Here is a 275,465-nt window from a genome sequence, read left to right on the forward strand (position 1 = left end):
GCCTGCTGTGGAGAGCCGTCCACGCTGGGTGGGCTGCAGGAGCCTTTGGACACGGCTGGGTGTATGTCCACCCTGAGCCTCAACGTCCCTGCCCCACCCCCGTGCCCTGCTCTCCAGCCTGACACCCCCGTTCCATCACCCTCCCTTCCTTAACAGACACTGGGGGTCCCACTGCCCCTCCCACCTGGGTCCCACACCTCATGCCATCCTTCAGAGTCGACCTGCTCCAAGGAGGCGTCAAACAGAAGGGCAGACCCCCAGGCCCGCAGGAGAGCCCGGCCGGGGCTGCTGACACAGAAACGGGGGCCTCTCAGCCCACAGGTCACCCAGGCACCTGCTCCGGCCTCCGGGAGGAGGGGCCCAGCATCTCCAGGAAAGCAGCCCTTCCTGGCCCAGCGTCGCACAGACGACACCTCAAGAAAGCATGGAGCCCGGTTCCATCAACTCTGGTTTTATTGAAAAACAGCAGCATTGGGGGCTGGGCAGGCGGAGGGACACTGCTCCCGGCCCCTCCCGTCGCTCACACACGCACAGGAAGCCTGGGACCCTCTCCCCAGCCCTGCAGCCTGTCTCCTCTGGACGCAGTGCACGGCCGCTCCGGGCCCTCTCGGGGGCTGTTTGGTACATCCTGGGGTGTCAGGACAGACGCCACAGTCCTGGGCTCACAAACGGTAAACACAGTAAGTGAAACCAGCCACCATGACACGTTCTGGGCTCTGCCTGCCCAAGGACACCGCGTCCATGGCAGCTGGGGTCAAACAAATCTGATCTCGGCCAGTCTGGCTGAGTGTCACTGCCCTTGCCACCCTCCCCACATGGCCAGAGAGCTGGGCAAAAGCCCATCCTGATCACCCCCCTTCACACAGGCCGTCCAGCACCCTTGGCCAGGGAGGAAGGAGCGCTAGATTCAAGGTCCGCTGGGTCCGGAGAAGGAGCGTGAACGAGGCCTCAGGCCAGCCGCACCGCCGAGCACCTCCCGGCCTCCCCTTCCCAGCCAGAGCGGGCCCTTGGCCATCAGGCTCCCTCCCTGCACACACACACGCACACACGCAGAGGCACACACGTGTGCACGTACCCACAGGCACACATGCACACACACAGGCACACCTCTTCTCCAAAGCGGCTAATTATTGCTGTTAAAAAACCACATCCAACAACAGTAGCTTGGGGCTCCCCCTCCCTGACCCCGGGCAGCCCACTTGTCAGTGGACCTCACGCCATCACTGAAAGCCTGTCCTCGGCACCATGGAGCAAACACAGTCCAGGATCTGCCCCACACCCAGCCCAGAACTCGAACCCAAAAGCCTCGGCCAGAGGGCCACCAGCACAGGTACACAGCCTGTGGCCAAAAGGATTCACAGAAGCGGCTTCAAACAGACACAGGAGCAGCAGGAACAGGGAGGACACGGCCAGGGAGAGGCAGCAGGCTCCCAAGGCCTGGGGGCCACCGTCCAGCCGTCCCCCAGACACTGACAGGAAGGCGGCCCCAGGGGTGCGCCCAGCGCCCGAGGACGAGGACGGGCAGAGAGCCGCACCCACAGTGTCAACATGCCTCCCAGAGGCCACAGCCAGGCCCTGTGGCCCAGAGAGCCTCCCAAGCACTTGCCCGACGCCAGAGGGGCCACCTGAGAAAGGACACCCAGAGCAGGGTGGGGGCCGCCCCAGGACCATGGGGCCTCCCAGCCCAAGCCTTCTGCCCCCAGGCCCTCCCCCACTCCACCCAAGGGCAGCAGGGGGAGGCCAGGCCGGACACGATGGAGGTACCAGGTGGGAGACGCTGCCACGGCCCTTCCTGGGGCCGGGCCACCTGGCTGGCCCCAACACACGCACACCACCCACCCTGGCTGCCCACCCTCGGGGGCCAGCTGTCTGAAGAGCCCATACCTGCGCAGGGGGCACTACCCCTGGGACGGCCCGCCAGCCACATGCCAGGACCCTGGTGGCACTGGGCCATCCAGAGGTGCTGGAGCCTTCAGCTGCCCTGGATCCCACTGCCTGGACGTGCCCATCGGGCCTGTGTTCCAGGCTCACCTAACGAAGACATCCTGAGCGCTCTGCCTTCCACTTTCCGCTCCAGAAACAGACAACAGAAGCCCTGGAAGCCCGACCCCTGAGCACGGGTGCCGGGCCCAGGGCTGGCTTTCCAGTCGGGGGAGGCCCAGGGGCCAGCAGGGAGGGGAGGGGGCCCAGGGCCACCCAGTGCAGAGAAGCTGCCCAGACACATCACTGGGCAGGACCCCAGGAGAACGCTTCACAGAGGTAGAAGAAGTAACATCAGAATTTCTACAAAGGTATAAAATTCACATCTCAGTGCATGTTTGTGGAGCAGTTAGCTCCCAGGCTGGGGGAAGGACGGGAGACCTGCCCCCCGTGGTCCTCAGGAGCCCAGGAGCCGCACGCTGGCCGGGCAAGGGTCCTGACCTGGGCTCAGCATGCACCCAGCCTGGGGCACACAGGTGCCTCTGCCCACCTCAGGGGCCAGGCAGCAGCTGGACAGCAGAGTTCCAGACACATGGCCACCCTGCCACACCCCTCCTGGCATCTCTCCTGGCAGCAACAAGAGGGCATAAGGAAAGGTCAAGGGCCCAGCCAGCACCCACCACCCTCTGGGCCACCGACTGGGGCGTGGGGAGGACGCAGCGTCGACAGACACCAGCAGGACGGGAGGGGCCACACCACTGCCAGAAGCAACACCAGCGAGGCACTTTGGTCAATGCCAACAGACATGGGCAGCCCCGGGGGGCTCCCACGGCCCCACCCACGTGCCCCACACCAGGGACGGGAGGTCCAAAGGCACAGGATCAGAGGAAGCTGGCAGCGTCCCACTGCCACCACCTGACACCTGACAAGACACGACCCACCACGCGGACTTCACGGGCCCCCACCTGCCCTTCCCACCCGGCCAGGCCTCAGGCCAGCTGCAGCCCCAACTCGCCCCATGCCAACTAAGGCCACCCCAAGCCGACACCGAACCAAACAGAAAGAGGAAAAAGGCACAACTGTTTGTTTTCCATTTTGCTAAAACACTTTACGTCTGTCTGTATAATCCAGATTAACAAAATCTGAGAGCTGCAAGAAAATAGGGTGCCGATTTCTGTACAGTCTACAAAATTCCCATCCCCAAGTAGGGACCGGGCGCCACCAGGGAGAAATGTACAGGGGAGCACGGGGTCTGTACAATGTTCTGCAAATATCTCGGTTGCTGACAGCACAAAAGGCCCCTCAGGAAACTAGGCTTGTTCCGTCCGTCTGCTTATTTCCAAAGCGCCTCTTTAAGAATGCTCCCTCCACGGTCCCGCACGTGGGACCCAGCTCAGTGGCCCGCGACGCCTGCCACTTTCCCCTCCCCCAAATCCCCAAATTAGGGGGTCTTGGCGGGCATCTCTGCCCTCCTGCCACCAGGCGAGGTCCGGGCTTACAGCTGGACATGCGGGCACTGCCAACCACCACCTTCCTCTCCCCCTCTGGGCCACGCCCCCACCCAAAGGCCGCTGCCTGAGACCTCAAGAAGGAGAGGGTGGAGGCACAGGTCCCCCCGAGCCCACGGTGAACTCCTGCATGGGAGGCTGCCAGGAACTTGCTCCCATCCTGCCCTCCGTCCTGCAGCACGAGAGCCCGACAGGGGTGGCCCGGAGCCTCCTCACAAAGCGGGAATGCTCTTTGGGGGGAAATTATGTTAAGTCAGGGTCTCCCTCCAGATTCCAAACTGAAACCCTCCACCCACCCGGCCACCCACCCCCACCAAACTGGGCCAGAAATAGTGCATTCTAGACCACACAGGTGTGTGTGTGTGTGTGTGTGTGTGTGTGTGTGTGTGTGTGTGTGTGTGTGTGTTAAGGTATAAACTACCGTTTTGTCCCAAGAATTAAAGTCATGCAGAGTGCTATTCTGTCTAAATAACTTATTAAAAAATAGGTCGGCTTCAGGCTGGGAGAAGCTGCGGGCTCGGTGGTGCAGGCAGCAGCCTGGGTTGGTAAGATTCACAGGACAGAGCCCGTCAGCCGCAAGGCAGGAGGTCCTCAGGGAGGTCTGGGGGAGGCCACCAGGATCAAGCTGGCACCGGGGGAGAGATGACCCCATGACTGCCTCCTACCCTGCTCTCCTGAAGGGCCCTGACCACGGCTGTACAACATGTTGCCATGGGAACCACACCTGGACGATGCCACCCATCAGCAAAGCCCGGGCAGAGGAGGGGCAGGTACCGAAAGGAAAGACAGGTGATCCGACGTCAAAGCAAAGCTGAACTGGGTGAAGCAAGGAGCAAGGTGGACAGTCAGGCCTCCCAAGAGGCTGGGCTGGGGCTGGGGGCGCTCACCAGTCTGGGTCCAGTCCAGGCAGGGCAGGGGGCGGGAGGCTGTGGGCATGCGGCATGCTGCAGCCAGGCCACATCCTCAGCATGCACAGAGCAAAGCGGGCCCGCAGCCAGCTCGGCGCCCCGTGGGGCAGTGGCCGACCGGTGCAGCAGGCCACGCCTGCTGGGGACTGATGGCTGAGCCTCCGCCTGGCTGGTGGCCAGGGGTCTGCTGGGCGGGGGCCTCACTGCAGAGGCTCTGTGCTTGGTGGGCAAGGCTGGGCCCGCCCCCACCCCGGGGGTGGGCTGGAAGGGGCCCCTCGCGCCAGGGCCGGGCAGCTGCGTGGGCTCGCAGTGGTCCACGCTGTCACTCTTCAGGATGCAGCCCCAGCAGACTGGGGAGGGCAAGGGGCGTGGCTGGGAACAACCCACCTCCCCAAGTGTCACGGATGAGCAACGGCCCCGCAACCCCCCCAAGAACCAGCCAAAGAACCGTGTGGCGCCGAAAAAGGAAAAACCCAACACAAACGCCAAGGTGAGCGTCTGAAAGCGGCCCGGGCGGCGGGCAGGAGGGCACAGGCGGACGGGGCGGTGGGCGGGGCAGCGGGCAGGTGGGTGGCGGTCACTCCTCGCGCAGCTGCAGGCGGTAGCGGTGGTAGCGGACCTGGAAGAAGAGGCGCTCGGCCAGCGAGAGGGTCATGCCAGGCATCACGTAGCGGTCACTTGAGCCCATGTGCCTGAAGCCCAGCGACTCGTAGAGCTTGTGGGCGGCCACCTTGACGGCTGTCGTGCCCAACACTACCGCAGAGTAGTTGTGCACCAGGGCGAACTCCAGCACCTTACGGCCCAGCGCCTTGGCGATGCCCTTGCCACGGAAGCGTGAGTCCACCGACATGCGCAGCAGCTCCACCGTGTTGTCCGCCGCGTGGGCCCGCGCTGCCACGATGCCCACCACGTTGCCATCCAACACGGCCACCCAGAAGCAGGAGCCTGCGGGGAACGGGGCGGTCAGGGCCACTGGCGCTACTGCATGACACAGCCGCCCCGGCAGAGTCCTCTGGGCGGAGGGAGCCAGGCCCAATTTGCCTGCTGCCCACAGCAGCCCTGGAGCCACCCTGACCCTGGGCCTGAGGCTGGGCAGCCAGCCCTGTGGTCAGGCCAGACATCCCCACCCCCGGCCCAGACCAATCGCAGCCCCACGCAGGGCAGGAGGAGGAGGGGGAAGACCTCAGGGAGATGAGGGAGCAAGAGAGACAGAGAGATGAAGACCAGAGGAGAGAGGCCTGCAGGGCACAGGCCACGGGGAGAGCCACCTCCTCTGGGGACCCAAGGCCCAGGGGCTACAGGAGGCAAGGCCAGGGGGCAGTGCCTGCTCCGAGGAGCCCGGCCTGCACACGCCCTACCCACGGCCACGCCAGCCTCCACTGCCATGTCCTCCCACCAGCCACCCCCCAGGCCCCGGCCCCAGCCTCCCTCCTGCAGCGGCCAAACCCTCCCCCGCTAACACTCCTTCCCCCGACCCCCACCCAGAAGAACTCTTCACTCTACCGCCCTACGCCTGGGGGTCCCCCACTACCTCACCTGCCAACGCGGCCCCCATCAGCCCGTCAGCTCTGCCGAGCAGTCTCCTGTCTCCTTCACTGTCAGACCCCGAGACTGAGACCGGGCACGTGGCCCGAGCTCGGGAAGGAGCTGACCGCCCCCTCCACCAGCTGACCTGCCCACTGTCCGGGAGTTCGGGCTCTCCCCACCTGCCCGGGCCCAGGTCAGAGGTCAGCACAGTCCTGGGAGCCTCGTGCCTCCCCAGGCCTCGGTTCCCCCGTTGTGGGAGCAGCTCCCACGAGTCCAGCACGGCCCCACCAGCCGCTGCCCAGCCTCTCTGCCCCTGCGGGATCTTCCTGCACACCCACCAGACATCTCAGGAGGGGCGAGCAGGACCCAGGCCCCCATCTGACACCCAAGGACACTGCACTCCAAAGAGAGCAGGGCCATGCCGGGCCCCAACCCCTCTTCTGCTCCTGCGGCCTGGGCTTTGGTGCCAGGTGGGTCTCACTCTTCTGTCCCCTCCCATCCTGGGGGGAGCCAGGCTGAAGCCAGAGCTCCATGGAGGCTGATAAGATGCTTTGTTTGGGATTGCGAAAGGGTCAAGGAGAACCAAAGGTGCCCAAGGCCAGCCAGGCAGCCTCGGGGCGGGGAAAGGACCAGCCACCAGCGCGCAGGAGCTGGCCAGGCCAGAGCGCGTCACCCCTGCTCCGGGACGCCTTGCCTCTCTTCTCCCCACTGCCTTCCCTGGCACTCACCAGGATGCTGCTAGACCCTAACCAACCAGGCGCACTCTGTCCCTCTCCTCAGGGACCTTCCTGCACTGGAAGACCCTCACGCCCCAGCTCCAGGCATGCAGAAAATCATGACCCTGCCTCCCAGGACCCACCCTGCCTCAAGGCAGGCCTGGAGAGTAAAGAATGGCTCCAGACCAGGTCCCAGCCCCTCCCTCTACAGAAGGCCAGGGCCGGGGCGAGACCCTGGGCTTGCTAAGTGCCCCAGACACCAGAAGTGGGACCCCTGGTCTCCTAGGGTCCTCATTCCCCCAGAGTGACCTCTGCCCTCTCCCCACCATGTGGTCCTCTGCCACACAGGGCCCTAGCATTCCAGGCCAGCCCAGGATCCAACAAGGCACGCTCAACAGGACCGGAGAGAGGTGAGAAAGACCCCCTTCCCCCCATGAACCACTAGGGCAGCACAAACAGCAGGGCCGGGACACCATGGCCCAGGGCCAGCTCAGGCCACTCAGAGCCCTGCCCTCAGAAGACACAGGACAGAGGCCTGGCCATACTCAGGGGAGAGGACATAGTCCTGCCAACCCCAGCGCCTGCCAGCCTGCGGCCAGAGCCCTTGGGCACCCAGAAGGCTCGGGTCACGGGGGCGCCCCAGCCCAGGCTGACCTGTGCCCAGCCCGTGCCCCAGGCCCGCCCCGAGGTTGCTGCGCTGGGGGCAGCTCTGCCAGAAGGAAGGGCTGGGGAGGAGGGCAGGAGGGGGCAGGGGGGAGGAGGAGTCCAGAGACCCCCGGGGACTCACCAGGGGGCTTCATGTAGTACTGCTCAATGTCGGCCATGTCCGTGTGTAGCGCACTGTCCAGGTAGGCGAGGACCACCTTCCGGCTGTAGTAATAGCGCAGGCCCAGCAGCCCTGCTGGCACCAGGCACGTCAGCAGCAGCGAGCGGGTCAGGGCAAAACAGAGCGCTGCGGGGAGAGGTGGCGCCCGGTGAGTGGTCGGTGGGGCAGAGCCTGTGGGGACAGCCCCGCAGACCAGCGCGGGGAAGACGGACCCAGGCCCACCAGCCCCCTGGTAAATAAGCCGGTTAGGGACATGCGCAGAGGAGAGACCATGCCAAATAGGCCAGGCCCGTTTTCTCCGGAAAAGCAAAGAACATTACAGCTGCCCCTTCTACTTTTCCCTATTATCAAACTTCTCACCGTAGGACGCGTTACCTTTATAACCTGACATCATAGGATTTCTTAATATGCTGAGCACCGCAGCGGCCTCTGGGCAGGCTGCCCTCAATAGCTGGCGGGCACAGCCCAGGACAGGGCTACTGAGGGGTGGCCCCTGCCCATCGCCCCGGCCCCCTAGCTGGGGAAGGGGCTTTGTCCACAGCCTGGCCCACACGGGGCGGGGCGGGGGAGGGTGCCAAAGAGCTGCCTGGCCATTCACCTGCAGGCCGTCCCACCCTTGGGAAGTGGGGGCCCCGCCTTCCAACAGGAGGGCCCCAGCCAAGAGCCCTCCCTGGGCCAGCCTCTGGGTGCTGCGAGGACAGGGACCAGGGAGAAGCTGCTTCCAGCCTAGGCTACCGGGATGCAGACGTGCCTGCAGGGAAAGTGCCTCTGCTGCGTGACCTTGGGAAAGTCCCACCCCCCAGCCTCAAGCTCCTCACCTCTGAAATGGGGAGAACCACCCTCCCGCGGCAGAGCCTCAAGGGGCAAAGCCCCAAGGCCCCTGTGGGGGCCGCCCACCGTGAGGGCCCACTGCCCCCTCGTTCTGCTTCCTCGGCGCTCACCCTCCCCCGGAGGCCCAGGGAGCCGGCTGTCTTTCCCTCATAAATTAGCGCTCGGAGCCGCCGAGGCAGCCGCCCCCGCCCCGCGGATTATATATAGTTCCACGCGCCAGGCGCGGGGCCTCGGCAGCGGTCGCTACCTGCCGTCACCCCGCCCCCACCCGGGATGACCAGGAAGGGGACGCAGGTGGAGACCCCAGTTCCCCGCCCGCAGCCCCTGCACCCGGCCCGCACTGGTTCCCACGCCCCCGCCCGGCGCGCCTTGGCCGGGAGCCCGGGCCGGCCCCAGCGCTGGGGGCCACCTCGCCCCGGGCCTCCGCAGAACGCGCGGGTGCGTGTCCGCGCGCGTACGAGGGGGGTCGGGGGTCCGCTTCCGTCCCAGGACGAGGCCCGGGCCCGAGGCGGGGCCGAACGGGCCGGAGGGAGTCCCGCGCGCGTCCCCAGAGGGCCGGGCGGGCGCAGACTGCGGCAGGCGGGGGTGCGCCCGGCCGGCCGCGGCCCCGACCCCGCCGTCCCCGCGGGGTCCCCGCGCACTGACCGGCCAGCAGGGCGTAGAGCAGCTGCGTGCGCGGGTGGTGCCGCAGGCCGCGGAAGGCCGTGTTGGGGATGCGCTCCATGATGCCGTCGTAGAAGATGCGGCGCGCCGCCTCCTGCTCCGCCGCGCGGATCTCGCGGATGTACACGCCGCGCCCCTCCGGCGGCTCCGCGCCCCCCGCGCCGCCGAGGGGCTGGGGGCCCGGCGCGGGCGGGGGCGCGGCGGGGGCGGCGGCCGGCCCAGGAGCGGCGGGCAGCGGGGGCCACATGGCGCCGGCGGCGGCGAGCAGCGCGTCCTTCTTGGCCCCCGGCAGCGCCTCATGGTCCTCGGCGGCCACGATCTTCGTCTCGCAGACCATGTCGGGAGGCCCACAATGCATGCACCCGGCCGGGCAGCGCAGCGCAGGGACGCGGGCCGGGCTGCGGGCGGGCTCAGCCCGGGCCCAGGGCAAGGGCGCGGCGCCCTCGGACCCGCGGCGGCGGCGGCAGCGGCGGCGGCAGCGGCGGCGGCTGTTCAGGAGCGCGGGGCGGAGGCGGCGGGCGGCCGGGGCGCGCGCAGGGAGCTACGCCGCATTTTGGAGAAGTATTTATAATGCAGCGGCGCCGGTGCAGTCGCGGCGCCCGGGGTCCCGCAGGGTCCTAGCGTCCACTGCATTGGCTGCCGAGGGTCACCATGTGATCTCGAGGGTGGGAGCAGACACCGCCTCCGCGCCCGCCCGATGGCACACTTGGGTGCTTCGCGGCGGCCGGGCGGGGGAGGCGCGGGCGGCCCGGGGCGCGACGGAGCGGCCGAGCCCCGCGAGGTGTCCGGGGAAGAGCGAGCGAGTGTGCGGCCGGGGTCCTGGCCCGGAACGGGCGCTCCGCGGGGCTCCGGGTTGGGCGCCTCCCGCCCGGCCCCTGCGTCCCTGCGCCGCCGCCGCTCAGCGCGGGCCTGTGAGCGCCCGGACCTGGGGCCGCGCCACCGGAGCCCGCAGCCCTCGTCCTCCTCCTCCTCCTCCTCGGCCGCCGGGCGCTGTCACGGAAGCATCTCCATCTCCATCTCCCGCCCCTTTGTCTGAACGCGGCGCCTGGCCGGGGTCCTGGGGAGGGGGCGCCCCGGCTTTCCCCGGCCGGCGCCCCTGGGAACCTGCGCCCGGGGCCGCACGGGCTGCAGGCGCGGGGACGCGGTCAGAGAGGGGTCTGATGTCCACGTCGGCCGCAGCCCAGCGCGTCCCCGCGCAGCGCAGCACGCCCCACTCGGATACCAGTTCCCCACCGCCGGCGCGGGGATGCGGGACCCACGGGACCCATCCCGGCTCGGCCCCCGCCCTCCTCGGTCCGCGCATGCGCCCCACGATCTCGGTGCAGGTGCAGGGGGGGCTCTCGGCGCGTGCTCCGGGTCCCTGCGAGCCCTACCCGCTGAAGCTGCGGGCCGGGGGCGAGGGGGAAGGTGCAAGCGGGAGGACAGGTAGTCCCAGGCCCGCTCCCAGCACTTTACGAACCCAGCCCCCTGCATCTCAGAATCCCCTTCCCCGCGTCGACCCAGTTCTCCGCAGGTGACCCCACACGGCAGCCTGGAGCTGAGTTCACACCCGCGCAGGTGGAGATGAGGCTTAGGGGTCCAGGCCTGAGGACCCTCAGCCCCCTTTGGGGCCCAGCGAGGCAGCTGTGGTCACCTAGAGGACAGGAAAGGGACTACCTCTCGCGGCGTCGCGCTGAGGGACCCAGGCGGAGTGAGAAGAGAGAGGACCCCGGACCCAGGAGCTGATCTGGGCCACAGGCCGGACCCGAGCGCTAAGTCGTAGGGGGAGGGCCAGCCAAGCTGGGAAGTCACCCCCACGCTGTGCTTCGGAGATGCCAGGATTTGTCTGGGCCCGGATTGTGACCTTCCAGGAGAGCCAAGGGGGATCACGGAAAATCTCAAAGGCACTCATCCATCCATTCAGAAACCCCTCCACGTGCTGCCTGGGGGCCGAGTGACACTGACCAGGCACAGCGGGACCAGGCTCTGAGGCGTCCTGAGGATGGCCAGCTGGATGGCAGGAAGCATGTCCGAGCAGAGAGGACAGCATGCAAGGGGTCCAAGAAGGAAACACCCAGAAGGGGGGTGGGGGAGGGGCGGTGATGGCAGCTGGTGGCCTGGAGGGGTCAAGGGGCTTCCAAGAAGGCGAGGCTGGGCTCGAGTGCCAGACCAGGGATCAGGAGGGCACTCTTATCATGCTCCCTGATGCGGGCCAGGAGGGAAGAGAACCAGGCCCACGGTCCAGGAGCTCTTGGGCAGCATCCTGACCCCAGATCCAGGTGTGAAGGGGTCCCTCAGAGCAGAGTGGCCCAGTCCCTACAGGGCCACAGCCTCTGCCGGCTATTACCCGCCCCACCTAATCCCCAGCTCTGAGCGGGAGGCTGCCCCTCTTCTACCCCCAGCAGCCAGGCCCAAAGACGGAGGGAGGGGCCTGGGGTCCCACTCAGCCTGACCTTGTGGGGCCCCCTCCCGTCCAGGTGGCCTGACCTCACCCTTCAGCCCCCAGAAGTCCCTGAGAGCTCCCGAGGCCCTGAGGCAGTGGTCCAGCCCCTGGTCCAGAGGGTCCTGGAGAGTGCCAGGACCAGGCGGGGAGGAGGAGCCAGACTCGGCTTGGAAGGGCCACGGCTGGGCCCCAGGGATGGCCCCCTGGGAGCTCTTGGAGGTCTTGGTCCTGGACTTTAAGGGGCTGCGAGTTGGGGGCGGCCTGAGTGGGAAGAGGTGCAGGCAACAGGGTGGCCCCAAGCCCCGCCGATGAGCCTCAGTTTGGGGCCCAGGGAGGTGGCTGCGGTCACCTAGAGGCCAGGAAGGGGACTGCCCCTCGCGGCGTCACGTGCTCAGGGACCCAGGCAGAGTGGGAGCGCCGGGAAGCACGCCCTGTGCTGCAGTCAGGAGCCCATTTTACAGAAAACCGTGGGGGGGTGAAGTCAGGGGTCTGGTCTGTCCTTCCAGTGCTGGGATGCCCACCCCGCCCTGCCCCGCCGAATTCCGCCCACTCCTCTCGCTTTGGCTGCCCCGACCACCCTGAGATTCCCTGGCCTGATACCACCGCCAGAGCCCCGCAGGTCCCCGACAGGGGTGGCTGGGGTCCTTCACGCAGCAGCGAGACCACCGTCCCCAGATCCCAGAGGCCGGAGTGGAGAGGGCGCCCTGGGCCTCCACTGCTCCTGCGGGGAGGAGGCGCCCAACACAGGCCGGTTCATTTAGCAAAACAGCCCTCCACCCCAGGTGAAGAAAGGGACCTGGGGCAGAAAGGGCCTCTGGGGTCACAGGTCGAGGGGGGCTGGGAAGAGGGACTGGGAAGGACGACAGAGGCGGTGGGAGTGCAGGAGGGAGTGGACCAGGGGATGGGAAGGAAAAAGAACCAGGGCCAGATCAGAGGCAGCTAACAGGAGCTCCTCCAAGAGAACATGAAGGGGAGGAAACAAGAAAATAAAGGTTATTATCATTACTATTTCCCCAACCGAAGGACAAAAACTCCTGATTAGAACCTGTGCAGCACCTTGAGTGGACCTGCAGTTCTGAGAGCCTCCTGAGGGCAGGAAGGGAGCGAGGCTCCTGAGACCCACCTGCTGCGGGCAGCTGCCGGCCGCTGGACCCAAGCTGCTCACCTCCTCACCAGGAGTCTATGACCCACCCCCCATCCTTCCCTTCAACACAGGTTGGGTGAGTACCTACCCTCTACTGGGCCCTGAAAAGAACAAAGCTCTGTTCTCCTGGCACTTTACAAGCCAGGGGGTGGGGTGGGGCAGGAAATAAACCAATAACAGAGATCAACACTCCAGTATCCCTTTGGGACAAAGAAAAATAAGTTGGGATAAGGGGCTAAAGAGTGAGGTGGGTGGTGGAGGCCAAGGGGGAACCCCATGGAGAGGGGACAGCATGTACAAAGGCCCTGGGGTGGCAGGGGCTATGAGTTGAATGTGCCAGCAGAAGATAACGTATTTTCAGACAGGCCAGCTCAGAAAGTTTACTTTCCACACTGTTTTCTAGGAAGCTACCTGAAGGGATGCCACAGGGAGAAGATGGCATGGAATCTAGGAGACAGTGGCTCCAAACTAGAAGAGTGCAAGGTGGGCAGTGGGAATGCCCAGCTGGCTGGGAGCAGGAGGGCACGGGCCAGGGAGGGGACGTAACGGGAATGACTTGACTGCCAGAGAATGTCAGAATGTGATCAAAGCAGACGAGGGGAACAATAAGGCAAACACAATCTCTAGGGAAAACAAACGCTGTCCCAAGGACAATGCATCCCCAGCATGAAATATGCTCTTGACCCAATCGGCCAGAAAGCAGTATGACAGCTCCAGGCAGAACCTGAACGCCATGGGCCTCGACCACACGCAAGGCTAAACTCTTTGCCAGAGTCACCTGTGCTGACTCTCCTATCTACTTCTCTAGTTGACAACCCCCTTCAGGCCTTCCCCGCCCCCAACCGACCCTGTTCTTGTCAAGGTTGACGATGACCAGGGCTGCCCAATCCAGGGGTCCAGCCTTGGGCCTTGCTTGACCTCAGGAGCATGAGACACGCTGACTTCTTTCCTAAGCCCTGGCCAGTCTCAGTTCTCTTCCTGTCTCATGAGAGCCCATCTCCTCGGGGGTCTCTCATCCCCCTGCCCCCTCAGCACATCGCTCCTCTGTCCACACTCACCGCGGGGCTCTCAGCCGGCACTTGTGTCCCAGCCTTCTCTCTCCAGCCCCTTCCCCAGGTGTGTCTGTCCGGTAGCCTCCTGGACCTCTCTGCTAACTCCATCCCTCTTCCCCTCACCCCCTCATCCCTTTCTCTCAAAACACACCCGCAATTCCCACTGGCTCTACTTTCAAATACAACTGGAATCCAGCTCCTCCTCACAATGCAGCTCCTGCTGCCACCACCCAGCCCCGGGCCCTCTTCAGCTCTGATGGCTGCGTCACATCCCCACGGGCCCTGACTCTGCCCCTGACCCTGAGCCCATCCTCAACCAGCAGCCAGAAACGTCCCGTTCAAACAGACGTGGACTTGCCCAGACCCCCCAGGGCTCCGGGGAGGCTCCGTCCCTCACGCTGCCCCCTGCCCTCCTGCTGCCCCCTGCCCCTCCTGCCTGACTCTGCTGGGTAGACCCTACACAGCAGCGTCCCCAGCCCTTCTGCCTGTGGTTCCACACCCGTCCACCTGGGCTGTGCCCCTACTCCCTCCCAGAGGGCAGCTCCCCTAAGAGGCTTTCTACGGCCACCCTTGGCTGCCCCCATCATTTATGGTAACAGGAACCCCAGTCCGAGCAAGGGTTCATGGCTGCCCACAAAATACAGGATGCCCAGTTAAACTTCAATTTTAGATAAACCCATAATTTTTAACTTAAGTACGTCCCACATATTGCATGGGACATGCGTACACTAAAAAGTACTTATACTAGAAGTATTTGTACTTTTCATACTGAGAAGTGCTCACTGGTCCTCTGTGTTTGTGAATCTGGCCGCAGGCCAGCAACACAGGCTGCATCCCGCCTGCCTGGCAGCCAGGAGTGGCCACATGACAGAGGCCAACCAATGAGACGTGAGCACCGTCTGGCAGTGCCCTAATGGGAAGGCACCTGCCTCTGCTACCCTCCGCTCCTTTCTGGGGCCCCAGGACAGGTGGATCCTGAGCCCTGCCACTGCACCCCACTCACAGCCAGGCCCGAGGGCCGGCCTAGGCCTGCCGTGGCTTCAGCAGCCCCCACCACGGGCTTTCTCTGGCCAGATGTAAAGCTCACAGGCTTCCTCGCCACCAGACACCTAGAGCTCGGCCTCCCACCATGGCCAAGGTAGGAATCTGGTTTGTTCACTGTGATCCTGACACCTGGATCGGCACCTGCACGCCAGGCGGTTCCAGCATCAGAGAACCGAGGACAGAAGAGGTCAAGGTCAAGGGTTGGGAAGCCCGTTGGGGCAGGGAAGGGCCTGGAGCAGAGGGTGTGAATAGATACGTGCATTCAGATCACAAAGACAGGCCAGGCCAGGCTGGGCTGGGAACTGGTGCCGTCCTCCAGGCAGTGGACCAGGAGTGTCCAGCTCCGCCCACCTGAGACAGCAGAAGTGGGGCAGGGGGGGCACGTTGCACTGAGGCGGCCACAACCAGGGAACTAAAGCCCTTGAGAGGCCAAGTGTCCCATAGTGGTCATTTCCAATGGCAGCCCTGCCGCGTTCCTGGATGTTTTTTACAGTGTGCATGTGTTACTTTGAAAAAAAGGTATTAATTTTTACTTTAAAAAACATTCCCAGAATGAACGGAGGGAGGGAGGGAGGGAGAGAGGCCTCCCACCCGGTGCTGTGCGCACACGTGTGTGGATGCGTGTCTGAGCCAGGAGCTCCTGGTGCCCAGGGGCCGGGCAGGGGTGCGCAGGAGGGACCCAGCAGGCAGGGTGGAAGCTGGGGGGAGGGCCCAGCCCTCTCTTCCCAGAGGAGCTCTCCCCCGCCGCCCAATCACCCCTCTCCCGACACCCTCAGGCTCCTTGGTCACAGTGGCCTTGCCGTGTGGGGTCCACCAGCTGGACCGCCAGGGAGACCCTGACCACAGGCATCCTCACTGCGGTGCAGAAGAGCCTGGGGAGGGTTGGCGCCGGGGCAGCTGCTCCAGGGACCAGGCCGCCTCTACACCGCCCCCCTCCCCCCGCCTCAAAATCAGTGCAGGCAGGCAAGGAAAGAGGTCCTTGGAAGGCGGACTCTCCGTGGCCACCGTGCCTGTGGGTACAGGTCCACAAGGGTGGCCAGACATGCATACCCTCAACTCTGGCACTGGTGTGGGACAGGTGTCCCGAGGGCCTCAGCCCTCACGGAACAGCTGCAGAAACCTAGGCCCAGAGAGAGTCCCAACTGGGGACTCCAGGGGGCGGCGATGGTGGGCTCTGGTGGCCAGAGCAGGGAGACAGGACACAGGCATGCTGGGCCAGGTGTTTATTGGTGAGGGAGCAGTCTGGCTGAGGGTCCTCAGCGGCCGGCCGGCCAGCAGGCACACAGGGCCCGGCGCTCGGCCTGCAGCAGGAGGGTCTCCGTCTGAAGAGCAACAAGGGGCCGTCAGGGCGCCGCCCGCTGCCCCCCGCCCCCCAGCTCCCGAGGGCCCTCCAGCTCCTGGCTTCCCCCCAAAACCCACTGGCAGTCCTGCCTCCACCCGTTCCCAAGACTCTCAGAGCCTGAACTGGACTATGTGAGGACACCCCCAGCCCCAGCTCTGCAGACTTTGACGGCAGGGGACCCTCTACTGCCCTCCAGACGCCCCCCTCCCGGCCCAGAGCCTCTGCGATCCTGGGCGCGTCCTGCCCTCCTCAGCCCCACACCGGGACGACTTTTCCCAGCTTCCGCTCAGCACACACACCGGCTCTCAGGGGCCCCTCTCACACCTCCCCCGACCCCCAGGGTGGGCTGGGGCTGCTCCTCTCAGGAACCCAGCTCCAGACTCAATGAAACTCAGGCCCCTTGGCCCCCAGGGGGCGCCACAGGGCTCAGGCCGGGCCCTTGGGAATTGGCCAGAAAAGGGGAGCAGGGTGGGGTCTCCCCTTCTTTCTACTTCTAGGAATGCGCTCCCTTTCTCAGAAGGAGTACATATATCTGTCACAAATGGAAACTCCGTCGGCTGACGGGGCTGACCCCTGGCACCTGTGCACGCACCCGCCCCTCCCCAGGTGAGGCCGGGGGCAGGGAACCCCCCAGACAGCTGCGCCCAAGCTAACGTTCCGTGCCCAGCAAGCCCTACGCACCCGCTTCCGACCGCCTCTTCCCCCGCCTCAGTTTCTCCCCTCCCACTGGGCCTCAGCACTCCCCCCGGAACAGGCTGCACTGGGACTGGCTGTCCTTCTCGGTGACCCCCGGGAAAAGTGCCGGCGAGGCCCTGGGGAGGAGGGGAACTGGACTGCCCCCGCCCTCCCACACTGCGGCCGGAAACAGTGTGGCGATTATGTGAGAGGGGCGTCCCTCCTCCCCACCCGCCTCTCCTCGGGAGGCTCACCCGCGCGTCCAGGCTGCAGGCCGTCTTCCGCAGGTCCTGCAGGGCGCGCTGCATGAACTCGAAAGCGTGGCAGTCCACGCACGGGCGGCCTGCGGGGGGTGCGGGTCAGGACGCGGGGCGCGCTCCCAGCCCGCACCCACCGGAGCAGCGGCCTCCGTGCGTCCCCCACCTCCCACCCGAGGGGGCGCGGGGCCCACCCTAGGAACAAAGGCGAGCCACGCCCCTCCCGCACGCCCGGGTGCGGTCAGGGCCAGGGGGAGCCCTCGACAGACGCGCGCGGCACCTACTCTGCGCGGGGACGGCGCTCCCGGCGGCGGGTTCCGCGCGGGCCTGGGCGCCCAGCAGCGCGACGCTCAGCAGCAGCAGCAGCAGCAGCGGCGGCGGCGGCGACCTCGGGGGCCTGCACGGCGGCGAGGGGGCCATGGCCGAGCGGAGGGAGCCCGGGCGCCCTGCAGCAGCCGAGGGTCAGCAGCGCCCGCACCTCCGGCCAGCGAACACCCACCCTGGAACCCGGCCTCGCGAGCCCCTACCCCACCCCGACCTCCGCGGACCAGCGAACCCACCTCCAGGGCCCGCCCCCCGGGACGAGCGAACCCCCCAACGCGGCCCACCGGGTCTCGCGGCTCCCCACCCCGGCCCCTCCACCCCCGCCACGCCCCCCCGGGCCCAGCGACCCCTTCCCTCTCCCTCCCCCCCACCCCGGCCCAGCGAACCCCCACCCCGCCTTTACCGCGATTGGGGACGTCGCGACAGCAGCGCCGGCGACTCGGGAAGACTTGCGGCGTCCGGCGCGCACCGCGCATGCGCCCCGACCCCGCCCGGGTCCCCATCAGACGTCGTCGTCATGGAAACCCCGGGACTGCGCGCACAGCTAGCTTAAAGGGACCGAGATGGCTCCTGGGCTCCGTGTGCCCAGCCCCGGGCGGGATCTGCGCCTAGAGCACCGTCAGGCCCACAGGCCACGGAGTGGGGAGGGCTTCTTGGAAGAGGCGGCTCCCGGATAACACCTCCAGAGCCACTGCCGGCCGGAATTAAGCCAAGGAAGCGCGAAATCTGCCGCGGGAGCTCGGCGGTCCCGGGGCTTGGGGTGTCCCTGGGCCGATCCTGAGGGAGGGGCTCGAGGCACGCCAGGGACTGGGGGCCAGTGAATGCAAAGGCGCGGCCTCTGCTCCCGGGCCAGTGGGGTCCAGTCGGGTCGGATTGCTCCGGGGAGATCGGGGCCAGGAGCGACCCAGGCCCGTGGGCCGGTGGGGGATCCGCTCTCTCCGCTCCTTACTCGGGCCCAGCCTTGCCCCTGCGCCTCAGGGGAGAGGGACAGGTGAGAAGCCCATCGGCCTGCCGGGTCCCCCCTCCGCCACTCCGCTCCCTGACACCTATTTGCCACACACCCCCACCCCCGCTGCATGGCCTCGGAGGGGTCACTTGGCCTCTCTATGCCCTTTGCTCCCTCGTGACCACACAAGGTTGTTGGAAGTAAAGAGCCGAGTGTGGCCCCCGCGGGCGCCCCGATGCGCGCGGGTGTCAGGTCCCCGCCAGGCCCACGCGTGCGGGGGAGACCCGGTCCCTCTGCGAGGGGTGGTGTCCACTTGGCGTCTACTTGGTCGCTACGAGGCGCAGCACTGATGCAGAGGCCGCGACCTCCGGAGAGTGCGCCCAGGCCCGCGTCCCCGCCTGAGTGCCGGAGCCCGCGCTGTGCGGGGCAGCGCCCGGCCCCCTTCCTGGTGGGCAGCGCCGGGCCAGATGCCCTCTGCCCCACCCCCGGGCCTTGGGTCAGCTGTCGCCCCGGCACGGGATGGGACGTCCGCGGCCCCGACCGGACGAGGGTTTGCTGACCTAGGGGAGGGGGCAGTGCTCGTGAGCGCCACTCTCTCCTCCCCGTCGGGATCCGGGTCAGGCTCGCGCTTCAGCCCGGGCCTGGGCGGGGGGCTTCCGGAAACGCGGGCCGGCCCGGCGCAGCGGCTGGGGGGCCAGCGGGCGGCATTCCCGGACGTGCGCATTTCCGCGCCCTTTATCCGGAGCCCCGTGCCCGGGTCGCAAGGTCACAGCCACCAAGTGGGGCGGGGCGAGGCGGCCGGCCCTGAGCAGCAGCCCCGCGGGGCCACTGGGTTGGGACTTGTGGCCGGAGGGCTCCACACGGCACGGGCTTTTTCTACCTGTCGTCCCGTCCCGCTGCCTCCGGATCGCGGCCCGCTCCTGCCCCGCTGTCCCCGCGCGCGCACGGGCAAGGCTCGGGGAGACCTCGGCGGCGGTGCGGTGGAAGGCACAGCTGCGGACTCGTGGATCCATCAAAGTGTCCCTTCTCCCGCTTCCCCGGCACGGCCCAGCCTGACCATCCCTGCCCCGCACACCCTCGAGCCCCTGGCCGCATCCTCCCCGCAACTGTGACTCTCTAACGAGGGGACCGCGCCACCGGTCCGCCGGGCGGAACCTCAGGGCCGCCCGGGTCCTGAGTGCCCGGCCACACACTTCTTCTCCGCCCCCCGCACCCCGCCCCCCCTGCCAGCGCCGTTGTTCCCTCACCCTAGCCTACTTCCTCCTCCCTCTCCCCTCCCCAGGGGTACGGATTTTCCTTCCCCACTGGTTCTTCTCTTCAGCGAGCAGGCTGTGATTTCTTTCATATCCAAATAAGACAAACTTCGTGAGCCCCTCGCCCCCCCCATCACCTCTCCTCGCTGTCCAATTTCTCCCCTTCTCTCTTGAGCCTACACCCGTCCAGCCAGCGTCCCGGCACTGCCCTGACCCACCTAAAGCATCCAAGGACCAGTCCTCAGGCCTCCCCACTGGCCATCAGTGGCCCCGTGGCCCCTCCCCTCCTCGCTCCATCTTCGCCCCCCACCTCTTCATGTCCCGTCCTCAGGGCCATGTCCTTTGCGACCTTGTCCAATCGCAGCTGTAAAAACCAGCCATGCAGTTCCAGGTGCCCCATCCAGCTGCCCTGGACACCTCCACTTGGAGAATAGACTTCTCAAGGTCAGCATGTCCAAATCTCATGTCCTGACTTCACCCTCCATCTGCTGTCCCTCTTCCCCCCAGAATAAAACCCAACAGCTGCCCACAGCCTTCCCCATCTCTGGCGAGGGCAGTCCATCCTGGCAGATGCGCAGACCAAACCCACAGCAGTCCTTCTAGAAATCCTGTGCACTCCACCCTCAGAGCCACCAGAATCATTCTCCGAGCCAGGCTCCAGGCCCCTGGTCCACACTGCTCCTCACCTGCACGCTTATTTTTTTTTAATATTTTATTTATTTAATTATTTATTTATTTTTGGCTGCATCGGGTCTTAGCTGCAGCAAGCGGGGTCTTCGTGGCGGCATGCAGGCTTCTCTAGTTGCCGGGCACAGCCTCTCCAGTTGTGGCATGCAGGCTCTTTAGTTGTGGCACACGGGCTCTTCAGTTGACCCACGGGCTTAGTTGCCCTGCGGCATGTGGGATCTTAGTTCCCCGACCAGGGCTCGAACCCGCGTCCCCTGCATTGGCAGGCAGATGCTTAACCACTGCGCTACCAGGGAAGTCCTTCACCTGGACTCTTGAGCCCTCTCACCATCTCTGTGTAGCTCACCTCCTTGTGGTCCAGTTGCCCTAAGACAGCCAGAGGGACCTTTCTTATTTTCTTTTTAAAATTGTGGTAAAATAAATATAACATAAAATTTACCATCTTAACTATTTTTAGGTGTGTACAGTTCAGTGGCATTAAGTGTGGTTCACAGTATTCACCGTGTTGTACAGCCATCACCACCACCCATGAGTAGAATTTTTTCATCTTCCCAAACTGAAACTCTGTCCTCATTAAACACTAATTCCTCTCTCCCCCAGCGCCTAGCACCCACCATCTACTTTCTGTCTCTGTGTATTTGACTCCTCCAGGGACCTCATATAAGTGGAAATGCACAGTATTTTGTCCTTTTGTGACTGGCTTGTTTCACTGAGCAGAATGTCCTCAAGGTTCACCCACATTTTAGCAGGTGTCGAGATTCCCTTCCTTTTTTTTTTAAAGTATTTGTTATTTATTTATTTATGACTGTGTTGGGTCTTCGTTTCTGTGTGAGGGCTTTCGCTAGTTGTGGCAAGCGGGGGCCACTCTTCATCGCGGTGCGCGGGCCTCTCACTATCGTGGCCTCTCTTGTTGCGGAGCACAGGCTCCAGACGTACAGGCTCAGTAATTGTGGCTCACGGGCCCAGCTGCTCCGCGGCATGTGGGATCTTCCCAGACTAGGGCTTGAACCCGTGTTCCCTGCGTTGGCAGGCAGATTCTCAACCACTGCGCCACCAGGGAAGCCCTCCCTTCCTTTTTAAGGCTGAATAATATTCCACTGTGTGTATGGACCACGTTTTGCTTCCATTCACATGCGGGTGCTTCCATGCTTTCGCTGTTGTGAATAGTGCTGCTATGACAGAGGGACCTTTTAAATCATCATCAGACGCTGCACCCTCTCTGCTCACAGCCCTCCACGGATCCCGTCTCACCCCAGTGACAGTCCAAGCCCTGATGTGGCTGGGAGGCTGTCTGCCTGCCAACCTTCCCTCCCACCCCTTACCTGCCCACGCCATGCCAGCCACAAAACCTCCTTGCCAGGCCGCAGGGGACACTCTGCTGCTCCTGCCCCAGGGCCTTCTCTCGAGCTGGGCCCACCTGTTTCCAAGGATGCCACAGCCTTCTTCCTCTCTCCCTTGAGGCTCTGCTCAAGTATTTCCTTCTCAGTGAGAGCCAGCTCACCCATCCTGTGTACTATAGCTGCCAACCTACCCCACATGGCTTAATGGGCTCAGGCTGCCGTAACAAAAACAAACTGGGTGGCTTAAACGTCCTCAGAGTCCTGGAGGCTGGACGTCCAAGATCAAGGTTCTCACCAGTTTGGTTTCTGACTCTCTTCCTGGCCTTCTCCCTGTGTGCACGCAGAGGGAGAGAAAACAGAGAAGAGACATCCAGGGAGCAAGGCTCTGGTGTCTCTTCCTAAAAGGACACTAACCCTATCAGATCAGGGCCCCACCCCTCTGACCTCATTTAGCCTGTTTTCTTCCTTAGGGGCCACATCTCCAAATACAGCCACCCTGGGGATTAAGGCTTTGATACATTAATTGGGGGGGGGGGTGGGCACAGTCCATAACACCATCCCATCCTCTCCAGTCCCTCTTACCCCATCCTGCATTTTTCCTTTTCCTTACACTCTCACCTGACTCACTAGGTACTTTATTAAATACGTTGATCGTTCCTTGTATCCAGAGCTCTCGGGTGTGGGGGGCAGTTTTGCCCTCAGGGATACTTGGCAATATCTGGAGGCATTTTGGACGGTCGCAGCTGGGAGGAGAGGTGCTACTGAACCCACTGGGTAGACGTCAAGGGTGCGGCTAAGCATCCTGCAAAGCAGGACGACCCCACAAAGGATGATCCGGCCCAAACTGTGGACAGAGCAGCAGTTGAGGAGCCCCGGTCTGTATCTTCTCGCCAGAAGGCCAGGCCCTCCCTACCGGGTGCTCAGAAGATGCGCAGGAAGCGTGACTGCGTGAGCGCGGGCCCAGGTGAGCAGGAGACGGGCCTACGCAGGCAGAGAGGCGCTGGCTGTGCAGCCCAGGCCTGGGAGGAGATGCTTGGCCAGGGCTTGGACCAGACGGGACGAAGGGGGCAGGGAGTGGGAGGAGCCGCGTGCTGGTGGGGCCGTGTGGGCAGCTGGGGAAAGGAGCAGCCCTCGGGGTGGGGAAGTGAAAGGGTGCAGGGTGGACGCCTTGTGGGGCCTGGGTTCCGAGCCGCTGTCCAGCTGGAGATTGAAGCACAGAAGTCAGCATGAACGTGGCCTGCACAATGACGCCAGGACGCTCTGGGGATGAATCCCTTTGACGCCCCAGAGCCCTCATCCCCTCCAGACTCTCCCCAGCCGCCACCACTGTGGGGCTGAGGTGCGGGTCCAGGGGCGTCTCATCAGGCACTGGGGAGAGGCTGCTCATGCCCAGGACAGCCTCTCGGGGACCTTCTCCCCTGTGCAGGGCAGATCTGCCCACTGCCCCCAGCTCTCAGCAGTCAGGCTGCCCTCACCTCTTCCCCCGCAACCCTCACCTCCCCCCTCCACTTACCTCCCCCGCCAAGGGAAAACCCAGATGGGGAGGTGGAGCCCAGGGGAGTTGCCAATGACCCCGGAGGAGGTGGGGAGGGACTGGCAGGGGTGGGTTCAAGGGGCAGAGGTCATCAGGTTAACTCTGCCCAGGCCCTGCCAGCAAACAGAGCTGGGCGAAGAGGCATGAGAGTCTGGGCTTCGTGGCTCCGGGGTTAGCGGTTTGGTCCAGAGTGAGTCTGATGCACACGCACCACTCGTTCGGCAGGGAAGGGACCCCAGGAGTGAGCCCTGGCCTCCTCTCCTGGCCTGCAGGCCTGGCAGTCCGCTGTCTTGATATCGAGGGTGAAGGGAAGAAGGGTTGTAACACAAGAGCTGGCTCCGGCATGAAGCTGCAAAGTCCATGCCCCGGGATACGCCAGGAAAGTGTAGACAAGGGAATTATTTGGAAATGGTTCTGGACTCATGGTGATTCTCGTGGCAAATGGCAGAAGGAAATTCAGATAATCCCTAGCCGGAAGCATCCTCATCTTAAGCCTTGGAAAACCCGAGCAGAGTGGATAAAAAACACATGATCTACCTCTATGCTGTCTGCAAGAGGCTTGCTTTAAATCCAAAGACACAAATAGATTGAAGGTGAAAGGATGAAAAAGGGTATTCCATGTAAATAACAACCAAAAGAGAGCAGGGGTGGCTAAACTAATATCAGACAAAATAGACTTTAAATCGAAAAAGTTTACAAGAGACAAAGAAGGACATTACATGTTAATAAAAGGTCTGATACGGCCAAAAGATATGACAGATATAAATGTTTACACACCTAATGACAGCCCATGAAAATATATGAAGCAAAAACTAATGGAATTACAGAGAGAAACAGACAGTTCTACAATAACAATTGGAGACTTCAATACCCCACTCATAATATTGGATAGAACAACCAGACGGAAGATAAGTAAGGAAACAGAGGACCTAAGCAACACAGTGAACCAACCAGATCTAACAGTCATGCCCAGGACACTCCACCCAGTGACAAAAGTACACACATCCTTCTCAGGTGCCCATGGGGCGCTTTCCAGGAGAGACCGTATATTAAGTCACTAATTAAATCTCAATCGTTTTTTTTCTTTTGGCCGCGCTGTGTGGCCTGCGGGATTTTAGTTCCCTGACCAGGTATTGAACCCGAGCCCTCGGCAGCGAGAGCACAGAATCCCAACCGCTGGACCACCAGGGAATTCCCGTCAATAGATTTTAAAAGCTAGATACCATAAAAAGTACATTCTCTGACCACCACAGGATGATGCTGGAAATCAATAACAGAAGGAAAAGTGGAACATTACAGAACCAAAGGATCAAAGAAGAAATCAAAAGGGAACTTGGAAATTACTTGGAGAGGAAGGAAAACAAAAACAAAACACACCAAAACTTATGGGACACCACGAAAGCAGTGATAAGGGGGAAATCAGAGCTATAAATATATTTTTTAAAAAGATCTCAAATCAACAACCTAATTTTACAACTTAAGGAGCTAGAAAAAGAAGAACAAACTAAACCTAAAACTAGCAGAAGGAGGGAATTCCCTGGTGGTCCAGTGATTAGGACTTGGCAATTTCTCTGCCGAGGGCACGGGTTCAATCCCTAGTTGGGGAACTAAGATCCCAAAAGCTGCGAGGCACAGCCAAACAAAACAAAACAAAACAAAACAATACAAAAAACTAGCAGAAGTAAAGAAATAAAGCTTAGATTAGGGTGGAGATAAATGAAATAGAGAATAGAAAAACAACAGAGAAAAATCAATGAAACAAAAAGTTGGTTCTTTGAAAATACCAACAAAATTGACAAACCGTTAGCTAGATGGATTAAGAACAAGAGAGAAGACTCAATTTACTAAAACCAGACATGAAAGTGGAGGCATCACTACCAATTCAACAGAAATAAAAAGGAAATAAAAAGGATTACAAGAGAGTGAACAACTGTACACCAACAAATTGGATAACCTAGATGAAATGGACAAGTTCCTAGAAGCACAAAACCTACTAAGACGAAATCATGAGGAAACAGGAATTCCGAATAGACCCATAACTAGTGAGGAGATTGAATCAATAATCAAAAATCTCCTAACAAAGAAAAGCCCTGGATCTGATGGCTTCACTGGTAAATTCTAGCAAACATTTAAAGAAGTATTAACACCAATCCTTCTCAAACTTTTCCAAAAAATTGAAGAGCATGAAATATTTCCTAACTCATTCCATAAAGTCAGCATTACCTGATACCAAGGCCGGAGAGGCACTAGAAGAAAACTGCAGACCAACAGTCCTTATGAACATCAATGCAAAAATCCTCAACAAAATACAAGCAAACTGATCAGGAGCATATTAAAAGGATTATATTGGGAGGGGTGAAGGGGTGATTCCAAGGCGTGAGTAATACTCTGCTTCTCGATTCAGATGTTGGAGACACAGTGTGTTTACTTTGTGGAAGTTCAACTGTGTATTTATGATTTCTGCACATTTCTGTATGTATTTACTAAAAAAAAAAGATTACTTATATTTTTAAACAAAGAATGAGAAAATAAACACATGTTTACTCAGAGACAGAATGTCCTTAGGAAGGAAGTTCTAAAGGATGTAGTTGAGGCTGAGATAAAGAGCTACTAGATAGAAGATCTGGAACTAACTGGGGGACAAAGTAAGAGGAAAATCTGGGGGTAAATACAGTATAAAGAAGCCATGACTCCACTAAACAACAATAAAAAGATAAAATTAAAATATGTGGCAACATATAAGTCAGGAAGGGGTTAATAGAGTTAAAGTGCTCTGGATAAAATACCCAAAGGATCTGTATTTCTGGTAAGAGGGTGAAAGTATTATTAAGTTTATTTTGTCACTCTTTTACAGGTTCATTCAGGTGTGATTGACATGCAATACACAATTTGATTGATTTTGATGTATACATGTGAAAATTAATAAAGGGAAACCTCACTGAAATGGAGTCAGGAGGCCAGAAGGGGGAGCTCTCATGCAGTACCACTCAAAGTTGGTCGCAGGAAGAATCATCAATTACAGGTCCCCACAGGAAAAGATGTACAGGGCATCTCCTACAAGAAATCCACTTCCCCAGCAACTCAGCCAGAAACCATCAGCACTCTGAACTCTCACTTTTCTCCAATGGACTTTGGTTCAAAACAACTCCTGCCAACTTCCTCCTTTTTCTCTATAAAATAACGTTCCTCTCCTTTGTTAGACTTGCCTTTGGCCTTTGTATAGCATGCTTGTCCCAAGTCGCAATTCTCTGCTGTTCCCAAGTAAACCCATTTTTGCTGGTAGAACAACTGTTTCATTTTGAAGGTCAGCATGCACCTGTGATGCTGTTACCACCATGAAGATAAGGAACATACCCACCACCACCCAAAGACCCTAGTCTCTCTTTGCAATCTCCCCTCCTGCCTCTCACTGGCACCTCCCCCCAAGATAACCACCAATCCGCTTTCTGTTGCTAGTTTGCATTTTCTACAATTTTATGTAAGTGGAATCATACAATATATTCTATTTTTTGTCTGTCTTCCTTAAATTAGTAAAATTATTTTGAGATTTGTCTATGTCATTGGGTGCATCAATAGTGCGTTCTTTTTATTGGTGAGTAGTATTCCATTGTGTGGAAAAACCACAATTTGTTTGTGCATTCACTTGTTGATAGACATTTGGATAATTTCCAGTATTTGGCTATTACAAATAAAGCTGCTCTGAATGTTCACATACAAGTCTTTGTATGGACATGGATTTTCTATTTCATTATTTATTTATTTATTTTTGGCTGCGTTGGGTCTTCGTTGCTGCGTGTGGGCTTTCTCTAGTTGTGGTGAGCGGGGGCTACTCTTCATTGTGGTGCTTGGGTTTCTCATTGCATTGGCTTCTCTTGTTGTGGAGCACGGTTTCTATGCATGCGGGCTTCAGCAGTTATGGCGCTCGGGCTTAGTAGTTGTAGCTCGCGGGCCCTACAGCGCAGGCTCAGTAGTTGTGGCACACAGGCTTAGTTGCTGCGTGGCATGTGGGATATTCCCGGACCAGGGCTCAAACCCGTGTCCCCTGCATTGGCAGGCGGATTCTTAACCACTGAGCCACCAGGGAAGTCCCTGGACATGTATTTTCATTTGAGGGCTTTTATAGCCCTACTTAACATCTTTTAATCTTTCTCCTACCTTCCTGGATATTTCAGATAGTTATAATAAACTTTAATGCCCTTGTCTACTGATTCTATTATCTGTCTCATTTCTGGTTCTGTTCCGATTGATTGATTTTTTTTTCCCCTTTATTATGAGTTGTATTTTCCTGCTCCTTTATGTTTATGGTAATTTTTATCAGATGCCAGATATTGTAATTTTTACAGTGTTGGGTCATTGGGATTTTTTTTCTTTTTTATATGTTTTTGGGCTTTGTTCTGGAATGCAGTTAGTTACTTGGAAATAATTTGATCCTTTTGGGTCTTCCTTTTAGGTTTCGTTAGGTGGGCTCAGAAAACTCCTTAGTCTGAGCCAGTTGGACCTTAATACTAAGCAACAGCTTTCTAAGCGCTCTACTCAATGCCCCGTGGCCATTGCGAACCTCTTTCTGGCCCGTGTGAACTCTGAGGAATGTTCCACTTTCCCTGTTCCAGGGTCTTTCCCAGCCTCGGGGCACTTCTGTACATGCTGAGAACTGGAGGGGACACACAGCAGAGCCCCAGAGCTGAGCCCCAGAGCTTTGCCTTTTCCCTCTGCAACTCTGCACGAAAAGTTCTAGTCACCTTGGGCTCCCCAGATGCTGAACTCTGTCTCTTCAAGCCACGGCATACCCAGCTTTATTTGGGTTCCGCCTCCCTGTCCTGCAGCCTGGGAAGTTCCTCCAGGGGCAGGCTGGCCAACCATGGAACTCACCTTGCTGGTTCCCTTCTCCCAAGGATCACTGTTCTGCAGTGCCTGTCGTCTACTGCCTGAAAACCTTTGTTTCATATTTTGTCCAGTATTTTTTAGATATGTAAAGTGTTAGGCTGCCATGTGGGAGCCCTCCGGGTGACCAAAGCCACATAATGTCAATAGCTCGTTCACCTGTCCGTGCCAAAGGCTGTCATGGGACAGCAATGCAAAAAACTGCTGAAGTGAGAGTGACCAGACTTGTTCTGGATCCCTGTTTATTAAAGGTTGCTGAAGGAGAGCATTCTTGATTATATAAGACATTTGAGCTGAATCTCCAAAAGGATTTTATCCAGAGGACCAGTATCTTAATAAGCGAAAAACCTACTTTGCCCAGCATGCTCTCCAGCAGGGCACCGTGGGGGTATTGTGCTTCTCAGAGCTCTGCCCCGCAAACAAAACATGTGAAGCGTGAACTGGCTGAGACCATTTTCAAGGTTGGACAAGTCATAGAGCCAGTGACCAGAAAGTGCTGTGCAGGAACCACCTACCTGGAGAGTCCGGTCAGTCTGGAAACCGCCCACCTAACCAAAAACCTGGAAGAACTCGATCTCTCTTCAACACAGTGAAGGGGGGATCAGAAAACAGAGCCGAAAGGGAAGGAGTTCTAAATTTGCTTTAGGGAAAACTTCTTCTCTTTCCTCACAAACCATCCAGTTTCTCTTCTGGTATTTATGACATAGCTAAAAGTAAATGAAATAAAGACCTTGTTATAATTTTTCATAAAGGTTTATGGTCATGTTTCAGAAATAAAAAATAAAGCGGTAGGCCATATGACCATACATGGAAATTGGTATTATTCATTTCATTTTATTTATTTCTTTAAGATTTATTTATTTATTATTTTTAAAAATATATTTATTTATTTATCATTTATTTATTTATTTTGGCTGTGCCCGGTCTTAGTTGCGGCACGTGGGATCTTCAGCTGTGGCATGCGGACTATTTAGCTGCAGCACGCAAACTCTTAGTTGCGGCATGCATGCAGGATCGAGTTCCCTGATCAGGGATTGAACCCGGGCCCCCTGCACTGGGAGCGTGGAGTCCCACCCGCTGGACAGCAGGGAAGTCCCTTATTTATTTATTTTTATTTTATTATTTTTCGCTGCATTGGGTCTTAGTTGCGGCACACAGGATCTTCGTTGAGGCACACAAGATCTTTCGTTGTGGTGGGTGGGCTTCTCTCTAGTTGTGGCACACAGGCTCCAGAGCACGTGGGCTCTGTACTTTGCAGCACGCAGGCTCTTTAGTTGAGGCACACGAGCTCAGTAGTTGTGGTGCATGGGCTTAGTTGCCCTAAGGCATGTGGGATCTTAGTTCCCTGACCAGGGATCCAACCCATGTCCCCTGCATTGTAAGGAGGATTCTTTACCCGTGGACCACCAGGGAAGACCCAGTGTTATTCATTTTAGACTGTAATAAGTGAAACAGACCCATTGTAACTGCTGGTGAAACTACTCAAAAAAAAATATATATATATATAAACAGAATGAATAACTTTTAAACTAATGTGTGTGATGAAATGAATGGTAAAGAATAATCAATCCAGGGGCTTCCCTGGTGGTCCAGTGGTTAAGATGCCACGCTTCCAATGCATGGGGCACGGGTTCGATCCCTGGTTTGGGAAGATCCCACATGCCACGTGGCGCAGCCAAAATAAATAAATAAGTAAAAATTAAAATTAAAAAAAAAAGAATAATCAGGGACTTCCCTGGTGGCACAGTGGTTAAGAATCGACCTGCCAATGCAGGGGACACGGGTTCGAGATCTGGTCTGGGAAGATCCCACATGCCGTGGAGCAGCTAAGCCCGTGTGCCACAACTACTAAGCCTGTGCTCTAGAGTCGAGACACAACTACTGAGCTCATGAGACACAACTACTGAGCCAGCGCACGTAGAGCCCATGCTCCGCAACAAAGAGTAGCCCCCACTCTCCGCAACTAGAGAAAGCCCACGCGCAGCAATGAAGACCCAATGCAGACAAAAATAAATTAAAAAAGAAGAAGAAGAATCAATCCAAAAGAAGACACAAAGAGAGAGAACCAACATATCAATGATTTTTATTCAACGATAATGGACAAAATGTTCCACTTAACAGACAAATATTGTCACTCTAAAAAACAACAACAACAAAACCAACACAACTATATGCTGTTTATATGGGACACAACTACATCATAAGGATACAGAAAGGTTGAAAGTAAAAGGATGGATAAAAGGTATATTATGTAAATACTCATTAAAAACAAGCCCAGTATCACTATGTTAATATCAGATAAAATAGATTTTAAGGCACGAACAAAAGAAACATAGATGAATCCACTATAATGGTTGGAGACTTCGATACCCCTCTATCAGAAACGGGTAGATCCAGCAGGCAGAGATCAGTAAGGACGTGGTAAAGTCAGCAGCACTATCAATGAACTGCGTAAAAGGGACATCTATAGACTGCGTCATCCAACAACAGCAGGATACACATTCTTCTCAAAGTCACTGGAAACAATCATCAAGACAGACCACATTCAGGGCCATAACACACTCCTTGACAAATGTAAAAGTATAGAAATCATACAGTGTCTGCTCTCAGACCACAATGGAATTAAACTGGAAATCAGTAAGAGAAAGATAGCTGGAAAATCTCCAAATACTTGGCGATTTAAAAACACACTTCTATGGATGCAACTAGAGATGATCATACTGAGTGAAGTAAGTCAGAAGGAGAGAGACAAGTACCATATGATATCACTTATATGCAGAAGCTAAAATATGGCACAAATGAACCTATCTACGAAACAGAAACAGACTCATAGACGTAGAGAACAGACTTGTGGTTGCCGAGGGGGAGGGGGGAAGGAGAGGGATGAACTGGGCGTTTGGGGTTGGTAGATGCAAACTATTATATAGAGAACAGATAAACAACAAGGTCTTACTGTATAGCACTGGGAAATATATTCAATATCCTGTAATAAACCATAATGCAAAAGAATATAAAAAAAGAATGTCTATATGTGTATATCTGAGTCACTTTGCTGTACAGCAGAAATTAACACAGCATTGTAAATCAACTATACTTAAATAAAAAATAAATGAAAAAAAACCCCACACACTTCTAAATAACACATGAATCAAAGAAGAAATCTCAAGAGAAATTAAAAATAATTTGAACTAAATGAAAATAAAACAACTTATCAAAATTTGTGAGATTCAGCAAAAGCAGTGCTTAGAGGGAAATGTATAGCATTGACTGCATATATTGGAAAAGAAGAAAGCTCTATAATCAACAATCTAACCTTCTACCTTGGGAAACTAGAAAATGAAGAGCAAATTAAATCCAAAGTAAGCAAAAGAGGGGCTTCCCTGGTGGTGCAGTGGTTAAGAATCTGCCTGCCAATGCAGGGGAAACAGGTTCGAGCCCTGGTCCGGGCGATCCCACATGCCACAGAGCAACTAAGCCCGTGCGCCACAACTACTGAGCCTGCGCTCTAGAGCCGACGAACCACAACTACTGAGCCCACGAGCCACAACTACTGAGCCCGTGTGCCACAACTACTGAAGCCCACGCACCTAGAGCCCGTGCTCTGCAACAAGAAAAGCCACCACAGTGAGAAGGCCGCACACCGCAATGAAGAGTAGCCCCTGCTCGCTGCAACTAGAGAAAGCCCGCGCAGCAACGAAGACCCAATGCAGCCATTAATAAATAAATAAATAAATAAATAAATAAATAACTTTAAAAATCAAAAGAAAACAAATAATAAAACTTAGAGCAGAAATTAATGAAATTGAAAAGAGAAAATAATAGAGAAAATCAATATGACAAAATAAAATTTGTATTTTATGACAAAACAAGAAATATTTATTTTTAGCTTTTTTTTGTTGTTGAAGTATAGTTGATTTACAATGTTGTGTTAATTACTGCTGTACAGCAAAGTGATTCCGTTTTACATATACACACATTCTTTTTTTAATATTCTTTTCCATTATGGCTTATCATAGGATATTTTTTTTAATCATAGGATATTGATATGTGCTATACAGTAGGACCTTATTGTTTATTCATTCTACATACATATATATAAAAGTTTACATCTGCTAACCCCGACCTCCCACTCCATTCCCCCTTGGCAACCACCAGTCTGTTCTCTCTGTCTGTGATCCTGGATGAAACAAGAAGATGTTAGCATTCTTCATTCCAGAGAAGCTCATCAAGAGACCACCTGAGGCCACTTTAAAGGAACCAGAGAAAGTCATCAGGAGACCACCTGAGGCCAGATTAAAGGAGCGCAGGCCCTGCACACACCCTGATCCTTAGCAGCAACCTGACTTTGAACCACTGCTATAAAACTCACCAAATCCTCCCGGGTTGGGACAGTTTTGAGGGGCACGAGCCCCTGTGTCCCCCTTTGCCTGGCAAAGCAATAAAGCCATTCTTTTCTACTTCACCCAAAACTCTGTCTCCAAGATTTGATTTGGCACTGGTGCACAGAGGCCAAGTCAAAACTTTTAAGTAAATTAAATATACATGGGGTAAGAGTTTTTAGATGAACTCTTTAGGAATAATTATGTTCTAGGGCTGTCTACTTAAAATGGTTCCTCCAGATTTTTAGTAACTTGGAACTGCTAAATTTAGTTAGATGGTGTAGACTGAAAAAAAAAAAAAAAAAAAAGCACAACCTAAAAGTTGAGTTGTTTTATTTGGTGGACAAAACTGAGGACTTAAGTCCAGGACACACCATCTCAGATAAGGCGGAGAGACTGCTCTGGAGAGGTGAGGGAGGGGCCAGGACGCAGAGGGGTTTTTGCAACAAAGACCAGGTAGTCGGAGCTTCAGAGGATCACTGTTAACGAAATCATTCCTTTGCTCCGCATCGTAGCCATCTGGGGCATCCCATGCTTCGGCAGCCTGAGTTTCCTCGGGGTGTGCTGCACGGGGCGGGGCAGATGCAGCGGCTGACGGTTTGATGGTGGCATCCTGTCTCCATCCTGGGCTCCCTCGTGGCTGACCATCTGGGATGCGGCTGTAGTGACTGATGGCTACAACCTCCTTTGTTTACTGACATGAAATGACAGGCAATATCTTCCATTCACAGCAGGAATTCCTCGAGTACCCAGGTCCTTCCCAAATAAGACACTGGAACACTAACTGCTAAACAAGCCTAAGTTTTGCTACTTTTGCTTTTCATCAGAGAAAAACTAAAGATGTTTGGGTTCACTGGACATGTACTCCACTGAGGAAAGAAATTAGGTTACAGAATATGTTTACACATCCCGTGTGTGCTGTTTACGATGTAATGACTACGGACACAACGTACTTTTAAGCTTAATCTTCATTGTTGGCGTTTTCTCTATCACTTTAAGTCTAGCATAAGTAGTGGTGTAAGTGCTCCCACCTTTGCTGCGTTCGAGCTGCCAGTGTGTTATCTGTGAAAGTGGGGTTGGATGAGAAGTGTGGTGTACAACGTTATACAGACCTCCACCATCCCAGTCAGTTACAACAGACAGACAAAAATGGGTAATAGTGAATGAATACAATAAAATGAAGTTACATTTTTAAAAAAATTTATTTTATTTATTTATTTTTGGCTGCATTGGGTCTTTGTTGCTGCACGCAGGCTTTCTGTAGTTGTGGTGAGCGGGGGCTACTCTTCATTGCAGTGCGCGGGCTTCTCATTGCGGTGGCTTCTCTTGTTGTGGAGCACGGGCTCTAGGCACGCGGGCTTCGGTAGTTGTGGCGCACGGTCCCAGCAGTTGTGGCTCACGGGCTCTAGAGCACAGGCTCAGTAGTTGCAGCGCACGGGCTTAGTTTCTCTGCGGCATGTGGGATCTTCCCGGACCAGGGCTTGAACCCGTGTCCCCTGCACTGGCAGGCGGATTCTCAACCACTGCGCCACCAGGGAAGCCCTGAAGTTACATTTTTAACAATGGCAGTGTTTAATGACAAGCTTATAAAATTCCTGAAAATTTAGCAATTGACACTCGCAAGCCTGTGTCAACTGTGGGAGGTGAACCAGCACAGTCCGCCTAGAGAACTTTTAGCAGCCCTCTTTAACACCGCCTGGTGTCCTTTAGCAGAGGGGGATCTGAAGGGGGGTTCATGCACAGGCACTCTTTCCGGAGATGATGAGGTCCAGGACCGAGCTGTGAGCGGGAGAGGGGCAGAGGAAGAGACATACTGGCTGGGAGGTGTGGAGGCAGGAGGCGGGGGCTGGGTGACCCCTCCTGCACCACTGCACTGCTCCCTGTCTGGGACACCCTTCCTCCTGTTCACTGCATGGACTTCTTTTAACTTGAGGGGCAGCGTGCCCTCCTCGGAAAAGGGCCCTGGCCACGTCTGGTACACCAGTCCCCACCCCTCTCGGTCTGCCACCAAGCTTGGGAGCACCTCCAAGTGTGCTGTCCTCATCCACGAGAGGTACTAGCCTGACTCTAGGCGCTGGCCCGATTCTGGGCCTATGACACAGATCACTGGGCGCAGGCAAGGAAGCCGGCCTGGGGGGAACAAAGGGGTCGGCCAGGCAGGAGCTCCCTCCCTCCAGGGAGAGGGCACCCGCTGTGGGCTGAAGCCCCAGTTCCGTGCTGTCCTTGATTATGCTCAAGCCTGGCTGGGGTCTGTGGCTGGTAAGAACCGCCCCCCAAGGCAGGGCTGACTCCCTGGGGGCCGGACCGCTGGTCTCCCCCTTTCTGGCATCTGGAAAGGGCAGGCCCAGACCCGGTAGGTGCGGGGCCACGATACCTGGAGAAGGCCGCCTGCAGCTGAGCCCGAGGACGTGGAGCAGCCGCGGGCATCATCACTCAGTCCTTTCTTGGGATAAAGCACTGGGGACCAGAGAGGTTGCCGGGCTTGAGAAAGCTCGCCCAAGAGCCTGCAGGCCTGATGTGCAGCGTACGCGGCACTCCCGTCACTCGGTCCCCCCGCCCGCCTCCTCTGGATCGCCGACCCCGCAAGGGCGAAGGTTTGGGCCCGACTCGCTCACCACTGTGTCCCCAGCCACTGGAACAGTGCCAGGCACGTGGCAGGTGGTCAGCGCACGCGGGCTGTCTAGGGAACGGACGAGAGCTGGACCCCACCCGACTCTATTTGGCAAATATTTCCCTAAATGTCTTTCTGACCTCGACAACCTCGCTCCCAGCGGCGCGGGACCCCGACGTCCTGGCCGCCCCGCGGCGCCCGTCCGTTAAGGGGTGGCCCTAGCCAGCCGGCGCGTCGGGGTTCTGTCCGCTTCAGGGCCGAAGGGGGCGTAGGTCGGCCGAGCCAGCCCACTCCTCTGCTGACGTCATCTTCCGCGGCCCTCGAGAGCCGGCCACGGGCGCCGCCATGTTACGTTACGGCGGCCGGCGGCCGGTCCTCGCGCCGTCGCGAAGCGTCTCTCCGAGGCCGCGCCCCTATGGTGACGTCACCGCCGCTCGCCCACCGGGCGCCGCCATGTTGAGGGTCCTCGCCGCGGGCGCGTAGGTGTCCTCATAAGATGCCGGCTCGGCGGCGCCCGGCTTTTTCCCCCTCAAGATGGCGTCCATGCGGGAGAGCGACACGGGCCTGTGGCTGCACAACAAGCTGGGGGCCACGGACGAGCTGTGGGCGCCGCCCAGCATCGCGTCCCTGCTCACGCCCGCGGTTATCGACAACATCCGCCTCTGTTTCCACGGCCTCTCGTCGGCCGTGAAGCTCAAGCTGCTGCTCGGGACGCTGCACCTCCCGCGCCGCACGGTGGACGAGGTGAGGCGGGCGGCGGTGCGGACGCGGGGCCGGCCTCCCCCCTCGGGGCCGCGCCTCCCCGGGACCCGAGACCCCGGCCCTCGCGGACCACCCCCCCGCTCCCCTCCCCTCCCCCCTCTCGGACCCTCGCAGTTCGCGGACCCGTTTCCCCTCCTCACCGCCCCCCCGCGGTGGACGCGAGCCCGAGCTGCCCGCCTGCACCTGTCAGAGCCGCGGGCGAGGTGCCCGGACGGGGGGAGGGGGGTCGGGATGTCGGGGGCCCGCCTCGGGCTCAGCGCCCACCTCGGTTTTGTTGCTTTCACCTGTCGGGGTACCCACCCGGTCCGGTCATCCTGCGCTCTGGGTTCTTGCCACACGCTCGTGTTCTTGCATCGTTCTCATCAGTGGGTCTGTCCGACTTGTTCCCTGCTTGTTTTCCTTAACGGTAAATTGTGTCGCTTTTTGCGCAAAATAAGTAGTTTTTCAAAATGTTGAAGCGCCATAGTTGCTTAAACGTTCCCCAACTACTGTCGCGGTGACTGCCCCGTTATTATAGTTGATAGTTGTTTTTTATATATAACGTGTACAAAAGAAACAGAATAAAGCTGTGTCCAGAGGCCTCCCCCACCTGTTCCGGATCACAACCCTTGCCCTCTCCCCTCGCTCACTTTGGGAGGTGATCATTTCTCTGCCATTCCTTGTGATTTATCAGTTGTATAGGCATTTTTCAGCAGTACAGTTTGGTTTTGCCTGGCTTGAACTTAATGTTACGGTATCATATCGTGTGTTTCGCGTGAGCGATGTGGGTGTGTCTGTCTTCTTCGGGTTGACACCTTGACACATTCATCCAACCTGCGGCCCCGCTGTGGTTTAATTTTCACTGCTGAATAGTGTTCCATTCTCTGAGTATGCGTATGCTTGGGCATCTTTTCATGTGCTTATTCATTATTTGATGTTCTTTTTTGTTAATTGTTCAAGAAAAAATTTTCCCCCATGTAGTTTTTTCATTGCTTTGTAGGAGTTTTATTTATTATTATTTTTTAAATATTTATTTATTTATTTATTGCTGCACTGCGCGGCTTGCAGGATCTTAGTTCCCCGACCAGGGATTGAACCCTAGCAGTGGACGCGTGGAGTCCTAACCACTAGACCGCCAGGGAATTCCCGCTTTGTAGGAGTTTTTTTAAAAATAAAATTTGAATAACAGTCTTTTTTCAGTTGTGTATGTTGCAGATTTCTTCCAGTTGTGTCTTGCTTTAGCTTTCTCCGTGGAGTCTTCAGAGTCACAGAAGCTCTTAGCTGCATCTAAGCAGGTGTACTCCTCTTAGGATATGCTTCCCTGCTAGGGGGCCAGGGGAGGGAACTCCCTGTTGTCTTGTCAGAGATGTCCAGTTCTGCCTTTCGCCTGTACAGCGTCTTTCTCCTGTGCAGAGCCCTCCAAGAACCTGGCCTGGGGTGGGTGGAAGTGTGTCTCCCCCATAACCTGTTTATTAACCATACTTGTACCGAGTTCATGGCCAAAACTTTAAATAAGAAAAAGCCATTTTTGGCCGAAGCCATGTTGGGATCGAAGCCTGGCCACGATGCTTGCCCTTGAACAGGTCTCAGTAATTAAGGATCTTAAGGGAAGTGAGAGAATGCAGGAACGAAGGAAAAGCAGTCAAGAAATGGTAGTTCGGTGCTCGCTTCGGCAGCACATATACTAAAATTGGAACGATACAGAGATTAGCATGGCCCCTGCGCAAGGATGACACGCAAATTCGTGAAGTGTTCCATATAAAAAAAAAAAAAAAAGAAATGGTAGTTCGGCGATAAAGCAGAGTCCTAGTTCTTCTTCCAGGGATGTACGTAACAATCTGATACACATCTTGAGTTCCGCAAGAACTAAGACCCCCACCCAGGCGGAGGATGGAATGATGATATTGACCCATGTGACTTCAGTCGACTAAAGCTTGGACTCTGTCAACCCCCAGAGCCCCCTCATGAATATGCATGTACCCTGAGCTTAAAACTTCCCCACTTTTGGCGTTGGGGAGACACAGCTTTGGGAAAGATCCTGCTGTTCCCCTTCCTGTCTGCAAGGAATACATCCTTCCTTCTTTTTGGCTTGGTTGTGTCTTTTGGCTCAACACTCATCAAGAGGTGAACCCAGTTTTTGGGTAACATTGTAGTAGATGTGAACATGAATGAATATTTTGAATTTTATCAAATGTTTATAATGTCTATTGACATATAGATTGCCACATTTACAGAATAGCATTGTGTTTTTCGTTTTTGGTTTTTTTTTTTTTTGGCTGCCTTGGGTCTTCATTGATGGGCAGGCTCTCTCTAGTTGCGGCGAGCAGGGGCTACTCTTTGTTGCGGTGCATGGGCTTCTCATTGCAGTGGCTTCTCTTGTTACAGAGCACGGGCTCTAGGCACGCGGCTTCAGTAGTTGTGGCTCGCAGGCTCTAGAGCACAGGCACAGTAGTTGTGGCGCACGGGCTTAGTTGCTCCATGGCACATGGGATCTTCCCGGACCAGGGATGGAGCCCGTGTCCCCTGCATTGGCAGGCAGATTCTTAACCACTGCGCCACCAGGGAGGTCCCAGAATAGCATTAGCTGCTGTTAACCAACCTGGCATTCCTAACTTGGTCATTTTATATGGAGGATTATGTTGTCCTGATATTTTGTGTAGGAATTTTGTATCTGTGTTCATGGGTGAGATTAACCTCTAATTTTACTTTCCCAGACTGTCTTTGTCAGATATTGGTGTTGAAGTTATGCTACCCTTATAAAAGGAGTGGTAATGTATCTTCTATTTTCCTCTTCTTTGGAAAGTTTGTTTAACAATGGAATTATTCCTTTCTAAATGTTTGGTAGAACTTAGTAATAAAGCCATCTAGGGGACCTGGATTTTCTTTGTGGGAAGATATTTGATTTGGTTTTATGATTTGGTTTTATTTTATGATTTATTATTTGGATTTATTTTATTTATTTTATTTATTTATTTTATTTATTTATTTTATTTATTATTTGGATTTATTTTATGTTTTGGTTTTATGCTTGGTTTATGATTTTATTTTATTATTTGGTTTTATGTTCTTCATAAGTAAAATTTTCTGGATATTATATATTTTCTAGTGATTTGGCAGTTTCTATTAAAACTTCAAATGTATTAGCATAAAGTAGATAATAACATTCTCTTATCTTTTTTTTAATGTTTATTTATTTATTTATTTTGGCTGTGCTGGGTCTTAGTTGCGGCATGTGGACTCTTAGTTGCGGCATGCATGTGGGATCTAGTTCCCTGACCAGGGATTGAACCCAGGCCCCCTGCATTGGGAGTGCAGAGTCTTACCCACTGGACCACCAGGGAGGTCCCACAGGTTATTTTATTTATTTATTTGGTTGCACTGGGAGTTAAGTTGCAGCATTCGGGCTCCTTAGTTGTGGCATGCGAACTCTTAGTTACGGCATGCATGTGGGATCTAGTTCCCTGACCAGGGATCGAACCCAGGGTTCAAACCCTGACCAGGGATCGAAACCAGGCCCCCTGCATTGGGAGCTCAGAGTCTCATCCACTGCGCCACTGGTGAAGTCCTGGTTATTTTCTAATCACTGCGTCCTACGAGTTTTGATAGTGTTTTCATTACCAAGTCACAATATTTTGTAATTTCTGTGATGATTTCCTATCTGACCCCTTTGTAATTTAGAAATGTTTCTTAATTTCCATACATTGGAGGGAGGGAGGTTTTAGTTATGTTTTTACTAGTGATTTCTAGCTGGATTGAGTGCTTGTCAGCGAATATAGTCTATATTATTTCAGTCATTTGAAATTTAAGATTTGCTTAATGGCGAAATATATGGTCAGTTTTTGTAAACATTGCAAGTGAGTTTCAGAAGCATTTTATGATCTAGTTTTGTGATCCATTGCCCAGTATATGTTCATTCGGTCAAATTTGTTTAATCGTGTTGTACAGGTCTACTGTATTCTTACTGATTTTAAAAAATGTATCAGTTAATGAGAGGGGTATGTTTATCTCTGTTATGATTATGGATTTGTCTAGTTCTTATAGTTTTATCAACTTTTGCTTTCTACATTTTGAGGTTATGTTATTAGGTGCGTACAAGTTTAGAATTGTTATTGTTGCCTTGTGAACTGAACCATGGATCTTTATATAGTGGTCTCTATAGGTGGTAATGTTTTGTCTATTTTTGTCCAGCATTGATATAGGTGTACCAGCTTTCTTTCATTGATTTTTTTAAATATATAGTTTGTTCTTGGATTTTGTCTGTATTACAAGAAATTATAATGAAGAACTTGCTTAGCTAGGTTGAAAATGAACTAGGCCATTCTGGATAATTTAGTTTTCTGAAAGACATTTTTATTTATATATTCGGTGTTAAAAAACAAAACAAAACAAGAAAACTTTCCAAAACATCCCAATTCACTTAGCTATTTTAATTATCTTTCTTTAGTTATTTAAGGATCTGATACCTTAGAGGATAACATTCTGAAGATTAAGCTTTTTTACATAGGACCATAGATACCGGGGGACTAGATGGCCGGGCTGTGTGTGTTCTGCACTGTATTAGCCAGGGTTCTCCAGAGAAACAGAACAAATAGGATGCGTGTGCACCTTATGTATACCTGTATATAACATATGGGGGGGGGGGGCGGGGAGAGATACTGTTTTTTATTGAAAGGAATTGGCTCACAGAAGCCTCCTGAAAAGTCCCAGGAGCTGCAGCCAGAAAGTTTGAGACCCAAGAGAGCTAAAGTGTAGTTCCAGTCTAAAAAGCCAGCAGGTCGGAGACCCAAGAAGAGCCAGTATTTCATCCAAGTCCCAAGATTGGAAAAGACCAAAGTCTCAGCTCAACAGTCAGGCAGAAGGAGTTCCATCTTACTCAGCCTTTTTGTTCTGTTCAGGTCTTCAGTTGATTTAATGAGGGACATCCACATTAGGGAGGGCAGTCTGTGCAATTCAGATGTTAATCTCATCTGGAAACATCCTCACAGACACACCGAGAATAACTTTTGACCCCTTGGCCGGGACATGTAAAAGTAAACATTGTATGCAGCGTTTGCTACAACTTGTGTTTCTTAATGAAATCTGGAAACTAGTTCACTTGTTTTGTGATGTATCTATTTCTCTTAAAAGCTAAGTCAGCAACAGTTCTTAACTAATAGGAGGGAAGAGGAAAAGAGATTTTAATGGTCCAGTATTTTAGTTTATTCAGTGAGGGGTACAGAAGTGATTTAGGGCCCCTGCTCTCAAAGAATTTAGAATTTGGTCCAGGAAGTAAGAATGATGTCAGGAGGCAATGTACGTGAGGTGTTTTGCTAACTACAGAGTGTCGTAAAATGTAAATACTGACTTCATAATGTTTTAGCTATATTTGAAAGGGCTTTGAGGAAACTAAATGCTGCTACTGATAAAACCAGTGACCCCTCTTGTCCAAGTCCTTAACATTGCCACCAAAGGAAGTTTTAGGGAGAGTTTTAGGGCTGCCTGAGATAACTCTTTAATATGTAAAATTATCCAACTCATGAGCCTGCTGTGGGAAGCCTAGGGATTCCAGTGATCAGTGACTGCGATAGCTACGTATTTATCACCCCGGGGGAACAGATCAGGCTGGCTGCCAAGTGAATAAGAAACAGTGTTTCGGGCTTCCCTGGTGGCGCAGTGGTTGAGAATCTGCCTGCCAATGCAAGGGACACGGGTTCGAGCCCTGGTCTGGGAAGATCCCACATGCCACGGAGCAACTAGGTTCGTGAGCCACAATTGCTGAGCCTGCGCGTCTGGAGGCTGTGCTCCGCAACAAGAGAGGCCGCGATAATGAGAGGCCCGCGCACCACGATGAAGAGCGGCCCCCGCTTGCCGCAACTAGAGAAAGCCCTTGGACAGAAACGAAGACCCAACACAGCCACAAATAAATAATAAATAAATAAATACTTAAAAAAAAAAAAAAAAAAGAAACAGTGTTTCCCCAAGGACACGTCACAGTTGTGAGTTGTCACAGCATGCCCTTTAATCACTATGGCTGCCTTATTCACTGAGAAACTCTGTTGTCTAAAAGTCACAGACTTGGACTTACCTGGTGGCGCAATGGTTAAGAATCCGCCTGCCAATGCAGGGGACACGGGTTCGAGCCCTGGTCGGGGAAGGTCCCACGTGCCGCGAAGCAATTGGGCCCGTGTGCCACAACTGCTGAGCCTGCGCTCTAGAGCCCGTGAGCCACAACTACTGAGCCCACGTGCCACAACTACTGAAGTCCATGCGCCTAGAGCCTGTGCTCCGCAACAAGAGAAGCCACCCCTCACCACAACTAGAGAAAGCCCGCGCACAGCAACAAAGACCCAACGCAGCCAAAAATAAATAAATAAAATAGATAAATTTTTTAAAAAATGAAAATCACAGACTCTCGGAAACTGCTGTTTAAAGTCATATCAGTAAGAATGAAACATCCCACTTTTGCTTGGAGGATCTAAGACACTTTGACACAAAGAAGCAGCCTCAGTTTCCAGCCCAGGTGCAGAGGCTCGGATAAGGGGTGTGTGAGCACGACACCCACGTCTCTCGCTATTGTTGTTTCTAAGGAAACTGGACCCAGGTCCACCTGACAGTTCTGACACTGACCTTTTACTCACAGACTCACCACTTCATTGGAATTTTACCTAAACTCCACCGTCCCCCAGAGTCAAGTACCTCAGTCATTTCCTTTCTGTGGTCAGGTGCCCATAGTGCCTCTGGCGTGGGACTGCGTGGTCCCAGCGAGTCAGTAACTTGACGGCAGGCCATAGGATTGCCCCTGAGGGCCTTGGGCCCATTGGCCCAGGACAGTGGCTTCACTCTGTAGTTCTGCAGTTTCCTCGGATGTGTTTTGGTGAAGAAATTTTAAAAAATTCATCCTACAAAGCTTGTTGGGCTTCTTGAAATTGTGATTATCTTTCATCTGTTAATTCTTAACAATTTCCTCTATAGACCTTGCGTTGGTCCCAGTTTCTGTTCCCTTTCTCTCTGAATCTCCGGTCAGGCGTGTGGGAGACTTTCTTCTGTTTTCTGTGCAGCCTCTTTGGTATTTTCAAACCATTTTTTTTTCTGCCTGTTATGATCTGGGTAGCATCGGACTTATTCTGTCTCTTTCTTATTCTGTTGTTAAACTTACTTACTGATTTCCCTTCAGAGTCTCTTCTGTTTAACTTCTCTGTTTTATTCCCACGTCCTACTCCACTTTCCCCATAGGTAGCAACATTCCCTGTTCTGTTCTATTATGTGTTTTTTTGTGAGTGTTCTTTAAAAATGTGTATTGTTTTTAGGGACTTTTTTTCATTGGAAGTGTCATTGACATAAGCATATTGAAAGTGTACAGTGTGACATGTGCACACCTGTAAAACCATTGCAATGAAGGTATCATTCTCCTGCCCCTCTCACTCTGCTAAGTAATCACTGATCTACTTTCTGTCTCCATAGCTCAGTTGGCATTTCCTGGAATGTTATATTAATAGTGCTTTTTTTGTCTGGCTTTCACTCAGCATCCTTATCTTGAAGTTCACGCTTGTGTTATGTATATTAGTAGCTCGTAACTTTTCCTGCTGAGTTGTGGCCCTCTGAATGGACATGTTTACATGTATGGACAGGTTCTTGTGTGGCCTGTCGCCATTTCTCTAGAGGAAACACCTGGAAGAGGATGGCCAGGTCCCGTGATAGGAAACTGCCAAACTGCTTTCCAGGGTGCTTGTATCATTTCAGTATCCCGAGAGGAGTGTGAAGGTCTTGGTGGGGTTTTTTTAATGCAAACATTCTAGTAGGTTTCAGTTTACGTTTCCATGGTGACTAACGGTGTTGAGCCTCTCTGGTAAAGTGTTCGTTCAAATTGGGGTGGGGGGTCTTCCCTGGTGGTGCAGTGGTTGAGAATCTGCCTGCTAATGCAGGGGACACGGGTTCGAGCCCTGGTCTGGGAAGATCCCACATGCTGCGGAGCAACTGGGCCCGTGAGCCACAGCTGCTGAGCCTGCGCGTCTGGAGCCTGTGCTCCGCAACAAGAGAGGCCGCAACAGTGAGAGGCCTGCGCACCGCGATGAAGAGTGGCCCCCACTTGCCGCAACTAGAGAAAGCCCTCGCACAGAAACGAAGACCCAACACAGCCAAAAATAAAAAATAAATTAATTAAAATAAAATTTTAAAATTGCAAATAAATTGGGGTGGGGGGTGCATGTATTTTTAATTGATATAAATTCTATTGTCTTACATATCTCAGTTTTTGTAAACAAAATGTGTTTTTAATATTCACTTGTGTTGCTGTTCGTCTAACCCTAGGGCTGACACACTGAGGCCTGTGACTTGTTTTCTGTACAGTCTGTAAACTAAGAATGTTCTGAGCATTATTAAAGGGTTAGTGAAAAAAGATGAGACAGAGCTGCGTAGCCCCCAGGGCCTGAAATAGTCAGTCTCTGGCCCTTTACAGAAAAGTGTGCCAGCTCCTGACCTGCACAGCTGCACCCCGACTGTCGCCCCCCCAATGCACGCCACCCTCCAGCACTGATAGCAGGCTGCCCCCAGCTCAGCCACAGCAGTCATGCTGTGACGCGAAGCTCCTTACCCGTGGATTGCGGTGAACATATACTTGGAATCTATGCCCCGGGGTGGGATTGTTGGGTCATAGAATGTATTTGTGTAAGTGGTGGCATTGAGGTGCCCACACTCCCACGTGCAGTGCCTCTGGGCACCTGTACCATCTCCCCCACCCCCCAGCACTTGGCCTTGTCCACTTTTCTGCTTTTGCAAATCAGGTGGTTGGAAAGTGCTGCCGTGTGTTCATTTGGGTTTTTTTCCAGTTCATTTGGGGTATCTGTGGCTGGGTTTGTTGCCGTCTCAGATTTCCTCTTTGTACGTGGCCCATTAATAACACCTGCCTGTGTTTTATTGGGGTTGCTGTCCTCTTGTTGATTTGCGGGGGCTCTTTGTATATTTTAACGTTAAACGCTGCTGGTTTTGAACGTTACAGATTGCATCTGCCTGCTAAATTTTCCATTTGCTCATCACCTTTCATTTTAATGCACAGTAATACGTTTTTTGGCTCATGGTTTGTGTTTTGAAGTTTTGTGTAAGAAGTCATTAAATGTGCTTCTTTTGTTTCTCTTCACTTTGTAGTTCTCCTGTTAAGAGATCCATCTCTAATGCCTCAGTACTACACCTCATTTGTGTGGTTGGATGGGGAGAAGGTGTTATTTTTCTCTGTTCTGAGCCCAGGGTTCCCAGCCATGCGTTGAAATGCAAGCCAACTCTCATTTTCTTGTGGATTTGTGGTGCCACGTGTGTCTGTGTGTGTGATGTTCCAGCAGCCCACGCCAGTCTGCCCTCTTGGCAAGAACTGGAAGCCCCTCACTTACTCCGCATCTGTCTTCCCCCAGAGACCCATAAAAGCTTATTACCGTGAGAGCGCTGAAGGCAGGATTCTCACTGATGATTTTATTTAATCTAAAGGCTCAGGCTGCCATAACAAAAATACCATAAACTTGGTGATTTACATAATAGACATTTATTTTCTTACAACTCTGGATGATGGAAAGAAAGCCCACGATGAACTGTTCGTCTGAGCTGGCGGATTCGGTTTCTTGTGAGGGCCCTCTTCCTGGCTTGCAGATGGTAGCCTTCTGGCTGTGTGCTCAGCTGGGGCAGGAGAGAGCGAGCCCTGCCCTGGGGGCTCTGTTACAAGGACACTAATCCCATTCATCGAGGCCCAGCCCTCACACCTAGTCACCTCCCAAGGATTAGGGTTTCAGCATATGAACTTGAGGGGGGACACAAACATTCAGCTCATAACAGTGGTCGTTTTTTGTCTTTAAACCCCCCTTTTTTTCTCTTCAAATGTTTTTGTAAAGTATTGTCCAGTTGCCTCATAGTAGTTGTATTAGTTTGCAGTAAAGTACCACAGAGTAGATGTCTTAGAACAACAAAAGTGTGTTGTCTCACAGCTCTGAGTGGCCAGAAGTCAAATCCATGCCTCTCTCCGAGCTTCTGGTGGCCTCAGGTGTCCTCTGGCTGGTAGGGCTATTGCTCTAGCCCTGTGACGGGCTTATCCACAGGCGCCGTCACGCCGTCTTCCTCTGTGTGTGTGCATCTCTGCCCAGACAGCCCCTTTTTATAAGGATGCTAGTTGTGTTGGATTGCGACCCATTTGAACGACCTCATTTTAACTCAGTGACCTCCATAAAGGCCCTGTCTCCAAGTAAGGTCAGATCCTGAGGTCCTGGGGTTAGGGCTCCAGCAAATCTTCTTGAAGGGGCACAGTTCAACCTATAGCGGTAGGTTTTTGTGAACACAAGTGAGTTCTCAGTTTCTTTAGTGCTCACCTGTGAGCTTTTTTGAGACCAGGTCCTGTGTCTTGTGTGTCTCTGTATCCCTAATACCCCACTTTGCCTGGCCCTTAGTGGAGGGGCCCCCGTGTCTGTAGGATGGATGAGTCATAGAGATTCACACTAATTGCAGATCCGTCTTGGTGATGCTTCCATACCAGTGCCCACGCTGTAGCTGCATTCTTTTTCCTGCCTCACAGGACCTACTTTACCTACTTGGTCTCCCGTCCCGTTGGTGGACGTGCAGCTGTTTCCTGTCTTTTGCTGCAGTGAATTCTCTCAGGTGTGCAAGGTAACTAGAGGATAAATTCTTCTTCTTTTTTTTTTGTAGTTTTTATTTATTTTTATTGAAATATATTAATAATTGACTTAACAGTGTTGTGTTTCAGGTGTACAGCAAAGTGATTCAGTTACACATACACACATACATACATATTCTTTTTCAGATTCTTTTCCCTTATAGGTTATTACAAAATATTGAGTATAGTTTCCTGTGCTATACAGTAGGTCCTTGTTGGTTATCTCTTTTATATATAGTAGTGTGTATATTTTAATCCCAAACTCCTAATTTATTTCTTCCTCCCCTGCTTTGGTAACCATAAGTTTGTTTTCTATGTCTGTGGGTCTATTTCTGTTTTGTGTGTAAGTTCATTTGTATCATTTTTCTTAGATTTCACAAATAAATAATATCATATAATATTTGTCTTTGTTTGACTTCACTTAGTATGATAATCTCTGGGTCCATCCATGGCATTATTTCATTGTTTTTATGTCTGAGTAGTATTCCATTGTATATATGTACCACATCTTCTTTATACATTCCTCTGTTGATGGACATTTAGGTTGCTTCCATGTCCTGGCTATTGTAAGTAGTGCTGCGGTGAACGTTGGGGTGTGTGTACCTTTTAGAATTAGAGTTTTCTCCTTATATATGCCCAGCAGTGGGATTGCTGGATCATATGGTAGCTCTATTTTTAGTTTTTTGTGGAACCTCCATACTGTTGTCCATAGTAGCTGCACCAGTTTACATTCCCACCAACAGTGCAGGAGGGTTCCCTTTTCTCCACACCCTCTCCAGCATTTATTACTTGTAGACTTTTTGATGATGGCCATTCTGACCAGTGTGAGGTAATACCTCATTGTACTTTTGATTTGCATTTCTCTAATAATTACCGATGTTGAGCATCTTTTCATGTGCCTTTGGGCCATTTGTATGTCTTCTTTGAAGAAATGTCTATTTAGATCTTCTGCCTATTTTTTGATTGGGTTTTTTTTTTATATTGAGTTTTATGAGCTGTTTTTATATTTTGGAGATTAATCCCTTGTTGGTTGCATCATTTACAAATATTTTCTCCATTTTGTAGGTTGTCTTTTTGTTCATGGTTCCTTTATTTTTGTTTTTGTTTCCATTACTCTAGGAGATGGATCCAAAAATATATTGCTGTGATATATGTCAAAAAGTGTTCTGCCTATGTTTTCCTCTAAGCGTTTTATAGTATCGGGCCTTACATTTAGGTCTCTAATCCAGAGGATAAATTCTTGGAAGTGCTAATTGCTCAGGCAAAAAGCACAGACGTCATAAATTGTGATGAGTATCACTAAAATAAAGTTAGTAGAGGGAATTCCCTGGTGGTCCAGTGGTTGGGACTCCATGCTTTCACTGCCGAGGGCGTGGGTTCGATCCTTGGTCGGGGAACTAAGATCCTGCAAGCTGCGCGGTGCGGCCAAAAATTTAAAAGAATAAATAAAATAAACTTAGTAGAAGTTATGCCCATTTAAGTTCTTGTCAGTGTGTGGTCGCCTGCTCCCGGGGAGGTGTTCTCGCTCCTGCCAGACACTGTTGCGAGTGCTGAATCCCCAGGATGACTGCGGGCCGCTGCTGCTAACGCATTCCCAGGCTGTCCTGGGAGTGGTGACAGATTCGGGGTTTGGCCTGAGATGGCTGGACTCAGGAGCGTGTGCCACAAAGCCCTTCGCCGTCATGCCCGTCCTCCCAGGCGGGCCAGCAGGGGCCACCCCGCTCCGCCCTGCCCATCCCTGAAGTGGGAATTGTATCTCCTCCTACGTTTATTTTGCATTTCTCTTATGTTGAATGAGGCTGAGCATCCTTTGCATTTTTCTAAGTTTTAAATCATTTTTCTAATGGTAAACTTTTAAAAAATTGACATGTAAGATCAATCTCATATATGTGTTTGTTCTTTATATACATAGACATCTATAAAATATACACACTCATGTATATGTGTGCATATTTTTTTAATTGCCTGTGATAAGAGTTGCAAAGTATTTTTTTCACCCAGTTTGCCATTTCTCTTGATTTAATATATGGGATTTGGAGCTTTTTGGTGGTTTTCCATGGGAAAAGTACTTAAGTAGTAAAATTCAAATTCATGTCTTTTATGGCTCCTTGGTTTAGAATCATAACTACAGAGGACTTCTTCCTTAGCAGTTATACAAAAGAAAGACTTCTATGGTTTCTTCTTGTGCTTTTACAGTCTCATTTCTCAAATTGAAATCTGATCCATTTGAAGTTTATCTGGGAATAAAGTGAGAGGTAAGGAGCGTATTTAATCGTGTGGCATTTGTAGTTTTAATATCTGGTAAAATTGATTTTTCTCTTGTTATCTTAAAAAATTTTTTTTTCTTATTTTTGTTTATTGCTTTTCTCATAGGAAGTTTAGAATCAGATTGTCCAGTTCTGTGAAGAAAATATTTCTGCAACTTGAGTGGGGTCACCCTAGACTTACAGATTACTGAGGGAGAGTGTCTGTCTTTATGGTATTGAAAGCAGCATACACCTTGTCATCCATTCAAGCATTTTGGGGGGCTCCTTGTCATTGTAATGCATTCTCAGAGATTTAATGACAACTTAAGTCTGTTCTGAGGTATGGTCTTTTTATTGATTTTGTTACCTCTCGTTGTCTTGCTGTGTCTTGAACTCATTTCTCTGCTTTATGTCCTCATTTTAGAGAGTTTAAAAAATTCATGGTGCTGTACCTGCTCCGAAACGTCACGTGCTCAGTAGAGGCATGTCTAGCGGATACTGGTGTTTTCTGTCCTGTCCTCTTTCCGTTTGACGCTTGGTTCCTTGTCTGCTGGTTCCTCCACTATTGTGACTCCTCTGGACTGAAGCACATGCTTCCTGGCCCAGCTTTTACAGGAGCTCCGCGTCAGGGAGGGCCAGAGCCGTGTTGCAGGTGACAAGGACCATCCCTTGGACACAGGCCTGTCCTTGCCGGCCCACTGCCAGGCTGCCCCCTCCAGAGACAGCTCAGCTGTGCTTCCTGGGCACCCGGACTTCTGACATCTGGGAACACGGTGCCCAACCAGGGCCAGGGACACTCCCGCCTCCAGGCAGGAGCCCAGGTGTGACGCCAACTTTGGAGACGTCTGCAGGCTTTGGCTAAGCTTGCCTTATGGCCCCCTGGTTTTTTCCTCATACAGTTTTTCAAACTGAGATATTCACATAGGACTCATTCTTTTAAAGTGTACAAGTCAGTGGTTGTGGTACATCACAGTGTTGTGCAGTCATCACCAGCATCTGATACCAGAACGTTTTCTTCGCACTGAGAAGGAAACCCCTAGCTCCCTGGCAGTCACTCCCTCTCCCCACTCCAGCCCCAGGACCACTGTCCCACCTCCCGGGCCTGTGGGTGACCTGTCCTGGACGTTTCACAGGCACAGAGCCACACGGCATGTGCTCTCTCAGGTCTGGCTTCTTTCACAGAGCTTCATGTTTTCACGGTTCACCACTTTGTCACGTCGTGTGTCTTTTTATTGCCAAATAATGTTTTGTTGTATAGATAAACCACATTTTGGTCATCCATTCATCAGATGATGGCCTTAGAGTTGCTTCCACTTTTGGGTTGTTACAAATACAGCCAGCCATTCACGTATGAGTTTTTGGGTGGACAGATGTTTTCAGTTCTTTTGGGTCTGTACCTGGGAGTGGAGTTGTTAGCTCACGTGGTAATCTGTGTTTGTCTTTTTTTTTTTTAATTTTGGCCGCGTGGCCTTGTGGGATCTCAGTTCCCCGACCAGGGATTGAACCTGTGCCTCAGCTGTGCAAGCACAGAGTCCTAACCACTAGACCACCAGGGAGCTGCCTGTTGGTCTTTTTGGGGACGCGCCAGATGGTTTCTCTAACGGCCGCACCATTTTACAGCCTGCGCCCTGCCCCGGGCAGCGTCAGAGGGCTCCAGGTCCCCTGCCCCTTGGCCGTCTCTTCAGTTCTGGGCTCGGGCGTGGGAGGTGGCACCTCCTGCTGGGCCACCTCAGTTCCATTTGCAGGCTCTCCTCCCCATCACCTGGGAGCCCCCTCACACACAGTGTGTGTGTGTCTCTCGTTCCTCACGCTTTGGGGTGACTGCTGAGGGCGCAGCCTGCCATCTGTGTGGAGCTACTTAATTTGAGACTTAGGTATGAGGGGGTCTTCTTTGTTATGTTTCTTACATAACTTTAGTTTGCCAGGGACACGTTTTCACTCTTTAACTCATAGTAAGTGACAGATAAAATTGTTTTTCATTTCGTGCCTTTTGTTTTTAATGTAGGAGAGAGTTGATAGCTCAGCTAAATACAAGGGGGAAGGTGGTAGACGGGCTCATTCTTCTAAAACATCAAAAAAGCCCCCAGCACAAGTGTTAAAAAATAAATAAGTGTTTACCATTTTTGCCACACGTCAAAAGAACTTATTTCCATGTATTTCAAGAGACAGCCTTTTAGAGTTGGGTCAGCTGGCATCCGGCCCTGTGCTTGGCCAAGGGGAGGCGCCCAGCCTCAGGCGGGAATGCCAGAGCCTTGACGCTTCGACCTCGGCTGCGCGTGCGCCTGGGGGGATGCGGGGCTCAGCCAGGCATTCTGTCTGGACCACCGCCCGGGCTGGGGCCTCCGGGGCAGGTGGGGGGATCCTGATTCCTGAGGGTGGTGGGAAGCTGGGGATGAGGGTTAAGCCGGAGCGTGAGGGGATGGGTGGGTCGACGCAGGCGAGGTGGCGCTGCCAGGTGAGGGGGGACAGGTGGACCAGGAGCTCGGGTGGGAGAGGGCAGGTGTAAGGGGGACCGTGTTCAGGCTTGGGCCCGCGTCTGGGCCTTAAGCAGCGGTGACCGCGGGCCGCTGTGGCCACTCGCACCTACGGGAGGAAGCGGCACCTCGAGCGCAGCAGACACGCCGGCCACGGCCTGTCCCCGGGAGCCAGGTCCCCCTGGTCCTCGGGGGGACCGGCCTCCTGCGGGCTCTTCTCTGTCACGTGAGCCCGTCACGTGGCCGTGGGGCGTGCGGGGACTCGCCCCTGTTCTCTTGGCGGCCTTCCGTACCCAGTCCCTTCCCAGCCGCCGCAGGGGCCGAGCCGCGGCTACCCCAGATGCCCCAGTGGCAGGTTCCCCAGCAGGGGGCGGGAACGCCCCCACCCCCCCCCCCACCCCACCCCACCCCCGTCCTGGGCGGCCCTTCTGTTTGCCGCCGGGCCAGTGCACCGGGAGGCGGTGCGGAGATGCTCGGGCCGCCGGCCGAGGTGTGGGCGCTGGGGGGGCGGGGGGGGGGGCCAGGGGAGGGCTCTCCTGAGGGCGGGGCCCCGCCCCGTGCGCCCAGAAGCTCCGGCAGGGTTCAAAGGGGGCTCCTTTCTGTGTCTGAACAAGCAGAGGTGCGCACACGCTCCTGCTCCGCTCCAGTCCTGCGGGCCTGAGCCAGGGGTGGCGGGGGCGTCGGCGACAAGGACTGCCATCTCTCCTCTCCCGGCAGATGAAGGGTGCCCTCACAGAGATCATCCAGCTCGCCACCCTGGACTCGGACCCCTGGGTTCTCATGGTGGCCGACATTCTGAAGTCCTTTCCTGATACCGGATCTCTTAACCTTGATCTTGAAGAGCAGAATCCCAACGTTCAAGATATTTTAGGAGAACTTAGAGAAAAGGGTAGGTTGAGTGTGTTTGGTTTACGCTGGGAGGAGGGAGATGGGTCTTCCTTGCAACCCTCTTTTGTAACATGAGTTTGACTTTGAGAGTGTCGCACGCTGTACTGTGTCGTGCTGGCTGTATCCGTACGCCCCTGCCCCACGCGCTGCCGGCTGGCTTTTGACCAGTCTTTGAAAAGAGCAGCCCAGAGGCTCCCTCCTCACTGTACATGCTTTATCTCAAGTGCGTTATTTACTCGCTTTCACATTCACGCATCCCTCTCCCCACTCAGCTCCATGAGGGCATGGGCTCTGCCCATTCAGAGCCTAGAACATTCCCTGGCACAGAGTAGATGCTCGTAACTGTGTGTTGAAAATATCAGCAGTTTACTTGTCTAGAACACGAACCAAAAACCACGTAGAAAATACTTACAAATGGAGTCAAAGAACATACAAAGATGGGAAGGTCTGTTCCTCCCTGAGTTCCTTTCCTAGTTTGGAGAATTGGAACTGCAGCCCTTTAAAGATGGAACCTGTGCCCCTGCGGTCCCGCAGGGCCGGTGGCCTGGCCGTCCCCGGGGGCAGCTGCGAGATGACCGCTCTGTGTAGGCTTTCGCTTGACTTGTAGCTGCCCACAAGCTACATGGATGCTTCCAGAGCATTGGAACGCAAACTCGAGATGTTTCTGTCCTGGTGATTAGCTTGATGAGGGTCCAGACAGGTCCACGCCCTCCTGGGTGTCCTCTCTCTGGTGGGAGGGGCCTGCTCTGTCTTCTGCCCAGGGCCTTCTCCCGAGCTCTAACTGCCCGGTAAACCCACAGACCTGGGGAACGCGCCTGCGTGCTTCTTGTGAGGGCCGGGATTCAGAGGGTCCAGGAGAAACCACCCCTGGGGGCCGTGGGGACTTGGGGGGGAACCCGGGACGGCCACAGGCTCCCCTGTCCTACGGCTTGCTCCAGGGATGCACAGAGCACCTTCCAGATGTAGCTGTGCTGAGGGACCTGTGTGGCGGGGCCCAGGTGCTTCTGCCTGTCAAAAGCTCCGCAGGGGTTCCGCCGAGCCCTCCTGTCCTGTCCTTGACCTTGGGCCCAGGTTGGTGGCCTTGATTGCTGGCCTGTGGCAGGCAGGCAGTGGGTACTTGTTTTCTGTTTTGAGATCAAAGTAGAAGCTCCACTGCTATAAACAGGAAGCTGTGCGTTTTCATGTTAGCGGTGAAAATTGGGCCTGGGTAAGGGAAATTCACCTCCTAACATGTTGGTTCTCGAACGAGCAGTGAACGAGTGTGAGGCGTCGGCCATGCTCCCGCTGGAGTGCCAGTACTTGAATAAAAACGCCCTGACGACCCTCGCTGGGCCCCTCACTCCCCCAGTGAAACATTTTCAGTTGAAAAGGAAACCGAAGAGTGCCACACTGAGGGCAGAGCTCCTGCAGAAATGTGAGTGCCCGCCGTCCGCATGCGGGTCTGGGGGTGGGTGCGCCTGGCCCAGGGGGCGCACTGGGACTTGTCGGGACCCTCCTCAGCGGGGGCTGCCTTGCCCGGCCTGGAAGGTCCAGCAGATTTGGGAGAACTGACTGCCGAGCAAATCATGCTTTTGTCCTATGTCTGTAGTTTTTATCTTTATTCTTCTTTTAGGTTTTATGGTACCTAACTGTCTTTAAAAGACAGAGTTCTACATAGTTTTTTTTCTTTTTTTATTAGAAATTTATTGATTGCTACGCTAAACTGTGTGTTCTAAAAATCTACTTTAGAAACTTGCGAATTTTCAGGTTAAAGTATTTGTAATCTTTGTTCCCAAAATGAAATCTGTACCAACTGAGTCACACAGGTGATGAGACAGGCAGCCTGGAAGAGATTGGAGAGGCTGGGTCCTAACTCCTATAGCCCTGCCTCATTCTTGCAGATGATCTCAATTTGACTTTAAGGATGTTTGGTCATTTTATTAATGTTTTCTTAAGTAGTGGCTTCTAAAATGTACATGGACGATACCTGCTCGGAAGAAGGCCAGGAAATTGATTCCTTTGACTGATAGCAAAACTTTTGTTTTAAGTGGTTATGGTATTGGTATTAATAATCTATATAAATGCCCTGTTTTCAAAGAATCCAAATAAAACACAGCAGCCATCGTGACTCTCGGTTCCAGACGGACATCGTTCTGGGGTCGGCACTGTGCTGTAGCTTCACAGAGCTGGCAGTGCACAGCCCGGGCCCCCTGCCCCCTGGGCAGCTCCCAGACCCCTCCGTGCAGTCAGCAGTGGCACCTGCCCCCCGCCCCCCACGGCAGAACCTGGTGCCGGGTGGGCGTGGGGCTCCGTCCCTCCTCGAGCTTGTTTCCTGCCTCGCGTTGATGCTTCTGTGAAGGGAAGGGTGAGGTTGTGCCAGATGACCACCCACCAGTGAGGACGCTTCATCGGGGCCCCTCCCACCCCCCCACCCCGGGAGGTGCAGCCGCCAGGGCCCTACTTACTGCAAGTGTAGTTCTCTACACCAGGCGTCCCCAACCCCAGGGCCACGGACCGGTACCGCGGGCCGTTAGGAACCGGGCCGCACAGCAGGAGGTGAGCGGCGGGCAAACGAGCGAGCGAAGCTTCATCTGCAGCTCCCCGCCGCTCCCCATCGCTCCCTGCCGCTTGTGTTACCTCCTGAACCATCCCCGCCAACCCAAGTCCGAGGAAAAATTGTCTTCCACGAAACCGGTCCCTGGTGCCAAAAAGTTTGGGGACGGCTGCCCTACACAGAAAGGGGAGTTGCAACGTTTGAAAGCAGACGAGCGAGTGTTTGTGCTCGAATCCTTACGTCTCGACCATCTTTGTAAATCCCATGGGTGGAGGCGCTGGCATCGGGAGGGCGCTGACGCAGGCCACCTTGTCTTACAGCCACCGAGACCGCCCAGCAACTGAAGAGGAGCGCGGGGGTGCCCTTCCACGCCAAGGGCCGGGGGCTGCTCCGGAAGATGGACACCACGAGTAAGGCCGGGCCGCTGCGGGGTCGGAGGGGAGGGCTCGCCCTTCCTCGGGAGCACAGTCGTTGAACTTTGACCCGACTGGGCCACGGGCCCTGCGGTGCTGCCGGCTCTGTTGTGTGGAATGAGGGGGCCTCTTCTGCTTACGGAGGGTCCGGAAGGCTCCGCCTGAGATGAGGAAAGACCGGGATTGGAGGGAGACACTCAGTCTCGGTTCTCGCTCGTACTTATGGCCGTGGAGGGCATGGGCCGCCGCCTCTGCCCCAGGTCCTGCCGCCTGCCGGCCCCGTGCCGGCCCCAGGTTCTCCGTGGGGCGAGGGCTCTACAAGCTCGAGGCTGACCGGGCCACCGTCGTGTCGTCGGGTCTGCTCCCTCATCCCTCCCTCGGGGCCGGAGCTCACCTCTTGCTCCCTGCCCACCCCACGCTGCCCAGGCCCAGGGCCGACCGGACAGGGCAGGTGGGTCGGTGAGAGCAGCGGCCGGGCTGCCACTGGAGCCTGAGGGGGCTCGTGGGGTCCTCCCTGCGGGGCCCACGGCACTCGTGTGGGAGCTGCCGTCGTGGTGCCGGCCGACTTGGCACTGTGGGGGGGGGTCCCCCAGCCCCGTCACCTCAGGGCCGGCTGTTGCCCTGCGTGGCCCTGGAAGTGCATCAGGTTGACGTGGGGCCCTCACTGTAATGTCCCCGCCTGCCCCCTGGGTGCCAGTCCCCCTTGACAAAGCTCCCCTCACCTTCCTTTCCACACCCCGGCCGGGCACCCCCACCCAGCGTGCCCACGGTGCAGTTCAGGGGTGCTTCCTGCTTCCCTGCCCTGTCCCATTGGCCGTGCCAAGGGGCCACCTGTGCACTGGGCCTGGGACGCCGTACATGATCTTGGTGTGAGTAAGCCCTGGTGTCTGCACGCTGCGCACTGGGACGGGTCCCAGTGGCAGGAATGGAGAAGCACTGGATGCCTGGGGAAGGGGCCAGGCCCCCTTCAGAAGGAGCCATTCCGTGTGTGTCAGGTGCCTTCCCTTTGAGAGATGAGGGACCAGGCCCAGGGGAAGAGGGAGGGTGATTCTGGCTGCAGCATGTGGGCCTCTAGCCTGTAACACATCTGTTCACCCCGAGGTGCAAGAAAGAGGTGGAAGCTGAGAGTCCTGTCTGTGGCGATAAAGGACTCCGTGTGTTAGGGTCGATGGATGCAGGTGTGGTGTCTTTGTTGGTTTCGCGTCTTGGGCAGAGACGTCAGAGTTTGGCTGTGGTGTCGCTGGTTGCCACGGCGTGCTTTTCTGGGCAGGCCGACCTGATGCCCCGGTGCTTGGGCACAGGGAGAGGGCAGACCCCTGGCCTGGGGGCATCCCCGGCACCTGCCCTCGCGGAGGCGCAGCACATCCGTGGGAGCACTTGGCAGGCCGGCAGGGGCGTCTCTGGCGGAGACGGGCAAGCGGAATACGCGTCGGTGGCGGAGTAGCCGCTCCGTGAGGCCCCCTGACGGCCCGTCCTCTCCGCAGCCCCGCTCAAAGGCATCCCGAAGCAGGCGCCCTTCCGAAGCCCCACCGCCCCCAGCGTCTTCAGCCCCGCGGGGAACCGCACTGCCATCCCGCCGTCGAGGACGCCCCTGCGGAAGGAGAGGGGCGTGAAGGTGGGCGTGTCCCCTGGCAGCCCCGCCCGCGCGGGACCAGCCGCGCTGCTTCCGTGGGGCTGAGGGTGGGCTTGTGTCTGTGTCGGCAGCTCCTCGACATCTCCGAGCTGGACATGGTCGGGGCCGGCCGGGAGGCCAAGAGGAGGAGGAAGACCCTGGGTGCGTATTGGGGGCCGTCCGCCCGCGGAGGCCCTGGTCTCTCGTCTGCCGGGACCGAGACCGAGACCGCCCCCGGCTGGAGAGGGGCGAGCCCGCGGGGCAGCCCTGTCCTCCGAGTCGCCGCCTCGGGCCGGGAGGGCCGCCGCCCGGGGCGCTGAGGCCCGTGCTCTGCCCGCAGACGCGGAGGCGGTGGAGAAGCCAGCCAAGGAAGAGACGGTCGTGGAGAACGCCACCCCCGACTACGCGGCCGGCCTGGTGTCCACGCAGGTAGGGCTGCAGGGCTGCAGGGCTGCAGGGCCGCGGGCGGCCGGAGCGCGTGCCCCGTTCCCATCGTTAGCCGCGGAGGCGCGTCCTGTGGGAGCACACGCGTGGACGCACACGTATGTACGTGGACACGCGCAGGAGAGGGGGCGCCGGCGGGGCGCTGGCGTGCCCGTGGGCCCAGGTGTGGACGGCGCCGCGCGCTGGGGGCTCCTCGGCGTCCCCTGTCCCGCAGGGGTGGTGGGGCGGCCTGGCGGGAGGGCGCGCTGCTCGGAAGGCCCCTCTCTGCCGGTGCTGCCGCCTGGAGGGGCTGGGCAGCCAGGCACCGTGTGCCGCCTTGTCCCCATCGGTCATTTCTGGGTGGTGGGAAACTTCTTACTGCAGAGCTGTGTTTTCTCACTTTATTGAAAGGAGTGTCTTCCTTTTCTCATATGCTTTTGTGGTTTAAAAAAAAAAAAGTTGTTGAATTTCTTGTTACCTCAAAGATGGCTGCTTCGGGAGGGTCCCTAACCAAACAGGGACAGCCCCGCCCCGCCCCACCCCGCGCCCTCCCAACAAGGCAGCTCCAGGATGGGGGCGGCGGCAGGGCCGTACGCTTGGGGTCCAGCACTGCCGAACACGGGGCCCCTGGCCTGGAGCAGTCTCCATCGATGGGGACAGCAGCGCCCCCGGTCCTGCTCCGGGGGTGGGGGCCCTCCTGTGGGGCTGGAGGTTCGGGTCCGTGCTGGGGCGAGACGCTGAGGCCCACAGAGGAGCCGGCCCCATCCAGGACTGGGAGAGGCTCACGCTGAGCCCCCGGGCTGCTTTTGGGAGGAACTGTGGTCTCTGTCTTCCAGAAACTCGGGTCTCTGAACAACGAGCCTGCGCTGCCATCCACGAGCTACCTGCCGGCTACGCCCAGCGTGGTCCCTGCCTCATCCTACATCCCCAGCTCCGAGGCCCCGCCAGGTGAGCGGGCAGCGCGCCAGGGGCAGCACCCACCGGGCAGGGAGCAGCATCTTCCCAGGACTCGCCCACGTGGTGCTTCCTTGGGTGTCAGGACCTCTGCTGGTGCCGCCGGGGCCGGAAGACCCTCCTGCCTAGCACGAGCTGCGAGAAGTAAACCCAGGGGTGTCAGCTGCTTTGCCCTTCCCGGGGCCAGACAGGCAGTGCCCCTTGTGCGGTGCCAGGTGTGAGGCCCAGTTTGTGAGCGGGAGGGGGGCTGCTGAGGTTACAGCGCCTCAGGGTCCAGGGATCTTCACGTAGCCCTACAATTTGAGAAAGAAGGTGCTGAAGGAAAGGTAGAGAGGGATCTGTGGGTTCTGCTCCGAGGCGTTTGCTCTCCGGGCTCAGCGTCGCCTGCCGGGGGGTGGGGGGGGGAGCTTGGCCTCGGGGAGGGGGTGGCCAGAGAGGGCCTGGGGGTCAGGCAGGCTTGCTGGGCTCCAGGAAGCAGCCCTCCGTCCCCTCGCCAGTGCCTGGACGTCTTACCTGCTGGTCTCAGAAGGCCTGAGCCCTCTGGCTCCCGGCTGGGGCCCTGCGCCCAGAGGTGCCGCCCGGGGCTTGCACCCCAGCTGCGGGCAGGAGGGCCCCCCCAACGCCTGTCCCCCGCGGGCGGCCTGTGGGCTCCGGGGCGGGGCGGGGCCCGGGCACTTCTCTCGGAGGCGGGGTCCCTGGCCCTGCCGGCCGCCCCCCAGGCCTCGCTCTGCTTGCAGCCCCGCCTGCCCGGGAAGCCAGCCTGCAGGCCAGCCGGCCCCCCGAGGAGCCCAGCGCCCCCAGCCCTGCGCTGCCGGCACAGTTCAAGCAGAGGGCGCCCCTGTACAACAGCGGCCTCAGCCCCGCGGCGCCCACGCCCGCGGCGCCCACCTCGCCCCTGACGCCCACCACGCCCCCGGCCGTCGCCCCCGGCACCCAGACGCCTCCGGTGGCCATGGTGGCCCCCCAGGCCCAGGCCCAGCCCCCAGCCCAGCAGCAGCCCAAGAAGAACCTGTCGCTCACGGTAGGTGTGCGGGGCGGTAGGTGTGCGGGGCGGGGGGGGGTGTGTGTGTGGCCCCGCCCACAGCAGGGGTGCCGGCGGGGCCCAACACCCAGCCCTGCTCCTCCACCGCAGAGAGAGCAGATGTTTGCCGCGCAGGAGATGTTCAAGACGGCCAACAAGGTCACGCGGCCCGAGAAGGCCCTCATCCTGGGCTTCATGGCCGGCTCCCGAGGTGGGTCCGTGGCCGGCCCTGGGGGGTGGGGGGGACCTGGGTCCTGCGGGGGTTGGGGGACGGCCCCACGCCCCCAGGCCCCCCGCCCAGCGGCCCCTGCCCCCCTCAGAGAACCCGTGCCAGGAGCAGGGCGACGTGATCCAGATCAAGCTGAGCGAGCACACGGAGGACCTGCCCAAGTCGGACGGCCAGGGCAGCACCACCATGCTGGTGGACACAGTCTTCGAGATGAACTACGCCACGGGCCAGTGGACGCGCTTCAAGAAGTACAAGCCCATGGCCAACGTGTCCTAGGGCCACCGCCCCCGCCGGCCTGACTCGGGCTCCAGGGGACCACCGGCCCCCGACGCGCCGAGTCCCAGCCCACTTGAGCTTTAGATTCAGTTTCTCTGGGGTGTTTTGGACTTATTTTCTAAATTTTAATATGGGTCCCTTTTGTGTGATTTAAGACACTTTTTTGCATTCAATGTTACAGTTCTGAATGTTAAACTTAGCCCCGAAAGGTGTAACTTCCTAATCTTGGCAACAGCTCTGCCTGTTAGACTTCTGTCTTTTCTCATTTTTTCTTCAGTCCCACTGACCGCGAGAGGGCTTTTCTTGCTCGTGCAGCCCTCTCCCCGCCCACGCGGCTGAGGGACCAAAGGTGGCGCCTGGTGTGGCTGAGAACAGGGCGGGGACGGCCGCCAGTGCCCAGGGATGGGGGATGCCAGGACACGCTCACCACCCACAGGTTTTGTATTTGTCTTTTGTACCGTTGTGAGCATTTAAGACCAGTCCTTGGGTACCTGTTTTCATTGTAAAAACTACCTAATTAAAGTTTAGCTTTTCTAAAGAAAAAGCACCAGAGCTGTGTTTCCAGCCAGCTCGACCTCTCTGCTCTGGGGCCCCAGCCCCTCTCTGGGATGGGTGACGTTGGGGTCAGCCCAGGGGTCACTCCTGGACGATGCGGGCGTGGGGAGCACATCAAAGGGGCCTGGGGCTCAACCACCTGCGGGGCTGAGAAGAGTCTGCAGCTTCCTCTCCCTACTCTGTCACGTTTAAGGGGGGGTTTGGGAACCAAATTATAATTAACAGGAAAAAAAGCCTTTTCCCCGAATCATCAGAACGACACTATCTACGATACTTGTTATACTTCCAAGGCCACGCTGGCCTCTCCCCAGATGTCAGGGGACTGTGCCAGATGCTTCAGAGTGACTGACAGACAACTCAGAGTGACTGGGAACGGGACTTCCCTGGTGCTTCCGCTGCAGGGGGCGTAGGTTCCATCCCTGGTCGGGGAACTAAGATCCCGCATGAGGCGCAGCGCGACCAAAAAAAAAAAAGAAAAGGGACTGGGGAAATGGAAGAGAGCCCCAAACTTCAAAATGCAATCCCACATAAAGAAAAAAGCCTTTAAATTTTTTAATACAAAAATACTCATACACAATCTTCCAAACACAACTTCCGACCTTAAATCCTATTTCCCCGCAACCAGCAATTCTCAAATCTACATTTCAGTATCTTCCCCCAGAAATGAATTTCAAGTTTTTTAAGTCTGTCAAAATTGGCGGTAGCACCTGGTACACCCCCCCAAAGGCGGAGCCTGGCCTCGTTCCGTGCGACGCTGAGACACCAGTAGGCACGTTGAGGTTTCTGTTTAATTTCACATCTCAACAGGGTGCGGTGGACACGACGCCCGCGGACACAGCACTTTACTCATTCATCAAACGCTACACGTCTCACAGGATCAAGAGTTCGGCAACTGACAGTCGTCTGTGTTACCTTTCATAAAAACAGGCTTATCTTTTCTTATTCCTGGACATACGGCAGTTCTAGAAGATGGCGCCGCACACACTGCAGTTTATGTGTCAAGGGAAACACTGGGAAGGCGCCGGGGCGCAGACCTGAGGGTGAGGCAGGGGGTCCCGAGCATCCTCGGAGGACGGGACCCGGGCGGGGGCGCCAGGCGGCCTCCCCGTGGCGCTTGCAGCTTATCACCCGCTTTGGACATGGGCCTGCGACCCCCACGGAGAGAAGCGTCCCCGTGTCCAGAGGCCCGCGCTGGCGTCGACACAACACACGAGGGGTCCCGGTCAGCTCCTGACGCTGAGGAATCCTGAGGCGTGTGGGCGGTTTTCATTGTGTTTCTGCTTCACATTAACGACAAAGGACTGAAGCTGATGTTCGGGAAAGACCGACTCCCCCAAAGCAAGCTCCCCTCCGACGCGGAGCAAAGGCCTCGGCCCCGTCGGGAGGGCCCTTCCAGCCCCACTGCTCCTCCAATGCCTTGCGCTCAGATCCATCAACTGGTTTTCTAGAGATTCTCAGAGTTAGTGTTATTTGCTCATTAGTTTAACAGTTTTCGGAAAGAGGGCAACCATATCTAAAATAAGTTTTCCAGTATTTCCTTCAGAAAGGTTATAAAAGAATTTGGAAGTAATAGCAAAGTGACTCAAAAATCACACAGCATTTTTACTACCGTCAAATACAAAAATAAGTTAACCTGCCCCCCAAAGTGCACTGCAAAACCAATTCTGATGTTGACTTAGGCACAAGTCCCTTACTGGCAGGAAAGGGCAAGTGACAGCAGCCCCCACCCAGGCCCCTGGCTCTGAAGGGCGGGGCTGCAACCGCGGCCGCTGTGCTGGCACCAGGCGTCGGCGCCCCTCGTGCCCAGCCCCAGAGCGCGCAGGCGCCAGGTTCAGGGCCTGAGGAGCATAAATCTACGTCAATCCAGTATTTTCTTAAAAGACCATTTGAGAGAGACGAGAGTTCTGAACTGAAATACCCCACGGCCCCTGCGTCTCACCGAGCAGGCGCGTTTCCAGAGAGAACCGAGCCGCCTGCGGAAGCACCAGCTGAGGACACGGCTTGTTTTTCCTTTGGTCCTACGTACGGTCACTTGCCCCAGGGTCACCGGAGAAGGGCCAGCGGGATGGCCTCGGTCAGCCGACTCTCCTAGTCCACGCTCGGGGAGGCCCGGGCGCCTCGCACCTGGAGCAGGTGCTTCCCCGGGGGTCCCGGCCTGGCCGAGACCGCCCCCCCTCCCCCCACAGCTCACGTCGCAGAACCACGGAGCAGTAGTGAACTTGGGTCCAAGTGTTGGTATATCCTGCAGTTCTCCGAGGCGAAAACGGTGAGAGAGACAAACAGGAGACCTCAGTGGCAGTTTTCAAGAACAGCTGTGTAAACTCTTCTGCAGAGGAGATGTTCTCCTCAGGTTATTTTAAGAAGAAAAGGTCAGAAAAAAAGCACCTGCTACCGTGTCCCCTTCCCTCCCATCGCGAGTGGAGACAGGCAGGCACACGGGCTCCTGGCAGGGCGCTCCCAGCGTCGCGGGGTCCACAGGGAACGCCGTGCTCCGCAGAAGACTCTCCCCGCGTGGGGCCAGCGGTCCGTGGAAATCTCCCCGGGGACAGTGTCGGCCGGGCTGTCCCAAGGCCGGGTGCCCACGCCCGGCAGGCCGGCCCGAGTCCCCGGACAAGCGCTCCGCCGAGGGGCCGCGGCCGAGGGCGTCTGCCCAGCGCGGCTCAGGCTTCCCGGGAACGGGCCCACAGCACGCGCGGAGTCACTTGGGGTGACGATGCTCCTGAACTCGCTCTTTCCTCAGCCCGAGAGGGGCACCTGGACGCACACGTCTCCCGCGAGCTCCACGTCCCGGCGGGGGGGGGGGCACCTAGCAGCGCCCTGCTGTGCGACGGTCACCCGAGATGCCGCCGGGCAGAGCGCCGGACAAACCGTTTCCCTAAGTTGCCGCGTCACACGGCTCAGCGGGTCACACACGCATCAGTAAACACGCATTTCAGTCGGTGGTAATTTGTGAAACAAGTTTAGCAAAAATATATTGAGAATAAAAGCCAGAAACTGGTAAAGAAAAGCCAACCTAAAAAGTGTACAAACTCTTCCCCCAAGTGATGAGCCCCTCTGGCGAGGCTGCCCCGCGTGAGCCTGTGCTTGAAAGGCCGACGTGGCGGCAGCGCTTGGTTCGCGTCCGCGGAGAGAGAAACTACAGGGGACACCCCCCAACACGACTACGCTAGGCACCGTCCTGGGGCCGGCTCCTCACTAGGATGCAGAAGGCGCATTCTGAGGAAAAACTTCACATTAGTACGAAACAGAAATCATACAGCTGTTTCCGAAGAGCAAAATCATCAAAACCATGGTTCCCAGGGCACTCGGGGTCCGAGCCCTCGCCCAGGCCCCACCCTGGTCTCCTCTCCTGAGTGACGGCAACGGGAAGCAGGCCGGGTGACGTTGTCAAGATTAAAAGAGGTAAGAGTGATCCTCCGAAAAAATACTACTCTATACACCTCAGGGGAGATAAAAACATTTCATATGCCAATTACTTTTCCATCGTAACGTTAACCTAGGAAAGTAGAGCGGGAGGGCACCTTGACGTTCTGAGATTCAAGTGTAGCTGTAATGCTGCGTAGTCAGGCTTGTCTGTCCTGGGGCGTCCGCACCTCGCGGCTGGAACCACGCGGCTCGGACGGTCAGTGCGGCGCAGCGGGCGCTGCTGGGATGGCTCAGTGACGGGAGGCGCCCCCTCCCGAGGAGGCCTGTGCGTGCGTCCCGGGGGCCGCGGGCGGCGTCCTCCGGCCCTCTGCCCACAGGGCGGGCCGGCCACCCGGGGCCGCCCGATCTCACCCCGCCCCGGCCTGGTGCTATTTGCCCTCTGTGACCCTCCGCCAGCACCTCCTCTTCTTCCTCCTCCCCTTGGACTTGGGCTCCGGGCAGGGCTGCTCGGCCAGCTCTGCCCGCAAGTCGTGCTCGCCGCAGTACGGCCGCCCGTCCTGGGTGGAGCTGAAGGCTGCCCCGTCCTGGTGTTCCTTGCAAAACGAATTGGGGCAAAAGTGGCAAAATGAAGTGGAAGGTTTCCCACACACGTCACAGTGATGCCAAGGACATTCCCACTTCCCTGCAACGAAACAAAGTATCACCAGACAGAAGAGAGGAATGGCAACTTGTAACACTGTAACATTTTCACGGTTGAAAACTAAAACTCAGTCTAGTCAGATGAACACAAACTAAAACAAGACACTGCTTTCCACACAAGTGTCAAAAGGTAAAGAGAAGCTAAAGCTGGTGCTCAGAGGCCTGGGGGGCGGAGGGCGGCGAGCAGGCCCCACCCCCGAGCCCAGATGGCCCAGCGGCACCGGGGGCCCTGCCGCCCCGGCTGCTCTCCGGTGACGGGGGTGCAGCCGGGCCGAGTGTTGCAGGGACCCCGATCTTTCTGGGATCTTTCTGGCGTCCCCCTGCAAAGGCTCTTAGTGCGGTCTGGGAGAACCAGCACGCCCGCCGTGAGCCTCTCTGCCGCCTGCCTGCTGGCCCTGCTGCGTCGTCTTGTGCCACACACAGTGTTTCTGTTTCTGTTTTACAGTCAAACACATTTGACTTCTTCTCTAGCTTTCCTGCTTCTGTCTCCGGGTGAGGGCCTCTCGGCTTCCCTCCCGAGGTGACATGGCCGCTCTGTGCACGCCGGAGCCCGTCATCTCCCTGAAGGGCAGAGTCCAGCCCCAGCCCCAGCCCCTCCCCGTCTTCCCAGCCGAGACCCAGGCGTGCGGGCCCCTCACTCCCAAGCAGCTCCTCCCGGCGCCTTCCCCCAACCCCTGCCGGCCCCCAAGGGCTGCGCCCAGTGGTCTGGCCTCGGCTGCCCGGGCTGGGGACCCACCGAAGGGCCGCTTGCCCAGGCCCAGGCAGGGCAGGTGGTAGGCCTTGGTGCAGGACTTGCGGTCGCACAGCACCAGCTGCCCGCCGTCACCACAGCGGAAGCACTCGTCCTCAGACGGCTTCTTCCCTTCGCCTTTCGTTCGACGCCTCCTGGTTTTTTTCTTGGTCTTTTTGCCCTTCTCCTCCGAGGAAAGGGATGCCGAGGTCTAGAATGAAGAAATAAATGCAGTTCACTCAAGGGAACTGCGTGCACTGAGGCCAGCTGTCCCGAGGGGTCACCAGGGCCAAGGTCAAGGTCGGGAGCGCCAGGGACCCCTGACGATGGTCTCACGGGAGAAGAGTGGGGGTCTGCAGCCGACAGGGAAAAGGCAGGGGCCCAACGTGTTCCCGTTTACTGCCTGTAGGAAACAACACAGGCCGCCGGCCGCAGCGCCGCTCAGCGGACATGCGGCCCAGGGCAGGCTCTTTCCCCACGCAGCGCGTCTTGTGAGAACAAATGACAAAAGCCAGGTGAAGCAGCAGGCCTGCTGCGGACATCCCACCTCTGGGCCTGGATGCCTGTGGCCGTCCAGAGGCTTCAGGCCCGGGTTTCACCCAGCACAGGGAAGGGGCTAAGTGTGCTGGGTGGAGCCGTGTTCCCCTGCAAAGCCATGTCCTTCCCGGAATCGCAGATGTGACTTTGCTTGGAAGTAGGGTTGCTGCAGATGTAAAGCAGTGGGGGTGAGGTTGCAGTGGAGCAGGTGGGCCCTAACCCTGTATGACCAACCGGCGTCCTTGTGAAAGAGGGAAAGAGACGCGGAAACAGACATGCAGGCAGAACGCCACGTGCCGCCAGGCGCCGGGGGCAGACCCGCCCCAGGGGAGTACGGAGGCTGTGACTTTGGATTCCCGGCTCCAGGCCGTGAGCCCCAGCACCCTGTGGCCTCTGCGGGGGCAGCCATGGCCCGCGAGCCCAGCAAGGAGCCCAGCAAGGAGTCTCACGCCTGGCCTCCCCTGCCGTCCGCGCCCCGCCCGGCACACTCTGCTCCCGCCTCCACTCACCTTGGGCCTGTCCCCGAGGAACCCGCTGCAGTTGGAGGCCCCGCACCGACAGACTGTTTTCTCGTTGCCCAGACAGTCGAGGTTGTAGTTGAAGGTCAGCTCTGTCCCTGGGTGAGGGAGACAAGCCACACTGAGACACTGCCCTTCTCCCGACACTGCCAAGAAGCCTGCATCAGGTCTACGAGCCCTGCGCCTGTCAGCGCACCTGTACTGTCCCCGCACGGCTTTCGATTCCACGCTGCAAGGTGCACGTTCCAAACAAAACACAACTTCCAAATCGCCAGCCGCCCGCCCTCCCCAAGCCTGGCGGTCCGGCCACAGGCAGCATCGGACAAGGGCCCCTCCACCGGCCCGCTCGGCTGGGAGCCCCGGGGGCACCGTACCTGCAGGAATGTCACACACGGCAAAGAGGCCCACGCGAGTGTCGCCGTTCACCGTCCACTTGAGGGTCTCGCAGTTGGGCTGGCAGCTGTGATTCATGAACCGGGAGTAGTTTCCTTTGGGGCCGGCGTCGATTATACGGTCCTGTAAGGCACAACTCAGGTTTCAAGCAGCATCTACATACGTGGTCAACTCTCAGCCATCACGTTCTCATTCAAAGGGAACTGTCACCGTCGTGCTGGACAACTGGTGTTGTACTGAGACCGTGGTCTCCCAGGTCCACTCGGACGGGACAGCCCCAAACCAGTCCTGTTTCTCTTGCTCACGGAGGGCAGGCAGGTCAGCACCACATGGAGGGACCAACCGCTGGTGAGCGGGGGGCAGTGAGCCGAGCTCCCCGGCGTCAGATGGCAAACGAGGGAGCCGGACACCAACAGCCTGACAGAGGACAAGACTGACCGCTTACGACACAAACCAGCCAGCAAGCCGAGACAGGCCAGCGGTGGAGGAAGCAAGGAGAACGTCCTGAGGCCATGAGGCCACGCTGGCTGATGGGAGGGGGGCCAACCCCCGCGGCAGAAGCAGTCTTGAGATGCACCCGGGCAAAAGCGATGAGGGTCCCGCCCTCGTGCTCCCGGGACTCGACCCCCCGAAAGGCAAGCGCCCGTGTGTACGCGGAGACTTACACCTACTGTGGCAAAACCCAGACGATGCAACCGCCCGGCACTGGGGAGCAGTGACCTCGGCTTCCTCACCCTAAGGGTCTCCCAGCGACCGCGCGACCGGGAGGGGCAGGAGAAGGATGTACCGGAGGCGGGAGGGCACTTAAAACTAGGCCACGAAAAGCATCACAGCCACGCGGTAACGCCACACGGGGTCTGTGAGTGGGGACAGGACGTGTGTAAACACGGGCACCCCAGGAGCGCAGCATCGAGACACCTGCCAGGCTCCCCTGCCTTGGACGGGCGGCCCTGGCGGGGGGGGGCCTCAGCCACACACTCGCACCCAGACGCTAGCTGCTCCTCTGAAGGCGGACGCGCCTCAGAAGTGCCTGCTCTGCAGCGTGCTCCCGCCTCACTGAAAGGAACCGCCGAACTCGCTCTGAGCGCTGCATCGGCTCCTCAGGGCCGAGATGCTGGCGCCCAGCTGTCCCTCTGCTGATGAAGCTGGCGCTGCTGCCCGAGTCCGCTGTCACACCGCTGCGGCCACAGGCTCTCTGCACGGCTGCTGCTCTTTTCAGTCGGCGCTTAGTCCACGCTGATTCTCTGCCTAGGACCTCTCGCTCCAAGAGGTGAATCCACAGTAGACTTCCCCTCACTTGGCTGTCTCCTGTGCCTCCGCGAATTGTGGCCCGGGGGGGTTGCTGCTGTTATTTGGCGCACACCCTGCAGGATGTGTCCTGGTCCCTGGCGGCGCTTTTGACGTTACAAGGCCTTCCTCCGTCTCACTGAACGCGCTGGGGCCCAAGTTCTGCCTTGTCTGAGAACAATTCTTTTTTAATTTGACTTCACCTGACACACCTTTGTGTACAATTTTATTTTCAACTTTCAGGATCTCTCTGTTTCTTAGATACAGCGGAGAAATAGGCTTCGCTTTATGAACCAATCTGGAAACCTTTTAATAGATGAGTTAATCCAACTCCCTTTTACAAATATGACTCATATGTTGGGCACAATTCCATCAATCTAGTTTGCTTGTTTATTTGGGTTTTAAGCCTTTCACTATGAAGTAATGGGGTTTTTAAAATATTGATTTTCCTGTTATGTTGGGAACCTTGTTTTATTTTCCCTGCTGGCTGCCCTTTATCGAGGGCATCTCTGCCTGCATACGACGCCCGTAAGCTCCTGTTGCAGCGGTCTCCCCTGACCCACCTCCATCCTTGCAACCCGGTTTTCAGTAGCATTCTTACCGTAATACTTACAAATGCTGACAACTACCCCAGCGTGGCTGGCCAGCTCTGACTCTTGGGCGTCAGCATCACAGGTGAGCTTACCCCCCTCTCCGGCCTCCCCTCTCTGTCGCTGTCGGGAGTCACAGTTTGGCACAAATTCCCGATACCTGTACTACCGCCAGTCGCTTTGCGGGGGTCGCCTGGAACCCGTCCTTCAGCAGCTTCCCCCAAAGGACCGGTGCCCTTAGCTCCCGTGTCCACACCTGTCACTCTTGACATCTACGTCTGAAGAACCAGTCGGCGGGAGAGGAAGTCTCCAGTTCACTCTTCCCTTGAAAACTTTATCAGTGCTGCTCCTCTGTGCTCAGGCGCCGGAGTCCGCCATGAGAAGCCTCGAGACGGCCTCACTTTCTTCCCCTTAGAAGTAACTCAATTTTTTGGCCAAGCTAGCCAAAGCGTTCCTTGTTATGTCCAGTAATTTTAATAAGATATTTATTATGTTGACCATTTTGGATGGCTTGCCCCTGAAATACAGGGTATTCTTTCAATACCTAGACTCCGGTCATGCAGAGAGACCCCCCCTTGGCCTGCCCGCTGGCTGCGCTTTCTTCCTAAGCCTCCTTTCCCGCCGTGTCCTGTCCGTCCTGCACCTGCTCAGGAGCTGCTCCAGGTGGCTTCAGCTCTGCTTCGGAAATGCTCTGGCTGCTGCTCGTTTCACCCCTCAGGTCTCCGAGTTCGAGGTTCAGCTCCGCTTGCTAGCTGGCCGTCTCTCACCCCGCACGCTCTAGCAATGCACGCTGACTGCTGGGGCGTGACGTCCCAGCTCTGTGGCCGCGTTTCCCCACCCACAGGGAGGTTCTGCTGCTCTTTATCATCAGATTCCCCGAAGCGTGCTGGGGCTCCTGGAGCAGCTGTCGGCTGGGTTCTGGGTGTCCTGCCTCTGGGCTCCCGCTCTGCGCTCACCTGACGGCGCACAGCTCCCCAGCCTCCAGAGCCTCGGGCCCCCTCTCTTTGCCTCACAGAGAGCTGCCTTATTTTGGAATACGGTCCTTCCGAGGCCTGTCGCCACACGTCCCCAGGACCCCACCCACCCTTCTTTCTCTGAGACCGTTGGATACACATCTACTAGTTCATCCTCTTGTGCGACTGTCGGCAGCAAGGAGGTGAGTCGGGACTGCTCAGTTCTGCTGGGAGCAGGCAGCTCGGGGGCGGGGGGAGGGGGGCGGCCTAGAGGCGCCAACTCTGCAGCCCCTCAGCCTCCAGTCTCCTGCTCTCAGACAGGGCCTTCCGTCTGCTCATGGGTGACAAGTTCCTCAGTTTCACCGAAGATGTACTTTGTGTATCTTTTTGTTGCTGCTTTGGAATTGAGCACCACCATCTTCTACCAAAATCCTGTGTATAGATTTTTTAATTTAATTTCTATAGATTAAGGGGTTTTTGGGCAGCACCTTGTGGGATCTTAGTTCCTCGACCAGGGATCGAACCAGGGCCCTGGGCAGTGAGAGCTGAGTCCTAACCACGGGACTGCCAGCGAACTCCCTACCTTGTGTTTCCTGATTACTATCTTTTCTCCTTTTTTCCTCCCTCCTCCCTCACTTTCTAGTGAATGAGACTTTTCTTTATGCCCTTTTCCACTCTCTCACAAGGTGGAAGTTACACTTTCCATTTCTACTCATTCAGTCATTTCCTGTGTATTCCCGACAAAGCACGAGTTAGTGAAGTCTCCCCTCCATCCACACTAAACACGCAGCTCACACTGGCCTCGTCTCTCTTCTGACGCCCTCTGTGACCGCCACCCCGGCCCCGCTGCCCCGCATTCACCAGCGCTCAGCACCTGTGACCGCCACACCCGCACGCGCACCGCCTCTTATCCACCATCCTTCTCGCGCCTCACACGTAACTTCGGAAGCCCCTGAAGAACCTCCTTTACTATCTCCTCCGCCACGTGACGCCGATGGTCAGCTCGCTTGGTCCCTGTCTGGAGGGTGCGAGGTGCGGGGTCAAGGGTTTTTTCCCTGAGGAGTAGAAGTGTCCCTGGTTTCCATCATACTTGAAGGAGGCTGACCATCCACCTGTCGTTCCCGGGAACATGCTCTTTTTTTTCTCCGTTGCCTTTTCTTCTGGCTGCACTGCACGACTTGTAGGATCTCAGTTCCCCGACCAGGGATTGAACCTGGGCCCTCGGCTGTGAAAGCGCCGAGTCCTAACCACTGGACCCCCAAGGAAGTCCCTCTCTGTTGCTTTTCATCTTTGTAGTGTATGGCATCTTACAGGCTTTTTTGTTGTTGTTGTTTGTTTGTTTGTTTATGTACCTTAACTTTATTTTTATAATGGAATGTAGATGATTTACAATGCTGTGTTTCTTTCTGGTGTACATCCACTTGAATCACTTACAGAGAGACAAATATATATTCTTCTTCAGATGCTTACCAGTCATAGATTCTTCTTTGGTTATTACAGCGTGTTGAGTCGAATTCTGTGTGCTGCACAGCAGGTCCTTACTGATTACCTATTCTCTCTATGTAAGGGCGTGTCTGCTAATTTAAACTTCCTGGTTTATACACCCCCCCCATTCCTTTCCCCTCTGGTAGCCGTAAGTTTGTCTTCTAAATCTGTGACTCTGTTTCTGTTTTGTAAGTTTGTTCATTTGTATCAATTTTGAGATTCCACCTAGGTGATATCATATGATATTTCTCTTCGTCTGACTTATGTCACTTAATATGATTGTATCTAGATCCATCCGAGCTGCGGCAACTGGCCTTATTTCCTTCATCTTATGGCTGAGTAATATTCCATTGTACATAAGTACCACATCTTCTTTATCCATTCTTCCTTCCAAGGACAGTTAGGTTGCTTCCAAGCCTAGCATCTGTTTTTTTTTTTTTTAATTTATTTTTGGCTGCATTGGATCTTCGTTGCTGCGCGCGGGCTTTCTCTAGTTGCGGCGAGCGGGGGCTACTCTTTGTTGCGGTGCCCGAGCTTCTCATTGCGGTGGCTTCTCTTGTTGCGGAGCACGGGCTCTAGAGTGCAGGCTCAGTAGTTGTGGCGCACGGGCTTTGTTGCTCCACGGCACATGGGATCTTCCCAGGCGAGGGCTCGAACCCGTGTCCCCTGCATTGGCAGGAGGATTCTTAACCACTGTGCCACCAGGGAAGTCCCGAGTCTAGCATCTTTTAAACAGGGCTGCACTACATGTTGGGGTGCATGTGCCTTGTCGATTTATACTTTTCCCAAGATATATGCCCACGAGTGGAATTGCCGTATTTTCTGTAGCTCAGTTTTTTAGATTTTTTTTTTTTTTTGGTAATTGAATCTTGTTTATAATTATAGGAGATGTACAATAATAGCCATTTTTTCTTTTTTTTTCTTTTTTTTTTTTTAACATGGAAAAGATATCTCTTAATTTCTTAAAAGTAAGACTTGATTAAGATAATACAAACGTCTCACTGTGGCTTCTCCTCTGTCCTTAGACGTGGGGTATCCTCCTTGGTGAAGTCCAGTGTCTTCCTGTCGATGACTGTCCAGCAGCCAGTTGTGATTCTGGTGCTCTCGCAAGAGGGAGTGAGAGCACGCCGTTCTACTCCGCCATCCTGGTTAATCCTCCCAGGCTTTTTTTTTTTAAACAACATACCTAGGTATAGATTTATTTTTATCTATCCTGCTCAAAACTTGTTCAGCTTCATCCATGAAATGATCCATGTCACAGAGATTCCATAAAATTCTTTTTCCACTTTGCCTCTCCCCCAGGTCTCCCGTCTTCCTTCTGGAACATCTACTGAACGTCTGTCTTCCATCTCTCGGCCTCATCGCTCTATCTTCCTGTGCCGCGCGTCCAGACGGATTCTCGGACGCTCCTTCTACTGCAGTCACTTCCCTGCTGCGGTCTAACTTTTCTTAACCCATCCACTGGGTTATTTCAATGACTATATGTTAACTTCCAGTTTTAACTGTTGGTTCAAATCTGCCTGATTTATCCCTCAGTGTCTTGTTCCTGTGTCTCTAAATCTCCTTTTATGGCTTTAACCATCTGTAACATGTTTATTTAATCCTTTCTTTCAGATTTAATCTTATTCCCTCAGATTCTCACCAAAAGCTAAGCCTTCTATGTGAGGGTCTGCTTACGGAGATCTTGTTCTGTTGCGTTTGTACACGTTTAGGGAGGTATGGCTTATCTTTTAGTCTTGCAGGAAATGGATGAGGTATGAATTGTTTCAACGTCTCATGCGTCATGGACTTTACCTTGGCTTCAGCCAGGTGCCCTCGGTGAATTATCATTTCAGGGACTAACTTGTATGTTAAGTGATCAACCTGGCATTTTTCACAACATGTAAGTAGTTCAAATTTAGACGCCTAAACACAGGAAGGCACAGGCCTAGGGTTCCCATTTCTAATCCCCCCACCACCCCCTCACCACCACCCCCCAGAAAGGAGGGGGGATGGCAGAGGGTACGTAAACTTGCCACCTCCTGGGGTTGTGTCTCCTTGGAGCGACCAGAAGGGGCCTGTCAGCTGGGCACCCGGTGTCCCGGACGTGCCCACTCTTCTCCACCCGCACTCGTGACAAATCGTCTTACCCACCTGCTGAGAATGCTGACCCCTGCAGCAGACAAATGTTCACAAACCTGGGCTTCAGACACCTAACAAGCACCCCAGAAGACTCCACTATGTACCTGGAAGGATGTGCAATTCCCCTGATCTTGCTCTTCTCTGACCCTGGGAAAGACTGTTCTGTGTGCCCGTCACGCATCAGAGGGACACGTGACGCTCCAAGAAGCCCCACGCCGAGGGCCGGTCACCCTGGCCCTCAGGCGGTGGCCAGAAGACACTGCGCTTGAGGAGACGAGCACAGGTGCCTGAAACACACCTACGCAGGTGACATGACAGCATCGCCTGGCGCGCAGTCCGACGCCCCAGAAAGCCCCGTGCGGACAGACATGGACCCTGAAGGCGCACCGCGTTACCTTGTCTACGGTGAGCACGTAGAAGCGGGTGAAGGCGCACGCGTTACCTTGTCTACGGTGAGCACGTAGAAGCGGGTGAAGGCGCACGCGTTACCTTGTCTACGGTGAGCGTGTAGAAGCAGGTGAAGGCGCACGCGTTACCTTGTCTACGGTGAGCGTGTAGAAGCGGGTGAAGGCGCACGTGTTACCTTGTCTACGGTGAGCGTGTAGAAGCGGGTGAAGGCGCTCGCGTTACCTTGTCTACGGTGAGCGTGTAGAAGCGGGTGAAGGCGCACGCGTTACCTTGTCTACGGTGAGCGTGTAGAAGTGCGTGAAGGCGCTCGCGTTACCTTGTCTACGGTGAGCGTGTAGAAGCGGGTGAAGGCGCACGCGTTACCTTGTCTACGGTGAGCGTGTAGAAGTGGGTGAAGGCGCACGCGTTACCTTTTCTATGGTGAGCGTGTAGAAGTGCGTGAAGGCGCACGCGTTACCTTGTCTATGGTGAGCGTGTAGAAGTGGGAGAAGGCGCACGCGTTACCTTGTCTATGGTGAGCGTGTAGAAGTGCGTGAAGGCGCACGCGTTACCTTGTCTATGGTGAGCGTGTAGAAGTGGGTGAAGGCGCACGCGTTACCTTGTCTATGGTGAGCGTGTAGAAGTGCGTGAAGGCGCACGCGTTACCTTGTCTATGGTGAGCGTGTAGAAGTGGGAGAAGGCGCACGCGTTACCTTGTCTATGGTGAGCGTGTAGAAGTGGGTGAAGGCGCACGCGTTACCTTGTCTATGGTGAGCGTGTAGAAGTGGGTGAAGGCGCACGCGTTACCTTGTCTATGGTGAGCGTGTAGAAGTGCGTGAAGGCGCACGCGTTACCTTGTCTATGGTGAGCGTGTAGAAGTGGGAGAAGGCGCACGCGTTACCTTGTCTATGGTGAGCATGTAGAAGTGGGTGATGTCGTTCTCGTGAGCGCGCCTGATTCTTGCCATGCATTCCTCCTCGTCGATCAGCTCCCCCACGTACTCATTCACAAACTCTCCCTGGAAACCAGAAGGGTGCGCTGCTGACGGCCAACGGCCCGGCCGAGCCTCAGCACCGGGGCCCAGAGCCCACGCCAGGAGCAGGCGTCGGGCAGGGGCTCACCAAGTCCCTGGACATTATGGCCAAGTTGGGCGATTGCGTGTTTCGTGAAGGCTGTCAGTGAAGCCTGTACCTGAGCCTTCTTCTGGAAGCAGCGGCGCTAACCCTTGCTTCCCAGCACTCCTGTGTCTCGGGGGCGCTGTAACCGTCAGCCCCCAGCTCCCACAGAACCCACCCTCACCGCTCGACCTCCCCAGCAGAGACAGAGCAGGGGTAGAAACACTCCCACAAGCTCTCCTGCAAGAGCCTGGATGAACCAGCAGGCAAGGCAGGTGCAGGCACAGGGCTGCTGGGGTTTTGCTCTCTCAAAGCAGCCTTCTCGACGCTGCTGGGGATCAGCCGAGAACAGCCCTGGGTCTGAGGCTGCCCGCGCTCGCTGCAGCAAGCACGCAGTTCCGCCATTCAGCCTGCAAGCGTGGTCCCTGTCACCTCCCAACAACCTGGTCCCGCACCGTCCCAGGACGGCCCCACGGGAGCTGCGTCCACGACGCTCTGCTTGGCGACCCTCCCAGCTGCCCTTCTAAGCAAACCTTTCCCTTCCCAACAGCAGCCGTCAGAATTCTGACTGAAGGCACGTTTCAAGGAATTTAAGGGTTTTACTCTGATAGATATCTTTCATGTAATGTTTTACAATCTTCAATTGTAACAACTCAAAAACCATTTTTGAAATACTGTTCTCACATGAGTGCAAAAGCACCACGAGCAAAGCCAAGTCCGAGGAAGTGGCGAGCGAGCCCTGGGGACACACACACACACACACACACACCTTCCTGATGTCCCTCTTGGCCACCAGGCCCCAGCCTTTGCCGTCTGTCTTGATAATCTTGGTCTCGGGGTACTGGCGTTTGGTGAAGCACTGGTTCTGGCAGAACTCGCCCGCGGGGCACACCTGCGGGTGGCACTCAAACATCAGCATGCGGTTCAGACACTCCGAGTCGGAGCCACAGGGGTTCTCGTCGGTGGGCTTGCAGTTGCACTTGGGGATCTCAGAGATGTCCGCCGCGTGGATCTGCACTTTCCCATAAGGCTTGTTCACCTGCGGGCGAGAGCCGGCCGCCTCAGCCTACTCACCCACGAGAGCTTCCAGAGTCCCGGCTGCCGTGCCTGCCCCACCCACCCAAGCCTCCTGGTGGCCTTTCAGACTCAGGCCAAGTGGGGACACGGCGGGGAGGCAGGCGGAGGCGGGCCCAGCCCTGCCCTGGGAGCTTGGCAAGGTGGGCTGCAGGGCAGTCCCCCCAACCCCCCGCGCTGGCTCATCTTAGCACTGTGTTCTTCGTTCATCCAAGAGCCAGGCCATGGTCACAGGAGAGAGAACCGCGTGGGGCCGCTCAGTGACACGGGGCACCCAGCCAACGCCACGAGACCTGATCCCCTCGCACACCCCCTCACCCAGCACACAAAGGCGCCCAAGGAGGCGGGCACACGGCGGCCCCGCCCTCGTCAACTCACAGCTCCTTGTTAAGAAACCAGAGCAAAGGATAAAGCAGCAGAGAATTGAAAAGACACTAAAGCAGAAATGAGTAGCTCTAGGGAAACCGTGGTGAGAGGCGCCCTCTTCCCCTGCTGAGGGAGAAACTGCAGTGATGCCAGCGCGTTGGGGGAAAATCTGGAATAGGCCTCAGGAATCCCAGTTTCATACTCTCTGACCCAGTAATTGCACTGCTGGGAACTCATCCCAAAGAAAAGACTAAACACACATTAGTACAGGGAATGCTTCCTTCACACAGACATTGACCGCAGTCCAGATTTTAGGAGCAAAGACTGAGCCCTTGAGCTGCCCGAAGGTGGCCAGCACGCGTCGAGAGGCCGCGGGGCCCTGGGCGACAGGGTGCGGGTGCACCGGCTTGCCGAGCGCGGTCGGCTGCAGGGCGCCAGGTGCTGGCGCTTCCTGCGGGGCTCCAGGCCCACACACTGGGGACACGGCCCCTGCCCGCCCTCCTGCGCTCCCCGCACCCCCCGAGGCGGAAGAGCACTCTGTCAGGGGCTCCGGCCGCGCACTGGCCTGGGGGGGCCACCTCTCATCTGAGCCCGTCTGCGGCACTCGGTGACGGCGTGCGTGGTCCGGGGGGTCGGCCTGTCCCTCTGCCCCTCCCACTCCAGGCAGCCTGGCCAGGACCGTAGTTTCTAGCCCCCGCTGACCAGCAGGCTGAGCCTCACCCCAAGGCAAAGCAGAGACCCTCTGGGCAGAAACCCCTGCCCACGCTCCATCCCCCCGCATGGCAAAGGACACGCCGGGTGGCGACGGCATCTTCTCCCCGCCTAGGACACCTCGTGCAGCTGCCCCGGGCACAGACCCTCGCTTGTGGCCAGCCTCCTGGCCGCCGAGCCCAGCCTGGGGAGGAAGAGTCCGCGGGCCTGAGAGCGACTCACCCCCACCCCCTGCCCCAGCCCCGCCAGGATGGTCACCTTGATGTGCTTGTAGGGCGGGGGCCTGCGCGCGCTCTCCTGCGTTTCTCGGGCTTCCCTTTGAAGTTTGATTTCACGGAAACGAGCTTCGGCTTCTTGCAGTGCTAAAAAGTCAACAAAGTGTGAGTGAAAGATTTTAGCAAATAAACACGTCCACCCTTTACGCTCTGTATTTTAACGGTTTAGTCTAAACTTCCATCTCACTGCTAAGTGTTGTCTGCGGTTTCCTTAAGACAGGTGCTCGGGGACGCCCGCCGGCTAGAGAACCCGGGGGCAGCTCGGTGCGGCCTCTCGGCGAGGGAGCGCAGCGCATCCCGCCTCCGCACCTGCCAGCCGACCCTAAGCCCCCACGCGTCCGCGTCCGGCCACCTCTCTTTTGTAACAATCCTTGAGAAAGCTGATGGGTCAGCTGTGCGGAGGCCCCAGGCGAGCAGAGGGCCTGCGGCCACCTCCCCGGAGGGGGCGAGGGCACAGGCCCCACTTCCCCGCCGTCCTCACTTGCCACCCGTCCCGTTCCCTCTGGTCGCCTGAACGAGACCTGCGCGCCACGAGACCTGCGCGCCGTCTTCTCTGTCCCCACCCAGGCTGTGGAGTCGGGGGCAGGGCGTCCTGTCGACCTGCCCACACCTGCCCCTCGGGGCACCTGAGTGTCTGCTCGTGGGCAAAGGGAGCCCGCAAGCCGGTGCGCAAGGCCCGGACCGCAGGCCAGTTTCCTGCACGCCGCCATCTCACGTAAAGGCAAGCGGTAAGGAATTCCTGGAAATTAGTACGCAGATAATTTCTTAAAAGTAGTTTTAATGCGTGTTAGTGAAAGTCACCACAGACCAATGTTAGAAAAGTCATTAAACATTACCTCTTACCCTCTGCTTCAACAAACCAGTCTACAGACCTACTTTTTTCAAATGTAAGGTACAGCTAGAATGCTGAGTCCAGCATTTTCTACAGAGGTCAAACATTTGGAAGCAGAAATCAGGACGAGCAAAGGCACCCGAGCACGCTGTTTCCGACCACCTGGGAACCAACCTCCGTACCGTTTTTGAAGACTCTTCCGATCCCTCTGACCCCCTGGTAGCGGCTGCCCCGGTCCCCCTCCATGTACGGGAACACTCGCGCCTGATGCGTCCAGTAATAATCTTTAGACCCAAAGAAAAACACAGGGAATTCTCCAATCTCGTGCTTCATTTTCTGAATATTTGGGGGAACATTTTTGGGATGGCAAACTTCTGCCGGCCACCATCTATTATAAATATTAAAAACAGGATTCACAGACTCTTCAGAGAGAGTGACAGTAATTTCAATGCGTTAAGTTCTGTAAAGTAAAAGAAGACATTTGAACAAGGAAAGAGGGGCAGGCGCCTCCTCCCACACCTGTAGTTCCCCAGCTTCACCCAGATGATGTCCTGGAAGTGCAGCTTCTTCCCGGCCCTGCAGTCGTTGCAGAACCAGCTGCCATCGGGCATCTCGATGTTCAGGCAGTCGGGGTGGAAGGCCGCCGGGCAGGACTCGCAGCACAGCAGGCTTCCCCCTGCACAGAGGGCGCCATTTAGCCCCACCCGCCCGGCTCAGCCCGACGGCCTTCCCAGTCTACAGCTCTTACCCTCTGACCCTCAGACACTAGCTTAAAAAAAGAGTCACCTGCATGTAAACACAAAGCACGTTTTGTTTTCACCACTAACGATGTCCCATAAGCCTGTGAAACGGTCACGGTTAACTCAGAGATACCACGTATGCGACTACACGTGCAAGCACGGGGGTGGGGGGCGGCAGGAGGGTGGAGAGCCAGAGCCTGAAAGGCGCTGCAGCCGGCCCCCCGCCCTCGGCCCTGGGAGCGCCGGGAGGAGCAGCACTCTGACCGTCCGGACGGCCCCGATGGAATCGCAGGGCTGGACGCGGGGGGGCGCCTCACCTTTGGAGCACACGAAGCACCAGCTCACGTTGACATGGGCGTGATGCCTCTTGCCCTTCCGGGCGGTGAAGTGATTCGTGCAGATGACGCTGTTGGACGCGATCACTGAGCAGCCCGCCGCCAGACACGCGTCCCCGCCATGGTAGGCGACCGGGCATCGGACACACCGCATCATTTTACCTGGAGAAGGAGAGACACCCCAGAGCCCAAGGCACTGAGCAGGGCACTCCAAGGAACCAAGCCTCCACAGGTTTGCAGGGCTGCTGCGGAAATACACCTGAAGCAGTTGATGAACAAAATAACTAGAGTGGGAGGGTAAGGATATTTATTAGACGTCATGAAAACACATTTCCTTAAGGCGACGGTGCTTCAAAACGATGTCAGAAAACCGTGAGGCATTTAAAACGCTGTTTTCTAAAATGAGGTCAACCAGGGTTTCTCGGCCTGGGCACTGCTGGCCCAGCGGGGACCCGCGGGGTGTCCTGTGCACGGGACAGTGTTTAGCAGCACCCCAGCCTCTACCCGCTGGGCGCCAGCACATCCCCCCGCAGCATCTCCAGACACGGCCGTGTGTCCCCTGGAGGGCTGGCTGAGAACCGCTGGCGTCAGGAAGCAGAGGTAACCCGCCACCCCCAATCCCACAGACCTAACGTGACATAACGTAGACGTGACGGGATTTTAAAATATTTTTCTCGCACGTGAAGGACCATTAAAGCCAGAACAAATAGAATCTATCAAAATGGCTCAAAGGCCTCCCACTCCTAAAGTCAGGGATCTTTAAGACGACATTTAGGGCAGGAAGGAAGGAGAACATCAAGAAAGACCCTAACCCCGCCATCCCCACCCCGTGTGGAGTCAGTGACAGAAGAACCACCAACCGTTCCTCCAAATCCACATCAGGGGTGAAGCTCTGTGGTGACAAGCCTGACAGCCCCTGCCTGCCCTCTACGTGCCCGGGACCGTGTCAAACCGGCACGGAGGCTCTCGCTCACGTCTGTACCTTTCGACGGCCTTGGGTTCGAGGGGTTGGAAGCATGGCAGCTCAAGCAGCTGTGCAGAGGGCAGCGGAAGCCCCGGCTCTCGAACACCGTCAGCGGGAACTTGCGCACGCAGGCCTCATGGTAGAACTTCCCGCACTGCGACACGACGCAGCGCTTGACGTCGGTCTTGCTCTCCTTACACACGAAACACGAGTGAATCCCTGACGGGGTCGGAGGGGCGGAGAGAGGGGCACAGAACAGGACTTGAGCTGCAGCTCCTCGTGGCTGGAGCACCGGCTCCTCCTCCAACCCCGCCGGGCAAACCAACTGCGGAGGTGCCCCACGGCCGGCCCTGGGGGCTCCCGGTGAGGCTCTGGGTGTCCTCCCGACACGGCACCCGTTCTGAAGAGTCCGGCCAGGGGACGGGAGGTGGGCGGTGGCCTCGGCCGAGAGCCGGAGCACACGGCGGGGCGGGGCGGGGCGGGGCATACCTGAGGTGCACTCGCTGCACGTGAACCTCCCCTCCGGCCTCCGGGAGAGGCCCAGGCAGGCCAGGTGGAAGGCGCCGCAGCAGGGGCCCTCGCACAGCACCAGGCTGCCCGGCTTCTCGCACAGCTGCGGGCGACAGGGGTGTGAGACCAGGTGTGAGAAACCAAACTCCACCCGATCCCCCGACCCCCGGGGCTCTGGGGCCCCGGCCGAGGGGAGGGAGGAGGGCCGACGAGGCCGGGCTCCCGAACAGCTGCGTCGGAGGCCGCCCGCCCCTCACCTGACACACGTGCTCCTTCTTGGCGGTCGCTCCTCGCTCAGACCTTTTAGACGAGACGGACACTTCGGTCTGGGTTTCGTCCGCGCTCTCGTCTGGGGACTCCGGGGGCTCGTCTCCGGGGCCATCCGAGACCTGGGAGGAAGGAGGCGGACGACAGTTCATAGTGGCCGCCCGCGGCCCCGCCAGCTCCCCTCACACGCGGCACCACCGGTGTCCGTGACGACACACTTGCCGATAAGCTGTGTACAAATTCGGAAACGGGCTCCAACCCGCTTGATTTTTGGTACACAATGTGCGCAAGGGGCACAAGGCTTAACAGCCTCTCCCCATTCCTTAAAAGTGAAGTAACTTTTATGAAAACCCAATTTGGTCTAGTAGGTGACCTAAGATGGGCTTGGGGACCCAGAATCTTGGCTTTTCTTACCCGATCTGCTAAAGGTTCAACTACCTTAAGGGAAGGGAAACAAGTTAACCCCCAACACGCTTTTGCGTCAAGTGCAGCCCTTGGTGGCGCGATCGTGTCACTCCGGCCGTGGTCGGACGGTCGGGAAGCGCGTGCTCACCGAGGTCAGGAGCCGGTCTTCCAGACTCATCGCACCCGTAACTGACCGCCCGCCCGTTCGCCTCCCCCCGCGGGGCCAGGTGGGGAGGGGGCACACGCTGCCGCCTGTGCCCACGGCAGTCCGCGCGACAGGCGGAGAGACGGGGACTCGGAGCAAATGCAGTGACTCACGGGCCGTGTTCCGTCCGTCTCGCCTTCACTTACCAGCGATGAGTGAGGCCGGGCTACAGCCTCCCCTCATCACTGTACACAGCTTTTTCCCTCACTTGACCAGCAATAGCAAATCTTTAAATAGAAATCAATAAATCTTTAGTCAGAAAACTTTCTCATATATCAAATTCAGGTTTGTTTTAAAGCCTAAAAACACATTTGGTATTTATCTGATGTTTACCAAATAAATGTTGCAAACTGAATTTTTCAACAGAGCAAACGTGTAAGCTGCATTTCCTGTACACCTCAATAATCACAGCAACCAGTAATTATGATCTAGGCTTGCTGCTTGCCAGTGAACACAAAGCTAGAAATTGAATCGGGCCACACTGTTTTTTAAAAAAAAACCACCAAAAAACAAAAGAAACCCCAGCAGGCCATTCACCCGATTCTGCAGCCTCACCAGTGAAATTCTCCCAGATTCACCTCCCTGAAATTACAGGGGGCAGAAGGAAGAGCCCCTGGTAAACAGAGGGGTTTTGCTGACTTAAAACCTGGTGTTGAAGTGGGCTGACTTTTTCGAGGGTTGTGTTGGCTGACTGGCACCGGTGGCAGGGTGACGGGTGTGTGGGCCACCGTGCCAGCCTGGACGCCCGCCTAGGCTTGACAGCGTGAACAACACTAAAGCACAGGTGTCAGCCCGCTGCCGCGAGGCTGCCCAGTGAAGCCCTCCCCTACGGCTCACCTCCTAACCCTCCACACTGACACCCGAAAGAAGGCAGTCAACTGGAAGAATGCTCCGAGTTCAAACCCCAGTTCAACGTGTCCGTCAGATGCAGGGTCACAGATGGGGGCGAGCACCTGAGGCGAGTCTGCAGCAGGTGCTGGGGCAGCCGGGGCACCAGGAAGGGAAGCAGCCCCGCTGGCCCTGGTCCCACTAGGCCGCCTGAGAACCGAGGCCCAAAGAAAGGGCCTTCACGTGGGCTCCAGGGAAGAGCCCGGTGCCCGACCCACCAACCCAGGTTCTTCCCTCAACATGGCTGCAACAAATTTAAAAGCTAAAAAAAAAAAAAGAAAAAGAAAAAAGAAAAAAAAAGAAAAAAGAAAAAGAAAAAATGCACGGAGAGAAAGACAGAAAACACAGACCAGTCCTGGGTCAAAGGAAGGAACAGCACCTTTTATTTAAGATTTACAGAAAAAGTGAGCACGTTTCCACTTGGAGATATTTCCTAAATTAACAAAGTCTGGTTTGAGGAAATAAACACTGAATACATACTTTGAATGGAAGTATAAATGTTCACGACACACACGAGGCGCATGTCCTGATGGGTCTAAGATACACACACAGCATCAGACCTTACAACAGCACAGTCCGTGACGGGGGCGGGAGGGTCCAGCTTCCATCCCACCGCACCCCTTCCCCGCGACTCAGCGGACCCCTAGCACACGGCCGGCCGGGGGTCTGAGGGCAGAGCGGGCGGGCACCTGGCTCCGGCTGCAGGCTCCACCTCCACGGGCACCAGGGGCCGGCACTTACTCGGAGATGCGTTTGTGAAAGCGACACATTCACCTGCACGGTCCCAACACAGTCCCAAATCTCAGGCTACGACCTCTACGGTCTATTCCATATCCAATAGGTAGGGTGCATTCGGAAAGAGAGAACCGCAGTGACCGAGTGGACGGGCGCGGACTGCCGGGCACTCCCCGCCGCGCCCGAGTCCACCAGAGCCACGCCTGCGGCTGCTCGGCCAGCAGCTTCGCTCCTGACTTTCCAGTTTCCTCCAGTCTGAAAACACTCTACTCTACTCAGTATGCGACAGCACGGAACTGCCCGTTGGCCTCAGAAATACACTCCTCTACGGGCAGAGAATGTGGTCTCCGTGATCATTACAGGGATTTTTCCGGATGATATTAACGAACATAATGTGACCTAGTGAACACATTTAAACCAACTTCGAGAAGCGACTTATGTGAATCCCAGGCAGGTCCCTCCCTGCCGGGGCTGGAGAGCAGTCCCCTTCGCCTCGGACAGAGGTTACAGTGAGGTTCAAATCTTTTAACAAAACACATCCCTTCACAAGTTGAACACTACATCATTTTTAAAATACAATTACAGACCTTGAACAACAGATATTTCTATAAACCAACATTACTTTTATGTTTAAGTTACGCTTTTGTAAAGGAAAAAATAGATAACTAGAAGTGTGTTCACATAGGATTTTGGATTGACAAATGATACGAATCCTGTGCCCAGGAGATTTAATGAGTTTAAAGTCAAAAGACTAATCTCAAACAGGTCTTCCAAGTTAATATCACAGTGAAATATTAGGGTGAAATTAAAGTAATTTGTAAATTAGTCATTCATCACCTGACATACTACAATTCAAACAAAAGTTATTGAATTTGTATTAAAGCAACCCCTCTAGATGACACAGCTCGACCCTTCCTAGCTGCCCCTAAAGTCCAGGTCTGAGTCGTGGGAACACACCCTGGCACTATCCTCACACCCACCTTCTAACCAGGCAGCTCCTGTGAGAACCGACAGCCCCTGAAGGTGCCAGGGAGAACCACGTGGTGGCCAGGCAGGCCGTGGGGCTGCTGTTCCAGACGCAAGGCCAGCCCTCATCACAGATAAAATGAGTCTCTAAAACGTCCTATCAACCCAACGTTGTCCCAACTGTGTCCCCAGCGGGGGCTGTCCCACAGAGAGTGGGCTAGAGCGGGGAGCTGGGGAGGGGCCTGGCCAGTGGCTGCAGGCGCAGCACTGAGTGACCCACCCCACCCCCACTGATGGGCCGGGCTGCCCTCCCCCACCTCAGCCGCTTCTGGAAGGTGCAATATGCCCCGAACGGTTAGCACATGCTTCAAAACACATGCCAAAGAATTATATGCAAAAACCCAACACCTACATTCAGGCCAGAAAAAACTGTAAATGTGGATCTACCAGGTAACCATGTAGCTACAAAGGCATCTCACAAGATGAGGCCTGTCTGGTTCCTAAACAGACACTGAGCAGGCGGGAGGGTCCCCTCAGGGTGTCCTCGCTGGTGGAAATGCCCAAAGCGAGTGGCCCCTGACCCCGGCAGTACAAGCAACAAGATGGAGGGACGCAAGGCATGTGTTTGTTACCTGCAAAGGACACCCAACTTTCCATCACTGGCAAGTAAATCAGTACTAATTTCTAATATTCTAGGTAAAACAGCAAAAACAGTACTTAAAAGGATGAAAATCAATTTCACTGACCAAAAATCCTAAAATATACAGGAGTCAGCATATTTCTTAAAAAAAAAAAAAAAATTGAAAGCCAATCATAGATTTGAGAGCATTCTGAGAAACCTTTTCTAATAAGATAGCGATATTTCGGTTCTTTCAGCAAAAGACTATAATTTAGATTCATAATCTAAAACATAAAACTGAGTCCTCAACAATTACTACTTCTGTTCATAGATTTCTAAAAGCTGAGGTGATGAAGCTATTGATTTTAAAAGCACAAATGCCAGTTTCACACTAAGTCAAGGCAGCTCTCACTCGGTCCACATACAAACGACTATCTGACCAGAACAACCTGAAACGTGAATTAATAACTGAAAGGAGCCAGACGCGCTTCAGAAACGAGTTGAGTTAGAAACAACCAAACGGCAAAGGGATCAGGCACACTTGCCAAAGTCATGGTGACCGTACTCTCCAGCTCCCCTTTCAGACAGGAGTCCCTGCTGGGGGGCTGGGGGAGGGTGCCTTCTCGCCCACCTGGGCCCGCACGAGGCCTCGCCCAAGCCAGCCAAGAGCCACCCGCCAAGCAAGCACCGCTCCTTCTACTGGACTCATCAAATGGACGGAGGACGCTCCTTTATTTAAAACACTTACACTGCTACTGAAATGGTGAACAAAACCTCAGCTCTTCATCTGCCACAGCGGGCCCAACGTCCAGGCTTTTGGTGGAGAACCCTAATTTTAAGCCCACACGTGGGCACCTTTTATGTTTTCGGAAGTAGATGCTAATTTACAGTCTGACTTTTCATTAGAACATTTCTAAGACAGACTCGATAGCTATGAGAGTCGCCCCCAGTCTGGCCACGCTCACACACCCCGGACCTAACCCTGGGCGAGCAGACCAGGGCCCAGGAGACCGAGAGGGGCAGCGAACCTCGCCTCTCCGCTGTCCTCTCCTCCGGTGTGTTCAGCTGCTCCCGTCCCCTACCACGGCAACCTCCCGAAATGGCCAACACCCCCCCGCCCCCGCCGTCCCACGCCCCGGCCCTGAGTGCTCCACTTGAAACGTTCCTGTGGTTCCGCGTGGACTTCCCACGAAAACCACGGCATCAGGCACAGCTAACGCTGGGACGGGGGCCTCACAGAGACCACCCTGGGAGCAGGCTAACCCTCCCACACTCACACACGGCAAAGAGCCACCCTTTGCCTTACGTTTCTGAAACTTTGCTTCCTTGTGAAACTTCACTTAGGTTTCTGGTTGGATTTTAGGAATGTCCTCTTTAAAACAGTGAGGTTACTTTCAGTTGGGAGGTATAAATGTGCGAGATACTAAAGAGAGGACTGAGAGGCAACCTCACCTAAGTCCCCCACGGCTGAAGACTCTGGGAAAGGTGCACAAGGAGACAGGAGTCTGTGGGCGGCAGTGGGAGCAGCTCCACCCGACACGGCATGGGCCCGGGGGGGCCGCTCCGTTACCGCGGGCTACCTTCATCTCTGGAACAGCTACCATCTCAGCTTCTGTACACTCAGACAAGTGTCCACCTGTGGCCTCACGTTTTGTTCCAGAGGCCCTCCTCGCAGCCACCTCCCCACCAGGCCCAAGTGTGGCACGTGGAAGGAGCGGTCACGGCAGTGACTCTGTGCAAGGCATAGCCAAAGTCACCTCAACAACTGTCAGCTCAAATGACTAAAGACCAGGGTGAATCGGCCTTACTTTGACCTTAGGAAAGGAAGCCATTCCGCTATAAATAGCAGCATAGTGGATCTGTGCTCCTGCAGACAAACTACTGCCCGACCCTCAGCTCTTTCAGAACAGGAGCCCCTTCCACTGCCCTCCTTCAGGAAGCTGTGGGCAGGCCCTCTCGGGAACTCTGCCCCCCACCAGCGTCCCTCAGCGAGGCCACAACAATGCTGACTACATCTGCCTCTGCCTGCTGGCACCTTCCCGCCTCCCGTGGGACGAGGTCCCCCCACCCCGCGCTGAGAAACACTGCGTCGCCCCCTCCCCCTCTCCTGCACGCACCCCTATTTACTCAGCTGAGGCTAAGTCTACGCTGCTCCTGTGGACACAGCATCGAGTCATCCCCGTCAAAAAGGAAGGCGCCCCTTTCTCTGCTGGCTCCTAACGCACCCATCACGTGTCGGTCGCTGGCTGGCTACCAACTCAAAATCCATCACGCCGTAATTTCAAACAAGTCTCTTAATCCTTGTCAAAGGCCTTCCAGGCTCGAGTCTTTACTTTGGGTAATGGCTTCTTGAACTAGGGTCATTTTTACACCACCGTTTTTTCACATTTTAAAATTTAGTGACTGGTGTTTTGAGAATCCTACATCAGTCCTGAGCTCCTCCACGTCCCTTAGGGACAGCGTGACTGAGGCCGTCCTGGGGGCCCCGTGTCCACTGAGTTTGAGCAGAGTTGCGCCCCCAGCCACAGTCCAGTACCCGGAAGCGTCAGTCAAGCCCAGCGTGGGCCGCTTCTAGGGTTACTTTACCCCCACGCGCACAGTGCACTCAAGAGGATTGCTTTTCATGCCAAAGCAAAATTTATACTTTTGGATAAAAATGGAATGATGGTGATTTTATTATTTTTATTGTTATAACCATTATTGTCACAATAGCGAACCACTAAGTCCTTGCAAGGTGCCAGGCACCCCAAGTGTTTTACATGCGTTACACTACTTAATGGTTTAGAACACAAGTATTTAGTGAGAAACTCTCATTAAAGGAAAAACACACCTGAAGAGTCCGCTCGGAATGAACCGAGTGCTACCGGCCTGGTAACGTGAAGAGCCCTCCCGCCTCTATGACCTGAAGGGCACGGAGGCCTTTCCTCACCATGCAAACATGCGGACACCCTGGGGCACACCAGGTGGTCACCCAAGATTGAGACATTTAATATAATGGCTCATGTTCTATAAAAGCAACCAATGAAGAGGTTGGTGTAAATAACCTGATTATAGGACCCCCCCTAGATAAGGGTTATTGAATCAAAAGAGTTAAATGGTTCACAATGATACTGTAAATGACATTTTTTTTCCTACAAATTTACTATAGCTAGTGTCATAGTAAAACTGTTTAGTAAAAAAAGACAGAATCAAAAGTCTTCCTGCCTTTTATGTTGGAAATTAGTTTACTATCTACAGGATTGAATACATTCCATTAGCAATGAGAACAGTCGACGAGGACTCTTTTTAATGTGTGCTGTTTGTTCTTTGTTTTTGAAGGTACAGGTGCTGACATTTTTTTCAATAAAAATTCAGTAAGTTATGAACTAGAGGAGAAAAACGACCTCTAACAGGATGAACCTCTACAGTGTGCTGTCCTTGTCACACGCCCAGGACAGCCCCTGATCGAGGGCATCCTTTCAACTTGAAATCTACATTGACCACTGGAATATGAATGTGTTTCTGTTATGAGATGAATGTGATTGGTTAAATGGCCTTGATTAGGTATCTTACCTTGGTCTTAAAATTTGTTATCTGTTTTCTTCATTGTATGTGTTATTAATACCAGTAAAAACAGATTATCACACATCTTCCATAACTGATTGTGAAAGGAATGCCACTGAGTGTGCACGATGACACGCCGCCTGCAGCAGACATCTTGGAAAATTACACCATTTTAAGTGCAGTACAGAGCAGCTGAGTTCAAATCCAACTTGGCTGATGTGGGCTCCCATAAAAGCTGTTACCAGTGAAGGCGAAAAAAATAAGAATTTGCTCTACTAAGGGAATAAGAAATGAAATTACAAAACACTTAAATCACATTAATTACTTCCCAGGCCTCTGTCATGCAAGTGTGTGATTGTAATCCGTCCTCCTCATTAGGGGATGCAGTACTACTATGGAATAACTGTTCTAACATAAGGTTTCATTGATCACATATACCTTGTTTGAGAGGAATTTAGACCACGACATGACCTAAAATGTCTTGAAACACCAACCCTATGAAAATTCCTTATTTTAATCAATGGTATTGAAAGGAGAGAATATAAACATGCAAAGGGCACGTGACTCACCCCGAATAAGGGGCCAGTCTGAGCCCTGCAAACAGCAGCCCCATGGTCGCCCAGTGCCCACCAGAACCGGACCTAGCGGCTTCTAGAGTGTTTCTTTATAACACTGCGCTTTGTCTCTCATGCTAAAAGGCACTTAGCCTGGCAGACGTCGTAAATGTGCACTGTAGTTCAGTAGTGTTAACACAAACAGACAAGCCTTCTTGTTCACCTAAAGCGGTTTTAATAAAAATGAACTCTAATGTGAGATTTATATAAGTCGCACAAAAGTGGCCTGATAGAAAAAGCCTAGTAATTTAAATGTTTTTCACGTAAGGAACAGAATGCACACTATGGAATCTATGTATCACCTTCAAAATGCAAAAAGGTGTATGATTTTAATGTATTTAATATATAATATAAATGTATTTAATAATCTATTTCTGAAGCTCTAAAGAATTAAAAATCAATTAAGCCTAATGATTGTAAAATGCTTCATCTAAGTCTTCCAAAGTTCAGAACAAATGTCTAAGCCAGAAAGATGAAACTCATCCTGGTCAAAACCAATGTCAGACCATCAGGTGTGTCTGACAAACACGTTTTACCCTCTACCCGCCATCCTGGCCCTGTGGTGAGCTGCTCTAGACCCACGCCTCTAACCCACACGACTAGTGACCAGGAACAACAGACAAGATCTCAGCGGCCTCAGTGTTTTTCTTTTGATGGTATCTGACAACAGTGGAAGTAAAAACTCCACCAAATAAGTGGGCCAAAATATGATGCCAGAAAATCTCATTAAAAAGTGTTTTAAACAAACTGCCTTAAGTGAAAGGGTCTATAGAACTGAAACTTTTAGTATTCCTCTTCTTTAGAATTGCAGACCACCTTTTATTTAACTTTTTAGGATACTAATCTGAACTTGGACAAGAAAAATAGGAAAAATGTTTTGTATAGAATTTGCCTTTTCATGTTTCAGTAAGCTCCCAGGAGCTCAGTGAAGAATTCTTCCTGCGTTGTCTTGACCGTACCCAAATGTAAGAAATGTTCAGTTACCTACACCCACTAAGACTGGCCGAGGGCTCCACCCCACACCGCCCCGAGGCCCCTGCACGCCTGCGAGAGCAGATGCCCACACCCGAAGGCCCGGCCCCCTCTAATGGGCATAAGCACCTGATGCTGAGAGAGCAGGGGACGCCCCGTCCCCACCACGGACCACAGTGGAGACCACGTCAGAAGTGCCACCTTCTGACCCACTCCCTGCCTCACTACCCTGTTCCGAAAAAGCCCAAGGTGAGCATCTCTTCACAGATAGTCTAAAAACAGGACTCACGTCTACAATGAGAAAAAGAATCACAGGGAACAAAATAACAAGAAATTAAGACTCGACAATAAGCTCCTTGGGTAGTCTCTAAAGCTGGGAATCCCAGACTCCCTCTGGACAAAAAAGGGTCATACCTACATTCTGAGGCTGTTTTTCATTTTGTTTTTATTAACGGCAAAGACTTCATATTTGACGATGCTCTAGATGTCATGATACAGTGATGTGTGAGAGCCTCAAACAGCTACAATTTCACTAGCGGATACTTTCCGAGTCCAGAAAAGAGGAGTCACATTACCACGGCAGTCCTGACTCACCTCGACACTCAGGGACCTAAAAACATGCCAGAATTTAAAGGACCAAAGCTGTGGACCCAAAGTCACGGAATGCACAAGGCATGTGCACAGCGTGTGGGCCCCGCCATCCCGCTGCGTGAGCACACCAGCCCCGCAGGCAGCCCCGCTGACGCTGTGTCAGGTTAGGACCGGGTGAAAAATCACAGGACCAACATCTTGAAGACAGATTTCAAGCACAATTAAAAGCATCAATACTGAAGTACAGCCACGTACATTTACGCATACACCGTGTGCGTGTGTATTTCTCTCTGAAATAGACACGGCTCAGAGCACCTAACCTCCCTGCGACTGTGGAGAATACCCGTGTCACGCTGATTAAGTCTGACCTTTATCACACTTCAATGTGGGTAACTAAACGGCCTTTGTGTGAGTGCGTGATGATCACTATTATTATGATTTTACCTCATTCTCAGTTAAGGATGCAGAAGGAGAAGAGCTTTTGCTAAAGGCGAGCGACGCAGACGCCGCTGCGGGGGCCCGGTGCCGCTTCTTCAGGGGCTTGCAGGCGTCAGACAGATGTTTTGTGGCTGTAAGATAATTTTGGTTTATAAAGTTTGAAACCTTAAACCCTCAATCTCTTTCCTGCTTTAAAAGTACCCCGCTAATAAATGAAGTTTCTAAAGATGGATTTTCTGGGCTTAACTTTTTGTTGTGGAAAAATCAGGGCTGACGAGCTAGACAGTGAACTCCCACGTCCCCCTGCCCAGCCCCAAAAGCCCCGCCTGGGCCACACCAGTCCCACCCAAGCCTGATGTCAGGTCCCCCTGCCTGGCCCCCAACCCGCCACCTGGGCCACACCAGTCCACCCACGCCTGGTGCCATGTCCCCCTGCCGGTTCTTCTGCAGCAAATCCCAGACATGTCATTTTACCCATGGGAAGCTAGAGCACCTCTGCATGTAAGGTTTGAATGCGGCCACAACAGCACTATCACACTTAAAAGTAACAACCCTTTCTATCATCAAATGTCCACTCAGTGTTCAAACTGTTCACAAACGTCTGTTTTTTTAAAACAATCTGTTCAATTAATTTTTAAAAACCAGTACAGCTCTTTATGCAAAATAAGGGAAACAGAGCCATTTCCAATCTTCACTTACTCTGTATTTTATTTTCCTTTCTTATCACAATTTGGAGATGGTAAGCTTTCTTTAATGAACTACCAGACAGATACATCAAAAAGATAATTAATGAAAAGGTAAAAAGTGACCTGATTCCCCCTTCATTGTTTTGACAGTTGTTTTTCACAAACATTTTAAGCTAGTTTCTTCAACATGTAAAACAGAAATAACCAGTCATTACTTTTACTTTTTAGCTAATATACATGGAGAACTGGGTACTAAAATAGTGGAATTTACAGCAACAACTGGTACCATCAAGTCAGAAACCTGGACATTTCTGATTCGAATCACTTCTCTAACCTAATTTAAACTGAAAACAGTAAAGCCAAGTACAAGTCAGCAGAAGAGTGACTTCAGTGACACTCAGCTGACCGTCAACTGCACATAAAGCGGCTCACCTTTAACTGCATGGGAACCTCCTCCCCACCTCGCCCTCTAGGCTCCAGCTTCCTGCTCACACGCTCACCCCTGTCTCCACCCCCCCCCCGCCCCCAGCGGGGGCTCCCTGAGGACAGGACCAGGCCGGCCGCCCACCGCCAGCCCAGGGGACCTGGAAGGAGCGCTGACCACATTACCTGCCTGGCTCTTGAGCGAGGAGGCTGCCTCGATGGCCTTGCAAGAGCCTGTGCGGGATGTTTTGTCTGTGAACGTCTCTCTCTGTTATAAAAAGGGGGGGGGGGGGCGGAGGGAGGAAAGAAGGAAGGGAGAACAAAGAAAACGAAAAAGGAAAGAAAGGGGAAAAGTCTCCAATGTGAACGAACACAGGTTGCTGAAAAGCCGTGTGACAGAAACGTCTTCCTGCGGAAGCGTGCTCTGCACAGACGGTCAGCGGCTGTGGCTGCCCAACTGACACCCTCTCCGTAACCGGGCCGACTCTCCCCTGCCCACCCCACCCCACCCTGACAACTGCTGGGAGGGAGGGGCAGGCGCCGGGCCAAACCTGGCCTAACCGGTCACTCTGAGAACCTCAAATGAGACTCCTCAGTCAGCTACCAACCGTCCTCTGGGTTCAGCGCGCAGTGAGCGGGAGGGAGCGCCACTTCTACCCTAGGCGAGCCCAGTCCATGCAAGGTGCGCCTGGCTCACTCCAGCCCACCAGGCGGACCATTTCCAGTCCTGAGATAAGCCCCAGACAAAGCTCACAAACAAAGATCATCCGAAAGCACATTTCACAACAGAAAAATAGCACACACACAAAAATATCATCAACATTGGTCTAGCGCTCAGAATTCAAATAATGTAGTCTGGACAGCACTGGGGCACCACTGCCTCACAGCCACCCTGCCGCCCAGGAGGCCAAGTTTGCCCCGGACTCCAGCAGGCATGGTCACAGGACCGGGGACAAAGTAACAGGTGCCCAGCACTGGGAATGCTACCTGGCCCATCCAAGTGCTCAAAGCATATTAGGAATTATACCCGATATGGCTTATAAACTTAGGTTTATAAAAACCAAACCTAACACTACTCTCTTTAAAAATCATCTGTTATTTCCTGAGCTACTAGTTAGTAAAATTTCTGTCTAGCTACTTAATGTGAATTTTGATATTTCAGATGTCCAGGGTCACACACTTTTTTTTTTTTTTTTTTTTTTAGGTAAATTCCTTACACAAATATTTCAAAGCAACCAGTGTCAGCATGACTATCAGTAAAGGACCACTTCAACGGCAGGTGGCCAGAGGAGAAACTGAATATGTGTTCCCAGGTAACTGCACACGTCAGTGTTACCTAGCTCATTACCTAGCTCATTGCTGGACACCTGACAGGTGCCCCGGGAGAATGCTCTCCTGTCCAGGAAAATGGGGCAGGGCCTGCCTGCTCTCCTGAACTGCAAATACACCTTTAAAGAAATAAGACAGATGACGTGATGGCCACATATTTATGCTTGAGCAATATGTGAGATTTATTTTCCATTCTTTGAAATAAAACAATAAAAAGAACAACTTCTCAATTTAGATCAGTAAAAGATAGTTTGGGGAATTCCCTGGCTGTCGAGTAGTTAGGACTCCACACTTTCACTGCCAAGGGCCCGGGTTCGATCCCTGGTTGGGGAAACTAGGATCCCACAAGCAGCCAAAAAAAAAAGGGAAGAGTTTGAAGTTATAATCAAAATCATAAATCAGAGTACAGCTACTCTGCCAGAACTACTATTAAATAAACATAAACTCAAATGTAAGGTACAAAGTCTAACCTCTCAGTTCATGAAGACGTTAACCGGGCATCTAAATCGCAGAGCGCACTGGCAGAGCCCACGTTCTCTACACGCACGAGCACACATGCCAGACACAACAATACAGGTCCTCTGAATGTCTGACCCTTGGTCAGTTTCATGCTCCTCCAGGTACCAGGCAAGCTCTGCCCCTTGACACTGGCTGGCACCGGCTAGAGCTGTGAGGTCCTGTGGTTGCCTTTACAAAAGCTGGGCCTTTACATCAATACTTTTTTGTTGTATCAAACAGGCCTACATAGCCTGCTTAGTATTCACATTAAGTAAATAATAATATGAATTACTAATAAATGGAATGAGTTCATAAAACCTATTTCAATGCCTTTAATGGATTTTTAAACTTCTTATGAAGAAAAACATATAGTGGATTTTGATGTTCTCCTGTCAACTCATTATTTACACACTGAATAATATGCCCTACATTCAAGAGTCATTTTAAGTATACAATTTTGTTGAATCTAAACATCAAGAATTATTCAGTGTTGGGATGTGTTAAATTCCCTGGCAGATAAAAACTCGCTCTCCTCAGCGGCCTTCTCGAAGAAGCTCCAAGGGGAAAGCCAGCCCCGGCCTCCAGCTGACGCCTGCAGAGGACGCCTCCCCGCATCCCACCTGCGGCCCAGGGGAACTGGTTCCTGCAGCCAGGCCCACCCAGGACGTAATTACCTTCCGAAGACTGTGCCTGTCGGTCCTGAGTCTCTTCCTGGGAGCGTCCTCAACTTCAGCATCTTCTATAGGGTCCTGTGTCCTCTTCGTGTGGTTTCTTTTTTTCCCATTTAAGTTACCTTGGAATGGGGATGGGGGAAACTTACATGAAAAACCCTGCACAAGCTGTCCTCTAGAGCACTGAGTAGCTGCCCAGCGCCTTCAGCGTGTAGATCCAGCAGTGATGGGCCTCCTGAAACCCTGTTCATTTCCAGGGCCTAAGTACCACAGGTCAAATCTCTCTGCACTTTCCAAATGGCAAGTAGAAAATCCTTATCTCATCTAGGGATTATTATATTGGTACCTGTTACATTTTAATGTACTATAGCATTAAATCTAAATATAACCCAGTATTTTTACAAAGTCCTTTAACACGTTTCCTTAAAGAAGCATATTAAGTGAAACAATCCACGTGCATTTGCAAACTAAGCACCTTCTACGTGTTTGCTTAACTGTGCCACCTGCTAGGTGTCCGCAGGGAGACCACCTAATCTGAGACTTAAGGTGTCCGAACAGTACTGACAGAAAAACAAGACGTAAAGTAAGAATGCAGATTCTAGAGAGAGAACTAATTTGAACACGCCAAGGTTTATTTAATACAAATCCAGTGTCTCCATTTGCAGGACTGCTTTACAGAGGTTCAGGGTTTGCTCCTGGACTGTTCACCAAACATCTCCTGGGAGGGCAGTGTTGTCCTCAAACCCTACGGAGGGGGGCGGAACACACCGGCCAGGAGGCTCAGGTCCCTGCGTGCAGCAGCCCTGGGCTGACACGGGCCTGGGGCTCCGCCTCAGGTCCAGGCCCAATATTGCAAGAGAAGAGCAGAACCGGAGCGCTGGCCTCACCAGCTGCCAGTACCAGACTGGCATAAGCCGGCCTGAGAGTGCCCTTCACTAAGCTCTGGGCCGGCCTCAAGGGAACACCAGGAGAGGCCTGTGGAGCGGTGGCTGTGGGTCCACGGACCTGCCAGCCCCTCCTCGGCACGTGTGCACTAGGTACAGCTCCCAGGGGAGGGGAGGGTGCAGCCCTTCGCCCTCTACGTAAGGACCTCCCCTGTGCCAGGAGGAGGCAGTGGTCGTTTGTTACAGAGATGAGCAAGATGGGCATCTGTCTGAATTCCTAACACTGAAAGGATGGGACAGCTGACACCATGGCCTGGCCCGTCATCTTGGGGTCCCTGAGAGGGAGGGCTCGAGGCCTGCAGAGCAAACACACACCTGACACACACCGGGGGCAGGGACCAGCCATGCTCCCGTCTGCCAAGTACTCGGGACAGTGACAAAGCAGGACACACAATCAAAGTCACACTCACTCTTCAAGGGTAAGCTGAATCTGGCTTCAGTAAAACCTGACTATTCTTAAATCAGCAGCCACTGAAAAGGGACACTTTTCTAGATTTAGCGTACTGATGAAGAGTCTGATAAACTTTTGCCTTTTAAAGAAAATACACAAATCCTAAACATCCTCCCTATTCTAAATTGTAGTATTCGCAACAAACCCTGAACAACTTGAATGAAATTCACTATTGATATCATTAGATGGTTGCTGTGGAGTTCTAGAAAGCCCTAAAATCAAGATGGGAACACGTGTGAACAGAACAGGAAGGCAACACGGATGTAGGCCACCTCGGTGCTGACCGAGCTCATGCCCACGAAGCTCATGCCCACGAAGCACCCTGTCAGGCGAGTCTGGAGGCCTTGAGAGATGCAGAATTCTTTTGTATTTCAAACTGATACCCAAACACGTCACACTTATCTTCCCATTACAGGTGTCAGTCTCCCACAGGCACAGAGGACACACCCAACCGTGGTGACCTGTCTTCCCCAGAGCTCACAGCATTAAGCCTCCCTTCTCTTACCACAGCCCAGGGCAAAGCGGCACTTTTTGTTTTTTCGCCCTGAAGGCCTAAGAAGAACCAGAGGCTACCCACATTCAACATCAGTCCACGGTCACCCTCCTCACCCTGCGAGCTCTCAGGCCAACAGGCCATGAACGGCCGGCCCCAGGGCCAGAGCCCCTGCCCTCGGTGGGAAGCCCCCCATGAGGTGCAGGCGCAGCCCCAGCCAGGACGGCAGCCTCACGGCAGGACCAAGGCCTGAGGTCTGACCCCGGCCCGTCACGCGAGCCTCTGGCCCTGGAGGCCGCCTGGACTCCGTGCCTCCCTTCTGCTCCCTCACCGCACCTCCCCCCCCACTGGCTGCAGGGGCAGGAGAGCGAGGGGCCTGCAGGGCCACAGAGGATCCCACGGAACAGCTCTGGCGACAACGAGCAAGGAGACCAGGCAGCAGAGGTTGCTTTACTGTGACCGCTGCACTCGGGTCAGAGCCGGAGCACAGGCTGCCACACGACACACACCACGGCTACGCAGAGGACACAAGCACAGAGCTACGGTTACCAGAGTCTTCTTCGGACGGGGACGGGGCCACGAGGGCAAACTTGGTGTGATAGCGTGCTTTCTGTTTCTCGTTGAGCATATTCCACTGGGATCCAAGCAGCTCTTCAATCTCCTCAGCGGAGGCGTCCGGGTGCTCAGCGACAACCTGCGGACACAGGAAAGGTGCGATAGGAAGACTGGACGCCCGAACTCACACAACGCGGCGCGCGGCCCCTGGTGACTCAGCACGTGGCGCTCTCACTCCCACGTCATGGAACTACGTCCCATAAAGGCTTCAAAGAAAAAATAGTGTTTAACTGATGTTGTAACTCATTGAAAACAGCGCTGGTGGAAACGATTCCAGCTGTATTTGTGTAAATGCAGGAAACGATAAGTGGTAAGAGAAAAAGTACACTTTTCCAAAATCACTAAACTGTTGGTAACCTGCAATTTCCTAGGCACCCTTGAGAAGCCAGCAGGAGGAAACACAACCTCTGGGTACAGGGGCGAGCTCTTGGCTGGCTTTCTCGCCGGCCGTAGCACCAACCCTCCTCCTTTCGGGTCTGCGCTCGGGAGGGCGTAGACGTGGCCGAGGAGCCCCGCCCCGCTGCGCCCCGAGACAGCCACTCCTCACAGCCGGGACACAGAGCTCCCCGGCCCTGCAGCACACGGGAAATGCAGATCCTCAGGCCCCACCCCAGGGACGCGCATCTTCACAAGGTCTCCAGAAGAGCCCCGTCACTGGGCTGTGAGGAGTGGGTCCGGGCTGTGCACTGTGATAATCCGGGGGGAGGGCGGGGAAGGGCGTAAAACTATGGTGCTCCAGTCCCTGCCAAGGCGGCTCCAACCCAGCGGGCCCAGTTCTGCTATTTTAAAGGTTTCCCATGCGTTTCTAATGTGCCCCGACTTTGAGGACCACCAATAGCAAGGTGCGAGGTCCATACACCACAGCCACAGAGCAGATCTGACCCACCTTCCCGTTTTCGCACGGCCTATGAACTAAGAGTTGAGTTTACATTTTTAAATGTTGAAAAAAATCGGGGAATCCCGATGGTCCAGTGGTTAGGACTCAGCGCTTTCACTGCTGAGGGCGCGGGTTCAATCCCTGGTCAGGGAACTAAGATCCCGCAAGCCACACGGCGTGGCCAAAAAAAAAAAAAAAATCAGAGGAAAAATATTTCATAGCACATAATAATTAGAGGAGGGGCTTCCCTGGTGGCGCAGTGGTTGAGAATCTGCCTGCCAATGCAGGGGACACGGGTTCGAGCCCTGGTCTGGGAAGATCCCACATGCCGCGGAGCAACAAGGCCCGTGAGCCACAACTACTGAGCTTGCGCGTCTGGAGCCTGTGCTCCGCAACTAGAGAGGCCGCGATAGTGAGAGGCCCGCGCACCGCAATGAAGAGTGGCCCCCGCTCGCCGCAACTGGAGAAAGCCCTCGCACAGAAACGAAGACCCAACACAGCCAAAAATAATAAAAAAAAAATAAAATAAAATTAATTAATTAAAAAAAATAATAATAATAATAATTAGAGGAAATTCGACATCAGTGTCCACAGTACAATTTTCTCTGAACTCGGCTGCCGGCATGAACTCCCAAGGCCTCCATGGCCGTTTTCAAGCTACGACGGCAGAGCTGAGGAAGCGCGACACAGACCTCTGCGCCCAGGCCCCTCCAAGAAAGCTCTGCCGACTGAGTCAGAGCACTGGCTGCTGGCTTGCGGGCCAGACCCCAGGTTCAATGTGGCTGGCCCGCCACAGCTTTGAGAAGTAACTTGGGTAAGGGAAGGTGTGTCTCCACTGCCCTCTGTGATGGACTTACTGTGACACTTCATCAGTGGGTTCCTGTCACCGCCTGGACCTACTACTTGCCCGGCCAACACGGCAACCTCTGCCCCCAAACGCAAGCCCCAATCCACAACTCCGCCCCACAGACGGCTTCGCATGGCCTCCAGGGTCCCCGCGCCTCACCACGTCCACCTTGGCCCTGCCGGACACCAGCACCCCACCAACTCTGCACGTCGAAGCCCGGCTCCGGCTCCCACGCTCCCCCAGGGGCTCCTCGGCGTCCCTGTTCCCATCTGCGCCTGCCTGGGTGTCTCCAGCCCCACACACGCCTGCTCCCTCCTCTCAACTTGGGGCACCCTCCCCTCCCGCCCAGCCTGCCTGCCACTCCACCCGCGGCCCCCAACACTTCAAGCGTCAAGGATCTGAGACCCTCGCGGCAAAGGCTTCCGTGCAGAGCTGCAGATCCAAGACTCCTGGAGCACAGCACATGCGTCTGCGGGGCTGTCGCCCAGCCCAGGCCACAGCATCCCCGATCAGAATGAAGGGTAACGTAAGTGCTCGCAGCTGCTTCCCCAAACAGGACTCCCGAAGCCCCGGAGGTCACCCTTCCCCTCGCACCTAAGCCCGTGCCAGGCTGGCCAGCTCCCCTCCGGCACGTCCTGTGCCCGCCCACCCTTCCTGGCTCTCCACCCTGTCCGCTCACTGCTGACGCTCCATCCCAGAGGGCCTACCTCCTGCACCCAGAGGGCCCCCGGCCCGGGCCGCCGCGGGTGGGGCTCCTGCCACTGCGCGTCAGCCAGGCAGAGGTGCGCCCACTCCCGCCAGCCCGCACCCGTGCGCCTGAGCCACACGCCGGACGGCCCCCCGCAGGCTGGACCCCCTGACTGCACGGGCCCACGCTCCCGGAGACCTCCCCCTCCGCAGGCCGGCTGCAGGCGTCCTCTCAGCTCTCAGCCCGGCGCTGCCCGCTCGCACCCATGCAAGCGGCGCTCCGCCAGGACAGGGGATGCACCGGCCACAGCCGCCGCCGGCCCGTGGTGCCCGCCTCCTGGGAGCACCTGGGCGTTTTCACCCTCACCTCTGCTGGGCCCACGAGGGCCACGACCGCTCAGCCCAACGCACAGGTCTCATGAGGACAACCGCTACAGGCTCTGCACGCGGGCACAGTCGGGGCCGGGTCCCGGTCTGCTTCCCACCTGTGTCACTTCACTGCGGAGGGGTGGCTTCACCTCCTCGCGCTCAGCCAGGAGACAGGGCTCGCTGTGCTGTCACGAGAACCGAACGGTCCCTCGCGACAGCGCACTGGCAAGGTCTCCGGCACATGGAGCGCTCCACCGCGGCCACCGCCGTGTTTCTGACACGCGACAGAATGGACGGGCGGCCGTCAGTACGGCTGGCGCGGGGAGGAGCCGCCTGGCAGCCCCCAGCCCAGGCCCGGCACCCCGGCGCCCCGCGGGGAGGAGCGGCTCGGAGGAAGCAGGCCCTGCGTGGAGCGAGGCGGTGAGACGCCCGCGCGCGGCTGGGAAGGCGGCGGCCGTGCTGCTGGAACACTTCTGCAGGCAGGTGTCCGAGCACAGCCTGGCCGAGAGCAAGAGCAGCTCCCGGAAGACGCCTCAGGAAGAGCTCAACCACAGGCCAACAGACTCGGGGACCGAAGGCTGCTCACAAGCTCGCCCGGAACCTGAACACCGACCGCGACGGGCGCACCCGCTCCGACGCGTCCTGGACCCTGACAGCGGCACCACCAGCCCCACCGCCACCTCACCGCCAGCAGGAGCCGCAGGGCAGCAGCCGGAGGCCCCGTCCCACCGTGCCCGCGCCCGCTGCTCTTCCTTGGCTCCCTCTCAGCCTCCTCTGCCCACCCAGGCCCCTGTCCTCTCTTGTCCCTCAGACCTTCTCCTGACCCATTGCTGAACAGGGGGAGGGGGGCTGTTCCTTGGCGAGGGTCTCGGTCCCTGGAGCCAGCAGGCCCTGGCCCCTCTGTGACAATGCTGTTTGGGGACCCAAGAGCTGCCCCTCCTGTTCAGTCCATCTACCCTTCCAACCTCTGACGCCCCTGCCTGATCCTGGGCCTCCCCTGACCTCAGAGGTCGGCTGGCTGCCTCAGGCCTCCCCGCTCCGGCAGCACTCGGCCCCTCCGCGGGGAGGGGAGACTCGCAGGGACCGCCCTCCAGCTGCCTCTGGGTCTGGGAACAGCTAAGCAGAGTGGAGCCCCCCCCTCCTCCTCAGCCACTGAAACGGGCAACAAAGGCTGGATTTGGGGATTGTGTCCCCATCACCCAGTCCCTTTGTAATGTTCATTAAAAGCCTTTCCACTCCTTGGAAAAAAAAAAATATGGAAAACCAAATAGCCACAAACCCACACAGCTGAAATGTCACCAGCACAACCTGAGACTCCACGGGCTCCTCAGAGGTTGCTCTCCCTACCCCCGGCCTCCTCACACGGCTTCCGAGAGCGCCCCGTGAGCCTTGCCTCCTAGTCCTCAGGCCTCCCTCCTGCTGTCCGGCAGAGGCACTGGACGGTGCAGTCATGGCCACACAGGACTTCCAAGTCTAGGGCGTAGAAGGCCTCCACCCTGCCCCCTGTGACCACCTGCTGGGGGCACAACTGGCCTCCGAGTGGAGTGCGGCACCTTGCAGGAAGGTCCTCTGGCCCACTCCGGCCTTCAGATGAGGCTGCAGCCCCAGCTGACACCCTAACTGCGACCTCATGAGAGGCCCTGAGGCAGCACCACCCAGCTGAGCTGCTCCCGAACTCCCGACCCAGAGACACCAAGACAAGCGATGCGTGTTGTCTTAAGGCACTAAGCTTTGCAGGGACTTGTTACGTGGCAATAGACACCTAATACAAATGTTCATGCAGAGCTGAGAACTAAAACAGTGGTGCAACTCTAATGAAGCTGTAAAAATCAGGGTCAGAGAAAGTGGGAAGAGGCTTCAGAAATCGGAAACTGAGGCGAAAAGCATCTGCTGATAAAACTGCTACCAACACCGGTGCCTGAGTAAACTCTCTCCCCTCGCGGGAGGCTTCACCCAGCCGCTCTCATCTCGTGTGCAAACCACTCACGGGCACGGCACAGCTGCTGGCAGCTGTCCACCAGCCCCGCCAGCTCCTCACGGGCCACGGACCCGTCTCCCAGCACACGCCTCTCCCCCACCTCCAGCCCCTGGAGCGGGGTTCAGGAGCAGAGGGAGCTGCACGCCCACGCTGAGCCTGCTGGACGAAGACGGACGATCAAAACATGTCAACAAAGAGCTCAACCCGTTTCAAGAAGCATGATGCTTTTCTTCATTTGCAAGAAGCAAGCTGGAAATGTGCAGCAAAAAAAAGTCAGCAAGTGGCAACCAAATGTCCTTGACAGTCACAGTCTTCTATCTAGTGACCCCAGAAAAGGAGGCTCCATCCACTCTGTCCCTCAAGGGCTGGCCACTGATTAAGCAATTAACAACCAAACAAAAACCATCCTTGGGTGCACCACCACTCTCCAAAAAGAAAGAAACCCCTAGAAAGACCCAGACTATTCTACAGGATGGAATCAGGGAGCAGCTTCCTCAATTCAAGTCTAGAATTACTCATTACAGAACCAGCACAAACACACTTGTTAATAACAGGTAAAGAATATCCTAGTAGCCATCACTTTTCTGACAACGTGGAATTATCAAAGCCCACCAGCACCCAAACCCAGACAGGAGGGGAAGGGCTCGTGGGGCTGACCCCCCACAAAGACCAGGGACAGGCAGCAGACCGGCGCCGTAACTGTGCACCTGAGCTTGGCGTCTGCACCGAGCATGCCGCCCACGGCAGAGCTGGGCAGAACGGGCTCTGGAGGGGCGCTCGGAGGCACAGAGGCTGTGCTGTGAGCTGCAGGGGGTCGGGGTGCACAGCACAGCCCCACGCTGCCGCCTCTGGCCTACAGCTCATCAGCAATCTCCGCAGCGATAAACTGCTGTCTGTTCTTGGTACGTGTCGCAGTGCTGCAAGGGTGGATGGAGAGCAAGTTGGTTCCGCAAAAGTAAAAAGGGTGGTCTTTGGAAAGTGGTCTGAATTCTCTTTCACACTTTCAAACGAGTGGAGCTTCCACGGAGATACCTATGGACTAGGAAGAGGCCGGAGTGCGGCTGGCTGGCAGTGCTGAGCTGTCACAGCCATGCCCTGCTCCCAGCGTCTGAGAGCAGGGGCTCCTCCCAAGGTGTGATGGGGGTCCAGCTTCAAACACGGGCGTCGCACAGCCTGAGCTTAACAGCTCACACCTCACCCACAGCAGGTCCGGCGCGGTAAGTGCACACTGCTCTGTGCTCCGGCTGGTCCACACCCACAGTTCCCCACCAGGTGTCAGCACCTGGACAGAGACACGGACCTGGAGTTACACCCGGACTCTGCATGGATGCAGGTAGGCAGGTAGGCAAAACAAAACAGCGGGCATGTTGCACTTTTCACATTTTCGGTGACGGGATCTGCACATCCTTCAGCAACTTACTCTCCTCCTGGACGTGCAGTAAGTCTAGAGTTACGCGGCAGGACATGCCACCATCTGTCATTCCTTCCACAGCATCTTACGGTTCTGAACACTGTGCTGCCTCCTTGGGCACGAGGGCAAAACTCCTCAAGGGTAAATACCTTGCGGTGAAATCACAAGACAGAGAATGTGCATCTTCAATTGCACTAGATATTGCCAAATTTCTCTTGAAACTAGGTGTAAGGAATGATCCTCTGCCAGCCCTGCATGGGGATTCCCACCGCGGCTTCATCTCCTTGACCACAGAGGCGCTGGGCTTGTGTCCACTCGCCTCACTGTGACCGTGACACGTGGTTCCCGGCTGTTCCCAGGCTCAGCAGCCTCTCTTTGTGAACTCACTGGCCATCCAGGCTCTTCTGTAAACTGTCCTTCTCAAAGCCTTTCCACTCTGTCCTTCAGGGTCGCTTGAGCTCTGCACACGTAGCTTTCATCTCATTTTAACGCAGCTCCTTTATCGTCAGTCTGCCTTAAGAAACCCTCCCCCACAAAGAGACAAAGCTCTTCTCCCGTGGCGGCCGAGTTCTGACCTCACCAGTGGGGTCCCAGTGCCCGTCCTGAGCAGCCAGCCCACTCAGCTGGCCAGCAGTCCTCTCCCATCTGCCTCCACACGCTTGCGAGTCTGCTTCTGGGTTCTGCTCTGCGCAGTTTTCAGTAACAGAACTTCCTCTGTGTAGGGCAAGTCCTCCGGCTGAGCTTCTCTTCAAACGTGGCTATGCTAGCATCTACTTAAAAAGGCAAAGAAATTCCTGTTGGGAGTTCTCCCAGGATGATACTGGATTTACAGTTTAACAGAGGAGAGATGACAACTTCAACTTCAGAATACTGTTCTGAACACTGTGCTGCCTCCTATTTATCTCTGTTTAGGTCTGCTAAAATATCAGCCATTTTTCTCCAAAGTTATACATGTTTTGTCATCTTTATCCCTTGGTACCTCACTTTGTTACTATCACAGACACTACATTTTTGGCGTTCCACTTCCTCTGTGTGTTGCTCTCATCTCTCCCGGTGCTGGGAACTCTTCCTGAGTCTCAAGGTCTCCTGTACACTCCCTTGAGTCTCCACATGGACCACCCTCTTTACAGTCAGGCCTCTCTATTTTTTTTTCCTCTTACTGTACTGCCAGTACTTTCACTACAACATTTAATGTCAGTGGTGATAGAAGGGCATCCTGCCTTGTTCACGATTAGAGAGAGAATGCTTCTACAGTTCCTTCAATACGTGTGATGCTTGAAGTTTCTGATAATCACCCTTCAGCAGATTAAAGGAAGTTCCCTTCTAATCCTGGCTTGCTTTGTATCAAAAAGCAATGACTTGGGACTTCCCTGGTGGCGCACTGGTTAAGAATCCGCCTGCCAATGCAGGGGACATGGGTTCGAGCCCTGGTCCGGGAAGATCCCACATGCCACGGAGCAACTAAGCCTGTGCACCACAACTACTGAGCCTGCGCTCTAGAGCCTGTGCTCCGCAACAGAAGCCACCACAATGAGAAGCACGTGCACCGCAACAAAGGGTAGCCCCCGCTCGCCGCAACTAGAGAAAGCCTGCGCGCAGCAACAAAGACCCAATGCAGCCAAAAATACATAAATTAAAACAAACAAACAAACAATGACTTCTGGGGAATTCCCTGCTGGTCCAGTGGTTAGGACTCTGCATTCTCACTGCCAGCGGCCCAGGTTCAATCCCTGGTTGCAGAACTAAGATCCCACAAGTTGCATGGCACGGCAAAAAAAGCAATGACTTTTACCAAATGCCTTTTCTCCACCTACCGAAATGATCATTTAATGTGCGACGGCAAATCACAATAACAGATTTTCTAACATTACACCTGCCTTACATTCCTGAGAAAAGTCCCACCAACCCCATTCACTTCAAGTAATAGTGAAGAACCAAAGATGGCGGCCTAATCCCTTTAGTTCTTTACAATGGAATCAAGCCCGGACCATGTCCGAAGAAACGGTTTATTCTATAAAAATGATTAAGAACACTAGTCAAATGTTTTAGTCATTGACATAGTACTGCCCTTCGAACACCATGGCGCCACTGGCTGCGTTAGGTTCTGTAACCACCTCCTGGAGAAGACGCTAACCCAGGACCAGATGTTCAGGATAAGGCCGAGCTTGTAGCAAAGAGCAGCCCACCTCCCATCGTCCCTGTGGGAATATTTTAGTAACCCGGAGTACAAAGGCAAATATCTTTGCTCCCAAGAGTTGAAATGGCCGTTCCCTAACAACACTTACTTATTAGATCTAAAATCTACAGAAGGCTCGCTACAGACTGTGCTGATAATGCTGAGAAACAGGTGATTCTGCACTGCAAGGGATGTCCCTCAAATGCAGAAACTCCCCAGAATGAAAACACAACAACTTAGAAGCCATCACAACACCAACCTCGTCCCTGTGCTTTTGACAGAAGACCAGAAACTGGGATGCCGCATCGCCCTTCCTGCTTCTCGGAGTGGAGGCCATGGCCTTCTTCCTCCCTGGAGGAGACCCCACTCCTCGCTTGGGCTCGGCCTCTGCCGTCTTTTGAGGAGTGGTCTTTCCTGTCCCCGGGTCACTGTCTTGGTTCTCAGCAGAGCAGGACAGCTGGGCTCTCCGTCTCCTCTTGACGGGAACGCCCTCTTCCCTCGTGGACTTGGGGCTGTCAGCAGCTTCTTCCCTGACTCCTGAGGACCCTACCATTTCTCCCAGAGACTCCACAGCAACGCCTGACTCCTTGGCCACGTGGGGGTTGAGATGGAGCTGGTCCCCCACGTAAAGGAAGGTGAACTTGGCTTTCCTCTCCTCTACTGACATGCTTGCAGCTGCTTCTGCCTGAACGATGCCCATTGCCCACTGGGCCCTCAATTTCCCTGAAATAGGTTTCAACAGCTGAAAAGAGAACATAAGATACTGTAAGTTTCATTATATAAACATAAAAGTTAACCCACTTTAAAGAAGAATACTTTTAGAATTTCAGATAAATATAGAAATCAAAAACTACAAAAACCCATTAACTCGAAGGTTTTTGACAGAGTTCAGACCAGTAAAACTCTACTGTTTCTTTAAACTAGAAATCAATTCCAATTACATTTAACTAACACTCACATATAATATTATATACATGTTTATATATAGATATATATAAAGGAAAACAAAAATTATAAAACAAATTATCTCTGGGAGTCATCAAAGGAGTAAAAAGGATAACCTGTGTCTCCAAAGAAACCTGCCATATTGTATGACACAGCACGCTTGGCAAAAGTAAACAGTGACAGACATAAGAAGCCGTTACAACATTTCAACCAACCACAAGTTCAAAACAAGATAAATAATTAAGAATAAAAATAAAAGTTTTGGTCTAAAATTATACTTAAGGAACATCTATCACCTTAATTTTCTCAGCTTTCGTGGGTGCCTGCTTGGCACTTTCCTGGCATAATTTTTCAAACTGTCCTTCTCCTTCAAAAGCTACAAGGCTCTTCTCAAATATCCAAGCTCTTTCTGGGGCATCACCAAAGAACTGTACGTGATACTGGCGTGCACTCTTTTTCTGACCTAGTTTTTAAAATAAAATGTTAGAACTTGAAAGTTGGAATTTGGGATGAAATTAGGCAAATCTATTAATAATTACTGATATAAAGTTAGAAGCTGCTTTGAAGTTGTTTTATTGGGTGCTGTTGGAATCCGTTAACCTCAAAATAAATCCTGCTCTTTTTCTCCCCACCACACTCCACCCCAAAAGGGGAAACGCATTTACGAGACTTAGATGAGGTTCAAAACCGACTGGGAAAGAATGCTGACCAGATTCACTCCTCATCCCCTCCCTTCCAAGAGACACTGAAGAAGACCCCAAACACGTAAGACGAGAGAGGACAACAGCAAAAGGGGACCGGGCAGCAGTGAGGGGACACAGGCTACTGTTCACAGCCTGGCTTCAAATCCCAGCCCTCCCACATACCAGCCGGGTGGCCCTGGGCCTGCCACTCACTCACAGCGTTCAGAGGGGGAATAAGGGTACTGATGACCTCCCAGGGCAGCCATAAGGCCACAGAGTAACCCCTCATATGTGCACCGCTGTTACTCTTAGCAGGAAGAAGCCACATCCTCAGTGCAGACAGAAGGAACCTGAGCGAGGAAAGTGTCTACCTGGTCCCCAAACCCAAAAGAAGGAGTGCCAGATTCGGCTGGGGTGGAGTGAGATTGAAAACAGCTGGTTCAAAGGTCAGATCTCTGTGCCAAGTTGGGGAAGAAAGGCAGATCTCCATCGGGGAAATGCCAGTCCCTGTTCCCTCACACAGAGCACAGGCCACAAAATATCACAGGACACTCCCTAGAGAACCAGCGCACCAGAGGAAAAACCTCTCCACTGTGTCTTTTCTCCAAAAGTTGGAGATTCCCCCAACTAAGCGACCACCAGCCAGGCAGACCCTGTAAGGTAAGCGAACAGTCTCCCTACACACGGGCTGCAGGCAGCTGAGTGCAGCCCTCTCAGACACAAGCGCAGCACCAAGGTCTGCCCCCGCAGGACCCAGAGAAGCCTCTAACATGAATGATTCCAAAACACACAGAAATAAACAGTCTCTGCAGGACCACAGACACTATGCCAGGAAGAGATGACACCTGACAAAGAAGAACTCTAGTTTGTTACGAGAAGAGAACAAAGAAAAAGAAAGCGCTATGAGAAATTTTAAAATACAGTCCTGAAAATAAAACTCGAGAAGAAAGCTTGGGGCTTCCCTGGTGGCGCAGTGGTTAAGAATCTGCCTGCCAACGCAGGGGACACGGGTTCAAGCCCTGGGCCGGGCAGATCCCACATGCCGCGGAGCAACTAAGCCCATGCGCCACAGCTACTGAGCCTGCGCTCTAGAGCCCACAAGCCACAACTACTGAGCCCGTGCGCCACAACTACTGAGCCTGAGCTCTAGAGCCCGTGCACTGCAACGAAGAGTAGCCCCTGCTTGCCCCAACTAGAGAAAGCCACGCACAGCAACAAAGACCCAACACAGCCAAAAATTAATTAATTAATTAATTAATTAATTAATTAATTAATTAAGGGGAAAAAAGAAGAAAGCTTGGATGGAAAGTTAAGAATAAAATAAAATTCAAAAAAAAAAAAAAAGTTAAGAAATCTCCCAGAAAGAAGAAAGAGATTAAAATGAAAAAATCTACTCTCATAAGAAACCCACAGGATCAATCCAGGAGGTATGATACCCAAATAACTGGCCTTCTAGAGAGAGAAACAGAGAAACTCATCAGAGAATTAACAACACAAGAGCACGTCTCAGAACTAAACCCCCCCCCAAGTGCCTCATCCAATGGGTGACCCACATCAGGGCACATCTTTGTGACATTCAAGCTATTGGGGGAGGGGAAGAGAACAGCTTCCATGTTCATGAAATGAGAAATAGAATGGCAAGGTACTTCAAGAGCAACTCTGGATGCTAGAAGGAAATGGAGTAATACCTTCAAAATTCCGAGAAGAATTATTTTCAACATAAAATTCTGCACCTAGCCAAATCATTAATTGAGTGTGAGGATAGCAAAGTAGCATCCCCCACACCACAGGAACTCAAATTTATCAATACCCGCCATTTACACTTTCTTAGGATGCCAAAAATGTACTCCAACAAAAAAGGAAAACTGACCAAAGACGAGTACAATGTGGCACCATGGAAAACAATGGATGTAACTCTCAGTAAAGCATCTTAAAGGAAGTCTAAGATTACTACTATGCAAAAGACAGAGTGCCAGTAATACAGAGTTAGGTAAGAGAAAGGGAGATTCTAGGAGAAAGCTCCAAGGGAAGAAAAGATGAGAGGAAAGAATTCTTCCACACTGAAAGCAAATCTTGGCAGCAAGGAAAAAGGTTAAAAAATGAGATCCAAGAAGCAGAAAAGGAAAATGGGAATCAAACATAGGTTTTCATTTTCTCCCCCAATCAGAAAAACTAACTACATAATAGGATGAGTTTTAAGGACAGAGAAATAAATACTTGAAAAAAATTAAAGCTGTATGGACAGCAAAGTATACAATTTCAAAAGAAAGGCAATAATTAACTCCAGGAAAAACAAAAGGTTGTAAGAAAGAAAATGCAATTAAAGAACACAGCTCAGTTTTTCACTGAATGATACTTACATAGTCAAAATTATGAGAACAACTACGTTTGATGTAATAAAAACAGTGAGTTAATTATATGGGGAGGATGAAAGGGAAAGAAACAGGAAATGATTGAAGAGATCAATCTTCATTTTCCATAACAGAAAGTCAACAGAAAACATCTAAATGATAAATCAAAAAATAGTTCAAACTGGAAGAAAATGTTTAGAATTAAAAATAATTACTTCTTGGGAGGGAAGGGGACTATTTTTCACTATTAACCTCTCAGTACAATTTGACTTGTTTGTAAGTGTGTATACTTCTTTGATTTTAAAACAGCTAAGATTCAAATACATGTCAAGAGATTTGTGTCTGCTTCAATTATTTTAATACTTTGAAAGAACTTCCCTTGGTCATAAAAATGAATATATGTCATAGCATTTGCATAATGAAGAAAAATCTATTACAGTACATATGATGAAATAATATGAATGCACATCATTTTTTAAAATAAATAGTTAATGACACAGAAAAAATGCTCCTTACATGTCAGCTGGAAAAAAAAGCAGAGGAGAACATGATAGGCTGATCCTAAGTTTATAAAATTAATTAAACGTTTCTGAAATTCTTTCCTGCCTGGAAATTTGGTAACAAATGTAACCCAACTTTCTTGTATTTTTAAGTTTTTTTTTCTAATCCATATGAATTTTCTTTTGGTCCAAAATTGACAGGTGAATTACTCATTTTTACCACCGTAATTAACCAATTGTCCCAGCACCATTTATTAGTAACCCTTCCTTCCTATGACTTCTGATGTTCATCAGTCACGGTCGGTATGAAAACATTTATCATTGATGCCCCACCCACACTCCCTTCTAAGAGAACGTGGCCTCCACCAATAGCCCAGGAACCTAATTTTGTACTATGTTCGTTTCCTCCCCATCACGGCACATTAGACGCAAGGTGACCCCTGACCCCCTGGGCTAGACTGAGCCAGAGTCTCTGTCCAGATTCTGTGGGGCCTTTGAGTTGACAACAGCCATTCATGCATGCAGAATGGACCCCACAAAGAGATACGGCTGCCTCAGTGCTGCAGATACAGAGAGGAAGAGAAGCCACAGCAATGCAGACGAGGCCAGGTGTCTACAGAAGCAAGGGACAGAATCACAAGGACAAAAGGCCACAGAATCCCACAGGAAACAAAGAACAAGGATCACCGCCTGAGTTCCCTGGTTCAGTCCCTGGGGGTCCAGAGCCCCCAAAATAGGTAAAGCAGAAACTGACAAAATTTCAAGTTGAAAAAGGCACACCCATTATCACAGTGGGAGATCTTAACACACCTCTCTTCTTCGTAGCCGACAGAACAAGCAAAAAGGAAAAAATCATATTACAGTGTCTAATAACCCAGAACATGAGGAAGTCAGAGTACCTATAATATTTTTAGAAAATGCTGGAATTTAGAAAAAAAGCAATGAGGGTTCCTTTCCATAACACAGAAAAGGTGAAAACAAAAATCTCCACAACAGAAGATAATTTGACTCGATACCCTGGTACCTAAAGAGAAGACGAGTAGGATCCAGAAGCACCAGGGAGATGGTGACGTTCCCAGCTGCAAAAGAGTCCAGTCTTCTTCACAGTATAATACCCAAAACACACATTTATCTTGTTTCCAGCTTAAGGGGTTAGGCCTCAAAGCTGCTGGTTAATCCATCTAGATGCCCTGGGAGACGGTCACCAAGACAAGTTCTGCTGCTACAAATCACGAAAATGCTATTAGATTTTCAAAGGAAACCTGAACTCTCCAAAGAGCTGTGCTCTCTTCTGCATGTACATTATACTTCAATTTTTAAAGCCTAAGTGCATTACTACTGATCCAGATTCAAGCACACCTGTAATCCCAAGTATGATAAATAAAAAGAAGTACACATACGCAAAAAGAAAAAAAGAAAATCGGGGGTGGGAATCGGGGGGGGGGGGGTGAGGGAGTTCCATCTTACAGGGAAAAAAAAGTTCCTGCTTCCCAAGACCCCCTGCTCAGCCAGCCCCATGCCAGAAGCCGTCCCTCCGCCATAGCCATAGCCCTGTACTTCCCCAGCAAGGACACCTAACCCCTCAGGCACGCCCAGCACGGGGTGCTGCACAGGGAGCTGGGCTCAGCACTGCCAGGAGACCTGCCTCACACCCCGGTACCCCTCTGTCTCCCGTGGCCTTGGACACACCCAGAGCCCAGACCCGAGCTTCCATACACCACTCTCTACTAAAAGGACCCAGGTTTCTTCTCAGAAACAGCTGGTTCCAGGACTGGGGCAAAGAAAGTTCAAAATGAGCCCGGAGTGTATTTAGTTGGGCGACACGTAAGGAAGTGCTCCAAGACGGACGGAGACGTGTCAGAAGGACATGGCTGAAAGGGACTTCATGGGCTCCCACCGGCCAAATCTGGGACGATTTGTGCATTAAAAACAGTGAAGACTGTAATACATAAGTAATTTTTTAGGAGGGAGCTCACCTTCACAGAAAAACGCCAGCTCCTTAACCATGAAACGCATGGTAAAAATGAAGAGCTTGCATTCAATAAGCCGATGGATCCTCAGGGAGGATTAAAACCACAGAGCAAGCAAGGCTGTCAGGGAGCCCGGTCCCAAGCATGGCCACTGATCATTCACCAATGACAAGCAGGGCCGTGCCTTCCCACTGGAAAGCTCTTGGCCACCACCTCCCGGGGCGGGCGCCGGCTGCACGTGTCCTTCCGCCACCCCCAGGTTCTCATGGGTTCCTCTGACCCTTTGCTTTTCAAAGGTCATCTGAATCCCCTTCCAGCTGCAAGGCTTGCATCCTGGCTCTCTTCCTACTGAGCTGCTTTTCAAATGCACATCATCAGTCTTCAGAAGTTGATCTGTGATTACGGAGGCTGTGCCTCCCAGCAACCCAAAACCATTCCTAGAGAAGCACACTGTTGGGCTGCACCCCTCCTTCTAAGTCTGGGCACCTTCCCACAACAACTCCTGCCTGGCCCTGCGCCCTGAGTCTGATCACGAGGCCAGAGCAGCCTAAGAGAGTGGGGCTGGGCGACGGGTGCTGCTCGAGACCGCAGAGGCTGGGAAGGGCACCCTGATACAGCCTCAGGGGGAACACAAGAGCAGGGGTGCACCCTGGGACCCCTGAAGCCCTCTGGCAGGGACTCCCTGATGCTGGCAAGCTGCGGATGCTAAATGTCCTCCACCGAGTCAGAGCCAAAGCCAGCCCACAGGCTCCTCTCCAGCCACCAGCGTCGTGCAGAGTGCATGCGCAGGCCTGGGCCTCGGGGCAGGGTCCAACCACCCAGGGGGCGGGAGGCCTGCACCTGGGGCTGAGGAGAGGTCCTTTTCATCCCGAACCTGCACCCCCTCAAGCCTGTTTGCCAGGGAGCCACCAGTGTACCCCACTCCCAGCAGCGCTGCCCCGGCGAGAGCTCAGGCCTCCATCCAGAGGCCAAGAGAGGCCACGCACTCACGCTGAGGCCATGCAAGGCCAGCCCACAGCTCCAGCCGCCCGCGCTTCTGGGGGTCACAGGTCACTTGGGGACCAACTTGGTCACCTCCAGCTCTGTGTCACCACCTCTCACCTCCCTCAGACCAAATTCAAACTTTAGAGCAACTCTTCAGGAAAATCTCAAACCACCTGATTTCGGGGGTTTTTTCCCTCCAAAAACACATGAGTTTTTATGTGCTTCATGAACTGTCCAATTATTATTTAAATTAGCATCTGCTCTAATCTGTATCAATAACATACTACATTCTTAATATGTTCTTAACTGTTCTGTGTACTGATTTATATTCCCAAGTTTCATTACACCAAAGATGATCATTTCTAGTTTTTTTCCTTCTTCCCACAGACCTAATAAAATAAACTGGGACTTTTTTTTAAACTAAAACTTAGTATAAAATACTAATTCTGAAAATCATGCTGAAGCAGTCACTGTATATCTAAGTAATAAATTATTTATCATAAAACCTGAAAAGCAATACAAGGCAAAGACTGCTTCTCTTTTAAAACTAATTCAATCAGATAAAGTAAGTATCTAATTTGGATATAAAAAGAAAAGGCAATGTGTCACGTGTGAATCACTAACTTTAGGCAAAGTTGCAAAATGAACCACAAAAAAATTAACAATAACCCACCCCACCCCCACCTCCAAGCTGATTCAAACCTTGTTGTATGAATGGCCACTAAGCACATGAAAAGATGCTCAACATCACTGATCACTAGGGAAATGCAAGTCAAAACCACAGGCAGCAGACAGAAAGTAGAGCGGTGGCTGCCAGGGGCTGGGGAGGGGGCACTGAGGACCTGTTACTTAACAGGGACAGAGTTTCAGATTTACAGGATGAAAAGAATTCTGGGGATGTATGGTGGTGACGGCTGCACAACAATGGGTATTTCATACCACGGAACTGTGCACTTAGAAATGGTTAAGATGGTACATTTTATGTTTGTGTATTTTAACACAATAAAAAAAAAGAAAAAAAGAACCACAGTAGGGCTGTTTAAGGAAGAGTAATAAAGAAGTTTGGAGATGAAAACAATTAAGTGCAGAAGATAAGGATGGAAAAACAGCCCCCAAAACACAATACCTTTCAGTTTGGTGTAGCTGTGCAGGAGTGGGTCGTCGGAGACCATGCACGGCCACCAGGGGTAACCGGACACCTTGGACCACACCAAATCCCCGACACTGTACTTCAACAGCTGGTCTTTGTCTCTGCTATTTGGACAGGATTCTTTCTTAGCTGGAATCTGAAAATGAATAACAACAAAAGATACATCTAGTACCTACCCCTAAATCCAGCCTCCTGTCCATAGAAGACCAAGGATTAGTCAGACAAGAGATTCAACACACACACACACACACACACACACACACACAAACCCCTAAAAAGAAACATGCTTTCCCTCACTGTTTTTCAGGTAACAGCCCTGATATCACTTCATCAAAATCGTTTGTCTCTTGCCCTCAGCTAAAAGGTCCTAGCAAGTACCTAGCACACTGTAGGTGCACAACATTACAAAGATCTCCACATAAATCTATTTCCTTGGCCTGGTGGGTGATCTTTAATGGAGCTTATTCGCAGGTCGGAGAAGAACTGGCATGGAATTCATACCCTGACCCTCCCGCCCCTTCTGAGCCCTCGTCTGACAGTTAACCTGCTGGAGAGAGGACCCGGGGTGGCGAGGACACGGGGGCCTGGCGGCAAGTCTCAGCCCCAGCACCCACCATCCAAGGCCTGGGGCTCCTGGCATCTCGGTCGCTCCATCTTAGAGCCCAGGCCAATTAGGAGGCTGAAGGCCGGCAAGAACAGCCCCCTCTCCAGGAGGACGAGCCCAGTCAGCACGGCCCCAGGCCTCCCCCTAAGAGCGCCACCTACTTGAGCAAGTCGCTGAACTTCTTTGGGCCTCAGTTTCCGCATCTGTAAACCGAGGAGAACCCCGGTCGTTACACACAACAGGTGGTGAGGGCTGACACAGAGCTGTCACATTACACGCTTTTGTATATGTGCTGCCAAAGCGAGCGCTCATTACATGCTTTTGAAAAAATGCTGGCTCTCATGTTATTCCACAACATCCCAGGTTTACACTGACGGCGTCACCAAAGCCACGTGACAACCCTATCAGGACAAGTATAATATTATCGTCCCCACTCAGAAGAGTCAAATGAGACTCTGAGAGTCCAAATCAGGTGATTTACCCAAGTTTTACCAAAACCAAGTGGCAGAGAGCTAGGGATAACTTGCACCAGCCTCTTCCCCCATAAAAGAGTGAGGTTCCCCACACCATGGGTGCTTCAGAAAAACCACTGTATCAGCCCAGGTCACTCAACTAGGCTTTTAAACAATTCACCATTATGATTACATTAGAGCCCTTGAGCAGTCAAAAGACATTTTTTTGAACCCTCAAAGTTCTTCGTTATTTTAACTATTTCAGGGAAATTTTGGTCCTTTCCCTTCCTACCTGTGGGATTGTAACCAAGATTCCTCAACTGTAATGTTACACTAATTATTCCAACCTTAGTGATGATACAACCCAAACTGGTCTCGAGTTACCTCTCCCCACTCCTGCAAGTGGGCCAGGAGCTTTGGCTGACCAGTGAGCACAGGACGTGTCCCAGACCCTGTTAATCTAGACCATCAGCACCCTCGGTGAACAAGGGCGGCTACAGAGCCCTCCCCAGTTCCTTCTGCCAAGGTCTAGGTTCCCGAGTGTCATTTAAGACTTGGTGGCATAAACCACCACGTTTGTCGTCCTACGTTAGGGGGTCTCCACCCCAGCCTTTGGTGAGTGAACTCTCATTCACGCGCACCCAAGTGATGGGCTCTGCCCTGGAACCAAGAACGTGAAGGCCTGAGGCACAGCCCCAACCCTCAAGGCAGCGGCCCATCTGCAGGACCACCGGGGGAGGAGACCTGGGAGCGGACGGTGAACCGTGGGGCGGGAAGGTAGGAGCACACCTGCACAGCGCAGCCCTGCTCCCCTCCTCGGGCAGCACAGACTGAGGAGGCCCCCACTAGATCCCCACGCTCCTCCACTGACCAGATTCAGGCTAAAGGGCATCTCTGGACAGGAGATCCGTGAAAACAGGACAGCCTGAAGGTCAAGGGCTCTGGAACGGGCCAGGCCTGGGGTCAGACACTCATTTAATCTTTTTTTTTTTTTTTTTAATTAAAGTTTTTGTTTTTGGATGTGGACCATTTTCTGAAGTCTTTATTGAATTTGTTACACTACTGCTTCTGACTTTTTTTTATGTTTTGGTTTTTCAGCCCCGAGGCATATGGGATCTTAGCTCCCCAACCAGGGATCGACCCCGAACCCCCGGCATTGGAAGGCAAAGTCTTGACCACTGGACCACCAGGGAAGTCCCCGTGTTTAATCTTTATGTTTAATCTCTAGGCCTCAGCACTGCTCAGCAGGCTGCTGTGAGTGTCTACCGTTGTCACAGCCAGGGGCCCGAGCTGGAGAGCAGGCCTCGGGGAGCTGAGCCCACCTCCTCCCGCCCCCTCGCACACCACGTGTCCTTCGTGGCCCTCCTGTGCCTGGGAGCTGGGGCTGCCCTCTACCCCGCCCAGCCAGGACTCCTCACTCACAAATACCTTTTTATCCGAGGGACTCGAGATCCTGGACACCAGGGCTGCCGCAACAAGGCCCTGCTCCAGTAAGGAGTCATACTTTATGCTTCTCTTCCTGCTCCTCCTCACTTTATTTTCTGGTTTTTGTCCATTTTCTTCCGACTGGGACACAGCAGCAGCACCATCGCCACATATGGAAGATTCAAAGAGAGGTTTCCCGTTCATGTATGTTTTGGTGATTTTCAGCTTGATCTCTGGAGAGCCATTTTTGACAGGGGTAGTGTCAGGTGGTGTCCCAAGTCCCTTCACTTCCTGGGACTCCAAACGCAATTTGGCATCATGAGCACCGGGGTCTCCATTAAAGACGCGGGAGGTGAGGTCTTTCAGCCTCTCGGCTGGGATAAAAGGAAGCGCGTCGTGGCCATTGAACTTCTGCACAACTCCCTCCTGCAGACCGGCGGAGAGCTGGGCTTTGCTCAGGAACACGGAGCACTCACGACTCACTTCACAGTTCGGAGTCTTTCCATTCGTGTTGCCAAGGATTTCCGGTGCCTGCTTCATCTTCACGCACTTTACAACCTTCGGAACAGAAAGAGGACTTTTTTTGATGCTGAATTCCATTCAGCCTAGATGCCTCTGTTCTTAGAACACTGCAGCATTAGAAAAAGAGAAAGAAAAGAAAGGTATTACATTTCAAACCTAAGATGAGTATGCCAATGAAGCTCTCTGTCAGTTTGTAGAGTTTGGGGGGTTTTGAGGCAATTTATGATGTTTCCTATAATGATTTAGGTCACAGGAGGCACTTCTAATATCACAAAAATGACAGGAATCACAAAGTGATAAAGTGAAAGGAACAGGACTAGTTTCTAACGAGAGGACACAAGAGTCAAGCAGGGACCGCCACTAATAAGCTGTGTGGCCGTGCCCCCCTCAACCTCAGCCCTCGGAAGCGGAGGTCGCCCCCTGCCCCCGGCCGCCAGGGCAGCGCCCGGGGTGGCCAGCACAAAGCCAGGCCCGGGCAAAGGACAAAAGGGAAGCACTTGAGACACAGCTGAAGAGGACTCCGGGCAGGGGCTCGGGACACACCCGCGATTACCGGTAGGCAAAGCTTCAGCCCAGACGGCCGGGAAAGGTGAGAGCTGGACCCCTACCGCCCCCCCGCCCCTCCCCACCCAGGCCCAAGTTAACTGCCGGCGACAAGCAGCAGGGCGGCATCATCAAGTGGAGTCAGCTCTCCGGGACCGCGCTAGTCGGGCAGCAGGGCCGGGCCATAGCGCACCACCCACAGCGCCCTCCACGGGGACGGCCGCCCGAGGTCCGCGTGCAGAGGGGTCTCCTCCCCGCACAGCCGCAGCCCCTCGTTGGGGACGCCCCGTGAAGGCAGCTCGGAACAGGGAACGGGCAGGTACCCACTCCGCTGGGAAGACGTCCCAAGAGTGCACCACGGCCCCGAGGGGGCCAACGGTGAGAGATCGGGGAGAAGTGGGGCGCCAGGACCAGGAGCCCGAGGACATAGGTGCTCAGCCACTGTCACCGCCTGGGGGCCGCTGGCTACACCCCCTGGGGAGGGGCCAAGGATGCAGCCTGGGACAGCCCTCCCACGAGAGCCTCGGTGGAAAGGGCCCAGTCTCCGAGGACGCCAGGCCAGGGTGGGCGCCAGGCAGTGGTGGAGGGGTGGCCCCGGACACCTGGAAGCACCGGGCACACACCAGAGCATTCAGTGTGCCCCACACGGTGTTTTTTTCAGGTAAATCACAGTGGGTTCCCAGTCCCGCTCGCATCAGACCAAATGGACAAAAAGAGAAGACAATGATCTAAAGGCACTGGAGAGAGCCCAGAGCGGGGGGCGCGGGGGCGGCTCAGGAAAGCACCGAGCAGGCCGGGCACCGGGTGAACAGGGAAAGCAGAGCCTTCGAGGTGGGCCCCAGCACCCCGCAGACTCCCTGCCGAATCCTGGAGTCCACGCAGCCCAGCTTACAAGACAGCTGAAGCGAGACAGAAACAAACCACAACACCACTCTGAGGATGAGAAGCGGACTTCCGGGGCCAGCCAGCGGTTAGGACTCCGCGCTCTTACTGCCGGGCCTGGGTTCAACCCCTGGTCCGGGAACTAAGATCCCGCAAGCCCCACGGCAAGGCCAAAAAAAAAAAAAAAGTATCAAAACCACAACGAAATGCCACCTCACACACACCCCTGAAGATGGCTACCTACTACAAAAAACAGAAAACGGGTTGGCGAGGATGTGGAGAAATTGGAAACTTCGTGCACGTGGGTGGGAATGTAAAATGGTGTGGCTGCTGGAAAATAGCGGGGGGGGGGGTTCCCCAAAGAATCAAAAGGACCCAGCAATTCCACTCTGGATACACACCCCAAAGAACTGAAAGCAGGGACTCACAGAGGTATCTGTACCCAATGTTCACAGCAGCACGTTCACAACAGGCAAAAGGTGGAATCCACACAGTGGCATACGATTCAGCCTTAAAAAGGAAGGAGATTCTGACACCTGCTATGACATGGATGAACCCTGAGGACGTTACAGCGAGTGCAATAAGCCAGTCACAAGATACGGTAAGACTGCACTTTTATGAGTAGTCAAATCCATAAAGACAGAAAGTAGGATGGTGGGCACCAGGATCTGGGGGAGGGGAGAACAGGGAGGTGCTGTTTTAATGGGGGCAACGTTCCGGATTCGCAAGACGAAAAGAGTTCTGGTGATGGCTGCAACAGCGTGCATGTACTTAAAACTACTGAACTTCACACCTAAACACGGTTAAGATGGTAAATGTTATGCGTATTTTAACACAATTGAAAATAAAAGACCACTCTTAAGAACATAACGGAATAAAGAGTGTCTACAGCACATCATTCACATTATCCAGGAAAGAAATTACTAAATATATGATGAAACAGGGAAACAACAGAAACCAACCCCGAGATGGCCCAAATATTGAAATTCAGCAGGATTTCAAAGCATCTATTATAACCATGCTCAAGGACATAAAGGAAAATATACTCATAAAATAATAAATTGGAAATGGCAACAGAGAAACAAAAACTATGAAAAAGAGTCAAATGGAAATTCTGTATCTGAAATTTAAAAAAAAAATCATTGGATGGCCTTAAAAGCGTATTAGATATGAGTCAGGAAACTTGAAAACAGATCAGTAAAAATTATCTAAAAAAGAGAGTAAAAATTATTAAAAATAAAAAGAAAGAAAAGAAACTGAGCCTCAATGATCTATAGACCAGCATCAAAAGGTCTGGGTTCCCACCCCCACCCAGAAGGAGAGAAACAATGACACAGAAAAAATATCTGGGGGGCTTCCTTGGTGGTGCAGTGCTTAAGAATCCACCTGCCAATGCAGGGGGCGCAGGTTCAAGCCCTGGTCGGGGAACTAAGATCCCACATGCCACGGAGCAACTAAGCTCGCCTGCCGCTACTACAGAGCCCACGTACTCTGGAGCCCACGCGCCGCAACCAGAGAGAAGCCTGCGTGCTGCAACAAAAGATCCCGCATGCCACAACTAAGACCCAATGCAGCCAAAAATAATATAAAAAATAAATAAAATAAATATTATTTTTAAAGTTAGTCATTTAAAAGAAAAAAAGAAAAAATATTTGGGAAAAAATAACCAGAAAAACTTCCCAAATTCAGTGAGACATCAATTTACAGATTCAAGAAGCTCAGCAAATCTCAAGCAGGATATATATAAAAGAATCTACACCCAGGTGCACATCAGTTGAAATGCCTAAAAACCAAGATAAAGAGAAACCCTGGAAAGCAGTCAGAGGGAAACAAGACCCATTACATACAAAACAATGATGTGGATGATCATTTACTTCCCATGAGAAACAGAAGCCAGATATGATTTGAGTAATGGGGGAAAAAAAACCAACTGTCCAAGCGGAATTTGATATCCAGAAAAAATATCCTTCAAAAGTGATGACAAAATACATTTTAAGAGAAATACAAACTAAGAAATTGTTGCCATCAGATCTTCACTATGAGAAATGCTAAAGGAAGTTCTTCAGGTTGAAGAGAAATGACACCAGACTGAAACTGGGATCTTTAGGAAGAAATGAAGGGCACCAGAAATGGTGAATATATGAGTAAATATAAAAGACTATTTGTTCCTCTTAGTTTCTTTAAAATTCAAATAATTAAAGCAAAATATATAACACTGGAGTTATAACTTAATAGATATGATACATATGACAACTGTAGCATGGGGAAGGGAGTAAATCAATCCAGACAGTTGCAAGATTCTTGTATTTTATACCCAGTGGTATATTAACTCTAAGTAGCCTGTGATGAGTTAAGGATGCAAACCGCAGCCCTAGTTAGAGCAACAGCTAAGAAAATAATATTAAGAAGTAGAGCCAGTAGACAGATAAACAAGACGTTTTAGTTGCCAACAATTAAAGTTTGGGACATTTTACACAAAAATTCAGATTTCTGGCTTCTCTTAAAACATATCCAGGGTCATGGGGTTAGGATCTAACTCTAGGCCTAGGTCCGTGGTAATCATGACCTGTACGTGAACCACATTTTCAAGACTGCTTGTTCCTGTTGGAATTTTCAGGTTTCTTTCAAATCTTTGAATATATTAAACATAACTGTTTTAAATATCTGGTCTTTGGGCTTCCCTGGTGGCGCAGTGGTTGAGAATCTGCCTGCCAATGCAGGGGACACGGGTTCGAGCCCTGGTCTGGGAAGATCCCACATGCCGCGGAGCAACTGGGCCCGTGAGCCACAGCTGCTGAGCCTGCGCGTCTGGAGCCTGTGCTCCGCAACAAGAGAGGCCACGATGGTGGGAGGCCCGCGCACCGCGATGAAGAGTGGTCCCCGCTTGCCGCAACTAGAGAAAGCCCTCGCACAGAAACGAAGACCCAACACAGCCATAAGTAAGTAAATAAATAAATAAAAATTTTAAAAAAAAATTCTTAAAAAATAAAAAATATCTGGTCTTCGCAGGCCTGTGTCTACTGCTGTTGCTTTTATTTTCATTCATGGTACCTGTTTCTTTGGGCGTTTGGTCTTTTTTCCCCTCTTAATCTGACTGTGGGCTGCTTACTTTCCAGGATTCCACCTGGGACAACCCTTGAAGGCAGGGGCCCCGCAGAGAGGGTCCACCTTGACTTCCAACACAGCACTGCACGTCACTGACCATTAATTTGATCTTTCTAGGAGTTTTTGGTTTTTTTAGTCAAGGTTATACCAATAAATTAGAAAATCTTTCACTTTGTCTAGCATTTCAAGAAAAATATAAAACCTAACCAAGAGGTAGAAAACCTACAGAGCCCACAATAACCATAAAAGAAAGGCCCAGAGAGCTTCAGTAGGCTCATGTCATGATCCCTCAACGGCCAATCGTTCTTACACTGGGTAGCGGGGAGGCAAGTTTCAAAAGCAGAAAAGTGCAAAGAACAACAGGACACACTTGTATACTCACCACTCCAAAATGACAGTTTTCAGCATGTTGCCACATTTGCTTCATGTCTTTTTGACATGAAAAAAAGAAGACCTCTGGACAATGGCAACTGCAGATGCATGAGCCGAGGACGGGCAGGCAGGGCGGGTGCACGGCACCCGAGGGCCCCCAGGCGGGAGAAGCCAGGCTCACCCCCACAGGCCGCCCACCGCCCACCACCCGCCCACAGCAGCATCCCGGGATTCTGGTTCTCCACGCCCACAGCACCCACCGGGAGCCCCAAGTCCAACAGCGAGAAGCCAAACACAAGCTCCCGCTGCAGCTCCCACCTCCCGCAAGCCTTGCTCAGGGTGAATGAGTAAAACAAAGATGACGTCTGCCTTTCAGGAACCCTAAGTTCCACTTACTCTCCCCGTCGCCAGTTGACTACACATCCTTCCAGTCTATGGGATGTACCCAGGAACAGAGAACTGCTGTATGGGGTCTGCATGCCAAGCAGCAATGCTACCATACTGCACTTGTGCTCTGCGATTTCATCAATCAACACAGCTTGATTCCCCCATGTTGATATAAACAAGTGTAGCTCAGTCTTTCCAACTGCTATGTATTATTCATCACATAAATACAGCATTCCTATTGTTTAAATTATTCCAGAACATGGAAAATGATGGAGAGTTTCCCAAACATTATATAAGGCTGGCATAACTCTCACACCAAAACCAGAAAAATGAGTACAGAAAAGAACTACAGACCAAGATCAGTAGAGTATGATTGCAAAAAAAAATACAAAATAGAAATAAATCAAACCCAGTCATTACCATATTAAAATAAGATATCACAGCTAAAGAGGGTGTATCCAAAAATGATGATTCAACATTAGGGACTCTACTAACATTCCGTCACCATTTTAACACATTTCAGAAGATTTCTGGTGAAGGTAGCCAAATTATTATTTTTTTAACAAAAAAATTTAGCTACATCACTTAATTCAAAACAGGAAAGGGCAAGCTCCAGGACCAGAGATGAAGAGTGAAGAGCAACCAGCCTTACAGGGCACGGGCTGCACGGGACAGGACGACAAGCCTCAAGAGCTGGGCCCGGCAGCCAGAGTGCAGAGCTGAGGCAGAGCCAGGGCCTGGCCTGCCTGGGCTCCCGCGCAGCTGCAGCGGGTCGCAGGGCGTGGAGAGCTGCAGGGTCCCGAGCACAGAGTGTGGAGGCCACTGCTAGGGCTGGAATCTGGCCCTACCACTTACCAACTGCGGCAAATGACCACACCCTCTCACCCACACCCCAGCTCACAGGCGTCACCCAAAGCAGACCAGAGTGTCACCTGTGACAGCGCTGTCACCTGAGCCGCACCTCCAGCCAGCCCAGGGCTGGGCCCTCAGCAAACACTCACCAGAGACCACTGGGGAGACAGAATCACCCTCTAGAACTCTGCCTCGGAGGCTGTGGTGCCCCAAATCCTGAGCCAGGAAACATACGTAAAAATGGGTCTAGAATGAGTGACGCCGGTAGAGCCCTGCAAAGGCAACTGGGAAACTGCTCAGGGGGTGGTTCTACAACCCAGAGCCCTCCTGCAAGACCTACTGTGAAGGTACGGTAATTAAGGCAGTCACTCCACACCTGTCAGAACGGCCAGAATCCACAACGCTGACAGCGCCACGTGCTGGCGAGGATGCGGAGCAGCGGGAACTCGCATCGCTGCCGCTGGGAACGCAGAATGCTGCAGCCACGCCGGAAGACAGGTTGGTGGCTTCTCACAAAACTAAACATGCTCTCACCATACAACCCAGCAATCCCACTCCTTGGTACTTACCCAAGGAAGCTGAAAACTTATGTCCACACAAAAACCTGCACACAGAGGTTTATAGCAGTTTCATTCATAATTGCCAAAACTTGGAAGCAACCAAGCTGTCCTTGAGCAGATGAATGAACTGATAAACTGTGGTATCTCCAGATAATGGAATATTTTTCAGCCTTAAAAAGGAATGAAGTATTGAAACATACTACAACATGGATGAACTCTGAATACATTATGCTAAGTAAAAGAATCTGGTCACAAAAGAACAAATGTGTATCATTCCAATTTTTTTCTTTTTGGCCTTGCCAAATGGCATGCGGGACCCTGGTTCCCTGACCCGGGGTTGAACCCACGCCCTCGGTAGTGAAAGTGTGGAGTCCTAACCACTGGACCGCCAGGGAACTCCCTGATTCCACTTATATGAGATCCCAAGAGTAATCAAATTCATAGAGACAGAAAGTAGAAAGGTAGTTGCAAGGGAATGGGGAGGAGAGGATGAAGAGTTAGTGTTTAACGGGGAGTTTCAGTTTCACAATATGAAAAAATTCTGGAGTGGATGGTGGTGACGGCTGCACAATAATGTGAACGTACTTAATGCCACTGAACTATACACTTAAAAATGGTCACGATGGTGATTTTTCGTTATGTATATGTTATCACACATACACACACACAAAGAATACCCTGCCCTCAGGGAGTTTACATTCCAATGGAGTTCCAGGAGAAACTAGGGAGGATGGGGAAAAGGCAATTTTCAAAGGGGTAATAATGGACATTTTCCAGAGATGAAAGGAAACTCAAGTATTCAGATTTAAAAGGGTACCCAGGGTTCTGAGCAAGATAAATAAAAGCAAATCAATACCTAGACACATCATTTCTGAAACCACATAACATGAAGGATAAAAACAAAATCTTAAAACCTAAGTACCCATAAAAAATAAGTTAATTCACAGACTTCAGCATGAGAAAGGAAACAGAAACACAGACCTTTGTGCAGCCTCAACAGATAGGAGTAGATGACGGAGCCTCTCTAAAGTGTTAAGGGAAAAAATAATTTCTCATCTAAATTATCACTGAACATGAGGCAAAATGTATTTTCAGACATGCAAAAACTAAGGGAGTTTAATATACATATCCCTTTCACAAATGAAGTGCTAAAAGAGGTACTAGAGCAAAAATATAAACCCAGAAGGAGAACATGATGCAAAAAATAAGGGGAGAGTGGTAATTCTAAAACAATTTTTATATTTAAAAAGAATGTGAGGCCTCCTCTCTCACATTTACCTACACTCCGCGCAGAAACCCCAATTAAAATGACAGTAAGGAATTTCAAAGGAAGGGTAAACCCGCAAGGACAAAGACAACAGAGGAATGAGTTAGAGACGCCAAACGCCAACCGTGGGGAAGCCGACTGGGAAGAGTCCCTCAGCGAGAGGCACGCTGCTGCAGGAGTAAGGCCCGCGGCTCAGGGCTCCTCTTGTCCACAAAGCCTTTCCCTTTTAAAATGTCTAAAATAACAAAAGGTGGGGGCTTCCCTGGTGGCTCAGGGGTTAAGAATCCACCTGCCAATGCAGGGAACACGGGTTCGAGCTCTGGTCCAGGAAGATCCCACATGCCGTGGAGCAACTAAGCCCGTGTGCCACAAATACTGAGCCTGAGCTCTAGAGCCCGCGAGCCGCAACTACTGAGCTCGCGTGCCACAACTACTGAAGCCCATGTGCCTAGAGCCCGTGCTCTGCAACAAGAGAAGCCACTGCAATGAGAAGCCCGCGCACAGCAACAAAGAGTAGCCCCCGCTTGACGCAACCAGAGAAAACCCACGCGCAGCAACGAAGACCCAACACAGCCAAAAATAGATAAATAAATTTTTTAAAAAAGACCCAATGCAGCCAAAGATAAATAAATAAATAAATAAATTTTTTCTAAAAACTAAAGGTGGGGCTTCCCTGGTGGCGCAGAGGTAAAGAGTCCGCCTGCCAGTGCAGGGGACGCAGGTTCGAGCCCTGGTCCGGAAGATCCCACATGCCGCAGAGCAACTAAGCCTGTGCGCCACAACTACTGAGCCTGCGCTCTAGAGCCCACGAGCCACAACTACGGAGCTCGTGTGCCACAACTACTGAAGCCCATGCACCTAGAGCCCGTGCTCCGCAACAAGAGAAGCCACCGCAATGGGAAACCCGCCGCACACTGCAACGAAGAGTAGCCCCCGCTCGCCACAACTAGAGAAAGCCTGTGAGCAGCAACAAAGACCCAAAGCAGCCAAAAATGAATATATTAATTAATTGATTTTTTTAAAATAAATAAATATAACAAAATGTAACATACAATCATTGTTGAAAAGGAAAGAAAACACTGACACACTTAAAGTGAAAAATGAAAATGTGGAAGTTAAAACAGAAAGTAACAGCTCAGAGTTATCAGTGGTTTTCCAAGGGGAGCAGGGACAGGGTGGGGAGAGCCGAGCATCATCTTGCTGCTTCCTGTAATAAGCTTTAAGAACTATATAATTAATCCCCTACATTTCACAGGCCTCCTACAACATGAGCTGACACAGTAAGTGGCTGGGGAGGCTAGGCAGCCCCTGCAGGGCCACATGGAACAGAGGAGGGGTCTCCAATAAAGGGAAAGGCACCACTCTCAAAAGAAGGGAAAGGTGACCTGAATGACAACACTCAGCACTGAAAACTAGTCAATGAGCACAGGCCCTGACCCAACATTTGGAGACAGAGCAGTAAACAAAGCATGTACCTTATTCTTGTAGAGCTAATATCCCAGAGGGGAGAGACAGAGATTTTAAAATACAGATATAACACTAGGGAAAGAGGAAGGAGAAAGATGGGGTGGAGGATGGAAAAGTGGCAGGAAGAGTCACTGGAGCAACCCCCAAACTCCTTTCCCCAGGGCTCCGACCTCGGGCACACGAGGCCCCACTCTCCCGGCTGCTCAGAAATCCAGCTGCAGCCCACCGAGTCCATTCTGTGAATCTGAGCAGAGTCACCAGGGAGAAGTCTCAATGCTGGGACAGCAGGAAGGGCTTCAGGATGTCCCCCAGAGCCCAGCCAGGACAGGGGCCAAGCTCCAGTCCTTCTTCCGGAGGCAGAAGAGAGACTTAGATGGAAAAGTCAAGTTTGCAAGTATGGTTAAAACACACACACACACACACAAACACACACAAAAACACACACATACATTCCCTAACATTCCCTTTGTTTCCAACATTTCACACTAATCTACCTGGAATAGATCTTGGTCCCACCTTCACTGAATGATGACAGGACCTCCAGTCTTACAGCAAAGAGCTCTCTGTGAAGAACAATGAGATCAGTACAGAGTCTGCTACAGAACAGGGGCTGAGGGCAGCGATGGCTCCATTACTCCGTAAGAACTCTCTACTGAGAAGCTTTATTTTATGGAATTTAGAACTGACTCACAGCAGAAGTCTTGCTTCTTCTGCAGAAATGCACCTATCACAGTAAAGACTATAACTGACCTGTTCCTTGTTTTGTTTTGTTTTCACTGCAAAGAAGCCTGGAACCACAGACAAGCTCAAGGTCAGCCTCGGGCCCACGGCCTGTGTGGCTCTCTCCCCGCGGCCCCAACCTTAACCTCATGACGATGCATGAGCTGGTATCTTCCCTGGCTCCATGCCTGTCTGTTCTCTCTATCTTCTCAGTGTAATATGGCAACTCTTTGGACCCCTCACACACTGCAGTGGGTATGGAAAGTGGTGCAGCTGCAGCGGGAAACAACCAAGAAGTTCCTTAGCTGCCATGTGACCCAGCAATTCCACTCCTAGGATCTACCCAAGACAGAATTGAAAACATGTTCACACAAAAACTTGTACAAGAATTTTCACAAAATTATTCAAAAAAGCAAAAAACAACCCAATGTCCAACAACTGATAAACAGATAAAAGAAGAAGAAGTGATCTGGACTTCCCTGGTGGTCCTGTGGTTAGGACTCCGCACTTCTACCGCCAGGGGGCCCAGGTTCAATCCCTGGTCAGGGAACTAAGATGCCGCATGCCACGCGGCAGGGAAAAAAAGAAAAAAAAGAAGTGTGATCTATCCATACAATGGGATATTAAGTCATAAAAATGAATGAAGTGGGCTCCCCTGGTGGCGCAGTGGTTAAGAATCCACCTGCCAATGCAGGGGACACGGGTTCGAGCCCTGGTTCGGGAAGATCCCACATGCCTCAGAGCAACTAAGCCCGTGCACCGCAACTACTGAGCCTGTGCTCTAGAGCCCGTGTGCCACAACTACTGAGCCCGCGTGCCTAGAGCCCGTGCTCCGCAACAAGAGAAGACACTGCAATGAGAAGCCCACGCACCACAACAAAGAGTAGCCCCCGCTTGCTGCAACTAGAGAAAGCCTGCGCATACCAACGAAGACCCAATGTAGCAAAAAATTTTAAAAAATTTTAAAAATGAATGAAGTATGGAGCCATGATACGACACGGATGAACCTTGAGAACACTGTGCTGAGAGAAAAAAGCCAGTCACAAAAGGCCACATACTACATGATTCTATTCATATAAAATGTCTAGAATAGGCAAATCCAGAGACAAAGTAGAATGGTGGTTGCCAGGGGCTGGGGGACAAGGGGAAATGGGGAGTGACTGCCCAATAATAGGTACCAGGCTTCTTACTGAAATGACGAAAATATTCGGGAATTGGATAGTGGTGATGGTTGCATTAACACTGAGAATGTACTACAAAACCAATGAATTATATACTTTAAAATAGTTTAACTGATGAATTTTATGTTAATCTTATCTCCGTTTGTAACCTATCAAATCTGTTGAATAGGAAAGGTATTAAACATATTAAGTTGTATCATTCACATGTCTGTAAGGTATTTTCCTATTTTAACTCTAACACATGCCTAACGCATAACGATAAGTCACTGCACATAGCAGGGGCATGTGCTGCAAACACTGGGAACCCTAAGTCAAAAGAACTGGATCAAAGTCCACATAATGCGCAGTCCCCGACCCCCCCCACCACGGCCTGGCAACCAGCCCCACCCCAGCGGGAGAAGAACTGGAGTGTAGTCTAAGGACAGGGCACACCGGAGGGGGTGCTCAAGGCAGTGAACTACAAGACACAGCCAGCAAGCGGACACTTGCCAAGATGCAGGGAAAACACCTGCTGATACTGACGGTGGGTCCTGACCAATCGGCCCTCAGTGAAGCCTCCACCCAGGACCTGCCGTCCGCTCCCAGACCTCCGTCTCAACAGTGGGCCTGCAGTCGAAGGCCATCAGACGTGTGAGGAAAACTTACCATGAGAGATAAGAATTTAAAAGCAGGGACTTCCCTGGTGTCTAGTGGTTAACAACCCACCTTCCAATGCAGGGGACGTGGGTTCAATCCCTGGTTGGGGAACTAAGATCCCACATGCCGCAGGGCAACTAAGCCCATGCACCACAACTATTGAGCCTGTGCTCTAGAGCCTGAAAGCCACAACTACTGAGCCCACATGCCGCAACAAAAAGATCTCGCATGCCGCAACGAAGACCGGACGCAGCAAAATAAATAAATATTAAAAAAAAAAAAAAAAGATGTTGCAAGAAGAAAAGCAACTGGAAATTCTAAAAAATAAAAAAATAAAATAAAAGTGGCCAAAAAATTCTTTGTAATTCCCCCACCAAGAGATAAAATCTATTTCTCCACATTCTTGATTCTGGCCTGGGCCTGTGACTGCTCCCACCAACTGAATATGGCGAAAGTGATGCCAGACCAGAGCCAGCCTCGCCTTTAAAAGGACTGGCAGACAGGGAGTTCCCTGATGGCCTAGTGGTTAGGATTCCGGGCTTTCACTGCCATGGCCCAGGTTCAATCCCTGGTCGGGGAGCTGAGATCCCACAAGCTGCGCGGTGCGGCCTAAAAGTAAAAAAATAAAAATAAGAAAAAAATAAAACGACTGGCAGCTTCACTTCCTCCTTCAGGAAGCAGCCACCATGCTATGAGGGGGCCCAAGCAGCCTCACGGGAGGCCTATGTTGGGGAGAATGGTGGACCGTGGCCAACAGCCAATTCCAACACACAGCCACAGGAATGAAACAAACTGACACCACAAGAGCAGAAACAAGCTAACCCTGGCATAAGATGTCCAAACTGCAAAACTGTAAACAAATAAATGTTGTTGTGCTTTCAGCCACTAAGTTCTGGAATAGCTTATCAGGGAGGAATAGATAACCCAGACACCACAATATTGGGACGAACTGGGGAAGTGGGAGGCCAGGGGGAAAGAAAGCTAAATCCTTATCTCCTGTAGATAGAACTTAACACATAACATATAAACCTCAAAGTTCTCAACTCAGCAAAATTAGAAAGTTATTTTTTTTAAGTACAGATAGATACCACAAGAAACAGCTGAAAGAATAGAGCAGTTGTCTCCTTGGAATAGTTACCTAAACTGTTACCTTTTGTTATGACCCTCACAGAGGAAACTGTCTTTAGGGCACCTGGATCAGTCTGATGAATGAAAAGGTAAACTGGAAATACACCTAAACATTTGGTTGGTAAGACTGTAGTTATTACAGATTTTCCATAAAATGTACTTTCTGATTATAAAATTAATAATAATTAAGCTTTCTATTTTGCCTTGATGATGTATCAAGAAACTGCACATCCTTGAAAATAAGATTTCTATAAACTCTAGGCTGGAATTCACAACTCAGTTTCTACTACATCATTCCCGTGCTGGGAACTCACAAAGGGAGGAGAGAGGTGAGAAGGTGCCAGGATCTGGGCACCAGCTGAAGAACCAGCTCTGAGACCTCCAGCCAATAGCAGAGAACAAGAGAAGCAGTTGGTACAGACCCAGGGAAGCAGCAATGGCTTCTAGGAGACAAGGACAGCCCACAAAGAGGGCAAACCCAAGAACAGGGACCAGGCTCCACCCAAACACCCAGGGTGCTGTGCCCGGCCCCAAGGAGTTACCTTGGAGTCCTCGAGAGGAAGAGCTGTAAAGCCAGGGCAAGGTCCTATGAAAACACGTTTCATTCCTAGTGGGCCATCAAGACACAGATTTCCTCTATCTCAGAGGTCTATCAACCTACAAAAATGAACAGGGCCCCTATCCAAAGGAAGTAGAGAGGGTAATTACCTATGATGTGTTCTGACCCTTTGCTGATATAACTGCTAATTCACAGAAATCCCTAAAGCAGCCAAGAGCACACTGGTATCTGAGAAATGCACACAAGCTTAGCCTCCACATTGGACAAACAATAACCACCAATATTTTTTTCAAAGAAGTTATAAGAAGTTGAATTTTAAGAAATAAATACTTTTTATACAGATTTCAGAACTCAACAGAAAAGAATCCAATAAGCTGTTAACGTGATGCTCAATAAGGTACACAATTTCAGATGCAGCACAAAAGGGAGAAAACCCGAGCACGCACCGTCCTCCATGCCTCCCCTGCAGCTCTCCTTCTGGGCGGTGCCGCTCCCCCAAAACAAGCCTTCCCTCCACACCTGAGGAAGAGGAAGCAGCCTGAAGCCCGCCAGCTCCTCCCCGCGCTCAGGCCAGCTCCCGCCTCCCCCTGCCCCAGAAGGAATCCAGCAGCTGAGAAGCCAGGGGCCTGGGGCAGGGCCCAGTCCCCGGGTCACAAGGACGGACCGCACACCCCTCCGCGCCACCCGCAGGCCTGGAGCAAGCTGCCTGCTCCCCGACACGGCACAGGGGCGGCTGCGGTGCCAACACGCGGGCCAGTCCAGGTGGCGGAGCGCGGGCAGGCATCGCGCAGTCCTGGGGCCACCGCCAGGAGCAAGAGCTTCCACTCGAGTGGGGGGCAGGTGGGGGACAGCAAGACAGGGGGTCAGGAGAGCAGAAAGGGCACAGTGACAAGTGGGGCGATCAACGTGAGAAACTGATATGTGCATCAAGGACTCGATGAAAATTTTTTAAATTCCTCAATAGGCTTTTCCTTGCTCCTGAACCTCGAAACCCAAGTAAATGTAACGCTTACAAAAATATTGTCTAGACAGTGAGTAGCGCTTCTACCTGTCTGCTTTCGTCAGACAAAACTCAGGGCCGTCACCGACACCCTCCCTACGCAGTCCCTCCCACCCCAACCCACAGGCCTCAGTCCTTTTCCTGCAGAGCACTTCCCCGCCGGCTGACGAGGCTGGCTCCTCCTCGTCACAGCCAGAAGCCCATCGCTGGCGGGCCACCTCCACCTTTCACCAGCACCACAGGCCCCGAGCCGGCTGACCAACCAGCAGACCCGAGGCAGCAGTGCTCCACGCCGCGGCATCGGCATCGGAGGCCACCGGCCCCACCCCAGAGCTTAGGACTCAGTAGGTCTAGGGTGGCCCGAATACGCATTTCTAAGAAGTTCCCAGGTGACAGACGCTGTCAGTCTGGGGACCATTGAGAACCACCGGACTAGGTTATGGGGCCGTAACCTGGCTCAACCCAGAGGTTTCCCTCTTGCTCATAGTGCGTATCTATGCGCTTCCAAAGTGAGAAGGAAAAAGGGAACATCATGAAAGCACACGACTCCTAGAGCGCCCAGTCAGAGATGACGCGTCACTTTTCATTGTCCAAAGCAAATCACATGGCCACACCAAATTTCAAGGGGGCAGAGCTGTTCAGTCCTACAAGGCACCCAAAGCAGGGGCAGCTGGAAAGATTCTAACCCGAACACACAATGAGCACAGGCCGGTCTCCTGCACCCTCTTCCCTCTCCCGAATCCTCCCACCACCAACTTACAGAGGACTCTGAGAAACGCACTTTCCAAAGCAAATAGATTCGTGTCAGTCTCTCTCTCTCTCTCTCTCTCTCTCTCTCTCTCTCTCACACACACACACACACACACACACACACACACACACACACACACACACACACACACACGCACGGCTTAAAACCCTCCAGGGCCTCACGCTGCTCTCTGGATGAAAAGCCTCACTGCAGCCTCAGGGAGCCCGCCCCGCCCCACCCCGGCAGCCTGGGTCTACACATCGCTCCCTCACCCTCTGCTCCAGCCTCGTCAGCCTTCTGTCCACTCCCGTCACAGCCTCTCTGCACTGCCTGCTCCCTCATCTAGAACAGTCACACCACCCTTACCAAGCCCACCCTCTACCAAGGCCTCTTCTGCTCTCTGCTCCAGCCTCAGTCCTGTCAGGAAGTCCTTCCTGACACCCAACCCACAGTTAGGCATAATCTCCTTATAGATGTACTAAATGTACCCAACCTCTCCTTCGTGACTTTTCTTCCTTCATTATGGAGAATTCTGAATACACATAAAGGTAGAGAGAACAAGCAGGGCCCATGTACCGCACCACCATCACCCCACACCAGCCCTGATCCAGCCACACCCTCACAGCTCCCTTTCCACAGAACTGTGAAGCAAATCGCAGATGGTGGATCATTTCTTTGATAAATTCTGTATGCATGTCTACAAGGTACAAATTCTTTTCTTAAACAAAATCAAACCACTATGGCAGCTAAAAAAAAATAAGAATTCCTTAATGACAAATTGAGTCAGTGTTCCAATTTCTAATTGTCCCAAATATCATAAACAGTGTTTAGTCCCATCTCTAACTAACTGGCCCATCTTGGATGCACATAAGCCCTCCGTAGTGCAATCAGCCTCTTATCCACATCCCCCTTCTTTTTCCTTGTGAAAGAGACCTGGTCACTGGTCCTGCAGGTTCCCACGTTCTGAGTTCCGCCAGTGGCAATCCCACGGTGTAGTTTAATGTGTTCCTTTCCCCACCCTGTATTTCCTGTTAATTGCTTGTGGGAGGTAAAGGCCTGATCAGTTTCAGGTTCAGAAAGCAAGACTATTTCACAGGTTTTTCTTTTTTTCTTTTTATTATTTTTTTTAATAAATTTATTTATTTATTTATTTTTGGCTGTGTTGGGTCTTCGCTGCTGCGCACGGGCTTTTTCCACTTGCGGCGAGCAGGGCTAGTCTTCGTTTTGGTGAGCAGGCTTCTCATTTTGGTGGAGCACGGGCTTAGCCGCTCTGCAGCATGTGGGATCTTCCCGGACCAGGGATCGAACCTACGTCCCCTGTTCCAGGTTTTTCAAAGATGTAATCTTTTGTCCACCGTCTCTCCTGTTTCATCCCTCTCACAGGTCTGTCAAGTCCATGAGACCAAGGACGTGGGTGTTTTGGCTCATCACTGGAACACAGCTAATTTCTTAATTCTCAGTGAATGAAGAAATGTCGCCAGAAGTACACCGCCATACTAACTAACAAAATACACTGGCCCACCCTCCTATTTGTATAGAGACAGCACAGACAGTCTTATGTGCAACATGCTGCCGTGACAGGGCCCGGTGCTCAGAGGAACAACCAACCTGGGAACAGAAAACCAAACACACCTAGTGCCATGGGCGCAGCATCGGCTACACTGGAGGAGACAAATGATGGTGGAGCTGTAAGAGCAGCTCGGCAAGGCCAACTGGGACGCCTTAGGAAGGAGCCACAGCCATGCAAGGACCGTGAGGTGGAACGCAGCTCATCCCAGGGGGGCAGCAGCATGGCGATGAGATCTCAGAGCAGCTACAAGGGGTCAGGCAGCACAGATGCTAGAAAACACAAAGGGGCCACACGCCACGCTCAAGACCTAAGGCTTCCTCTTCTGGGTGAACAGGAAGGCACCAGAGACACATTTTCAGCTGGTAGGTGACATCAGTTTCTTTTTGGAAGGAACCAAGGTAGATCAGAAACGAGGCCCACCTTCGGTTTCACTAGTTCACAGGGAGATAAAAATGGTGCCCTCTCCACCCAATCTTTCAAATTGTGAATACTAGGATCACCTGGGCCAACCCTCCCCTCTTTTTTTATTTTATTTTATTTATTTATTTTTTGGAGGTGTTGGGTCTTCCTTGCTGCGCACGGGCTTCTCATTGTGGTGGCTTCTCCTGTTGCGGAGCACGGGCTCTAGGCGCGCAGGCTTAAGTAGTTGGGGCACGTGGGCTCAGTAGTTGTGGCTCTCGAGCTCTAGAGCACAGGCTCAGCAGTTGTGGTGCACAGGCTTAGTTGCTCCTTGGCATGTGGGATCTTCCTGGACCAGGGCTCGAACCCATGTGTCCTGCACTGGCAGGAGGATTCCTAACCACTGCGTCAACAGGAAGTCCCCAACCCTCCCCTCTTATTCTGAGCCCCCGTGCTGTACCCCAGCCCATCAGTGCTGCTACAGCCCTCTCTCTTGCATCTGTCCACTCTTCCTACCCCACTCCTGTGCCTGGGTAAGGCCACCGTTCTCTAGCGCTGGCCTACGAGCCTCCTCTCTGACCTCTCTCACCTGCCCATGGCCCTCCACCTTGCCAACCTCACACTAGGGCAAGCACGCCTACGCCGCTCCCCTTTATCCACACCACTTCTTATCCGTGAGCCAACACACAAGGGGCTGAGAGTCTGTTCATGCAAGCAGTCACTGAATGTCTGACAGTCATTCGGGTACCGTCCTAGGCACTGTGGGTATCACAGTAATTAAAGCCAAAAGGAGAAAAATATCCACCCTTACAGACATCTTGATGCAGTCAGGCAGGCAGACAAATAAGGAAAACACCCAGAATGTCAGAGGATAAGAGTTATGGAAAAGAAGCTAAGGCAGACGGGCAGAGCCAGACAGCAAAAGGGTATCTTAAATCAGTGGTCAGGGATGGTGCCTGAGAAGGGGAAGTTTGAGCGAAGACTTAAAGGCAGGTAAAGAGGAAGCCAGGCAGATGTCCAAGTAGAAGGAATAGCAGGTACAGCAGCATGGCTGCGGTACTTGAGGCAGGCCAGCGGCCAGAATGGCTGGAGCAGAGTGAGAATGCAGTGCGGGAAGGGGAGCAAAGCACAAAGTGTTCAAGACATAGCTACAAGGGCTCCCAAGACTGGCAGGGAGTCTGGGGTCGCTTTCTAGGAGTGAGGTGCAAGCTGAGAGCTGAATGAGAAGGAATTAATACGAAAAGCCAGCTGTGCCCACACGTGCACTGAAGTGTGTGTAAGTGTGTGTATGGGGGTCACAGGGGAGAGCAGGGGCAAAAACTGACCATGCAAAGGCCCAAGGAAAAAGCATGGCAGCAACAGATGGGCTGAAGAGGTCAGGTGAGATCAAAATAAGAAGTGCAGGGGACTTCCCTCGTGGTGCAGTGGTTAAGAATCTGCCTGCCAATGCGGGGGACACGGGTTCGATCTCACATGCTGCAGAGCAACTAAGCCCGGGCACCACAACTACTGAGCCTGTGCTCTAGAGTCTGCGAGCCACAACTACTGAAGCCTGTGCACCCTAGAGCCTGTGCTCTGCAACAAGAGAAGCCACCGCAATGAGAAGCCCACGCACCGCAATGAAGAGCAGCCCCTGCTCACTGCAACTAGAGAAAGCCCGCACGCAACAACGAAGACCCAACACAGCCAAAAATAAAAAATATAATAAAATTTTTTTAAAAACCATAATCTTAAAAAAAAAAAAAAGAAAAGAAGTGCAGTGAGGGAATTCCCACCGTCGTCCAGTGGTTAAGACTCCGCGCTTTCACTGCCGAGGACCCAGGTTCAACCCCTGGTCGGAAAACTGAGATGCCGCAAGCTGCGCGGCATGGCCAGAAAAAAAAAAGAAGTGCAGTGAGAGGCAGAAAACCCAGTGAGAGATTGGTCTTGAACCCCAAAGGGCACTGGAGCTCCTGGAGGAGGGGCCTCACATGATCACACGTGCGTCTTAGACAGACTAGGCAGGGTGTGGAGAGCTGAGCGAGGGTCGCACAACTGGAGTCAGAGACACGCTTTCTGATCTGTCCGCCTACATAACCAGCAGCACAGCCCAAGGGAAAAACTCACCAAGATGTGAAAACGGCTGACATACATATACCCTTAACAGCATGACACACTTCATCCAGATCATCAATTCTTTCTATGACAACCCAGTCAACTTAAAAATTGAGCTCCCAGGACTTCCCTGTGGTCCAGTGGTAAAGAATCCACCTTACAATGCAGGGACGTGGGTTCGATCCCTGGTCAGGGAACTAAGACCCCACATGCCGCAGGGCAACTGAGCCCACGCGCCACAACTACTGAGCTCGCGCGCCTCAACTACAGAGCTCGCGAGCCACAAACTACAGAACCCACGCGCTCTGGAGCCCGCACGCCCTGGATCCTGCACACCAAAACTAGAGAAGAGAAAACCCGCGTGCCACAACGAAAGATCCCGCATGCCTAGCGAGGATCCCATGTGCCACAACTAAGACCTGAGGCAGCCAAAAATAAATAAATAATAAATAAATCTTAAAAAAAAAATTGAGCTCCCAACTCCTCCAGTAAGATAAAACACTGTTTCTCTACACACCCACTAGGGAAGTCTCACTACTGGGGCTTCTGAGCTGCAGGCCAGCACTCAGCTCAACCACTACTTAGCAGTTTCCGTCCTTGTATGTCTTGTTGAAACTATTAGGTATCACAGACATTAAGATGCTTTGAAAACTCATCTTTGGCCGTTTGTTTTCTGGAAGACAGACTCAAGAACAAAACTACTTCAAGACAGCTTGAATTTTTTAAGTAGCAAACCAAATCTCATCAATCAGTTCCTTCAAAAGCTATACTGCAACCAACAGACAAATGCAAAATGCTGACGAGTCCCTGGGGTAACTAATTTAAGTCTTCTTCTCCCCAAAAGAAATATGTTTTATGTAAATAACAGTTCCTAAAAAATGAAATTAACAAATCACATAAAGGCAGTTTGTAAAGTATAAGCATAATCCTGGGGAATTTCCATGTCATCTCTTGCTTTTGTGTACTTTATATTCTTTTTACTTTGCCCAGGGATACAGAGAAGTACAGTAGAAACATCACTGCTTGATTCATCCTGGTGGTGGATACAGGTCTACTCTATTATTTGTTTGCAATATTTCATAGTTAATTTTTATTTAACATCTGAGTTACCTATGATGAGAAAAGGAAAAGAAACAGCCCTGCCTAGCAAACAGTGTCTTAGCTCCCCAATTAAAGTAGGGTGACCTTAGGCCAGCCCCTTACTTTCCATACTCAGCTTCTTCCAGAGGGTCCCTTTCTGCTCCAACATGACTTACAAAGAAGAGAGGCAAACAGGCCACATGCTGGCATTAAAATGGGTTGTTTATCCCAAGTCATATGCCCACTTATTCAGCGTTCACCGAGTGCCTGCCATGAGAAGGCACCGGCAGAGGCCAGGCTGCCCACGGCTGTAAGAGTCCTACCTCAAGAGCTCTCCAACCGGGGAGAAAAGTCACATATGGCCATTGAAGGGCTGGGTCCTCTGTGCTCAAAAGGGAGGACAAGCAGCGGTCCACACCCAACAACAGTCCATGCAGAGGCCTGGGTCAGGAGAGGGCACCACACATTTGGAGAGCAAGGACACACTTAGCGCAGTCCAGCAGAGAGAAGAGCGAAGCGCAGAAGACTAAGACGCTCATCCAAATCTGCGTACCTTCCACGGCCAAGCAGTCCAACCAACCAAAAACCGGATACTAGAATATGCATGTAAAAAGCCTTATATTCTCAGTTCCCGCTGATTAATTAAAGTGTTTACTTAGAAAGGTTATTTGTGTAGATTAAAAAGGGCAGGGCAAAATAAATTTGGAACTTCAGCATCATCTTAGCACATCCATTTGTGTGTGCTCAGTGGCAATCCTATATCTCATATAGCACACATTTTATTAGTGTTTTCTATCCTCTCACCAGCACTTCTTAGTAAGTATAATTCCATCTATTTTTACATGTTTTACACTGAAGCGTCAAACCGTAAAAAAGTAACTAATTAGTTTACATTCTGCCATATGAGTAAACCTTTTAAAATCGTACTACTTGTAGGAGGAGAAGTCATCCGAATAAATGGAAGGCTTGACCCACTCTTCCATAACCAGGCCACAGGGTCTCTAATTCCTAACTTCTAATTCTCACAGTTCTGACTTATTCCATCTGATTCCTCACATTTGAGCAGGTACTATTCTAACGGCCCTGTTTAAATCGGCTGAATAAAAACCATAAGCCTAGTAGCCACACGTGGTAGCCTGTTTACCTTACTGTTCTGTTCTGTGTCTCCACAAATTTCAAATTACGTTAGTTTAGACGTTACATACGAATATATCATAAAAGTGCACACAGAATAATAAACTGCCCATCACTTTTTATTTTTCATTTATTTACTTTTTTGGCCGTGCCACACCGCGTGCGGGATCTTAGTTCCCCGACCAGGGATCGAACCCGTGCCCCCTGCACTGGAAGCACAGAGTCTTAACCACTCGACCGCCAGGGAAGTCCCACGCGCATCACTTTTTGAAACTCAGAAAGTTATTTTTCTGATATTCTTAAATTGGAATGTTTACCACTGGAATCCCAGGCCAGCCTGATCTGTAGTCATGCCGTCAGGAGGGGAGGATTTTTGGACTACATAGATCACAGTTCTTCGCAAAAGCTTACGCAAACTCACAACCCTGCACAAAGTCCCCACTTTACCAACCACCGGCCCAAAAATGAAGGCTGCTGGGCGTCTGAGAAAATGGAAGAAAAGGAAAGGAAATGACTCAAAGTGATCGTGCTTAAGGCATGAGTCCTCTGCACTTCCAGTCGGCAGTTTAGATTTGAACTGCGGTCGGTGGCGAGGCACAGGAGCACACACCAAGCACGCCAGCAAAGGGCTGTGCTCCCAGGACTTGTTTCCTTCGTGGTACTGACCAGAGTTGTGCTTTTCTAATGGTGCTCTCGTCACATTTGAACACGTAACGAGGATATTTAAAACGTTCGCGAAAATAAAAGAGTTAAATTCCCAGCTTCATACATGAGATGGCTAACTTATTTTCCATCTTGACAATCTCACTTTAAAATACATAAAGTAAGAGTCGGTATAATCGACGCGTGGTAGCAACGTGAGGTTTTTAAGTTGTTTAGTGATTAGGGAACACACATCTTGGCGTGTAAGTCATTTAAAAGTCAAGGCCTTGAAAGTCTGAGCGCGGGCTGTCAGTCCTCAAGAACTTCCCTAACCTCGCTCTGAAGTCACCCTAACCGAATGGGTCCCCCCGTTCTGCTACACGCGCACACGCGCACACACCCCGGAGCCCTAATTACCTGCCTAAGAATGATTAACGTCCCAGTGAGACCAAGTTTCCCCCCGCATGTCAAACCTGTGACCACTCACGTCCCAGCACCGGCGAGAGGGAGAAAAAACTAAGGCTGCACCGGGTCCTGCGCCTTCTGCCCAGACTCGAGACCAGCATCTCTTAAACGCCGAGATTTTAAACCGCCCTTCTGGCGTGTGGGGCAGAGGCGGCCGTGCGGCCGAGCCGCTCCGCTGCGCGTCCGGGGCCTCGGGGCCGCCGTCTGGCCGAGCGCCGGGGGCCGAGGGCCGGCAGCCCCGGGCGGGGTCCCCGCGCCTCCACCTGCCAAGGCCCGGGGCTCCGGGCGCCCGCGCTGACCAACGGCCGGCGTCCGAGTGTCACCCGGACCCTCCTCAGACAAAAAGCGCCTCCCCGGCCCCGGCCGCCCCTCCCACCGCCGCCCGGCCCCGGCCCCGGCCAGCGCCTCACAAAGGCCGGCCCGGCCCGCTGGGCGCCGCAGCGAACAAAGGCCGCCGGCCCGCGGGCCGGCACAGGTGCAGCCGCCGGCCGCCGGGCCCAACATGGCCGCGCCCGCCCGCCCGCCCGCCCGGCCCCGTTAGCCCGCCCGCCCGCCCGGCCCCTCAGCCCCTCAGCCCTCCGCCCCTCAGGCCCGCGGCGGTTGGGCCGGCGGCGCCAGTGACCTGTTGTGCGGTGCATCCTCCGGCGGCGGCGGCTCTCCGGTGCGGCGGCTCCGGCGGCGGCGGCCGGGGAGGGGGCCGGGGCCGGGGCCGCGGGGGAGGGAGGGAGGGAGGGCCGAGGGAGGGGAGGGGGCGGCGGCGGCGGCGGCGGCGGCGGCGGGCGCAGCGCGGCCAGGCCGAGGCTCTCCGCGCGCGGCGCCGACCCCGCCCCCGCGCCTCCCGCCCGCCGCCGCCGCCGCCGGGCCGCCGCCGCCTCGCAGAAGCCGCGGGAAAGTGCGCGCCGCTGATTGGCTGCCGCGCTCGCGGGGCTGCGGCCGGGCTTTTCAAATCCGCGCGGGGCGGGGCGGGGCGGTGGTGGCGGGTCCGGGGCGCGGGCGTGGGACGGAGGCTGGGAGTCGGGGGCGCGGGCCGCGGCCGGTGATCGAGGGCACGGGCCGGGGCCGGGGGCGCGGGACCCTGCGAGCCGCCTCAGACCGGCGCCGGGCGCGCGCCCCGCTCCCGCTACTCGGCCGGGCGCGCGCCAGGCGGCGGCTCAACCGAAAGCCCGGAGCCTGGAGCCAGAGGCCGGAGCGCGCGCGCGTGGTGACGTCACGGCCGCGCGCCCAATCGCCGCCGGCGAGGCCGCCCCGCGCGATCGCGGCCCCAGCGCGGGCCGCGCGGCCCTGGAGCCGGGCCGTGGGAGGCGGCTCCCTCCCGGCCACCCCGCGGGCCCTGCGTCCGTAGCACCACGCGCAGGGTCAGCCCGCGCTGGCCGCAGGGCCCTCACCCAAGTGGTCACCCACGCCCCTGCCTCGGGGCGGAGAGAAGGCTCCTGGGTCAGGAGGCGCTCTGCGCGGGGCCTGGTCGAGCCGCTGGGATCCGGGAAGGCGGAGGTCATGTTGAACTGGCCCTGCACGCGAGGCCCAGCTGGAACTCGCAGGGGAGCACTGTGGAGGGAGCTCCAGGGACTGCCGAGCAGGGTGCAGAGGTCCCCGCCGTATCTGTGCTCCTGGAACGCACATTACAAACTTGGCATAGATGGTCACAAACAACGACAGGGAGCGGGGATTGCAGGCTGGAGAGAGACTGGCCGGCGCGGTGCGGGCGGGGAGTGGGGGGCGTCTTCTGCAGAATATCTGCAGGGCGAGGATTCAGCCGTTCCCCCCACCTCCCAGGCTCGGGTCTGGCCTGGATCTGGGAGCAGTGGGGAAACCGTGGTCAGAGGCAGGACTCCCAGGCCCTGAAACTGCTGGGGCTTGTGCCATTCTAGTGAGACTGGGGTGGGGAAGAGGGACAGGGCAGGCCCAAGAGTGCCAGCAGCTGCAAGGTTCAGCTGCTTCCCACCAGAGCAGGGGGTGGCCTAGAGGACACTAGAGCCAGAGGGAGGCCCTCCCCCATGTCCAGCTGAAAGGGATTACAGAATTTTTCACCCTTCCATCCAAGAGCTATACGGTGATGTCCTACTGTGTGCTGCACCCTTGCAGCATTCTGGGGAGCCTGAGCAACCAGAAGAGACGCCCTTTCCCCATCGTTCACTGCCAGGACTCACCTCTGGCCACCAGGAGCCCCTGGAAGGTGTCTAGCTGGGTGCTGGCCCATTCACATTTGCATTTTGCCATATCTCTTGGCTGTGGGGAGGAGAACAGGTGCCCTCTCTGGGCCCGGGATCCCTCTGGGGCACAAGCCTGAAAATTGCCTACCTCCCCAGTACCTTTAAATCCCTGCAGTGCAAGACAAATACCACCATATCTCATTTGATTTCACAGATTTGGAATTAGGGCTCCTCTTCAAAAACAAAAAAATCTGCATTTAGAATAGTGCAATCAACATGTAAATTTATTCAAAACATGAAAGTGTATGTTTGGAGTTTCTTGAAGAAAGTTATTTGGGGCAGGCTGATCTTTTCCCGCCCAGTGCAGGCCTCCCTGGGCCCAGCCCTTCTGTCTTGTGGGGTCCTAAGCCCTTTTCATCGAGTCGGCCGGCTGGACAGCCCCAGTCCTGCACACACGGGGGGCCTCTCCCACGGAGAGTGGATTTCCGATGATTGGGTCTCCCTCAGTGCATAGGAAAAAGAGGCCCTCACAGGACTGAAGGAAGTCCTGGGCATGTAGATTCCTGGGTGGGGAGGCCCTCATCTGCACGTTTGAGCCCCTTGCAGGTTGGGGAGGGCAATGGGAGTGGAAGCCCCAAGTCCGGTGGGCCCAGAGGGCTGCGGGGCACTCAAAGACGTCAGCAGCTGGGGCTGAACCTTGTTTCCGTCTCTTTGAGGGTCTCATCACTTCTCTAAATGAAACTCTGCACTCAGAGAGGAGAGACTGCAGAAGACCAAGGGACTGGGCGTCTACTCACGGTATAAAGTAGCGAGCGCAGAGGAGAGGCGTTTCAGGGGGCAAGGGCAGCCTGCTGGGGTTCAGCTGCCCTCCATCTCAGTTCCCCCCTGCTGCCCCCCACCCAGCCTCTCAGGCTGAGGCTGGACTGGGCAAGGCATTTAGGACCAGGGTACCCCAGGCCTGCCTGCTAGCTTGAGGACCAGCCCGGCAGCCGCAGATCAAGGGGTCAAGCGGAGCTGGGAGTCCCCTGGCTGCAAGGTCTGCAGCCACGCCACCTCTGGCTGCCTGCCATCTGTTACCACCCACGGGGCATACGGCTCTAGGAGGCACTGCCCACTCCATGATGTCTGTGTGGCCCAGGCTGGAGCCCACTCTGCCGCCCTGCTCCCCATTGACACAGGTCCTGCAGCTCCTCGCCCAGACCTCCCTGTAAGAGCTGCTGCCAAGGCAAAACCCAGGCCCCTTAGCCAAAGGAGCCCCCGAGCGCCGGCTTGGCCTCCGCATCCCCCGCCAGGGCCGGGGTCCCCCAGGGGCCAGGCTCATTGCTGTTTCCATGGGGATGTATGCACTCTGACCCCAGCCTTTCTCCATCCCTGGCCAAATAAAGAGGGCTTCCAAGTGGAAACCAGCAGTCTCAAGCTGCCCCTCCTCCTGTGCCCCAGGTGGCCCCTCTCTCCAAGGGGGGGAGGAGAGAGGCCCCCCTTCTCAGCCCAGGACAGGCCCAGAGCCAGGCCTAGCAGTGGCAGGGGCCTCCCACCCCCAGACCGTCTCGGCAGCCCCTTCCCAGCCCAGACCGCTCTGTTCCCCAGGCTAGAAACTTGCCTTTCTAAAGGCCCAGCTCTGCCTCAGCTCCTGCCGAGCCCAAGGACCACTGCAGTTCACCGGGCCAGCCCACAGGAGCCAGCAGGCTGTAAGGCCCCTCGGGTCACATGGGCCAACCCTCCACTGAGCAGGGCTCCCTGTCAGGCTGGGAGAGAGACCTGGAGACTGAAGCCCTGCTGAGAAGCCCCCCATCCAAGTCCTGGCTGGAGGCCTGAGCAGGAGGCCTCCCCGCCTTCTCTGCCCACCCCTCTCTCCATCCGCCTTGGGGCTGACCTACAGGAGCCCCTGAGAGGCCTGAGGTGTCTGTCATCAGTCCCGGTGGTCACCTCCAGGAACAAACCACAGCCCAGGACCATGGTCGGGTCCTGAGGGCAACCTCAGGACCATCTTCCCCACCTCCCCCGCCCCCACCAAAGGCTGCTTCCTGGAGATTCCACCCAAGCCAGCCTAGGGCTCACCCCTCCTCAGGATTCCACTTTCTAAACCCTCCTCTAAGCCAGCCTCTCCTCCCCTGTCACTCTGCCTGCTCCCCCCCACCACCCCCGACCAGGGCCTTAGTTCAGCTTCTTATTTGGAAATAAGAGGCAGTTTTCAGGGGCTTCCCTGGTGGAGCAGTGGTTAAGAATCCGCCTGCCAATGCAGGGGACACGGGTTCGAGCCCTGGTCCGGGAAGATCCCACATGCCGCGGAGCAACTAAGCCCGTGCGCCACAACTACCGAGCCTGCGCTCCAGAGTCCGTGTGCCGCAACTACTGAGCCCGCGTGCCACGACTACTGAAGCCCGCGTGCCTAGAGCCTGTGCTCCGCAACAAGAGAAGCCACCACAATGAGAAGCCCGCGCACCACAACGAAGAGTAGCCCCCACTCGCCACAACTAGAGAAAGCCCACGTGCAGCGATGAAGACCCAATGCAGCCAACAATAAATAAATTAATTAATTAATTAATTATTTTTAAAAAAGAGGAAGTTTTCGACTCACTGATTCCCCGCCTGCTTTCTCCCCCTTTAGTTCATTCTCCACATCCAGCCAGGGGAATTTTTCTAAACCAAAATTGACCATGTCACCCACCTGCTTAATATTCTGCTATGGCTCCCCAGCGCCCCTCACACCAAGCCCACTCCTCAGTGAGACTCGCATCCCGCCTTCAGGAATGCGGAGGCCATCCAGCTCTGCCTCTCCAGCCCAGCCCTCTCCCCAGAGCTCCCGGCCAATGAAGTTGACTCCTCACTGGATGTGTCCCCTTGGACAGCCACATGGACCCACCCCTGGACAGTTACCAAATTGAACTTCTCCCCTTCTCATCCCCATGCCAGGTCTCAGTGGGGATGCTAGTTTCTCCAGAAGCCTTCCCTGGTCCCCTCTCAGGCTGGCTGAGTCCCCTGGGGGTACACACAGCCCATGTTTATCTCCAGGTGCCAGTGCTGCCTGGGATGGACTGCCCTGCCTCCGGTCCTGGTTCCCCGTGCTGGTACCTGAGGACTGCTGGCAAAGTACCACAAAACAACACAAAGTTGTTCTCTCACAGTTCTGGACGCCAGAAGCCTGAAACCAAGGTGAATGCACGGTCACGCTCCCTCCAAAGGCTCTCTGGAAGAATCTCTCCTTGCCTGTCCCTAGCTGCTCGTGATGCCACAGTCCTTGGTGTTCTTTGGTTTGAGTCAGCATCACTCCACTCCCAGGCTCTATCTTCACAGGGCCTTCTCCCTGTGTCCACTGGTCTCTGTTTTCTCTTCTTGTAAGGTCACCAGTGATTGGATTAGGGCCCACCTGATGACCCCGTCTTAACTTGATGACATCTGCAAAGACCCTGTTTCCAAATAAGGTGACATTCACAGGGCGGAAGTTTATGAACACACCTTTTGGGGGGACACAGTTCAACCCACAGCCCTTCTCTTCCTAGTTGCATGACCTTGGGCAGGTTGTAAGGCCTGTGTGTGTGTGTGTGTGTGTGTGTGTGAAATGGTGACACTAATAGGGCAATGTCCCCTTTGGGAGAGGCTGCTAGGCAGGAATGGCTGCGCCGGGTCAGAGCCCGCCTCCCCGGAGGGCGCGAGCTCGCACCTGCCAGGCTGCCCTCCTCCGGAACCCGCAGGGTGGGGACAGTGGGAGCCGGGCGCGGCAGCGGCTGGCGCTACAGGGTTAGGGACCTGCGGAGCCGCGGGCCGGCCGCAGGGCTCCCTCCGCCCTGGCCCCGCCCCCAGCAGTCCCGCTCCCGCATTGGCCACACGCCGCGAAGCCACGCCCGCCGCCCCCGACCGCCCCCGACTGCACTCCACCCGGCGGCCAGGCGGGCTGCTCGGTTTTTGCAGTTCCGGGTCTCTCGGAGGGAAGGAAAGGACACCTGAGAACGGAGAGCGATGGTGAGAAGACGGGTGACCTCCGCCTTGCCCCACACCCCGCCTGTGGCCCCTGCACCCCCATTCTCCACGGGACTGCCCAGATCCAGGACCAGCCAGGGCAGGGCCCTCCGCCAGCGCTCACCACTCGCTCAGGCTTTGGCTAAAGAAACATTGTTTCGTGCTAAAGCAGCGCTTCTTTTTCTAATTGTGAAAATTGCATGAAATTAAAACCCAGAACAGCAGAAAGGAGAAAATAAAACTTCTTCCTAAGTCCTGGGCCTGCGGCGAGAGATATAAGCGCTGGTAACAGCTTGCAGAGCGCTTTGGACCGCTTCTGTTGTGGACAGATGAGGGGCTTCACCAGCCTGAGTTGGGGACTGACCAGGAACAGCAGGAATGGCCACTAGGAGCCACTCTCCTTCCCCTGCCGCCCAGCCAGACAGGTCCTTTTTATTTATTTTATTGGAACAATTTTACATTTACAGAAAAGAGGCAGATATAGTATAGAGTCCCCCCCACCTGCTTCCCCTAGTGTCAACACCTTACATTTCCACAGCTTTGTCAAAACTAAGACACCAAAATTGGTCATTACCGTTAACTAAATCCCAGACTTGAGTCAGAGCTCACCAGTTTTCCCACAAATGTAGAAGACTCTCTTAAAAAGCAAATCTGATTGAGACTTCTGCTGTGGGTTATAACAGAGAAGCTGCGACCTGACTGCACCTCCCACTGTAAACAACCATAACATGGACAAAAGAGATGAGGCAACCATTTTCAGGTGGTGGGGGAAGGGAAGAGCAGGACTGCGCTTCCCCGGGAAGAGAACTTTATGAGGCACGCCTTGACCGCCCCCTGCCCGCCCACCCAGCTCTTTACCCCTCCTGGCACAGAGGGACAGAGTTCAAGTGGGGCAGCCCATACCACTGAGCCGAGGGCCAGTGACGCGGCTGGAATCTGTGGGGAGGACACTGGAGGAGAGGCCAGTGTGTAGAGGGGGGTCTAAGATGTTCCGCTGCCCTTGGCTGGGGTGAGGACCCCGGACAGACCAGAAAACAACGGCTGTGGGAGCTCTGGCCTGGCCCGAGTGGGGGCCTCATCAAGCCCTGTGAACGTCCCTGGCTGAGCAGCTGAGATACCAGGATCCATGCCCTGGGAACCGGGGTTGCACCCGGGAGCAAGACATCCTCCAGTCTCACCCTGTCTCACTACCTACTGCTGCATATCACATGACCCCAAAACCCAGTGGTTCAAAATGCCAGTGAACACTGATTATCGCATGCAATTGCTTTGTCAGGAATTCGGGAGTGGGGGAGCTGGAAGGTTCTGGCTCAAGGCTCAAGGTCTCCCATGAGGTTGCAGACAAGATGCCACCCAGGACTTCCATCATCTAAAGGCTTGACTGGGGGGACTTCCCTGGCAGTCCAGTGGTTAGGACTCCACGCTTCCACTGCAGGGGCTGCGGGTTTGATTCCTGGTTGGGGAACTAGGATCCTGCATGCCGCGCGGTGAGGCCAAAAAAATAAAAAAATAAATAACGGTTTCACTGGGGCTGTGGATGGGCTGCTGAGATGCTTTACTCAGGTGGTGCTGGTCATTGGCAGGAGGCCTCAGTTCTTCCCCACTTGGGCCTCTCCAGGGACTGCTCGAGTGTCCTCCTAACATGGGGGCTGGCCTCCCCCAGAGCAGGAATCCAAAGGGGAGGAAGGCAGAAGCTTCAGTCTCTGGTGATCTGGCCTTGGAAAGCACGTTTTCATTTTCAGAGAAAGATAACAGAATCTAGAGACTGTAACATATCGTCCACAACAACCAAAATACAATAAAAAGTCTCTAGGCATGCAAAGAAAAGAGAGAATGTGGCCAAAATCAAAGGAAAAAAGCAGTCAATAGAAACCACCCCTGAGCCCAGTGTTATTAGATTTGACAGATAGAGACTTCAAAGTCATTGTTTTGAGATATTCAATAATTCAAAGAAAATTAGTGAGTGAGTGAAAAGGTCTAGTGAGTGAAAAGGAATCTATCTCAATAGAAAAAATGGAAGCTGTTAAAAAAAAACAAATGAAAGTTCTAGAAATGAAAAGTACATAAATGACAAAATCATTGGATGGGCTTGACAGAAGATTGAAGGTGACAGAAGAAAGAGTCAGTGAATTTAAAGACACACCAATAGGACTTCCCTGGTGGCGCAGTAGTTAAGAATCTGCCTGCTAATGCAGGGGACACGAGTTCGAGCCCTGATCCGGGAAGATCCCACATGCCGCGGAGCAACTAGGCCCGTGCACTACAACTACTGAGCCTGCGCTCTAGAGCCCGTGAGCCACAACTACTGAGCCCATGTGCCACGACTACTGAAGCCCGCGTGCCTAGAGCCTGTGCTCTGCAACAAGAGAAGCCACCGCAATGAGAAGCCTGCGCACCGCAATGAAGAGTAGCCCCCGCTCGCCGCTACTAGAGAAAAGCCTGCGCTCAGCAACAAAGACCCAACGCAGCCAAAAATAAACAAGTGAATAAATAAATTTTTTTAAAAAGACAGACCAATAGTAATTATCCAATCTTTTTTTGGCACGTGGCACGTGGGCTTCAGTAGTCATGGCACACTGGCTCAATAGTTGTGGCGCACAGGCTTAGTTGCCCCGCGGCATGTGGGATCTTCCCGGACCGGGGAACGAACCTGTGTCCCCTGCATTGGCAGGTGGATTCTTAACCACTGTGCCACCAGGGAAGTCCCAGTAATTATCCAATCTGAAGAAGAAATTATCCAGAGACGAAAACGTTGAAGAAAATAAACAGTCTCAGGCACTTGGCAAACAATATTAAAGGGTTTAACATATGTGTGTTGGAATCTGAGGAGAAAAAGGTAGAAATGGGACAGAAAAAAAATATTTGCCAAAATGATGGCCAAAAGTTTTCCAAAGTTGACAAAAACATTGACTTACACATCCAAGAAGCTCAGTGAGCCCCAAGCAGGATTCAGCCTCTTGGGATGCAAACCACACGTAAGCACTTCATAGTCAAACCAGAGGGGCAGGCAGGGAGGAAAGAGACAGTGGACTTAAACAATAGCAATCCAAGTATCACTCTTTTGCCCACTTATCCAAAAAAGAAAAGAGCCGTGTGAATATGCTGACCTGTCTGGGTCTCATGCAGGGACCTCCTTAGCTTCTGGGTGGCTGTGCCTCTGATGGGGACCCACCATGAGTGGCGTAGTGGTACAGGGAACAGCTGACCAATGAAAGAGAAGGACAGCTTTCGCTCAGGCCCGTGGCACCTACAGGATGGGCAAGTGTCGCAGTCTTCGTACTGCCAGGAAGCTCCATAGCCACCGACAAGACCAGAAGTGGCATGATAAACAGTACGAGAAAGCCCATTTGGGCACAGCCCTGAAGGCCAACCCTTTTGGAGGTGCTTCTCATGCCAAGGGAACTGTGCTTGAAAAAGCAGGGGTTGAAGCCAAACAGCCAAATTCTGCCATCAGGAAGTGTGTCAGGGTTCAGCTAATCAAGAATGGCAAAAAAAAATCACAGCCTTTGTACCCAGTGATGGTTGTTTGAATTTTATTGAGGAAAATGATGAAGTTCTGGTTGCTGGATTTGGTCACAAAGGTCATGCTGTTGGTGACATTCCTGGAGTCCGCTTTAAGGTTGTCAAAGTAGCCAATGTCTCTCTTTTGGCCTTATACAAAGGCAAGAAGGAAAGACCAAGATCATAAGTTTTGATGATGAAAGCAGGATAGTAATAAATTTCCATATGCCAAAAAAAAAAAGAGAAGGACAGACGGAACTTGGGTACATGACAGAGGGCCACGGCCAACTGGGGGAAAGGAGAGACCATTCAGTAAGGAGACCTGGGAAAATGCTGCGTTATCTGTAGGGTAAGAAAAATGAAGTTGGGCTTGTACCTCACACCACATGCAAAATTTCCTGGAAACTCTTGATGGATCAAGGTCTTAAATAGTAAAAGAAAATCTTTAAATCTTTTGGTAGGAGATATAAGTGAATACCCTTCTGACCTTAGGTCAGGGAAGATTTTGCTAAAAGGACAGGGGAAAAACCTGTTAGCTATCAAAGGAAAGATGTGACTGTACTAAAATGAAGAACTTCCGTTCATCAAAGGACATCAAGAACATCCAGCTTTCAGAGGGCCCCTTAAACATCTCAAAGAGAGATATTAAACTAATTAAGCTTAATTGGCATGTTAAGTTACAGGGAAGCATTATCAAATAAGTGATAATAAAACTTCTAAAGTTATATTGTGGGACTTCCCTGGTGGTGCAGTGGTTAAGAATCCACCTTCCAATGCAGGGGATGTGGGTTTGATCCCTGGTCAAGGAACTAGATCCCACATGCATGCCACAACTAAGCGTTTGCATGCCACAACTAAGGAGCCCGCCTGCTGCAACTAAGACCCGGCACAACCAAAAAAAAAAAAAAAACAAACAAATACTACTTAAGTTATATTGCATATATGAATGCTATTAATATGTGTTCTAAAAATTAATTTCTAAAATCTGATTTAAAAAAAAAAGAACATCCAAAACAAGCTTGAAGAACAAGCTGCAGGTCTGACAGCACATTTCAAGCCAAGATATAAGCTACAGTAATTAAAACCACTTGGTATTGGCTCAAGTTATCAAAAAGCCACAGAATAGAGTCCCATGCACACGTGGCCACCTGATTTATAACAAAAGTGCGAGTGTAATTCAGTGGGACGGATTAGTTATTTGCTTCTGCAACAAATTCTTGTAAACTTCGTGGCTTAAAACCACCCAAATTTATCATCGTAAAGTTCTGTAGGTCAGAAATCCGCTAAAATCAAGGTGTCATCAGGGCTGCATTCCTTTCTGGAGGGTCTAGGAGAGAATTCATTTCCTTGCCTTTTGCTTCTAGAGGCTGCTTGCGTTCCTTGGCTCAAGGCCCCTTCTCCATCTCCAAAGCTGGCAATGGCTGCTTGAGTCCCCTCATACCGTGTCACTCTGATCTCCTCCTTGTGGTCAGACCTCCCTCTGCCCCTCACTTCTTCCTCCACCTTTCCTTCCTAAGGACGCTCGTGGTTACATTGGGCCCAGCTGGATAATCCAGAGCAAACTGCATCTGAAGATCCTTCATATAATCCCTTTTTCTGTGTAAAGTTGCATAATCACAAATTCCAGAATTAGGATGGAATGTGGACATCTTTGAGGACCATTATTCTGCCTACAGAAGGGGAAGGAAGATGGTCTTTTCAATAAACGGTGCTGGATCCATTCTGTAACCAGAGGGGAAAAATAATCCTTGATCCCTGCCTCACAACACACAAAACAAACACCATTCCAAGTTATCATAAGCCTAAATGTGAAAGAGAGAACAATTAAGTTTCTAGAATAAAACATGAAAATATCTTCAGGACCTTGGGGTAACAAAGATTTCTTCAATCACAAAAAGCATTCACCATATAAAAAATAGGGCTTCCCTGGTGGCGCAGTGGTTAAGAATCTGCCTGCCAATGCAGGGGACACGGGTTCGAGCTCTGGTCTGGGAAGATCCCCCATGCCACGGAGCAACTAAGCCCGTGAGCCACAACTACTGAGCCTGCGCATCTGGAGCATGTGCTCCACAACGGGAGAGGCCGCGACAGTGAGAGGCCCGCGCACCGCGATGAAGAGGGGCCCCCGCTCGCCGCATCTAGAGAAAGCCCTCGCACAGAAACGAAGACCCAACACAGCCAAAAATAAATAAATAAATTTATAAATAAATAAATAAATAAGTAAGTAAACCCCAAAACCGAAAAACAAAAAGCATTCACCAAAAAAGATATTAAAGCATTAAAATCAAGAGTTTCTCTTCATCAAAAGACACCATTAGGAATTTAAAAGGTAATCCTGAATGGGCGAAAATGCTTGAAATGCATATAATCTAAGGGTATACAAAGAACTCTTACAAATCAAAAAGAAAAAGGCAGAGGACCCAATGGAGAAAGGGATAAAAAACTAGCCTTCCACAGGCACTCCATGAAAGAGGAGGTCCAAATGTTCAAACGCATATGAAAAAGTGCCTCCAAATTCTTAGTCATGAAAGGAATGCAAAACGAAGCCACCCTAGGCCCCCACCTTCGGGAGTGATTACCATCACAGTAACCACAGCACCAGGGTCTGCGGGGACGTGGCCGGGTAAGCTGGCAGGAACACCCTGGAAACCGCCTGTCAGTACTTACTAACGCTGAACTTAAGCACACCCTCTGACCAGCAGTTCTACTATCAAAGGCAGACGTGTGTGCAGCAAAGCCACGTGTGAGAATATTAACGGCAACGTTAGTCAGAATGGCCAAAAATGGAGGGTCCGTCAACCACAGCATTGATAAACTGTGGTATAGTCATACAATGGGGCATTGCACAGCAAAGACGAACAGCAAACTAACGTTACCCACAGTGCTGATGAATTTCATAGACATAATGCTAAGTGAAAGCAGCCAGATTAAAAGAAAAGTACACACAATTTGATTCCATTTATATAGAGTGAAAGAACAGGCAGAAGTGATTTTGAGGTGGAAGTCGTAGTAGAGTTTATCTCTGAGAAGGGGGTACATCGGGGGCGGGTGTGGGGAGGCTGCTGCAGGGCTGGCGGCCTTCTGCTGTGATTGGAGTGAGGGCGGCACGGGTGTGTGTACAGTGGAAAAACGCTTCAGACTGTACACCTGGGGCGTGGCCGCTTCACTACACACACATTGAAGTAACATTAATTTTAATTTTAATATTAAAACTTTTAATTTTAAAGGTTTGCAAAAAGATTTTTCAGTAAACCCAGGGTTCCGCTATGAAGAGGCAAGGAGAGGGTGGGTGTTGCCGTGAGGAACCAGTAGGCGCAACCTTGGTCCATGGACCCCATCCTTGGGTTCTCAAGACTCAAATGCATGTCCCTCCCACATCCAGCCCACAGCCACCATCTTGCTTGATCAGGGTGCGCTCCATGCACGAACCTGGCTGAGGCTGCTGTGGGAAGGCACGCCCCTCCCCGTGGTGCTCAAAGGCACCTGGCCCCTCTCCTCAAGGACCTTGCCCTCCAGCCTCACCTCGGGCTCTTCTCCTGGGCTCACACCCTACCCCTTGCCTCGGCCCACAGGTTCAAGCCACACCCACCACCCCTGTTGTAAGCATCCCTCTCTGGCCAGCTCACTTGCTCTGGTACCCGACTCCAAACTCCCTTCAGGCCCAGCAGGCCCCACAGGCCGATGATCCTGCCACCTTCCACTGTCCCAGGCCGCCCCCCCCTCCTCCCCCTCCTCCCCCCTTCCCCTCCTCCCCAGTTTGAGCTTCCTGGTCAAGCCTTATATAAGCCACTCTATTGCACACACACCTTGACCCCACTGTCCCTTTCTTCCTTCATCACACCTCTGAGCCAAACCCCAACATGGTCCAGTCCAGTTCTGCTTGCCCTGCACCTAGGCATGGCTGGAGCACAGCACACAGCCCTGCCCAGGCCTCCTCTGGTACCCTGCCCCCTAACCTGATTCCCTAAGCTGATCTATAATCTGAACCCCCTAATCGGGTCCCTAATTTCATCCCTAACCTTACGTGATCTCTAACCTGACTCCTTAACCTGATTCCTAACCCGATTCTCTAACCTCCCTAACTGGGGCATTTGTGCTGCCTGGACATCCCACCTTGTTTTTCTCGACTCTGTCACTTGTGTAAATGCGCAGTGACTATAGAAGTTTATGTACAGTATGTGGGGAGCACAGGGAAGAGGAAAAGGGAGCCCCCCAAAAAGAGAGAAAAAAAAGGCAGAAAGAGTTCATAATTTTAAAACAAACTCGCTGCACCATGATTCTGCGTTCTTGTACTGCGTTCTTCTTGCATGAAGGGACGCAGGGCAGGAAGACAGCCTTTCATCTGGCTTTAACGGTGTGCATGACAAGCCCACAGGATGCCAGATTTCTACTCGTTTATTTATACTTATTTTTATAGACCTGAATGGCTACAGTGAGCATATGTTCTTCTGATAACCAGGAAACCCAATAAAGTTATTGATTGTTGAAAAATGAATGTCTCTAAAACTCCACCCTGCCCAGGTTGCCCAGAAGCCCCAGACACAGCACCCTCACCGCTCTACAAAGACCTGATTTTTGGTTTCTCCTTCCCACCCCACCTGGCTGGGCCAGGGGTGAGTCACCCAAGGGCAGTGAGCAGTGTTGCTATTCAAAGTCCTGCAAACAGACGGACACTCATGCCCATTGGTCGGTCACTGCCTCATGCTCTGCCCTGTCTCGGGCCAGCTGGAACCCTGAAGCATTATCAGGGACCAGCTTTGATCCTCGGGCCCCCTGTAGGGCCTCCCTCTCTGCCCCTCGACAGCTTTGGGACAGAGCCCTCAGGAGCTCAGGGCCAGTGTCAGTTACTAGTACTAAGACCAGCATACTCCTACACTCTGGGCGTTAAAAGTCCCATCCTGTCCAACCCGGAGCGCCTGTTGGCCCTGGCTCAGGCCTAGCCCAAGGCCTGTCCTTCCTTGTGACTCCCCCCCTTCCCCTCCCCCTCCCGAGGCACGGGTAGGAGCCTGGCTTTATGGTTTGTTGGCAGTGGAGGCCTGGGTGTCAGGCATCTGTGAGCTTAGATTAGCCCTGCATTCTAAGTCTACAGCGCTCACTGCCCAGGGCCAATACAGGCACTTCATGTCATCTTCAAAGTGCCCTGCACTGACCGGCGCCACCTGGGGCGGGGACTCTAGGCCTATCCCGATCCAGCACCTGGCAGTTCTGGCTCAGGCAGGTTCAGGAAAACCACCGCAGGCAGGCTACTTCCTCCAGACAGTGAGGGCTGAGTGCTGCGGGAGCCTCCTAGGGAGACTGCCATCCAAGCAGCCCCTGAAGACGAGCGCCTGCTGCGATCAGGAGCTCCACACTCCTGCACCGCACAACACACATGCGCGCTGAGCGTGCACTGCAGGACCTCGCCAAGCAGTGCCCTGGGGTCACATCCGCGAGCAAGACAGACAGGCAGAGGGCGCGAGAAGGACTGCAAAAAAATTCCAGGCGGAGCAGGGCCTGAGAGCGGGAAAGGCCAGGGTGGGGTGGGAAGCAGGGTGGGGAGTCCCGGGGAAGAACTGAGGTGCAGGCCGGTGGGCGTGACCTGCTGGGGAGGCGACCACGGGGCCCCACGAGCCGCCGAGCCCCACATGCCCCCAGCCTGCTTTCCCTGCGTCACCTCATCGACCCTCCACGACCAAATGACCGCATTTAGGGAAGGGGAAGGTGGGGCCCAAAGGTCACGGCTGCCGGGTCTTTCCCGCCCGGGAGCAGACGCTCGAGCGGTCAGCGGCACTGGGGGCGCCGCCGGGAAGCCGGGGCCCTCGGTGTTGTGAGCGGCGGCCTGGGACGGGGCGGAGGCCGACCGGGGGCTCGGCCAGAGAGGCCCGGCCGCCGACGCCCCTCAGCCTCCGGCGGGGACGGTCCCCAAACGTCCCGGAGGTATCTACCGCCAGTCGGTGCGGGACTCGGTTCCGCCGCACACCAAGCCTCACGCAGCCGCCGCCGCCCGGACGCGGAAGGACCCAGCACGCATGCGCCGCCGGCTCCCCGAGTCCCTGAGGCCAGCACGCGGGGCCAAGCGTCGAGCCGCGACCCAGAATGCAGCGCGCTGCAGGGGCAGCCGCCCGGGGCACGCCGGGACGGGCAGTCCGCGGCGGCGCGGGCCCGCCCCTCACCTGTTCCGGCGCCGGGCGCCCTAAGGGTCCAATGGGAGCGGCGGCCAGGCGGCCCCGCCCCGCGCCACCGGACGTCGGTGCCGGGACATGGCCGCCGCCGGTGCCGGGTCATTGAGCTGAGCGCCAGCCGCCTGCAGCCAACCGCCGTTCTCAACCTTCCGCGGGCGGGCGGAGGCGCCACGGCCGCCGCGGGGGAGGAGCAGCAGCATCAGAAGGCCGGCGGCCGCCGCGCAGGGCACATGGCGTCCATTTTACTGAGGAGTTGCCGCGGCCGGGGCCCCGCCCGCCTCCCGCCGCCCCGCGCCGCCGCTCCGAGGGGTAAGCGGCCGGCGCTCGGCCGACGACGCGGGGCCGGGGCCGGGGCCGTGTTGGGCGGACCGGGGAGGGCCTTGGGGCCGGCCCCCCGCCACCCCCAGGTCCGGGCGACTCCCCGCTGGGTGGATCGCGGCGCTCGGACCCAGCCCGGAGCCGGGGTCACGCCGGGAGGGGCCTTGCGCGGCCTTGCTCGTCCGCCCCGCCCTGGCCGGCCGGTCGCCGGGGGTGGGGAGCGCCCGGGCCGTGGGTGCCCGCGGGGACCGCGTGTGACTCATTCGTGCCGTGACCTTAGTCGCCCTGCCGCCGGCCGCTGCGTCGGGAGCGGGGTTGGGAAAGTTTAGAAGGGAGCGCGCTGACAGCCACCCCTGGGACGGTGTCGGCGCTCCTCTCGTGGTTAAGACCCGTGGACCTGGCGCCCACTCGCGAGGACGCTCTTGCCCTCGGGCCACGTTCGGGGCTCTAGAGATGGCGGGGGGCACGGCGGGGTCTGGCACACACTGGCGAGCAGGCCCTGCCGGCTTGCAGGACGGACCTCCCTGGGACCGATACCTTTATGGTGTTACGGGCGTCGTGCAGGGTCCCCAGGCCTTTTCGCATGGCCTCAGGCAGGTCCCGCTGTACCTGGAGCCTCAGTGACCCTAGCTGTGACACGGAGATCACACATAACGCGGGGCTCTTAGGGGCCCGCATGTAGGGCGCCTGCAGTGACCCTCACTCCATGTCTCTTTTTACGTTAACGTTTCTGAGTTTCTGGCTTGTTATTTGTCCTATGAGATTGAGGTTGTCAAGTAAAATTATGTATTTCAAGGTGTTCACAGTTTGTAAAGGCACCCTGGATGACACGGTTCTTGCCATTTTTTAACAATAATGGTTGATCAGCTGCTTAGACCTTTGGAGCCAAGAGAAGGGCATGAAACAGCAAGCACTCCGGTGTGAGCGATAGTCTGGGTGCCCAGTCCAACTTTTAGTCCTTCCCTCTGCTGTCAGGGCTCTCTATATCTCTTGCCTCTGAAGTATGGTGATAAAAATACTTTGGCCACACACGTTTCTTTTTTTTTGATATATATATTTTTAAAATTTATTTTATTTATTTTTGGCTGCATTGGGTCTTCGTTGCTGCGCGGGCTTCCTCTAGTTGCAGTGAGCGGGGGCTACTCTTCGTTGCTGTGCGCAGGCTTCTCACTGCGGTGGCTTCTCTTGTTGCGGAGCACGAGCTCTAGGCGCGCGGGCTTCAGTAGTTGTGGCATGTGGGCTCGGTAGTTGTAGCTTGCGGGCTCTAGAGCGCAGGCTCAGTAGTTGTGGCACATGGGCTTAGTTGCTCCGCGGCATGTGGGATCTTCCCAGACGAGGGCTCGAACCCGTGTCCTCCGGATTGGCAGGCGGATTCTTAACCACTGAGCCACCAGGGAAGCCCCGCCACACAGGTTTCTGTAGCATGTTTACAGTTTAAAAATCAGCTGAATTTGTTTTGGGGTTGTATCATTCCAGGAACACAGGTGTGTCCCGTAGTTAGCACTGTTCTTTATACAGACACTAAGGGACTGAGTGTTGGTCAGACGGCTGATTTGCTGTAGGACCTACAGGGCATCCAGAGCCTGCAAGACCCAGGGCTGGACCGTGGGGAGCCAGTCCCTGAACCCTTGGAAATGATGCTCCCAGCTGGGTGTGGCAGCCCTTTTCTGGAGCACATTTCCCCCATTATTAACATCTTACATCAATTTGGGTCATTGTCATAATCAGTAAACCAACGTTAATACATTGTTATTAACTGAGGTCCACAGTGTATTCAGATTTCCCTTATTCTGCACATACTTTATTCTGATGTCCTTTTTTTGTCCCAGGACCCCATCCAGGACACCCCATTACATTTAGTCACCATTTCTTTTTGGTCTCTTGGCTGTGACAGTTTGTCAGACTCTCCTTGACAGTTTTGGGGAGGACTGGTCAGATACACTGTAGGATGCCCATCTATTGGGATTTGTCTGATGTTTCTGTCATGGTTAGACCGGGGTTAAGGGTTTTGGGGAGGAAGACCCCAGAGGTGAAGTGTGTCCTTCTTATCACATCTGTCAAGGGTGCCTGCAGGTGTAGGACCATGGCTGTGCTGACCTCGATCACTGGCTAAGGTGGTGTCTTCTCCAGAGTTACTTCCTGCCCTTCGCACCCTGTACTCTTTGGGAGGAAGTTGCTATGTGTGGCGCGGACTTGGGAGTGGGCTGGGACTTGTAGAGGTGGGCTGACCAGATGTGCCAAGGACTGGGTGTGAGAGCAGCGGGCCCGGCCTCTGACCATTATTGAAACAAGGGAGCACTAGGGAGGAGCAGGCTGAGGGAGCCGGGAGTTCTTGGAGCTGCTGAGTGCGAGGTGCCCGTCGGACTTCTGGGTCTCATGTGTCCACAGGTGTTCAGGTACGGAGTGCCTGGGGAGGATCTGGAGATGGGGCAGGGAGAATCCTGCCTGGAGCAGCGTAGGGGGGAGACCCCAGAGAGCCTGGTGTCCTGGAAGCCAGGTGAAGAAAGGTATGGGATAGGAAGAAATAAGTTTGGTCTCTTTTGCCCCATCCTGGGTTCCTGGCAGAGCTCCTAAAACCCTAGGAATTTCTTGAATGATAAGAATATCTTTTGTTATTCATAATGAGTCCCTTTCCCACACCCCAGAGTTTATACTAATGAGGTACCTGTGATTAGAGGGTTGGACCTTCCAGACCCACACCCAAACTCCAGGGAGGGGAGGGGGTCTGGAGATGGAGTTCAGTTGCCAGTGGCCAAGGACGTAATCAATCATGCCTAGGCAGTGAAGATAGGAACTCTTGAACAGGGAGGCTTGGGGAGCTTTTGAGTTGGTGGCACATGCCAGTCAATGGGGACAGAAGCTCCTGTGCCCAAGGACTCTTCCAGACCTTGCACTATATACTTTTCCACCTGGCGGTTCATCTGTATCCTTTATGATAAACTGCAGTAGTGAATAGAGTACTTCTCTGAGTTCTGTGGGCCATTTTAGCAAATTATCAAAACTGAGAGGGTCATGGATACCCCGAATTTGTAGTTGGCAGGAGTGTGGGTAGCCTGGGGACCCCACCTGTAACTGGCGTTTGAAGTGGGGGCCGTCTTGTGGGCCCAGGACTAACTCTGGGGAGTTAGGGTAGCAGTGAGTTGTAGGAGACCCAGCTGGGGTCAGAGTTCAGGGTGGTTGTCAGGAAAGAGACAACAGAAGGGTTTCGGGAGGAAGGGGCGGCACACCCACCACCTTCTGTGCCGGGGCGGGGGGTGGGGCGGGCAGAGCCTGGAGCCCACCCCTGGTTTGCTCTGCAGGCCTTCAGAGTGGGGAGGGCATGGGAAGGGGCTGGCAGGGCGGTGTGCAGGGGGCAGGCAGGCCAGGGGGCTCTGGGCGCTGCGGCAGCTGGTCTGGTTGCCGCGGGGCCCATTTCTGCGTTAAGGTCTCGAGGTGGGGGGCTTCTGTTGGGGGAACAAGGAAGGTGGATCTGCCTCAGCTGGAGGAAGGGCTTGAGAACTAGCGTTAGAGAAAGCATCAAAAGCGCGTGAAAATCCTGAAAACGTGCCGCGCACTCCTCAGTACTGTTTATCCAAGAACTGGTTCACTCTTGGCGTCCGTCGTCCTGGCAGTTCTCACGGCCCCCACCGCTCGTGTGGGCAGGGGGCGTGTTGGGACATTTGGACGGGGCCCTGGCTTGCTCTGTGTGCTGGGGATCACGTGCGCCCTGCGTCTGCCCGCCAGAGGCAGCCGGGGCTGGGGGGGTGGGTGGTCCCAGCTGGGGAGGCCTGAAGGGCCGCCAGGGCCTGGGCCCCCAGGTGGGGTGCGTGGGCCCAGGGACTGCCTCCAAGACCCCGCGTTCCAGCTGGGGCAGCGCCTTTGCTCAGCTTCCGGAGACTCAGCCTACAAAAGCCCGTGCCAGCGTGAAGCTCCTGGCTGGAGGCTGACTTTGTTTTTTCTGTTTTAATCGCAGGTCGTGCGGGGGACTGTGCCTGCCTCAGTTGTGCCAGCACCGCGGGGCTGACGAGCTACGTGTAAGTAGATAAGTGTCACCCTCTGCCTGTTTGAAGGTGGGGGCTTGAAAGTGCTCAAGTGACGTGCGACTCTCGGTTTGGGGAGGTGGTATAGCCTACGTTCCTGCTCTGTGTTCTTTTAAACCTGTATCTTTTCATCTTGAAATACGTAACCACGTACATTAGTGAATATTGGGAAAATAAACACTCGTAATCCCAGTACCTTTTACAGAAATTGTTAGCCTTTTGGTGTATTTTATTCTGGTCTTTTTTCTTTATGTATCTGTTTTTTGAAACATGCAGTGGTAACCACAGTCTGCATACAGTATTGAGTCTTTTCCACACTCACACAGCTGCCATTTCCAGTGGCTTTTCGTATGAACACACAAACAAACCTTCCCTTGCACTGCGCTCGGTCCTTCAGAGAAGACCATGTGGATCGATCGCTGGCCACAGGGCTTGCCCTGCTGGTCCTGGGGACATATCTGGAGTGTGGTGGGAGGTCTGTGGTACTGCTGAGAGGCTGGAGGGCTTCCTGGAGGGAGTGGCACCCAAACTCCTCTGTCCACTGTCACCCATGGACTTGAGCTTCCCGCGGGGCTGCTGTACTCTCCTCGCCAGCCATCATCCCTGCCCACGCCCCTGAGCTTAGTCTCCTGACGCCCTCACCTGTGTGGTGGGGCACCCAGACTGCTGTCTGCGCCGGGTCCATGTCCACCTGCCCCGGGTGCCTGGAGTGGAGCTCGTGCCTCTCGACACCCCCGATCCTTCCTGTGTGAGAGTGTTGGACCCTTACGACCCCTTGTCCATGGAGCTGTGGGCTCTTCGGATTTTCTTATTCATTTGAGATTGTTGATTTGTTGCCTCATCTTGGCCATGAAACTTTCCTGGAGGATGCTGCCTGGGACAGATTCAATTCCCTAAAACAAGCAGTACACAAGCTGCACAGGAAAACTCGATTGCTGTTAAAGCAGAAGTGTGTGTAAGCGTATTTCCAGTTTTCTGGCTCTTATATAGTCCTAAAATGAGCAGCTGGGCCCAGCCTTTCCACCCGTGAGCAGGTGTCTTCGTGGAGGGGAATGGGTGCGTGGGCAGTGTTTGGCGGGGACACGACAGAGTATTTTCAAAAGCCCCTCCGAGCAGCAGCCTCTGCAGGCCCCCACCTGCTGCCAGCGTGCTCCCAGCCAGCTCTGGGCTTTGATTTTAATTAGGTTCCTCTTCTGATAGTCGCCAGACTTTGTCGCCACGAAACCTCTTTTTATGATGTGGAGGCATTAACGTATGAGTGTAGAACATCTTTACTCTTGCTGAAGTGTGCTTTTCTGGATTTCAGAGGTCTAAGTGAACTCTGTAATCGGCGGCTGGCGTTTCAGGGGCTTGGGGCCCAGTGGGTGGCTGGAAACGGGTGACCAGTGACCTGGGGGTGTGGTCGTGGCTGCCATGAAGGATGTGGTCCCGCAGGGTCAGCTGTCAGGGTTTTTCAGGAGAAGCTGGAAGTCTGGGTTTTGGTGTGAAGTCTCTGGTTTTAAAGTACTGAGCGCTGAGGCAGGTTAGTTCTGCTGTGTGGTCTGGTTCTTCAGGTGGTGGGGCGGCGCCACGCGTGGGTCAGTGACCCCGGCGCTTGCAGGGTTGGCGTGCCTGCCTCTCCTGCAGGGGACTGTCTGCACCTGTCACTTGCCGGGGGCCAGGCCTCCCCTGCCTCCTTTCTCCACAGTCCTTCTAGATCAACTTTTGAATTATTTCCGTTCTAGAATGGTCTTTTAGGGATTGTAACTGGAATGTCATTAAACCCATAACATCATTTGGGAATATTAACTTTTAAAATCACACGTGGTCTTTCCACCTGTAAGTTGTTTTCTCTCTTTCGGAAAAGGGTCTGTCGTGTTCCTTATGTAGGCCACGTGCACGGCCTGAATTTAAGACAGTTCCCAGATGTGCTGTATTTGGTGGGGTTGAGGGGGCTCACTCTTGATTATCTTTTCTAAGTGGTTGTTGGCGGCGTGGAAGTTACTGATTTGGGTACAGTTTCCTGTGCCTGGCCACTTCACACAGCTCCGTTGATTGTTTTTAGCTTGCAAGGTAGCACAGTTTTAGTTAATTGCCTGCCTAGTGCACAGTAGTGATTTTTTGTGTCTTCCTTCCCAGTTTGCTTCAGTTTTTCAGTTTTTTTTAATCTCAGTAGCCAGCTGTGTTATCAGAGAGCTGTTGTCATTCACGTGTTATCACGACAGCAAAAAACAGAGACTCTAGCATTTTCTAAGTTCACAGTGTTTAGAAAGTTAAACAGTGAGAACTGTAAAGCTGTCGTCCTGAACTCACACACTTCAGATTAGGAATTATAGACGGGAGTTGAAGTCTTATGTCAGTCTCAGCATCCAGGAAATTTTATTTTTTATTTTGATCGCATAGTATAAGAAATCTTGAGTCACACAGATAAGTAGTTGTAAGTGGTACTCATTTGTATTAGTTTTTTTTGACAGTCATTTCGCAATCTCAGTTTTTTTTTTTAATATATAAATTTATTTATTTATTTAATTTTTGGCTGCGTTGGGTCTTTGTTGCTGCACTCGGGCTTTCTCTAGTTGCGGCGAGCAGGGGCTACTTTTGCAGCGCGCGGGCTTCTCATTGCAGTGGCTTCTCTTGTGGAGCACGGGCTCGAGGCGTGAGTGCTTCAGTAGTTGTGGCGCAGGTTCAGTAGTTGTGGCTCGCGGGCTCTAGAGTGCAGGCTCAGTGGTTGTGGCGCACGGGCTTAGTTTCTCCGCGGCATGTGGGATCCTCCCGGACCAGGGATCAAACCCGTGTCCCCTGCACCGGCAGGCAGACTCTCAACCACTGCGCCACCAGGGAAGCCCTGCAATCTCAGTCTTAACTGAAACGTCCAGACCCCTGAAGGGTGAGTGGGGGAGAGTTTCTGATCCAAGATAACATCGTGGACATTGTCTAGTTGCTCTCACCTCCCTTATCATAGAAACAAAGGCAGAGAGGAAGCACCCACAACTTGAATGAGCCTTCAGACCGTAAAACAGCAGGCGGTTCTGAACCCGCCCGCAAGCGCCGAACCCCATTCAGTGGGAAAACCGGAGCTGGTGAGCTGCTTCTGCTGTCAAGTCTCCCTTGGCGGGAGCGCGTGTAAGGTTCGCAGCGCAAACGCTGAGCTGCTGGTGACAGGTGCTGCCCTCACGTGGATGTCCTATGGCCCCGAGGGCTCCAGGTCCCGGCTGAGGGGCACGTTGTCCTGCAGGCGATCGTGGGGTCCCCTCCTGTCTCCGGGCACCTGCACTTCCGGAACACCCTCTGGGTCACAGTGCCTGTTGCTCCGCCCCGCCTTCCCTTTCCTGTTTGCCCTGAGGAGCTGAGGGGGCACGTGGAGGGTTGGCGTCCTCCCTGGCCCAGCCTTGGGCTGCTGTCTTGGCATGCTGTCCCCCTGGGAAAGGGACCTTCCCACGTGTTGGCAGGTGAGGGGAGCGGGCACTTCTGGGTTGCTGACGCCTGGGCTCTGGTGGGTCGGGGCAGAGCGGGAGCTGCTTTCTCGAAGATGCCGTCTGTCCCAGCTCCCCGAGGAAAGGCAACAGTGCCCACGTTAGTTTTGTTTTGATGGAAATTTTTTAATAATTATGCAATTTTGTGCTTTTTGAATATAGCTAAATCTCTCTGGCTAGATCGTTAATAATCTCTCTAACATGCGTGAAGACAGCCAGATTTTGGGGCCCTGATGGCCCTCGCTGGATGCACCCCATGTTTCTCTGCTTGGTCTGTTTTCCTGGGTCTATGTCCTTGCCCCTTGGCTGCCCCTTGTGACTGACATCACACCTCGAGGAAGCCACTTGCTTCGTTGGTAACTGTGTTGGAAAATTGGATAATTAAGCTTGATGAAGACAGGAGATGTGGGCATGATCATCTCTCGCTTTGAGAGGTGAGACTGAGGCACAGAGGGTAATGGCTGAGCCAGCGGTGCTGCCGTGCCCTGGGCAAGGCTGTTACCCAGCTGCCGGGACTCAGGACAGGGCAGGTTCGAGGGACCCGCCTTTCCTGGCTTAGGTGTTGACTGCGGGGCCGAAGGGCTCAGGACAGAAGAGAGGCCGGCGGGGGGTGCCATCTGCCAGCTGTCTCTGCCCATACAGGCCAGAGCCAAGGTGGGCCTGTCCTTCAGTGTTCCCCGTGCATAAAAGGGGCAGCTAAACTAGACATTTCCCAGCTTTCTTCCAGCCCTGACTGGTGGCTTCTCAACTACTTTAATGGGGCTTGCTGTGCCCCAGGCACTGTTCTGGGTACTTGCTGTGTGTTAGCCCGCACACATCCGCTAGGGATGCTCTTGAAGCGGAGAGGTTGCTCGTCCGAGGTCACGCAGCAGTCGGCGGTGGAGCTGGAGTTTGAGCTGGGATGGTCTGCTCAGAGCGCGGGTCCTTGCTGCCGGCAGCAGGCCAGGTGCGCCGGGAGGACCGGACAGGTGGGAAGGAGCTGGGGTGTGTCAGCGATCAACAGCCTCTCAAGTGCGTGGGCCTTCGGCCACCCAGTGGTGGGTTTGTGCGTGAGCAGGGAGGGGTTTCTGAAGGGACACGTGAGGTGAGAAGATGGTGAAACACGGAAGGAGAATTGTGTGGGTAAATTGTTCCAATGTTGGGTTGTAAATGGCCTTCCATCAGGTGTTGCCATTGGAAGGGGACCTCTTCGTCGTGCCCAGACCTTGGGCTGTGCCAGGTCTAGTGGGCACCGAGAGCTGGGGAGGGCCGGGTCCAGGCTCCAGAAACTCAGGCTGCAGCGAGTGGCCCTCCTCGAGCGGCTGTCCTGCAGGCAGACACCGAGGACACAGCTGCCTGGGGCCCGGAAGAGCAGACTGGCCTTCTCTGGCGGCGGGGGTCTGGGCAGCCCTGTAGGCCTGATATGGTGCCGACGGAGAGGGCTCTGAGGTTCCCACTTCCGGAAGCCCCTGCAGCTTCCCGCTGTGGTGTGGCGGCGGCTCCCCACTGGGCCTCGTGGAGCCCATGGTCCAGTGGGAGACGGCCCACGTGTGAGGGTGTGAGAGGGGTGGGCACCAGGGTAGCCCCGCAGGTCGGGGGGCCCAAGGAAGCCCAGGGCGGGGCCGGCACCTGTGGGGTGTGCAGGCAGGCATGGCTGCGGAGGCTCTGGGCCTGGAGTCTGCCGCTGCGCATGGGCAAGGAGGCCAGTGTGGGAGCCGAGTGGGCGGCAGGGGAGGAGAGGGAGGCCTGGGCTTCGGGCTGTACTCTCCGGGTCTGTGTCCTTCTGCACAGAGGCCGTTGCTCGGCTGCTGCACAGAGGCCTTTGCTCGGCTGCTGCACAGATGCGGGGCACCGTTGACTGCAGCATCCTCCCTGGTTTTCATGACTTGCTCAGGAGCCGCAGGTCTTTGTAGAAAGTCACCTGCTAGGGGAGAGGGCTGCCCTGGGAGACCCACCCAGAGGTTGGGTCTGTCTCGTCTGGAAGGCAAGCCTTTGCTGGTTGTTTGTGTCTGACCTGCTCCTTTGAGGCCATGGGGACCGGCCAGCCCTCGCTGGCCTCTCTCACAAGACCTCTGCGAGCAGCCCCTTCACCTCTGACTGTGGGGACCGGCTCCCCTGAGTGTGTTTCTCCGGCGTCAGGAAGGGGCAGGGAGTCTGTCCCACACGCTGGGACGTTGGGTGTGAGGTTTGGATCCAGCTGCGGTCTGTGCTGCTGCCGGGAGGTCATAGCAAGGCCGGCCCCTCACCCCTGGCTTCTTTTTTCCCTCTTCAAGGAAACTTCCGTTTGGCGGCTGCAGTCCCGTCCACCCCGTGTGCCTTTCCTCGCGAGGTGATCCCCTCGGCCGCTGGGCTCTGAGGCCCCGGCACACGTGCGTGGTGGTCGCAGCGCCGAGGTTCCTTCCTGTGCGCTGCTGGCGCTCGTCGCCCCCGCTGGGCGATGACTCCGTGGTGGAGAAGTCCCTGCGGTCCCTAAAAGACAAGAACAAGAAGCTGGAAGAAGGCGGCCCCGTGTACAGCCCCCCCGCAGAGGCGGCCGGGAGAAAGTCCCTGGGCCAGCGGGTCCTGGATGAGCTGAAGCACTACTACCACGGCTTCCGCCTGCTCTGGATCGACACCAAGATCGCCGCGCGCATGCTCTGGCGCATCCTGCACGGCCACAGCCTGACCCGCCGAGAGCGCAGGCAGGTAATGGGCGTGGGCCCCTGCTGGGCTCACCTGTCAGTTGCTTTAAGTGTCTAAAGTCACAGCAAGAGATTGTCCCGCAGTAGCTTTAGTTCTCGCCTGAGTTAGCTGAATGTTTCTTTCAGACGCCTCAGGGTCCCCGATTTTCCGCTGGGACAGTGTGTGGCTGACGCAGCTCTGTAGAGAAGGTGCAGCCGTAACCGCGTGGGTGGGCTCCGCGGGGCTCTGTTCTCTGCCTGAAGTGTGCTCACGGCTCCGCCTTTGGAGTTTGTGGGGGTTATTTTGTTTGTTTGTTTTTTTAAAAAAACTTATTTATTTTTGGCTGCGTTGGGTCTCCGTTGCTGCGAGTGGCTTTCTCTAGTTGTGGCGAGCGGGCTACTCTTCGTTGCGGTGCGCGGGCTTCTCATTGCGGTGGCTCGCAGACTCTAGAGCGCAGGCTCAACAGTTGTGGTGCACGGGCTTAGTTGCTCCGCGGCATGTGGGATCGTCCCAGACCGGGGCTCAAACTCACATCCCCTGCGTTGGCAGGTGGATTCTTAACCACTGCGCCACCAGGGAAGTCCTCCTTTGGAGTTTTAATTGCTTGCTTAAGGTGTAGCATGTTGAAGGATTGACACCCTCACCATATGAGTGATTCTTTTAGAATGATTGAACTGCTAATCCATCCTTTTATGCCAAGTGCATTGTTGAAAGTTACCCCACGGTTTCTTGGAGTTGTCACAGATGAAGCTGTTGTTTCGTGACTTAGTTTCTGCCTTTGTTAAATTGCTCTCATCAGATCCTTGGTCCTTCATGCTGTCAAACCTCCTGCTCCCTTTCGGTCTGGGGACCGGGCCTAGCAGCAGTGACACCCCGGTAGCAATGAGCACTCCTGACTCCCAGCCCTTGGCGTCTGACCACCCCCACGAAGAGGAGCCGGGGCTGTTTGGAAGCATGGCTGGTCAAGGGCTGGGACAGCAGTGGTGCTAGGATAACGTGTGTCAGGAAATAAGAAAAGACTGGAAAATAAACAATGGGGGCACTTCTGGGGACGGCCAGTGAGGAATAAAACGGGACTTTTTCCATTTCCCTCAGCAATAGTGTGTGGCTTCATATTTTTTATGGTATTGTGAATGGAATTTTTTCATTGTGGTAAAATACACAACCTAAAATTTACCCTTTTTAAGCATTCTAAGTATACAGGCTGTGGCATTAAGTACATTCACACTGTGGTAAAGTCGGTACCACCATCTGTCTCCAGAACTCTTTTCATCTCTTGTCATCTTCCTAAGCTGAAGCTGCACCTGTTAAATAACAGCTCCCCACCCCTTGCCCCCAGCCCCCAGCATCCATCATCTACTCTCTGTCTCTCTTAATCTGAACCCTTCAGGGCCCTCAGATCAGTGGAATCACACAGGATCTGTCCTTTGTGACTGGCTGGTGTCACTGAGCAGAAGGCCCTCAAGGTTCACCTTCGCCGTAGCAGGTGTCAGAATCTCCTTCCTGTTTTAAGGCTGAATGATATTCCGTTGTGTGTATGGACCACAGTTTGTTTATCCATCATCCATCCGTGGACACTTGGGTTGCTTCCACATTCTGTCTGTTGTAGGTAAATAGAATTTTAAAAATTTCACTTTCCATTTGTTTATTGCTCGTATATAGAAATACAGTTGATTTTTATATATTGATCTTGTATCTTGCAGACTTACCAAACTCAGTTTTTAGTTCTAGTATCTTTTTTGTAAATTCCATCAGACTTTTTATTAGGAACAGATTTTGGATTTTGTCAGATGCTTTTTCTGCATCTATTTTTTTTACTATTTATTTTTAATTTTTTTGACGTATAGTTGATTTACAATATTGTGTTAGTTTTAAGTGTACAGCAAAGTGATTCAATTATATATATTTTTTTCAGATTATTTTTCATGATACAGGTTATTATAAGATACTGAATATAGTTTCCTGTGCTATAAAGTAAATTCTTGTTGTTTATCTTTTCTGTGTCTATTTAGATGGTCGTATGGTTTTTTCTTTTTCTAGTTTTATTAACTAAATGGTTGATATTGTCAGATTAAATAAAAAAGCAAGACTGAACTCTGTGTACTCTACAAGGAACACATCTAAATGTAAAGACACAAATAGGTTAAAAGTAAAAGAATGGAGAAAGGTAAGTGGTGCTAACACTAGTCCAGGAAAGCCGACGTTAATATCAGACAAAGTCGATGTTAGAGCCAGGATTACCAGGGCAGAAGAGGTCACTCATGGTGACGAGAGGGTCAGGTTGCCAAGAGGACATGATGCTCCCAGACGCTTATACGCTCGTAACAGGAGCTGGACGCTGACTCCGTGCGTGGAAAATGTACAGAAAAAGCAAATTTGTAGAAACAAATCAAATCCCTGTTTGCCTAGACCCCGGAGTGGAAATGGAGGTGAACTGCAGATGGACACAGTGGGACTTTTTGTCACGATGAAAATGTTCTAAAACTGGATTTTAGAGATGGTTTCAGTCTATAAATTTACCAAAATTTATTGAATTACATACTTACAGTGAGTGAATGTTATGGTACGTAAATTAAACCTCGATAGAACTGCTAAAGATAATTTAATGGAGGAATGTCAAAAAACATAGGCACCAACTTGAAGGGTCATATCCGGGATCATTTGAGCATAAAAATATAAATGATAATGAATTATAAACAAATGAAAAACATGGGATTCCTTGAGTCCATTTTGATAATAAATAGAAAAATGAAGGTGCAAAGCGAGGTTGATAAATGGGGAGATGGGCTTGAGTTGGGAAATTGCTGTTTTGTGACCATCAGAGTAGAGGCTGGTTTGGGAGGAACCACGATGAGTGTGTCTGGGGAGAGAGACGGGTGTTTATTTGCGTGCTCTTGGGACGTCCCCTCACGAGTGGAGAGAACACCCTGTGCAGGGGATCACAGTGACCACTGTCGCCGGGTGGGTGACGCCTGACCCCCGGGAGGGCAACCATCATGGAAAGTGGTGCTCCAGCCAGAAGCGAGGCCCCTAATAGAAATGACGTCACCCCTCCAAAGACAGTCTCGTCAGTCACGGTGGAAACACAGCTGGTGACGCGGGGAGTGTAGTCTTGGCTGCTGTGCACCCCGGCGGTTCCGAGGGGCAGGAGCATGTGCTGAGTAGGCACTGGTGCAGGGGGCAGGTGAGCTGCCGGAGACCCGGCAGTGATTGTCCACTGTTCTCAGGGATTGTCGATTATTTCAAGTCGCAGATTTCTTTAATGTCATCAGCAGTGGTTTGTTTACATCAGTGAGGCACTTGGATTTTTTTCCTGATCACTGCTGTGTAGCATAGGCTTAAATCTAACCGATTGTGTCAGGGAACACAAGAGAAGTGCCCCGCCAGCACGCGGCCCTCCTTTCCGCAGAGCGTTTGGAGTGCGTGGTGTGGCCGCAGCCTTCCCCGGAGGCCCTCGCTGCTGCCAGCAGTGGCCAGTCCTCCGTCTGTCAGTCTCGTCCAGCTGTCCGCCAGGCCGGTGGGCACCTGGCAGACGCCCTGGGGGGCGGCTCACTGGCAGCATCCAGTGATGGGTGCCACTCCACGCGGGGAGGTGGCTTCCACCCAGCTTTTGTGAAGGCCGCCGCCTTGCGGTTTGGCCTCAGGGCGCCTCCGGAGCGCTGTCTGCTCCCTGCGAGGCGTCCGCTCTTGCTCCTGCGGACGACCGCGCGAGACATGCTCCCCGGTCACCCGCTGGTCCCTCCGCCCCTTTCCAGTTCCTCCGGATTTGTGCCGACCTCTTCCGCCTGGTGCCCTTCCTGGTCTTCGTGGTGGTGCCCTTCATGGAGTTCCTGCTTCCTGTTGCCGTAAAGCTCTTCCCCAACATGTTACCGTCCACGTTCGAGACCCAGTCCATCAAGGTGACCGGCTCGTTTCAGACCCAGTTTGAAAGCAGTTACAAGGCTGCATTGTTTTATGACTGACATTTCCGATGTTAGATGTTTTTAAATTTATGTTTTCTTCATAATTCAGTCATGCTGTGCTATGATTATTTAATAGATGCTGGTTTCAGGTTTGCTTCTCTTTAAATGTGTCTTAAATTCTAGTTTCTCTAGACCAGTGTTCGTTGAGCCACAGGTCGAGACCCATTCGTGGGGGGCGAGACGGGTCTAGGGCAGGGTTGGCAGACTTACAGCCCACGGGCCATGCCAGCCCTGCCCCTTTTGGTCAGTAAGGCCTTCTGGGGACATGCATGCCCTGTCGTGTATGTATTGTCTGATGGCCTTCGTGTTTCACATGGCTCAGCCCACAGGGCCTAAAAGCTTTACAGGCCAGCTCTTTATGGAGTTTGCTGGCCCCTTCTCTGGCGGGGGGTGGGGAGGGTCACACAAATTTTTTAAAATTGTGAAATAGAAAGTTTCCAAACGCAGAGCTCGTGGGTGGAGGAAGTGCTGTTCAGGAGGCACCTGGCGGCGCTGGGCTGGGTGTACTTGCACTCCGTGCTGGGGCTCGAAGCAGCTGCCGGACCGGCGCCGTCCAGGAAGCCGCGCGGGGCGGGAACCCAGGAGTGCAGTGCCCTCTCTGACTTCGCAGGAGGAGAGGCTGAAGAAGCAGCTGCGGGTCAAGTTGGAGCTGGCCAAGTTTCTTCAGGACACCATCGAGGAGATGGCCTTGAAGAACAAGGCAGCCAAGGGGAATGCCACCAAAGACTTCTCCGTGTTTTTCCAGAAGGTGCTGTGATGATGCATCGCCCCTTGAGGCCTTGCCCCGTGGGTCCCCAGTGCTGGTTAGCGCCTCGGGGCTGCCCGCCTTATCTGGGGAGCGTGCCTTGTCTCCTTTCTTCCCTCCTTTTTACTGTGCACGATGGGGGCGGGGCTCCTGGAGGTCAAGCCTGCTGTCCCGAGAACGTGAACTGACGTTCACAAGCCCTGGCCTGGGTCTCCAGACTTTGCAGCAGCCCTGGGGGAGGTAGAGACCCCAGGTGTGACCAGCAGGGGGCTGGGCTGGGAAGGAGGGGGAGACTGCCCCATAGCCACGTCCACGGTGCGGGAGGAAGGCAAGGCCGCCCGCCAGCCCAGCGCGGAGAGGCCCCGGCCTCCTCCCGGCCAGCCGCCTCGGCTCCGCTGGCGCAGCAGACAAGGTCCAGGGACCGGATGCCGTGCACTGCGCGGACGCCTCGCTCGCAGGAGCCCAGCCAGGCAGCGCCCAGGGCTTTGGGTCGCAGGGGCCACTCCCGGTAGGAGATGTGAGCGGAGCTGAGGGAGGGTGTGGGTGGCCCCTTCTGCTTTGTTTCCTGACTTGAGGCGTGTGGCCCGAGGCCATGGGGGTGCGGGGGACACAGCCCACCCGTGGTGACCCTTACGATGGCTCCCGCAGATCCGAGAGACGGGTGAGAGACCCAGCAACGAGGAAATCATGCGGTTTTCCAAACTGTTTGAGGACGAGCTGACCCTGGACAACCTCACGCGCCTGCAGCTGGTGGCGCTGTGCAAGCTGCTGGAGCTGCAGTCCATGGGCACCAACAACTTCCTGCGCTTCCAGCTCACCATGCGGCTGCGCTCCATCAAGGCCGACGACAAGGTGAGCGCCCACAGCCCGCTCCTGGGGTGAGTGCTGGGATCACACAGTCTCCAGCCGCCGTGACAGCACACCTTCCCGTGGTGGGACGTAGTCGCTGAAAAGGTGGATTCTAAAGACGGCCTAATGTTTCATTATACGAACGTGTCCTAGTTTATTAACCGTCACTTCAGCTAATCTGCTACCCTAAAGAACCCTCTAATAAATACCTATTAACGTGAATTTTGCCCCAGATCTTCGATAGGACCTATAAAAATAGTGACCTAGAATTGGGGCTCCTGAGTAAAAAGGGCAGGAGGCCAGAAGCAAGTCCTGGCCCGTGACCAGATTGCTCCGGAGCTGTGCCGCCTGCCTGCCCCTGTGCAGTGTGCACCCCGAGTGTGTGTGTCTGAAGAAGTCACAAAGCGTCCCTCGTTCTCCTTAGTGACACTTCTTGCCTTGAAGGCTGTGGCGTCTGGTCTTGTGATAGCTGAACCAGCTTGCCTCTGGGCTGACCTTCCCTCTTGTTACTTACAGGCTTCCTGAATCCTCTCTGCCTTGTGTTTGTTACTGTTTTAACCTGCTCTGACGACCCTCTGTCTTATAGTTGGAGTATTTAGTCCGTACTCTTTTCCTGTTTGTCCTATGTGTTTTATGTTCCACTTAATCTCCTTTCTTGCCTTCTTTCGGATTAATCACATGTTTACTCTTCCATCCCCTCTCCATTAGCTTGTTCCTTATGTATTGTTTTAGCAGTTTCTCTAGAGTTTACAGTGAGCTTCCTCGACACACAGGAGTCTACTGGGACTGAGTGCTTTTCCTGCCACGCGCCACGTCCCAGCTGCACTCGCCCTCCCCCGCCTCTGCGTTGCATGCGCTTTTGCTCCTGAGTTGATGTGTGTGCACCACGTATTTACCCTCCTGACCCCCTTCCTTCCTTCCTGCATTTCCACCCAGGCCGTTTCCTCCACTTGAGGAGTCGCCTCGGTTCCTGTTTGTATGGATTTGTCTGTATTAACCTTCCATTCTGCAGGGTATTGCTGGGTATAGGACTCCAGGCTTGCAGTTCTTTTTTCTACATTTAAAGATGCCATTGAGTGCATGTCAGCTGGCAGGCCTATTACGGTTCCTTTGAAGGTGTCCATCTTTCTCCGGCAGCATCTGAGATGTTTGGATTTTGTTGCATCTTGTTTGGATTTTAGCAGCTCTACAGTAACGTCCCTAGGCGTGTCTGGTTGTGACGCTTCCATCATTGTATTAAATACCACCCCCCACCCACCCCCGACGTGGTTTATGTTCCCCTTAGACTGCTCACGGCCCCTGCATCACATATGCTCTTCCCGTATTTTACATCCTTTTGTATGTTTGGTTTACTTATCCTCTCTTCTTCTTGGTCTGATCACTCTTAAACCCATCCTCCGAGATTTCCGTCTGCAGGTAAAACTGTCTCTCTTGTTCTCCAGAAGCAGATCATCACTGCATTTTGTAAGGATGAAGAGAAGCTGTCTCTCTGCTCTGCTGGAGAATCTGCCTTGCGGCCGCCCCTCCTCAGGAGAGGCAGCATGAAGGCAGGAGGCCTGGGTTGTGTCCTGGCCACTCACTAGCTTTGTGACCTTGAACAAGTCACCTCACCTCAGTGCTTCAGATTCCTATGAGGTGGGGCGGTGGCCAGACCTCTGCTGTTGAGAAGGTGGAGGGGGCATACTTTCCCCTGGACGTTAAATGGTAAAAAACATACATAAGAAGATTCTGAAAAGTGGGGAGAAGCCCCTGGGACCCCAGGAATGACACAGGAGGTCTTTTTTTTTTTTAATTTTTACGCTTTATTTATTTATTTTTGGCTGTGTTGGGTCTTCGTTTCTGTGCGTGGGCTTTCTCTGGTTGTGGCGAGTGGGGGCCGCTCTTCATCGCCGTGCGCGGGCCTCTCACCGTCGCGGCCTCTCTTGTTGCGGAGCACAGGCTCCAAACGCGCAGGCTCAGTACTTGTGGCTCACGGGCCTAGTTGCTCCGTGGCATGTGGGATCTTCCCAGACCAGGGCTCGAACCCGTGTCCCCTGCATTGGCAGGCAGATTCTCAACCACTGCGCCACCAGGGAAGCCCGACACAGGAGGTCTTTGTGCCTCATAGATCCAGCCATGGGGCTGAAGAAGCCAGAATCGCCAACGAGCACAGACTTTAGAATCCCATCCTGTGGTCAAAGGAAAGGAACGGGGCCACCTAGCAGGACAGAAGACTTCAGAGAGTGACTGCTCTGCTCCAGCCAGACACCACAGGAAACAGTGTCTCCCCACCCCGACCCCCCCCCCCCCGGACCCACACACACACAGTGGCAGCGGGGCTGGGACCGCCACCCTCAGGCTGTAGCAGCTGGGATGGTATCGGGGAAGGCCTCAAGGAGCTGGCTCTTTCATCCCCGGCCCCCCGCCCCCTGTGGTGTCAGTAGAGACCAGCAGGGGGCCTGGCCTCCACCCGCACCTGACAGTCCCAAGACGCTCTCCATACTTCCCTGCTGGAGTGGTGTCAGGAGGGGCCGGTAAGAGGTTCTCCTGCCCCTCCCAGCCAGGGAGGCGTGCGGAGCCTAGCGGGGAGCCCAGACTCCACCCACCCCTCCCAGCCGACTCAGAAGTACCTCTGCCCCTGGCCTCAGTGGAGGCCAGATCTCACCTGTTCCAAAACGTACCCGGGATGTGATTTGCCATGACTGAGTGATGTCACAGAGAGCTCAGGGCCATTGGAAGGAACTTGTGCTCACAGTTCCCCAGAAACGGGGACCAGGAGGTGAGGGGAGGGAGGAATCGAGACTCGGCCTTCATCACTGGTGCGGCGGGAGTGGTCAGCTGGCGACGGTTTTGATTGGGCAGGACGTGAAGCAGAAGTCAGGGCTTGTGGTTGGAGGATTTGAGATATGATTTTCGCACGCCCAGGAAAGCCAGGCTGCAGGGGAGATGTAAACAACTTTGTCGGTTAGTTTGGATCAATAGATGCCAGATTGTTGGGCTTCCCTGGTGGCGCAGCGGTTGAGAATCTGCCTGCCAACGCAGGGAACACGGGTTCGAGCCCTGGTCTGGGAAGGTCCCACATGCTGCGGAGCAGCTCGGCCCGTGAGCCACAACTACTGAGCCTGCGCATCTGGAGCCTGTGCTCCACAACAAGAGAGGCCCGCGCACCACAATGAGGAGTGGCCCCCGCTTGCCGCAACTATAGAAAGCCCTCGCACAGAAACGAAGACCGAACACAGCCAAAAATTAAAAAAATAAATAAATAAACAAATCCTTTATTAAAAAAAAAGGAATATCAGTATCAACATAAATAGTTCTATTAAAAAAAAAAAAATAGATGCCAGATTGTCAATTACACAACCTGTAAACGTTGGGTAGTACACCCCCGTGCCAGAGCACTGTCAAGAGGAAGCCAGTTAGGATAGAAGATTGAAGTGAGCTCCAGAATCTCATCACATAATACCCAAAATGTCCAGCTTCAGTTGAAAATCACTCCTCACGCTGAGAACCAGGAGGACCCCAAAGTGAATGCAAAAAGACAATCAGTGGGTGCTAGTGCTGAGAGGACCGAGAAAATGGGTCATTCTGACCGTTGGCCACTTCCCAGATTCAGTAAAAGACATACATCTACAGATTTAAGAAACTGAGTGAACCTCAGACGGGATGAACACAAATCCACACGAAGACACATAGTCAAATGAACAAACGTGAAGGACAAAGAAATAATTTTGAGGGACTTCTCTGGTGGCGCAGTGGTTAAGAATCTGCCTGCCAGTGCAGGGGACACAAGTTCGGTCCCTGGTCCAGGAAGATCCCACGTGGCGCTGAGCAACTAAGCCCGTGCACCATGACTACTGAAGCCCTCGCGCCTAGAGCCCGTGTTCTGCAACAAGAGAGGCCACTGCAGTGAGAAGCCCACGCACCGCAACGAAGAGCAGCCCCCGCTCGCAGCAACTAGAGAAAACCCGCGCGCAGCAACGAAGGCCCAACGCAGCCAAAAATAAAAATAAATAAATTTATTTAAAAAAAAAATGAAGAAGAAATAATTTTGAAAGCAATGAGAGAATGGCATCTTACCTGCAAGAAAAACAATTCAAATGACGGTGCATTTCTCATCAGAAACCATGGAGGCCAGAAGGAACTGGAAAGTATTTTTTGTGTGCTGAAAAAAAAAGAACTGTCAATTCAATCCTAGATTCAGCGAAAATAAAAATTAAAGATAAAAACGAGGGAGAAATCAAGGCATTCTCAGGTGAGGGAAAACTATGACAATTTGTCACCAGCAGAGCTGCCCTAGAGGAACCTTGGGGCGTCAGGAAGAAAGAACACGACAAGCACCGGGCTTTGCTTCTGCTCGTGTGTCTTCTAAGTAAAGTGTGATGGTGGAGGCAAAAATGGGGCACTGTGTGATGTGGCTCTGTGTCAGTAGGTGACATTAGGACGAGCTCAACAAGTGGGGGAGGATAAAGGGGGGAGGCCACCACGTCCCCTCCATGATGAGGTAGGTGCGTCATGTGATACCAGAGCAGCCCCTGAAAATGGACGCAGAGATGTGCTCAGAAGCGCAGGAGACAAGTGCAGATGGGATCCACGTGCCCCACGGGAAGATGGGGAAGGGAAACAAACAACCCAGATGTCCTTCACGGGGTGAACGGTAAAACCAGGACGTTCGTACCACGCGGTGTACTCACTGATAAAAGGAGTGGATCATTCCTACACACCACTGCGTGGGTCCTCAAGGAGTCCCAAAAGGTTATGTGCTGTGCAGTCCCATTCCTGTAACGCTCTTCAAATGACAGAATCACAGGGATGAAGAGCAGACTGGTGGTTGGTTCCCAGGGGTCAGGAGGGGGTGGGAGTGTCTGTGAAAGGGCGTTGTGAGGTCCTCGTGGGGACAGAGATGTTTTCTGCCTGGACTGGCTCGGCACTGCGTCCCGGCGGTGGTTTGATACTGTACGTTGTAAGGTGTTACCACGGGGAGGAACCGTAGGACTGCACGTCCATCTACGGTTGTCTCAGGGTTGATGCGGTAGCGGTCGTGTCCTCCTCACAGGGTCACTGGGGGGTTTAAATGGGGGGAGCAGGTGGCACTGTTGCCCTTTGTTCCTCCTCTCCTCTCCCCTCGTCCCTGCACGGTGCAGGACGGGAGAAGCATGGGGTTCGGGCAGCAGGGCAGCTCCCTGGGCAGAGAGCAGGCCCTGAGTGGGTGTCTTCGCATCTCGGGGTGGGTCCTGGCTGTTGACCCTAGGGTCCCACCCTCTCAGACGGTCTGATCACTGCAAACCTGGAGCCGGGGCCTTGGTAGTGGGGGTTTATCTTGTGTTTGGCAAAGCATAACAGGAAGGTGGTTTCTTTCTTTTATAAATGTATTTATTTATTTATTTTTGGCTGCATTGGGTCTTCATTGCTGCGCGCGGGCCCTCTCTAGTTGCAGCGAGCGGGGGTTTGCAGAGCACGGGCTCTGGGCGTGCAGGCCTCAGCAGCTGTAGCACGCAGGCTCAGCTGTTGTCGCTCTCGGGCTCCAGAGCGCAGGCCCAGCAGCTGTGGCGCATGGGCCCAGCTGCTCCGTGGCATGTGGCATCTTCCTGGACCAGGGCTTGAAGCCATATCCCCTTCGTTGGCAGGTGGACTCTCAACCACTGCGCCACCAGGGAAGCCCAGGAAGGTGGTTTCTAATCAGACACTTAGTTCCCAAGCGTGTGAATGCAGACAGCACAGACCCGTAGTGACCCTTCAGGAGGTAATTGGCTGGCTTCCTTTGACAGCTGATCGCTGAGGAGGGGGTGGACAGCCTCAACGTCAAGGAGCTACAGGCGGCGTGTCGGGCGCGAGGCATGCGGGCCCTGGGCGTCACGGAAGACCGTCTGCGGGACCAGCTGAAGCAGGTGCGTGCGGCGTGGTGGGGGGCCCTTGCGTCCCAGCAGGAGGTGGGAGGCTGCTCCGGCTCAGCTCCCACCTGGGCCGGGGCCTGTGCGCTCCGCACGCGGGGGCTGCCCGCCGCTCCTGGGCGCCGCTCCGATCTCCCTCCCGGCTCTTGGTTGCTGTTGGTGTGCTTGCTGTTCCCTCCGCCCGGTCTTCTGTGGACACAGGAGGACGAGGTCAGCTTCCTTTGAAGTTCCAGTACGGCTCTCAACTGAGGCCAGGGGTGTTTGGGGAAGTAGGACCCAGGCCAGGCCGACCTCCGAAGCCCCTGCTCTTGGCAGCCTGGGTTTGAGTGACCCTGCCTTCTCCGGCCGCTCAGAGGGGCCCTCGGGCAGAAGCCAGGGGCCGGCTCTGCAGGGCCACAGGCCTGCCCCGCCGGCATGGGTCTGAGCGGATGCGATGATGGGTAGGCAACAGTCACAGCAACTCAGCCTTCATATCGGAAGGAGCAGGGCGCCAACTGGGCACCCCCCTCGGGTTGTCTTCCCAGTGTAGACAAAGATCTGTTGACACCCGCTGCCCCCCTGCTGACACAGACGGTGCTTAGTGGGCAGTACGTTCTTGTCCCTGTCTTCACTGACCTTGTCTCCGAAAGGGTCCCCTCGCAGACCCTCCTCTGTGAGGGGCGCCCTGGGTCCGCCTGGGCTGGAGCACACCTGGGGCACTCGAGTGCGGGGCGCTGTGCCAAGGGATGTCAGGAATCGGGGTATTTTGGTTTCCAAGGACTCAGGTGTCTTCCTTCTCTCATCGTTTAACCCGTGCTCGGCATTTTCTCCCCGTTCTGGGAGTTCTTCTCGTCCCATCTTTTGTCCTGTGTCTACTTTGTCTCCCAGCATCGTCGGGGTCCTTTTTGTCAGTTTGAACATTGTCTTTGTGTCACTAAAATAGCCTCAAACAGCGCCCAGCTCACGGTAGTTGTGCAAACCTCAAACGCCAAACGAATTCACCAGTGCCACCTTTGGAGTTTCTGTGTCATTGTTAAGTGAAGAACTTTGGGAACAGAACCTGGCCGTCTCGCTCAGTGTTTTCCAAGCCCTGCGGCCTCGCTGCGGGGGTGTCTCCTTCTCACTTGACCGAGGTGGGCGCGGGCATTAGCACAGCAGTAAATAGGCCTTTCGGAGCTTGCGGTGTCTCTCGGGAGAACTCGCTTGGGGGACGTAGGGGTCCGCCCACTCAGGTGCCGCTGTGGTGGTTGCCACCAGTCTCCTCCTCCTCCCCCTCCCCTCCCCTACGCAAACCGGAAGCCCTTGCCCAGGTCGCAGGAGATGTGGGTGGGACGGGGCCGACGGGTGAGTCCGGGTCTCCGCCTCCCACTTGCAGTGGCTGGAGCTGCACCTGCACCAGGAGGTCCCGACGTCGCTGCTCGTCCTGTCCCGGGCCATGTACCTTCCTGACACCCTGTCGCCCGCCGACCAGCTCACGTCCACCCTGCAGACCCTCCCGGAGATTGTGGTGCGTGTTGCGAGGTCCCCTCTGCTGCTCACTCTGCCGGGGGCCCTCTCCCTTCTGGGGGAGCCCCTGGACCCGCCGCTCACCCCCTCTTTTCTTTCTCGTCTGTCCTCTGCACGCTGAGGGCCCTGCGGTGCGTGCAGAAGGTGGCCCTTGGGGTCCTCAGGGCGTTTCCCAGCAGCCGGGGCTCCTGCTCCTCGGAGAGCAAGCCGTGATGGCCACGACGCCCCGAGACCCGGGCCGGGCGCCGCGTGGGCCGCTCTGGCGGGGGCGCGCCTGCTCCGCTTCCAAGCGCGCTCACGGGCGTCCCCTCCCTGAAGGCGAAGGAGGCCCAGGTGAAGGTGGCCGAGGTGGAGGGCGAGCAGGTGGACAACAAGGCGAAGCTGGAGGCCACGCTGCAGGAGGAGGCGGCCATCCGGCAGGAGCATCGCGAGAAGGAGCTGCAGAGACGGTCCCAGGCGGCGGCGGCGGCGGTGAGCGGGCCGGGGGCGGGGCGGGGCGGGGGCGGGGCCCGCGGGTGGGTGGGGCGGGGCGGGGCCCGTGGGTGGGGTGGGGGCACAGCGAGGCGGACGCACTCTTCATTCTTGCGGCTCGGGCGCCAGTCAGTGCAAGCGGCCAGCCCGGCCCTGAGGCCCTGAAGCTGAGGTTTGAGGCTGTGGCGACTTCACCGAGGCCTCCGGCGGCCCTGTAGACGCTGGGGCGTGGATGCAGGAGCTGCGTGACTGCGCTCATCACGCGCTGCGCCCGCGTGGAGGGTCCTGCGGCGGAACCTGGCGGAGGCAGACCCCGCTGCCAGCCGGCCGGGCTCTGTGGACCTTGCCCCTCACTTGGCGGCCCTCTGGCCAGCGGCACGTCTGCCGGTGTGGATTCCCGGGAAGGCCGCGGTCTGACGCGTGGTGCTGAGCCGGCAGCGGCCTTGCGTTTCAGAAGGAAGTGGAGCCTGAAGTGGTGGCAGAAGGTGCCCCCGGGAGGCTGGTGGCCGAGCCGCAGCCGGAAGAGCCTGATGTGACCCTGCCGTCCGAGGCCCTGACGGACAGCGCGCCCGTCCTGGAAGGCTTGAAGGTAACGGCGCCCGCCTGGAGGGAGCGGTGTTGGAGCCGCGCCGGAGGGCCAGCGGGCCCGCCTGCAGGGCGGGGGCTCCCGAGGAAGCGGGGCCGGAAGGCCGCAGCCTGGCTTCTCAGGGTGGCGGTGGATGGTCGTGGGGCGAGGAGAGCGAGGCCGGGGAGGGGGAGGCGGCCCTGCCCTGGCTCCGGCCCCTGTGCTCTGCGTGGCAGGGCACCCAGCGGGGAAGCCCCCCTTGCTGTGCCCTGCCCAGCTGCCGGCGCAGGGAGCCCGACGTGCTGTGCGCGCTGGGAGTGCTCGCGTCTGGCAGCCTCGCCGTCGTGGTCGTAGCCCATGTTCCTCGCGAGACGCCTTCTGCCGGGGGAACCGCCAGGTGGCCCCTGGCACACGGAGCATGATGGGCAGAGCAGCTTCTGAAGGCGTGTTGGGTGGAGGATGTGTTTGCTAGACGGGCAGCGGCAGCGTCGGGCAGCTGGAGTAGGAGACAGAAAGCAGGACGGCATCTTGATGTCTGGGGACTCCCAGCGAGGTCACGGGGTGGGGCGGGCAGGGGACCACCGCATTCAGAGGTCGGAGGGGGGACGAGGCCGTGGTGGGGGGTGCGTGTCAAGTCGAGTGTGTTGATACCTGGGTGGAGGGGTGGGCTTCGTCACGTGTCCTGAGGGCCGGGTGGATGCGGCCTGGGGACTGACCCCTGATGGGCCCCGTGGGGTCATTGGAGGTGGAGGGAAGGGCCCCACTGCAGGGCCTCAGGGAGGAGCCTCCTCCAGTCCTGTGCGTAGGAGGGCACCCTGAAGAGGGTGCAGGGCGGGGAGGTCAGGTCTCGGGGCGGAGCCAGGCTGTTCGTATGAGAAGAGAAAGCATAAAGCATCAACACCGGGGGTCTTGGTGAAGGGAGCTGTGGGCTGCAGGGCTGGTGTGGTGTGGTGGACGGGGGCTGGCATAGCCTGGGATAAGCCTCTGTTCACCTGGTGATGGCCCAGGAGACAGACAAAGACCCACACACTCTGTCACTGATAGGAGGCTGGGAGGAGGAGGGTCCCGGGAGCCCGGGCTGACCTAGGCTTGAAGGGTGACCCTGGGAAGGGTCAGGAACCAAGGTACCAGGGTCATTTTGAAGGCGGTTTGGGGCTGAGGCCGGGAAGCTGAACAGAGGCGGGGCCTGGTTGGGCCCATGGAGCGTGGTCTGGGAGAAGGGATCACTCGTCAGCAGTAGGGCCAGGATGGTTGGTTGTCTCCATGGAAACGGATGCGTCCCATTTCCAGTGAATTAAAGACTTAGATGTGAAAGGACAGTTAAACTCTCCGGAGAGCTTATGAACTAAGGACCGCCAAGGATTTCTTAGCAAGGAGCACAAACCTTTAAAAACTTACACTGAAGAACCTTGGTTTGTTGGAAAGATGCCACAGAGAGTGGGGGCACCACCGTTTCCTATTTGTAGCGCAAGCCTGGGTCTTATGGGTATTGACCATCCACTCGGACAGAGACCTGAATAGCTCTAGGAAATTGAGTTTGTAGCTGAAGAACCTCTCCACAGGGAAAGCCCCAGACCCACATGGCTTCAGGGGTGAAGTTGCTGATGAGTCCAAACATGTAAAGAATAAATCCTTCCCGTGCTACACAAACTCTTGGCAGAAAGTTGAGGAGAAGGGGATATTCTGAGATGAGCATCCCCTGATGCCAAAACCAGATGGCTAGGAGACAGCTACAGACCAGTAGTATCTGTCCTGAACACAGGTGTGAAATTCTCCACAAGTTTCCAGTAAGTGAAATGCAGCTGTTCTGTAGACAGGATAATACACTGTGACCTCATGGGGTTTGTCCAAGGAATACAAAAAAATTAGTCAATGTAAGGAACACATTAACAGCCTCAAGAGAAAAACCATGTATGATCATTTCAGTAGATGCACAAAAAGTGCTTGGCGGAATCCAGCATCTCTTCTCAATTAAAAAGGTCTCTCAGCAAACCAGTGGGAGTGAACCTTCTCAACCCCACGTAAAGCAGCCAGAGTGGCACCTGTGGTCACAGGATCCCTAACGGTGGCACGGGCGTCTGCTGTCACCACCGGTTCAGCATCGGACTGAGGGTCTGGCCAGGATGGTTAGAAAAGAACAAGTAAAATCACACAGAAGTGAAACTCTTTATTCACGGATGACATGAGCACCTAAAAGGTCGTTGTACTTCTTTGTACTAGTAGTGAACAGTCAAGTTGAAATTCTAAGAAGCGTATCACACAATAGTATCCAGAAAGTGAACTACTTAGGGATAGATTTGAAAGTAGATATGAAGACTTGTACAGGATGCTGTAAAATGTTGCTGAGGTAGATTAAAGCAGTAAATAAATGGAGAGCTTCACTGCACTCGTGGATGTGAAGACTCGGTGTTGGTAGGATGTTAATTCTCCCCAGCCGATCTGTGGATTCAAGACCATCAAAATCCCAGCAGGCTTTGTTGTTGACATTGACAAACTTACTCTAAAACATATATGGAAATTCAGAGGACCTAGAATAGCCACAACGATGGAGAAGCAGGTTTGGTGTATCTGCGGATGGAATCGTACACGGCGGTCAGAAGGAACACACCGTCACGTGGGTGAATCTCAGGGTGACGGAGCTCGAGCCGTTTGACACCGTTTGTCAGAATTCAAGCAAACGGGGCTGTCGTGACAGAAGGCAGGCCAGTGGGGGTGGGGACGTGGGCACGAGGAAACCTTCAGGGTGACGATACTTCTCTGTCGGGTGGTGGTGGCTCCGTGGGTATGCACATCCGCCGGACACATTTGCACAGGTGCGCTCGGGTGCAGGAGGCCCCTCGGAGAGCGAAGATGGTGACTGCACGTGCCTGTCGCCTCGCCCAGAGCCCGAGACTGGCAAGCACAGTGCGGACACAGGACACGGATAGAAAAGTGGCCAAGCCTTCGGGGGAAAGCCAGTTACTCCCCTTCATGTAGGGTTTCGGTTTGCTTGTTTATTTTCTTGCCAGGAAGAGGAAATAACTCAGGAGGAAATTGACATACTCAGTGACGCCTGCTCGAAACTGAAGGGGCAGAAGAAATCCCTGACGAAGGAGAAGGAGGAGCTGGAGCTGCTGAAGGAGGACGTCCAGGACTACAGCGAGGTGCGGCGGGGCGGGGGCGGCGGGGATGGTGGGGCAGGGCTGCGGCTACAGACAAGAGTAAACCCAGGCTGCATCGGGCCCCCGAGTATTCAGTGATGCCTCCATCAGATAAGGGATAAGCTGGCCAGATGGTCTTTGGGGAGAAAACTGAATTTAAGTAAATCTTATTCAGTAGCTTTTCCAGTCATCCCACTGGGTCACTTTCCCCTGGAATGCTGGCCATTCGCCCTTGTCGATGACACGCATATATCTTTTTAGTTTCTAAACCTATGAAGGTATCAGATGAACAGTCTGGTCACTTGGTATATGAAATCTTATTTTTGTTCATGATTCCCCAAAAGAGACTTCTTTCTTACATACTAGTTATTTATTTATTTATTTATTTATTCTAAGATTGGTAAAAATAATCTGCTATTTTCTGAACTTGGTCGTGGCAGCCCTCTTGTGTGGGTTCTCTAGTCCCCACCTCACCTCCCGTTCTTCCCTGTAACGCTTGCTCATAGGGAAAACCACAAGTTGGAATTTAAGAAGGCACTCGCCATTCCTGGATTCTCTCACTGTCAGGAAGAAAGTAGGGGTTCAGGACAGAGTTCACTTCCTTTGCTACAAAAACAGTGCTTGAGTTTGCAAAGATAAGAACCAGTTTGCATGGTAGACGGCAGTAAGCCTGCTGCTTTGTGGCTCGGGTTAATGGGACTGCTCCCGCACAGCCTAGACCTTCCCACCTTGGTGATGGCGTCTGGGTTAATCCAGTTACTTCTGCAAGGTGAACTGAAGGTTTCTTTTTTAGTTTTAAGGCAGTCTTTTTACAAGCAAATAATTTTATTAGGACCTGCAGGAGATCAAGAAGGAACTTTCAAAGACTGGCAAAGAAATCTACGTGGAAGAGTCTAAAGCCAGCAAGAGGCTGACGAAGCGGGTACAGCAGATGATCGGGCAGATCGACAGCCTGCTCACGCAGCTGGAGGCCGACCAGAAGGCTGGCAGGCTAGGCCCGGCCGCCGAGGGCTCGCCTGCGGGGTGAGTGGGCGACGTGGCCGCCGGGGGCCTGGGGTCCGGGAGGCCCAGGGCCTTTCTGACCAGAGCGTGTTTCTCAGCTTTGGTGACCAACCGCCCCTCCCCTCTGACCTAGCGGCTGTAGCCAGAACCAGGGTGTCCCCACTTCTCCACGACACTGTCACTGAAGCGGCCCCAAGTTGGGTCTTCCCTGCACGCGCGCATGCTCACACACATAAGCGCACGCACACACGGTGCTGCGCTGTCAGCCCACGTCTGGAGGACCTCGGCTGCGGCTGCCTGCTCTCCCTGTATCCACCCCCCTGCCCCCAGCTCTCTCCAGGCTGTCGTCACCGGTCCTTCCAGAGTGTCCTTCGGATCACAGCTCCCTTAGGAACCGCCAGCCTCTCCCTGTCCCTTCTCCCCTCCCTCCAGCCTCCTCTCTCTTCCTGAACCCCTACACGCAGGCAACTCAATAATGACCCCCTCCGCGGGGGGCCGGCTCTGCACTGGGACAGTGGCCGGCGGGGGCCAGCGTCGTGTGAGTGGCTGCGGGGCGAATGAAACCCCCCCAGGCGGTAGCAGCTGACGCTCGGCACTCCCGTGGGCCAGGCACCACACCGCGAGCGCCCACGTCTCCAGGGGGCAGGCGGGCGGGCTGGCTGCAGGGCCCTGCTGTCCTCAGGTTGGCGGCCCTTCCCCCTGGGCGAGGCCAGTGTCCCCTCTTGGATTGACCTGCTGTGCTGTGTGGGCCCACCTGCCCTCACTGGTCGGAGGGCAGTGTGGCCGTACTCAGCCCCTCCCACCCTGACCAGGGCGCAGGCAGGCCTAAGGGACCCAGTGGCCTCATCCCCACTGGAGAGGCCGGGCTTGCTGGGCGGCTGCGCACGCACAGGAGACCCTGGACGGGGCGGTGGTTTCTGTTTCTGTGTCCAAGTCAGCTGGGTGTTCCCAGAGGACGGGGCGAAGGAGCTCTGGAGGGAGGGGCTGTCTGGGGCAGGTCTGACCCACGGGGCCCCAGTGAGGCTGGAGGGGGCGCCAGCTGTGCCGCATGCGGGCTGTGTCCCCCAGGGAGACCGTCATCAGCGTCGCTGAGCTCATCAGTGCCATGAAGCAAATCAAGCACATTCCCGAAAGCAAGCTCGTCAGCTTGGCCTCGGCCCTGGACGAAAATAAGGATGGCAAGGTCAACATCGACGACCTTGTCAAGGTGGGTCGCGGGGCTCTTGCTGGGAGCCTCTTCCACCTGTGCGTCCACCCGAGAGGCCCCTGGGGGTGGTCTCGCCCTTGCCGCAAACACAGAGTGGAGGCAGGGCAGTGAGGCCGTCCGTCCGGAGCAGGCCACCTGCTCTTGCCTGGATGCCTGGCCTCGTCTGCAGAGCACGGTGTTGGGGTGGCTGGGCCGTGGCAGCCCGGAGGGGACGCGTGCGGTCCTCGGGGCTGGGCCTCGGGACCCCTGGGGGCCGCCTGAGGCCTGAGAGGGTGCCGGGAGCTTGGGCAGCCCAGGAGACCTGCACGGGGCTCCGCCTTCACAAGGACGGCTGTGGGCTCTGGCGTTGCTGTGGAGAGCACACCTTCGCCGGTGGCTCTCGTGGCTCCAGGGTCTCCAGCCCGTCGGGGACTTTCCACTCAAACGTCTACCCAGAATGTCAGCGGACGTCACTTTGGTCGGGAGCACGGCCTTCCCCGCTCGTGGGCTGAGCGCCGTCACCCTAGCGGCAGCAGTGGCTGGGCAGGGCCCGTTGTCTGGGGCCCCTCCTTGGCGCTCACAGCGCTCTGCCCGAGCAGGGCCCGGCCCGGCAGCCTCTCTGTGTCGTCCGGCCCACCTTCCTGCAGCCCTGGGACCCGAGGGAGGCACAGCTGGTGCCCTCGCCTGGGCCTGCAGACCGTGGGCCTCCTGCTCTCCGAGCCCCGCTCCCTGGCGGCTCATAGCCTGGTCTGGGGCTGTGGAGCCTGTTGGCTCTGTGCAGGTGGGGGTCTGGCCCTCAGAAGACCGGGGAAGATGGAGGACCAAGGGCCCCTGGCGGGACAGCACGGCGGACGGGCGCCAAAGGCCATTCCAGCCTGGTGGCCGTGTGCCATCTGCCCTCCGTGTCCTGAGGGGAGATTTCATGCTGTGAAGGGGCAGAGCCACCTCTGAGGCCCTTGTCCCTTCCCGTGTGTGCAGGTGATCGAGTTGGTGGACAAAGAAGACATTCACATCTCCACCAGCCAGGTGGCTGAGATCGTGGCCATGCTGGGGAAGGAGGAGAAGGTGGAGGAGAAGGAGAAGGCCAAGGAGAAAGCCGAGAAGGAGGCTGAGAAGGAGGCCGCGGAAGTGAAGAATTAGGGCCCGCCCGGCTCTCAGGTGCCTTGGTGGCCCTTCGTGCGTCTGCCGCAGCAGTCCTAACGTGACGGTGATTGCTTTGAAGTGATTTTTAGAGACAGGTCTAATATTTTGTCTGGAATAAATCAGAAACCTCAGAATCAGTCATTTTTAATTTTCATCATTCCACGAAGATTCAGTCAGTCTGGAATCCCTGAACCCCGCCAGGGAGTCTGCTCTGGATTCACGCGGTGGCCCGGTGCTGTCGCGGTCCCAGCTGTGGCAGGCAAGCGTGTGGCCTGCCGGCAGCGGGGCGTCGTGGCCCTGCACAGCCCCCTGGGCTCCTGAGGCGGCTCGGGCCTCCCCGCGTGTCCCCTGGCGGTGTCTGCTGCGGGAGGCGAGAGGACCGGCCGCGTGGACTCCCCGTGCCCGTGGAGCCCCAGGCGTGGGATTGGAGTCGTGCAGACACAGCTGCCTCGGCCCGGAGAGGATACTTCGTGCGTCGTGGGCTTGGATTCCCACAGATCAGCGTGAATGGGAGCCACTCGTGCGCGCGCCCAAGCTCACACCTGTAGCGAGTGAGCGAACATGCCCGTCGTCCCCGTGGCCTCCGGAGGGCCGCTTTCTCTGACGGGGATGTCAGGTCTCCTGCAAGTTCGCTCTTACGTGTGTATCCGAGCTCTTTCTTGAGTTCCCTTTGATTCTCACCTAACCCTAACCACTTAACTGGTACAGAATTTCCTCGCATGACAGTCTGCCTACCTGAGTAAATCCAACGTAAATTATGCCGGGAGAGGTGCTAATGAAGCCCTGGAAAATGAAGCATCTCATGTGCAGTAATTTGTTGTGCTTTTAGAAAGTTTCCTCATTTGGGGTGTTAGCGCCTCACCGCCCCCGTGGGTGTTCGGAGCGGGTTTCGCTGCACGTCCGGTGACGGGTCCACAACCGGCAGCTTGGGGAGGCCGGTGCTCCATGACGGGGCGGTGGCGGGGGGGGGGGTGCAGCCTGCAGCCCCAGCTCTGTTTGGCTGCTTCTGCGAAGGCTGGGTCAGGTACGGCAAGAACGTTCTTTGGGGGAAAACAAACATAGGAATCGGAAGACGTGGGCCTAGAGTGGCCAGATGAGCTGAGGGAGGACGACGACGAGATGATAGCTTCCAAGTTACTTGAAACTTTTTACTCAGCCGCTAAAGAAGAAACTAGACAAAATAAGAAGATTCTATGTTCTCAGATGTAAACCTTCGTAAAGGGACAGTGGGTTCTAAAGGGTTCCTAGTTCAGTTATTCAAGAGGCATGTTCCCCATGCTTAGTCGATATTTATGAGTTATCTCACGCGTGTTTTAGTGGCCTGCTTTTCCGCTGCGAAAGTGTGCTTGCTCGTGAACTTCGTGGTAGCCGGCGTGCCGCGGACGGGGTCGTCCTTCCCGCCTCCGTCCTCACCTCGCTGCCTTCGCCAGGCGCCTGGGGTGTCCCCGTCGCTGCTGTCGCACACGCCGCCCCCCCGCCCTCCCGGATCGTGCGTGTCTGCGCCCCCAGTGCAGCGGGACCCTTCGCTGGTGTTTGTACCGTGGGCCACGGTCTGCTGCAGGCTTCCCCCTTTGCGTTGCTTGTTTTTACTGTCCTGAACTTTATTTATTGCTGCTGAGAGAGGTGCCTGGGTGCAGGTGTAAGGAACGCGGCGTAAGGTGTAAGGTGTGGGAACGAGAGTCTCGTGTGGCGAGCGAGGCGTCAGGGCTGCCATCTGTTGACTGAGCGCCCGGTGCCTGCGCCCGGCCTTCCCGAGCTTTCTCAGGAGGGCGCCTGCGTCCTCGGGATCTGTGACGCGGAATGGGAATTCTTCCTTCGCTCCACCTAAACACCCGTTTTTTCATTAGGGATTCAGGAAATTGGCAAGTGGCTTCCAGAGTCGCTTTGGAATATCAAAATCCAGGCTTTAAAAAGGAAGGGCACCTCGTAATTTGCAAAGAAGAACCTCCGGGCGGTGATCCTCACAGCGGGCCCTGGGCCGCTGGCGGCTCTGTCTCCGTGTCCGCCAGGGGCCCAGGGCTGGCTTCGCCTGAGGGCCGCCTCCTCGGGCTGTGTGTAAACACCTTTTTTAGAAATAGTGTTTTTATTAAAATATCAAATTCGTGTTCCTGGAAGAGCTCAAAGCCAGATTTGTGAACCGTGTGGCCCACCGGCAGTCAGGGCGGGAAATGGCAGAGCTGTCTGAGCGTCTGGTCCCAGCCTCGCGGCAGGAAGCGTGACGAGAGGGCCTTCCAGCGCTCTGGCCTGGCCTCTGGTGTCCCCTTGTGCTGTGACCGCGTGCCCTGCCCGTCCCCTCAGACTGTGCTGGTGACGAGGCAGTCGAGTTGATGTAAGGAGAAGGTTGAATAAAGCGCTGTCGTGATGGCCTGTCTGCCCTGTGATGGCCTGTCTGCCCTGTGATGGTCTGTCTGTCAGGTCGGCGAGGCAGCCACTGCCTGGCCAGGCTCTCCTCTCCCCGACCCTCAGTGGCCCCGGGGTGCGGGGTGGTCCCTGGTGGGCAGGGCTGGGACCCTGGCCAGCCCTGGGGGGTGGGATTCTGTTCTGAGAGACGGAGGGCCCCTGGGGTCAGGGACAGCACTGCCTCCCCGGCCCTCCTCTCTGGGCCCCGGGGGGGCAGGGGGGGGGCCCCTACCCTGGGCAGAGAGCTGAGGCCCAGCTGGGAGGGCCGCCAGGCAGAGGGTCCAAGCAGCAGGACAGGCGCAGCGTCCTACCTCCCCATCCTCCCAGCGTGGACAGACCGCCCCCCGTGAGCTGGGATGTCCAGCCCATCTCAGGCGGCCTCACCCCTGCCCTGGCCCCAGGTCCCGTGGGGGCTCCCTCTACCCTTGCTGAGCCCCGACCCCCTGCCCAGGGACGTCCTCACCTGCACCCCATCTCTCCCTGAGCCTGGCCTTGGCCACAGTCTGCCCCCGGGGTTCTGCGGGCTCGCACACAGGTCGTGACCCGTGTGGAAGAGAGATCGTTCCTGGGGGTGCAGGCACGGGCAGGGGGCTGCTGGGCCTCAGTGGCCCCTGTCCAGGTTCATCTAATCCCCGGCAGGCACCCAGTCCCCTCATGCTGAGGACTGAATGTGTCCACTGTACTTGGACCCTCCTCAGGCTGGGCCCCGGGAGAAGGTGGCTGGGGTCGGGGCCGTGCGAGTCTTCAGGTACAAGCCGGTGCTCCAGGACGTGAGGCTTCTCACTTCCGTGGTTCAGAAGGTCACATCGAGGGTCACCAAGGGCTCTGGCAAGGCTGACCCAGGGCGGGGGCATGAGATGGGGCTATATATAGTCCAGAGACACCACAGCCAACCTAAAGGGACACTTCTGGCCAAAGCAAGGACAGAATGAGTAGCAAAAACAGTAAAGACAAAATCGATCATAAACAGAAATCCACACACCCAGCTGATCCTCAGGAAGGTCTTTCCCTGCTGATGGAGACTCTTAAACAGTGAGAACAGGTGACAGGAAAGAATTGGGGACTACCCTGTCTTCTCAGGAGGAAATGGAGCCCATCCCAGGAAGCTCTTCAGGGAATTCCACCTGGTGGACAGACGGGAGAAACGCTGGAACCCACCTGGATGGCTGCCCTGGGGTCACGGGGGCAGGGAGCTGGGTGTGCGGGGCCACGGGCTGTGTGCCCCAGGCACTGCCCCAGACACCCAGCCGGGGAAGTCTGATGACCCCACAGGAGCCACCAGCATGTCCATGGCCGTCCCCCTCCAAAAGCCACACGCAGGGGGAGGTCAACTGTGGTGGGGGGCGACTGGCGATGTTCCGTTCCGGGTGGCGGCACGTGTTTTTACACGTGGTGATGCGCCCCCCTGAAGACCATGGGGCCGAGAGGTAGACAGCTGCGTCCGAGTGTATTCAGGCACCCGCCTGGGGAAGAGGACACCGAGAGGCCGGCGTCCAGCCTGGCGACACTACAGGGTGGGAACAAGATTCCGGAGGCCAGGGGGCCAGGACGGAGGTGCAGACGCACACACCAGGTGAGTCACCGCAGGCCGCGAGGGGAAGGCAGAGGGCAAGGCCGGACCTAGAGGTCCGAGAATGGGGGCTCCGGACCCTCTGAGGGCAGGCGGGGTGTCAGCGCCTTGCTCCCTAAGCCCCGCAGCAGCTCGCCCCGGGCCTGGGCCGGACCCCACCGGCCCTGGGCCTCAGAGAAGACGCCGGGCTGCGGGTGGAGGCGGGGCCGAGGTGAGGGGCGGGGCCAGGTGGGTGAAGGGCGGGGCAGTGGTGAGGAGGGGCGGGGCCGGGCGGGTGAGGGGCGGGGAGGTTCCGGGGGAGGACTGAGCAGCTCCCCTGTTGGGCGCCCCAACCTGCCCACCTGGGCCCGTCCCTCTCCGGCCAGCGCCCCGCCCCGGGTCTCCGTCCGGTGTCCCAGAAAGCCGCGCCTCGCCTGCAGCCAGTCCCCTCAGTGTCCAGAGCGCGCACCCGGAGCCCAGCTGGGTCCAGGCAGGAGAGAGGCCGAGGGCAGAGCTGGGACTCGGCCTGGCCGGCGCTAGAGGGCCCCGCACCACGCCCGCACTGCGCCCGCCTCGCCGCCTCCCCGCCTCCCGGCCTTGGCCTCCCTCCAGGCTCTGGCCTTCGCTGGCCTCCTTGCCCTCCCCGTCACTATCGCCGCATGGACACAAACACGGGGTCTCTGGCAGGCTGGAGGGGCTTGGGGCCCGGGAGCACTTTCCCGAGTGGGGTCAGGTTATTGGGCGGCATCGTTATCCAGAACCAAGCCCCTAGCAACCCCTCCTGCTCTCCAGAAAGAGGCCCCAGAAACCCCCTCAGTTGGAAGGTGAGTTGGACACAGCAATAAGGGGAGCGAGTTTCTTAGAAGCCAGAGTAAAAGTTCACACCGTCCAGAGGCTGGTTAGTCCCTCAAGACCGTGAGGCACGAGGGACGGAGGGAGGGGCACCAGGTGGCAAAGCAGGGGCTAGCGGGCGAGGGACAGCCAGCCCTGGGCAGCACTGGGTCCCAGGGAGGACGTGAGTCTGCATAGCCACCTGTCCCTGCATCCACCCTAGTCCCCCACTTGGCCTGGGCACCGCTGCCTCCTCCACGAAGCCTTCCCAGACTTACTCCCACCACTGCTGGGTGGGTGCCCTGCTCTGTCTTCCCTCTCCCTCAGGCTGTGGACTGTGCAGTAGACGGGCCCAGATGCTGTCGCTGGGTCCTCAGCACCCCAACGAGCCGAGCGTCAGCACGCAGCACCTGCCCAAAGTTGAAGGAGTGGCGGCGGCGGAGTGCAGGGGGCAATGGTGGGGCCCAAGGCGGGTGGCAGGCCTGGGAGGGGGTGGGAAGCCAGCCAGGAGCAGGAGTGTGGCCAGGAGTGCAGGCTGTTGAATCAGGGCGCCAGGTGAGGGCTTTGTTTACATGGGGCTCCATGGGGGGACCCACCTAGAAACGTCCCCCTCCCCAGCTGACAGGGTAGGCAGATACCAGGGGGCAGGGTGAGGAGAGGGAGGCCTTGGAACCAGCAACAGGTACCTGGACGTGACCCTCAGGGCCCCTGAACTCCACGAGCTGGGGGCAGATGGGGGATGGGCAGGCCCAGAGCATTTCCCCATTGCCCCCTCCCACAAACACATCACCTGCATTCCCTGCCTTTGGAGACCCCCGACCAAGGCAGGGAAGACCACTGGTGACCCTGAGGTTCCGCCCTGCCAGCGTCAGGCCCCCGTGCGGCTGGGCACACCGGATCACCTTCACCCTAGCTCTGCCTAGGACACATCCTCTCTGAGCCAAAGACCTGGGCTGGAAAGCCTTGGAGAGCGCAAGACCCAGGCAGCCAGTCTAGTCTGGGGCCCCACCCCTGCAGCTGTTGCTCCAGCAGCAACTAGTGACCCCTCCCTCCTCGGGGGACAGATGACAGGACTTGTCTTAGGTGGGCAGTGAGCACCCGGGAGCTGCCCGGGACTCCAGGACAGGAGACAAGAAAGCATGGATCTGAACCAGTTGTCTGTTTATTTTTTGGAAAGCACGTCTGCTGGTTTGGGCCAACACCTTTGGCCCCCACAAGGCTGGGGGCCCTGAGAACAGAGACCACCCTGAGCCCACTGACAAGCAGAGAATAGCCGCCCAAACTCAGGGCCATTAACAGTACAAAAAGTAACAAAACTGAATTTGTGGCTTTCTCTCCCAAGCTTTGAAAGGTAGCAGTCCGGGCTACAAAAGTCTAGAAGCATTGCATAAGAAGTGTTAAATCTACAGCAAATATATCTTGTAAAAACTCAATAAATTATATATATAGATATATATAAACTTGTAACATCTAATAACATCTGAACCTGCATGCAGGGCTGGCCCCCCACCCCCCACTCCCGAAACTGCCTCCCCGCCTGGAACACATGGCAATTAGAAGAACCTGTATGAAAATACCAGCTTGCTTTGACGTCTAAAAAAATAAATCTCCTAAAGAAAAATCCTATAGAAATCTACTTCTCCTGCAAAAGAAGGCCAAAGGAAATAAAATATCCTCACGGAATCATCTCAAACTATTAACGACCCTTTAGGGTGCCAGGGGGCTGGCTCTGGCCTTGGGGTGTGGGCTGGACACACCCTCAGCAATGCCCCTAAACAAAGCATAAACCATCTCACCGTTAATAAGTTAAAATTTAAACCTCTGCCGTGCAGCTGGCTGAACACTAGGAGCCTGGGGAGAGATGGGGACACGGGCTCTGGGGGTCGATAAATAGCTTTACAAACATACAGGTCCAGGAACAATTTTTAAAACAAAACTGCGGTGCCAGAAAAGCCCCTCTAACCTCTGCGGGTTTTTGCGTGTGTCTCAACAGCGAGCGCCCCAGGGGGCCTCCTCTGACTAGGGCACCCCCGCCCCTGCACCCTCAGGGTCCCGTGCCTCAGTTGTACCAGCCTTCCTTCTTCCATATAGATATTTATATATATATGTATGTGTATATCATATACACAGCATCTATTTATATAAATGTACACTCATTTCTGGAATAAACCTTTCGGATAGAAGTTAAAGGCTCCCGCCTTCAGGTACCCGTAATTTCAGTCTCTGAGGGGCAGGGTGGGAAGTGGGGAGGCCTGGAGGTGGGGAGCTGCTAACACTCACCCCAGGCGCAAGGTGCCACTTGGGTGGGAGGTGTGCCACACGGGGGCTTCCCTGTAGGCTCAGCTTGGGCACTTGGAGGGGGGGCCTCAGCCCACTCTGGACACCGGAGCCCGGCCCGCCCCGATGCTCCCTGTGGGGTGGCAGCGGGGGTCACGGGAGCCTGGGGAGGGGCCCGGCTCCCCGCCCTGAGGAGCCGCACGGGAGGAGCCCCTTACATTCTCGTCCGGTCCACCGGTGCTGCCGGCCCAGGTGGCCAGGAGGTCACCGTACAGCAGGGCGGGCACGCCGGGGACCCCAGAGCACACACGTGTGCACACGCACACACGTGGAAGTTGTCTGTCCATCTGTCCACCCGTTCCAGGTCTTGAGCCCAGGCCGGTGAGACCCGTTGGTCACAGCACACCAGCGGCAGCACGGCGGGCTGGGGTCCGCTCTCACGTTGATGGGGGCTTGGCCCGCAGGCCGCGGCCCTTCACGTCCGCGAGCCCCCGCTGCCTGGTGGGGCGGGGGGCAGCAGGTCATGGGCGAACACGGAGTCGTCCCCTGAGGAGCCGGAGCTGGGGGTGTCCTGGCCGCCCGGTGAGTACTGCTCGAAGGGCACCGACAGGTCCAGGTACTCCTGTGGGCAGGCCGGGGGTGGGGGGCGGTCAGCGCTACGCCACCTCCAACTCCAACGCCCGAGCCGTCCAGGCCGGGGTGGGGGGGGGCGGAGGGGGAGGGGGGGAGGGAAGGGGGAAGGGGCGGGGGGTCAGCGGGGCCCACACTCACGTCGGTGGATGTGACAGTGAGCACGCGGTCCAGGTCTTCCACCAGCTGCTTGAAGGTGGGCCTCTGGGAGGGCACGGCGTGCCAGCACTCGCGCATGATCATGTACCTGGGGGCGGCACTCAGGTGGGCCCTGCCCTGCGCCCCGCGCCCCGGCGCCAGTCCCCCTCCCTTGGGAACAGCCTCGAGGCCGGCCCTCCCCCTGCCCGGGGCAGGGCTCAGTGGGGGCCCAGCAGGGTCCGGAGGTGACAGGCGGGCGCGCACACTCACAGGTCGTGCGTGCAGTTGGCTGGCTTGTCCATGCGGTGGCCTTCCTTCAGCAGCTTGAAGAGCTCCTCCACGGGGATGCCGGGGTACGGCGAGCCCCCCAGCGTGAAGATCTCCCAGAGCAGGACCCCGAAGGACCACCTGTGGGTGGCGGAGGCGCGGCACCGTCAGCCCACCCTGCCGCCCACGGGCCCCCGTGCACACGGAAGCCCCAGAACAGACCCCAGTGGGGTGCAGGGGGCTACTGATGGTGCCGGCTCTGCCCCACAGCTCCCCGGCCCCTGCCCTGGTGTGGCCTGTGCCCCGCCCGGCTCCCCACCCCACCCCCGCCCGGGTCTGGGGGCCACATACACGTCACTCTGGTGGGTGTAGACGCGGTCAAACAAGGCCTCGGGCGCCATCCACTTCACGGGCAGGCGGCCCTGGGAGGAGGAAGGGGGCTTGTTGACCGCCAGGCGCCCTCCCGGCTCAAGTCCCCCACCCTCCCAGGGCCGGGCTCACATTGGTGGTCTTTTTGTAGTAGTCGAGGTTGTGCACGTCGCGGGCCAGGCCAAAGTCCGCGATCTTCATCACGTTGTCCTCGGTCACCAGCACGTTGCGGGCGGCCAGGTCCCTGTGGATGCACTGGGGACAGGACCGGGCTTGAGGCGGTCGCCACCGGCCGCTCCCCCCGCCCCCCGCCCGGCCCCGCCGGTGCTCACCTTCTGCGAGGCAAGGTACTCCATGCCCCGCGCCACCTGGTAGGCGCAGGAAACCAGGTCCTTGAAGGTGAGCTGCTCCTCGGGCAGCCGGCAAGTGTCGAAGGAGTAGTCCGTGCCCGGGGGCCGCCGTGCCCGCAGGTACTCCCGCAGGTTGCCCTTGGCTGCGTACTCCACCAGCACGTACAGGGGCCCTGCGAGCACCGGGGTCTCAGAGAGCGCTGCGCCCGGGGGCCGCCCGCCGCCCGCCGCGGGCCCAGCACCCACCGCCCTGCGTGCAGGCGCCCAGCAGGTTGATGATGTTCTTATGCTTCCCGATCATCTTCATCATCTCCATCTCGGACACCAGGTCCGACAGGTCCTTGTCTGTGGCGTCATCTGGGCGGGGAAGGGGTTGTGTCAGGCAGGGCCTCCCAGCCTGGCCCAGGCTCCCCTCGCCACGTCCCTCCCTCACCTTTCAGCATCTTCACCGCCACCGTGACGGGCTTGGCAGCCCGGTCCTTGTCGATGCCGATGGCCTCCGCCATGACCACCTGGCCGAAGCAGCCCTCCCCGAGAGGCTTGCCCAGAGTCAGCCTGGCGGCAAAAGCAGAGAAGCGATAAGCATGCCCGCCCGCTCCAGGCCCTGTCCCAGGCAGCCTGAGGTGCAGTGCCACCACCTCCAGGAAGCCCACCACCCTCACCCCGGCGACCCTGCTCGTGCTGGTGGAGGACCTTGCCCCCCCCTCCTCTGGGCCGGTGAGAGCACTTTTCCAGGGGTGGGTCTTCCCCGCCGCGCCCCAGCCCCATCTCCGGCAGTGGCCTACCTGATTCCCATCTGAATGCAGCCGGGTCTGAGTGGGGCCCCTCCCCGCCACTGGGCCCCCACCGTGTGTGCGCCCCCCCCCACCCGGGTCAGGGCCCCAGGCCTTCGCACACCACTGACCGGGCCCGGGACAGCTCCCACTTGGGGTCGGCGGGCAGCTCGAGCTCAGAGACGTTGGCCAGCGCAGGGCCCTCCCCCGAGGACAGCCGGGCGATCCGCACGAGCGGCGTGTTGGAGCTCATGGACGAGCTGGACTCCAAGGACACCTGCTTGGGTCAGCAGGGGCAGGTTGGTGCCGCGGGGCCGCACAACCAGGGCGCGGGGGCGAGGGTGCGGCCCCCTCGGACCGTAGGCCGAGGCCGGGCCCGGGGTGGCTGCCTGACTCTGTGCAGCACTGAGCGAAGACTTCTAAAATGTTCTGTGCCCAGAGTGACCTGGCTCTGTGCGGTGACCACGGAGACCAGGGCGGGCTCGGAGCCCCCCACAGCAGAGGGGCTGTCCCCGGGGAAGGCCCCAGGCCCCAGGCCCCGACACTAGGAAGGGGACTGAGCGTGGGAGCCCGGGAGGCCGGGGCAGGGGCACGGGCGGCTCGGAACCTGGTATCTACTTTCTGTTACCTGTCGCTTGAGCGGGAAGCGGGAGACCTTGTGCACGGCGGGCGAGCCCAGGCCCTTCTTGGGGGGGCTGCGCAGGCGGCAGAGGGTCACAGCGGCCACCACCAGGATGAAGAGGAGGAAGCCCACCCCGTAGCTGAGGACACCTGCGTACACACTGCCAGCCTCACCAGCCTCCACCAGCTCCTCCTCAGCTGCAAAGACACAGGCGTTGGGGGCCTGGCCCAGCCTCTCAGGAGCCCCTGCGGGCCGCCCTGGGCCGGGCTGGGGGCTCAGCTCCCCCGATGCGGGTGCTGAGGCCTGAAGGGCCTACTCGTTGAAGGTCCAGCAGCCAGAAACGCCTGGGCCAGGAGGGGCAGACCCAGGACAGAAAGAGCCCAGCGGAGCCAGCGGCACCCTCACCCGCCACCCGGGAGACACCAAAGCCACCGTATCGGCTGCTGGGGACCCCGCTGGGATGGGGCACTCGAGGGAGGCCCTCTGGGCCAAGACAGGGCCGTGTGGGCTCTGTCCCCATACCAGGCACAGGGCCTGGCTCGAGGGCTCGGCGGTCCCCTGCCTGTCCCCGGCGGCGTTGGCGTGTCCCGGGCTGCAGCCCCGAGAGGACAGGTGCAGAGCGACAGCAGCAGGAGCTGGTACCTGGCAGCACCACCAGCCACGCAGAGTGATGGGAAAACCCGATAGAATTGCCCGCCAGACACGTGTACTCCCCCGCGTCCTCAAAGGTGACATTGCGCAAGGACAGAACCTCTAGCTCCTTGTCGGTGGTGTTAGCGCCCGCCGTCTACAAAGAGAGAAGAGAGCGCGATAGGAGAGCGCCAGCACCTCCCGCGGGCACCACAGCCAGAGTCCACGCGGCGACAATCCAGCCAGGCTGCAAGGAAAACGCCGCCACCGCCACCACGGCCACGGCCACGGCGGCCAAGGGCCCTCTGCCTCGTGCGTCCACACCGAGCCCGAAGCCAGTCCCTCCACCGGCAAGTCCTCTGTCCCAGGTGAGCCAGGCGTGCGACCGGCAGCACAGCAGGAGGGGTTAGTGCGCACCAGGAGGGGGCAGGCGGGCGGGCAGGCGGGCAGGCGACAGAGAGATGGGCAGGAAGCGAGCAGCAGCGGGAGCCGGGGCCAGAGAGAGAGAGAGAGATGGAGAGAGAGCGAGAGAGCGAGGGCAGTGCAAGGCGGGCTCTCAGGGCCCAGCCTCGGGGGTGAGGGCCTCTGGGGCGGGGCGGGGGGCGGCGGGGTGCGCGCGGGGGTGCAGGCGGGTCAGCACAGGCCACAGGGCTCAAAGCAGGCGGTCACGGCGGAGGCCAGAGGGGCGGCAGTGCAGAGGCGGCGCAGATGTGGCCACGCCAGGAGCAGGGTGTGAGCCGGGGACGGGGCACGAGCGGCGGGGCGTGCAGGTGGGCGCAGGGCCAGGGCGTCGGAGCTGGAGCTCGGCGTGCCAGGCAGGCGTGGGACAGAGTTGTTACCTGCTTGGGGCCCGCGAACACGCAGCCAAAAGGCCTTCTCAGCCACGCCTATGAAATTGGAGGCTCGACAGAGGTACTCGCCCCCGTCGCGCTCGGACACATTGGCCAGGCGGAGGCGCACGTCAGCCTCCGCACTCTCACTGATCCACGACTGCAGGGACAAGAGACCCGGCTCAGGCGCGGAAGCCCCGCCGGGCATGGAAATGGCCGCGCAGGCGCGGGCCCGTCTAGACCCCAGGCTCTGAGGCGCTGAGACCCCCAAGGAACAGATGGGCGGACTAGGCTGTGCCGGCTAGGAAGGCTGCCTGGAGGCGGCTTGCAGGCACCTCACAGCGGCGGCTGTCGTCTCAGCGGATGCGCCTTCCCTCACCCACCCCAACAGCCCGGCTCGCAGCCCTGGCTGGTGGCGCTCAGAGAGGCCCTCCCAGGGCACTCGAGCTGCCCACCGCGGGGGCCCCGGCTGCGACGCCGCTGGGCCGAGAGCACCCGGCACCACCCCACGGCTGGTCTGGACTCCTGCTCCCGCCCCGCAGGCCCATCTCGTCTCTAAACAGATGTTTCTCTTTGGGCTGCAAGTGTCGCAATCACCCCAACTCGGGGGCCCCCACCCCCGGGGCCGTGGGAACAAAGCTCAGGCGGTCCTGCCCTGAGGGCCCAGAGAGGTGGGCGGGTGGCCGTCTGAAGGCAGACAAGGGCGCAAGGACACAGGACTCACTGTAGGTCCTGGCGTGCTGGGCTGGGCCCCACCTCCCGAGCCGACCCCCCACTGCTTCTCCCCGCAGGTCTAAAGCCTGTGCCCCAACCCCCGTCCCTTAAACACGACAGGCCTCCTGCCTGGGATGCCCTCCCCATCCCCGGCGAAGGGGGCCCCCGTGGGGCCAGGCCTGACGGCTCACCTGCAAGGAGCCCCCCCGCCCCAAGCCCGCCTGCCCCACCCAGCCAGCGGCGGGGCCCACCTTGAGCACCGTGACGTAGGGCGTGCCATCGGGCCCCACTTTGCTGCCGTTCACCTCCACGTGCTTGAGCCACTGGATGTGGGGCTGCGCGTCGCTGTACACCTTGCAGTGGAATTCCACGTCGCTGCCCAGCACCGCCGTCTGGTTGGCGGGCAGCCCCGCCTGCAGGATGGGCCGGTGCGGCGAGCGCTCTGCGGGGCAGGGGGCGCTCAGAGGCTGCCTGACCCGCGCCCGCTCGCCGCCCGCACCCGCCAGCCCGGGCCTCACCCAGCACGTCCAGGGTGTACGTCTGCCGGATGCTGCCAAACTTGTTCTCCACGACGCACGTGTAGTTGCCGCGGTCCGAAGGCACCACGCTCTCCATGACCAGGCTCCACTGCTGGTGCCGCAGCTGCAGGTGGACACGGGTGAGCGGACGGCGGGCTGTGCCCTGCGGGCCGGTGCCGAGGCCCCAGCGACCCCCGCCGGGCCCACCTTGATGCCCCCGATGCGGTGCTCGCCTCGGAACTCCTTGCCGTTCTTCAGCCAGGAGATGGACGGGGTGGGGTTGCCGGCGGCCGGGCAGCGGAAGCGAACCGTGTTGGCAGCCGGCACCGCCAGCAGCTTCTTATCCATCCGCTCGGGCCGCGTCCAGTAAGGGGCGCCTGCTGGCAGAGGGGCCCAGGAAGGCTGTGACCAGGGCGGGAGTAGCGGCCTGCCTGCCCCGCTCCAGCCTCAGTCTCCCCTCCTGTGTAGGAAACGTCGGCCTTTTGAAGACCCCTGCCTGGGCCGCACAAGCCTTCGGTGGCCTCAGTGCCACCTCCCGGCATTCGAAAGCCAGGTCCCCTCCCTTCCGTCCACTTCCCTCAAGCGCCTGCTCCAGCCGAGAGGGCCCCGTGCGCCACACCACGGCCCCGGAGCCTTCGCGACGCAAAGGTGTCCTCCCACGGGAGCGCCCACCCAGGCAGGCAGGCCCACCAGAGGGGAGACGCAGCCCGCAGAGAGACCAGGTCCCGCCGGGTTAGGAAGCCGCTGGATGCACGCGCAGGGCCAGGCCTTGGGAGGGAGCTTACCAGGAGGCAAGACCCGGCCACCCGCAGAACCCGGAGCCTTGAGACCGGCCAGGAGCCGCTAGAATCTGCGAGGCCCCGGACCACCCTCCGCACCCTGGGCACCAGGTGGGGACGCCGTGACAGGGTGTCTGGCGCTTACGTAGAGGACACGTGAGGAAACGGGAGGGGCCGCTCCAGTCCCATCCTGTTTTCCAGGACCGTCCCACCCCCACCCTCACAGCCCAACTGGCTTCTCCCCCTTGGGGCTGGGGTGAGGCTGCATTCCCGCCACGGGGAGGCTGGGTGGGTGTCCCCAGGAGGGAGGGAGCCCTTCCCCGCGACCCTGCTGCCATCCATGCAGCCATCTCCGAGAGGGTGCTGAAGCCCAGGTGGGGAGCAGTGTGGGCAGGTGCCGGGGAGAACTCCGGGGGGCGGTGTCAGAGACCCCAGGGTGGCCCAGGGAGCCCGGCAGGGAGGGGCTGGTCCCTGGGGCTGGAGACCGCGAGGCCTTCAGGAAGGCAGCTCTGCCAGCAACCCTGCTCAGTGTCCCTGAGCCCACTCCGGAAGAAGAACACCAACGCCCTGCCTGGGACGGCCAGAGTGAGCGGGACACGCAGGGGACAGGCGGGAGGTGGCGGGGCACCCGCCGGGGCCCTCACCCCCGTCCCGCATCTCGGGGCATCTCAAACTCAGCTCCTCCAAAACCAGATGCCACCTCCCTGAACCGGCCCCTCCCGCTGGGCAAAGCCCACCCTGCTCACGGTTCCAGGCCCAAGTACCTGGGCGCTGTCACCCTCAGCCTGTCATCGGAAAGCACCGCCGGCAGCCCCTTCACAGTGAATACGCCCAGACCTGCTGTCCCTGGTGCTCAGCGCCACCCTCCTCTCCCACCCGCACTGTCTCCGTCGCCCCCCACCGGCCCTAACCCCTCTGTCCGCTGCCGCCTGCCCTGTCTCAGTCACACGTGGGACGGGCCACCTCGCCCACCGGCCCCCCGGCTGCTCCTGGAGTCCCGGGCCCAGGTCCCCTCCCCACAGCACGGTGCCCCATCCCACCCGTCACCTGCCACCCGGACTCCAGAGCTGGGCACGCATCGCCGCCACCCCACACTAAGGGGACCCCACGGAGGTGGCCCCCAGACCTCGGTCTCTCCCCTGCCTGGTGAGCAGGGCCCCAGGTGGGAGGTCGGTCCCCAGCCCTGGGCAGCCCTGCGTGCCTGGAACCCGGTCTCACCTGTGTCTTCAGCCTCGTCCTCCCCATCTTCATCGTCTCCCGAGGACGGAGCGTCTGTAGCGCAGGCGAGAGGGAAATGTGGGAGGTGGCCCTGCAAGCAGGCAGGTGCCCCTCCTCCGACGGCGCCTCCCGGGGGCCTCCTCTGCCCGTGACCACCAGGATCCTAGGGCACGGTGTTGCTCGGGAGTGTCGCGGGCCCCAGCAGGCCCTACCTGTCACGCGCACGGTGAAGCGGCACAGGACGCTCTGGGAGAGGCGCTGGCGGCAGCTGTAGGCCCCGGCGTCCTCATGGGAGGCGTTGAGCACCTGCAGCCGCTGCGGCCCCACCAGGATGCGGTCTGAGGGCGCCAGCGCCACGCCGTCCTTCACCCAGACCGTGGGCCCTGAGGGAGTCCCCGCGGGCAAGTGGCAGCTCAGCTCCACGGTGTCCCCGCTGCCAAAGACCAGCTCCTGCTGGCCAGGCTCAGGGCCCGGGACCTCTGCGGGCAAGATGGGGGCCCATGAGGCAGGCGCTCCCCAAACCAGGGGCGCCGGGTGCTCCGCACCCCGCACTGTGGCACCGCACGCGCCGGGGGCCGTCTGGGGCCTGGGCGGGGCTGAGGTGGCCCCAGCGGGGGGAAGAGCCCGTGGTCCTGCCGACCGTCCCACAGAGCCGGGGCGCGGGCACTGTTCGGAGTGCCAACAGGTCTCCGTCCCGAGGACGACCCTGCCGTGGTGGCGCATACGTAGAGGACACGTGAGGAAACGGGAGGGGCCGCTCCAGTCCGGCACTGTCTGGGGACACGGAACACTCCAACGTCAGAGTGTCCAATTTTCCTTTGATTCTTTTCAGTGATTTAGAAATGCAACATCCGCTCCAACCTCATGGGCAGCAGCAAAGCAGGAGGTGGGCGTGCTGTGTTTGGCTGACCTCAGCTAAAACAGAGGCTCACAGGTGGGAATGACCGGGGTAGTGACAAGACAATTCATCCCCGGAGGGGGTTCCCACTTGGTGCCCCCCACCCCTCATCTTGGCTTCAAAACCAGTTTGGGACCTGCCCAGCACCAGAAGGGAGCGCCGCAGTCAGACAACACCCCCCAGCCTTTCAGAACAGCTCCACGCTGACTTAGGCAAGGCCAGCCCGGAGTGGGGGCTCTCAGGGGCGTGAACAGCCTGAACCCCAACTCAGACACGCCTCAGCAGTAAATTAGAGAGAACGTACACCCAGGAAGAGACCAGAAATACAGACGTGGCACCAGTTCTGGCCTGTGGGGTGAGGGGACCTAGGACCCCTCATCTCACAGATGAGGACACAGGCGAGGGGAGGAAGACTGCAGGCTCGGCTGGCGGAGAGGCCAGAGCAGGGACCGCAGGCCAGGCTGAGGAGGCCCGGCCCACCTCTCCCCGCAGGTGCCGAGAAGTTGGGGTGGAGGGTCCTTGCCGAGGGTGGATGTCCACTGTGGCCCCTGCGCCCCTCCCCTGACCAGTGGCTGCCCAGATCCCAAAGGGCCAACAAGGCCTGAGACCCAGGGGCTGACCAGCCCCCCAGGTCTCCCTGCCAGAGCCAGACAATGCAGGGCGCAGGCAGGCAGCCTGGGCTTTGGGCCCGGGACAGGGGTGGGTGGTCCCACCACGCAGACCCAGCTGGGTTGGTCACACCGTTACTTGTCATTCTGCCGACGCACGGCCTAGATTCGAGGGCCCAGCTGCCCATTCTGGCCACGCCAGTCCCTGGCTCCTGAGACGGACCCCATTCTGCCCCCCACCTCAGGAGGTTCCACAAGCTCGGCGCCCACCAGAAGGGTCCCTGAAGTGCCCATGGGGTCTGCATCCCCAGGGTCCCCACAGTCAGGGGGCTCCTGGCCTGACTTCCAGACCCCCAGTCCTGGCCACGGTGTTATGTGGGGACCACCCAGTGCCGGGAGCCGGCTGAGGCCCCCCAGAAGGCCGAGAACAGGCTGGCTGTGGCCGCCTCAGCCCCAGGCCCCGGCCCAAGGGCAACAGTGGCTGGTTCCGGTTTGGTCTGGGTGGCGAAGGCAGGTCAAGCCATCCACACAAGTATTCGCTTCAACCTGGTCCAGCAGGGGGCTGGGAGGACCCAGCACGGCCCCCAGGGCCAGCAGCCACTGGCCGGTGTTGGGGCGCAGAGGGCCCTGCACTCTGCCGAGGGCCGGCCCCTGACCTGCCCAGCACCCTGCCCCGCTAGGTGGCCGTAGAGGCCAGGGACCTCCGGACCAGGGCACGGACGGCAGTAGCACCTCCACTTCCTGCAGATCCAATCCACTCTGCGCCACAGAGGACCCGGGGGAGACCAGGCAACGCCAAGGAGGGGGCGGCGGTGGCATCAGGCGGGGGGACAGAGAGTGATGGGCAGGGCCCGAGGGGGCACTCTGCCTAGGGGGCGGTGAGGGCACATGCTGTGGGCTACTCAGCTCCCACCACAATGGCCTCAGGAAGGAGGCTTTCTTGATCAACAAAAGGGGGCCCGTCCACACCCACACAGGCACTGGGGCCACACACGTCGGAAGACAAATGTCCTCTGTGCCATGGTGGGTGCCCACGTGCCATGCGGGGGTGGGCAGAGGCGGAATGTCCGCCCCTGTGGGTCCCACAGCACCTGTTCCAGCCTGCACCCCCGCCAAAGGCCTGAGCTCGGTGAGGGGGCCGCCAAGGGGTACTGTGTCCTGGAGGGGCCAAGCCGGGCCTTCGGGCACGTCCCCCAGGCCCAGAATCCTCCTGACTCTGCCACTCACGGGCCCCGTGACTCAGTTTTCCCCACTGGTGGGCCAGGGGGGCCACCAGAAGCAGTTAAAGCACTGGAGCCGGTGAAAATAGGGGGCGCGAGACACCCCCCCCGCCCCGGGGCTACACCCCAGGATTGATGTCCACCAGGCCGCAGCCGGAGAGGAGCCAGTCTGCTCTGGAGGGCTGTTACCCCTGCTGGGGGAAACTCGCTCCCCGTTTGGGGTCACTACAGTTGAGACCCACTCAATGCATATGGGGTGTGCAGCGGTCGGGCCACCCTCCATGAGAGGGGCCTGGAGGAGACCCCAGGGAACAAGCATCAAATCCAGACCCAATTCAAAGGAGCCGCCTGGAGCTGACGACAGAGGAAGAGCAAAGCCCTCTGGTTCTGGATGTGCGTGAAGCTCTCTGATGCCAGGTACATGCTTTAAGTAGCCGGGAGGGGCGCCCCAAAGGGACCCTGAAGTCATGGCTTTCCCGCCTCCCCAGTCACCTCTCCACCCGGAAACAATATGAAAAGTTTCGTAACAAAGTGAGAAAAAGAAAGGGGTGGGATCCGGAGGCCTGGCGGGCTAATGAGGACTTACAGGATTATCCAGCCTAATCCTCCAACAACCCTTCTGTTATCCTGCACAGGCGAGGAAACTGAGGCTGCAGGAAAGCAACCAGAACCAGGGTGGGCATCGAGCAGCCTCGGGCCCAGCAGGGCCTGGGGTCAGGGAGCCCCCCCACCCCACCCCCGCCCGCCCCGGTCCCCCAGCCTGAAGAGAGAGGCTCCTCACCGTTCATTCACTTGTAAATCACTCAGGCCGGCCTGGCCACCCGCTGCCCCAAACCGGTGCCTGAGCAGATGCCCGGCCTACCTCCTCAAGGAGACCCCTAGCTCCTCTCTAGGTTCAACTGTAGAATGGGGCGCCCCAGGCCCCAGATAGGGCCCCAAATGGGACTTGACGGCCTGGGGGGGCGGGGGCATCCTTGGCTCCGTGCAGGGGCTCAGAGGCCAGAAGTCCAGCCTCAGGCTCAGCCCAGGTTAATGAACCACCCAGAGGCCCGTGGGGCTCAAAGTCCAGCCCTGATGAGGAGCAGGTGGGGGAGGGTGCAGCCAGTGCCTTCCTGGGAAGTGCCCTGCACCCCCCCAGAGACCCCTCCTGTCTGGGTGGGTCCCCATCAACCTTCCTGCCTGTTAGGGGCCCCCGCCAGTGGCTTCCTGTGGAGACGGAGGCTGCCCTGGCGGGGCCTGGGGTGGCCAGGGCCGTCCAGCAGCGGACACCTTCCCTAGTGTCCGTGACCCCTGCCAGCTCCGGCTCCGTAATTTATGTTCCCCAGGAAAGTGCCAGGCTGGGACCTTTGTAAATTTCACGAGGCCTTTGTATTTTTACTGCCTGGCCGGTGGCCCAGCTCCTTCAGGAACCGGATTAGGTTTATTGACCTATCAACTCACTACCTGTTTCACCAACTTTACTGCGGGGACAGGGGCCCCGGTGCGCGGGCACCCCAGCCCCTGGGGGGGTCTTCAGGACGCTCTACCCCAGGCCCGCATCTGGTGGGGTCGCTGCCAGTTCCCCGAGGCGGGGAAGGAGGGGGCCACTGCCCCACCTCCGCGCCGCAGGGGGTCCGGGAGGTCTGGAGCTCCGCCCACCGCCCCCTCCCCCGGGGCTAGTTGACATTCCCCGGCCGTAGGGAGTAATATCTTTATCTGAATGCGAATGCTAATTCGGGGCTCCCCCCGCGGCCGCCTATTCTGCGCCCCTGGAAGCGGGGGCCGCCCTAGCAAGCGCTAAAAGCGCGCCCTGACCTCCCGACGGCCTCTGTCACGCCGCTGAATGACACGCACATTCAAGAGCCGGGCCCACTTTCATTCATAAAAAAATGACATTGTTCCGGGAGGCCGCAGCCGCCGCCGGAGGAAGGGGCGCGGGGGACACAGGGAGGGGCGGGCCGCCATCTGCCTCCGTCCAGCCCGCGGCCGCCGCCTCCCTGGCACTGCGCGCCCGCAGCCGCTCGACTCACACCTCCCCGCGAGGCCCGGCCGCCATCAATGCGCGGTCTGTGGCCGCGCCGAGGTACAAAGGAGCGGCTGTTCGGGTCTCGCCCGGGTGGGGCGTGAGCTCACCGGGCGAAGGCCTCCCTCCGCGCGGCCGCCGGGCTGGGGACAGGGGTGCGCGCAGCCCCCTCGCCCGCGCCGGTCCTCGCCAGCACCCCGGAGTTGGCGGTCTCCAGGGGGCGGGCTCCCTACGGTCTCCTACCCGGCCTCCCCTCTCTGCCCGGCCGCCGCCGGTAGCCTGGCGGCGCGTGTGCGGGGCGTGGGCACCCGAAGCGCTCGGCCGGGCGCAGCGGGGGGCAGCGCGCGCTGCACCTCGAGGGCCCTGCGCGTGTGCGGGGCAGGGCCCGGTGCCAAGACGCGCTCCCGCCCCGCCCCTGCCCAGGCTCTACGGGCCCTCCTCGCAGACCCTCGACGTCCCGCTGGACCTTGACCGCCAGCGGGATTCCGCGGCTCCACATTGCTCGGACATCCGCCCTCTCACCTCCCGGCCCCCGCCTGGCGTTCGGTGCGCACCCCTGGGGGCAGTCATCTTAACTCACAGGGCATGAGAGCTGGGTGGGGGGAAACGGAGGCACTAGGTGTCACCTGGTCATGCAGGCCACTGAGGGGCTGGGGCCCGGCCCCGGGCTGACGCACTCTCATACCCTCCCTCCAAAGTCCAACCTCTCGCTTTGGCTGAAGCTGGCCATGAACTGGGGCCCGAAGGGGGTTGGGGGAGAGGCACCAACAGCAGAAACTGTCCGTCAGCGCAGAACCCGCGGAACAATGGGAATCGTGGAAACGCAGTCCCCGAGCCCTCCCGACAGCGCCCGGGCGCAGGCTGCGCCCCACTGGGGAACCGCTGGGGGCGGGGGTTGCGGACTCCACCGCGGTGCCCGGCTCGCCGCCGCAGCCTCGCACTTGGGTGGCAGCCCTGCGGCTCCAGGCGCCCCACAAACTGCCGCGCCAGCTCTGGCCCCGATCCCCGGGGAGGGAGGGCGGCAGAAACCCGGACGCTGGCCCCGCTATGCCAGCCCAGAGCAAGCCCTGGGGCCCACTCAGATCTCCGGCGCCCCACACCCACCCAGGCGCCCGTTCCCCGGCCCCGACGCTTCTGCCTGCCGGGACCCCATGCCCCTCCCCAGTACCCGTCGGGTCCTTCCGTACCTGCTGCTCTTCGCACGACGCGCTGCTCCATGCCCGGGGACCCGGAGACGGCGCCGGTCATCACGATTGCCACGGCCACAAAGAACGCGAGGGCGCAAGCCGGGGCGCCCATAGCTGGGGCGGGTGTTACGACGTCCTCAGGCGGCGCGCGCCAGCATGCTGCCCCCCATGGCCCGGTTCTGGCACCGGCGGGAGGGCGCCACTCGGGAGTCTGTTGGAGGAGGCAGGCAACTCGTTACTCGGGCGCGCAGGGGCGGAGGCGGCGGTGGCAGGGCTCCTGCGCCCCGGCCCCTCCGATCCCCGTCCGCCCCGCCCGCCGCCGCCGCCCAGGGCTCCCGGGCCGCCTGGCGCCGGCCGCCGCCTCCCCGCCGCGGTCCCTCCCTCCCCCTTCCCTCCCTGGCTGCTGCAGAGCCCTCCCAGGGCGGCGGCGGCGGCGGCTGCAAACTTTCCAGAGCTGGAAGCCCGCGCCCCGGCCGGGCCCCGCCGCAGAGACCGCTCGGGATCCGAGCCCGCCGCGCGCTCTGGACCTGCCGCGCGCCCGCCTGGACCCCTCGCGCCCGCCGGGTCCCCACGCACCGACCTGGCAGCCGCGGGCGCCCGACTCACTGAGCGCGGCTCTGGCTCGCGCTCGCTGCCCGCCGGCCCAGCGCCTGCGCCCCGTCCCTCCGGCCGTCGGCTCGGCGGTGCGTCCGTGCGCCCGGCCGAGCTGGACCGCGCGGCGCCAGCTGCCCGCGCCGCCGCCGCCGCCGCCGCCACCGCGCACTGAGCCCGGGCTGCCCGGCGCGCGGAAGCCAGTGGGGGCCGGCCTGCGCCGGCCCCGCCCCGCCCCGCCCCGGCCACGCCCGCTCTGGCCCGTTCGGGCGCGAGGACACGCCCCTCCCCTGGGGCGGTCCGGGGGCGGGGCCGCGGCTTGCCTCGCCTCTGCCCGCGGAGGGGATTAGAGGGGGCGGGGAGGGACGGGGGCGCCCGGCGGTCTCGGAGGGCGTGGGAGCCCGGCTCCGTGGCGAGGCCCCCCGTCGCACTGCTAGGCCCGGCGCTGAGGGCGACCCCGCGCGGGGCGGGCGCACAGAGAGCCAGAGCGCAGGCTTCTATTTGCACAGCGCGCAGTCCCGGTTAGCACCCGGCCGCCCACCACGGGCTCAGGCCCCGAAGGCTAGGAAGGAGGGGGCGGTGTAGAGAGGGGTGGTCTGTGTGGGTGAAACGTGTCAGGGAGGCTTCACAGAGAAGGAGCTGCACAGGCTGAGCCCGGAGGCGTGAGCAGCACAGAAAGCCTGGGGACGAAGGACACTTCTGCCTGCCCGCCTGGGGTTGAAACGCTAGGGGACTCCGGGAGCTGCGGGCTCGCCCCTGCGTTTATTAAGCGCCTGTTGCACACGCGGAGCTCAGCTGCGTGAGTGCCTCGCCAGAGAGGCTCACTTACCCCCACCACCCCAGGAGGAAAAAGTTTGGAGATGGGGTACTCGCCAGACATCAGAATGGAGAGCAGCGCTGGGGGGCCCTGGGTGGGGGATGCCGACCCTAGGGATCGGAGGAAGGCCGAGGGGGGAGCTGGTGGCAGAGCCTGAGCTGCCAGGGATGTGCAGGGTCCTGCGGCACTGCAGGGCAGGAGGACCCAATGTGGCTGTGGCTTCTGTGTCCCCCTTCACAAGGAAGAGAGCTCTTCTCCCACTTTCAGGCAAGCCCAGGGGGGCGGGGACCTGCAGGAGCCAGACAGGGGAGAGGGTGACCTGGCTTGGCTCTGGGCTGCCCCAGCCAACTGCCTCTGGCCCACCTGGCTTGTGGCTTCTTGGACTCAGTTTGCTCATCAGGGAAATGGACAATGAAAGCCCCTCTGTGAACTGCTGCTCCTGCCATCCCACAGCTCCAGGTGCAGCCTGGAGACACCCCAGCCTCTGAGGCTAGACCTCAGGACCCTGGAAGTTCCCATTCCTCTGTGCCCACCGGACAGATGAGCGCCTCTGCTGTATGCTGCCCTCGTTGCCTGCTCTGGTCAAACCATGTCCCCCAGACTGGCCAGGGGCATCATCAGCTTCTGTGTGGGTCTGGCCAATGGGCAGGAGAGGGAGACGGGCACTTCCACTGTTCCTGAAGGGTGGGCGTGAGCCCCCCTCTTCCTCCAGTGACAGGCCTCAGTTGACCCCTGGGTACTAGACACCCTGGATTCCTTTCCTAGGGCTGCTGTCACGAATTTCCACAAACTAGTTGCCTGAAATTTAGTCTTCCCACGTTCTGAGGCCAGCAGTCTGAAATCAAGGTGGGGCCATTCCTCCCACCTGCTCACCACCACCACCCCCCCCCCCCCGGCCCTGCCCCAGGCTCTAGGGGAGGATCCTTCCCGCCTCTTCCTGCCTCTTGTGGTTCCTGGATCCCTTGGCTTGTGGTCGCATCGCTCCAATCTCTGCCCTCATGGTCACATGGCTTCTCTTCTGTTTTATAAGGACACTTGTCATCGGATGTAGGGCCACCCAGATAATCCAAGCTGATCTCCTGATCTCAAGAGCTTAATATAATGACTGCAGAAGGCTCTTTTTCCAAATAAGGTCACGTTCCCAGGTTCCGGGGGTCAGGACATGGATCTCCCTTTTGGAGGCCCCCATCCTGCCCTTCATACACCCCACAGTGGCTGGTTTCTTTGGTGCCGCCCACAGTTTGAAGTGTCCCCTTCACGACGGCCTGTTTCCAGTGGCACTGTCTGGTGGCATTTAGGTCAAAGTTCAGGAGCATTTGCACGGCTCTCGGCTGCTGACTCTGCCCAATTACTTCCAGAGGGTCTGAGCACTGCCTCTTGCGAACCCCGGAGGAGTCGCTGCCCATTTTGTCCCACCTTCGCCACTGGGGGTAGGGAATTGCTTGAAGGCAGTTTTATTATTCTTGACAAAATAATTTTATTGTTCACAGTTATTGTTTTTAAGTCAGCCCGTTCAGCTGGAGCCAGTTGTTCCGCGGGGCCTTCCCCAGACGCGGGGCGAGCCGTCGTTCAGTGCGCCTGCGCCCTGTTTCCCAGAGTTGGGCGAAGCTGCCTCTAAAGTAGCCGTTAGTAGCCACTATTTCATCATGGCCCTCTTGACAGAGCACTTCCCCCAAGACCCTTCTGGAATGGCCTGGCTCAGTCCTCCTGGCACCCCGGTGCGGTAGGCACTCCTCGGGCCCACTGGAGCCCGAGGTGTGGTGTTGACACCCCCCCGCCACTCCCCCCGCCCCCGAACTCCCACCCCATCTCCCAAGGACCGCAGCACGGGGAGTGAAGGTGAGGCTGAGGGCGAGGCAAGAGTGGGGGTCTGACGGGCAGCCCAGCCCAGCCCAGCCTGGTCGGTGAGTCAGAGCTGGGCGGCCCGGCTTGCTGGGGCTTGTGCTGGTGAGCGGGCTGCTGTGTGCCCTGGGCGCTGGGATCACAGCAGGCTGTCAACAGCCAGCCCTGCATCCGCCCCTCCTTACCTCCCTTTCCAGGCCTGGGCTGCTGGGATCACGGCGGGGAGGTGCACTCAGCAATGGGGATGTTCCTGGTGCGGGCGTGAGTCTCCACCCCGCCTGCCATCCTCAGCACGCCTGGCAGGCCGCGGCTGCCACGGTGCCCGATGGGTGCCCATTGAGGCCAGAGCCAGGTCTGGGAACCGGGGCAAGGGGAGCCCTGGCCAGAGCTTCCTGCTCAGCCCCCATCAGGGACTCAGGATGGAGTGCCTGGCCCAGGGAGGGGCTGGTGGTGGGAGCTTCTCTCTGCCCTGCCACAAGCCTCAGGGCAGGGATGGGGGAGACTCAGGCCCCAGGGGGGCTTCAGGTCTCCTGTACCCAGTCCACTTCTCCAGGAAGCTCTTGGGACCCCCAGTGGGGGCTGCTTGGTCTTCTTGGAGCTCCCCATCTCCCAACACATGTCCCCACCTTCTCTGGAAACCACTGCTACCCCTGCCTACTGTCAGGGTCCAGGGGTTGGGCCCCAGGGACCAGGGCATGTCACCAAGGGATGGAGGAAGAGGACCCCCGGCTGAACTGGGCTGAGCTGGCGGCCCCCTCCCCCCAAAGAAGAATGAGCAGATTTGAGAGACACCATGACTGTTGTGGATTGTGGGTAATTTCTGCTTTTTAGATTCGTTCTCAGAAAATCTGAGGAGGATTAAAAGAAAAAGCACAATTGATTTGCTCATTATAACAGAAATTTTAAAGAACACGGAGAAGAGAAAATATTCCAAGGTCCGTTGGCCAACACTAACTGCTGTACAAGAGCCTTAATTTTAGCTCTGAGCTTCCTGGCAGGCTGAGCAAAAAGGGAAAGACCATGAATCATGTGCTGTCGGGAGCCTGTCTTCTCAGATGCGCTCTGACAGCCCCAGTCCAAACATTCTGGCCTTTTTGCCCCTTGGTTCACTCAGATCGCTAGACCTCAAATCCTGACTTTAGGTTTGGAAAATGTGGTTGCTCCCAGCTGAGCAAAAAAAGGAGACCAGTGCTGTCTGTAGACACAGGAGAGTGGTGGTGTGGGGGAGGTGCGGATGAAAGCTCAGGCTTCTCCTGGGCACCACCCCAGGCTGGAGGGAGGGGGCCCACCTCCCGGCCTGGAGCCTGGCACAGAGGGCTGCTCCTCAGTGCAGAAGGGCAGGAGGTGCTGGTGCGGGGAGAGTCTGGGTGGGGAGGGCCAGCCAGGGTGTGGGGGAGGCCCCCAAGGGGGTGGGCCTGGGAATGAGGGCAGTGGAGAGGTGGCCACCGCTGGCCAGGGAGGGGTTAAGGCCTCTACAGCTCCCGGGGCTGGCGGGGGCCAGGCCGGTAGCCGCTGAGCAGCTCAGAAATCTATTTTCCTAAGCACTTGGCATTTGCCTGAAACCTCAAGTGTATTTTCCCTAAGTTTTATTTTTTCTTTGACCCCAAACTCTGGTAAATTTAAGGGAAATTTAATTATGGTGTTTTGGGTCCATTTACACTTAAACCTTCTCAGCATTTTTTCCAGGACCCTTTTGGAGTTCAGCACATCTTGGGAGCCTTCTAAATGAGCGTTTTTATGATTATTATTTTTTGAAAAGGCTTTACCCGCCCCCCCCATCCCCGCCCCTCAGCACCAGCCTTCCTGCCAAGAATAAACAAGGCTGACTCCACAGGTTCCGGCTGAATCAGGAATCCAGGCCTAGGCCACCAGGCCAACCCCACGTCATGACCTCCTCCCCGCCATTGAGCAGCCTTCTACCCTTCTTGGAATGCCCCTTCCTCTGGGTCCTGCTGACCCTTCCGGGTGGGCGTCACCTGCTCCAGGAACCCCAGCGAGCTGTGCCCTGAGCCTCAGCCAGATGCCCTCCCCGGGGCCTCGAGCCCCTGCGCTTTGCCCCTGCTAGCCCCTGCACGGGTCACCCGTGGACAAACCTCAGCCATGCTTCCCGCCAGAGCCTGCGGGGTCAGAGTGACCAGCTGGGTCCAGTGGATAGTGGGGGCCTCAGCGTCTGCTGGCTGGAGGCTGGAGACACCATCCAGTCCAGGCTGGGGCCAGGGCATCCCCCCAAGGCTCAGGTTGGGGCGACCCACATCCTGTGGGTCTGGGAACAGAAAGACTGAATTTTCAGGTGATGGTGGCTCCTGACAAAGAACCCGCAGGGGCCGGACGCTCACACCAGCCCCGTCATCAGCCCCATTTGACAGGTAGGGACACTGAGGCACATGGCCTGCCCAGGGACACTGTGACCAGGTGCAGCTGCCCTGTCCTGGGGAGGTTTCTGCTGAGCTTGGGAGAGGTGGGTGTTCTCTGCAGTGTGTAGGGCACCCAGAGAGCGGGCTGGACCCTCCAGCCTCAGGCAGGTGCCCCGTAGTCGGAGGGAGGGCCGCTGGATGCGGGCTCACAGGCTGTGCAGAGCTGCGTGGAGGAGGGGCTGTTTGCAGAGCGAACTTGCTGACACTGGGCAGAGACCACCGGCGCGCCGAGCAGCCCCTGTCAGGGGTCCCACTCTCCGTGTGCACCCCTCAGCCAGCCCACCACGAGCCACGATCACTCCACCGCCACTGGCTGGGCCCTCTGCTCAGGAGAACGCAGCCTGGTGGACACTCCAGGCTGCCCCGAGGCCCAGCTGACACCACTGACGCTGGGCAGTCGGGCTGGAGGCCGTAGCAGCTCTTGGCCTGGGGGTGGGCTGGGGGTGAAAGGTCAAAGCCTGGTGTCTGGGGCAGAATCCTGGATCAGGCCCAGCAGCCCTGCAGCCCAGTTCTACGGTCTTGGGCAAGTGGCCACTCACCCAGGGCCTGGGTCTCCCACCTGTCCAGGGACACTAATAGTGCCCGCTCCGAGGGTGCTGGGAAAGTGCTCAGAGGGGGCACGGGGGTGGGGGGATGTGGGCCCGCAGGGGTCCTGGGCATCCCAGAGCGGGGTGCTTGGCTCTGGGGGATCTGGGAGAGAAGGCCTTGGCGGGCTTTGCTGATCCGGATCCAGGACCCCCATGTTACCCCATCTCCCACCTCCAGCCCCCTGGAAGGAGAGATGGGGAGTGGCTGGTCCCTGGGGACCTCTCCCCGAGCCCAGCTGCTGGGGCTTTAAGGAGAGAGACTGTAGTTCGTGTGGGGTCTTGGGTAGCGTGGGCAGAGTGATGGCCCGAGACCGCACTCCTTCAGGAAGGCTGCTCTAGTCCCATCCTCCTGGGAAATTGGCGCTTCTCTGGGTAACCCCAGGCCTTGAGCTTCCCCAAACCCTGATGCCTGGAAGCCTGGGCACACGTGGCCACTGGGGTGGCATGTGGAGTTAAGCCCCAAAGTCGCCCAAGCCGTCAGCATTGCCCTGTCTTGCAGATGGGGACACAGGTGCAGCGTCCTGGAGCACCGCACGAGGGGTCTATCCCAGCGCTGTCTGCCGAGGGTCTGCTCAGGGCCTGGGGTAGAGTGGTACCGAGGGCAGCCCCCTCAGAGGGAGGTCTTTCAGGGCAGGGAGAGCAGGTGCCCTGACACCTAGTCACCACCCAGGCCCCAGCCTCGGTTTGCTCCTCTGCCTAATGGGCCCGCCCTCCTAGGGGCCGACAGGGGGCCCTGGTGGACAGTAAGTCCCCTGCCTGCCCTGAGCCTGAGGGCCACCTCTGCCCATGCTGGTCCACTCCTCCCAGCTCTCGGAGGCCCCGGGCAGGGCAGGCTCTGCAGCCCCCTAATAGAGATGTCTTTGAGGGGCCTCCCGAAGCCCCCCTCCCCTGCGTGCCTGCCCCAGAGCCCGAGGCCGCTGACAGCTTTATTGTCCGGCTGGCCTGCCCTGCAGGGACTTGAGGCTGTGGTCAGGGTAGCTCCCGAGACACGGGGGATGCGGACCACCGCCCCCCACAGAGCCGTGTCCATACCTGTGCCCACCCTGGTCTGTAACCCAGGTCAGACAGGACCACCCAGCAGGCTCAGGGTGAAAGTGGGTGGGAGCTGAGCAAGAGGCGGGGCCAGAGAGGGCTGGATCCCGTGAGGTCAGGGTGGGGGTGGCCTCGTGGGCCAGGTGAGGACCAGGAAGCTCCGAGGTGGGAGGGGAACAGCCCGGGCTCCCCTCCCGCTGCCAGGCCCACTCCGTGGGGTCCCTGCAGCATCTTGGCTCAGGCCAACCCCGCCCCAGCCTCCAGCATCCCTGCCCTGAGGACCAGTCACCTTCTGGGCCAGGGTCAGCCCAGGGCTAGAGTGGGTGGGGGTGGGGAGCCCTCCAGAAGCTGGAGCCCCAGGGTCCCCAGGCCAAGGTTATCTCAGGAGGAGGGTCTGTGTTGCCTCAGCACGGATCAAGGGGGCTTATCGGGCCAGGGCTCCCTTCCCACGCCACCATTCCCCACCCTCCCCCTCCCCGCCCCCCAGCCCTTTGCTCCCACAGTGGCCCTGCCACCTCCTGGCCCATCCCGCCCCTCCTCCGGGACATCTTTGGAGGTCTTCCAGGCCCCTGTGGCTCTCTGGCGTAGCCCCAAATCCACGACCCCCTAGGGTCCCGGTTTCTGACTAGCCATGACTGGCCTCCAGGAGCGGGTGGCAGGGAAGCGCCCTGAGCGTCGGTAGTGGAGGCCACAGGGCTTGATCTGTGGACCATGGGTCGGTTCACCCCCAGGTAGAAGACCGGGTGGGCAGCACAGTGGGTGACCACAGCAGGAGGTCGAGGCGCAAGGGTAGGACACAGGTGGGCCTGGAGGCGGCCTGAGTGAGGCAGGAGTGTCCCCTACCACACAGGTCCTCCCCCTGTGGCCTGGAGCCTTCAGGGCTTTGCACACATGCACACGGACGCTCGCACACATCTGCATGCGAGTGTGTGTGTGTGCGTGTGTGCGCGTGCGTGTGTGCATGTGTGTGTGCGTGTGTGCGCGTGTGTGTATGTGTGTGCGCGTGCGTGTGTGCACGTGTGTGTGTGCGCGCGCGCGCGCGTGCACGGTTCCCCAGGGAGCAGCCTGGGTCTGAGCCCTCAACCCGTCGAGCCAGTGGGTGCCCCCGTCAAGCTCCCGTGGGCCCCGGGCCTCTACGTTGCCGACCAGCCCAGCTAGCTCCTCCTGCCAGTGCCACCCGCCCACCTGCCCCGGCACCGAGGGCCAGGCCAAGCCTGGGAAACGAGATCAGAGCAAGGCTGGGCAGGCTCCCCACACCTGCCCGAGCATGCACCCAGCGAGGGCAGGGGCTTCAGGTCCCAGCACAGCCTGGACCCGGGCCGAGGCTGGCGCACATGTGTCTACACGTATGTGTGCGCTCACGCATGTGTGCGCCCTGGGGGCGTGAAGCGGGTCTTCCGCTTCAGCTGACAGCCTCTGCTTAGGGCTCTGGGCGTCCCCATGCCCACAGGCCCCTGACCTGGCCAAGGGCAGCTTTTGGCCACTGCAGACCCCAGGCTAGCTCAGTTCAGCCATAGGTGCGATCCATAGGTGACGGGACATGCAGGGGAGGGGCTGGCCTCAGACCCTTCCTGCACCCCCTGCAGTTCAGCCCTGGAGAGATCGCTCCCATGGGCTAGACTCCAGACTAGCCCACAAAGGGTGGCCAACCCGGCCAATTCAGGCAAGACCTTTCCCCCCACCCCCGGCCCCTTGGATCTCTGGGGCTAAGGAGATGAATGATCTCAGGTAGAGGGAATCTGCTAGGTTCAGAGAGGGCAGCGACCCACCCTGGGGCACACAGCAGATCCAGAAGGGCCACTCCTCTGCATGCCTGTGGCCATGGCTTCCTGCTCCTCCCACACTCCCTGCCCTGACCTGCACTGGCCAAGTCCCCTCGGATAACGCTTGCCCTCAGCGAAGTCCCCAGGGATTTGGCCTTGGGGCTCGCCTTGGTGCTCAAGGGTCCTCCCCTGGGGGCGGGGGCTGCAGGTGCAGCATCACAGGCTCGTCAGGGCTGAGGTCCAGGTGCCCGCCCCTGAGGCCAGCCCCACGTGGGTGAAGAGTCCTGGGCCCCAGATCGCAGACGGAGAAGAGCCGCAGCCGCTGCCCTGCCGGGTGCCGCCGCTGCTCCCTGACTTCGGGCCCCACACTTTCTGTCCTCACAGCCACATGGGGCTGGGGGACAGAACTCACCACGGCTGGCGGGGGGAGGGGGCTGTCTGCAAAACCCGCTAGGGTGGCTGCAGCCCCGCGTGCTTGGCCCGGCCCTCCCGTTTCACGCACCCTCGCCGCATCCATCCTGCTGAGGGTGGGGAAAGCCCCAAATCTTCAAAACCAGGAGTTGGTGTAGCCTCAACTATCCCTCCCCCCCCGCCCCCATCCCTGCCCTCACCCTGTCCAGCCCGCAAGCTAAGGCAGCCCCTCCAGGGATCCCAGGCGGGCGGCAGGGCCACCGTCCAGCTCCGCTCGCAGGCTGACCCTGCCCAGGCTCCCTGCGACTCTGCAGCGCCCTCACCACTCCCGGGAGGCCCCTGGCCGCCCGGCGTTGCAGGACCTGGGGGCTCAGAGCGGCGCTCCTTCCCCTAAGACGTGTTCACCCGCACACACACACAGACACGTGCGCTCACACACACGCACAGGGCCCAGGCACTGTTCTCCTCGTAAATTGCTTAAAGGATTCCAGGCTACTTTGAGCTCACAGAACTGGTAGTGCCAGAAATCCGGCTGGTTGGGCAGGTGGAGACTCGACGGGGTCAGCCCCCTGCCTGGGGCCTCTCTGCTCAGTCCTCCCCAGCCCTGAGATGACCCCCAGGAGCAGGGAGCCAGGCCCGTGACCACCTGCCACTCTCCCGCAGACCTCTGAACGTCGCTGTGCGCTGGCCCCGCCCCGGGCCCTCGACATCGCCGCCTCTGGTCACCCACAGCCCCACCCTTCCCGTCCCAGAGGTGGTGCTCTGCTGGCACTTGGTGAGTGGCCTCAAGCATGTTTATGAAACGGGGACAGTAAAGGTGCGATCCATAGGTCGAGGTGACCGGACACGCAGGGGAGGGGCTGGCCTCAAACCCTTCCTGCACCCCCTGCAGTTCAGCCCAGGAGAGATCGCTCCCATGGGGTCAGACCCTGCACACTGTCCTCTGCCAGAGACCCCCGGAGGTCCCTCAGCCCAGAGCTGGCTCCCCCAGAATGAGGTGGGCTGACTCAGAGACCCTGGCCAGGGAGAATCCGGGCAGGGGCCCTTGGGACAGAGCCTTTGAGGTCTCAGGGGTGTGTATTTGTGACCCTAGAGGGTTAGATCTGGGGGATCAGAAAGCATCCCAGGGGTGGCAGTTATATGGCATGCGTGCCACCCCTATGTGCCAGCCTGTTCCCTGGCAGACATTACTACTAGTCATGCTGCCATAGCTGCGGTCTTGGCCCCTGTCCTTCTCCACATGGCTGACCCCACCCAAGGACTGGAAACCTGTGGCCAAGTGTGGGTTCAGCCCCAAGGCCAGCCCTGGAAGAGGGTCTGTTCTGCGCCGGGGACCTTAGCCCGTCCCTCCTCCACCCACCCCTCCCTGCCCCCACCCCCAGGTCTTCAGTGCTGCCCCCCAGGGCTCTATCCTCAGTCCCAGACTACTGGGACCCCCTTATCCAAGGTGGGGAGCCCGAGGTGCTGGGGGGCCAGGGGCTGGCCAAGTCTCCCGAGCCCCTGACCAGCCCAGCATTTGTTGGAGGGGATTTCAAGCTGGGACAGGAGAGCTCTGGCCCCCAAAGAATCAGGACCTGCAGACCCAGGAAAAGGCAAGGGCTGCTCAGGCCGGGAGCAGCTGTGAGGCTATAGTCGGCCGCCCCTGCCCTCCCGCCGTGGCTGGGAGTGTGGCCTGAGGACAGCTGGCCGGGTGCAGGGGTGGCAGAGTGCAGGGCTCACTCTCCGCTTGGGCGGGGCTCCCAGAGCCCCCAGGATGCGCACCAGCCCCTGGCCGTGTGTGGCTGCCAGCTGCTGCCAGCTGGAGCTGGAGCTGGAGCGGGCCGGCAAGGACACATCTGTCCTGCCAGGTGGGCAGGATTAGTGGAGCACAACGGCCCATTGACGGTGGCCTGAGCACGGCCATCTTCCCTGGGACGCCTGTCAGGCCCCGGGCCCACCAAGCCCCCAGCCAGCCCCCTCAAACCCAGGGCCCCGCCCTCCGGGAGCACCCAGGCAGGGCAGACCTCAGCTAGTCCCGTGGGATGCCAGGCGTCAGGGCCACCGCCCTCAGGGCAGGACACTTCACCGAGCCCAGCGCTCGTCATTGCAGCTCTGCTGATGTCCCGGACGCTGGTGGCCTCGACTCGAAGCCTTCAGGAGCAGGGAGCTCACCGCTGCACGGAACACCAATTCCTAGGGGGCAGCTCAGGGCTCAGGTAAGTCCCTAGGTCCTTACATGTGCAGGCAGGTGACCTGTGTACTTGTGTGGGGACGGGACAGGATCTGGGCCTGACCTGGGGCTTGGGGGTTGGCCGGGCTTGAAGAACACGGGATGGCTCAGAGCCGCCCCGCCCCCAGCCCAGCTCGGATGAGGGCCAGGACTGCACCGGTGGCTCTGCTGGGGCTGGGGGAGCTTGGGTCCTTATCTGGACCTTGGGGCTGAGACAGAAGGAAAGTGCATCTGGGGGAGTAGGCACGAGGCACGTCTGCTGTGCAGGTTTGAGCTTTAAGCTGCTGAGAGGAACTTCTCTGGCGGTCCAGTGGGTTAAGACTCTGCACTTCCAATGCAGGGGATGCGGGTTCGATCTCTGGTCGGGGAATTAAGATCCTACATGCCATGCAGTGCGGCCAGAAAAAAAAAAATGCTGCTGAGAAAACACACCTTTTTCACACCGGATTTCTTTTTTTTTTTTTTTTGGCTGTGTTGGGTCTTCGTTGCTGCACGCGGGCTTTCTCTAGTTCCAGCAAGCGGGGGCCACTCTTCGCTGTGGTGCGCGGGCTTCTCATTGCGGTGGCTTCTCTTGTTGCGGAGCACAGCCTCTAGGTGTGTGGGCTTCAGTAGTTGTGGCACGCGGGCTCAGTAGTTGTGGCACTCAGGCCCCAGAGTGCGCGGGCTTCAGTAGTTGTGGTACACGGGCTTAGTTGCCCTGCGGCATGTGGGATCTTCCTGGACCAGAGATCAAACCTGTGTCCCCTGCATCGACAGGAGGATTCTTAACCACTGGACCACCAGGGAAGTCCCCACACTGGATTTATTTAGGCCATAAAAAGAGAAATACCCCTGAACCTATGGAGGGAGAGTTTTTGCACTTGAGCCGTTGCCTTTATCCTGAGCTCCCCAGCAGCCAGGACAAAGAGAGAAAGAAGATGCTGCTGTGGATGTCCATGCCCAAGAAAGCAATATGGGAGAGTCTGGCTGGCAAGATGGAGGGTCCCTAGGCATCTGTGGCCACGTTTCCCCTCCCAGGACTGAGACCAGGGCCCCACCCTGCAGGTGTGCCCTGGAGGGGACCGGAGAGCCACCTCAGTGACCTGATAACAGAGGGGCAGAGCCACTGTGAGGTCTCGACCAGCTGGGGCCTGGACCCCACCCCAGGCAAGGGGGAGCTGAGGGACGCTGAGCAGGGTTGTCTGGGGCTCAGGGAGCTGGCCCAGGCCTGGGTGTCAGGGGGTCAGGGGTGGGGCGGGGCCTCCTGGATGCGTCCAGCCCTGCTGGCTACCGCGTCTTCTCGTCACCGCCTGACACGGACATCGGTGCCTCTTCTCCCCACCTTGGGCCCTGCCCCCTCTGTCCCTCCACCTCTCCAGCACCCACCTCACCCGCTCAGGGCTCTTCCAGGGCCACCTGTTCAACGAAAGAGGCCACTGCTGTTCCCTCTCAGCCCGGGGCAAGCGCCCCTGAGCACAGCCCACCTCCAGGGAGCCCCTAACCCTGCCCCCCGAGCCTGGACACAGGGCTTGAGGTGTGGGAGGTGTGGAGTGGTCCCGAGGGTTGGGAGGGAGGAGGGGTGAGAGGTTGGCAACGAGGAGCCTGGCTCAACCCTGAGGCGGCCGAGCAGTGGATGGGCCTGGGGCCGTGTGGGCTCCCAGGACAAGGCCCACCACGCCGGGGCCCCTCAGGGCGGGCAGCTCCAGAGGAGTGCCTGCAGCCCATCCTCGACCTCGTCCTCGACAGACTGCCGAGGCCCGGCTGCCACCCCTGCGGCCGCCCGCCCGATGAGATGTGAGAGACGGAGGCCTGCAGGGGCCCCTGGGCAGCGGCTCCTGGGGGCTCCACACCCCCACTCTGCTGGCCCAGCTGGACCAGGGCTTCCCGGCAAAAACAAAGCTGGTGGGGCTTCCCTGATGGCGCAGTGGTTAAGAATCCGCCTGCTCAAACCTAAGAACTAAAATGAACCTTTGGAGAACCTACTGTAGAGCTCAGGGAACTCTACTCAGTGCTCTGTGGTGACCTAAATGGGAAGGAAATCCAAAAAAGGGGGGATGTATGTATACGTATAGCTGATTCACTTTGCTGTACAGTAGAAACTAACACAACATTGTAAAGCAACTATACTCTGATAAAAATTAAAAACAAAATAATAAAATGAAAAAAAAAGAAAAAGAATCCGCCTGCTGAAGCCCGTGCGCCTAGAGCCCGTGCTCTGCAACAAGAGAAGCCACTGCAGTGAGAAGCCCGCGCTCCGCAATGAAGAGTAGCCCCCGCTCGCCGCAACTAGAGAAAGCCCGCGCGCAGCAACGAAGACCCAATGCAGCCAACAATAAATAAATAAATATTTTAAAAATTAAATAAATTTATTTAAAAACAACAACAACAACAAAACTGGTGAGGGGTCCCTGGGCCTGTGCAGGGTGAGGGCAGAGGCGACGGCTGCAGGCCTCGGTGTCCTCTGGACAAGGGGGCGGCGACGGGTCGGGTCAGGCCTGTACTCACAGGCGGCACTGAGAGCTGCCCGCTCTGTTCCGCTCCCTGGCACTTCCTGCCTCAGCCTCAGCTCCAAACCTGTGAATTAGGAGCCGTTCATTCATTCTGTAACTAACCCCTGAGCACCTCCTGTGTGCCCAGCACTGCTTACGGCCCTTGGGGGCTAACACAAGTGACCTAGACCGAGGCCCGCCCTGCAGGGCTGGACAGTCACATGGGTGGCAAATTGCAGGATGAGCCCTGTGGTGCTGAGGGCAGCGTGGGGCTCTGGCTGCAGCCCGAAAGGAAGGTCGACGCACGGTGCTGACTACTGATGCCCACAGATGAGGAAGCAGAGCTCCAGGCAGGGGGACCAACGCAGGGCCGGGGGCCTGGGGCCAAGGGGTCCGGCGGGGCAGGGGAGGGGCAGGGCAGTGGTGGGCCCAGGAAGCCGGGGAGTTGGCGTCTTTCCAGCAGGATGGCAGCCATGGGGGCGTCTAGAGCTGAGGAGGGGCTGACGGGTGGTCTCAGGGCAAGGGCAGAGGCTGGAGGCTGGAAGGGCTTTTTTGGGGTGTGGGCTGCATTCTGGATGCATTCACTGTGCAGGGGGGCCAGTGGCGACCCAGGCAGCGGTCCTCAGCAGCAGGGTTCCTTATCCTGTCTTCGGCTCTTCGGCCCTGGATCAGGCCTGGAGGGTGAGGATGACGTGGTCAGGCCACTCTGGGGAGCCCCAGGGGTGGTGGTCCGTGTGGTCAGCGTGGCCAGGGCCTGAGGGGATGCCTGCCTGGAACCCTCCCCTCTGTATCTCCCTGGAGGCGCCCACGAAGCCCAGACCCTGCCCCCTGAACCATCACACCTTACTTGCCTGGGGTTCCCTGACACCTGCCTGGGGGAGGGGTTCCCTGTGCCCACGTGGGATACACGCCAGACCTGGCAGGCCGCCCATCCTGGCCAAGGGTACCTCCACTCTCTCTGGACCCCCGGCAGCTCCCCCACACCAAGGAGACAGGCGGGTGAGCTCATCTTCCCAAGCAGGGCGGAAGGAGGCGTCCGCACCATGCTGCCCGAGGGCACCGCGCCAGCCTCTCTCCGGCTCCCAAGTCCTCTCCAGGCGGGGGCCCGGCAGCCAGCGCTTTGTGCCTCCTGGTCACCCGCGCCCCCTGGGACCACCCCTCCTGGGCTCAGGTTCCCTGGCATCCTGCCTGACATCCTCCCGCCCTGGCGTGAGACAAGGCCCCTGGCACGGCCTGGAGGGAGGCAAGGCTGTGCCCAGCCACAGAGGACAGCGAGGACCACGGACCCGTCTGGTGACCCTGTCTGGCTGGAGACGGACGCTGATGGGCACCGCTCGGCCAGCACCTGGCCTCTGCGCCTCTGCGGGCAGACGGCAGATCCAAGGAGGGGGTGCGGTCAGGTTCTTGGGGGCCTTGGGCTGCCTGACGGGATGGGCCTCAGTCCTCAGCGCCCAAGGGGGGCCAGGACGGGGCTGCCAGTGTGCTCTCTTCGCCCTCCCCTCCGCAGGGCTGCATGAGGGCACTGTGCCCCGTCTGGGGTCCTGCGGACGTGGCCAGCAGCTCGTTTGCACTGAAAACTGGATTCCTCAGATACGTGTGGACACCCCGAGTGCCGGGCTGGGGACAGGTGCTGGACGCAGAGCACCTGGGGGGCTGGCAGTGTGGGGTGACAGACGTGAAACGAGTCCGTGCACGCAGGGGAGGTGGCAGGGCAGGATGAGAGCAGGTGACAGGCCGGGCGGGCAGGGGAGGCCTACTGGGTGCTTCCAGGCAGCGAAAGGGGCGGAGGCCGGGGGTGGGCGGTCAGCTGGCCTGTGGATGGAGGAGGAGTTGGCCTTTGCTCCCTGGGGCACAGGGCAGCCCCGAGGCTCTAGGAAGGGGCGTGACATGATCCGATTAAGATGCAGGCTCTCTGACTGTGGCGGGGAGGGGGTGAGAGGACCAAGGCCGTGTGGTCAGTGGGTCCCAGGCCCATTCCCGCTCTGGGCCCAGGAGGGCGTGAGCAGGGGCCATCCCAGCAGCTGACGTTGGTAAGCGCTGGGAGGGGGCTGGGACAGAGGAGGGGGGTCCCGAGCGGAGGGGTGTTGACGGCTCAATCCCGCCCGTCACCGCTCAATGGCCCCTTGTCCCTGGCCATTGAGTGCTGCGTTCCGGCCCCCTGGAGACGCCCGGCCACGGCCATCTCCGGGGAGGCAGGAATGCGGCGGGCGGGGCTCAGACTGGGGGTGGGGGCTCCCGTTCTCACGCCCGCGGCCACTCAGGCCGACTCAATTGGAATTTAAATGCTGGCCATTGTTGTCCCCAGAATGGCCAGGAGTCAGCGCTGCCGTGGGGCCTGGACCCAGCCTGGACTGGAGCAGCAGCCAACTGAGCAGGCCAGCCCCTTCTCTCCTGTAGCCCTTTTCCTTACCCTCTCCTCCAGGCAGCCCTCCTGGACCCCTCTAGCCCTCTCCACCTGCCGCCCAGCTCCAATTCTGTCTGTCCTGGGGTGCGGGACAGCAGGACCCCCTGCAGTGTCCCTGCCGGTGCTGGGACCTGACTGTGGCATCTATCGGCCTCGGGGAGCCTCGCACACAGGCTGCTTTCTCCCAGACTGGCTGAGCCAGGCCCCTCTGTGAAACGCAGCTCTCACCCTTCCTGGGCCCCACTCCAGGGGCTTCAGGGGTCCGGGCAGGAGGGCAGAGGGGCTCAGGGCCATGCTCTCAGTTGGTGCAGCTTTCTGTGCACAAGTCCCCTTCTGGCCAGCATCCTGGTGCATAGTCACATGTCCCCTGAGCTCCGGATTTACGGTGCGGGGGGAGGAGGGCAGTCCCAGGATTAGGGACGCCTCTCCGGTCTCCCACCCTGGAAGGCAGCACGTGAGGACCCCCGAATCACGAAGCTCAGATCTGCCAGCCGAGTCTCTCCTCTGCGCTAAGGGTTGTCTCTGGGTCCAAGCTGGGACCCCAGGAAGGTACACAGTCAAGGGTGGCACCCGGCTCGCGGGGACGCATAGGGGACCACATGCGGGCCTGCCACTCTCATCACCCGGGCCTGGGGCCTCCAATCCTGTCCTCCCCACAGGACACCCCAATCTCCAGACCGAGCCAGCCCCTAGCCTTTGTGGAGCCCTCTGTGTGAGACATCCCTGATTACTCGGTCTTGTACCCCCAGCCCTCCCAAACGCAGCCCAAGGCCCCCAGGCTGGGCGGGCATGTCCCCTGGCACTCCTGACCGTCCTCTCTGTCCCCAGCCTGGGCTCCCTCCAAGGGCGGGGCCGGCTGACGGAGGATGCTGGCTTGCCCCCCAGCCCCTTCTCACCACCTCTTCCTCCGCTGAGACTTCATTCATTTATTTATTTGCTGAACCTCTGACGTCCCTGAAAGGGGCCTTTGTCCACGCAGACAATCAATGGCACAAATGGAAATGAAGTTGTGTTTGAGCAAAGTCTAGTGTGTGTTTGTGGGGGAGTGGCCCAGGCCGGGGGGCGAGGGGGCGAGGGGGCGGGGCACGCGGCCAGAGCGGAGCCTGCCGGGGGGACCTCGGGCGTTCGCACCCCAGGCCTGGCCCCGAGCCCTCTGAGAGGGACAGACGCCCGCGAGCGGGGGACACAGACCCAGGGGAGAATAATGAAGACCAAAATCCTAGTGCCCACGGCCGCTGTGCTCGCTGGGCCAGCCAGCCGCGCTGCCTTCACCTTCCCAGCTGAGGGCGCGAGAGCGGACACTGAGCAATCGGCCCTCGGCCGGGTCCCTGACCACTAGTCGCACAGCCCTGGTGCGCAGGGCAACTGCAAGGGCCCCGAGGCTGGGGCCCGGCCGGCACGGGGAGGGGCGGCGGCCGGCAGGGGTTACTGTAATGGCTTTTACTGGGGTAAGACGGGAGCCCCGGGGTTCTGCGGGGAGGAGAGGGCTCTGCGGCCGGTGAGGAGGTGATGGTCCCAGCGGGAGGGGAAGGAGGCTTGCATCAGGAGGCGGCTCCGAGAGCGAGAGGTGTTAGATTCTGGAACATCTGGAAGGCAGAGCCCTGTGCTGCCGGCTTAGCTGTGGGTGTCAGAGAGACGGGAGCACGTTTGGGAGAAGGCGAGGGGATGGGTTTAGGCTGGCTGACCCCTCGTTGCCGGCCTCCCCAGCTGCCCAGTGGAGTGGAGTCTCTTGGTCAGGACCCACCCCCGTACCGTGCCTGCTCAGATTCAGGGCTGACGTCGGATGAGGGCCTTGGAGGCCGCCGGACAAAGCTGGGACACTGAAGCCATCTTCCCGGAGAGCTTCCTGGTGGAGGCGTCTGTGGCTGGATGGAGAAGCACAGCTGACAGGCTGGGGTGGGTGGCGTGTTGCCTCCCGGGCTGGGCCTGGGCCCACGGCCCAGTGCGGGTGGGGAAGGGGTGGGAGGGGCTCCCTGCCTGCCCCAGGGCAGCCAGCATCGCTGACCCAGCACTGGCCACCTCATCCCAGGCACTGCTCCCAGCGGTGCCTGCCCCAGACACAAACATGGCCCATGCACGGGCAGAAGAGGCCAGGAGTCAGGCGGCATCAGCGTCACCCGGCTGGCCTGGCGCAGGGTGAGGGCAGCGGTGTGGGCCTGGGACGTCTGTCCAGGGTCCACTTGCCCATCTTGCCCATGGGGGCTTGTCTGGGCCCAGCTGGCGCAGGGTGGCTGGACTCCAGCCTCGACCTCAGCCGCTGTGACCATGTCCTCCGGATGGGCAGGCTGCATGGAGGCGGCAGGAGGAGGACAGGGAAAGAGGTCCTAGGTCCCTGGCTGGACTTGCTCCTGTAGAGGCGGCCATCTGTCAGGGGGTGCTGACCGCCCTCAGCACGGGCACAGCTCGGGACTCAGGCCCCACTGGGCTGCCCTGCTGGAGGCCAGAGCCCCCAGTTAAGTCCCAGAGGTCAGCTCCCTCTGGAGCCCCCCTGCACCCCCGCGGACGCTGAGGCTGATGGGCCCGTCCAAGGACGGCATGGGGTGAGCCCCCCTCGCGCACCAGCATCCCCTGGACCTGCACACTCGTGGCCGCGCTCTCTCCGAGGGTATCTGCCCTCGTGTGGTGCGCTGACACGCACAGCTCTTCCCTCCAGCAATGGTCAGCCCTGCGTCCACCCCAGGGCCTGGCTGCTGGCTATGGCGTAGCCAAGAAACCCGTCTCAGACCCCAGGGGCCATGGGGGAAAAGTGGGCACCGTCCCTTGGGTGACCTCCATAGGGTCCCAGGTGGCCCTGTCCTGCCATGACCTCTACCCTCCGGAGCCCCTGGGGCCCCAGCCCACCCCCTTCAGCCGCAGCCTCAGCCCATCCCCTGACTTGGCCCGGGAGGCGCCTTCATAAAACCAAAGCCGGGTGGTTTTGATGTGCTCAGACTGGCATCCGGGCCCAGAGCCCAAGTGGGCCGGGGCTCTCGGGGATGCGGGAGCTGAACTGTGGGCTGCAGGCGGGTGTCCCCTGGGCCTAGAAATGGCTGACAGCCAGTGGGACCCACCGCGTGGGGCTGCCCTGGGTCCTGGGGGGCAGGTCTGGGAGAGCCAGCTGAGCCCAGGGGAGACCTTTGGTCAACCTGGGGGGCAGTGTCCCTAAAGCCCCCGCTGGGTGCATGGCCTAAGTTGGGGGAGACATTTGGGGACGAAGAGGAGGCGTGGGAGCGGCTCCCCGAGCAGAACACGCAGCTGGGGCTGCAGGGCCCCACAGAGGGCTGTCCCCTCATCGGCTGCGGGGTGCGGAGAAGCAGGGAAGACGCTGACGCGCCATCCAGGTGGCCGGTGAGGTGGCCGGACCCAGGGGCCGGCGGCAGGGCTGTGGACGCAGGGCGAGTCGCGAGCATTCTAGCCCGGCCCAGGGAGGCTGCCCCTGGGGACAGAGACGCCCGGGCAGGTTGGGAGGCTCCAGGAAGACAAGCCCCATGGGCCGGGGCCCCTTGCCAGGCACACTTCACTCTATCCCCGGGCCCGCCACCCCGTGGCCCTCACTCAGCCACGGGGGATCAGAACCCACTCCCCATGCACGGGACCCCGAGGTGGAGCTGCCTTCCCCGGGAGCCCCCGTGACGGGCAGTGAGGGCCGGGAGGTTGGGCCGGAGCGGCAGGGCCTGGCGTCAGGTGTTCGGAGCAGGCCACAGCTGGGCCGGGGTCTCAGAAGTGAGGGTGCGTATGGTCAGCGAAGGGGCAGTGCCTGGGTGGGCAGCAGGGAGATACAAGACAGAGGCGGGCCCCAGGCGGAGGCCACAGCTGGCCACAGGCCCGGCAGGCAGAGTGCGAGCTGGCCCGTCGTGGTCACCCCTGGGGACGGTCTGGGCCTGGGGTGCCCGGGGGAGACAGGTGTGAGAGCAGTAAGCCCACACCTCTGTGCCCCACTGTTCCCGGCCCCCATCCTGACCCAGATCTTGCTGCCATCTGAGCAGGAAGGGAGCTGGGATCTGAGACTGCCCCCCCCAACTCGGGTACTGAGAGTGGGGGCCCCTCCATGCAAACGGGGGACCGAGACCTGAGAGCCCCCTCCCCTCCTGCTGCCTCTCCGCAGCCCACACCCAACCCTGGAATTGACTCTAGGCCCCCTGGGCCCAGCCCCTGCCTGGATCTGGGACAGATCGACCCGGGAGGGGCCGGGACAAGGGTCCTGCTAGTCTAGTCTCCGGGGACCGCCGGCCAGGTTTGCAGCAGGTGGGGGGGCGGGCGGGGTTGGATTTCCAGTTGGCCCCCTCCCAGGCGCCGACACCTGCCCTGGGTGCGACGGGTCCATTCTGCCGCTGTCACAGATAGCACCTCCAGCGCTCACCGGCTGTCTGGGGAACAAGGGCTGGCACCGGGATCCAGCTGGGCAGGGAGGTGGACACAGTGGGCCAGGGCCCCAGGGAGGGGCAGTGGGAAATGGGAAGCCTGCCGCCTTCCCATCACCTCCACTCAGGGGCTCAACCCGCTTCTGGTTCACGAGTGGCCCCAGAGCCCCGAATCCCAGTGCCCCAAGGGGACTGCAGGGAGGGGCCCTCCTGGAGGGGCATGGGGCAGGGGGTCCAAGGGCGTCCCCTCCTCTCCAGAACACGCACCACTCCTGTACCCGATTGGCCTCAAACCCAGATTAAATGAAGTGGCCCCAAACCCAGATTAAATGAAGTGGCCCCAAACCCAGATTAAATGAAGTGAGAGAAGGCAGGGAAGCTCGGGGTGCCCAGCCCAGCTACAGCATGGCCCCCCGGTGGGCACCGCCCGGGCCTGGCCCGGCTCCCCGATTTGGCTCTCGTGACGCCAGCTCGGCCCTGCGAGCAGGGGACCACGGGACTCTTTTAGTGGCTGCGGCACCCCCATAGCCTCAGTTTCCCACCCTGTGAGACGGGCTGGCCTCTCCCTGCGGGTCCCACCATCGCTGCCTTTGGCACATGCATCTGGGTGCCCACGCTCGGCATGGCCTAGAACTGGCTCTGGTAACGCCCCGGTGCCCGGGCCCATCCTGGACTCTCTGCCTCCCCCAGCAAACGGGGGCATCGCACGGCCTCCAGAGCCCTCTGCACGGGCTCTCGGCCTCCTCCACGGCTGCACGCAGCCCCGACCCTGCCCCGGCCTCTGCTTGCCCAGGGGCCGCACGCTCACACACGCGCCCCCCGTGCGCCTGCACGCCTGCGAGCACAGAGGGAGCAGGCTGAGGCCGGTGGTAGGACTTGCTGACCAGGCTCTGGGCCGCCGGGCCACTCTGAGCGGCTGGGTCAGCAGGGTCGTGTTGCTGGCCAGCCGGGAAGCCGAGGCCTGTGCTCCCAACCAACCCCGCGCACTGCCTGTCGCTCCTCTCTGGGCCTCTGCGGGCTGAGATGGGGCCTCTGCCTGCCAAGGCCCCGTTCACCCCCCTGCAAAGTCTGGGCCCTGCAGCCGTGGTCCGCAGCTGGCTGGGGCGGGAGTGGGAGTGCGGGCCGCGCGGCGAGCCAGACCGCGAGGCCCCAGCACTGAGAGCCCCCTATCTGGCAGGCTGGGGGCAGGGAGGAGAGCTCCCGGCCTGCAGCCCCAGACCTCAGGGTCCCTACACACCAGCCTGGCCTCCAAAGAGGGGCTGCCCCTCCGAGGTCACACAGCACGCCGGGGTGGGGGGCAAACAGGGTGGCGACTCCCCAGCCGTCTCTCATGGCCCACGGGCACTCAGTCTGGCCAGGGACCATCCCATCCCCCCAGCCACGTGCTGTACCAGGACCCCCATCACCGTGGGGAGGGCCTCAGCTCTGAGCCAGCGCCGTGCTTGGGCCACCGCTCCCGAGTGACCTGAAGACCTGGGTGGGAGCAGGTTTGCAAAAGCCACAGAGCCCCCAGGGACCTCCCAGGGCCACCCGACCCAGTCTGAGCTGTGCACCCCAGATGGGTCTTGGAAGTTTCTGGCAAATTCCCTTGGTCCTGCCACGCTGCCCCTCTAGTTCCCCTGGGCTGTGGAGCGTGGAGTGCCAGGGCCTTGGACCCTTTGGCCCCTTGCCCCCAGGCCCCAGGCCACTCCTCTGGGTGAAATGCTGGGAGGTGGCACCCCCCGTGTCTAAGCCGCACAAGGTGTCAGACGCCAGCCAGATGCCGGCGTGGGCACCTCCGTCACCTCTGCCCCACGTTGCTGTCCAGGTGAAGGGTAGAGCAGTCAGGGCGGTATGACCTGGTTAGGCCACCAACCCCACCACTAATCCCTGTGGACCCCTGCCCCTGGCTCTCTGGACCCCAGCCCCTGCCCGGCTCCTGCCTTGCACTTGGGCATCCGGACTTCTGAGTGCGTTTCCCGCGGTTTGTGGGCTGGGGGGGCGGGGGGGGGGGAGGGCCGGGAGTGGTGAGTGCAGGGCTTGGGGGCTTGGCACCAGGAGGGCGCCTTCCCGCAGTCAGGTGTTTCTCCTTCGCGGGGAGGGGAGGGGGGTCATGGAACTCCACTTGGCAGGTGGGCACAGACAGGGAGTCCCCGGCCTCTCCTCAGGAATGGTCCCAAGTCACCCCACCCAAGCCAGCTCCGCCCCCCCCACCCCGCCCCTGCGCCCCCCTGGCGCGAAGCCCAGCGGCTGCGGAGCTCATTAGCACAGCGGCAGCCCCGCCAAGCTCGCTTTAATTGGGGCCGGCAGGACGTGAGAACCCGGGGACCCCGTGCCCGGGCCGCGGGGGGAGGGGGCGCCCGCCCGAGCCGGCCCGCAGCGGCGGCCCGGATTAGCGCAGCTCAATGGGCGCAGCCAGCGGTAATTAAAGCTGCCCGCCCGCCCGCCGGCAGAGTGTAGTGTGCGCCCCGTGCCCAGGGCCCAGGGCTGGGGAATGGCCGCACGCTGGGGCCTGCCTCGGTGTCCCCTTCTGGAAGGTGGGCTGACATGGTCTCTCACAGGGCGGCGGGGAAAGCAAGGTTCATGAGTGGATCTGGCTTCTGAGGCGGGAGTGAGCTGCCAGCCGCTCCAGCACCCTCCGGGGACCCGCCCCCGGCCTCCCGGCAGCTGCCCGAAGGCCTGGCTAGGCGGCTGGACCCCAGACCCTGAGACTCAGCCTGGCCTGAGCCCACACGTGTCCACGTGGGTCCCTGTGCATGTGTGCACCAGGCTGGGCTGCTGGGGTGGCTCCCAGCGGGGCTGGTGGCTGCAGGACACCATGACCTTGGTTTCCCTGGACCTCGCCTGGGTTTCCTTCTGTCCCAGGCCCTCACCTCGGAGCCTTGGGGCCTGGAGGCAGCTCAGGCTGGGACAGAGGGGCCCCACCGGCCCAAGGAGGGGTGCAGGTGACAATGCAGGGGCACGGCTTCCCCTCTGCCGGACAACCCCCCTGGGGTGGACGCCGGAAGAGCTGTTCCAGAAGTTCCAGAAGGTTCCTGGGGGACCCTGCTATGGGCTGGCCCAGGCGGGCAGATGGTCAGGCTGGAGGGCACAAGGAGGGCAAAGGGGGGGGGGCTGGTGCATGAGGCCTTGGGGCCTGGCTTCTGGCGCCCGCTGTCCGTGGGAAGAGGAGGGCCCGGGGGTCCTCTGCTGCCGACAGGCCCACGGTGGGGTGGCTCCCTCAGCCGGTCACCCCCGCGCCAACCCTGTCATTACTCGATCGGGTTTCTCACTGCAAACCCCAGGCTCCGTGTGGTTTCTCCAGAGTCATAGGATCTGGCCAGGCCCGTCCTTGTCCTGGCCTGGGGGGTGGGGGCCTGCCTCTCTCCTGCCTTTCCAGAGGCCAAGGGCTCAGGGTCGGTCAGAAAACCCCTGCAGCCAGCAAAGGCGGGACTCCTGGGCTCAGCGTCATCCCAGTGGGGCCCGGGACCCAGGGAGCTTCTGTCTTGGGCCTCTGCAGCTCAGGGTGCCCCATAAAGCCTCACAGGCCCCATGCCCGCCCGAAGCTGGTTCTGAGCCATTTGGGGCCCGGGGTCCAGGGGGGGTGCCCAGGGAGACACGGCAGCAGAGCCGCGGGCCCACGATGCTGGTGGCTGGGTCTTCTCTCAGGCAGAATCCCAGGAGCAGACGGGGCGGCCCTGGGGGCCCTATAGGCCCCAAGAGTCAGCCCTCGAGGAGCGGGGTCAGGGAGGGACTCACAGCGGCCCACGTGCAGGGCACGCTCGGACCCCAGCAGCTGCCGTGCCCGCCTCCCCAGCGCCACGGTCTGCCCCACAGCCGCCCATGTGGGTGCCTGGCCCGTCGCGGGGCGGGGGCGGAGGGCGTCAGTGTTTTACCGCCAGACTGGAGAGGCCATCCTGACTCGGGGTTGGTGGCAAGAGTGGGGCCTACAGGCCGCCTGGGTCTGGTTTGGCCACATTTTTTCTCTCGGGAGACAGGCCTGTTGCTTCCTCTGCGAAAATGTTTACTCTTCCCAGGGCGGGGGTGCTCGCTGCGGCGCGTGTGCCTGCGTGTGCCTGCGTGTGCCTGCGTGTGCACGTGTGTGCCTGCGTGTGCACGTGTGTGCCTGCGTGTGCACGTGTGTGCCTGCGTGTGCATGTGTGTGCCTGCATGTGCATGCGTGTGCACGTGTGTGCCTGCGTGTGCACGTGTGTGCCTGCGTGTGCCTGCGTGTGCACGTGTGTGCGTGCGTACCTCTGTGGGTCCCAGTGCTCAGGTCCCAGGAAGCAGGTAGCGTTTGAGCTGGCCCCCAGCAATGAGCAGGAATGGAGGCTCAGAGAGCGGAGGTCCAGTCCAGGCCCCACCCCGGGGCGGCAGGACCCCCACCCCAGGCCCCGGTCATGCTGGGCAGATGTTGAGGCCCCTGGGCCAAGAGCTGCCCCAGACAGGCAGGTGGCTAGGTAAGAACGAGGAGGAGACCCTGGGTGAGGGGGCTGAGGGGCAAGAGCCCGCTCCACAGTGTGGCCTGGGGCTGCTTCCCCACCCTGCACCTCAGCGTCCTCATCTGTAAAATGGGGATAACAGTTAACACCTCCTTGTAGTTTAACCTGAGTCAGGTGTCCGGCATGAGGTTTAGCAGGTAGACGGCACTCAGCCACTGTGTCCTCCCCGAGTTCCATCTGGGGACAGTGTCCTCTCTACTCTGAAGCCTCCTCTCTGGCCCCCTCAGGAGTCACTGACCCCAGGGCCCAAGAATTCTTTTCAGAGAAAAGGCTGAGAGCCCAGCTGGGTGCCCGGGGAGGGACGCTAACCCAGTCATGTGATCGCAGAGGCAGGAACTCCAGTAGGAGAAAGTTTCAGGGACCCAGGGGCGGGGAGCTCTGCCCCGGAAAATCCAGGCAGGCGGCTGGGAGAGGCAATGCTTGGGGTGGTGGGAGTACGTTGGAAGCAAGAGCCTGAAGGTGGGCGTGGGAACGGCCCTGCGGTAGTTCTACCGAGCTCCGTGGGGACTGAGGGACCCTCCGCCAGGCCAGCCTGGCCCTTCTACCATCCAGAGGCTTTGCTTGGGACTGGAAGGTGGCTGGGGCTCTCCCCCCACCCCCCGTCGACTCCTGGCAGCCACGGAGGATAAGGGGGGACCCTCCCCGTCGGCGACACCTGCCCCAGCGCTGAGCAGAAGCGGCGGCTCCGCGGGGTGGGCACCCAGGTCCACCTCCTGCCCCGGCAGCCCCTCAGCTCCAAACCAGGCCGGAGCCCTGACCGCGGCCGGACGCCGGGAGGGGGAACACGAGCGAGCTGGCGGACCGCGGGCTCCGGCGGGGGCGGCTCCGGCTCCGCCCCCGCCCCGCCCCGCCCGTTCTCCCCTCCCCGCCCCTCCCCCATTTCTCCCCCGCTTCCGCCCCTCCCCCATCTCGCCGCGTCCCTCCCCCAATTCTTCCCCGCCCCCCCGCCCCTTCTCCCGCCCGCGGTCCGGCTTGCGCGGGGGCGGGGCCGGCGGAAGGGGCGCCCCGGGCGCCGCTCAAAGGGCCGCTAATGTTCGCTAATCCCGGCCTTTCAGGCGGCCGCGGCTCCGGCTGTTGGCCCAACAACAGGAGTCTGAAAGGGGGGCGCGGGGGCCGCTGCCCCGGCCGCCCCGCCCCCGACCCCGGCGGCCCCGAGACCCCGAGCCCGCAAGACGGGGCGCAGGTGCGTCCGCGCCCCCGGAGCCCTCGCGCCCCGGGGGAGAAGGGCCGTCCCGGGCCGCCCCGTACCCGCTGGGGAGACCGAGGCGGGGGCGGGCGGGGGAGAGGGGGCTGGCCGGGCGCGGGCAGGGCTGGCCGGTCCGCCCCCTCCGGCGGCGCGGCGGTTCCCAGGCCCGGGAGGGGCGCGGGGGCCTCACGTCGCAGACGGGCCGGGCCTCTCCGGAGCGTGACCCCGGCTTTCAGCGCCGCCCCTGGCCCGGCCCCAGCGCCTCGTTAGGGATTTAATTAAGGAGCCGGCGGGGATTTGCATAATCTCCGAGCCGGGCTGGGAAGCCCCGGGCGGGGGGAGGAGACGGCTGAGCAACTCTCTGGGCTGGGGTCTCCCAGTCCACGGGACGGAAGGGGCCTGGAGGTGGCGAGGAGACAGGCCGAAGGCAGGAGGACCCTTTTGTATCGGAGCCGGCCTGGAATTCCCCATCTGAGCCAGAGGGTCCCTCCTCCTCCCCAGCTGACCCGAGCTGTAGATTCAGCTGGGCCTGGGCCCCCAGGCAAGGCGAGGGGAGGGGTGCCCCAGGAGGGGCCGCGGGCACCCCCCTCAGGCAAACAGTGAATGCAAACATTCCAGCCCCGGCCCAGCCCCTTCCCACAGGTCCGTGGCGTCTGCCCCCATCCCCGGTGGCAGCGCGGGTCAGGCCATCAGGGGGTCAGAGCAGAGTGACGGTGGAGGCTGCCCACCTTCCCGGGGCAGGGCATCCCTTCCCGGGTCACAGTGCCTGTGGGTCGCAGTGCCTGTCTCGGAGAGGGCAGGGAGCCGGCTCGGCACCCCAGTTCTGACTGGAGTTGCTGTGGTGACCACTAAGTGGTGTGGTGGTGGTGGCCCTGCGACACGTCCTTGGACCCTGGACCTGAGAGTGGAGGTTAGGGAGGGGCCTCCCGGGCCTGCCTTCTCCCGGGCCCCAGTGGTCAGCGAGGCCGACCCTGCAGGGCTGTGTGGCAAGCGGTCTTGTTCCCCCTCCCCCTGCCCCTCCTGCTCCCGGAACCTCTGTCTCTCCTGGCATTCCAGATGGAGAGACTGAGGCACTGGTCATAGGGCTTGCTCTTGGCGGCTGGGTCAAGGAGGGTGGTACATCCTGACCCCCATTGCCTGCTGGCATCTCAGGCAGGACAAGGGCATGATAGTGTGGCCTCGGGAGGGTGGCCAGGGCCCAGCCAGGAGGCCTTTTGGGTCACAGCCACAGCACCAGCAGCCCCCCTCCCAGTGCCTGGCACCTGACTGCCCTGCGGGCATTCCCACAGCCTTCAAAGGGCACTGTGGGGCCTGCACGGGCAAAGGGCTTTCATCTCCTGGGTGGCAGACTGGGGGCTGGATGGTCCCCGGGGGTGCGGCCACTTCCCAGGCCCTTCCCCTGGCACCCTGATAGGACTTGGCACCCCTGCCCAGCCTCGGTTCTGTCCTCTGCATCAGCAGTGGCTCCTGGGGCCTCTGAGTCAAAGCCAAGTCCCTGGATCCCTGTGCCCCAAAGCTTTCACGGCACCTCCGGCCACTCAGGCCTGGTTCCTCCTCATCATTCAGGGCTCAACCCGAAAGTGCCCTCCCCAGGGTGCCCTTCCTGACACCTCATTGCCCTCACATCACTACCTGAAGCTGTACTCACATGGGGTCTTTTCACATGCTGTGGTCTGTCTCCATTGGGGAGCCGGCCCCACCCCCAGCCAGTCTCATTCCTGGGACCCCCCACCCAGAGGAGGAGGGCAGATGTCAGTTGTTGGTGCCCCATAGGGCTGGCATCTGCAAAGGGCTGTGTGACCCCTGGGGAGCCCATTTCTTCAGCTGGGGAGCCCACCGCCCATTTCCAAATCCCCACAGAGAATAAGTGAGGCCCGAGTGAGCCAGGCACACAAGTGCTCATTTGGATACCAGGCTGCCCCATGCCAGCCTAGGTCGGGACAGAGTGGGGCTGCAGCGTGGGGACCACACCCAGGCGCACCGTGGGGTTTGCCTGCAAGGTACCTCCCCTCTGCCATCTCCCAGAAGGCAGGGCAGGGGGACAAGGCCCAGAGGGGGGCTGTGGTCAGTATGAGCCTCGGTGCCCCGTTCTGGCCTGGTCAATTCAGGGGGGCTTCCTCTGGGCTGGGTGTGAGGGTGAGAGGAGGGGTCAGTGTGAACCAAGCCTGGCAGGTGGGCTCGGGGACCCTGGGTTGTCCCTGGGGCTTTGCCCGGCCCTCTCCGGGGCTCCTGGAGACGAGGAGCTGCCTGGGCACGTGTTTTGGTCCTGGCAGCCCCTCCTCCTGCAGGGCCCCATCTTCATCCCGTTCTTTGTGCCCCTGAGAACGTGCACTCACCTGAGAGCCGGGGCTGGGGGTCAGGAGGCCGCCGGCTGCAAGGACTAGAGGGGTCAGGGAAGCCAGAGGTGACAAGATTTGGGACGGTTCTAGGCCAGGCCTGTGGTGCAGAGTGCTGGCGTCTGGCTGAAGCAGGAGGACGTCCCTGCAGCCTGATGGGGACTCTGGAGAGAGGTGGGCTTCAGCTCATATGGAAGCCCACCAGGCCCTGTTTTCAGCCGAGGTATCTGGGAAGCGCAGAGGGCACGGACCAAAACCAGCGCCACCTTCACCAGAGACACTGCCACCCCTCACCCCGGACAAGCCAGGCGCTGTCCTGCGTGGGGACTCAGGGACAGGAGAGGCAGCTCAGCCCTGTCATCCGGCAGCGGTGCAGAGAGGCGGGGGGAGGCTGGGCCTCAAGCTGCAGTCCCCACTGTGGCTCGTGGGGCTACAGGTGCTCTGGGGGGCTCTGGAGGAGCCCGGGAGCGCAGTAGGTGGTGGGCAGAGGATGCCACTCGGGGGAGCCCCTGCAGGGGCAAGCACCTGGGGTGGCAGGGCCATAGGCCACCAAGGGCCCCCTTCGAGGGGTGACCTGTGATAGCAGAAGCCCCCGCTCACAACCCCCGGGTCCCCGATTGCCCACCATGCCAGGGTCTGCGGGACCCCGTGCCTCCTGGCCGTGCAGGGAATGGAGATAAGCCCCGAGTTCCCGTTCATTTCCACTTAAATTGTCTAAATATTATTCCAGGCAGCTTCCACAGCCTCCTGGCTGCCCCTAGCCCGGAGCTGGAGCGGCCAGGAACGGGCGGAGGCCTCGCGGGGGTCGGGGGACACCCGAGGGCCTGTGGTCGTGGCCCCCGCGGATGCTGCCGCGCCACTGAGTGGGGCCTGACCCCGCCGGGGGCCGAGCACAGGGCCGGTGTCTCCCGTCCCGCCCTCGCCCGGCCCGGACCCCTGCTCTGGGCGCAGACCCCTCTGGCTGGGTGCGGGCCGGCTCAGGGAACCGCAGGGACCCCGGGCCGTGTCTCAGGGCTTGGGGGGCGAGGGCAGGCGAGGCTGCCCGGGGAGCCGCCGCGTGGCCCCCCGGCTGGAGCCGGTCCCTCCTGAAGGGGCCTTTCTCCGAGGCTCGGGGTGCGGCGGAGCCCCCCGCCCGCCCAGTGCCCAGCCTGGCTGTCGGCGCCTCCTGGCCGGGCGGCCACAACGCTGATGTTGCTTTAATAAAACAAAGTTTTTCTTTCGTGCGCGGCCTCCAGTGGTGAAAGGGCCGATTTACGGAGCGCCGCACCCCCCTGCCCGCCCGCTGCGGTGGCGCTGGCCCGGCTGGGTAATTTATAGCTTCGACTTTGCGCACTCGCGCTGGGCCGCTGCTGCATGACTGGGACCATTTATCCCGGCCCCCCAGCCGGCCGGCCGCCCAGCCGCCTTCCCCATTGAGATGTGTGGAAACCCCGCAGAACCCTGGGGTGAAAACAAGCCAGGCTGTTTGTGCCTCTGGGCGCCCGCGGCCACCGCCCGGACGGCGAGACCCCTCGGCCCGCCCCGTCCACGGGTGAGCAGACCCAGGCGGCCACTGTGAGGGCAGCGTCACTACTCTGTTCAGCCGGACTCCAGTTTCCTCCCGGGAATACGGACTGCCCGGAGGAGAGGGACTTGATCGTGTCCCGGTAACGTCGTCCTGTTTGGAGACTTCCAGGTCCAGGGCCTGCTTGCCCGCAGCCAGGACACGGCTTTGCGCACGGTGTGTTCATTGAATGGCTGGTTTGTGCGGGGCCCCCAGCCCAAGGAGGAAGGGGTGAGGGTGCCCATAGGGGGCCAGGCCCCCTCTGAGAGGGATCGGGGGGCCCTAGAGACAGGCTGAAGCTCAGGACCCGGGCGACGGGGCGTGCTAGAGTGGGCAGAATTCAGGGGCTCCCATGGAGGACCTGAGCTGTGACCGGTCCTCTTAAAGGGGGCTGCTGCCCCTGACCCACAGGCACATACTTCTGCCACACAGACCTACCGTGGTGGTGTCTGGGGGCCAGGCCCAGCTCTGGGTCGGCACACACAGGCCCACGGCCGTGCACACACGGCACGTGCACAGAAGGACACACAGGCGCGTGGACATAGACGGATGTGCCCCTGCTCATGTCTGCACTTGGGCCTGCAGTGGACAGCTTGATTGGGCATCCTGAACCTGACAGTATCACACCCATCTCCTGACCCCCAGGCCCTGCCCAGCTCAGGTCCTGGCTTCCATCCCAGCTCTCAGGCCCGACCCCGAGTCCTCTTTGAGTCTGGTCACCCTCTAACCACCAGGGCACCCGGCTGGCCCCCTCCACGCTCTCCCGGGGCATCGCAGGCGCCCCTCGCCGGTCTCCCTGTGTCCACCTGGCCCCCATGGTCTGTTCAGTGGCGGAGCCCCGGGGAGACGTGGGTAGGCCACACTCCGCTGAGTGCCTTGCTCTGCTGGGCAGGACAACAGGCAGGGTTGTCAGGGTGTCCCCAGGACCCCTGCTGCCTAGGACCCCACCCCGTCACTCACCAAGGAGAGTCGGAGACAGCCACCCACACCCAGCCTCCTCCCCGTTCATGTGCCCATCTTAGAGGTGGGGAAACCGAGGCGGGGGTGGCGAAGAGGCCCCTGAATGGTGTGGAATGAGCGGGTAGCTGGCATCTCGACTGTGTCACGCCACGGCTCTGGTACACGAAGGGCTCCACTTCCCTCCACCTGTGTGCACTGGGGGGGGTGTCACATGGGAGGAGGGCAGTCCCCACGCTGCAGGTGACGCCCGGCTGGGGTTCGGCCCCTCGTCCGAGGTCAGGCAGCAGGAAAGCTGAAAGCGCAGGACGGAGGGGTGCTGCCGGCTGCTGTCTGGCGCTGTCCGGGGCCTCCGTCTCACCCAGAGCCTCTGGCAGGGGGCTGGGCATGGGTTGCCCAGGCAGGCGGCATCTGTGACCCGGGTCTCTTTGGAGAAGAGATTTTTTTACTTCGCTCCCAGTCTCATGGGGTCAGTGATGGGGGCCTGGCCAGTGTGGGCAGCCCCGGGCAAGGGCCCGACAGGGTTAAGGAGCTGTCTCCACTCCCACCGTTATAGTTGGGTCATTAAAACCCCATCTCCTGCCTGGGTCCCAGCCCTCCCAGGGCCTCCCGGGCCTTTGTCTCACTTTCTAAGACTCTGACAGGATCGGCCGGGTGGGGGCCCAGGAAGGGGGGGTGCCACAGCGTACAAAGCCCCCGGCCCTGGAGCCTCCTCTGCCAGGGTGCCAGCCGGAGCCACTCCCAGGATGCCCTCCTAGGGGGCTGGCATGGCCCAGGCTGGGCAGGCGTCCCCCAAGCCCGGCCTGGGACAGATCCACCCGGCCGCACCCCTGGCCACCCCTGGGCTGTTCCCAGGCCCGTGGCGGAGAGCCCCTGGCCCCCTCACATTTGCCCACGCTCCGCTGAAGGTTGCTAGGAGCTGGGCGGGGGTGGGGGCGTGCGGCTGGCGGAGGACCCGGGCAGGGGGGCGGACGCCCATGGACAAAGCCAGCCTGTGATTAAGTCATCTGCCCGTTGGCGCCACGCACGTCCCCTGGCCAGCTGAGGGCTGCTCCGGCCACACCCTGTGGCCACTGCAGCCCAACCAGCCCCCTGCCCCCCGGCCAGGCTCGGGGTCCCCCACCATGGTCAGGGGTGCTGGCTCCAGCCCATCCCGCCCTGCCGTGGGGCCTCTACTGCCCAGGTGCCCGTGGCATCCTCCCCGCTCTGCTGCTGACCCGCAGGTGACCACAGCCGAGGCCCCTTTGCCTCAGTGTCCCCATCTGTTCTACAGGCCGGCTGAAGGCCCCAGTGCCAGGGCTGCACTGTCCCCATATACCCCCCCGACCCTCTTCCAGCCCCACACCCTGAGCCTTGGTCTGAGCTGGGGGTGCTGCCCTAGGAACTGGCCGGGATGGGTGGGTGGGCCGCCTCTCTCAAAGGAAGGAAGTGGGGAGGTCCACGTGCCCCCCAGCTGCCATTCTTGCTGTCCCCAACGCTGGTCCCAATGTCTCCCCCCTCACCATCCCCCAGGGGCCTCCCCCTCCTCCTGGGGGCCTCGCTGGTGGGCTGGTCTCTGCCCGTCGTGCCTACCCGAGAGGAGGGGGCTCCCCAGTCTCTATCTACAGGGCCACGCGGGACCTCCCTGCACAGCCCCCCACCACCTCAAGGGAGGAGTCCAGCCTGGTGGGGACCTTGGGGTGTGGGGCCCCAGGCCGAGACGGGGCGTGTCTGAGGACACAAGGAACCAGGAGTCGGCTTCCTCACCGACCCCTCCCCACGGGAGCCCGGTAGCTCCCTGGGCGTTCACGTGGCCACGGCAGGCTCTGGGACCCCTCTTTGGTCTCCAAAGAACAGGTGGCCCCAGGGGAGCTTTCGCTTGTTTTAGAGCGAACTTGGGGTGGGGAAGGCCCGTGGAGGAAGGGTCGGCCCCTGGACCCTGCGGTCTCCTCATCCCGAAAGTGGGCATGACACCCTCTGGGTGGGGAAGGCTGGGGCCTCGGGGAAGGGCGGCTGGGCATACCAGTGGAGGTGGCCTCTGGGGCCAGGCCTGCCCCGGATGGGTGGGGTCACCGCCCCGCTGAGCCAGGCTGCAGATGGGGTTTCAGGATGGGGCGGGGACTTCCTGGGATTTGCCGTTAATCAGGGCCCTGGGCGGGGAAGTTTATCTGTGCCTCAGTCACACGTTATCTCTGCCTGGGGAGAGGGGCACAGCGGTGTCCTGGCTGGTGTGGGGCCCTGGGGCCAGGCACGGTGGGGCGGGGCGGGGCCTGGACAGGCCCTTCTTTCTCAGGCCTCAACCCTCCCCAGGGGTGAAAAGGCTGGTGGGCTCCAAAGGCCCAGCAGCCCCCTGGATAGCCCCTGGAGGGCCAGCCAGCCAGGAGGGTCCCAGGGGCCCCTTCTCCCCAGGGAGCTGCTCTGTGGCCTGGGGGGACAACATGTGAGAGGGGGGGCTTCCCTCTCCCCTCCCCCGTGCTCACGAGGGGAGGAGAATGGGCCTGGGTTTTGGCTGGATCCCGGGATCTCGCCAGGACCCCACTTCCCATCTCAGGGACTTGCGGGTTACTCTGCTCCCCTGGGGACTTTGGCCAAGTCCCGGCTCAGGCAGAGGTGTGTTCTTGAGTCGTCCTTGGTTTAAACCTCTTTTCCCCCCGCACCACGCTCCATCTCGTGCGGGGCTGGGAGCGGAGGAAGGCCGAGAAGGGCCTCCTCCCCCCACCTCTGCCTCGAACTCCACCGCGTGTCCACTTAGCAGGCACGCACGTGCCCTGTGGTCTCTCGAGTTGGCAGCTCCAGCCCGCGTGCACCACGGGGAGGGCCCCCGGTGTCCACTGCCTACCGCCTGGGCCTCCTAGCTCTCCCGAGGGGAGGGAGCTTTCCTCGGCCAGCACCCTCGAAACCCATTTTTCAGGGGACCCCTTCAAACTGGATCTCTCCTTCTGTGCCCGGCCTGAAAGGAGGCTCTGGGGATGGGCTCCGGCTCGGGGCCGGGGGACCAGGTTCCAGGCAGGGAGCGATGGCAGAGCTGGAGGAGGGCCTGAGGCCTGCGGCTCAGGGCAGGGGGAGGGTGGGGGGTGGATAGAGATGTCAGTCCTCACGTTCGCGGGGTGGGGGGGTGCGGAGCGGGATGGGAGGGGGTGTGCAGGCTCTCGGGCGTGAGGCTGCGCCCGCCACCTGCCTTCCTGGCGCCTGCTCAGGCCCGTCCCGCCCGGGCCTTCCCAGAACCCGAGGCTGCGGTGCTGGGTCGGGGGTCTGTGCCGCCTGCCCTCGTTCCAGCTGGGGCCTTCCGTGTGGTCCCCCACCCCACGCTGGGGCCGGAGGCAGAGACAGGCAGCAGGGGTCCTCTCAGGCCTGCCCAGGGCCCCTCAGCAGAGAGGGACACTGTCCCCTTCCCTCACCCCAGGCCCAGCCGTTCCAAGGCGAGCCCTCACTCAGCACCTTCCTCAGGGTCCCAGACTCTCCCAGTATACAGCAGGCGCTCAGCACGTCTGTCCCGGGACTGGCTCTCACCACTTCGTCCTCAGGCCTCCCGCCCTGCTCTCGGCCACAAGTGTCACCTGACTCCTGACGTCCACGCTGTCTGCCCACGGAAGCCCCCTGCCCCACTCCCCAGCAGGGTGGAAACTCTGGTCCCCAACTGTGCCTGGGACCGCGGGCATGGTCAGCCAGTGTTTGTCAAGTGGACGGATGGAACCGGGAGACCCTCGATGGGTGATGGGTCCGGTGGCGGGGTGGGAGGATGCAGAGTGATGGAGTGGAGGCCAGAGGAGCGGGACGTGGGCGCCTGGTGAGTCTACAGGTCTGTGCAGCCGCGTGGGGTGCAGGCTGCTGAGTGCACACTGCAGGTGAGGCAACGGGAGCGGCCGGTGGGCACCTGGGGGGTGGGTTGTGGACGGAGGGTGGAAGGGTGAGTCCCTGGAGGAAGAGCGTGTGTGGCGTTCTGAGCTGTCAGGAAGGTGCGAGAGTCCCAGGGGAAGACAGGCTTGGCCTGATCCACCCTGCGTGCGGAGAGCGTGGCCGCGGCCCCTGCTGGGAGGCGGCCGCCGGCGTGAGTCTGGCAGCAGGCGCACAGTCCGGGGGCACTGCCTGGCCCAGGGCTGGGCCAGGTCCCCACCTCGACCCTGCCAGCCTCCGCTCACTCGGGTTGCCCCAAGGTCACCGAGCAGGCAGGGCACCGTTTCCTTGGGCAGCCTCACCTGGTTTTCCCGAGTCCCTGGCCCCGGGCCAAGCCTGTCTCCCACTCCGGGCCTCTGGGAAGGCTTGTGAGGAGTCGGGCCAGGCTGGGTCACCTCCGGGGGCACGGGCTGTGGCAGAAGGTGGGGGGTCAGGGTGGAGCCTCCCCCAGAGCAGGGCCAGGGGAGGCCAAGGCGGGTGCCCGGAATGCCAGGGTCCCACAGCAAGCCCTCTGTACCTTCCTGGACACTCTGGGAGGGACCCTCTGCCCGGTGCCCATTTTACAGGCCGGGCACTGGTAGGGCCAGGGACTGACTACCCATGGCTCCGGCTCCAGAGCCCCTGGTTTGATGGGCTGGTTGCCTCCCAGCGTGGGCCAGCCCGGCCATCACCAACACCCTGGAGGGTGAGGTCCATGCGCCTCGCACCCTCCTTACTGCCCTCACTACCCCAGAGCCACTGGTCTCCACCGGCCGAGTGCAGGTGAGGCTGGGGGTCCACAGGCGGAAATGAAATCTCAGCCCCTCGAGGCCCCTCACCACCCCGCCCGTCCCCTGATCACTGCACAAGGAGCCAGGGCCGTGGCTGCCCTGCCTATCTTCCTGTGGGAGATGCAGCCAGACAGGAGAAAGCGGGGCGTTCCAGGCAGACACTGGCCGCCATCTCCACAGGAAGAGCCAGGAAGGCTGAGCGGGCAAATCTTATTAGCTGGTAGACTTCCGAAGCCCCATCGCTGAGCGCCCAGCGACCGGCCTCATCCACGGCCCACCCTGTGCGTGTGCTCGGCCAGGTCCTGGCCAGCCTGCGCCTCGCCCGGGCCCCTGGTTCTCGCTCCCCACTGAGAAGGCTGCTGGGCGCTTCCCTGCCTGGCTGGAGCTGGAGATGTGTGGGAGGCCTGTGCCGCTCTGGGGCCAGGAGATGGCCTTTCTTGGGCAGTGTGGTCCAGGCCCCTCCTGACCCCAGGCCTTGGTGAGTGGCCCACGGCCCTGACACACTGGGCTCCTGCTGGCGCTCCCGCTCCAGGCTCTGGGTCAGCCCACCCCTGCAGCTCCCAGCTCGGTAGGGCCCCCAGTTCAGGGTACCGACCCCTCAGTCTCAGGCCTTGCGCCCAGCAGGTCCAAGCCCCCATTTCCCCGTCTATAGAATGGAAATCATGACCAAGGACGGCTACTCCCACCCATCCGGGAAGTGAACGGGCAGTGAGCCCTGTGCCACCGGGGCCACCGTCACCCCGGAGGGGCCTGGCCTGCCCTCCCTCCTCCCCCCACCCCAGGCCCAGCACAGAGCGGCTGTCAACGGGGTCCCCATCTGGAAACGATTGTGCTCGTGGCCCTCAAAGATATAATTAAAATATATTGGGTTTTTATGCTCCTTCCTCGTCTGGGGAGGAATCCAGGCTGGTTATGAAACCGGATCACTCTGACGTTGGGCCGGGAGCATCAGACGGTGTTGCGCCCGAGTCAGAGCCCACAGGGGGACTCTCCGAGGCCCGCCAGGCCAGGGCTTCACTGTGACCCTGCCCCTTGTCCCGAGGGGTCCCGTCCACGTGAGGGCGTCCTCTGTAGCGGCTGCTCCCAGGCCCCAGGCGAGGAGCCTGCCCTCCCCGACAGGGTGTCCTGCTGAGTGGCGGACGGTGGGACCCCAGCTCCATCCGGTCCCCCCCCCGAGCACCTTTCCCTCCTGCTTCTTCATACTCCAGGCTTCGCCCCCCGCCCCCGGAAGCGACCCATCTGGGAGATTCGAGGGTCATCTTGGCCCCGAGGCGGGTGTGGCCCAGGGCGGATTTGGGGTGAGAGGAGGTCTCAGAGCTGTGCCTGCCCGGCCGGGGCCAGCCGCTCCCCCAGCCCAGGGGGCCGCTAAATCCCTGGGCTCCAGGGATCCAGGGGCTGAGAAGTGCCCAACGAACCCTCGGGCAGGGGTGGTTCCTGCTGGTGGAGCCCGAGGGGCAGGTGTGGCGTGGGCCCTGGGGGGCTCCTCCTCCTCCGGGGAGCCCTCCCTGCCCCTCCCTCAGGCTGGCTCCCCTCAGGGGCGCAAGGTAGCCACAGGCCCTGGCTCTGCCTGCCTCCCCCTGGCCTGGGGATGGGGGTGGAGGTGACCCCGAGGATGCCGGAGAGCCCTGCCCAAAGCCTCCGCTGCTCCTGTCACTGCAGCCTCCGCCATCACAGCCCCTCAGGGCGGGGGAAGGGGCAGCAAGGGCCGGAGAGGCTGCCCAGCTCCCGGCCCCCCAGAAACCTGGCCCCGGGACCGCCAGTGCCGGCGCCCAGGCCGGGTAACTGCCTGCTCAGCCGCAGAATGGGAGACAGGCTGTGGCCCCTGCCCTCCTGCCCTGAGGCTCTCCCCGTCGGGAAGAAGCCCTGGGGGCAGGTAGCACGCTGGCTGGACACGGCCGGGACGGGTGGTCTCTCCAGGTTTGGGGCAGGGCAGCGCGCGCAGCCCGTGTGGCCGTGCCACCCGGCCCCTGACCCGGGGCTGTGCGGGCTCGGAGACCCTCAGTCACTGGCATCCGTCTTGCTCCCAGCACGCGTCCCCCAGCCCTGCGCCGGAGCCCGCGGCCTCGCGCCCGGTGTCCCCACTGCCCTCCCAGCATCTCCACGGGCCAGGCCCGGAGGGCACCGTCTTGGCCGCTCACCCGCTGAGAAACCTCCTCAGCCCACACCGGGCCTCCCTGGTGAGTGGGGACGGAGTTTCTCGGGCTGCCGGGGGCTCCTGAGCAGGAAGTGCTTGAGCGTTTCTGGGGGGGGCGCTCCTCTGAGAGCCCCCGGCGGGTGAGGGCTCGGCGAGGGGGTGCGGGCACAGGGTCTGCGTGCAGGGGCTGGATGCAGGAGGAGGCGGCACAGCTGGCCTGCCCAGCGCTTGTCCCTGTCACCACCGCTGGCCTAGAGGGACCACACGAGCCCTCCCGCAGGTGGAGGTCAGGAGCCTGGGGACTTCAGTGCGAGGGTCCAGAGCCTGGCATGGAGGAGGGGACAGCTGGAGGGAGGAGCCCCGGCCCGGGCCCCAGAGCCATGTCGCCCGGTTCCTGGTGCCCTCCGCCCCCGCTTTGCCCAAGCTCAGCCCCCACCGAGTCCTCGCCCCCAGCCTCCCCCTGGCCCGGCATCTGGCAAGCCCCAGGGCACCTCCTCCAGGAAGCTGGCCTCACTCAGCTGTCCCTGGCCGGGAGGGAGGTGTGTCAGACGGGCCCGGTGGGGCACCTGGGGCCAGACAAGCCTGGGCTCAGGGCGAGGGCACATTCCTGCTTTCCTAGCCTGTGGAGAGGGGGTTCCCAGAAGCGCCGAGGAGGCCTGGCCAGCAGCCCGCGGGGAGAGCCCCTGGCGCTTCCTGCTTGGCAGGACACACGGCAACAGCAACGACAGTAAGTGCCCGCCCTCCTGGCCCTCCCTCCGCCCAGGGCTCGGGGTGGCCTCCCCTCCAGGGTCCAGACCAGACAAGGCAGCCCCCCGAATCCTCTGCCCCGGCACTGCTGGGCGCTGCGTCCTCGGGTGCCGCGGAGCCTGCGCCCCCGCCCACCGTGCCCGCCAGCCGCCCCACCGCCCTCGGCTCCTCGGTCAGGGCCCTGCCTGGGTTGTCACCGTCCCCGCGTGAGGACACGTGGGTTCGGGACCCCTCAGGAAGCGGAGGAAGGCGGGTGATGAGGCAGGGTGGGGACATGGCCACGCGACCTCGGGCAAGTCTCGTCCCCTGTGGGGGGGATGAGATCACTCTCCCGGCAGGCGAGCCAGCACCTGGCGCGGTGGGCACGTCGGGGCGGGCGCACACCCGGCCTCACCCGCCTGGCCCGGCGGCCCTCGGGCTGGGCGCGGCCTCCCCAGGGGACATGGCCACCCTCTTGGCGGTGGGCAGGCGGGGCTTCAGATACCTCCTTTAGGAGACAGGTCCCTGCCTGGCACGCCTGCCCCTCTGGGAAGCCCCCGGACACTGGGCTGGCCCACAGCGGGGCGCCCACCGAGAGGAGGGCTGAGTGGCCGGGCTGGGCCTCTTGGGCAGCGCGGGGTGGCCGGGCCTGGACGCCGAGCCTGCCGCCCTGGAGGGAGGCTTCGCGCTCCTGGCCTGCTCGTGGGCAGCGAAGGGAACCCCTAAGCCCGCCTTCCGGGCCTTGTGCTGCGAGGTCAGCGGTGGCTGCAAGGGGTGGGCTGGACCCTGGTGTGAGGCCGCCTTCCAGGCCCAAGGAGCCTGCAGGTCGCTGGCCCGTGACCTTCGTGCAGCGCGGAGAGGGTGAGGGGCAGTGCCGTGCCAGTCCAACCGCCCTCCAGGGCACAGGAGCTGCTGGGCCAGCTGGGGTGGGGGTGGCCTGCGCCCTGCGGTCGAGCCTGGCCAGCCCCCACCCGGGGGGAGGTAAGCCCACCCTGGTCCCTCTCCTGTGCTGCCTGCTCCTCTGGCCTTCGACACACCAGGGACCCTCTCCCGCTGGCCTGCGTGGAGAGCAAGCACCCCAGGCTGGGAAGCCTGACAGAGGTGAGTAGGGACGGGGCGGGGGCCGCTGTGAAGAAGCGGCTGGACCTCACTGGCTGCGGGGGCGCCTGGAACCCCCTCCCGCCACGATGCAGCTACTCCCCTTCCCCCCTACTCTGTCCCCCCGCCATGGCACCGCCACCCCCTCCCCCGACACGTTCCCTATCTGCTCGTCTCTTCCTTCACTCTGCTCCCCCCACCCCAGCCAGAAGGTCGGCTCCACCAGGGCAGGGACTGGACCGGTCTGTCCCCCTCTGTCCCCCAGGGCCTGGAAGAGTGCTTGGAACAGAGAAGGTGCTCAGCACATGTTTCTCATGTGAATAAAGGAACGAATGGCCAAGAGTGTGAAGCAGACTTTGGGTCTCAGGATCCCACCCCTCACTGACTGTTGGTGACGACGGGCTTGGTGGCTGGTAGGGGTCTGGATGGGGGTCTACCCGGAGCTGACGGCCCCTGCCCCCCCTCTTCCCCTGGGCCCTGGGAGGGGGCGGGCATGGCCTCGCTCCAGGCAGGTCACGAGGCGCCCTGGTGGGAGCCCCGGGGCCCCTTTGCTGCTGCATCACAGCCGGGAGGCCAAGACATTGCAACCCGGCTGGGGGCACCGTCCTCGCCTGGCCTTCGCCCCACCAGGCCGGGTACTCCAGGAAAGGGCGCCCTCTGGTGGGACGCCTCGGGCTCGCTGTGACCCCGGGGCTCTGCAGGACCCTCACCCTCCCTGCCTCAGACCCCTCGCTGGACTCTGTCCACGCAGTGGCTCCTGCCAGAACACGCCCTCAGGAGGGGGGGGCAGACAGCAGGCCAGGAGGTGTCCCAGCGCCCACCAGCAGACACCCAAGGCAGCCCCTGCCCCACACAGGGGCGCTTCCTGCCAGGTCCAGCCGGGCTCTGGGTCTCATGCTCGTGCCCCCATCACAATACCTGGGGGTGCCCCTCCGCACAGTCCCCCGGCCCCCATCTCCGCCCTGAGCCAGGTGGGCCTGGTCAGCGCCCCTAACCCCCACTCAGGAGTGGACACCAGGGGTGGACGGAGGGGAGCCAGGGCACGAAACGGGGACAGGAGAGGGACAGTCCTCCAGCACGACGGGGCGCTCAGAGGACACCACCCGTGGGGACCTGGCTGCCACCACGCCAGGCGCAGCCTCCCTGCTCGCTTGCTCATTTATTCACCCCTCGACCCCTCCACTCCTCATGCACATGTCATGTCAGCCCGTCCGCTGCGGGCAGCAGCCCTGACACTCCGCTTAGCCCCTGCCCTGGAGCCAGGGAAGCTGAGGGAGTCTCTGGGTGCCCGTGCACCCACTCATCCTCTCTGCAAACCCCGAGTACTGTGTGGCTGGTGCCCCCCACCAGGTCTGGGGTGAGGGCAGTTTCTCCGTGGAGTCTGGCCCGCTCCTGGAGTGTTAGGCAAGTGAGGGCCGTGAGTTCAGCACTCCGTGTGCCTGGCTGGCGGGTGCGGCGTCCACCCCGCCGTGGGGGAGCCCAGAAAATCACCGGACAGGGACTGGGGAGGAAGGCAGCGAGGCAGGTCCTGCCATAGACGTTTTCACAGCCCCACCTGGGCTTGCCCAGACCCCCAGCGGCGATGCTGCCTGAGGTGGCCAGCCCCCCACCTGCCCTGGGCCGGGGCCCTGCCCGCTGGCCCCTCTGTAGTGGCTGGGCCTGCCCTCCACAAACTTGGGTGCTGGGCCAGGCACACGGGTCTGAAGGACAGAGGGGAGGTGGGGGAGGGGAGGACCGGCACCCCCAAAAGCTGGGCAGGGCAATAAGGAGGTGGGCCCTCGACTCCCCACGGTGAGGGTCCGGGAGACCCGGGCGCAGGGGGCCAGGCTGGACGGAGCTGACGACGTGGTCAATGCTCGTCTGGAGTCTCAGGCCGGCCCCACAGCGCCCCCTGCAGGCCACCTGCGCTCAACGGCTCCCAGGCGGCCCCAACAGCCTGGGTCCGGACTTGGGGGCGTCGTGGCACCTGGGGGTCAGCAGAGTCGGGCCAGGGGAGCACAGGGGGCCTGGGATCTGGGGCCGGGAGCCAGGGCCGGGAAGTGAATGCCTGTCCTCACACGCCCAGCCCCGCAGGTGTGCCATCCACCTCGAGGACACAGCCCAGCACAGCCCCAGAGAGCCTCAGCTGGGTCAGGGCGCCCCTGCTCTGGCCTCGCGCAGCCCCTGCGGCCCGGCTGCCCCCCAGCACGCTCTGCCTCCCGAGTGGCCCCGGCTCTGCTGGGCCATCCTCTCTGGGACCCCCCCGTAGGATGAGCCCGGCACACCCAGGGCGGCCCAAGGGGCCAGTGCGGGGGCTCTGGGTTTGCATGCCCGGTCACACAGGCACACACGGGCACAGATGCCACCAGTGGGTCCTTCCCAGAGGGCGGGGTGGCTGGCCTGAGCAAGACCTTCGGCGCCCCTGCCTGGCCGCGCCGCAGCCCTATTCGCTCGGACTAGGAAGGGCCGAGGGGAGTTTGGGGTTCAGCCTTGGCTGGGGGTCACTGAGTGGAGGCATCACCTGACTTCAGGGGAGGCCGTGGCTGGAGAGAGCCCAGGGGACCGGAAGGCGGGGGCGCGGAGCGTGGGGCTCGGGGGGCAGCCCGGTGGTTGGCCTGCTCTGGCCAGTCCCCCGCGCTCCCATCCCCCCCGGGGACTCAGCCGCGTGGCTGGCAGCCCCTGGCCACGGAGGGCCCAGGCGAAGCCCACTGAAAGGGCCGAGACCAACTGGGGTGGCCCCAGGTTGACCCTCTCAGGGGGTAGGGGTGGGCGGTGATGCCCCGTAGCCCTGGGCTTCTCCATGAGGTGGGGCGCCAGCTCGTGGTGGGGATGGCCACACCTGCCCTGAGGACAGGCGGGCAGTGGGGGGCCTCGGGCTAGGCGGCCCCAGTGGTGGCGGGGGTCTTAGTCTGCTCTGGTGCCACAACAAAATACCACACGCTGGGGGCCTGAAACAACAGACATTTATTTCCTCATAGTCCTGGAGGCTGGAGGTTCAAGATCAGGGTGGCAGCCAGTTTGCTTCAGGGCGAGGGCCTGCTTCCTGGCCTGCAGACGGCCGCCTTCTCGCTGTGCCCTCACAGTGCGGGCAGAGAGATCTGGTCTCTTCCTCTTCGTGTAAGGACACTGGCCCCATCACAGGGACCAGCCCTAATCTTCCTCCACCTCCTGATTCCATCGCCTTGGGGTTAGGGCTTCCACACGTGAATTTTGGGGGGACACAAACATCTGTTCCTTGACAGTGGGGTTCCAGGTCCCCACCACACCACGGGGAGGGGCTCGCTGACCCTGTGTCTGATAATTCTTCCCTCCCGCTCAGCAAGGAGGCCCGGGCCGCGGCCCCAGGACAGCTCCATTTCCGCCGTCCCCGCCCTGGCAGGAGGCCCCTTGGCCCGCGGCGACGGTGTGCAGGGGCGCAGGGGTGCGGAAGCCCAGGCCGCGGCTGTGTGCCCAGCTCGGGTCATGTTTACCCTCGGGAGTCCAGTGCCAGGGCCCCCACCCGGCCTCGCAGCCCTAAGTTGACTCGGGCTCCAGGATAAACACTCATTCAGCCACACAAGGCCCCTTTGTCCAGGACGAGCCTCCTGGCCCAGGACGCTGCCCGGCGGCCCGTGTCCTCAGCGTGGCCAGCCGCCCCTCGTGGCCTTCTCTGGGCAGACGCCTGGCCTGGCTCAGAGGCCCCAGCTGGGGACGGGGCCCCGGGCGGCCCTTGGAGTGGCCAGAGAGGCCAGGCAGGCTGAGCTGGGTGCGGAGATTGCCCCTCCAGGCCCTGTCAGAGCAGCCCTGACCCCCCCAAAGAGCACTGCGTCCCTGCAGCCGTGTGACCACCCTGCCCTCTCGGCCAGGCACACCCGAGGGAGGTAAGGATGCCGAGGAGCTGCAGCGGGGCAACGGGTGGGCCCGGGAGCTGCAGGCCCCGTCCTGCCCCTTGCCCACCCAGGCCCCTGTGGCTCCCCCCGCTCCCCCGCTACCCCCAGGCAGAAGAGGTGCTGCCCACACCCGCATCCTGCTGTTGGCCACTGGTCCCTGTGACCTCAGCGTCCTTATCTGTGAAACGGCCTCCGCAGGCTTTGGAGGCCCCTCAGCTTCTAAACTCCTCCCGGGTGGGAGTGTGCCCACTTCTGTCTGGGGTGGAAGTGAGATGGGGGGTGCCTATCCGGGAGCGGGGTGGGGGCCCCTGTGCTGAGGCAGGGGGTGAAATGGAGGTTCCTGTGCAGGGAGGCGTGGCATGGGGTGGGAGTGGGGAAGGGGCTCCAGGGTTTGGGGGCGGCACACAGAGAGCAGGAGCCTGAGTCACTCTGGGGAGGGGGCCCAGCGTGATGAGCAATCCCAGACCCGTGAGCAGAGAAGCCGGTCATCACGGGCAGCGGGCCTGCCCGCAGGAGGCTGAGGGGTGGCCTCTACGTAAGAAGAGCACGTACGCTTAGGCCTCGAGGGCCTCCAGCCTCCTCTCCGGGGGGCCCAGTCCTGGGGCTGGCCTGGGCGGGGCTGGTGGGAGGGCCCCCAGAGCCAGTGCCCCAGCCACGCCTGGCTGGCTCGGGGGTGTCAGGGATGCTCCTCTAAGTAGTGGCTTTTAGGCAGAGGGGTGACGGCCCTGGGGCAAGGTCCTGCTGGCCCACCCAGGGGCTTGGCCCTGACGCTGGGAGCCGGGAGCCACGGCAGGTTCTTGAGCACAGGAGGACCGCGTGTGACTCTGGTTAGAAAATGACCCTCTGGCAGTTGTACTGAGAATGGGGGCAGTTGGGGGACCCAGAGGGGTCCCAGGAGGCCAGGCAGGAGGTGCCACAGGGACAGGGGAGATGGTGGGGCTGGAGCACAGGGGACCATGGGGAGCCTGGAGCCTGGGCTCCTGCCTGGCCTTTTGTCACTCTGAACGTACTGAGGACAGATGCGCTGTGTGCCTGTGGGGGCCCACGGAGGGGGGGCTCCTCAGTGGGACTGTCATCAGGTTCCTGTCCCTGTGCTGCAGCCCATGGCCGGCAGCGACCCCTGGTGGTAGCCAGCATGTCGCTGCGGCCCACCGTGGGTCCGTCCCTCACTGGCGGTGGGATGCTGGGGGGCGGATGCGGTGGGCGGGATGCGCGGGGGCCGACGCGGGGGGCCGATGTGGGGGGCGGATGCGGGGGTCCGGATGCCAGGGGCCAGGGGGCGGGATGCGGGGGGCCCGGATGCGGGGGGGCCATGCCGGGGGGCGGATGCAGGGGGCCCGGATGCGGGGGGCGGGCCTCAGCCGGGCCCTGGTACTGGGGTGGGGTGGAGGCGGTGGTTGGTGCGGGGGCTCCCTGAGGAGGAAGCGCCCTTGTGTCGGAGGCTCCCCTCAGGGCTGGTGTCCTGTGCCTGCTCCAGCACCGCCCAGGAACAGGGTGGACATGAGACTGAGGAACGGCTCCAGGGCTCAGAGCTTCAGAGACCAGTGTCTGGCCAGCTCTCTGCCCGCCTGTGTCCAGGGTCCCCTGATGCCCTGCAGGCTGGGACCTGCCCAGTTCAGAGGGGCTCCCGGGGGCTGTCTGGTGCCCACTGCGCCCGTGCCAGGGCCTCACCTCCACCCTCCAAGCGTTCCCCCCCGCCTTCAGTGAGCAAGGGACCGAGACAAGGACAGTGCTCCGGCCGGTGTCCGAGGGTCCAGTGAGCATGTACTACGGGCCCCTCCTCTGGAGCAGGCCCTGAGGGTCTGAGACGCAGCCCACTGGGGCCGGGGGTGTAGCCTCAGACCCCCCACTTTGAGACGTTATTTCTTACCTCTGAGCCTCTGGAGGCAGAGCTTTTGTCAGGAGCTTCGAATGTCTGTCCAGGGAGGGCTCTCCAGAGAGACAGCCAGAGGAGACCCACCTGCCCTCGAATATTTCATCCCCTCCGTCTTCTCGGGTCTCTCTCAGGAGACTGTGGGGTCCTACTGGGGGGCGGGCCGGCAGGCTGGAAACTCAGGCGGGAGCTGCTGGTCCCGAGACCGACCCCTCCTCCCTCGTGGGCTGGAGGAGGCCTCCCCACCGCCGAGGACAGCTCGGTGCTACCACGGCAGGCGTGAACTCGGCACGGCTACAGACACCCTGCAACACCTCGGTGAGTGTTCGACTACCAGGGGCTGCGGCCTTGCCAGGTGACACAAAGCCAGCTGCCGCCGTGGCTGCCTTGGTTTGCTTTCTTACTCGAAGACTTGAGTCCGTCTGGATTCTGATCTGCGGCCGAGGCAGAGACACAGCCGCCCCTGACCACAGAGCCACCCAGGCAGATGGGGTGGGGCCGGAGCCCACTCGGCCGACCCCCAGGAGGGGCTGCCCACCCGCCCAGCCACCCGCCCAGCCACCCACCTACCCATCGGGTAGCTGTAAGGTGCGGGGCAGGGAAGGGCCAAAGGCACGGAGCGGACAGCAGCTGTGGTCGGTTCAGCCGGAAACTGTCCCTTTAATGAAGACTAGGAGAGCTCTATTGCTTAGACTTAAGGGAAACTTTATTTATTCTTCCTAAAGCAACCTAGTTTAAAAACGAGTTGAGGTTAACAGAGAAGAAAAACCCAGACAGACAGACACACACACAGACAGACAGGGGGAAGACGGCACAGGTCGGGGCTGCCACATCAGATTCTCTCCATCTTGGAAATGAGGTCATCACAGATTCTGGTCAGTTCATCGTTTTCTTTAGTCTGAAGGAGGAAAATCAAATCCCTAGATTTCGCCCAGCGCTCGGAGCTGGGAGCAGGCCCAGAGCTTCTAGAACCAGGAGGGCTGCTCTTCCCGCACTCCGCCTGGACCCGTGGGGCCCCTGTGCCCACCTTCTGCTCGACGACCTTCTCCAGCGAGTGGACGCGCATCTGCTCCTTCCTCAGGACCGCCTGCAGCGCCAGGGCCTCCGCCTGGGCCTTGCTCCGGACCTGGGTGATCTCCTCGTTCGCCCTGGGGCAGCAGAGGGGCTGGGCTGAGCCCGCGGGGGACCATACCCCTCCCGAGGGGGCCTCCTGCACCCGCCCACCGCCAAGCCCCGGCACTCACAGCTGGAGCTTCTCCTCCGCGTGGGCCTTCAGCGCCTGGTACCTCTGGCCCTCCTTCTCGAGCCTCCCTATGGAATCCTCAACACACTTCTTCAGCGACTCTTCGTTCTGGAAGGAAGAGCGGACGCTGAGCCCTGAGCTGAGGGCCCAGGCTCGCTGGGTCACTCGTGGAGCCGCGGTGGACCAGGCTGCAGGGGAAGAGCTCTTCCCGTTTCCTTCCGGAGACGGCCAGCACTCCCACAGCCCCAGGCCTCCTCATCCCACGGTTCAGAAGGCCTCCGGACGCGGGGCCTGACCCGCCGCCCCCGGGGGGACCCTGCCTGACACACAGAGCCCTCCTGCTCAGTCCCCGTGCCTATATCCAGGCGCCTCGGGGGAAAGCAGGCCGGGCCCCAGGTCCACGGACCAGCCCCTGCCCTCCTGCCCCCCAGCCCTGTGCTTTGGGGGCCGGGTCTCCTCTGCCCCAGGAGGGAGACAGCAGCGGCAGGGAACATCTAGACGCAGCGGTCTCTGTGCAGGCCACACAGGGACAGACTCCCGGGCACTCACGTCCGGCAGTAGGCGACAAAGCCGCGAGCTGAGAGTGCGGGTAGAAGGAGGGCTGGAGCCTGGGGCCCACACCCCCGGGGGGGGCCTCTCCTTTCTTCCCAGACTCAGCACCAAGGCTCAGCTCACCCCCTCTCCCTGCAGGGCCCCCAGCCTCTCCCCGTCACTGCTTGCCACGCTGCCCCACTGGCACCAATGCCGACCCCGCTGTCCCTGGGGCCTCTCGCCGGCCAGGCACCCACCGTGCGGTAGCCTTCGATCACTTCCTTCTGTTTCTCAAACCGCTTGAAGAGGTCGGAGAACGACTTCTCCATGGAGTGCAGGTCCGCAGTCAGCTGGTCTTTCTCCCTCAGAACCTTCTGGATCTCGGCTTTGGCAAGTTCCTTCTGTTTCTGAGCCTCCTCTTAAAGGAAGACCAGCGCTCGGGATTAGCGGGTGGCCAGCAGGTGGCGCCACAGACGACCAGCGTCAGGAGGTCCCCCTGGGGCGCTGACCAGCCCCCCTCTCGGGACCTTCTAGGGCAGGACCTGGGGGTCCCAAGTGCCCAGAAAACAGCTGTTTCCTCAACACCAGCTCCACCCGGAAGCCGAGGCAGCGGACAACGAACCCAGGGCCTGACTGCAGAGCCCAGGCCACACCTACCCCACGTTCGGGGCCTCCAGCCCCAGCCTGGACACACCCGGTGCCCAGCACCCACGGAGACTGCAGCTGGACGCGCGGCCCCCGGGGCAGGGGGCAGACTGCGGGTGCAGCGCCCACTGGAGGGACCCAGTCTGTTTGCTGCCACGGCCCCGGATGCCAACTCGGGGCCCGGCCAACCTGAGGGCTGATAAGCACCCGGGGCCCGGCGCCCCCCAGCCTCCCTGACTGCCAGCTGCCCCAGCCCAGGGGCCCGCGGGCACCTGGCACTCACCCATCGCCTGGTACACGGTCCCCTCAAACCCGTCCATGATTTTCCTGTGGGAGGAGAGCAGGTGCCATGAGCCCCGAGAGTGCGTCGCAGGGCCCTGGGCAGCCAGCAGGCAGACTCACCCCATCTCCAGGATCTTCTCCTGCAGCGCCGTGCAACTGCCCCTAAGCGCCTCGTTCTCCTTCTGCATCGCCCCAACCTGTGCAGACCACACACCCGAGTTGGCGCCGGTGTCCTCCCGTGCTGGGGTCTCCCGCCCCACTCAGCAGACGTCGCAGTGCTGGGGGGTCGGTGTGCGGTGGGTGCGCCGGTGGGACGCCTCCCGACACAGGCGGGGCGGGAGAGCAGCGTGCGGGGGAGGGCCCCGCGGCAGAGAGGACACCGCCCGAAGACGGCGGGCGGGTGCCGGGAGCTGCTGGGCCCAGCACGGCCCGGCGCACAGGCCTGCCTGAGAGGGGACCAGCCAGACGCCACCCAGGGCATCACCAAGGCAGCAAGGGGACTTGGGGGCTGCTACCCCCTGGGCAGCTCAGAGCGGATGCCCAGACCCTCGCTTGCGAACAGGTTCTGCGAGAGACACTGGGTGGAAACGCAGGACATTCAGCTGCCTGGGTGCCTGGCTCGGGGGTCGCTGAGCGGACGCCTGCGATCCTGCCTGCACGGCGTGAGCAAGGCCAGCGCACAGAGCTGCCACCCCCAGCTCCCCGAGGTTCCTCAGAGCAGCCTGCAGGCGCCACCCCCAGGGCTGCAGCCAGCAGGTGGGGGCCGCTCGCCGGGCACCTCCCCTCCCCTCCCCTCCCCACCGCACCCCCCGCCCTCACCGCAGTGTCCAGGTCCTTCTGGCTGTACTGCAGCACGTCCACAATGGGGCCCACGGGCAGCAGCGGAGCCCTGGGTCCGAGGTCACATGGAGCTGGGCCGAGCATCTGCAGGGCGACAGAGACCGGCTGGGCCGCAAGCTCCCCTGGCACTCCTCTCTGCCCCGTCGGCTCCAGATGGCACGGCGCAGCCAGGGGCGGCCCCTCGGGCCAACGGACCCCTTAAGCCTTCAGATCCACAGCACGTGAAAGCCGGGCCCTTAGGTGTTTCTACACCACAGAGGGGACGAACCACTTACGGGAACGCCCGGGGCTCCTGCGAAGTCCAGGTCCAGCAGCTGGGCCTCCAGGGGGCTTCCCGAGGAATGCGCGTCTGTGCCCCGTGCACTGAGACCGGAAGAGAACACGCGTGCTGTCTGCGTGCGTAGGGGTCGGCCCAGACTCTCCCCCAGGGCCACGGGGTCAATGTTCGGGACACGTGGGCCATGCGGCCCATCAGGCTGCCCACCTCTGCTGTCGGAGGGGCCGCACGGGCACAGAAGAGCACAGAGCCGCTTACAGACTTGCTTACGAGTGCAGCCAGGGCAGCTGGGGCCCGGCCACCGTCTCTGCCCCCCCCCCCCCCCCCCCCGCGGCTGGGCGCTCCCACCGTCACACGGCCTGCGTGGGTCAGATTCCCGCCCGCCCCAGCGCACCTGCTGGGCTCCGGGGCCACAGGCGCCGGCCCCCGGGGGCTGTCTTGCAGGAGCGGGTCAAACTTAAGGTACAAGGACTGCTTCCTCAGGGCCGACTCCTTAAACTGCAGGGGAGGAAGCAGGGTCACCGGTGCCCCCGACACGACAGCCTCCACGCTGCGCCCCGCACCCCGCCCGGGAGCCGCCCTGACCCGAGTGGCCTGCGGGCGGTGGCCCGGGACAGGACCCCACGAGGAAGAGCGGCAGAAGCAGCCGGGCCGCCCAGCACGTCCGGTCAGACGCGGACACCGCTCGTGGTTGAGGAATCGCGGCCCGGGGCTGCTCTAGAAAGAGCCCCTTTTGAGACTCGCACTTGAGGAAAGGCCGCCGCGAAAGCGCCCGGGAACTCACCGAGGACGCCCCGAACTGCTCCAGGTAATCCACCTCGGCCCCCGTGCCTAGAACTGAAAGGGAGACGCCAGCTGCCAGCCGCACCCCACGGGCCGGGTGCCCGGGGGAAACCAAGGCCAGCTCGGCACCCGCCGCCAGCACTCAGGCTGTGCACACGGAGCGGCACCCCTCCCCGTCCGCCCTTGACTGACGGCCCTTTGCTACACGCGGGGTTGCTGCCCTCAGGCTCAGGACGCTTGGGGCTGGATGGTTCCGTGGGGCCGGGCCGTGTCCCGCAGGGCGTTGACAGCACCCCCGGGGGCGTGACAACCAAAGGCATCCCCTGGGGTCCAAATCGCCCGGGTTGAGAACCACTGTGTAGAACCACCCTAAAAGAGTCCTTGAATTTCTGATAATATGACCTTTGCTTAAAAAACCTAAGGGTAACTCACACCATAGACAAAAATTAACTCAAAATGGATCACAGACCTAAATGTATGAGCTAAAACCATAAAATTCTTAGAAGGAAACATGAGGGCAAATCTCCATGACACTGGATTTGGCAGTGATTTCTTAGAATTGACACGGAAAGCACAAGCAGCAATAGAACAGATGGGGCTGGAAAGTTAACATTGTGCTTCCAAGGATACCATCGAGAAGTGAAGAGAGGGACTTCCCTGGTGGTCCAGTGGTTAAGAATCTGCCTTCAAATGCAGGGGACGTGGGTTCGATCCCTGGTTGGGGAACTAGGATCCCACGTGCCGCGGAGAAACTAAGCCCTCACACCACAACTACAGAGCCCGGGTGCCCTAACGAAGACCCCGAGAACTGCAACTAAGACCCGACGAGCCAAAGAAAGAAAGCAAAGAGAGAATTTTTGTGAATCACGTACCCAAAGAAGAATTCTTACCTAGATTATACAAGAAATCTTTACAACTCAAAAAAAAAAAACAAAACCCAATTAAAAAACAGGCAAAGGAACTCAGCAGATGCTTCTCCAAAGAAGAGACATGAAAGGTCAACGTCAGTCAGCAGGGAAACAGACCAAAACACGCCGAGACCGCACTGCACACCCACCGGGACAGTGGGGTGCAGACCTGGACCCTCAAACGATGCGGGGGCAGAGTAGAGGGTGCGGACCCCATGGGGAACAGCTGGACGGCTCCTCAAACAGTTACACAGTGTTACCACGTCCCCCTCAGGGTACGTCTGCCCCAGAGAGATGGGAAACGTACGCTCACACAAAACGTGTACGTGAGTGTTCCCAGCAGCCTCGTTCATACGAGCCAAAGAGTAGCAATCAACTGGTAAAAGAAGAAACAAGGTGCGGTCTATCCACACGGGGAATGTTACTCAGCCATAAAAGGAAGTCCTCACACAATGTGACACGAGGGACTTGGAAACGTCACAGGACACAAACCCCGAGTCACGTGTCTCCAGGGTCCCTGGCGGGGGGGGGGGGGGGGCAGGCTGCCCCAGTGGAGCTGATCCACGGTGCCTGGTCCCGCCCGCACGGGGAGGACCGCACAATGGCCCTGCCACACAGAAACCCTACACTCCTCTCCTGCCTTCTCTAGGCCTGGGGGTTTTAAGTCACCAGAACTGAGATCCTGGCGAGCTGCCTCCTGTCCTGAAAAGCGCCTCAGTTGGAAGTCCTCACTGAAGGCAGCTCAGACCCGCGGCTCTTCCACCCCCTCATCCCGGGTGCGTGGACGGGCAGGGCTTCTCCTTTTATCTCTACGGGGTCTCGTTTCAAACAGCACTTCGATTCAGCGAGGTCCCGCTGCCTCCTGTGTCTGTATCTGTACCGCCTGAGTCAGTCAGGTCTGCTGCCTGTTTTTCTAAGTTGGCCTAAAATTTTTTTTTTTTTTTAGTATCACAGATATTAGTCCTGTTCTCCTGAAAACGCCCATCGTTTGATAAACCAGAAGTTTCTGTGTGACTCACTAAAGTCAGGGGACGGGGTTGCCCGCAGGATGACCGCCCGCGGGCGCCACGGAACACGGTTCTAGCACCCTGGCCTCGAGGACGGTGAACAACGTACCCTCGGCGGGGTCCCGGAAGTGCTCCCTGCTCAGGTCCAGGCCAGGCTCCGGCCCCCGGGGGGTCGGGGGTGTGGGGTCAGTGGGCACGGTCGGCGGCTTGCTGCCTGGGCTGCTGGTGGGAGCCGATGCCCCCGAAGTGTCTGCGGTCCCCTCCTGGAAAGGAGGTCGGGGTCACCGCGGGGGCGCGTCAAGACGAGGGGGCGTGGGGGGAGCGGGGGAAGCAGCGTGTCCCACCCCCCAGCCCCACCGGCCTGCCTCTGCCCCGTGACGATCCGCAGACGTGGCAACAGCATGAGGACGCCCGCCCACACCCGTACCTCGCCCGCCGCTTCTGCGGTCCCTGCCGAGGTCTGCGCCCCCGGTGTGTCATCCGCCGAGGCCAAGAGCACCTGCCTAAAGAGACGGGGTCAGCAGGGCCCGCGCCCCACGCCTCCCCGTCCGGCACCGAGCTGCCACCAGCCCTCCCCCAGGAGCCAGGCTCAAGGCCCAGCCGGGTGGCCCCGCAAAGCCATCCCCCCGACCTCACCTACAACAGAATCGCTCCTCAGAAGCGGACAAGGCACTCTGAGGTCATTTCAACTCAAGAAAAAGCAAACTGCAAGGATCCATTTATCCTCTTTACTGGGAAACTGCCACAGAAGCCGGTGCCGGGCGGCTGGGCGCACCCTCGGCCGCTGAGCGGCGTCCCCGCGGAGTGGGGACAGGCCTGAGGCGGGGCTCACGCCGGGAGACGGGGCTCCCCGGAGCTGCGCTGCGGGAATCCTGGGGCTCTCGGCTAGGTATCTTGCTAGACCTTCCGGATGCGTCGCAGGGAACGCATCTCAGCGCGGGCGCCCCCTCCCCGCTATTGCCCAAGAGCTGTGGCAGCTGCCCCGGGGCCCCGGCTCAGGGTCGCAGGTGGCATCTCTGGTCTCGCGCCCACCACTGCCACCCCGTGCTCACCGGCTTGGAGACGAGGCCTCTGTGGCCGGCCCGCTCCTGGGGTGCCCTGGGGGCCGCGCCTCTCCGTCACCTCCGGCGGGGTTACAGTCTGGGTCGTCCAGCTTGCCCCGGTCCAGGCTGTTGGGCCCCCGGGGAGGGGGATCGGGACCCTCGCCCGCCTCCATGAGGGCCTTTTCCTCCTTTTCCTGCCTCGCCGCTGGTCTCCTCGAGGGAGGTCTGAGAGCCGGGGTCTTCCCTTGTTTCCTCAGCGGGGGCGGCCTTTTGCTGGTGGCGTCAGAGAAGTCAAATTCCAGCCTTATGGGCTCACTCCTCAAAGAGTCGGCCGTCTGGCCTTCGGCCTCCTCCCTCTGAGGACTGGGGAACGTGGCGCCTCCAGCCTCCACGGGGCCAGCTGGGGCGGTGTCCTCGCGGCTGGCAGTGACCTTGGAGCCCGCTGGGGCCTCGCCAGGCGGGTCCACGAGGGGCTCTGCTCCGCGGGCTTCTCCGGGGTGGGTACTAGGAGCTGAAGCGGCCCCGGCAGAGGGAGCAGGGACCCCGCTCGAGTTTTCCCCTGTGGTTCTCAGCAGGTCCTCTGTTCTGTCCTGGGACGCCATCCCGGGAGGGTCTTCTAGAATTGTGGAGGTAGAGGTAGCACTTTCCTCTAAGGAATGAGGATGGACATGTTCTTCCTGGGTGTGCTCAGGGCTGCCCGACGTTTGTCCTGGAGATGCCTCTGGGTTTTCAACACTTTCGGGCATCTGGGAAGAGCTTGCAGGATCCAGGCAGGCCAGGGGAGCCAAGGAGGGCCCGCTGCAACGCCTGTCGTCAGAGGCTGGTCTCATGTCCTCTGAAGGGGGGTTGGCATCGGCCACTGCTGGTTTCTGGAGAATTCCATTGGTCGTTCTAGTGTCTGTTTCCTTGGTGAACTGTTGGCTTTTTAGAAAGACTTAGTTAACACTAAGGAACCAGTTAGGTTTTTAGTTAGATTTTAGTCCACGTGAAAACATTAGCTAAATACAGGAAAAAAAAGAGCATTTGGTCAACCCTCTCCTCAAGATTAACCTTCACAAGTACGTTCCCACAAGTCAGTGCGGGCGGGCCACCTAGAGACACAGGTGGCTGAGAGAGAGGAGAAACCCGACTGACAACAGCCAAGGTTGAGGTCCTCCATGCTGGCCTATTTTCCCCTTTTGGTTGGGGACCACCAGCTACACGGGCAGGGACAGGCAGGGCACACCAGGGTCAGGCTTCCCGCTGGAGAGAGAAAGGCCAGGTCAAGGACGCTGCCTTCACAAGGAGCAGGGCCCAGCTCCCGGGTCCTCCTGGCCCCTCCACGCCCCTGCCCTGTGGCTGGAGCAGCTCAGACCCGGGGGCCAGGAGGCAGCGTCTGAACGGCTGGGTTTGCCTTCCCTCCTGGGGATTGTTACAAAAGAACAGTATTTGAGTCACTCTAATCTCATTCAGCTGAATCTCAAAATGAAAACTAAAAAATTGAAGTTGAAAAGCAGCAAGGAAACCTGGGGAGAGGGGGAGATTCCGGTCTGAGGAGTTTCCAGCCATGGGGGGATACTCGGCCCAAGGACATTTCACTGGAGCGAGGTGAAAGGTATGTTAGTGACCTTTTGCTTTTATACCTTTCTCTGCACACCTGAAATCCGTTTAAAAGAAAAAGCAAGTTTTAAACAGTTTAAGTCAGCAAAAGTGAGAACAAAATGTGCCAGCGAGGCCCCTTCCCATTCTGGATGCAGAGGGTCCCTCGGGGCGCCAGCCGGGTTAATTCAGCCTCATCTGGGGGTGAAGAGCCACCGCCAGGGTCCTCGTCTCCAGACAGAGGCAGGAAAAGCCTTGGCATTCACACTGTCGACCACCTCACGCAAGCCAACCACCTAATGCCAGGCGAGGCTGCAAAGAAGCTTCTGCTGGTTAAAGTCAAGTGTTTCAAATCTGATTCGTCAGGCCACACGTGTTCTGGTCAGATTACACAACAGACGGGTTCCTCTGCCTTTAGCGGTAAGAGCTATCTGTAAGCTTTCTGCAGGGCTTGCCGCTGAGGACAGGAGACGGACCCGCAAGCAGGAGACCCCAGTGCAATGCTAAAAAAGAAGCAAAACCACAGAGCGTCCCTCCTTGGAGATTCGGCCAGGACATTTCATCAAGTTAGAGAAACAAAAACCAAGGCCAATCTGTTGGCAAGAGCACAACAGAGGAACAGAATGTGAAGTTTAAACTTCCTGTTTTATTATTCACTTTTCCAACGACAAACGACTTCGGAGGTGCTCTGGGCCGCACACTACACAAACTCAGAGCAGAGACCAGGAGGAGCCCAACCGGATGTGACAGATGAAACAGAATTTTCCTGCCAAGTCCATCAGAGAGGTTACAAATTGCAGTACATCAAACAGTGCCAACACTTACTTCTCTTTCTGGGTCCAGACTTGATGACAGTTTTCTAATCCAATGGTGTCGCCCAGAGCAAAACAAGCTTCAAGCTTGCTGCCCGTGCTGGGACTTAAAATCCTGTGTGTCTGTGGATCCCGCAGAGGTGTCTGAAAAGTAACCTGTCGGGGAGAGAGGAGGGCACCTGTTCAATAATTCAAGTCTTCAAGCACCACGCTGGCAGCACCGTGCCCTGCCCTGCCAGCTCAGTAAGTCACCGGGAAAGCAGGTGACCTCATGTGTGACGCACGGTAGATAGTACGCAGAGGCAAGACGTGCTTACCTTCATAGCTTTGGCTGTGCTCTTAGGTGGTACATTTTCTTTCTGTGACAGACGGAGAACAGATGATCTTCCGGTAAGTTCTGGTGGTGAAAACAGGAAGTCGCAGTTTTCTGTACTTTTGTCACCAGTGACATTTTCGTCACTGAAAATGTGCAGACTCATTCTGAAAAGCAGACAGTTTTGTGTCAGGAGTAGGGCAGTGACACCACGTTGTCAGGACGCACATATGTGAAGGTGACAGCTGACGCCACAGTGCTGCAAGGGGGACGTCCGCCTTCCTGCACAAGTGGGTCACACCTCAGGCAGTGCGTCCTCTGCCAGGCAGTCCCCACCCTGCTCTGGGGGAGCTGCCACCTCCCAGGAGCAAGAGCTAGAGGGGCTTTTAGCCCACAGGGCAAGAAAGAAGACCCAAGTGCTCGAAATAACTCGAACTTTGTGGGTAAAAGTTGGGAGACAGATAAGGGCTGACCTGTGGCAAAACTGCAAGGGGCAGAGGAAGCCTGGGCCTCCCCACAGGCCTCGGCATCAGAGGTGCAGCAGCTGCCAAGTTAGTGGACAACAGAAAAGCAGGAGGGGGGACTTCCCTGGTGGTCCAGGGGGTAAGACTCTGCGCTCCCAATGCAGGGGGCCTGGGTTCGATACCTGGTCAGGGAACTAGATTCTGCATGCACGCTGCAACTAAGAGTTTGCATGCTGCAACTAAGGAGCCCGCATGCTGCAACTAAGACCCGGCACAGCCAAAGTAAGTAAATGAAAAATGAGTAAGTAATGCAATAAGATGCTATTTCAAAAGAATAAAGAAAGAGAGAGGAGGAGGAAGAAAAAAGAGAATTAAAAACAAAAGAAAAGCAGAAGGGTACAGCAGCTTGCTCTCCACCCATGGAGCTGGGAAACAGGGACTGGACTAGGGCGTCAGGAGGGCCGAGGCTCAGAGCAGGAGCTAGAGGAAGTAACAAGCAGCAAGTGCAGAGTCACTTGGGGGGAGTCGAGGCGCTTTTGCAGCAGGGGCCTCCAGTGGGGCCCAGGAGGTTCTAGAACAATCCCATTCCTCCTTCCGAAGCCCTCATAATGGTCAACACCGTGGTGTTCCCAACTTCGGAGACACCAGAGCACTGGGCATTGACCTGCCCGGGGGCACTACAGGTCCTTGCTGGCGGTGGGGGCCCTGGGGACTGTGGCTGCAAGAGGCCAGGTGGCTGGGGCAGGGAGAGAAAGGGTGGCCTGGAAAGAGGTGAGCTCAGCGTGGGAGGTCAGGGTGACAAGCCACCTTGAAGGGCGCGGGGGTAGGGCGCTGCGTCTGGAGGACACGGAGGGCTCAGAGGGAAGCGGGCGGTCAGAGCTCTGGCACCCGGCCAGGGTGGAGTGGTCTGCCCTGGCTCGGCAGCAGCCCGCACCTGCCGTGCGGAGGCGGGAAAGATAAGCCTAAGCCAAGGGTCACTATTAGGTTTGGCCTGAGCAACGGGGTAAAACGGGGAAGGGGGCTGGATGGCTGGAGGACACAGAAGGGAGACATCTTGCCGGAAGACCCCCTTCGCCTGGGGAAGGTGGGAGAACAATGAGAGCAGCCTTTAGGGGTTTGGCTTCTATAATGATGGGGCCACGGAGGGGGCTCCTGAGCAGAGGGAGCCGGGCCAGGCGGGGAGGAGGACTGGTGGCGGGCGGGGAGCGTGGAGCCCAGGTTTCCACATCAGGTGCGTCAGGAGTCAGGTGCTGCAGGAGTCGGTGAAGGCTCTCAGGTGGGGCTGCGCCCAGAGGAGGGGCCGGAATTAGGAGGCCAGGCTTGGGCGCAGAGCTGCAAGCTCGCGGGTATTCAGAGGCGGAGACGTGTCTCTGCAAGTCACAGCCACGGGTGGTTTGCGGCTGGACGAGGTCACCGGGATAGGGAGAGAAGAGGCCGGCGCAGCGGGCCGGAGGGGCCTCCTGGAGGGCGACGTAGGAGCCACCAGGCGTCTCGGGAGGCAGGGGCGGGAACCCATCGGCTCCGCTTCCGTTTGCGCCCGGGCGGGCGGGATGAGGGCAGGCGAGAGGGTACCCCGAGGAGGGGCCCAGACGGCGGGCAGGGCGGAGCCGCGGGACGAGCCGGAGGGGGCCTAGGCTCACGTCCAGGGTGGCCGCCAGCACGGCAGGCAGAGACCCGAGGCTAGGCCAGAGGCGGGACCGGAGCCCCGAGCCCGGACCCCACCGCCGCCTTACCTGTCGGCCGCCGCGCGGAACCAAGGGAGCGGGAGGCGCGGGGTCCGGGAGCCCTTCTGCCCGCCGCCGATTCAAATACCGACGGTTGGCGCGAGCGGCCAATCAGCGCGTGGCTGGGGCGGGACGTAGGGCACCGCCAACCAATGGGAGGTCGAGTCACAGGTCACGCCCACGAGGAGGTTCCGCTTCCGGGGTGATGGCACGCTGGGCGCGGCGGACACCGGAATTCTCGGTAACCGCGGCTCGCCAGGCGGACGTAGGGGAAAGGCCGTTTGCGGGCGGGAAGTGACTGCGGGGCCCGCTGTCGCCCGGAAATCTCGGGCTCTGCTGCGGACGCGCCTGGGCTGCGCGGAAAGGTCAGGGCCTGAGAGCCGCTCGCCCCAGTCTCAGTTTCCCCAGCTGTGCAGTGGGGCTAAGTGCAGCACCGTCACCAAGGCGGGTCCTGAGGCGCATCCAAACCCTCGCGAGGACTGTCGCGGCAGCTCACAATTTCTGTCCGAGCGAGGGGACCGGGAACTTCATTTCCCAGAGTGCCCCGCAGGACGCCATCTCCCAGAGCGCCCCGCGAGTGGCCTGAGGGTGGGGACTCCATTTCCCAAAGTGCCCCGCGCCTTCCGGACCCGGGCGCCGCGGCCTGTTCTGCTCGCTGGGGCAGCGGGCCTCGCCGGGACGGCTTCCCGGAGGCGACGGTTGCGCGATGGACAGCCCCGAGGTCACCTTCACGCTGGCCTACGTGGTGTTCGCCGTGTGCTTCGTGTTCACCCCCACTGAGTTCCACTCGGCCGGGCTCACGGTGCAGAACCTGCTGTCGGGCTGGCTGGGCAGCGAGGACGCCGCCTTCGTGCCCTACCACCTGCGCCGCACGGCCGCCACGCTGCTGTGCCACTCCCTGCTGCCGCTAGGTGAGCTCGGCGGACGTGGGCGGCGCTCGAGACCGAGCTCCGGGACCCCAGAGGGGGAAGGGACGGCGGAGGGCGCCCGTGCGGTAGAGCCGAGGCTGTGGGCCAAGCGCCCGTGTGCTCCCAGGAGTGGGGAGAACGGTGCTGGCGGCAGCTGCCTCTTGCAGGTACCTGGCGGAAAGGCGGACTCAACCCTGGGGGAAGGGGTGCTTTGCTCACTGGGGCGGGTGGTGAGCTGTCACATGGGGGGGCAGCTCCCAGGAGAGGGGCATGAGTTAACTGATGCAAACAGGGGTGACCCGCCCCAGTCTTTGGGCGGTGGGTGCGGGAAAGGCAGGCAGAGTGGGTGACGCCAGTTGGGAGTGTCACAGGTGCAGAGGCTAGGGAAGGCGTGTGTGTGGGGGGGACGCTCAGACGTTGTCAGGGGCTGTGCTGGGTGGTGATCCAGGTGCTAGTTGGCTTCTGGGAGGCTGGCTGGTTGGATGGGGTACTAGGTGGGGTTCGCTGGAGGACTTGGGGTCAGAAGTAAGTCTGGGAGGGCGGTGGCGGTGGCCAGCAGCGTGTGCAGCTCGGTGGACACAGGAAGGGGTTTCCAGCTGGCAGCAGGGCGTGGAGAGTGGGCTGGGCTGAGGCTGGCCTGTGCATGGGGGCTGCCTGCTTTGTGTGGAAGGCGGCAGAGGAGAGCCCACGCCAGCATAGAGGCAGGGCCGACGTGGTGAGCTGGGAGCTCTGCTGAGCCCCCAGGGAGGCAGGGATGCAGGGATGCCTGTCAGCCGGCTTCCCACACGAGGAGTTTGGGTTCTCCTGAGGGTAGTGTGTTGGGTTTCCGCCCTGGGAACTAAGGATCTCTGCAGCTTTATGGAGCCTCTAACTGCATCTTCCCACCAGGCTGTGGGGGGCTGGGCCACCACCATCCCGTGATGGACAGGGAAACTGGAAGGTGAGCCGGGTGACTTACGGGGGCCACTTGAGGAGGAAATGGGGTGGAGCCTGGCCTTGTGATCAGACAAGGAGTCTGTTTTTCTCTTTGAATTTGTTTTGAAATACTTTTGAACCTTTAGAGATGTGTTATTTATTTCCACACGATGAGTTACTTAAAGCATATCAACTTGATCAACAACATTTATTATTATTTTTGCAATTTCAAATCTGTGCTGCAGGTCACTGTCTATTTCATTAATTTCGACATGCAAATTGGCCCCCATCTGGCCAGCAGGAGCCCTGGAGCTGGCTCTTGTGTCCTTGTGACATGCTCCTGTCGTTCTTTGCTTACTGTCTGGCACACGACATCCCAGTTCTGGGACGGGCCATGGTCTGATCTGCCTCCTCAGAGTAGGTGGGGTCCAGAGGCCAAGATCTGGTCCCAGGAGGGCCAGTGGGCAGCTCTGCATTGGGTGACGCCAGATCCTTGTATTTATTTTTGCTTTTCTAGGTTTTTCTCATTTTATTTCTGGTAGTTATATGTCATTTGTACAAAACTAAAGTAGTAAGATAAAAATGTTTTCTGCTGACAGGGCAAGGACTGAGGTGAGTCAGCTGTAGAAGCGGGCAAGGCCCACCTGCCTTGGGGTACCATGGTCTTGCTCTGGGAGCCGACCAGGGCAGAGGGCCACGCCCAGGGCTGGGGACTAAAGGAAGTGTGCCCCCCCGGAGGGTCGGGGACAGCACTGTGGACCTTGGTGGGTACCACCTGAGGAGGATGAGTGTGGCAGTCCCAACCTCTGCTGAGGCTTGCCCTGTCCCTTTTAGGCTACTACGTGGGCATGTGTTTCGCAGCCTCAGAAAAGCGGCTCTACTCCCCCAGCCAGGCCCCGGAGACTTGGCGGGTCTTCCTCCTGCTGGCATTGACACTGCCCACCATCGCCTGCACCTTGATCTACTACTGGTCCCGAGACCGGTGGGCCCACCACCCATTGGCCCGCACCCTGGCCCACTATGCCTTCCCGCAGTCAGGCTGGCGGGCCGTCGCTTCCTCCGTGGACACCGAGTTCCGGCGGATCGACAAGTTTGCCACGGGGGCGCCGGGTGCCCGTGTGATTGTGACGGACACGTGGGTGATGAAGGTGACCACGTACCGTGTGCACGTGGCCCAGCAGCGGGACGTGCACCTGACTGTGACGGAGTCCCAGCAGCACGACCTCGCCCCAGACTCGAACCTGCCTGTGCAACTCCTCACCATCCGCGTGGCCAGTGCCAACCCTGCCGTGCCGGCCTTCGACATCCGGTAGGCGGGCCTGCGGCTGGGTGGGGGTGAGGCTGGGGTTGCCGGGGTGGGTGTGGCCAGCCAGCGCCCAAGTTCTGGTCTTTGAGTTGCTCCAGGAGGTGATGATGGTGGGAGCTGGTCCCATCAGCCGCCCCTCCAGCGTGCCCCTCCCTCAGCGCCCCCATCCCCCCGGCCCCCCTGAGGTACTCTCCGCTTCCCCTTTTTGCACACCCTGCTCCGAGCCGCCTTCCACAGCATGTCGGGGGGAGCACAGGGGGGATGTTTGGGGGCCACCGTGTAGCACGGAGGCTCGGTGGCTCCCTCGGCTCTGAGGCCTGGGCCCGAGCCCAGGTGTTCCCGTCTAGTTCAGGCTGCGGCTGGCCTGCGCTGCCCTTCCTGGGACACGCCCTGGGCCTGAACCTGCCGAGGGCTAGGCTCTCTGTGTCTCAGCTACAGTCCTCCCGCCCTCCTGCCCTCCCACATCGCGGGGGGCCAGTGGGCAGCTTTGGGTCTGTGGGCTCCGGCCCCAGGGCCCTCTCTGCTGGCTGCTGGGCTGTGCCTGGGCCGCCCCGTCTGTGTGGCTGTGGGCGCCCTGGGCACTGGGGCACAGCCTTGGCCTCTCTGCCCGCCCCGGGGTCCTTGCCAGCCCCCTGGGAACCACAGCCCTGCCCCGCAGACGCACCCGGTGGTCCCCACCCAGCAGCAAACACCTCGTGCAGGCTGAACTCCACGGAGTATGGTGAGCTGTGTGAGAAGCTCCGGGCGCCCATCCGCAGCGCGGCCAACGTGGTCATCCACCAGAGCTTGGGCGACCTGTTCCTGGAGACCTTCGCCTCCCTGGTGGAGGTCAACCCGGCCTACTCGGTCCCCAGCAGCCAGGTGGGGGGCTGGGCAGGGGTGGCGGCTTCCCCAGCTGGGCCCCCATGGACCACGTCTCCTGCGGTGGGGGCCCCCCAGGGTGGCCTGGCAGGGCTCCCTCTGACCGCCTGGGCCGCCTGCAGGACCTGGAGGCGTGCATCGGCTGCATGCAGACCCGGGCCAGCGTGAGGCTGGTGAAGACCTGCCAGGAGGCGGACGAGGGCGAGTGCCAGCAGTGCTGTTGCCGCCCCATGTGGTGTCTCACCTGCATGGGCAAGTGGTTCGCCAGCCGCCAGGACCCGCAGCGCCCCGACACCTGGCTGGCCAGCCGTGTGCCCTGCCCCACCTGCCGCGCGCGCTTCTGCATCCTGGACGTGTGTGCCGTGCGCTGAGCCCGCCAGAGGGACCCCGCCACTGCCTTGGGGCGTAGTTGGGCCTCTGGGCCCTGGTTTGGGCTGTCATGGGTGCCTCATCCCGGTGTGGCCACTCACCGGTGCAGAAGGGCTGAGGCTGCAGTAGGGCTGGGGTTTTAGTTTTAAAAAGAAGTTTTCTGCTGAAGTTCTGTGTCCGGCAGCAGGATGGGTCCTCAGCGCCCCTGTCTCCCCCACTCTTCATGTTTCCGATTAGGGGTAGATGCTGGGCATGCAGAACGTGGTGTCGGGTCCAGCTCCAGAGCATGCTGGGGCCCCCTGAGCTGTGTTCTGGGAGACCCCGTGGCCTGCCCCAGATGGCCCTAACTTAAGCCACTTGCCTTAAGCGTATGGGGCACATAAACCTTAACGGCTCGTCAGTTACACGACAGACTCGGATTTGCCCGAGACTGCAGTCTGTCCTGCTCCTGTCCCCAAGCCGGCTGCTGGCCCTGTGGCATCGGCACCCTCCACGCCCCCCACGGAGGCTGCTCTGAGGACCTGGCGCAGAGCTCATGGGTGGAGGGTGAGAGCACTGCCCAGGGTCTCCTGGTGATTGTGGCCAGCCAAGGGCCCACTCCTGGGGGGGGTGGCCCCTGCCTGCTCCCTGCCCAGGGATACCCCGGGCTTCCTGTCAGGGGCTGACTGCTTTCAGCTGCCATTCTCTTAGCCGCGTGCCTGTGCGGGCTGCCCAGCCCTTGGAGGGGCCTGTAACCACGTGCCTTCTGCCGCTCCTGCGAGCCCAGGGAAAGGGCCAAGTTTCAGACTCCTGGTAGCGAGGGCATTGAGCTGAAGACCATGCTCCACAGCAACATCCTACATTCGGATGACAAGCTTGTTGGGACTCAGCACAAGGCTGGCCGTAGCCCTGCAGGGTCCACCCACTTAGGAAGGGAAGTGCCCAGCAGTCAAGGCAATGGCAGCCGTCTTCCCAATTCCTGGTGGTGCAGGAGGGGAGCAGGGAGGCAAGTGCCAGGTCGCTGGGTACAGCTCTGACAGATGGGACTGTTGGAGGGGCCCTAAGCCCCCTAAACCTGGTCATTCTAAGCAGGGGAGATGGACTCAGCTGGCCCAGCTCACCCAGGGCTGCACCAAAGCCAGGGATTTGGGAGCGAGAAGCCCAGCTTTGTGGTCCTCGGGGGTGCCCACAGATGAAGGCCATCAGAGGGGCAGGCGGGAGCCATGCCCAGCCTCAGCCTGGAGTTTCAAACCTTGGCAAGGGAGAGCCAGGCCTGGGGTTATCTTTTCTACGAAAGAAACTTAGTTTTATAAAGGTAAATCTATTGTAGTGAAGTGATACACTATTTAATAAAATGTTACTATGAGTTTACATATTTTCTTGATTGGAATATTTTGTTTTTCCTGATATTCAAGCTCTGGTAACAATTGGGGAGATGCCATCTTAGAAGTGGCAGGTTTAATGTGCACGTTTTACTCAGAATAAGAGAAGGGAGGCAGACTTTGCAGGAATCTTCCTCTGATTTCCCAGCTGGGGTCAGAAAGCCCATTTCCAGGGCACCCTCGTTGAAGGGTCCTGGGGGTTGTGGGGGGGGGGGTCAGCATGCAGGCGCTCCAGGTACAGGGGACACGTGGCCCAAGGTGGCAGGCCCTGCTGGTCGAGGCCTCCAACCTCGAGCTCTCCGCTGTGTCCCATGGTATGCCTGGGTGCCCCAGGAGAGCAGCTCGGGTCGGGGAGCTCCTCAACGGCTCGTGCTTCCTGCTCCCTTATATTGGTGCTGGCCCCCGAACGTTTTAAGAAAGTGGTACATGGAACGCATTTAAAAAACACAGGTGGTCCCGAATTTTCTACATCCCGGAGATCTTTGATGTTCTTTCGACTTCAGTCCTTCTCTTTACTTCTTTTGCACACAGCATCACTTAACGCGTGGAGACTGGCCCAGGGCCCCGCCGGGTCGGGTGTGGGGTGCGGGGTGGGGGTCACGGAGGGCCCGTGGGCCGCGCGCAGGGGTTGGGGGCGGTTAGCGCAGGAGGCGGCTCTGAAAGAGGCAGAAGTGAGCTCAGCGGCGGGAACTTCACATAGGCTCGCGACGCCGGGCATCAGTCGCGGGCAGCGAGTTACCGCAGGCTTCTCCGTGCCTGAAGACTGCAGCCCGACGCTGCTCTGCTGCCTCCCCTTCCGGGTTCCGGGTTCCCGCCAGCGCGGACACAGTCCCTGCCGAGCCGACCAGTCGGAGAGCGCCCGAAACCGGGGCCGGGCCAATCGGAGACGCGTCCCTTGTCCCCTTGGCGCGCCTGCGTCGCCAGCGTCCGAATCTCCCGCCAATACCCCTACCCGGCCCGCGAAGGCGCGGCCAATCAGCGTCCGAGGGTCGCGGCGGCCCGGCCGCCTCCAAGGCGGAGGGGGCAACCTTTTTTGAGGGCCTCGCCTCAGTCAACCCGGCGGCGCCCCTTCTCCTCCCGGATGGCAGCACGCGGGGCAGCTGTTTCGCGGCTCCCGTCCCGGCCTGGGCGGCCTGCGGGGCGCGCGCCTCCGAGCGGCTCCCCCCGGCGCGGGCCCGATGGTCTCGACCGGCCCGGCGCGCGCGGGAGTCCGGGGGGCGGGGCGGCGGCCCATAAAGGCTGTTGGGGGCGGGGCGCGCGCAGTCAGTCAGCGTCGCGCGGAGAGGAAATCGCCGTCGCCGCCGCCACAGCCGGACCCCCAGGCCCCCACGATCCCGCCCGCCGCCTCGCCATGGCCTGCCGGCTGCGAAGTTCCCCCGGGTGCGGGAGCCGCCGCGACGGCGACGCCAGGTGAGGCCGGGCCGCGCGCGGGGGGCTCCCGGGCTGGAGAGCGGCGGGCGGGGTCCGGGCAGGGGTCCCGGGCCGCCTCGCCCTGACGTGGTGTCTTGTCGCCAGCCCGCCGCCCGCCGCAAGATGGAGCCTCGGACGCAAGCGCACGGCCGACGGGAGGCGCCGGAAGCCCGAGGACGCCGAGGGCCCCTCGAGGCCGCCAGGCCACCGCAGACCCGACAGGTGGGCCCGGCGCGGCCGTCGGGGGCCGGAGCGGGGGGGTCCCCGCACCTGACCGACTAGGGGGTGCTCGTGGGTCGCCAACAACTCTCCACTAGTCGGGGCGCCCTTGGGTCACCACCCCTGACTGGTCCCGGCACCTGCGCACCACAACGTGCCGGCGGGGTGTCTCGGTGATGGCTGTCGACAGAAAGCGGCCTCATCTCAGTCAGCGAGCCCTGCTGTGTTCCGGGGCTGGCGCTGGGGGCCCCCACGAACTTAGGGCTTCCCAGCGCAGTCAGTCAGGTTGACCCGTAAAAGAGTCAGCTCGGAAGAGTCGGGTGTCAACAGCAGCGTCCCAGCAGGCGGGCGCCCCTCTTCCCACCCTGACGCTCCCTAGGCGCTTCCCTCTGCCGAGTCTCGGCCGCAGCGTGTGCGTGTTTACACGCTTGCTGGGGGGCTTTCTGGCTGAGCAGCGTGTTGGGGAGGTCAGGGGACCGTGTCCACCTAGACTTCCTTTTTGTTTGCTTACGCCCTGACGCGGGTGGGTCAGCGAGTCAGGTGAGGCGTTTCAGAGACGGGGGCGGCAGGTGAAGGCCTCCGTCGGGTGAGATGGGGGGTCCCTGGGCGAGCGCCCGCCAGGGCCTGTGTGAGCCTGACTAGAGGAGGGCGAAGGGTGCGGGGAGGGGGGGCAGCGGCCAAGTTCAGGTGAAAGGGGGCGGCGGGGAGTGTGGGCCTCCGGATGGGCTGCTAAGGCAGGAGGCCCAGTGCTTGCTGATGGGTTACGGGTGGGTGCTGGGAGGAGTCAAGGGCGACCAGCTCTTCGGCCTGGAGACCCTCCGTCGCTCGAGGAACCTTTTGCCACCGTGAAGAGGACGGGGGTGGGGCAGACTGGTCTGGGGAAGGAGTTGGTGATCAGGCCTAAGCCGCTTTTCAGGTGAGTGAAGAGCGGATGTTGCGGAAGGAGCGGGCGGGACCTCACAGGCTGGTCGGGGAGGCACAGATGCTGAATATAGCATATACGTGGCTTTTAGAGATTTGGGACTTGAGATTACCTGGGAAGAGATGTGAGTGGAGGAGAGGCCCTGACAGCCCTAGGGCTAGATGTGAAGGACAGGTAATGGAATGCTGTTGTTGAGATCCTGCTCTGAGCCCTTCAGCTGAAGACAAAGTGTCACAGCCTTACAGTGCTTTGCATTCCTTTGTGTCCTGTGGGCACTCCTCTGGCTCACAGCAACCCCGTAGGCCTCCTTGTTCCGGCAGGAATGCTCCTGTCCTGGGCACGTTGCCCCTGCTGTTCTGTGCGTGTGCTTTCACTCCCACAACCCCCTGTGGTGCCAGCGGGGAGTGCACGGGGGCGCGTGGTGAGTGGAGCCACTTACATCTCCAGGGGCGCAAGAACTGGTCCCTTTGGAGGGACGTTAGCTCATTGTGTAAAACAGGCTTTGTTTTCTACTTGAGCACTTTTCCCAAAAGTACTCTTGTCCTAAGATAGGGTGAGTTGGTGAATATAATTTGCCTAATCTAAGAAATGAATTTTAGTTTCACGCAAGGTAGTTTGTATCAAGCTATCAAAACATGAGATGGAGTGAAAGGTCGTTTGTAAGCACGTTTTAGAAATTCAGGAATCTGTCACGGCTGGGCAACTTAGACCTGGATCTCTTGACACACTAGTGAGGATGTTGGCGTCCAGCCCTAGACAAGCCTCCATTTGGTTCTCTTCTGTATCTGCCATACAGTCATTGAGTCATTTTAATTTGCTCATTAATTTGATTTCAGACCCTACCAACCATATTTAGACTGTGGAAATTTATTTTTAGGGATCCAATTTGAGTTTCTCTGGGTGGAGTAATTATAAGGAGAGAAATGATAATTACATAAAGGGATTATTTTTTTGTTATTGCTGTTGCATTTTCAAAGCATGCCATTGGGTTTTCAGCTAGAATGTATAAAGTCGCTTATTGATGCAGTCGAAGTTAGTTTCCACTTTTGATATACCAGTGATGGCCAGTAGAAAGTTGAGGAGGAAAAGTAAAAATGTAAGTTTATATCTAATCTCTAAGTAACAGACGTAGCAACAGTTCTAACTGCCAGAGTTCTTGGCATCAAGTTCAAATTGCCTGAACTTGACTAAAGATTTCTTTGAGCTCTAGATAGAACTAAGCTTTTAGATTAAATTTAACCCAACTCTAGGGGGCACCTTTACCTGTAGACTAAGTTCTAATGTAGTAAGAACTCTGAAGTACATTTTTATCCCCCCCATTTTAATTATGATGTGATATATTCTGAGCCATTAATTGTGTGCGTCTAGAAGTAAATAGTAACCACATTTATTAGGTGCTGGCCACTCTGCTTAGCTCTAAAAATGTATTAGCTGAAATCTTTTTTAAAATCCTAAAAAAAAAACCCTCGTTTTTGGAAATAAAAGTAGTTGTACTAGGTAGGTACACTTTTTGGTGCCAATGATACCTGTTGACTTTGTCTGCCTTTCCCCTGCACTGGCACATAGGGAGCGCACAGAAGTTGTTTAACAAACAGAGCCCAGGAGGCTTCAGACGAATTGCCTGAACTCGGTGAGCTAGTAAGTTATGGAGCAGAGATTACTCTGGAGCCCGTTTTCTTGGCACTCTCCAAACAACCTCAGAACATTTCCTGATGCACGATTTGAAAGGAAACTGAAAGTTGTGTCATGGTTCAAATGTGCGTTTTCATTTTATTGCAGCTTTACCACTCCCGAAGGCCCTAAGCCCCGTTCTAGATGTTCAGACTGGGCAAGTGCAGTCGAAGAAGATGAAATGAGGACTAGAGTTAACAAAGAAATTGCAAGGTATGCATTTCAGACCAGTTTGAAATGTTACCTCTGGTGTTTTTAATTATATGTTAAATTTGAGGCATATCTTAGAGTGGTGGTTTTTAAAAGTCTGGTGGGCCCCAGACCAGCCACGTCAGCAGCTCCTGGGAACTTGTTAGAAATGCAGGTTTTCAGGCCCCGCCCCAGGCCTGCTGGATGGGAAACTGGGTGGGGCCCAGCCCTGGCTTAAGCCCTTCAGCTGAGTCCACTCACTGACATTTGAGAACCGGTGTCTTGGGGCTGTCCTTCCAGGGTGGCAGTAAGCGGGAGGTGGCGCTGCTAACAGCTCAGAAATGCCAGAGTGCGTGCGGGGACGGGTCCCTGAGCTGGGGTCTGTGAACCCCTTGCAGTCGTACCCAGAGCTGTGTATTCGAGTTCAGCTCCAAGCCACTTCCTCTCCCTCAGCTCCTTGCAGTTCAGATGATGCATCCTTCACCACTGCTCACCCCCCTGGATTACATTCTCCCTGGTATTTGGGGGCCCTTCTTCCTTTTGATAGATGCCATCCAACCCAGGGAATGAACGTTGAGTTAAAATGCTGTGGCTCGAAATTAATTGAAGTATATTGAACCAAGAGTCTGTTCTTAATTCTGATGAGAAAATATGTCCTCATTGTCAGCAGGGAAGCAGGGCCAGACTGCTTCCTCCCCCTCTGCAGCGGTCGATGGTATTTAGAGCTGCTGTCTTTGGAAAGGCTCGGACACACGTGGGGGTTGGTTGTGACCACTTAATTTCTTTCAGCCATGAGACTGCATGTGTGTGGGTGAGTAGGATGCCTGGGTAGAAGGGTGAACTGGAGCTGACAGACGTGGGCTTCAGTGTTTTGAATGAGTTCTCGTGTTTATATAGATCTTGATTTTTCCCAGCTGTAACGGTAGGCTGTTTG

The 275,465-nt window shown here is 57.7% G+C and overlaps 12 protein-coding genes, 4 long non-coding RNA genes and 1 pseudogene across 49 annotated transcripts in view; 10 read left to right on the plus strand and 7 right to left on the minus strand.

The window, feature by feature from the left end:
• Window positions 1–435: 435 nt before the first annotated feature.
• Window positions 436–9,340, minus strand: NAT8L (N-acetyltransferase 8 like). The gene is made up of 3 exons (XM_082463125.1): window positions 8,882–9,340; window positions 7,367–7,531; window positions 436–5,281 (listed from the first exon to the last, which is right to left on the minus strand). Exons 1-3 carry the CDS (start codon window positions 9,255–9,257, stop codon window positions 4,914–4,916), a joined length of 909 nt encoding a protein of 302 aa, XP_082319251.1. The 5' UTR covers window positions 9,258–9,340; the 3' UTR covers window positions 436–4,913.
• LOC309661420 (uncharacterized protein) lies at window positions 9,256–15,632 on the plus strand (the record flags this gene model as incomplete). Its single annotated transcript, XM_082463126.1, has 2 exons — window positions 9,256–10,935; window positions 12,345–15,632. The coding sequence occupies one exon, from the start codon at window positions 9,256–9,258 to the stop codon at window positions 10,414–10,416; it is 1,161 nt and encodes a 386-aa protein (XP_082319252.1). The 3' UTR covers window positions 10,417–10,935; window positions 12,345–15,632.
• A 137-nt stretch (window positions 15,633–15,769) lies between these two features.
• NICOL1 (NELL2 interacting cell ontogeny regulator 1) lies at window positions 15,770–17,672 on the minus strand. Its single transcript, XM_082463127.1, has 4 exons — window positions 17,563–17,672; window positions 17,120–17,281; window positions 16,833–16,921; window positions 15,770–15,883 (listed from the first exon to the last, which is right to left on the minus strand). The coding sequence occupies exons 1-4, from the start codon at window positions 17,660–17,662 to the stop codon at window positions 15,818–15,820; spliced, it is 417 nt and encodes a 138-aa protein (XP_082319253.1). The 5' UTR covers window positions 17,663–17,672; the 3' UTR covers window positions 15,770–15,817.
• A 96-nt stretch (window positions 17,673–17,768) lies between these two features.
• LOC309661423 lies at window positions 17,769–26,469 on the plus strand. Its single transcript, XR_014264039.1, has 3 exons — window positions 17,769–18,150; window positions 22,054–22,349; window positions 25,774–26,469. It is a non-coding gene; the product is annotated as an uncharacterized lncRNA (long non-coding RNA).
• Window positions 26,470–33,362: 6,893 nt separating this feature from the next.
• LOC309661422 lies at window positions 33,363–35,085 on the minus strand. The gene is made up of 3 exons (XR_014264038.1): window positions 34,795–35,085; window positions 34,554–34,636; window positions 33,363–33,958 (listed from the first exon to the last, which is right to left on the minus strand). It is a non-coding gene; the product is annotated as an uncharacterized lncRNA (long non-coding RNA).
• Window positions 35,086–35,203: 118 nt separating this feature from the next.
• On the plus strand, window positions 35,204–59,768 carry NELFA (negative elongation factor complex member A). Its single transcript, XM_082463124.1, has 11 exons — window positions 35,204–35,534; window positions 51,593–51,764; window positions 53,016–53,177; window positions 54,617–54,706; window positions 56,194–56,324; window positions 56,414–56,483; window positions 56,662–56,750; window positions 57,581–57,692; window positions 58,436–58,719; window positions 58,831–58,930; window positions 59,040–59,768. The coding sequence occupies exons 1-11, from the start codon at window positions 35,325–35,327 to the stop codon at window positions 59,222–59,224; spliced, it is 1,605 nt and encodes a 534-aa protein (XP_082319250.1). The 5' UTR covers window positions 35,204–35,324; the 3' UTR covers window positions 59,225–59,768.
• A 539-nt stretch (window positions 59,769–60,307) lies between these two features.
• NSD2 (nuclear receptor binding SET domain protein 2) lies at window positions 60,308–139,673 on the minus strand. 7 transcript variants are annotated; one of them, XM_082463121.1, is made up of 22 exons: window positions 139,468–139,673; window positions 115,533–116,087; window positions 113,025–113,184; window positions 105,707–105,873; window positions 104,725–105,207; window positions 96,055–96,199; window positions 93,621–93,739; window positions 91,306–91,387; window positions 90,017–90,141; window positions 80,025–80,156; window positions 79,747–79,870; window positions 79,276–79,476; window positions 78,276–78,455; window positions 77,738–77,894; window positions 77,401–77,606; window positions 76,370–76,473; window positions 74,730–74,999; window positions 73,747–73,863; window positions 66,004–66,145; window positions 65,621–65,727; window positions 64,581–64,785; window positions 60,308–63,827 (listed from the first exon to the last, which is right to left on the minus strand). In XM_082463121.1, the coding sequence occupies exons 2-22, from the start codon at window positions 116,067–116,069 to the stop codon at window positions 63,574–63,576; spliced, it is 4,017 nt and encodes a 1,338-aa protein (XP_082319247.1). In that variant the 5' UTR covers window positions 116,070–116,087; window positions 139,468–139,673; the 3' UTR covers window positions 60,308–63,573. The 7 variants fall into 7 exon arrangements, with proteins under 7 accessions (XP_082319247.1, XP_082319244.1, XP_082319243.1 ...); XM_082463118.1 differs by having other exon boundaries at window positions 115,533–116,158; XM_082463117.1 differs by lacking the exon at window positions 139,468–139,673 and adding an exon at window positions 138,854–139,187.
• An 8,515-nt stretch (window positions 139,674–148,188) lies between these two features.
• LOC309661433 (small ribosomal subunit protein uS12 pseudogene) lies at window positions 148,189–148,699 on the plus strand (annotated as a pseudogene). The gene has a single exon. The product of its transcript is annotated as a small ribosomal subunit protein uS12 pseudogene (transcript).
• A 5,937-nt stretch (window positions 148,700–154,636) lies between these two features.
• On the plus strand, window positions 154,637–185,595 carry LETM1 (leucine zipper and EF-hand containing transmembrane protein 1; the record flags this gene model as incomplete). The annotated part of the gene is given in 17 exon segments (XM_082463143.1): window positions 154,637–154,651; window positions 154,653–154,775; window positions 154,778–154,923; window positions 157,321–157,439; window positions 158,885–158,945; window positions 164,656–165,067; window positions 168,799–168,942; window positions 169,616–169,753; window positions 170,399–170,602; window positions 176,344–176,463; window positions 177,821–177,952; window positions 178,270–178,422; window positions 178,877–179,011; window positions 181,996–182,130; window positions 182,960–183,150; window positions 184,198–184,336; window positions 185,294–185,595. Coding segments are annotated over 17 exon segments (2,529 nt in total). The 3' UTR covers window positions 185,456–185,595.
• LOC309661445 lies at window positions 171,816–173,940 on the plus strand. Its single transcript, XR_014264048.1, has 2 exons — window positions 171,816–172,374; window positions 172,690–173,940. It is a non-coding gene; the product is annotated as an uncharacterized lncRNA (long non-coding RNA).
• Window positions 174,605–182,953, minus strand: LOC309661446. The gene is made up of 2 exons (XR_014264049.1): window positions 182,670–182,953; window positions 174,605–174,740 (listed from the first exon to the last, which is right to left on the minus strand). It is a non-coding gene; the product is annotated as an uncharacterized lncRNA (long non-coding RNA).
• A 5,787-nt stretch (window positions 185,596–191,382) lies between the features above and the next one.
• Window positions 191,383–207,040, minus strand: FGFR3 (fibroblast growth factor receptor 3). 19 transcript variants are annotated; one of them, XM_082463146.1, is made up of 18 exons: window positions 206,849–207,040; window positions 206,269–206,479; window positions 200,566–200,832; window positions 200,354–200,407; window positions 198,564–198,736; window positions 198,357–198,480; window positions 198,090–198,280; window positions 197,134–197,284; window positions 195,671–195,861; window positions 195,174–195,322; window positions 194,703–194,824; window positions 194,516–194,626; window positions 194,252–194,442; window positions 194,052–194,174; window positions 193,902–193,972; window positions 193,554–193,691; window positions 193,287–193,392; window positions 191,383–193,013 (listed from the first exon to the last, which is right to left on the minus strand). In XM_082463146.1, the coding sequence occupies exons 2-18, from the start codon at window positions 206,378–206,380 to the stop codon at window positions 192,780–192,782; spliced, it is 2,508 nt and encodes an 835-aa protein (XP_082319272.1). In that variant the 5' UTR covers window positions 206,381–206,479; window positions 206,849–207,040; the 3' UTR covers window positions 191,383–192,779. The 19 variants fall into 19 exon arrangements, with proteins under 19 accessions (XP_082319272.1, XP_082319282.1, XP_082319283.1 ...); XM_082463156.1 differs by having other exon boundaries at window positions 198,564–198,733; window positions 206,849–206,983; XM_082463157.1 differs by lacking the exon at window positions 197,134–197,284 and adding an exon at window positions 196,307–196,451 and having other exon boundaries at window positions 206,849–206,983.
• Window positions 207,041–209,322: 2,282 nt separating this feature from the next.
• Window positions 209,323–225,471, plus strand: LOC309660889 (uncharacterized protein; the record flags this gene model as incomplete). The annotated part of the gene is made up of 5 exons (XM_082461957.1): window positions 209,323–209,399; window positions 209,716–209,779; window positions 216,389–216,500; window positions 217,815–217,920; window positions 222,708–225,471. The coding sequence occupies 5 exons, from the start codon at window positions 209,323–209,325 to the stop codon at window positions 223,018–223,020; spliced, it is 672 nt and encodes a 223-aa protein (XP_082318083.1). The 3' UTR covers window positions 223,021–225,471.
• A 15,476-nt stretch (window positions 225,472–240,947) lies between these two features.
• LOC309660864 (uncharacterized protein) lies at window positions 240,948–246,832 on the plus strand. Of its 2 annotated transcripts, XM_082461941.1 has the most exons (3): window positions 240,948–241,452; window positions 245,025–246,232; window positions 246,439–246,832. In XM_082461941.1, the coding sequence occupies exons 2-3, from the start codon at window positions 245,470–245,472 to the stop codon at window positions 246,612–246,614; spliced, it is 939 nt and encodes a 312-aa protein (XP_082318067.1). In that variant the 5' UTR covers window positions 240,948–241,452; window positions 245,025–245,469; the 3' UTR covers window positions 246,615–246,832. The 2 variants fall into 2 exon arrangements, 1 of the variants encoding a protein (XP_082318067.1); XR_014263692.1 differs by lacking the exon at window positions 240,948–241,452 and having other exon boundaries at window positions 244,896–246,232; window positions 246,435–246,569.
• Window positions 246,833–252,638: 5,806 nt separating this feature from the next.
• On the minus strand, window positions 252,639–264,548 carry TACC3 (transforming acidic coiled-coil containing protein 3). The gene is made up of 16 exons (XM_082461616.1): window positions 264,410–264,548; window positions 262,217–262,379; window positions 261,913–262,055; window positions 259,519–260,430; window positions 258,894–258,969; window positions 258,576–258,729; window positions 256,553–256,605; window positions 256,163–256,266; window positions 255,767–255,854; window positions 255,471–255,575; window positions 254,772–254,848; window positions 254,653–254,696; window positions 253,982–254,142; window positions 253,195–253,301; window positions 252,978–253,098; window positions 252,639–252,848 (listed from the first exon to the last, which is right to left on the minus strand). The coding sequence occupies exons 2-16, from the start codon at window positions 262,376–262,378 to the stop codon at window positions 252,783–252,785; spliced, it is 2,373 nt and encodes a 790-aa protein (XP_082317742.1). The 5' UTR covers window position 262,379; window positions 264,410–264,548; the 3' UTR covers window positions 252,639–252,782.
• TMEM129 (transmembrane protein 129, E3 ubiquitin ligase) lies at window positions 264,513–270,109 on the plus strand (the record flags this gene model as incomplete). 7 transcript variants are annotated; one of them, XM_082461622.1, is made up of 5 exons in its annotated part: window positions 265,522–265,833; window positions 266,197–266,248; window positions 267,058–267,532; window positions 268,231–268,390; window positions 268,513–270,109. In XM_082461622.1, 3 exons carry the CDS (start codon window positions 267,072–267,074, stop codon window positions 268,759–268,761), a joined length of 870 nt encoding a protein of 289 aa, XP_082317748.1. In that variant the 3' UTR covers window positions 268,762–270,109. The 7 variants fall into 7 exon arrangements, with proteins under 7 accessions (XP_082317749.1, XP_082317746.1, XP_082317745.1 ...); XM_082461623.1 differs by lacking the exons at window positions 265,522–265,833; window positions 266,197–266,248 and adding an exon at window positions 264,513–264,641; XM_082461620.1 differs by lacking the exons at window positions 265,522–265,833; window positions 268,231–268,390 and adding an exon at window positions 265,107–265,311.
• A 623-nt stretch (window positions 270,110–270,732) lies between these two features.
• SLBP (stem-loop histone mRNA binding protein) overlaps window positions 270,733–275,465 on the plus strand; it is an 11,143-nt gene continuing 6,410 nt past the window's right edge. Inside the window, exons 1-3 of one of the 2 annotated variants that reach the window (XM_082461617.1) lie at window positions 270,743–271,530; window positions 271,636–271,752; window positions 274,451–274,555. In XM_082461617.1, the coding sequence (XP_082317743.1) occupies window positions 271,202–271,530; window positions 271,636–271,752; window positions 274,451–274,555 (551 nt within the window). In that variant the 5' untranslated portion in view covers window positions 270,743–271,201. Of the gene's footprint in view, window positions 271,531–271,635; window positions 271,753–274,450; window positions 274,556–275,465 lie in introns of both variants that reach the window. The other variant, XM_082461618.1, reaches the window with a different exon arrangement.

Source organism: Balaenoptera physalus (genome assembly GCF_965194825.1).
Source record: "Balaenoptera physalus genome assembly, chromosome: 5".
In the NCBI taxonomy this organism is placed as follows: domain Eukaryota; kingdom Metazoa; phylum Chordata; class Mammalia; order Artiodactyla; family Balaenopteridae; genus Balaenoptera; species Balaenoptera physalus.

Bases quoted from the DNA above. Each gene is read 5' to 3' on its own strand.
- NAT8L (XM_082463125.1), bottom strand. From the start codon at position 9,257: ATGCATTGTGGGCCTCCCGACATGGTCTGCGAGACGAAGATCGTGGCC. The intron at 7,532-8,881 runs GTCAGTGCGCGG...CTCTCCCCGCAG, and splicing joins GCTCTACGCCCTGCTGGCCG to CGCTCTGTTTTGCCCTGACC. The intron at 5,282-7,366 runs GTGAGTCCCCGG...CGTTCCCCGCAG, and splicing joins GTACTACATGAAGCCCCCTG to GCTCCTGCTTCTGGGTGGCC.
- NICOL1 (XM_082463127.1), bottom strand. From the start codon at position 17,662: ATGGGGACCCGGGCGGGGTCGGGGCGCATGCGCGGTGCGCGCCGGACG. The intron at 17,282-17,562 runs GTAAAGGCGGGG...CGGCTGCTGCAG, and splicing joins TCGCGACGTCCCCAATCGCG to GGCGCCCGGGCTCCCTCCGC. The intron at 16,922-17,119 runs GTAGGTGCCGCG...CACCCCCCGCAG, and splicing joins GAGCGCCGTCCCCGCGCAGA to GCCGCCCGTGCGTGGACTGC.
- NELFA (XM_082463124.1), top strand. From the start codon at position 35,325: ATGGCGTCCATGCGGGAGAGCGACACGGGCCTGTGGCTGCACAACAAG. The intron at 56,325-56,413 runs GTGGGCGTGTCC...CTGTGTCGGCAG, and splicing joins GGAAGGAGAGGGGCGTGAAG to CTCCTCGACATCTCCGAGCT. The intron at 57,693-58,435 runs GTGAGCGGGCAG...CTCTGCTTGCAG, and splicing joins CAGCTCCGAGGCCCCGCCAG to CCCCGCCTGCCCGGGAAGCC.
- NSD2 (XM_082463117.1), bottom strand. From the start codon at position 138,946: ATGCTGGTCTCGAGTCTGGGCAGAAGGCGCAGGACCCGGTGCAGCCTT. The intron at 105,874-113,024 runs GTATTGTGTTTT...TTTAAAAACTAG, and splicing joins CAGCTACACCAAACTGAAAG to GTCAGAAAAAGAGTGCACGC. The intron at 76,474-77,400 runs GTACGGAGGTTG...TTGACTTTTTAG, and splicing joins CGGAAGAGTCTTCAAAAACG to CACTGCAAGAAGCCGAAGCT.
- FGFR3 (XM_082463146.1), bottom strand. From the start codon at position 206,380: ATGGGCGCCCCGGCTTGCGCCCTCGCGTTCTTTGTGGCCGTGGCAATC. The intron at 198,481-198,563 runs GTGGGCCCGGCG...GTCCACCTGCAG, and splicing joins ACCGCATCGGGGGCATCAAG to CTGCGGCACCAGCAGTGGAG. The intron at 194,825-195,173 runs GTCAGTGGTGTG...TTTTGCCGCCAG, and splicing joins TGGGAGCTGTCCCGGGCCCG to GCTGACTCTGGGCAAGCCTC.
- LOC309660864 (XM_082461941.1), top strand. From the start codon at position 245,470: ATGAGATCACTCTCCCGGCAGGCGAGCCAGCACCTGGCGCGGTGGGCA. The intron at 246,233-246,438 runs GTGAGTAGGGAC...CACCCCAGCCAG, and splicing joins GGCTGGGAAGCCTGACAGAG to AAGGTCGGCTCCACCAGGGC.
- TACC3 (XM_082461616.1), bottom strand. From the start codon at position 262,378: ATGAGTCTGCACATTTTCAGTGACGAAAATGTCACTGGTGACAAAAGT. The intron at 255,576-255,766 runs GTAAGTGGTTCG...GTCGCCCTGCAG, and splicing joins CAGGAGCCCCGGGCGTTCCC to ATGCTCGGCCCAGCTCCATG. The intron at 254,143-254,652 runs GTGAGTGCCAGG...TCTTCCTTTAAG, and splicing joins GACCGTGTACCAGGCGATGG to AGGAGGCTCAGAAACAGAAG.